Genomic DNA, 258,562 nt, shown 5'->3' with positions numbered 1-258,562 from the left:
AACTAAGAGTTAACTGTCGCCTTTTATTCATAGCTATTGCTCACAACTTTGATGCAACTTTGACGCGTTTCTTCTCTTCAATTTTGGAAAAAAACAAATACCAAAGTATTGTAAATGGTCACATATAAAAGTGGCCAAAGTACATATTCGGTGATGATTAAGGATGAAAACCTAGTTTATGATTTGTGTTTTCACTAGTTGATCCATCTTGCAATCTTCTTAAAGAAGAGTTGGTTCAATAGTAGAGAATTTTTCGAGTGGATGGCCGAGAAATATACCCGTCACGCCCGGTAATTTTACGCCATTCGTTAGATGTACGAGAGAGAAATTACAAAATGTATTTCGAGTCTTCAACTCCAGCACAGTCCTCAAACAGTTCAAAGAAAAAATAGCACTAAATTTCTCTCTTTAGGAAAAGCTTCTATTAACAAAACATACATCTCCAAGCTTTTAATGTCCAATATCTCAATCCTTTTGTTAAAACCCAGTTCGATGGGTAAAATAAGATTGTCCAAATGGGTGAGACAAATTCCAAGACCTCCGTGCCTCTGGCACTATATCGCGGTCAAAGATACCATCTACGAGATTTTAGAGAAAGGAAGCAACATCCTCGATGTAGAGAAGGGTGTTTAACCATTGACATTCTTCACTACGAAACATTATTGAACGTTATTTTGACGTGTTGAAAGCTCGATTTCTTACTCATAAACAAATGCCACCTTGCCCGATTGACACGCAAAAATATATACCAATAGCATGTTGTATTGTTCTCAATTATGTTAGACTAAATGATCGTGAAGATGATCTCTTTAATGACTATAACAATGAATCAATGATCAGTGAAGATCTACAAACTTTGCCAAAACAAAGTAGTATAATTGAAGTAGATATAAGTCAACATCATTTAAGACGAATGATTTGAGTGAGAGACGACATTGTAGATCAAATTTAGATTTGAAGGATAAATATTATTGTTGTTTTTAATTTTGCTTTTGAGACTTGAATTGTAATAGATATTCTAAACTCTGGATGATGTTTATTTCTTTTTATATCTTTTTATTTGTTATATCTGCTAAATTTTATTTCATCAAAAAGTAAAAACGTTAAAAAAAAACATTAGAAACACGAATACTTATACGTTGGATTTGGTACGAGAGCCTATGCTTTAGGAATAGACTCAGGTCCCATAGCTTAAGGTGGATCGGATCCTACATACTTGTCACACGGACTGATGCAAAATTGGAAAACAAATCATCAACTTCAACTATGATCACGAATAATCTTATTGTAGTTATAATTAGAAATAAAAAACCGGAAACAAGAAACGAGAAATAGTAACGTCACCGATCGATGCCTAAATAACCCACATATTTCAGCTTTTACTATACTGAATTAAACTCTCTTAATTATTATCTGTAACCATCAATGGAGGTTCTGTGGGATTCCTTTTTTTGTCGTTTTTTTTTTCTTTGCATTTGGGTGTAATTGTGAGGCTCTGAAATTTGATGCCGTATATCATAGTTCGGGGACTCTTTGGCAGACACTGCAAATTTGATACCAGAGAACCCTACAACTCCTTTCTCTCGTCTCCCTTATGGCCACACCTTCTTCAACAACCCCACTCCACTTGACGCTGTTCAAATGGCTTACTCGGATTATTTTGGCAAATTTTCTTTGATTAGAGCGTAGTTCAATTAGTTGAGACACCTATTTCTGACTAAGAGATTGTGAATTCAAATCCTCACTCACTTCTACATGTTGTAGTTTGGATTGTTTTGGGTTTAAGTACTATTTTGGTTTTTTTGATTCATTTCGGTGCTTGTATGATTTCCAAAACGACTATTTTAGTTCATGTATTTTAAGTTTAAGGTTTGTTAATTTTAATCATTGTATTTTCAAAATGTCTATTTTTGTTTTTATGCTTTTAATACTTTTAACCTAAGTTTCAGGCACAACAGAACTATTTAATAAATACAAATTTATGGCTAGAAATTTAGTATTTGCGAAATTTAGTATTTGGAGTGTGTCATATCCGAAATCATTTCTCATGGGTTTTGATCTATAGATAATTATTCGACTCCCACCTCTTCCAAAGATCTCGTCCATGAGGTCTTTTTTTTCTGGTGTTTTGTGTGTTCTTTTTAAGTCCGCCACTAATGAAGATGTTGGGATTATGTTGGGATTGTTATGACTTCTGAGGTTTTAGGAAGACTAAATCTTTTGGAGAGATTAATCTTCTGTAGAGATCAACGTTGAGTGACTGGAAAAAATTGTAAGCTTTTATTGGAACAGCACACAAACTTGATGCAGATGCTTCCAGGTAATTTAAATTTAGTGTCGTCCCATTCTTTAAAATGATAGGCTGAACAAATGCTTGCTATTGGTGTGCAAAAACATTTGAAGAAAGTTGCTAAGATTAAGAATCCAGATCGAAAATAGAAGGGACCTAACAATAACAATAGACATGGACTACTCATTTTATTGTCAATTGGTTTTAAGATGAAACCCTAAAATATTATATGGTGTCAGAACCCTAGTCCATGTTTCAAAAATCGGCCTATAGCATATCATTACCTGAGTTTTGTAGTAAATGGCAATTATTTGTTATAGTCAACAATATCTGATCATCATTTCGTCTAATCTTCACTTATGATCTTCATATTACAGAGTAGACTTTCAAAGAGCTTGTCTATTTATTACAGTCATTCTCCAATATTGACATATATTAATTTCAAAACTAAAGTTTTATGACCATTGACACCAGGTAGCTAGATTTTGAGATTGATTTTGTTGGAGTAATAGCATTTTGGTAAAGAATTTATTTTCTCCACCTGTAAACAATGTGTAATATTTGAGGTTATTTGGTCACATTATTGCATTGTTTTTTATTGAAACAATTTTTGAGGTTCGAGTTTTCATAATTTTCTACCTATCGAAAGTTTGTTCTATCACTTCTCTGTTGATTCGTTACTTAAAATGACCAAGCTTCCATTTCATTGTTTCTAAAACAATTTCCTTAACATCAGTTGTTGGCACATAGCAAAGAATTTCAGGACCTTGTCAATGCACACAAAGAGATGGCTGGTGCTCCAAGGCTTGAACTTTATAGGTAGTTCTTACCATTTGCCATTTTGCTCAAGTTGGACTAGATCGACGTTTCTCATAGCATTTTTTTTGTTTCGGGATGTAACTCATTTATATATGTTAATTACAACAATTTAAGTCTTAAGAAATTACCAAAGCGAGCATAGTTCAGTGGTAATTGGCGTACATCTCAAACTAAGAGGTTGTGAGTTCAAACTCTCACCCTCACAGCCCCACAGATTGTATTATAAAAAAATAATTGTCAATTGGAAATTTGTAAATAATGATGCCGAATACAGATTCTATATGCAACGTAACTATAATGATGTCAGTTTTGGTGAAAATGCACATTTTCTTTTTTGTGGATGTAATCTCTAGAATTCTTTGGTTTATATGATTTAAATGTTTCTTACTAAGATGACTATGCAAGCGTAGAATTTTTCCTTCACCAGTACAAAATGTTCTTGAAAATATATACTTCTTAGGCTCTATAAGCTCCCACCCTTATGAATCTATATGACCATTAGCTTGATTGTACTTTCACTTAAAAATACTTTCATACCCTGAACCTAGCCTCACGTTCACTTTGAGGGCACTCCCGGACTTGGATTTAAAGAGATTTTAGTCGGAATTGTAGTGCCTTTATGGTATGTAGTTAGATCATATGCGTTATTGAAATGAATGTCGTGTTACTTGTGAGTTGAATGATGTTAGTTGAATTATTAAGTTGAATGATTGAAAATACTTTACATATTAAAAATACTAATACTATATATCATCATTTTTCATGCCGTTCAATTTAAAAAGTCATATATACACAGCTTGAAATCCACGAGATAAGAGATGAGTGGGTTGGATATGTTGCAAAGTTCATTTAGATGGATTGATACATATAATTTTCATTACTCTAAGGTTTATTATGTACAACTTTGAAGTTTGAACAATATGTTGTTGTATCAATAAGCTACTTGTCATTAATTTTCTCGTTTGACTTCTTAATAAAATAATTTTTTATTACTTAATGAAACGTTGTAGTTTACAAAACTTGAATATAAATATTGTGATTGTTTTGAATTTTTATTTCTTGCATGATATATTTTGTTTGTTCGAGGGATTTTATTTTTTAATTTTTTTGAAAAAAAATATACTTCATCAAAGAACCAGAAATATCCTATTTAGCCAAGAAAGATAACCACTCACGAACACACAAACTCCTAATCTCTTTGCTCTCTCAACTAGATTAGAACCTCTCCGAGCAAGTTGATGAGCAAAACCGTTTTCCTCTCTCGCGATTTTATCAAACGAAACCATACTAAAATGATCGTCCAGATGGTTGTTCGAAGCATTCTGATATAGATTTTATATGTGTTAGGAAATTAACGGCCCTGTATAATTTCCCATTTCAAATAAAATATTCACACACAACCTCAATATGCAAATAATGGAGAAAATTGTAAAGAACAAGAAAACGACATAACAAATTATACTGGTTCATCATCACTAAGAGCTACGTTCAGTCTTCTACTCAGACGTGGGTAATTCACTAATAATTGTTAAGGATTAGATACAAAACTCTCCTAAAATATATCTCCTAGAAATCCCAACAAAAGTCTCATAGCTTCTAAGTATTTTAACACAATTAAAACTTAGAAGCAAAAATGAAGACTTACAAAAAACAAGATCTAATTACCCCAAAATATGTTAATCTTGATCGATCCTAATGCCTCTGCCAATGCCCGAGCCTCTCCCTTGAAACTGCCACGAAACCCTCTGAAAAAGGGCTAAAAAACGGCTGGGATAAACCCTAAAAACGAAGATTGTACTTATATAAACGTCGACATAGTGCCATGACGCTACGGACGTAAAGCATTTCGCCCGTAGGACAACGCCGTGGTGCTGCCTCCTCGGCCCTTGTGGCCTGCAGCGCTCCGCATCCCTGTTTTAATCCCTGTTTCGACCCCAACATGTCCTGGCTTGATCCCGACTCATCCCTAGCTCATTCCGACGTCGTTTTGACTCCACCAATCCCAACAATATGTACACTTTTGGTTCCTGAAGTTTGGTGTAGGTGTCTATTTGATCCTTGAAGTTTCAAAATGGACACTCTTTTGGTCCTTGAAGTTTGAAATGAGTACCTATTTGGTCCTTGAAGTTTTAAAATGAACACATTTAATCCACGAAGTTTGTAAAATGATTTTAAATGATCCTTAAATTACTTTGACAGTTAGTTTGACCAACAACAAAATGACGTGACAATTAATTTTTATTAATTTGATAATATATATTAGTTTAATAATATTTTAAGTGTGACTAGACATTCCATCTCCTTCCCTCTTCGCTTTGTTGTCTTCTCGTCGAGCCTCACCACCGCCATTTCCGTGCCTCCACCCGCCGTCCCATTGTGATGCCTCAAGCAACATACCTCATCGTCATCGTGGCTTCTCGTCTCTAGAAGAGGGTTTGGATACACAAAATTGTCGCCTTCGGAAAACTTGAATGGGCTCGTGGGTGTGGCGTAAAATGAACCAATCGGAAAAATTAATCTGGGGATTATTAATTGCTGAAGAGAATTAATAATCGGAAAACCTAATAAAAGGATTAAAGCAAGTGGGTCCAATAAAATTTGAAGTTGCTCCCCCTCCCTTGCAAATGTGCGAGAGGAATTTCGTTGTCGAGGCTTCATCTTCCCAGTATTTAAATCTTCAGAACTTCCTCCTCTAGATTTGAACGAGAAGGCACGTCGACAGTGATATATGTCGCCCGAGGCAACGAGACGGCGGGCAGAGGCATGAAAATGACGATGGTGAGGCTCGTCGGAGAAGAGGGAAGGAGATGGAATGTCTAATCACACTAAAAATATTATTAAACTAATATATTTTATCAAATTGGAGCGTCGACACTGTTCATGTTGGAAAAATCAGTAAAAAAATGAATTGAAATAAAGCTTTGCCGCGGAGAAATCACTGTCCTAAAAACGAAATTTTGGCTCGACCGTCGTGTAATCGAGATTTAATCATTCGCCCCCCAAAGTTAACACAGCAACTCCATGACATGTGCACTCTGTTGGTTTTTTGTCTTAATCTCGGTTAATTAATTTAATTAATTAGTATTTTGATGATAACAAACACACTTAGTATTATTGTTTTTGATGTGTAATAATTATTGTTATAAAACATAAATTTATTATGAACTCCAAAAATATTATATGATTTACTGATAATACATATTTTATTTATTGATAATTTTAATGTTTTAAAGTGTCCACAACCTAGAACTCGATACGATGATTCCAATGAATTTTGAATTACCCAAATCGAAGCTCAAATGAAGAAATTATGATCGAAAGAAGTTGGAAGAAAAATTACCCGGATGACGTGGCAACTGAATCAACTAAGTGGTCCAATAAAATGTTGACACGTGGCATGGTGTTAAAAAAAAGGAGAAAAAAAACAAAGTTATCAAGAAAGAAAAAAAAAGGTAAACATCACATTAACTGCATATTTGTATTTTTTTTAATTATATATATTATATTATATATATAGCCGTTTGACACATCCATATATAATATTTTTTTATTATTATTATTTTATTCAATTAAATCTCAACATTTCATTTTTAATCATTTGAAATTTAATGGTTCAAATTGATTTTGGTTTCAAATTAATTTCAATCATTTTTCCCCCTATTTAATCAACTCTTCTTCTCTCAAGATTTTAACAACTCTCCTCTCCAATTTTCTCTCCAATGTTTTCATGTTCATCTCTCAAAAATTTCAAATGTTATTCTAATTTCTTGTGAGAGAAATTTTTTATTTGAGAAATATTAGTGCTTCTAATTTTATTTCTCTTAGCCATTTGAGGGCTTTTGTTTGTAAGAATTTTTCTTACAAATTTGTTAGCAAAAATTTGTATATCTACGAGAGAGTTTGTAAGTTTATTCTCAAATTTCCATATTCTTTGTGAGGGTTGCTCTTGAGCCCGAAAAAGAGCATTTGTAACGGTTTGATCTTGAATCGTGGAAAGGATCGAGTTTCTTCTTGCTCCCGAAAAAAAAGAAGGTTTTATACCAGTTTGACTCCTACCGTGGGAAGAGTCAAAGTTTCTTAATCGAATACCCAAGAGAAGCTTGGAGAGTGGAGTAGGTCGGTTGTTGCCGAACCACTATAAAATTTCCGATGTCATTTTCTCTAACCCTACTCTATTTAATTTTTGCAATTAATTTTCTTTATTACAAATTGTATGAAATTAATTGTTTGAATTTGTTATTCATATTTATGGTCAAATATTTATATTTGAATTATTTGGTTGGTGAAATTAATTAGAGTGTTTGTATTTGAAATTTGTTATTTAATTCTGTGTTAAAATCATTTGTTCATAAAAAGTTTACATAATTGTTTAAATTGGGCCCACCATAGTAAAAAGTTCAAAAAGTTTCATTTAACCCTATTCACCCCCTCTAGGGTTGTCATACCGATCCAACACACTCGTGGCATGGAGCTGGAACAGATTCTACAATTACCCAATAGAAAAGTAGGAGAATCAACTCACCTTAGAAACCAAAACTAGTCAACTATTTATATAAGAAAACAATTTTATTTCTTGGTACTTCAAAAAAAAAAATAGTAAAGTTATATTTACTGAAGTTTAATTTGGCAAGGTTTAAGTTTAAGTTTAGTAAATTCTAAATTTAACCAAATATAAATCTAGCAAAAGACCATCCCAATTAGTCATTCTCAACACTTCAATACGCCATTACCATATCCCAAGGAAGGAGCATTGAAGGATCTCTTAGAAGATAACTTGATTTCGAAGGTGTGAAGAGATGAATGGCACCATGAACAAGAAGATTGAAAGATTATTTTCTGTGGAGGTGTTTTTTTTATTCGTTTATGTTGATGCAGAAATTTGGCCTCTTGAGATTTTGCCGAATTCGCACCAATCTTCTATAATAAAAGGGATCGACGAGACCTGCAAAACAGAATAGCACTAAAGACTGGTGTGGCTCTTGCCACACAGGCTCTGATGCTTAAGTCAGAATCAGAGTAGTTGAGTATAAAGTATAGGGTGTTGTGAGCATACCTTTAGAGTTTAGCTTACTCTCGTATTTATAGAGGTCGAATCCTAATCCCCTTAGAATTTACATAAGTTAAATCCTAATGCACTCACGAGATCTAGACGGAGTGGGCCTCATGCTAGGCCCGTTCGTTTCATTGTGGACTTAAGGCCGAATCGAGAATCGAGGCGGGATGGTTCGGGATGAACCGTTAGGGTTCTCGGCCAGGGGGTCGAGAACTGCTTGGTGCCGAGGTCTGGTCGACGCCAACCACTGGTCAGTCGGGGGCTGGCTCAGGTTGCCACATGTCAGCCCTCTTTGGTTCGTCCCACTTCTTGGCTTTCTTTCGGTCTCCTGTTGCCTAGCTAGATCTCGCTTATTTCCCTATAATAGTAGCCTCCACTCTCAACATAGAAGGCAAAATGTTAGGTCTTCTATATTGAGAGTACTTTGTCGATTGACTGTTCCATGAATGACTGTTTTGCGGAATAGTCCCCTTATTCTCTTGTCGTTTGTTGATTGTCATCTCACACGCTGATTTTTTTAGCCCCCAAACCCTTTTTTCGTAGTTGGCTGTAGTTAAGTCTCTTGGGCTCTACCATACAATTAGTTTTAACTATTTAGGTTTTTTCCTTGGGATCTAACTTTTAGTTGAGCTAGCTGTACCACCCTTAAGTTTCTAACATGTTTGGGCTTTGCCCATAGTTTTATACTCTAGGGTTTACCCTTGGGTTTCCAACCTATTTGGCTTTTGCCAATGGTTTTATACCTTGAGTCTAGTCGATACCCTTCTGTCGTTGTCGATTGTCGTTTCATGGGCTGGTCTTCCTAAGCTTCATACTATTTTGACATAGTTGGCTACAACCAAGTCTCATGGGCTCTGTTATACGGTTAGTTTTAACTGTTAGATTTTAGCATTGGGATCTAACTTTTAGCTGGGTCAGCTGTACCACCCTTCGGTTTCTAACCTGTTTGGCTTTTGCCTATAGTTTTATATCCTAGGGTTTACTCTTAGGTTTCTAACCTATTTGGCTTTCGTTAATGGTTTTATACCTTGAGTTTATCGTCTCATTGACTGCAATAGTTTGTTTCATCGTCACCCAAATTACATGAGACTACATTGTCCGTCAGCAGCATTATTGATGGGACAAAACATGATATGTAAACCATTGGGAGCATGGAATCAATAGGAAGTGATAGCGCATAATACAGAACGGTCTGCCCTAATTGGTGGGGAAATGATTGGAATGCTTCTGTTTCTGGAATGTTACGATTCAGTGAACTGCTTCCACTATCGTGTATTTCCTTCGGTACGACAGATACATACAATGGACTTCGGAAGGATGTTGAGGGCCTCTTAAAAAAAATCTAAGTCTATGGTCATCAAAGATATAATACTTCGGAACCTTGTACTGCAGATTGAACTTATATACACAGTGTATCAAGATGTTGAATCGGTCCGAATCTATTCGGGGAAGGCTGAACATAGCACTAATAAGCTCGTTATAAGTTATACTGTCGTCAACATCCAGACCTCCCATAATTCTACCTTCATATATAGATTGTGACTCATTCCACCTACCACCGTAGCTAACAAATAGGTAAGGCATCTTGCATGTAGAATCAGAAGCATTCAAAAACCGACAATTCTCGGGCGAAATTTCTTGTTTTGCGGGCGAGAATTCACAACTCGAATACAATATGATTCTCGCCCGAAAAGCTTATTATATGGTTTTCGACCGTGAATAACTCTAACTTAGCCCGAGAATCATGCAAAAATCCAGACAATAGATGCCCCAAACATGTCGTTCTCAAAGGAAAAAGAAAAAACACAAAAATGCACTCCACGTTTCCAAATAAACAAAAAAAAAAAGGCAGACATACAAATGTGCAAGTTTAGAGACGAAAAATGAACATTCTTTGTAAAGGAAATTTCACCTACCTCGTTGGTGTAAAAATTTTATTCATCTACAAGCAAACTACGTGGTCAAATGAAATAGTTACTTTCAAGGTGCAATATTCTTTTTGTTATCTGCAAAGTTGAGTACGAAGTGCACAGATGAAGAAGAGTGATTTGCTAAACAATAAACGTGTGGGAGAGTTGGTTGTTTGCATTAATTGAAAAACTGTAAATCTCGGGCGAAATAATACTAGTCAATGGCCGGGAATTCATTGTAAGTCAACCTCATTTTTCACCCATAAACAACCCAACATTATCATTTTTAACCAGTTTTCGGCTGGAAAAATTTGATTTCGCCCGTGAATTCATTGCAAAGCTACCTCATTACTTGCCCAATTTTTGCCCATCAACAGCCTTACATCATCATTTTTACAAACTTTCGGCCGGGAAAAATTCAAAATAATATTTTAGGGATGGGTTATTTGAGCACGTTGAAAACGGTTATTTGAGTCAATTTCACGAGCCACTCTCTTTAGAATACATAAAATAAAAAATAAATAAAATCTTATTTCTCTCAATTAAAAAAAAAAAGCACTGTTTAAACCTTATAGGGGGCATTTCAATCGCGAACCTGGCGCGTACTCGGTTGGCAGCTACGATTCTGCGGCGGATTTTAATCGACAATTTCGCTTCCTTTCCATTTCCATTTCCGTAGCGATCAATTCTTCCAATACGTTTCCACTTTCTTGCTGTTTCCCAACTCTCTCTCTACATTTCCCAAACCCACTGAAGCAAGCAACAACAATGGCGGACACCATGGACGACGATGATTACCTTCAAGAAGTAGTCTCCGAGCAGCGTTCGGAACTGCTTGCCGCCAAAACCCTTTTCTCTGACCTCGATTTGGCCTTCCAACTTCAATTGCAGGAGGCTATGAATGCCTCTCTTGATTCTAAACCATCGACTCAACCGTCTCCGTCGCGGAACAGGGTCGTTCCGAAGTTGGAGTCTGAAGATTCTTCCAGCGCTTTGGACTTGGCCACAACTCTTATGCTCGAGGACATTGCGCGGTTCGCCATGGAGTTCAAGGACCGGGAGCAGTGTCACACTGAGATGAGAAAGATGAAGGAGGAACTCGACCGTCGGATTCACGATCAGAACTTCGCGACCTACATCCGAAATGTTCCGGAGGATGAGTGGAGGAGGTATGGGGACAACTACGAGAAGCCGTACAGTGGGAGTTCTGGTTCTTCTTCCTCGTCGTCGTCTTCGTCTCCGGCGAGGGTTTGTTTGGATTCTGAAATTTTCAGGGTTTATTCGAAGGGGTTGATCAGCGAAGAGAGGATTAGAGATATGAAGGTGAGGGTGGCCGCGATTGGGGTTGCGGTTTGTGACCCTAAGGATAATCTGTTGTTTGAGAAGATGATGCCTTTGGAATCTGTGGTGGATGGTAAGGAGATCAACAGCGAATGTGCTGAGCTTGAGGCGCTTGTTGAAGGGCTCAATGTTGCTCTTATTTTAGGCTTGAAAAACGTCACTTTTTTCTGTGCAGACTATATGCTCTACCAGTATGTAAGTTGCTAGAATTTTTCTGCCGCAAAGAATGCCCCCCGAGTTGCTTTAACTTTTGTTTCATTTAATATTGTTCTTTGTTTGAAACAACTAATTTCCAAGAACCATGACATTTTGCAGTATTTTAAGATTACTGTGTATGGGTGTGAGAGTTCACTTGAAAGAAAAAAGGAACAGGGGAAAAGATATGACGTTTATAAGTACTCTGGGTAGATGTTTTCTTGTAAACAAGAATTCTCTTTGAGAACACAACCAAATGCTAGTGTGTGGGAGGACACCTTTGGAGCCTAGAAAAATGTGTACCGATTGTCAGTACTCAATTAGGGGAAGTAATTAGATGATTAAATAAATAGCTCTATGTAGAAGCTATAATAACCAAACAATCTGCAAGGTCCATCCAAATATACCCAATATAATAACAAGGAGAGAAACTCTTTTTTATGTAGCATCTTCATCTCCACTGTCCTTAGTGGTTGGCTGTATATAATGAACGAGGCTACTATGAAGTTATATGTTTTTAGCTGGATGTTAATATGCCATTTTTTATTCTATGAATTATTAATATGTCATTTTTTGTTCCATGAATTGCCAGATTTTCAGTAATTATTATTGACAAATAAACGCTTGTTGGGGTTTTCTGTGATTTATCTTAGAATTATCGTATTCTTAGTAATATTTTTAGGATAATTGAGTTTGGCGCATTTCTAAACTGACATCCGGTATTATTGGTGACCCTTTGGATTTCCATATCTAATACGAAAGGTCATGTATGAAATAATTGTGATTTGACATCATAGTTAATGTTCCTCTGGTTACAGCTTACAGGTCGGGTGCCTCCAGGAGCAAGCTCATTGGCAACGTTGGTTAATGAGGTGATTCTTCTCCAGAGAAGATTTACCTATTGTAACCCTTCCCTGGTGACACGCAACGATATGAAGTTTGCTTTCAAACTTGCAAGAGAGGCAATAGTTTCTCAGATCACCTGGCCTACAGAAGCTGGCAATGGAAAGTGCTTGAAGAAGGAAACTTGTATAATTTGCTTTGAAGATGTTCGTGTGGATCAGATGTTCTCAGTTGATGGTTGTTTGCACAGATACTGCTTTTCTTGTATGAAGCAGCATGTAGAAGTAAGGTTGCTAAACGGGAATGGGATGAAGGTAAATTGTCCTCATCAGGGCTGTACCTCAGGAATTAATATAGAAAGCTGTGGAAAGTTCTTGGAACCTAAGGTGATTGAGATCATGAGCCAAAGGATTAAGGAAGCTTCTGTGCCTATTCTGGAGAAAGTTTACTGCCCCTATTCCAGGTGCTCAGCATTAATGTCCAAAAGCGAGCTTTTAAAATACACTGAGGCTTCATTTATTGGTGCAGAACAATCTGGGGCAAGGAAATGCATGAAATGTAATCAGTTTTTCTGCATTAACTGCAAGGTCCCTTGGCACTATAATCTGACTTGCTATGACTACAGAAAGTCAAATCCTAATCCTCGTCCGGACGAGACTATGCTAAAGTCTCTTGCATCGAGGAAACTATGGCGCCAATGCGTGAAGTGTAACAATATGGTTGAATTGGCTGAGGGCTGCTACCACATTACCTGCAGGTGCATTATTTACCTTTTTCCATTTCACTTACTCCTTTTCTCCTTTGATGAACATTGCTGCTACACATATTCAGCTGCAAATCTTTCAGTTAAAGAAGCATGAATACTTTAGTTTAGCTAAACGTGTTTGTATCCAACATATGCTTACATAATAAACTGTGTGTTAGACACTAGTGATACGAATTGAATGTGAGTCCAAAACTTGTTACACACGTGAACCCTTGTTAAGCATGATAAATAGTAATAAGGACAAAAGTAATAAATTTTGATAGTAAGATACATCAAACTCATTCTTTTTAAGTATATAGGTACATAAATTTGTAAAGGTCAATGTAAATAGCAAAGGGTTTAGAGGGAATAGATTCAAACCATGGTGGCCACCTACCTAGGATTTAATATCCTACAAGTTAACTTGGCAACCAAATGTAGTAGGGTCAGGTGATTATTCCGTGAGATTAGTTAAAATGTGCACAAGTTGGCCCAGACACTCACGAATATCGAAAAAAACAAAGTGCATAAACTTATTGACTTTGAACTTCCTTTTGTTATTAAGATGATGTGTGTGTATATATCTCAAAAAATCTATATTAAATAAGTGTCCTTGTTGTTATGTTCGTGTCCAGAATTTTTAGAAGATGATGTCGGTATTCGTGCTTTTTAGGTGTGTACAGGAAAGTACAACAGTTAAAAATGTATATTTCTTATGCACCTAATGAACATTAATGTAATACAATACCATCTACTTTTCATGGAAGATGGATTATGGGTGACGGTGCCCGCAAGAGAGAATTCTTTTTAGTTAATGGATATACGTGACCACCTACATAAAGTTTAATATATATATATATACAAAAAAGCACCCGATCAAGTAGGTGCATTTAACGATTCGACTTTACTGTGGATAATTGATGTGGATTTGTCATCTCAAAGAAAATAATAATAATTGGCACTGATTTACTGAGCTCAGGTCAGCTTTAGGGATAATTTTATCTTAGTTCCATGAAAGCAAAGATGAGATGTTCATCGACAATGTGATGTTATTACAAGTTTCTTTCTGAAAGTGCACCTTGGAGTTTTCTTCTCCCTCTGCTCTAAATGTCTATTAATTCTGTTTGCAGATGTGGATATGAATTTTGCTATATATGCGGCGCCCCATGGAAAAACAAGAAGGGTACATGTACCTGTCCGATTTGGGATGAGCGTAACATCATTCGTGATCAACGCCAACAACGTCGAAGATGAGCTTTTGAGAAGTTCTTTCCCTGTTCAGTTTCTGTTTCTTTGCACTCTTTTGGAAGGTAGGTAGTCAAGACGCACACCAGAAATTATGTGCAGTCCTCTAGTTGGTGACATACTGATATTAGATCACAGTTTTTTTGTTAACTTTGAATGTTTCGTTTTCAAACATTTGTGAACTTGCAAGATAGTACAGGAGGTAGTCGATTTAAGGGAACCAATGGAAGAAAACAAGTGTAAAGAGCAAGTTTTTTGCCTGGCTTTTGACCTTAAGACTTTTTGTGTACAGTTTTCTTAATCCACAAATTTCTTTCATGAGCAGAAAATAAGTGTTGAAGAATTAGGAGGATTTTGGAAACATTCTCTGCGGCCAAAATGCAGTAGTTCTAGCTATTAGAGAATGTGTTCAAACCGCTGTGACTACTATCTAAAATTTAATATCCTATAAGCAAACACGGTTGTCTTGTGAGTACAAATTGGCCTGGACATAAAATGAAAATTTTATTCTAGCACTCATGGATCCTACGTCAGTACTTTTAAAATATTAGGAGTATAATGATTGTCTTGTGAGAACAAGTTGATTTTAAAATATTAGGAGTATTAGGAGTATAATGATTGTCTTGTGAGAACAAGTTGATTTGGATGTCAAAAAATTAAAAAAAAAATTATTCTAGCAACCAGAGATTCATGTATGAGATTTGAAAGTGGCGACTTAAAAGTGTATATTTAGCCTTAGAAATATATTTTTTTTATTAAAATATGTAATGAATATAAGGAAAGAATAATACTCTGAAATTGAATTAATGAATGAAATGAAGTTGTACCGACTTAAGGCAAGAATTAAATTGCTGTAAAACTAAAATAAAAGTAATAAATAGAAAGGTGGAAGTTCTAAACTATAGAATTCTACAAAGGTAAAAACTATGCTACTGAATGTTTGGTCACTACTGAATTTATAGAGTTTCTTGAATCGGTTGGATGGTTGAGAAATTGAAGAGATTCCACCTTGACCAATTGAGTCAAATTAAACATGTAGAGAAATGCGTCAAAACGCACTCAAAACTCGCGTTTCGCTTTGCCTGAATTGTTGCTCTAGTGCACCAGGTATCACAGTCATACTTTTTTCGACCTCATGGCACCATGATCTTACCTCGATCATGGCCAACCTTAAGGGAACTATAGTCCCAACATACTTTTCTTGCCCTTTGTGACTTCGTCGGACCTTAGGCAAAGTTCTTTCAGTTGAGATTTATGTCCTAAAGCACCGTAATTTATAAATATTTTATTATTTATTTGAAAAATATTTATTTAATTATTTTGATTTTATACCATATATATTATCTATTTTTATGAAAATCCAAGATTATAAATGTAATTTTGAACAGTATATAGTTGACATACAAGAGGATCATGTTCAATTTATAACTAGTATATGGATAAGATTGGGTGCCCTATTCTGGTAATACTATTGATACAACCCACTTTGTAACTATTACAGATGATTTGATCTAAATTATTTAATATTTCTTTGTAAATCCGTTAAAAGATCAGAAAAGAATTTCATAGGATGATCGTATGCAACTCGATCTTAATTCTAAGTGAGTTATGAACTCCTATCTATGAGGGCATATCCTTTGATTTATATGGGTGAGAATGATTTTTGTAGCCGAACATACTATTTTGGGGACTTGAACAAATATGGAACTCCGAACATAAGGTCTAAAAACTAAGGATACAGACCAGAGAGACAATACATGAGTAGAGAGAGAAGAAATAAATTCTTTATTTTTCAAATTCATGATCACAAATAAATTTTTTATTTTTCAAATTCATGATCACAGATGAGGAATAGAGGCACTATATATATATATAGGTTAGAGGAAACAATATCTAGGAATAATCTCCTACTTTCCTAAAAAAAAAAAGAAGAGATTTATTTGCTAAATTTAAACAAACAACCCAAACAACTTTTAAAACAATTTCTAACTAAGTCTACACAATCTAAACTTCTAACTAATTTAACACTCCCTCTCAAGCTGGACTATACTACAGGTTGAACAGTTTCAGCTTGACCAACAATCTTTCAAACACAAGCCTCAATAATCATTTTGTTAGGATATCTGCAACTTGATCTAATGATGGAACATACATCATGTTTATAATTTTCTCTTCAGTCTTCTCTAATGAAATATCTGTCAACCTCAACATGCTTAGTACGATCATGATCTACTGGATTATGTGCAAAATAACAATTGCAGCCTTGTTGTTACAATATCATAGTTCAAAAAGTCGAGCGACACGTCGACATGTCGATGTGTCGGCATGCTCGACATCGACACGGGGGGAAAAGTCGATTTCCCCCCATGTCGTTGATGGGATGTGAATCCCGGAGCGGAAGCGGATCTTTGTTCATGATTTTTTGAGAAAACAAAATAAATGTGCAAAGAAGAAAATACAGGGGAAAACTTAAATTTGAAGAACTTTTCTTCAACAATTCCCACCCGAACACCACCAAATGATCTTTCGTGCTATCCTCTTGGGTCTCGAGATCTCGCTTGTGGGAGCAATTCTTTGGAACGAGATGGGGAGTTTTGAGAGAGAGTCTTAGCTAGAGAGAAATCTTGGAGAGCTTTTCTTTGTTCTTCTCGTTCTGTCCCCACGTCACTTAACTGCCCACTCCCCTGCAATTTTGCAGGGGAGTTAAATATTAATATATATATTAATATTATTAATTAATAATTAATATATATATATTTAATTAATCATATTAATTAATAAATAATTATTAATTATTAATCTAATTAATAATTAATTAAAATATATATACATATTATATAATATAAATAAATAATTAACACTTAATTATTTATTAAAAAATAGAATCATATTCTATAGAATTTCTCTCGTATAACCTATAGTTGTAATGTACATCTTATCCGCATTATTTTTAACCTATAGTTTTAATATGAATCTTATTCATATTAATTTTATTTGAATCTCATTCAAATAATTTCTCTCATAATATATAGTTTTAATTTAGAATTAACTATATATTATAATATATCAATATACGTATATTACCTTGAGCAATTTGAACAGTTCAAATTCTTCCAAAAATTTGATCCTCGTTTTACCCGTTATGAGCTAGCAAGGGGATCTAATGGACCTATAGATCAGAAGCTCCAACAATACGAGATTAATCGATCAAACTCATTGACCGAGTTAATCAACATTCGTTAACTACGGGTCACTCCACTAAAGACCCGCAGTTGCACTATTCTCACTGCAGAATGTTTTCGTGTCCATGGATATACAACCATTAATGATAAGTCAATCCTTCACGAGTGCTCGTAACTCAAGTTGGGTCAAATTACCGTTTTACCCCTGAGTTACATCTTACTCCTTAAATACCACTGCTCCTCTAATGAACAACCCGGTTATGGTCCGACCAATAACCGGAAGTCCCTCTCGGGCCAATGAGAGGGTGGTGTCCCGTGTTCAAGTCCCGGAGTCAGCATTTAAGAGAACACTCATCTACTCCCCTAAAGTCGGGGAGGAATGAATTCCATCTTGTGAAGTTATGTTCCCAGCTCCCCACTCGGTCTCGTCCCTAAAATGGTAGGAATATTGAGTCGGCAACTCGGGCCACTCTCATCCATACAGATCAAAGGACGAGCCCTCAAGGGCAGGAGTCCATAACTCACTCAGGATTGAGAATGAGTTGTTTGGTCATCCTATGAAATAACAATATGTTAGTCAACGGTGTTACATCTAGAGATTGTCTATTTCACAATCTGGTCTTATACAAACTCATTGTATAGGATACCCCCACTCGGATGTCTCCACACGAACGACCTGGATCGAGTCGTCTGTAACATTTACAAAGTGGGTCGTATCTATAGTGTTGCCAGGATAAGGTACCCAGCCTTATCCATATACTATAGACCCTTTAGGTTATTCACGGGACATTATCCACTCGAATATCAGGGGTATATCAAATATATACCTCGTATATCAGGGGTATATCAAATACATACCTAGTATATCAAATATATACCCAATATATATACTGTCCCGATTACATAATAATAACCTTGGATGTTTAGTTTATTGGATTTTGGACAATGCAATGCTATGAATTCAACAATAAACTTATTGAATAAAACTTTATTGAATATACATTTATTTTTACATAAATACAAACTACGAGTTTAGGGCAACACACCCAACAGTCGTTGACATGTCGACTCAAATGCGACATGTCGTTTTTTATTAGTTATTTTATTTTCGTCTTCTTCCTACTATGCCACTATAGTCTATAATTTCTCACAACCTCGATGATTGGAATCTTAGTCTGTTCAATACAACATTCGGATTTTAATATTGTATAACTAATAAGATTCAAAATTTGCTTTATTGATAATTTATGTTGTGGGATTGGGATCGGCCAAAGAAATGGGCCTCTACGGGCCAGAAAGGCCCAACCAAGCAACGACAAAGGGAAAACCGAGCCAAGAGGGCTCGGTCCCGACCCCTGCTCGGCGCCGACCAGGGCTCGACCCATTGGCCGGGCGCACCCTCTCATCTCTCCCGTTGGTTGAGGTGCCCCGATCCATGAAATCCAGCGATCCAATAACAACGGGTTAGATTGACTCAACAAGAAGGTTCCAGAAGACAAAGTTCCTATAAATAGAACTATTCCTAGAGGTAAGCAAATAAACCCTAATTACTTTACTGAGTAATTCTCCCAACGCTGACTTAAGCATCGGAGCCCGTGTGACAGAAGTCACATCAGTTTAGGGTTGCTCGGTTTTGCAGGTATTCGGTCCCGTGATCATCAAGTTTGGTGCGTGTTTGGCGAGAACCAAGGAAGCTAAAATCCCAGTATCACCAATTTCTAATCCAATCTAGTCCTTAGTTACACAATTGAATAATATATGTGAAATATTGACATATATAAAGATTGAAATAATCTTAGAAATTTCAAAAAAATAAAATATTATTATATACAAATAGTGGTGATACATGAAATAGAATAGGTAACTTAATTAATTAATACAAAAAAGATGACCTCGGAGGATCTAGTCCACTATCTTGATAACTTTGATATAAATTACAATAGTTCTCCTAGATCATTCTAAACTGAAATTTTTGAAGGAGGTAGTTGTTTAAATGAGTAATATAAGTGAATTAGAGTGTGCTTGGAAAGTGTGTAAATCTGATTAGAAAGTTGGATTGATGATTAATTTGAAAATGTGTTTGAAAAATGTGTAATTCAATTTTGAAAAGAAAGTAGGTAAAAAGTAAAAAAAAAAAAAAGTAAGAATAATTTGGGTGAATTAGAGATGTGTTTGGGAGTTGTTTAGATTTGATTGGAAAGTTGGATTGATGATTGATTTGAAAATATGTTTGAAAAATGTGTAAATTCAAATTTGAAAAGAGAAGTAGGTAAAAACTAAAAAGGTACTAGAATTTAAAAATGTGTTTGGAAACCAAGTTGGTAATTATCTCATTTCCAAGTGAATCCTATTATCGAATACTCTAAAGTAGTCAAAAGTTTACAATTAAAGTTTACTTTACATATTAAAATAATTTCTATCGACGTCGACATTTTCATGAGTAAAATGGTAATTTTCTTACCTTTAATAGTTAAAGGTGATCAATTATAGGCTAATTATTGAACTACAATTTAAGTTTTATTTGCTAATTCAAAAATTTCCATCAATTTCCACAATTTCCATTATTTTTCCCGAAATATCTATCAACATCGACATTTTGAACATGGTCACAATAGACTTCCATTAAACTATCAAACCTGATATTTAGTTCCTAGAAAATAAGTTTTAGCCACATTGTCTCACAATAATACCATGAATTTAGCCTCAACACTATTTCCAGCAACAACTTATTGTTTCTTATTCCACCATGTAAAAATATTACCTAATACAAAGGTACAATATCCTGTCGTATATCTCCTATCTTGAACACAACCTACCCAATCTGCATCTAGATCTGTAAATGCCTTAATCTTTTCGTCATCATCATTTCCGAAAAATAATCCAAGTTCAGGAGTTTGTTTGTAACGACCTGACTTTTTGAGACTTAAACTTCTAAGGGATGTTACTACATGCATGCTTTCAATACTTTAAAAGCCTCTTAAAAATGAATGATAATAAATAAAACAAAATACAATATCATAACATAACTTTATAAAATAAAATTAAAAAAAATTATTTGGGATCCCATAAATAGTTTACATAAAACATAATATTAAGATAGATGACTCTTAATACAATAATATATATATAACATGAAATTAATGCGGAAGCGAAAACACATGGCACCACCTGCAGACATCCTCGTCACACACCTTGTTAGTCTTTATTATTCCCTAGAAAAAGATAAGGGGAAAGGGGTGAGTATTAAAAATACCCAATAAAATCCAGCTAACGGGATCAGATATGCATACACATACAACATATGAACATGTGAGACCTAAATATTTATTCAGTCAAATTATTTTCCTTTTCCTTTTCCTTTCCTTTCTTTTTGGTCAAAGTGAGCAATTCACTCAACCCTTCACAGACGTACCAATGCCATTATGGTACATAGGTGGATTTCCTGAGAGACTCTATCCAAACTGAAAGTAGTTGGCACCCAATCAACAGAGTCAAATCTCACTCACCTAGGTCCTCAATTTCAGTCTAGTTTGTGCATTAGAGTAGGGTGGTTGCCACAACTTTTATATATATATTATATAAAAATATTGTTTCACATTCAAGATCATTCATGAAGTCACATAATTAAATATTCTGTAATGCAGCACAACAATTTCATATTACATTCAATTCACAAACATCAATCATTATATAGTCATTCAAAACGTCATATAAAAATTCCAACATAGCCCTAAGACATTCCGAAAGCAGAGTTACTTACCTCAATAGCGATCCAAAATAAATGTTGGCTCAATCTACGAAATTTACTGGTCCAGCCGGTTGACGTTGGATGCGTGTGCACGAGGGAGGAGAAAATAAAACAGTTTTGCCAGAGCGAAAATTGAGTGAGGGAAAAGGGAAAAACTTATCACAACTTAACAATATAACATAGAGTTTGTGTTCTTCAGTAGGAGCATGCATGTATTTTTTTTTTTTGTACTACACAACATATGGGGGTGGGGGATCGAACTCACAACTTCATGGTTGGAGGTATATGCCAGTTACCGCTGAGCTAAAGAGCATGCATGTATTGACTTACAACACTAACTAAAAATGCAATATCAGGCCTAGTGTGAGATAAATAGATTAATTTTCCAGCAAAACGTTGATATCTCCCTTTATCAACCTGTATCTCATCTAGACTCTCTCGCAGCTTATGAGATTATGACTTATTGGAGTATCAGATGGTTTACATCAAAGCATTTTAATTTCCTTCAAGGGGTCTAGTATAGATTTTCTTTGACATACAGATATACCAGTTCTGCTCCTTGCGACTTCCATCCCAAGAAAATACCGAAGTGCCCTCAGGTCCTTTACTTTGAACTCATTTTCAAGTGCATGTTTTAGTCTCTCTATTTATTCATGATAGTCACCTGTTACAATAATGTCATTGACATAAACAATGAGGGTGGTGATCTTACTTTAAGAGTGCATGTAGAACATTGTATGATCGGTTTAAGGTTGAGTATACCCTTGTTTACAAACAGCCTTTAAAAATCACCCAAACTACGCACGTGGGGATTATTTTTGTTAGAATTTACCTTGAGTTTTTTTACTGTTATACATTAGTTGTAAATCCCTAATTATGTGTATTCTTTCCCTTAATCTTATGAGGTAGTCAACTTACCTTATATAGCTTATTATTTCCTTATTTTGTCTTTGTATCATAGTATCCATAGGGCATCCTATTGAAGAGAAAATACAAATTTGAATTTACTATTAACTAAATTATATGGTATCAGAGCATGGAAACCCTAGCTCCTTCTAAAACCCTATTTTTTCAGAAACCCTAGTCGCTGCTAATCTTACCAAATTTCACCACTTCTATAAACGTCGTCCTAAACCCTAGCCGCCACTACTCTTGCCGGATTTTGATCACGATTCATTTCGGCGGGTGACCTTTAATCGGTGCCCCAAAATCACGATTTTATCTGCCATTTTGTGACATTCGATCGAGTCCACCACCTTTGGTTTTTTTTTGCTCCTTGGATCGCGTCAGCCGTTCATTGGTTTGTGTCATTCGCGGTGTGTGTTCATTATTTTTTGCTTGTGCTAAATTTTTACTTACGTCGTTCACCGAGTAGGCGTTTGCTGTCTATGCTTGTGATCTAGCATCTAGCAATTTATTTCTGATCTTCAACTTCCTCTGTGAAGTTTCTGTGGACACCAACAATAGCAATTTGTGTTCTGTGAAGTTGGATAGTGATCTAGCTGTTTGCTACCATTTTGTTGGTTTTTGAAGTTTCTGACCTTAATTTTCATGAACATGTCCAAGAGCATTGAGTCATCAAAGACTAATGAAAATACTAGTGTTGAAATGGTTGTTTCCAGCAATCTTGGAGATTTACAAAATATTCAACCTAGCTACCATTTGGAGGGGAAAAATTAATTGAAATAGTCTGAAAGGAAAAGGAAAAATCAGCCACATTATGGGAACCAGACCAAAAGTGGGGGACCCAAAATTTGAGGTGTGGGAGGAAGCTGATGCTATGGTAATGTCATGGTTATGGAGTTCAAATGGTTCCTATCACTAGTGACACATGTATGTTCCTAACTTCGGCCAAGGAGAATTGGGACATGATTAAGCAAACCTACTCTAAGGCACAAGATGTAGCCCAAATCTATGACATTAAGACTAGGATTTCATCTACTAGGCAAGGTATTCATTCTGTTACAGAATATGCAACTTTATTGCAAAATCTTTGGCAGGAACTAATTTGTTATCAATGCATTACGATGAAAAATAGTGAAGATGCTACTACACATAAAAGGTTTGTTGAGAAAGGTAGAATTTATACATTTCTTGCCGGTTTGAATGTTGATCTTGATGTTGTTAGAGTACAAATACTTAGGAAAGAATTACCAACCTTGAATGAAGTTATAGTAATCATCAGAAGTGAGGAAAGTAGATGAAAAGTTATGCTTGAATCTCAAACACTAGATAGATTAGCAATGGTAGCAGGTAAAAGTAATATTTTGTTTGGCTCTGACAATCTAAATGGTTTCAATGATACCCAGTCAAATGAATATAGACGTAGTAGCCATAGAGAGAAAGATAGTGTTTTTTGTACTTATTGTAAAAAGTCAAGACATACTCGAGACAAGTGTTGGAAATTGCATGGAAAACCAACAAACAGTGGTGGTGGAAGAAATTGGACAACTAAAGGAGGATAGATGGAAGGGAACAAGCCCCAATTCATAAGACCACACAAGATGCTGAGAAGGTGGATCAAGTACAAAAAGTTGCATTCAACCAAGATAAAATAGAAAAGTTGAAAAGCCTCCTTAATAGTTTGGAAAAGCCCAAAGAGAACCCAGATACATGTCCAGTCGTAGTTTCAGGAATGACTCTTCAAACTCTTACATCTAGTATAGAACCGTGGATAATAGATTCAGGAGCAACTGATCACATTACTAGAACTAGCGATTGTTTTATTACTTATAACTCTTGTCCTAGTAATTGAAAAGTTTCGACTATAGATAACACTATGATAACTATAGCTGAACAAGGGGATGTTAAAATTAATTATAATTTGATTCTTAAAAACGTTCTGCATGTTCCAAAGTTGACATTCGATTTGATTTATGTTAAAAAACTCCTAGGAGATTTAAATTGTAAACTTGTCTTTTCTAACTCTTAGTGTATGTTTCAGGACCAAGTCAGTGGGAAGATGATTGGGCTTGCTAAGGAAAGAAATGGATTATATTACTCAGAGAAATAGTTGATGTTGATTCTAATCATAGTGATCAATCCATCTCTTTAAATTATAAATTAAGTTTTGCTTCCGCTGATAAAGTTTGGTTACAACATTATAGATTAGGTCGTCCTTCAGAGTATGTTTCCTGAACTTTTTAACGGTATTGATATTTTCTAGCTTTCATTGTGATCATGATTCTAAATATTCGTCAACACGTCGATATTTCCATCGATATATCCATGTTTCCATGGGTTCGAAATCGACATGCGGAGTAAATCGACATTTCCATCATAGTACAAGAAAATCGACAAAATATGAAAAATATCAACAAAATGTGACTAATATATATATAATATTAATTATTTGTAACTAATTTAGAAATATGAAAATGTTTATTTTGTTAATTTAAATATTTTTTACGATTTTTTAATTTTTCTAACTTTTACAAAAATATCCATCGACATCGATATTTTATCGATATTTCCATGAAATTAAGACCTCGACATTTCCATCGACATCGACATTTAAAACCTTGATTGTGATATTTGTGAATTTGCCAAATATAAGAGAGTTCCATTTCTTATTAGTAATTCCCGCATGTCTACTCATTTTTCTCTTATATATAATGATATTTGGGGACCATCTAGAATTGTTAGTATTTCTTGTAGTAAATGGTTTGTTGTGTTTATTGATGATTGTACTAGAGTTACATGGATTTATCTTTTGAAGAACAAATCTGATGCTCAAACTATTTTTCAGAATTTATTTTATATGATTAAAATTCAATTTGGGATAGGATTTAAGAGAGACCGATCAAATAATGCAAAAGACTGTTTTAACCGGACCTTGATATTTGTTTTTCAAAATAATGGCATTATTCATGAATCTTCTTGTGTTAACATTCCTCGACAAAATGGATTGGCAGAAAGGAAAATTGGGCATATTTTAGCTGTTACTCGTGCTCTTTTATTTCATAAGAATGTTCCAAAATATTATTAGGGAGAAACCGTTTTAACTGCCATCCACCTTCTTACTACTAGAATCTTGAATTTTTATACTGCATTGGAAAATCTTTCAAAGTTTTTTCTTGATCCTAGAGTTATAGTCACTTGACACAGAATTTTTGGATGCATAGCTTATGTACAAATTCATTCTCATCAATGTGGTAAGTTAGATTCTAGAGCTCTTAAATGCATATTTTTAGGTTATTCTCCAACTCTAAAAGGGTACAAATGTTATCACCCTCCTTCTCATAAAACTTTTGTTTCTATAGATGTGACATTTGATGAGAATAGTACATAGCTAGAGTAGCTGGTTCGAGAAGGTGGAGTATTTGTGGTTGAGGTGGTTGAGAATCTCCTAATAAATTCTTCCGTTGGGGACGACCACAGAGTTCCCAACACCGATCTTTTGAATGGTTTGTGTGCTACAATGATCACAGCATAGGTTGTTCCGACGAGTAGATCAAGATAGAGGTGGTGGTCGGTCTCGGACTGCTAGAGCTAATGATTCCAGCGAGAGGGACGTAGGGGTTTGCGGGTGTATCACCCATCATCACGCATTTGTGGCTTGACTCCCAACGGACTTTTGTGAAGATTTCATTGATGGCTGAAAGTAGCTTTCTGGCACATAAGCGTCCACACACATCATTAAAGTTTGGACGAAGACCTGCAAGAAGATCATAGATTCGTTCATTCTCGATGTGTTTGTAGAAGCGTTCAACATCCTTCGGGTTCTCCCATTCGAGATTGAGAAATATATCAAGTTTAGCCCACAACTGACGTAATGAGTTGTAGTATTGGGTGACATCGAATTCACCTTGTTGTAGGGAGCGTGCTTTATTGTGTAATTCGAACAACTAATCTGAATTATCAAAATCAGAAAAGGTCTTAGTGAGTGCATTCTAGAGATCTTTTGTCGTTGAGTAAAAGAGGAATGATTCTTTAATGTCCTTCTCCATCGGGTTAATGAGTCATGCCATGACCATCAAGTTTTGAGCATCCCACACAGAAAAAGAATGGTCGACTTCATCTGGTTTTGCTATCGTGTCGTTGATGTATCCTAGTCGACTTCGGCCACTGATAACTAGGAGGGCCGATCGAGACCATTGTAGAAAATTTTTTCCGTTGAGTTTTGGATAGGTAATTTGGAGTGAAGTGTTTTTAGAGAAAGAGATGTGAGGTGTCGTGGATGTGCTTGTAGGGAGAGAAATTGAGGTCTTATTTTATCCTTCAGAATTCTCATCCTTGTGCACATCAGTCGTCATTGCTGTTTTAACCATTTTGGTGTCAATCTAAACTTAGCTCTGATACCATATAAACTAAGGATAGAGACACTGGAGAGATATATACGAGCAGAGAGAGAAGAAATAAATTATTTATTTCCCAAATTGATGATTAAAGATGAGGAATAAAGGCACTATATTAGATTACAAGAGAAAACAAAATCTATGAATAACCTCCTAACTTCTCTAACAAAAAAAGAGACTTATTTGCTAAATTTAAACAAACAACCTAAATAACTTTTAAAACAACTTCTAACTAAGTCCACACAATCTAAACTCCTAACAATTCAATGATGTCAGAAGATAAAATTCACTCATTCCTATTATAGGGTAAGTAGATGAGTAGTTCAAGCGAGCAGCACCTTGTCTTGTATAGGTTGGGCTCCGGCTTGAAGAAGCGAGCCCAACGTAGAGAAAGCCATTGCGCGCTAGCCTAGCTAGCTAGCGTTTTTCAACTGGCTGTTCTGTTAGTTGTAGCGCGCCTTCCCTCCTTCTCTCACTTCGGAAAGATTTAACAGTATTTTCTTATGATGACCTGGTCGAGAAAGTGTTGATTTCAGTACTTGAACAATGAGGCTCCACCCTCACACTGGTCTGAGACGGCCTTAATTAATTTTGTATTATTGGAGGTTATAAACGATAGGTCCATAAGGTCCCATTTTTAGCTCACAAGAACATTAATAGATAAATCATGTTGAAAGAAAATTGATTTTGAAATGTTCAAATTCAAATTCAATTATTTAATTTATTTGGATACGTTAAATAGTAAAGGGAATATGAATTAATGTATATGATACATTAAACAGAAAAATTAAATTTTGTTAATATATAAAATATATTAATAAAATATTTATTTGAATAAGATGCAAATAATCTAAAATTTTAATATATAAGATACTAAAAAATTTTATTTGGCTAAATATCATTTCCTAATTAATGTATTCGATAGGAAATTATATTTTGTTATTATATAAGATATACTAATAAAATATTTATTTGAATAACATTAGAATAATATAAAATTTAATATATGAGATATTAAAATATATTATTTTATTTAAAATATTCTAGCCATTAACTTACTTGATACGTTATAAGAAAAACAATTTTTTTTCTTTTATATACGAGATATAATAATAAGAAATTTATTTGAATGAGAATCAAGTAATACCAAAATTTTAATATATGAGATATTAAAAGATCCACCCTTAGCTCCTAGGGCCATTATGGTAACCTAAATTATCTCCATAATTTTTCCTAAGCCTTGGAGGAAGTTAGGGTAAGCCTAGCTAACTTCTCGGTTTGATAGTTGATGTATGAATGTTGCCATCACTTGTCCGCTTTGTGGGCAGCACAACATACTTTCTTCTAGTATGGTTGTGACACCATATATACTGTTTGTGCAATGACCTATTCTAGTTGAAAAACATAGATTTATTCTCTATGTATTTTGTAGAAAAATGTAGTGTTATTCTAAGTTATGCATATTTAAGAATATGCACAACTTTGATTCAAAAATAAGCTCAATATAAATATTAACTTGTTAACCTAGCATGAATTCTGTCATGAATATGCTTTGTAATGTATATAGAAACATATCGCACGGAATTTCGTTTTTTTGGTGCAAAAGAGATACTTCATTATCAAAACGAGCATAGCTCAACGATAATTAACCTATACATTTTAGACGTGGCTCGTTTCAAGTCCTCAAATTCCATTCCAATGACACGCACCAAGCTTTAGCGCATGCCGTGTGTTCTCATTTCTCCCTGAATTCTCTCTTCGAGGCCGAGTCTTCGTCTCTCCGTAACGATATTCATATAGCGCCCACTTGCGCAGGGCTCACGCTCTCTCTTGAATGTCGGCGTCGCACAGGATCTTCTGCGCCATCACTCTCCCTCACCCTCCTCGTTTCTCGCCCTCTTCACTCTTCAATTCCAGGGCCTTCCTCTCCACTTCCCACTTCATTTTTCCCCGCTCTCTCGCCCTCCCGCCTCTAATTTCTTCCCCTTTTCACCTTTCTCCTCATTCTCGATCGATCATGCCTTACAATCAGGTACCCCCCACGTTTTTGTTTGATGGGTTTTGTTCGTCATCGTTGTTTCCCGCTTTCCGGGTTGTGAATTTATGCACATGATCGCCCATTTCTGTATTGGGGTGTCTCTGTTTGTTTTCTTCAATGCTTTTCATGTTGGTGATTGTCTCGTTTTGTTGTTGACATAAATGCGGTAATCTGTTTCTTTGATATGGGGACAGGGCAGGTTTGAATTTGTTATCTGTTTGTTTGTTCCGTTTTCTTCCACTCAGTCTTTGGGAATTATGTTTTATGCCCTTTTCGGCGTTTGATGGTTTACGTGGATAGAGATGTTGATATTATTACAATGCTGTCATGTAAGAGGATTCAACTGTAGTAATTGGTGGTTTTTTTATACGTATTGACGCATATGGAACAGTTCATTTCTGTTACTTTTGTCTCAAGTCATCGGCAATGCATAATTAGAATTTTATCTTTGGTTCGGGATTATCTGCTTGTGAATGTTCAGCTTATTGAGTTTGATCTTAATTTGCAGCGAAGTGATGGTCGCAGAGAACAAAAGTGGAAAGAGAAGGCGAAGCTTGACAGAACTTCTACAGAGTCAGAGGCTGCTGCTGAAGTTGTCACTAATGCACTTGGTAAATTGAGAGTCAGTGAAAGTGGTCAACCTCATGTTCCTATTTCTAGTAGGGAGTTTGGAAATGCGCAGCTAACAAACCAGGTCCCCTCTGGGCTTGGAAATAGAGGGATTTGGAAACCGAAAGCATATGGAACAACCAGTGGGGGGGCAGCAGTGGTTGAAGCTGAAAAGGCACCTGCCGTTGGAACATCTATTGAAAACAAGGGGAACACTGCTGGACTAGCTGCACAGAATGGCACTGTTGGCTTGAGTCAACTATTCAAGGGCAATCAGATAGAAAATTTTACTGTGGACAACTCCACTTACACACAGGCACAAATAAGAGCTACGTTCTATCCTAAATTTGAGAACGAGAAGTCAGATCAGGAGGTATTTCTTTATTCTATGTGCTTCCTTAAATTTACACCCTGGATATGCTTTATTGGACCTAATTTTTTTTTATCTTTAACTCAGTTGTTAGATTAACTATTCAACCTCCAAGATGTTTTTTCCCATTAACCATGTCATTGGCTTGTTGGGTCAGTGTTTCCAGGTGCATGCTCGGGGCCATTTACTTGTTTTCCAATCTCTTGACCATCATCTTTAGGTCATTCGTCAACTCTGGTTTTGCCCGTTTTTGTTTTGTTTTTGGGTTAAAAACATTTTGTTTTCCAATCTCTTGACCATCATCTTTAGGTCATTCGTCAACTCTGGTTTTGCCCGTTTTTGTTTTGTTTTTGGGTTAAAAACATTTAATAAAATAGCAAGAAAGGTAACCATCATGTGATGGCTCAAGTGGTCAATGAGGGCCAATGTAAATAGCAAAGGACTTAGAGGGAATGAGTTCAAACCATGGTGGCCACCTACCTAGAATTTAATATCCTATGAGTTTCCTTGTCAACCAAATGTAGTAGAGTTTGACGGTTGGCCCGTGAATAGTCAAGGTGTGCATAAGCTAGCCCGGACACAGGGATATAAAAAAAAATGTAAGAAATGTCTAATAAAGTGAATAGAAAGGACCAGGTATAAGAGGATAATGAATCCTCTTAAAGTCACAGATATCTTCGTGTTACAAAATAAGTACCAATTCAGAGTGCAAGGAGGCAAGAGGAATACCAAAATTTTAAAGACCAACGTTTATATTCTGAAGCAATGTAAAAAATTGAACTCAAAGAAAATCACAAAAAGGAAATTAATTATTAGTTCATGTATTTTTAATGAGATAACAAATGAGCGAATACACGAGGGCTATACAAAAAGAAAGGAAAGCTCAAGCTAGAAGGAGCCAAAACAACAATAAAAACACAAAAGAAAGAATTATTATAGAGGGCTCCAATTTAAAATAACGAGAGATGAAGGGTAATTGCTAAAGACCTTGGTAATGAGAGATGAAGGGTAATTGCTAAAGACCTTGTAATGGAAGCCCAAAGGGACGCATTGAACCTAACCAAGCCTCCAACCTCCTCCTAGGAGCTTTTCTTATCACGAAAGAATCCTTTTTCCTTCAAGAAAAATATTCCACAAAGTTGCGAGAAACCAGCCAGCCAAATAAATGCCCCTCAGTTATTAAAGGTGATGGAACAATACCTCCTCCATCATAAATAACTGGTTCATGTTAGTCACATATAAAAGAATTTGATAGATTCGTATATTTTACAATTTACGATCATGATTACACCATATTTAATAAAAATTTCCATTATGGTAAGAAAATGAAGGTGATAGTTCTTTTGTGAAACAGAAAATTGTTTTAGAATCCAAATCATTGGGTAATTTGAGTGTTGGCGATTTAAAAATCTAAGCAACAACATATTATGCTTCTATTGTTGAATCAGCAGTACAACCTCGCTATAACATTTCCCCACATTATGTCTCCACCACCCAAGGTGAAAATTGATCTTATGTGGATTTTCTGGAATCCTTTGGTATAAATTGTTTATGGATAAATGGATGGGGAAGTTTTCTCATGAACCTTTTACGTTTATGGCTTCCACTGGACATTTGTCTTTTTGCAATGTGCTTCATATTTAATAAAATTTTCCATTATGGGCAAAAAAGGTTAAATGGTGATTCTGTGGGTAATTTAATTTTAAACTTACGATTTTTGTTAAGGCAACATTTTCTATATTTTATTAGATAGATTATTAATTTCATTGCCAATGATGAGAGAATTTCTTTCCTGGTAATATGTTTAATGTGCATATGATTTTATGTCAGATTAGAACAAGGATGATAGAGATGGTATCGAAAGGCTTGGCAACATTGGAGGTAAAGAGATTTACCCGCAATTTTTGTCAAGAATGCCATAATGTTATGATACTTTATATTCCATTTATGATGGAGTTACTACGTATTTTTGAGTTTTGACTCTCATTCACTCCCAATTCTGGATGTTAAACCTTTAATGAGAGTAGATTCGAAATGAAAGTATATTGATTGATTTGGACATTGATTCATTTTTGGGTGTTGTGTTGGCGACTACGCATTTTTATGATTTTTTATGCTTTAAAACTGCAAAAGTGGGCCCATAGTTGGAGGTAAAGAGATTTACCTGCAATTTTTGTCAAGAATGCCATAATGTTATGGTACTTTATATTCCATTTATGATGGAGTTACTACGTATTTTTGACTGTCATTCACTCCCAATTCTGGATGTTAAACCTTGGATGAGAGTACTTTCAAAGTGAAAGTATATTGAGTGATTTGGACATTGATTCATTTTTGGGTGTTGTGTCAGTGACTACGCATTTTTATGAATTTTTATGCTTTAAAATTGCAAAATTGGGTCCATAGTTGTTTGGGGGGGGGGGGGGGGGGGCTTGGTTTTAAAAATTTCGTTGCTTATAGAACAAAATAGTAGTAAAAATAGTTTTTGTAGCGTTTATCACTTTTTATAATAATTTGTAGCGAGTACTATTTCCAATTTCCCCCCTTGTCACTACTTTGCTTATAGTGTTCGGATACTGTCTCTAATGGTAAATAGTATATTGATTGTGTTCTGAATTCTTTAAGTTGTTATTAGGTTATTCAACTTGGAAATTTCTGCAGGTTTCACTTAAACACTCAGGGTCTTTGTTTATGTACGCTGGCCATGAAGGTGGAGCATACGCCAAAAACAGCTTCGGGAATATGTATGCCAATAATATGTTTTTTCTTTTAATTATTTTTTGGATGGTGTGCGGGACACTGATATGCCAAAATCCATTTTGATAGAGCCAGTAAGGAATTTAATTTGAAGTGGATGTAATCATACTTTTTGCTATTCTTTCTTGAATAAGGAAATTTACATAATTATTGTGTGAACATGTATGTCTCCACAAACTTGTTACAATTTCCATTTGCCATGATTTTTTGTTTTGTTTTGTTTTTTGTTACAATTTCCACTTGTTACAAAGTTAAAACTCCCGACCTGTTTCCTAAGTTAAAAGTTTCACTTTCAGATACACTGCTGTTGGTGTTTTTGTTCTGGGAAGGATGTTTCGAGAGGCCTGGGGATCTAAAGCAGCAAAAAAGCAAGCAGAATTCAATAATTTTCTTGAGGTATTGTTAACATTAGAGAAACAATGATTTTGTTATCTTACATTTTTCCTTATGATAAGAGAGTGTTACACGATTACTTAACAAAGGACCTCCCTTGATATTTAACAAATCTGCTTCATGGGTCCATATACAATCTCATGGTATTTCAGAGTATCAAATCTTGTTAGATCAATTTCTGTGAAATCCCTCCTAATGATAAGTTCACTTGGTCTAGCTTTAGGGAGGATGTAGTTTGGTCTTTAACGGTAGATTCCTTTTTTTCTGGAGTAGGAGGGTAAATTCAAGCATCTGAAAGTGATAAGAATGCTAAAAAATACGTTGGGTAATTTTTTGATTGTGTTAGAAACTGGAGATCATGGGAACCATGTCGTTTAGGTTTGTTTTCTTCACTCTTTTGAAGCTTGGTGGTAGGACACCAAATGGAAGGATGGCCCAGCTTTCTCTTTCCCTCAGAAAGTCATAAGGAAAAAGGATCTGAAGATCTAAAGTAGAACTGCTTTAGTAACTCATGAGAGAAGGTGTTGTCCCTAAAAATAAAAGGTGAATTTCTCAAAGAAGAAGCTGGGATGTCGATTTTGAAGGAAAGAAGTGAAAGGAGGGAGAGGAGGGAAGTTCCTTGAGCTTCATTTAACTCTTTGAGTTTGATTTGAAGGCTGGTTTTCTGTGCTTGAATACCTCCGAAGGTGTCTTTATTCCACTTACTTAAGGCTGCCTTCAGAGCTTTTAACTTCATCATCAAACAGTGCCCATGCCAGCCTTTAATAACATTATTTTTCCACCAACTCTCAACATTGGTTAAGGATTTTTGTAATTATCTGTTAGATCTTATTTTGTTAGATTAGAGCCCCTTCTTGTTTTAGTTTGGTTTCATCTGTTGGGCTGTCTTTTTGTCTTTTTTTATGTCCTGTTTTTTCTTTTCATTTTGTTAATTATGTCTCTTATTTATATATATATATATATATATATATATATATAGAAAGAATGCAACTTTCTTCTTCTTCCTTTATGGAAAGTCGAGTGGAGGTAGCTTGACAAGGTCTATAAGGATTTTTAATAATTTTATAGGAGTGTAATCTGGTTGATCCTCCTTTGGAAAACGGTAAGTTCACTTGGTCTAGTTGAAATTTATGTTGCAAGATAGATATATTTTTGCTGTCTAAAGGTTGGTTGGGTATATTCTTGCAAGCTAGACAATTTTTGGGCCCTAGAATTATGTCAAATCATTTGCTGGTGTGTTTGGATTCAGGAGTTGTTAAGTGGGGGCCATATCCATTCAGGTCTGGAAACATGTGGCTCTCTCACCCTTCTTTTAAGTCATCTTTCCCTTCGTAGTGGAACTCTCCTGGTAGGGAAGTGGGAGGGTTTTCGTTTCATGAGGAAGCTAAAGTCTCTAAAAGTGACTCCAAAAAAAGAATGAAATACCTCAGTTTTTGGAGATGTTGGCTGAAGTTGGAAATCATGGAGAAGATTAAATCCTTGGATACCTTGGAGGCGGGAGGGAGTGTTGTCTTCTGATTACTTGGGTATATGTATGTAAGAAAGTAAGGGGGCAAGGGCACGTGAGGATTAGGAGGGCACACAGTTATTTTGGTGGGCCCAAAGGAATATAGTTAGTTAGGGGGATACCCTGCTGTGGCCTGTGGGGGGAGAATTGTTTTTTCATCTTTATAGTATCTTATCTGTGTTTAGGCTTTTGTTGAGCCTTTCTAGGAGAATGAGAGACTCTTGAATTTCCCTAGTTTTAATATTGTTGCATAAATGAAGGTGGATCCTACATGGTGAAGTTGAAAGGGCAGTTTTGAAGAGTTCATTAGGAAAGAAGATGTGAAAGCGAAGGTGCATTGGATTCAAGAAGGAGGCCGTAACTCAAAATTCTTCCATCCAAAATTCTTCCATAACTTTGCGAATGACAGGAGTAATAAGAATGTCATTGATTCCCTTGTGAATATAGAGGGGAGATCTTGTGAGGGGATCAATGAGTTGAGAGGGAGGTGATTTCATTCTTCTCGAATCTTCTCTCTCCAACGCCCTGCTGCAGAACATTTTTGTAGGGTCTTGGTTGATTGGAGTCCCATGCCTTTAAGTGATAAGGTTGGTTTAGAAATGTTGTTTGAGATTAAAAAGGTCGTCTTTGGTTTTGATAGGAATAAGTCCCCTCGTCTTGATGACTTATAGTTGGTGTTTTATCAAGACAATTGGGAGGTGAATAAAGAGGATTTGTTGAGTATTTCGAGAATTTCATGGGGGAGGGGAGTGATTAACGTATCGATGAATGAAACTTACGTTTGTCTTGTTTCAAAGAAATTGCTAAAACTTTTATTGTTGAGAAAAGTTCTTTCCAGTACTATTATTCTGAATTTGAGAGAATAAAAATATTCTTCTATATTCAAACATGTAACTTGGGTCTTCTTATATAGGAGAATGACCTACTACAAACAAGGAAAGCAATAAATACCATAAAGGCTAAATATTAACAATAAAGACTAAATATTAACAACTAATATTTACAACTAATATTTACACAAATACTGATAAATCCAACACTCTCCCTCAAGCTGGTTTAAAGATGTCGTCCATAGCCAGCTTGTTGATTAAACCGTCGAATTGTTTCTTTCGAAGTCCCTTAGTTAAAACATCGCAATTTGCTCTGTTGTCGGAAGATAAGGGATACATATTGCACCTGCATCAATCTTCTCTTTAATAAAATGTTTGTCAACCTCGATATGTTTGGTTCGGTCATGTAGCACAGGGTTATGAGCTATAGATATGGCAGACTTATTGTCGCAATAAATCCGTATAGGTGTCGTCTGAGGAATCTTCAATTCTTCAAGCATCCTTCTGATACATATACCTTCACAAATTCCATGAGTCAATGCTCTAAACTCTGCTTTAGCACTACTCTTGGCCACTACATTTTGTTTTTTGCTCCTCCATGTAACTAGATTTCCTCCAACAAAGGAACAGTAACCAGAAGTAGATCTTCTATCGGTAGTACTTCCAGCCCAATCTGCATCAGTATAAACTTCTACTTGGAAGTGGTTATTCTTTTCGAATAAAATACCTTTTCCAGGAGTTCCCTTCAAATATCTCAAGATTCTGTAGACAGCTTCAAAATGAGTTGGTCCAGGTGCATGCATGAATTGACTTACCATACTTACAGCAAATGCAATATCTGGTCGCGTATGTGACAGATAAATTAATCTTCCCAGAGACTTATTGTTCCCTATCCTTTATTTCTTCTGCATTTGCTGCTTGTAATTTCAAGTTAGGTTCAATAGGAGTTTCTGCGATCCTGCAACCAAGCAATCCTGTTTCTCCAAGTAAGTCAAGAACATATTTTCTTTGATTAACGAATATACCTTTCTTCGATCTCGCAAATTCCATCTCTAGAAAATATTTTAATGTTCCCAAGTCCTTGATTTGAAACTCACTTGCCAGATTTTTCTTAAGATCGGCTAGTCCTGCTTCATCATCACCAGTGAGAATAATATCATCTACATAAACAATCAGAATTGAGATTTTATTATTCTGAGAGTGTTTATAAAATATAGTATGGTCAGCTTGACTTTGAAGAAATCCATAACTCGATATGACTTTTCCAAATCGTTCGAACCAAGCTCTAGGAGACTGTTTGAGGCCATAGAGAGATTTCTTTAATCTGCATATTTTATTCCATCCGAGTTCCTTTTCAAAACCTGGAGGCAAATTCATAAAAACTTCTTCCTCAAGGTTGCCATTAAGAAAATCATTTTTCACATCAAGCTGGTGGAGAGGCCAATCTGAATTAACTGCAAGAGACAAAAGAACTCTAATAGAGTTAATTTTTGCAACAGGAGCAAACGTTTCCTGATAATCTATCCCGTAGGTTTGAGTGAAACCTTTAGCTACCAATCTAGCCTTGTATCTCTCGATGCTACCATCTGCATTACACTTTACGGTAAACACCCATTTACATCCCACTGGTTTCTTATCTTTTGGCAACTCTACTATCTCCCAAGTAATGTTTTGCTTTAGAGCATTCATCTCCTCCATAACAGCTAGTTTCCAATTTGGATCTTCTAAACCTTCATGTATATTCCTTGGAACAAAAAAATTAGTTATCCTAGATGTGAAGGTCTTATGACTATTTGATAGTTTTTCATATGAAATGTAGTTCGAAATAGGATATTTGGTACAATTTCGAACGCCTTTTCTAATGGCTATGGGAACATCAAGGTCAGAGACAACAAGTGAATTATTTTTAAAATTTGAAGAAGAGAGATTACCGGGATTAACAGACAAAGTTGAAGAGGGAGGATTATCAGATAGTTCAATTTCATTTCTCGAAGTCTCATATTGGTTTTGTGAAGGAGTAACTATTTGATCTTGGTTCCCCTGATTGAATTTCCTTCTAGTGTAAAACTTTAACTCAGAACTAGGATTCGTAGAATCATTTTGTAGTATTTCTCCCCCTGATTGGACAGTTTCTATACTTGGCATCGGAGGACTAGTAAAATCCGAACGGATGGGACTAGGAAGAGAAATATCCCAAAAATTATCTTCCAAATTCATTTTCTCCCGTTGAAGAGAATTTTGGATAAAATATGGTTGCTTTTCTAAAAAGGACACATTCATACCCACAAAAAGTTTTTTTTGTCTGAGGATTAAAACATTTATATCCTTTTTGACCTGAAGCATAGCCTAAGAAAATACATTTAATAGCGCAAGGGTCAAGTTTCGACCTAAAATGACTAGGTGTGTGAACGTAAGTAGTACACCCAAAAACCTTGAGAGGTAGATCAGAATATATGCGGGATGATGGAATAACATTTTTAAAGGACTCAATGGGAGTTTTGAAATTTAAAACTTTAGTAGGCATTCTATTTATTAGGTAGGTCGCTGTGAGAACCGCTTCCCCCCATAAATATTTTGGAACATGCATGGAAAACATTATAGCACGTGCTACTTCAAGTAAATGCCTATTTTTTCTTTCAGCAATCCCATTTTGTTGAGGAGTATCCCGACAAGTAGACTGGTGAACCATACCTTTTTCTTTCAAAAAATTTCCCAAAAACTCATTAAAATACTCAGTTCCATTATCAGAATGTAAAATACAAATTTTTGATTGAAATTGAGTTTCAATCATCTCATAAAAGTTTTTGAAAATGTCTTTCACCTCAGATTTTTTTGACATTAAATGAAGGCAAGACAGGCGAGTATGATCGTCAATGAAAGTAATAAACCATCTTCTTCCACTATGAGTACTAATTTTAGAAGGACCCCAAACATCGCTGTGAATTAAGTAAAATGGTTTGGAAGCTTTATAAGGTTTTGGAAAATATTTGGAGTGATGATTTTTTGCTAAAATACAACTTTCACAATTAAAAGATGAACAATCAATTCCCTTGAATAACTTTGGAAACAGATATTTTAAATAGAAAAAACTGGGATGTCCTAGTCTACGATGCCAAAGCATAATTTGTTCCCTAACAGAAAGAGAACTAATACTACTAAGACCCTGAGTTATTTTATTACTAAAGGTACCTTCATCAAAGTAGTAGTGACCATCAATCATCCTACCGCGGCCAATTATCCTCTCCGAGTTCTGATTCTGAAAAATACAATGGGATTCAAAGAAAGTAACACGACAGTTAGAATCTTTAGAAAGTTGGTTGACAGATAAAAGATTACAGGCTAATTGTGGAACATGGAGGACAAACTTTAACGAAAGGGTCTCAGTCAATTTAATGGTTCCTTTTCCTGCAACAGAAGAAAAACTACCATTTGCAATTCTAACTTTTTCATTGGAATATGAAGGAATGTATGATTCAAAGAGATTAGAATAACTTGTCATATGATCAGAAGCTCCAGAATCTATAATCCATGAAGATGAGTTACTACATGAGAAAGCATTAGAATAAATACCTGTTTGTGTCAAGGATACACATGAGTTATTAGAAGGTAAATTGGAGGATAGCAATTTTAGGATTTGATGAATTTGCTCTATACTTGAGTCACCACGACTATCACCAAACATTTCTCTACCATTGTCCGTTGAGATTTGGACCATTTTAAATAAACTTGTCCTGAATAAAAGCTGACAGCAGAACCGAACCAGATAATAATTAACCAAATCAAATCAGACCACAATTTGATATTAGAAAGGAGATAATCATAACCAAGAAAGTTAAACCAAGGCAGAATAAGTTAAGCAGGATAATAATGAACCAACCCGAATCGGTTTGAACCAAAGCACTGAAATGGACCAACTCGTGAACCGGACTATACGCCCAAAAAACTTGAATCTGAACGGCAGCAATACTTAGAGAATCTCCGGTGGCAATGGAGAACTAAGGGAGATTTGCGAAATCAGTGAACTGATCGGTAATGACGCGGCGGCGGCGACGGTGGGTTCGACGACGACTGTAGAGGCAACTGTGAGATCGGCGGCAACTGGGCTGCGAGCTTAGATGTACGGCGCGTGATTGGGTTCATGAACAGATTGGAGATTGGGTTCGCGAAGAGACGGGCGCCGGACGAACAGACCAGGGCGACGAAGATGTGCAAACAACAAATCTGCGAAGATCGGGCTAGACGAACCGATCTGAGAAGAGATCGCCGGACGAACAGGTCAGACAAACAAATTCGGTCGGCACGACGGTATGGATCTACCACGACGGACTACGGATTTGCGAAGGATGGTAGATCTGTGATGACAGACGGCGAAGAGGTGACGGCGATAGCTGGGTCGCTGTGAAGGGATCGCCGAAAAATATCGCGGGAGAGTTGACGGCTAGGGTTTCAGGTGACGGCTAGGGTTTTGGATGAAAGCTAGGGTTTTTTTTTTGAGAATTAGGGTTTTACTTCCTAAGCTCCGATACCATGTGAATTTGAGAGAATAAAAATATTCTTCTATATTCAAACATGTAACTTAGGTCTTCTTGTATAAGAGAATGACCTACTACAAACAAGGAAAGCAATAAATACCATAAAGGCTAAATATTAACAATAAAGACTAAATATTAACAACTAATATTGACAATTAATATTTACACAAATACTGATAAATCCAACAATTATGTAGTCTAAGGAGCTTTTTATTGTTGGGACTCAAATCTTGGATTAGGTGCTTTTCGCCAATGAGGCTGACGAGGCCTATAAGAGCAGGAACAAGGAAGGCGGTTGGATTTATCAATATTTGTGTAAATATTAGGTGTCAATATTAGTTGTCAATATTTAGTCTTTATTGTTGATATTCAGTCTTTATGGTGTTTATTACTTTCCTTGTTTGTAGTAGGTCATTCTCCTATATAAGAAGACCTAAGTTACATGTTTGAATCAAGGAGTATATTTTTTACTCTCAAATTAACATGGTATCAGAGCTTAGGAAGTAAACCCTAACTCTCAAAACCCTAGCCATCATCAAAAATACCAAACCCTAATTTTAAAACCCTAGCTGTCAATCAAAACCCTAGCCGGTCTCCGTCATCCGCACAGATCCACCGCGACGTGACCCCTCATCAGTCGACCTCCACGTCCCTTCGTCTGGTATTCGCGATCGCCCATCTGTGCCTGGCGCACATCCTCGCCGTCTTCGATCCGCCAGCACTCTTGTCGGTCGCCATCTTCTGCTCACAGTCGACCTCTTCTGCTTGCAGATCTCACCGCTGCCTCTGTAATCACCGTCAATCCTGTCCGTCGGAGATTTTCTAAGTATTGCATTGTTCAGGGCTTTGGTTCAAATCGGTTCGGGTTGGTTCATCTGTCGTAACTTATTCTGATTTGGTTCGACTCTCCTGGTTATGGTTATCTCCTTTCTAATATCAATTTGTGGCCTGATTTGATTTGGTTAATTAATATCTGGTGGTGTGATTCTGTTGTCAGTTTTTGTTCAGGCAAAGTTGTTCAGGACAAGTTGTTTATTTAAAATGGTCCAAATCTCAACTGACAATGGTAGAGAAATGTTTGGTGATAGTCGTGGTGACTCAAGTATAGAGCAAATTCATCAAATCCTAAAATTGCTATCCTCCAATTTACCTTCTAATAACTCATGTGTATCCTTGACATAAACATGTATTTATTCTAAGGCTTTCTCGTGTAGTAACTCATCTCCATGGATTATAGATTCTGGAGCTTCTGATCATATGACAAGTTCTTCTAATCTGTTTGAATCATACCTTCCTTCATATTCCAATGAAAAAGTTAGAATTGCAGATGGTAGTTTTTCTTCTGTTGCAGGAAAAGGAACCATTAAATTGACTGAGACAATTTCGTTACAATCTGTCCTTAGCATGTAATCTTTTATCTGTTAACCAACTTTCTAAAGATTCTAACTGTCGTGTTACTTTCTTTGAATCTCATTGTATTTTTTAGGATCAGAACTCGGAGAGGATAATTGGCCGCAGTAGGATGATTGATGGTCTCTACTAATTTAATGAGGTACCTTTAGTAATAAAATAACTCAGGGTCTTAGTAGTATTAGTTCTCTTTCTGTTGGAGAACAAATTATGCTTTGGCATCGTAGACTAGGACATCCCAGTTTTTTCTATTTAAAATATCTGTTTCCAAAGTTATTTAAGGGAATTGATTGTTCATCTTTTAATTGTGAAAGTTGTTTTTTAGCAAAAAAATCATCGCTCCACATATTTTCCAAAACCTTATAAAGCTTCCAAACCATTTTACTTAATTCACAGTGATGTTTGGGGTCCTTCTAAAATCAGTACTCATAGTTGAAGAAGATGGTTTATTACTTTCATTGATGATCATACTCGCCTGTCTTGGGTTTATTTAATGTCAAAAAAATCCACAGCGACCTACCTAATAAATAGGATGCATACTAAAGTTTTAAATTTCAAAACTCCCATTGAGTCATTTAAAAATATTTTTCCAACATCCCGCATATATTCTGATCCATATTTTTCCAACATCCCGCATATATTCTGATCTACCTCTCAAAGTTTTTGGGTGTACTACTTCCGTTCACACACCTAGTCATTTCAGGTCGAAACTTGACCCTTCGCTATTAAATGTGTTTTCTTAGGCTATGCTTTAGGTCAAAAAGGTTACAAATGTTTTGATCTTTAGACAAAAAATTTTTTTGTGAGTATGAATGTGTCTTTCTTAGAAAATCAACCATATTTTACCCAAAATTCTCTTCAGGGGGAGAAAATGAATTTGGAAGATAATTTTTGGGATATTTCTGTTCCCCTTCCTAGTCCTACCTGTTTGGATTTTACTAGTCCTTCGATGCCAAGCATAGAAACTGTCCAATCAAGGGGAGAAATACTACAAAACGATTTTGCGAATCCTAGTTCTGAGTTAAAGTTTTATACTAGAAGGAAATTCAATCAGAGGAACCAAGATCAAATAGTTACTCCTTCACAAAGCCAATCTGAGACTCCGAGAAATAAAACTGAACTGTCTGATAATCCTCCCTCTTCAACATTGTCTGGTAATCCCTCTTCTTCAAATTTTCAAAATAATTCACCTGTTGTCTCTGACCTTGATGTTCCTATAGCCATTAGAAAAGGCGTTCGAAGTTGTACCAAATATCCTATTTCGAACTACATTTCATATGAAAAACTATCAAATAGTCATAAGACCTTCACATCTAGGATAACTAATTTTTTTGTTCCAAGGAATATACATGAAGCTTTAGAAGATCCAAATTGGAAACTAGCTATCATGGAGGAGATGAATACTCTAAAGCAAAACAGTACTTGGGAGATAGTAGAATTGCCAAAGGATAAGAAACCAGTGGGATGTAAATGGGTATTTACCGTAAAATGTAATGCAGATGGTAGCATCGAGAGATACAAGGCTAGCTTGGTAGCTAAAGGCTTCACACAAACCGACGGGATAGATTATCAGGAAACGTTTGCTCCTGTTGCAAAAATTAACTCTATTAGAGTTCTTTTGTCTCTTGCAGTTAATTCAAATTGGCCTCTCCACCAGCTTGATGTGAAATATGCTTTTCTCAATGGCAACCTTGAGGAAGAAGTTTTTATGGATTTGCCACCAGGTTTTGAAAAAGAACTCGGTTGGAATAAAATCTGCGGATTAAAGAAATCTCTCTATGGCCTCAAACAGTCTCCTAGAGCTTGGTTCGAACGATTTGGAAAAGTCATATCGAGTTATGGATTTCTCCAGAGTCAAGCTGACCATACTATATTTTATAAACACTTTAAGAATAATAAAATCTCAATTCTGATTGTCTATGTAGATGATATTATTCTCACTGGTGATGATGAAGCAGGACTAGCTGGTCTCAAGAAAAATCTGGCAAGTGAGTTTCAAATCAAGAACCTGGGAACATTAAAATATTTTCTAGGAATGGAATTCGCAAGATCGAAGAAAGGTATATTCGTTAATCAAAGAAAATATGTTCTTGACTTACTTGGAGAAACAGGATTGCTTGGTTGCAGGATCGCAGAAACTCCTATTGAACCTAACTTGAAATTACAAGCAGCAAACGCAGAAGAAATAAAGGATAGAGAGCAATACCAGAGACTCGTGGGAAGATTAATTTATCTGTCACATACACGACCAGATATTGCATTTGCTGTAAGTATGGTAAGTCAATTCATGCATGCACCTGGACCAACTCATTTTGAAGCTGTCTATAGAATCTTGAGATATTTGAAGAGAACTCCTGGAAAAGGTATTTTATTCGAAAAGAATAACCACTTCCAAGTAGAAGTTTATACTGATGCAGATTGGGCTGGAAGTACTACCGACAGAAGGTCTACTTCTGGTTACTGTTCCTTTGTTGGAGGAAACCTAGTTACATGGAGGAGCAAAATGTAGTGGCCAGGAGTAGTGCTGAAACAGAGTTTAGAGCATTGGCTCATGGAATTTGTGAAGGTATATGGATCAAAATGATACTTGAAGAATTGAAGATTCCTCAGCCGACACCTATACGAATTTATTGTGACAATAAGTCTGTCATATCTATAGCTCATAACCCAGTGCTACATGACCGAACCAAACATATCGAGGTTGACAAACATTTTATTAATGAGAAGATTGATGCAGGTACAATATGTATCCCTTATCTTCCGACAACAGAGCAAATTGCCGATGTTTTAACCAAGGGACTTCCAAAGAAACAATTCGACAATTTAATCAGCAAGCTGGCAATGGACGACATCTTCAAACCAGCTTGAGGGGAGTGTTGGATTTATCAATATTTGTGTAAATATCAGGTGTCAATATTAGTTGTCAATATTTAGTCTTTATTGTTGATATTCAGTCTTTATGGTGTTTATTACTTTCCTTGTTTGTAGTAGGTCATTCTCCTATATAAGAAGACCTTAAGTTACATGTTTGAATCAAGGAGTATATTTTTTACTCTCAAATTAACAAAGGCACTCATTTCAAAATTGATTTTGAGAAAACTTTTGACTACGTGGATTGGTATCTTTCTTAAATAAGGTCCTAGGGAAGAAGGGCTTTTGGTATAAGTGGGGAGCGAGGATTTGGAGTTTTGTTAGAAATGTAACTTTCTCTCCTTGTGAATGGGAGACCAATGGGTAAGATTCTGGCGTCGAGGGATCTAAAGAAGGGGACCCTTTGTCCACCTTTCTTCAGTAGGATGAGGTTGCATTTAGTGGCCTCTGTTTTAGGGTGGGGAAATTCTCCTTCATTTCATTGGGTCTCTATCGGTCTTTGACGGATGGGAATGTGTGATAGGTTATTGCTTTGCTTGCTTCTACAGGGATGTCTGTTTCGCACAGGCGAGGAAATACATTAGGTCTTGGGCCCCAAACTCGTCTTTGGGTTTCACTTGTTTTTTTTTTAACAAGATACTAACTTCTCATTGAAATAATGAAAAAGAAGAGAAATGTTCAAAGATACAAACTTTCGAAAGACTTTCGAGATAAGAAATAACAAAAATTAAAAAGGTACAATAAAAGCTCCCCAATTAGAACATATCAAGCTAAATAGAAGATAAGGAACCCCATTGAGAAATTTTGAACTTAGCTATATTGAAAACGCATCTCTGGAGATTGCCTCTTGTCTTCAAAAATTCTGAGATTCCTTTCATATCACCAGTTAATACCATGGACCGTTCTTCCTTGTTGTTGCCTTATTGGGTCCTCAGTGGTGTGTCCTTTGCAAAAATGCTTCTAAAGATCTCAATCATATATTGTGGAGTTGTCAGTTTGCTTAGCTTATTTGGAATTGGTTTCTAGAGGTTTTTGGGGTCTCTTGGGCGAGCCGTAGGGATTGTACAGTTTCGTCAATGAAGGTGCTGTTGTTCTCGCCTTTTCGAGATAGAGAGCTTCTGTTATGGCAAGCTTTTTTTTTCTGCCATCTTGTGGGGCATTTGGGTTGAAAGGAATGACAGAATTTTTAGAGGAGCCAAGAGCTTTTGGGGGAGGTTTGAGAGCTAGTTATATTTAATACCTCTCCTTGGGTTTCAGCGACTTAAGGCTTTTTTGTAATTACCAATTAGGTGTCATTCTTTTGGATTGAGTCCTAAAGAATAAGTGTTATGTTTGGCTCCTTTAGTAGTGGCTTTTTCTTTTTGTAGGCCTTTTGTTTTCTCTCAGTCCATTTTTAATGAAATGCTATGAGAATCTTGAATATGTTTATATTTGTTCGATCATTTCACATCCCCTTGCAGCACTCAAACGATCTTGCTACCTTTCTTCTTTTAGAGTAACCGCATGTGCATATCAATGGAGTTAGTAACAGCTGTTTTGGGAGACCATGGCCAGCGACCTCGAGAGGACTATGGTAATGTTAATTTAAAACTTCAAATTTATTAGTCTGCAGTGTTTGATTCACATGGAGCTCCAAGATCTTAGTAAATTTAAATTCTGCTATTTGAATTAGTTAAGAGGGAGTGGAGGAAGGATGTATGATCAATCTTTCCTTTAAGACCAGATGTAATTCTCTCAAGATTTTTTACCTTAAAACTTTGTTTTTTTAATTATTTTTATGTTTTTTCTTTTCTAACAAGAAACAAACTTCTAATTGAAATAATGAAAAGGAACCTAAATGTTCAACAATACAAACTCTCTAAAGGAAAATACGGAATATAAACAAACAGCAAAAGCCTAAAAATGATAGCAAAAAGCACTGCAATTAGAACAAATAAGGGAAGAAGAATAATTCCAAAGAGAGATGACATAGAAAACCACGGTGAGGCTTTAAATTTAGCTAAGCCAAGCCAATCAAATGAAGATTTGCGCCATTCCTAAAATATTCTAAGATTTCAATAGCTCGTAAAGCAAAGCCTTAATAGCATTAAGCCATAGAATGCGACCTTGTGAAGACAAATCCAACCCAAGGAGCAATTGAAGAACATTATCCACGGCTGCCAGCTTTATAAATGGAATTTGAGAGGCTAATTGGTATATACTCTAGAAGCTGCCACCTTTTTGGTGATAGACAAATAAAATTCTCCTCAAGACAAGTATTAAGATGGCCATTACGATGAAACTCTTGGAACTGTTGTAAACCGATCAAGGCCCGGGGCTTTATTCTTCCCAGGATCATTCAACGTGGACCGAACTTCTGTTTCATCAAAATGTCTCTCCAATCATAAGCTGTCTGCTGGTGAGATGGGGTGCCAATTAATCCCTCTAAGGGAAAAATGAGAATCAAATCTACTGGAATAAAGATTCTCAAAAAAGGACATAATCTCTGCTTCAATGTCCCATTGGTTAATTAAGGAAGTGTCATGATCATTTCTCAATTCCGAAATCAGTGCCTTCCTTCTTCGAGCGGCAAGAAACCTATGAAAGAAACTGGTGTTTTCATCCCCTTCTTTCAGCCATTTAACTTTAATTTTCTGAAGCAAGTTTCTTTCCTCTTCAACATACAATCGAAGCAAATCAGCTGGTAGAGTACTCATTTTTTCAGATTCTTCAATGGAGGGACCGACATCTTCCTCCTTAACATCTAGAGAAGAAATTTGGAATAAAAACCGGCCCACCCATATGATCTATCCTCGGCGAGTTTGGCTTCGATAAGATTGATGCAGTCCTTATTGCTTAACCAAGAGTCAAAAAAACGAAACGGACTAGGTCTCCATTTAAAATCCCCCGCCTCCAAAAGAATAGTGAAATGATCGGAAGTGATTCTTTCCGCACGAGAAGCTCTGGAATTTGATAAGGCAGCCTCCCATCCTTTTGAGACAAAAAGCCCAAAGATCTCTCTGACGGCCATATGATGATATTGAAGTCCCCGCCAATGCACCAACTGCCATCACAAAGGGAATAAAGATCCCATAACTCAGTGAAAAAATGCTTCCTTTCTTTGCAATCTGTTGGACCACAAACATTTGTTAACCAGATGTCATTAATATTAGAAAAAGAAAGCAAAATGATCAGGGAAAAGACCCCCTTAATGACATCCTTAACGCAAACTCTGGTTTCATCCCACATGACCAAAATGCCTCCTGATTTCCCAAAAAAATCAATGGCCAACCAACCAATACCTCTGGAGCTCCATTGTTGAAGTTTTGTCTCTTGCAGAAACACGACATTTGGGCACAGATTTCTAATAAGTAGTTACATCATAAATTTCTTGTCATCCTTACCGAGGCCTCGAACATTCCATGACAAAATCTTCATGCTTAGGGATTGGTATCAGTTGGATACCAATCTCTTCGAAAAAGGATGCAATGGCTGCAGACTCTTCACAGAGTACTTCGCTGTACACTATTGGGCCAAAGATGATTCACAGAGTACTTCGCTGGACACTATTGAGCTAACACTGATCTCCGAATCTGAAACTTCATCAAAGGGAAGTGGAGAAGACGTAGAAAAAGGTGCACCATTCTTGGTAGAATTAATTAATCCATGTGAAAGAGAAGAAGGAAGGTCGCCGTTAATATTTGGAGAAGGAACCAAAACAGAATGCGTTACTCTGTCATCACTAAGGGCCTCCAATAAATTTGATTGCAATTTCTCAGCCGAATTAATTCTTTCCATGCTATTAATTGGCAACGTCTTTTCTTTTTCCTTGTATAGAATAAAGGCAAAGGTTCCATGAGACCGTTTAACTTCTTAGCCACTAAGGGAAAGGAAAAACCTTTCGATTTCTAAAAATTAAATTCAAGAGGTGGCTCTTTGATTGCTTCATTAATGTTGGCTGCTAAATTGTTGGTATCACCATTTACCAACCAGCTGGCAATTAATGATAGGGAGCTGGCAGTCCCATGCAGGAAATTCCAACAGTTTCAAAGGACTCAACAAAACCTTTCGATTTCTGCAAAATACAATCAAGAGATGGCTCATTGATTTATTCATTACTGTTGGCTGCTAAGTTATCGAAATCACCATTATTGGCCAGCTGGCAATTAAGGACAGGATGCTGACCGTCCCCTGCAGGAATTCCAACAGCTTTATAGGGTTCATGGATTACAGAATTCTGCCTCCTATTTGAATAAACATCAAACCAAGAGGAAATGATCTTTCAACTTCCATAACTGACTGATATCTAGCAATGTTTAGAGGATTCGAAAGATTACGAAGATCAAAAGAGGAAGAAAATCTCCTATAATGAACTGAGCTTTGACATTGGGAAATTCGAACAACAAAAGATCCAAGTTCCTTATGAGTTAATTCAACAATAGCTAGCAGGAGTCCACATTGATTCTGTTCAACTTGAATAATAGTTTCTGAAACATCCAACATATTCAAAGTTCTAGTAGAAATGGCCAAAAGACCTCCGCAATATCTAGCGATGGCTTCAAAGCAACCACAATTCCAAAACGAAAGAGGAAAATCTTTGATTGTAATCCAACTCCATACCCTAATATGAAATCTGGTCTGTTATGTTTTCAATACACGACCTTTATATCCTTCAATTTGCCGATGATACGCCCTTTTCTGTTCGGGGAAGGAAGTCTCTTTTAATAACTTGAACAACTTTCTGTCCTTTTTTGAGGTTATCTTGGGGCTTAAGATCAATTGAAGCAAGAGTTCGCTTTTGGGTATTAATTGTGACTCCTCCAAACTTCTTCGCTGGGTTTCCATGGTTGGTTGTGAAGTTTGTAATTTCCCGGCTTCTTATTTAGGTCTTCCTCTGGGGCATAATCCTAAGGCTATTTCTTTTTGGGCCCTCGTGCTGGAAAAGATGCAGAAACGTCTGTCCTTGTGGAAAAAAAGGTTTTTTCTCTAAAGGAGGAAGGTTAATGCTCATTCAAGCGACTTTAAGTGGGATTCTGTTGTATTTTTTCTCTCTTTTTAAAGCACTCGTGGCTGTTTGTAAGAGTTTGGAAAAAATTATGGAAGATTTTCTGTGGGAGGGGTGAATGAGGGTGGTGGACCTCACTTAGCTAGTTGGGTATGGTTTCCAGATCGTTAGAGGCAGGCGGTCTTGGCATTGGGAACTTGAGGCTTTGGAACAATGCGCTTTTGGCTAAATGGCTATGGAGGGAATTGGCTAAATGGCTATGGAGGGTTTTCCAAGATCCTAGAGCTCTATGGCGGAGGATTATCGTGAGTAAGTATAGGCCGCACCCCATTGATTGTGTTTCAGACAAAGGGCACAAGGTTTGCGCTAGTAACCCCTGGAAGGCTATTTCCTCCGGCTCTCCTCCCTTCTCCCATTTTTTGTCTTGCGTGGTTGGGGATTGTCTGTTTTGCGTGGTTGGGGATTGTCATGACACTTACTTTTGGGAGGACCATTGGGTGGGAGATAAGCCTCTTTGTTCTTTATTTCCTCGTCTTTATCTTTTATCGGACAGGAAGTTGCATTCGGTGGCCTCGGTGTTGGATGTTGGGGAGACAGGGCTATCTATTTCCTTAGGTCTCAGTCGGTCTTTAACTGACAGAGAGTCTCGGGAAGTGAGTGAGTTACTTCATCTTCTCTCTGAAGTCCCTTTCTTTTAGGATAGAAAGGATGTTCATGTTTGGCCCCCTAATCCTTCTAGAGGTTTCTCTTGTAGCTCCTTCTTTAAAATTTTATGCTCCCCTGATCTTTTCCCAGTTGCCCCTGTATTTGCCTCCTTTTGGAAAGTCAAAATTCCAAAGAAGATTAAATTTTTCGTGTGGCAGGTCTTACTTGGGAAAATCAACACCATGGATCGAATTCAGAAGCATTCTTCTTCCTGTTTGGGGCCACAATGGTGTGTTCTTTGCAAACAAGACTCTGAGGATCTTGGTCATATCTTATGGCATTGCATCTTTTCCCCGAAGATTTGGAGTCGATTCTTTGAGATGTTCGATGTTTCTTGGGTCCGTCATAGAGATTGGGGGCTATGGTGGAGGGAGTGTTTTTGTCTTCTCCTTTTCGCGAGAAAGGGAGGTTTTTGTGGCAAGCTTGTTTCTTTGTTATTTTGTGGGGAATTTTGTTGGAAAGGACCAACAGAATTTTTAGGGGGTGGAGAGAGATAGCGATACAATTTGGGACCTCATTAGAGTTAATGTTTCTTTGTGCGGCTTTGTTTCGAAGTTGTTTTGTAATGATCAGTTAGGTCATATTCTTTTGGATTGGAAGCCCTTCCTTAACTAGGGCTTCGCCTGCTGGGCTTTTGTTTTTGTATGCCCGTGTTTTTGTTCTCTTTTTCATTTATCTTAATGAAAAGTGCAGTTTCCTATCAAAAAAAAAAAAAAATACACCACCTTTCTATTTTGAGACTAAAACCATCCACCTGCCGCCAACTGCCTGATAATTCATTTGAACTTAATAATCTGCCATTACTGAACTTGAATAAAGCTTTGTCTACCATGAAAGAATTGAGCTCGCAAGGTTGAGAATATTTGGCTTCAAGTGTGGAAGAAATCTTGCTCCATTCACATCGTGAGCGCAACATCCGGAAACAAACCATTACATTATTCCAATCTAAACTCAACACCTCAGATTCTTTTTTGAACCATTGAACCCCCTTGGCGCGTTTGACTGCTGATTGAGCCTGCTTTGACTTGGATGCAGCCATCTCCCGTTCTTTGTTGCAGACTAAGTTACCTTCACCTCCAAAACTGTTCTCGATTCTAATGCCCATGGAAGAAGAAGGCTTTATAGAACCGAGACCTTTAACAACTTCAGCATAAGAACAATCCAAGCCCTGCTTGTGTCTTTGAAGACGAAGATCAGAATCTTACACAACCATAGCTTGTTTAGATCTTGAGATTGCTCTCATTTGACGTTCGGCCTTCCTTGCTGAGAAACTTCTAACACATAAAAGTTACACAGCCATAATAGAAGTTTCTTGATCATTCTTGCAGTCCAATTAAAAAGACTTGTATTCTTTTTTTACTCGTTAGTAATTTATGTTTCTGTGAAGTTAATGTTTTTTCGCTTCGTATATTTTTATATTGTGTGCTTCTTTCTGTCAGGATATTGCATTAGGTTTTAAACAATGTGCTTTTTCATCTTTTGCAGTGGTAGTTACAGCAGTTACTGATCTAGGCAATGGAAAGCCAAAGTTCTACTCAACTGCAGAAATAATAGTTTTTTGTAGAGAATGGCGCTTGCCAACTAATCATGTTTGGTTATTCTCAAGCAGGTGATGGTCCATAATTTCATTTAATTTACATGGTATGAACAATTTTGTTTTGAGAGACAGTGTCTACATCTTGGTTACAAATTTTTTATGATCAAAGACAATGACATTTTAATAAATGTAATTTCTAATGTTTTGCATGACATGGAAAAGTGGATGAAGAGTTTCTGTCCCAAGAAAGTATTGATAACTCCACAGTTGCTGAACTTATCAATGTTTTATCCTTCTCAGAATTTGACATTGAAATGCTACATCAACCTGTGGTTTATCATCTATCTATCTTGTTTTGTCCCAATCAAGTGGCTGATTATTGAAGATTTTATAAGATTGCCAGTCTTATTGGCAGCCAGCAACAAAATTGCCAGATGATGAATTATCTGAGAGTTATTTTATTCGTCATTAATGTTTAGTGATTTATTAGATGTGTTATATCATCTAGAGTTCTTACCGTTTCTTGTTTACTTTTGTGCAACTTGGATTTTGATTATGTGTCTCAAGTGCTCAAGTGATTTTTCTTTTTAAATTGTTGGATGATCTAATTTGAAATAATTTTATTTTTACTTTTTCTTTTTTTAAATCTTGTAGCGTCTTACTTAATGTAGTTAGAAAAATGGCTTGTGTCCTGTAAAAAAAATATATATATATATTATAAATATATATTCAGGCTTTGTTTGGAAATTACTCCCCTAGTCTTATTTGTTCCAATTGGAGTGTCTTTATTTATCATTGTTAATCCTTTTTGTTTTTATTTTTTGCTTGTCTTTCATTTTCACTCTCTCGAGTTTGTATCATTTGAACAATTTTGTTTCTTTTCATTATTTAAATGAGAAGTTAGTATCTTGTTCATAAAAATATATATATATATTCAGGCTCCTGATTTTTTTCTTTTATAATTGTTGAAGGAAATCAGTGACATCATTTTTTGCTGCCTTTGATGCCCTTTGTGAAGAAGGAACTGCAACATCAGTATGTAAGGCTCTTGATGAAGTTGCAGAAATATCTGTACCAGGTACTGATTTTGTCAGATTAAACTTAAAGTAGTTACCAGGTACAGTAATCAGCTGCGTGTCGTCTTTTTCCGAATTTGATGCTCCTACATTGGCTCTGTTTGCTTTTGAGGCTTTTTGTCAAAGTTAGTATGCTATCCACTAAATCATCTCTTATGATACCTTCTCTATTGTTTTTATTTTTTATTTTTTGCTTCTCAACCAATCCATCCATGAAACTGGAAGATGGGTCTCTTTGCTTTACATATGTTCTATTCTTCCATGACTTGTAGCCATGAATATTAATAAGTTGTTCCCACTTCTCCTTTGCTGGACCCTGCAGTGTTTTCTCACTTTTTGTTGTCAGTTTAGAAGTTCTATAATGATTGTCAACTGGAACTGGTGTGCAGGCTCAAAAGACCACATAAAAGTGCAGGGTGAAATTCTTGAGGGTCTCGTGGCCCGTATTGTGAGCCATGAGAGTTCAAAACACATGGAGAAAGTATTGGAAGAATTTCCTTCTCTGCCAGATGAGGAAGGAGGTCTGGTGTTTAGCTGTTATTTTCTCTTTTTAAATCCGTCTCCATTGGCATCCTTAGTTTTTGTTTATACCATGTTTCATCTTAGGTGGACTTGATTTGGGACGAAGCCTGAGGGAAATTTGTGCTGCAAATAGGTCAGATGAAAAACAGGTAACAAAAATTCCTTAGCATGAAATACGATGGTATGATTGTTTTGAATGTTAATTTTACGCTTTATGTATTTTTAGAACAGAAATGGAATGATTTTCACCTGTTAAGCTTTCACCTTTTTTACTATATCTCTGCTTCTGTTGAAATTCAACTGCAGCAAATAAAGGCACTTCTTCAAAACGTTGGTAGTTCTTTCTGCCCTGACCATTCAGACTGGTCGGGTGATTCCCACTCAAGAACTGCAGACAGATCTGTTTTATCAAAATTCTTACAAACCAGCCCGACTGATTTTTCAACCTCCAAATTACAGGCGAGTTAATTGTTACTTCGTGTTAGGAAAATGAATTTTATTAAGTATTTGTGTTTTCTCTTAATATAAATGTCACATTATCTGCTCCAGTCCAGATTTTAGAAATATTTTGTATTTTCTTTACCACTGCTTCACGTATAGGTTCTTTTTGCATCTTGAAACTTTATGTTCACTCTAGTCTATATGAATTGCTCATGAAGTACCTCAAATATGTCCAGGAAATGATTCGTCTAATGAGAGAAAAACGTCTACCAGCTGCCTTCAAATGTTATCATAATTTCCACAAAGTTGGTTCTATATCAAATGACGACCTTTTCTATAAGATGGTCATTCATGTTCACAGCGACTCTGCTTTTCGGCGATATCAAAAAGAAATGAGGTCCTGCTTGGACCTGCACTCTACAGTGTTTAAAATAATTGTTTTTGCTGGTATTGTTAAGTTATTGTTGTATTTTTATTAATAAAATGAAATATGTTGACATGTTTCAGGCACAAGCCAGGTTTGTGGCCACTATATCGAGGTAATAGCCAACTTTTCAAAAATGTGAAATTTATTTTTCTTTAGATTTCAACTACTTCGATTCAAAGTACTTGTAAGCATTCGTTACATTTTTGTACATGATGGTCATGATTCATAAATCTGATTCTGTACTTGGTCTTTTTTATTTTTTTTTAACAAGAAACAAGATTTTCATTGATAGATGGAAAAAATCAGAAATGTTTAAAGATACAAACTCAAAAAAGAGTGAAAGAAGATCGAAATACAAAAAGAAACATACAAAGAGTCATAAGCTAAGGATAAATAAAAGCTTCTCAAGCACCACATATGATGCTAGGAGAATAATTCGAGAATAAAGCCGAGAGGGAACACCAAAGGGATGCTTTAAACTTTGCAATCTCAAAACATTAGGACGACTCCCTACTATTGGTGAGGAAAATTCATCGATTCCTTTCCAACCAAATCTCTGAAAGTAAGGCCTCAACCGCACAAATCCATCACAAACCCAGACCAAGCTGTTGAAAGGGGAAAAGAAAGATGAAATAACTGCTGCAAATTTGAGTTAACAGCCAGCGAAAAAACCCAAGATAAATTGAAAACATTTAGAGGGGACCACCAACACCTCGAGCTAAATGAACAATGAAAGAATAAGTGATCCTGAATAAAGAGCTTAAGCAGCAAATATAGGTCTGCAATGAGAATTTGGGGAGCTTCTGTTGCAAAGATTCCGCCGTGTTCAACTTACCATTCAAGAGGATCCAGGACATAATATTGAGCCTTCCTTGGACAACTGTTCTTCCAGAGGGCCGAGATCAGAAATTTAGGTAGAGGAATCCTACTTCCAAGGGCCTCTTATAAAGATTTTACAGAAAAAAACTTTGAATCTTCGGGATTCCATAACAATTTATCTTTTTCTGTTGAGAGAGACACCAAGCTCAAAGTTGACAAAATGGATAAATAATCCTCGATCTCTGAATCTTTTAAGGTTTCTTCAAAATGCAATGACGCAAGAAGAAGAGGAGCCATCCCAATTTTCACAAACAGCACTATGGGGAAGCTTAGCCACAGCAAAAAGATGGGGAAAACGATCTTTAAACACCAAATCACTAAACCACAAATCAAGCGAAAAATGGGATCTCATACCATTGTGTACCTTGATAGAAGAGAGATGTTGAACATTTCTCCAATGCTTGGATATATTGTTCCATGGACATCTTGAGCAACCGTTCCTTTTTTTTTTTTCTCAAAGAATGCCAGTTTAAAGAGTCTACATCATAAATGCTTGGATATACTCAGTTTGTTCATAATTAGTTTGATATTTCGTTTTTGTTTCTTTACTTTGCTGTGTTTAAACCAGAGTAATACAAAATCCATATAGGAATATTGACCTTCTTTTGAATTTTTTACTTCCAAATAGCCGAGAACAGCTGTTTTTGAAGTGGGAAGAGTGACAAATGTTTGGATAAAGAACTAACAGAGAGAGCACCCGAAGAATCAATACTCCATTTTTTAGCATCGTCCCTGTTTATTAAAGAAGCCACATCCAGCCTAGCCAACAGAAGGATAAAGTCAGCCAATTCATCCTTTTTTAAATTCCTTCCAGTCTCAATCTTCCAAGTGCAAAGTGAAGAATCCCAATGATAAAAAGACAGAACCTTTAGGTAGTGAAACCACCTGACAAATGTGTGGAAAGGTAAGTTTAAGAGGAGAATCCCCCAATGTATCATGCCAAAAAAGAATTCGCTTAAATCTTCCACAAGTTTCCATTGCCTGGATATGCTAATTGAAGAAATTCTCGAACAGTCATTCTTTTTAATTTTCATATGCCAGCCAAAAGGTTCAAGACAATGAATACTTTTCACCACCTCACCAAAGAGTTGAAAATTCATCGTAAAATCTCCAACCCATTTTGCAAGAGCCTTATTTAGTAAAACGTTGTTTTTTGAAAAAGAAAAAGAAAATAAATAATAAATAAGAAAGGTATGCTGTTTCGAGCTTTTCAACTGTCTTGAACTGTATAAAATACTTTTTGGCTCACAGCTTCATGCGTTCCCAGGATTTTTTGTTGACATTAATTTATTCAAAGCAAACAAGGACAAGGCTGCTGAAATCATGAAAAGCAAAAGCAATTTGATGGAGGTTGAAGGCAATGGCATCTTGGGAAGAGATGGACTTGCTGATGAAGATGCAAATCTGATGATCAAACTAAAATTTCTTACATATAAGGTATTCTTGCTTTAATTTGTCTATTTTAAGTATTTTTTTTATATAGGAAACTGCACTTTTCATCATTAAGATAAATGAAAAACAAAACAAAAATGCGGGCATACAAAAAACAAAAGCCCAGCAGGGAAGCCCTAGCTAAAGAAGGGCTTCCAAGAGCAGTACGTAATTGTAAAAGTAGATGAAAGAATTAATTCACCTCACTCGAGAGCAGTACATAGTTGTAGGTTATGTTCCTTCCAGGTTCATTCCATATCGGCCAGTTTCGTTCACAATTTGGTTATCTGATATTTATCTTTGGTTTAATTCTGCTTTTTCTATTTTAATTCTCGAGCCTTAGTCGATTAATACTTGGGATGCTTCTCTCCTCTTTAATTGATGCAAGCCTCTTTTATCTAATCAAGAATCCCGAGGTTTGTATTAGAGTCAACACTAATGTGTAAACTAACTTTCTCATTTATTAGATTCTCATTTATTTGAGAAAGTACAAGCTTGCTTAAATTGAAGATTTACAACTGAAATATGAGTATAACTGAAAGCTAACTAAATAACTAATTAGTTAGCTATTTACAATAATACTCCAATAGTTTGGAATCCGAGATACTATATGAACAAGTTTCTCGGTATCACAAGTTGTAGGGTTAGGTTGTAATTAAGTGAATTGTGGAGAGGTCGAGAGGTTTCTGCCTTCTGGATTATAAGAAAAACATTTATGTATATTCTTTTCGTGGCTCATTTATTTAATAAAGAATCCTGAGTTATGGAATATGAGATATTATAGTAACAAGTTCTCATTATCACAAGTTGTAGGGTTAGGTTAAAATTAAGTGAATGTGGAGGTTGAGGGATTTCTGGATTCAAAAAATTATTTATATATATATATTTTTTCATGGCTCTTTAATTTAATTCAGAATCATGAGGTCTGGAATCTGAGATGTTATATTAACAAGTTTCTCAGTATCATAAGGTGTAGGGTTAGGTTGAAATTAAGTGAATTTGGAGAGGTCAAGGGATTTCTAGACTAAAAAATAAACTATTTATGTATATTTTTTTTCGTGATTGCTATTACCAAACTAGTCTTAATCAAATAGTCTGAACTCTTGGCCTTGTAATTTTGTTGTTTAGATCCTGTATTTTTGTCTTTACGTTTCTTTTTCACTCTTTCGAGAGTTTGTATCCCTTAACAATTATTGTTCCTTTTCATTTCATCAATGAAAAGTTTGTATTTTGTTCCAAAAAAAAAAGTCTGAACTCTTCTTATATTTGTCTCGTAGTTACGGACTTTTTTGATTCGCAATGGCTTGTCAATTCTCTTCAAAGAAGGTCCAGCTGCATACAAGGCCTATTACTTGAGGTAAGATTAATTGATTTGTTGCTTTAAAAACGAGAATGGGCATGTCAAAGTTTTTCCATATAAATTTAGAAAATGAATCTACAGTTGAGAGGAAAACGGTAGACCTCTAATGTTATGCACGGTGAAAATTGGATGAATGGGGGTCATTTTCCTTCACTTTCCCACTCGGTTACTTCAAATACACAGCCGGGTTGCAAACGTGAAAATCTTTTTTTTCAGTTTATGACTACTAGATTAATTTTTGGTTGCATACATGGATGTTTTATTTCCTGTTTCAGTTCTCTCTACAACAATCTATTAAATTTTGGTTGTCCTCATGGAGACTCATTAAGAGGTAAAAAACTATGAATAGGTTAAATGACTTGCCTGCACCACCTGTCTCCTTGCAGTTTGTAGGTAGTAGAAATTACTTTTCCTAGGCAATTTAATTTGTAGGTATTATCTCTTCCTTTGTGGATCGTGGAGACATCAAATTTGCTGCAGTATTCTGAACAAATAAGTAAGACTAATTTTTTGGAACAAGATATGATACATAATTGTTCAAGGAAACAAACTCCAGTAAGTGAAAAATAAGAAAGAAAGCAAAAACCTGCCATGGAAAGGATATAAATGCATACTGATTCCCAACTAGTACATATTATATTAAAAGGGTAATCATCAAACAAATTAGAGAGAAGAGAACACCATGGAGAAGTCTTGTATTTTGTTGAATCAAACTGCTCCTGCCAACACCTAAGCTTGCCTTAAAAAAATTTTTCGTATCCTTTGAACCGAATTTCCAAAATAATTGATTTGACAGCATTTATCCATAATAAATATATGCAAAGAGACAGAATATGAACTTGAAGATATATTTAGTAAACAAAATCAGTAAAACTATTCTGCATAGGGTTATATTTAGTGAATACGAACTTGAAGATAATAATAGGCGGTTTTCTAAAGTTCTATTGCAGAAGCTCTAGAAGTCTGTGGCATATCATCTCAAAGATGAAAACAACGTTCAAGAGAATTTGCTTTTAGAAATGAGGGATGGACAGATGCAAGATCAGTTTCTGGATTGATTGGTGAAACTGAATCACCTTTTTTTCTTCATAGAATCAAAAATTTTCAGTGATGAAATGACAACTAGGAACAACTAACAAGATAACAAACCACAACCAAGAATATGCAGTCTATAGAGCTAAACAAACCAAAAACCTTCAGCTAGAACTGCAACCAGTAAATTTGACAAGGCAATACCTACCGACGAACTTTTGACAGTCTAAAGACTACTTAGCAAATTATAAACAACAAACTATAACACCTACACCAAAGAGAAAATGTGTCTAAAATGTCAGCAACCGACATCAACAATGCTTAAGACTGCACCAAGACAAAGCAACATCAAACATAATCCAAACATCACAAACAACAGCAACACTAATGAAAGATCATATCTCCTGAACCATCAATTTCTTCACGCCGTAATCTTCAAAGAAAAAGCCAAGCCATTTTCCTTCCCACTTGATCATCAACCAGCTCGCTCATAAAGTGCAACCCTTATCCATTTACCTTGAACGATCTTCCTGGAAATTTGACCGAGGAACTTCGTGGAGGAACTATTTGAGAACCATAATCATAACTAGTAACGACAGCTTTAAATAAAGGCAGTAGATCTAGGACCATCAGATTCATTATCAAAACAAAATCTTCAAAACCAATACAAACAAGACCTGAAACTTCCATACGTACTCATTTCTTCTTTTTTTCCGTGTTTTCTCTCACTGTATTCTCTTTTTCCTCTCATATACCCTTTTATTTTTCCCTTCATTCTTTCCCTCTTCTTTTTCCTCTTTTTTCCCCCTTCTTTTCTTCTCCTAATCACTCTTATATTCGCAGCTTTTCCTAGACTTTCTCTCTATCTTAGAGATAAAAATGAAAGAACAAGGAGATTTGGAATAAAGAGAACTGGAGTTGGACTTTCAACTTTAGGAGGTTTTAAACGACAAAAAAGTGTTAAGACAAATTGGGATTTCCTCCTTAGTGACTTTTTAGTTCTCATGATACAAATATTTGGCATTGTAGCCTTGATAAAGGGTGTTTTCACTCAATTGAGTATAAAACTTTAAAGAAAGGAGGATATCTTGAGCCAAGCGCAAGCAATATGCTTGTTTGGTACATATATCTTTCAATGTAATTTTTTTTTAGAAGAAACACTTTGATGGATGAGATTACAAAAGATGGGGAACCAATCCAGGGGAGTTACAATGTCAATCAAACGGCTTCTACACTTGGTTAGATTTCACTTGGTCAGATTATATAGACAGCCGTACTCTCACTCTGTCGTGGACATTGATAAGGAAATAGACAATATTGGTCCTACTGTCTTGCAACAATTAAATGCAGAAGCTATTCTGAACCGAAAATCAAAGGGAAACCCTTTTCTGGAGACCAATTTGTTGGAGAGCTGATGTGAAAGATTCAGCCATTCCTCTATCTCATCATCCTTTAAAGACCACCTGAAAGTGTAGTCCCAAGAGTGAATGGCTTTGAACCATAGATATGCTATTCTTTCATTTTTGTTGGTGGACATAGCATAAAGATAAGGGAAATCTGCTGCAAGATTTTTATATGTGAGCCATCCATGATGCCAGAAGCTGATAGAGCTGTGTTCCCCCACTTTGCATATTGCAACTTCTTTGATAATGTTGTTTTGGTGGAGAATTGCTTTCGATGGACCTTTATAAGCGCTGGAGATGGTGGCTGGCCAAGTATCAGGTTGGGCTTCACCATATTTTGCCATGATAAGCTTCCTCCAAAGCTGGTTTTTTTGGGTGAGGAATCTCCAAGTCCTGTATTTTGGGTGGAATGTTTCTGTGCTGATATTTGAGAAATTTTAATTGAAATTAATAGGAAGTGTGTTAAGGACAACGGGTACCCTAAGTATCCGAAGTGTCTTTATACTAGTATGATATTATCCGCTTTGGGCATAATTCTCACGACCTTGCTTTTAGTTTCACCCAAAAGACCTTATTCTAATGGAGACATTTGTCCTCATCTATATACCATGGATCACTCTCTTCCCTAATCAATGTGGGACTTTATTTGCACCTGGTAAACGCAACAAAGTTTTTTAACAATGTTGAAAGGGCCTTAAAAGATCTTTTTGAGAAAATACTTCTTTCTTCTTGAGTGTATATTACTGTATTTTGTCTAAACACTTTAAGTTACACTAGTACTACCATTGATTTCGATTGGAAATTCATTCTGTTGCTCCTTTGATCTTGTTTGAGGGTTTGTTGCCTTTATCTTCTGTATATTTTATTCACGAACTGAGTTGTTGCCTATATATATATTTGTTCTTCATCTAAAGTTGTTTCTTGTTCCAAACAACAAATATATATATATATATATATATATTATTTGCATTCAGCATGTTTCTCAAGTGAAGCGGTTCTTTATTTTTAAAATGTAGGCAAATGAAGCTGTGGGGTACTTCAGTTGGAAAACAAAGGGAGCTCAGCAAGATGCTTGATGAATGGTAAGTTAGTTCTTGGGCTGCTTTCTTGTTCCACTTGAAGTGTAGGTACTTCCTAGGAAAAGTTAATAAAGCTGACGATATACTTTTAATGTGATAGGGCTGTATACTTGAGGAGGAAGTATGGAAATAGACAACTGTCATCAGCTACCTATCTTAGTGAAGCTGAACCTTTTCTTGAACAATATGCTAAACGCAGTCCTCAGAATCAGGCTCTTATCGGATCTGCTGGAAATTTAGTTAGAGCAGAAGATTTCTTGGCCATTGTGGAGGAAGGAATGGATGAAGAGGGTGATCTTCAAAAGGAACAGGAGGTAGCACCATCAAGTCCAATGCTCCCTGGGAAGGACACTGTGTCAAAAGCAGAGGGTTTAATTGTGTTTTTCCCAGGTTATCATATTCACCAATTAGCAAGGCTTTGTTTAAATTCGGGGGGCATTTGAATTTGTGTTGGCCTTTTTTGCAGTATACAAAACTTTTACAAGTATACCTAGGTTTTGACAGAAATATCCCGATGGTTTCACCATGACTTTATACCAGGATAATTGGGAGAAGGTTAACTAGGATTCAATGAAGTTTTTTTGGGTGTTATATGAAAGAGGGGTGATTAATCCTTCATGAATGAGACCTACGTGTATTTAATCTCCAAAAAAGAGAAGGCTAATGGGGTGAAAAAATATAGACCTATTAGTCTCATCCCCAGTTTATATAAGATCGTTGCTAAGACCTTAGCTGATAGGGTTAGAAAGATCCTCCCAAGCACCATTTCTAAAATCCAAGGAGCCTTTATTGCTGGGAGACAAATCTTGGATCAAGTGCTCATGGCCAATGAAGCTATTGAGGATTGAGCCTTTACTGTTGGAACTGGAAGATAAATCTTGGATCAAGGATTACTAGAAACGAAAACAAGGGGTCATCTACAAGATAGATTTCGAGAAAGCGTACAATCACTTAGACTGGGGTTTCTTGGACAAGAGTTTGTGAAAGAAACACTTCGGTCTCAAATGGAGGTCTTGGATTTGGAACTGTAAAGTCCTCAATCTTTGTAAATGGGAGACCTAGGGGTAAAATTCGAGCTTTGATGGATCTGAGATAAGGTGATCCTCTTTCTCCTTTTCTTTTCATCCTTGTGGATATTCTGGGCAAGTTGGTCTATTCTGGAGTGGAAAAAGGGGCTTTAGGTGGATTCCATGTGGGGAGAGAGAGATCTTGTCTATCTCACCTTCTGTTTGCAAATGATACTCTGAGTAGAAAAACTCATCTTTTTAATCTAAATAGCTTGCTATTTCTTGAGTCCATTTCAGGGCTCAAGATTCCTTGAGGCAAATGTTCACTTTTGGGCTAAGAAGCACGGACACGAGACACGAGACACAGACATGACACGGCACAGACACGGCGATATGCCAACTTCTAAAAATATAGGACACGGACACGTCGGGGACACGTTAGTTTTTTTAAGAAAATTTTAGATAATGTATGTATATGTATTAAAGTAGTAATTTTTATTTAAATTAACTATAGACATGGAACATTTTGTTGGTAAATTAATGATAATAGTACAAAATCTACTCTATAAAATATTAAGTAAATATTATCAGCAACTTTTAAAACATAAAAATATTAAATAAATTATGCTTAAAAACTAAATAAGCTTTAAATAATGTGATTTATTAGTCTAGAAAGAAAATTAAAAGACCTATATATTTATTTTAAAGAGAGACTATCATCTGTCAATCATGGGGGATTGAAAGGCTTGACATCTGTCAATCATGCAGTCATTAATGCTTCTTTAATGCTAGCATTTCTCCATCTTCTCTTTTCTTCTTCCCATTCTCATTTTTTTCTATTTTCTCCGTGGCATTCTTCCGACTCTACTCATACTTCTTTTTCTGTTTTCTACTATCGCTTTTCTTCTAGGTCTTCTACTTTTTCTCCTTCGTCCTGGCGGCAAGTTGGCTTCGGTGTCCATGGCAAAACTCTGATGGTGGCTGCAGCAAAGGCGGGTGGTGGCAGCAGCTACTCTCTCGGATGGGCGAGGCTTTTTCCTAGGCTTAAATCAACAACCGTGTCACAGCCATGTCCGAAAATAAAAAATAATAATAAAAAATCGAACACTTAAATTGGTGTGTCAGACACATGTCCGGAGTGTGTTCGGGCGTATTTGTGTCCAACACATGTCTGACACGGACTCTGTCCAAAATGGAGTGTTCGTGCTTCATAGCTTTTGGGTGTTAATTGTGATTCTTCCAAGCTGCTCTCTTAGGCCTCCTTGATTGGATGCGAAGTGCATGATTTACTGTCTTCTTATTTAGGGTTGGAGAATAATCCCATGAGTGTCATTTTGGCTTTAGATTTAAAATAAATTAAAAAATGTATGTCCTTATGGAAAAAGCTTTTTTCTCGGGAGGAGAGAAACTTATGCTTATTCAAGCAGTTTTAAGAGGTATTCCTACATGCTTTCTGTCCCTTCTAGGCTTGATGTCATGTTAGTGAGCAAGAGCTTGGAGAAAATCTCTCAGTATGGGGGAGGGAAGATGCGTTATTGGCTAAATGGTTGTGGCGGTTCTTTCAGGAGCTTATTGTCTTGTGGCGAAGGATTATCGTGAGCAAATACGGGTCTCATCCTTTTGACAGGGTCTTAGGTGGTGGGTGCTACTAATTCCTCGAAGGATGTATCTTATATTTTTCCATTTTCTTCTCCCCAAGTTGTATTGCTGGGGGAAGGGCTTGATTCCTACTTCTAGGAGGACCATGGGGTGGGTGATAAAACCCCTTGTTCATTATTCCCTCGCTTGTATCACCTTTCCGATATTAGGTTGCATTCTATGACCTCTGTGGTGGACTGAAGTGGTTGTGAGTATTCTATTTCCTTGGGTCTTAGTCGTCCCTTGACAAATAGGGAGACTTTTTGGAAGTTTCTACGGTGCTTCTTTTGCATAGGGATGTCCTTTCTTGTAATTCTTTCTTTCACTTGTTGAGTTATCCCTTTCTTCCCCCGTCAGACCCACTGTTTGCTTCCTTCTAGAAGGTGAAAATTCCAAAAAAAGATAAAAAAACAGATCTTGTGGGGCAAGTTTTACACGTGAAAGCCAACACGTTAGATCGTATTCAAATACGTTCTTAATTTTTTTTTGAGGCTGCAATGTTGTGTACTTTGCAAGCAAGCCTCAGAGGATCTAGACCACATTTTAGGGTGTTGTCAATTTGCCCGGGATATTTGGGACCGTTTTTTTAGCTCTTTGGGATGCCTTAGGTTCATAGCAGGGATTGTTGGGCTTTGATGGAAAAGGTGGTGTCCTTTTCAAGACGGAAAGATTTTTGTGTCAAACTTGCTTCTGTGCTAGTTTGTGAGGTATTGGTTAGAGATAAATTATAGAATCTTTATAGGTGTTAGAGTATATATTAGTATATTTTATATTCTTGTATTAATATTAATTTGTCATTTACCTTCTCCTTATAGGATTAGGTCAACCTCGTATATTTGTCTATATATATAGACTTTAATAATGAGAATACATTACATTGGATTCTCTCCAACCTTAGTCTCTACATGGTATCAGAGCTCTAGGTTTTTAGGTTTCTTGCCCATTAGGGTTTTGATGCCCATTAGGGTTTTGCGCCCATTAGGGTTTTGTGTCCATTAGGGTTTTGTGCCTTAGGGTTTTTGTTCATTGCTATCCAACACCACCATCGCTGCCGCCGACCACCGCCGACCGCCGTTTGCTGATTTGCCAGTTATTTTTCCAATTGCTATTCGTGGGTTTCGTCTCGCCGCCCTTCGCACCTTCGTCGTGGTGCGCTTCCGTGACCGCCAATCGCCTTTACCCCTCTGGTTGTCGTGGGGGAGCACTTGGGGTTTCTGGTTTCAGAAAACACCTAATCCGGTTTGGTTCCAACCGTTTGATTCATCTGTTTTGTTTGGTTCGAGTGGTTTGGTCTGGTTCTGTCGTTTTGTTCAAATAAGTTCGCTTGTTTGTTATGGCTGAGAAGAAATCAATCATAACTTCTGAGGTGATCCCAATGATATCAAAAATCACAGAACACAAGTTGAATGGATCAAACTATTCTTCATGGAAAATCAATGTTCGTCTTTTTTTGCGAAGTATTGATATGGACGATCACATAACTGAGGATCCGCCTAAGGATGAGAGCAAGAAAGCTTGGTTGCGGGATGATGTTCGACTGGTTCTGCAGATCAAGAATTCGATCGAGGGTGACATTATTGGCTTGGTCAATGAATGTGAGTATGTTAAAGAGTTACTTAAATATTTAGAATTCCTTTATTCTGGAAAAGGAAATGTTAGTCGAATATTTGAAATCTGCAAGCGCTTCTACCAACCTGAGTTTGGTGACCAATCTCTTACAAATTACTTTATGGAACACAAACGAATTTATGCAGAGTTTAATGCATTACTCCCAGATAGTAATGATGCAAAATTTCGGCTTGCCCAACGCGAACAACTAGCAGTTATCAGTTTTCTTCTTGGTCTTCCACCTAGATTTGATGTGGCCAAAGACCAATTACTCTCTGGTTCGGAAATTCCAGCTTTAGAGGAGGCATACACTCGAGTACTTCGAGTTGAGAAGTCACGACCCGTCTTGTCATCTCAATCTAATAGTGCTTTGGTTGGACGTAGTACAAATGCAAATAGAGGTAATACCTACCAAGGGAATTCCACGACTTTGAACGCTCAACGTTCTAGTGCTCCAAAGTCAAATTTAGGAGATATTATTTTTTGCAATTATTGCCATAAGCCTGGTCATACAAAACGAGAATGTAGAAAGCTATTGAATAGAGGTCAGAAAACACAGTTTGTCCATGTTGCATTTACTCCTGATAATGCTGGTAAGTTAGTTACAATTCCTGCGGAAGAATTTGCTAAGTTCCAACAATATCAAGAGGCATTGACGGCATCGTCCTCTAATCCAATTACCGCCATCGCTGAGTCTGGTAACACCAGTAAATGTCTTATTTCCTCCACATCAAAATGGGTCATTGACTCTGGTGCGACAAATCATATGTCAGGTAACCCTAACTTATTTGCTAATTTCTCCCCATCTGCATCTTTGTCTGATGTTACCATAGCAAATGGCACAACTTCTCCTGTTCTTGGCTCTGGCACAGTTCATCTTTCCACGTCCCTTTCACTAACATCTGTTTTAAATTTACCACAATTTTCTTTTAATTTGATCTCTGTTAGTAAACTCACTTGCGATCTTAATTGTTGTGTCTTATTCTTCCCTGGTTATTGCCTATTTCAGGATCTTACGACGAAGAAGACTATTGGTAAAGGGCGTGAATCCAATGGCCTCTAGATACACAAATACCTACGGCCACTGTTTGCACTCGAGTGCCAACTCCTTTCGAAAAACATTGTCGTTTGGGTCATCCATCTCTCTCCATGTTAAAGAGTCTTCGTCCTCAATTTCATAGCTTGCATTCTTTAGATTGTGAGTCATGTCAATTTGCTAAGTTTCATCGTCTTAGTTTGTATCCTAGAGTCAATAAACGAGCTACTACCTTTTTTGAATTAGTTCATTCTGATGTTTGGGGTCCGTGTCCTATTGAGTCCAAAGGTGGGTTTCGGTACTTTGTTACCTTTGTCGATGATTTTTCCCGTGTAACTTGATTATATTTAATGAAACAACGTTCTGAGTTACTTTCTCATTTTCGTAACTTTCATGCTGAAATTCGAACTCAATTTGGTGGCTCTCTTAAAGTTCTACGAAGTGATAATGTTACAGAATATTTTTCTGGAGCTCTTGGCTCTTATTTGAGTGAATATGGTATTCTTCACCAATCCTCTTGTGTCGATACTCCGTCTCAAAATGGAGTTGCAGAAAGAAAAAATAGACATCTTCTCGAAACAGCAAGGGCCTTAATTTTTCAAATACATGTTCCAAAATATTTTTGGGCCGATGCTATTTCGACGGCTTGCTTCCTGATTAATCGCATGCCTTCATCAGTTCTTAACGGTGAAATTCCTTATCGTACTCTATGTCCTATGCAATCTTTATTTCCTATTAAACCTAAAATATTTGGTTGCACCTGTTTTGTTCGTGATGTTCGTCCTCAGCTCACTAAATTGGACCCTAAGTCCTTGAAATGCATTTTCCTTGGTTATTCTCGTGTTCAAAAAGGGTATCGATGTTATTGTCCTGATCTCAATAGATATCTTGTCTCTCCCGACGTTACATTCTTTGAAAATACTCCTTTTTCATCATCTTTGAGTATCAGTCAGGGGGAGAGTTCACAAGAGGATGATGACTTTCTTGTATATTTCATTGTCTCTCCTTCCACTGAAGAGCTTCCTAGCAATACATCTTCCTATGTGCCTGATCCTTCTCTTCCCACCATTACTCAAGTTTATTCATTTCCTTGGCATCTATTCAGCATTGGCCGTTACATCAGCTTGATATTAAAAATGTCTTCCTCCATGGTGATCTTCAAGAGGAAGTGTATATGGAGCAACCACCAGGTTTTGTTGCTCAGGGGGAGAATGGAAAGGTATGTCGTCTTCGTAAATCCTTATATGGGTTGAAACAAAGTCCACGAGCATGGTTTGGAAAATCCAGTCAGGTGGTTGAGAACTTTGGAATGACGAAGAGTAAGTCGGACCATTCTGTCTTCTATAAACAAACTGAGTCTGGTGTTATCTTACTGGTTGTATATGTTGATGATATTGTGATTACTGGTAATGATTATCCTATCACTCAAAACTTTCCTTCATAGTCAATTTCATACGAAGGATTTGGGAGTGTTGAAATATTTCTTAGGAATTGAGGTAATAAGGAGCAAGAAGGGGATTCTCTTATCACAGAGGAAATATGTACTTGATCTGTTAACTGAAACAGGAAAGTTAGCTGCTAAGCCGCGTAGTACCCCAATGATACCTAATTTACAACTTACAAAGGAAGGGGAGTTGTTGAAAGATCCTGAGAAGTATAGAAGATTAGTAGGGAAGTTGAATTATCTTACGGTTACGAGGCCAGACATAGCTTATCCAGTTAGTATTATGAGTCAGTTTATGAGTTCTCCTACGACTGACCATTGGATCGAATTGGAACATATTTTATGTTATTTGAAAGGTGCTCCTGGATGTGGTTTGTTATATAAAGATCATGGTGATCTTAATATTGAATGTTTTTCAGATGCTGATTGGGCAGGTTCTAAGGAAGATAGAAGATCAACCTCAGGATATTTTGTATTTGTCGGAGGTAATTTAGTTTCTTGGAAAAGTAAGAAACAAAACGTGGTGTCGCGTTCGAGTGCTGAATCAGAATATAGAGCTATGGCACAGTCGGTGTGTGAATTAGTATGGATACATTAGCTTCTGACTGAATTGGGATTTGGCATCACCACTCCAATGAAACTTTGGTGTGATAATCAAGCAGCTCTTCATATTGCATTTAATCCAGTATTTCATGAACTAACCAAACACATTGAAGTTGATTGTCATTATGTACGTGAGAAAATACAGCAAGGATTGGTGGCTACAGGGTATGTGAAGACTGGAGAGCAGCTAGGAGATATCTTTACTAAAGCATTGAATGGAGCACGAATAGATTATTTGTCTAACAAGTTGGGCATGATTAACATATATGCACCAACTTGAGGGGGAGTGTTAGAGTATACATTAGTATATTTTATATTCTTGTATTAATATTAATTTGTCATTTACCTTCTCCTTATAGGATTAGGTCAACCTTGTATATTTGTCTATATATATAGACTTTAATAATGAGAATACATTACATTGGATTCTCTCCAACTTCAGTCTCTACAATAGGATTGACAGACAGGGCATCAAATCAATTTGGAGTTCTAAGGATATTGGTTGGTCCTCATTGAATTCCCAAGGCAAGTCCAGTGGTTTGCTTATCCCTTGGGATGAAAGCTGAGGAGGTGTTGGAGATTATCGGGAAAGGAGTTTTTGGACAGAAATTTGTAATACAGAGTGCTATTGTGATCCTTTATGGTGTATAGCCGGTGATTTTAACGTTATTCGTTCGTCTTCCGACCATATGAAAAAGCAGCCCATCCGATTCCACTAGAGCTGACTGAAGAGTGGGAATGGATAACAGAACCAAAGGAAGCATTGGCCTTCCAGACCAACACAGCCACGGGCAAACAGGAAGCCCTCATCAGCTGGAAGGGACTTTCGGAGGAAGAAGCGACTTGGGAGCCCATTCGGGAAATCTGAAAGCAGTTCCCTGGATTCCACCTTGGGGACAAGGTGGTTGTTGAGGAGGGGGTGATGTTAGGCCTTTGATAACTAAAACTTATTGTAGGAAGAGTAAAATGGGAATGTTAGGAATGTAGGCCATAACGGCCATGAGAGAGTGTGTGTCTAGCTGGCGGTAGGGGGTACGGTTAGGGTATAAGGCAGGGAGAATGTCGTAGGGAGGAGAATATCTTTTTTTGTGAATTGTGTCTGGCTTGTTGAGCTAAGGAAGGAGAGTTTCCCCACCCTCTCAAATTGGTGGGTTAGCGTTTTGTATCGCCTGAGGGCCATTTTGTTTGGAAACTAGTAGAAGTGGTGAGCAATACCTCACATATTCCTGGCCTCAGTTCTACATTGCAACGTTGAAAAACTTCCTCTTTTGCATCTAGGCCTTCCATTAGGAGGAAATCCTAAGAGTACTGACTTTTGGCAACCAGTTTTGGAAAATTTTCATTAGAAATTGGATAGATGGAAACATTTCCATCCATCGAGAGGTGGCAGATTAACACTTTGTACTTCGGTTTTGGCCAACCTTCCTTCATTACTATATGTCTCTTTGGAGTTTGCAAACAAACTGATAAAGAGATACGGAATTTTTTCTGGAAAGGTAACTCCACCGGTAAAATGAGGCATTTGGTTAATTGGAAGATCACATCACTACCATTGGAGGAGGGGGGATTAGGAGTTGGTGGCCTTTTGAAGAAAAATCAAGCTCTTTTGGCAAAATGGGGCTGGCAGTATGGAAATGAATCTTCCTCTTTATGGAGACAAGTGAAAAGTTTGTATGGTTCTGAGTCATTAAATTGGTTTACTGCCATCAACTCGAATATTTGCTGCTGCTGTCCTTGGAGTGGTATTTCTAGATATTGGAATTCAGTCAACTCTTTTGGTACATTTTAAAGTAGGCAAGGGTCGGAGTGTATCATTCTGGCATTCTACTTGGGTTGGTAAGGAGCCTTTGAAGTCTGCTTTTCCCAGAATTTTTAAACTTTCTTTCAATCCTGATGGTGTGGTATCAAGCTTTTGGGATTCAAATACTAGTTCATGGAATTTAGTGTTGTTAAGAGCTTTGAAAGGGGAAGAAGTGGAGGAATTTTCTACATTATTATCAGCAGATACAATAGATAGCAGATTTTGGAGTCTTGAACCTTCTGGTTTGTTTACAATTGCTTCATTAAGAAGATTTAGTTCAAATGCATCGATGCCCAAGGAATTATTTGCTGCTTTATGGAAAACCAAGAGTCGAAGAAGGGTTAATGTGTTTTGCTGGATTCTTTCTCAAGGAAAGTTGAATATGGCTGAAATTATTCAGAAGAAGTCTCCTTCTGCTGCCCTTCTTCCCTCTTTTTGTTGCCTCTGTACAAAGAGGGGGAGGATCATGACCATCTATTTTTTCATTGCTCCTATGCCTCTAACTGTTGGAATCTGTTATTTCATCAATTCAATGTGGATTGGTGTTTTGATCTCAAGTTTAAAGCTTCACTTTACTCTCCTTCTATGATTTATGCTAATCGGAGAGCTTTTATTAATTATGTGTAATTTTGTTATTTACATTTTTCATTTTTCACATTCTTTTTCACTCTTTCGGGAGTTTGTATCCTTGAACACTTGTATTATCTTTTCATTATTTCAATGACAAGTTGTATCTTTGTTAAAAGCATCTTTATGGGGGTGGAGAGATCCAGGGAGTTTATTTGGGAGATTGATCGGTTCAATACTTTCTTGTAGGGGTTGGGGTTGGCTTTGGAGTTATTTTGTAATTATCAATTAGGTATTATTCTTATAAATTGGAGTCCATTTCTTTCGACAGGCCTCCTATTGTAGGCCAATTTTTTTGTATGCCTTGTACATTCGTCTTTTTTCATTTTCTCAATGAAAAGTTCAGTTTTCCATTAAAACATATATATATATATATATATATATCATAAGTATGTATATATATGTGGCAAGTATACTGTATTGACAAGTATATATCTCAGTTATAAAATGTTGGATTATATGCTTTGTCATAATCTAAATGACTGTGGAGTTGCACAAGTTACGAAGTTTTAGTTGTTACACCTTATAAATGCCACTCTCACCAATCTACCCATTTATTACCTATCCCTTTTCTCCATCCCTGTGAAAACCCCTCCCCCCCAGCCTTTGCCTAAACTCGTCCTTTCACGCAAAGGCTGAAAAAAAAATTGCCTTGGAGCTTGATAGAACAGTGAGGAACTTTTGTGGACGGGACCAACAGATAAAAGGGGTCTTAGCCTGGTTAAATGGGATCATGTCCAGAAACCCATAAAGGATGGTGGTCTGGGTATCATCAGTTTCAAAACTAGAAACAAAGCTCTGCTGACAAAACGGAATTGGAGGTATCTTACCAAAGAAACAGCCCTATGGAGACGATTTATTGCGGGTAAATATTGCATTTCTGACTTCCGCAGCCCTTTGTGCAACACTACTGCCAGGCGCCCTTCGAGAGACATAGCCAAACACAACTCCATGATCTAGGACAGAATCTCTTTCCGAATGGGTGATAGCTCTCTCCCACTATTTCAGAAAGACCCTTGGATCAACAATGAGCCTTTATGGCACACATACCCCCTTCTTTTTGCTCTTCACTCCAGAAAATCTGGCCATATCAAGGATTTCTGGTCAATGGAAACAAACTCCTGGGATATCTGTTTTACTTTTCGCCGAAATCTAAAGGATGCAAAGATTATCGAACTAGCAACTCTTTTATACAGCCTCTCCTCCCAACGACCTTCTTTGAACAAAGATATCATTGATACGGCCCGTTATAAAATGTTGGATTATATGTTGAATGCAGTTTAAGCTAAACTAATAGATTTACTTTTGTTGGATATTTTCCCCCATGAGTCAGTTATAAAATGTTGGATTATATGCTTTGTCGTAATCTAAATGACTGTGGAGTTGCACAAGTTACGAAGTTTTAGTTGCTACACCTTATAAATGCCACTCTCACCAATCTACCCATTTATTACCTATCCCTTTTCTCCGTCCCTGTGAAAATTGCCTTGGAGCTTGATAGAATAGTAGAATAGTGAGGAACTTTTGTGGAAGGGACCAACAGATAAAAGGGGTCTTAGCCTGGTTAAATGGGATCATGTCCAGAAACCCATGAGGATGGTGGTCTGGGTATCATCAGTTTCAAAACTAGAAACAAAGCTCTGCTGACAAAATGGAATCGGAGGTATCTTACCAAAGAAACAGCCCTATGGACATGATTGATTGCGGCTAAATATCGCATTTCTGACTTCAGCAGCCCTTTGTGCAACAATACTGCCAGGGGCCCTTGGAGAGACATAGCCAAACACAACTCCATTATCTTGGACAGAATCTCCTTCCGAATGGGTGATGACTCTCTCCCACTGTTTTGGAAAGACCCTTGGATCAACAATGAGCCTTTATGGCACACATACCCCCTTCTTTTTGCTCTTCACTACAGAAAATCTGGCCATATCAAGGATTTCTGGTCAATGGAAACAAACTCCTGGGATATTGTTTTCGCCGAAACCTAAAGGATGCAGAGATTATCGAACTAGCAGCTCTTTTACACAACCTCTCCTCCCAACAACCTTCTTTGAACAAAGATATCATTGTATGGAAGTTGGAATCGCACGGCATTTTTACCCCCAGCTCGCTCGTCAAAGACCTCCTAAGCATCACTGTGCCAACAGCCCCAACAGACTTGTACCAAGCTATCTGGGAAGGTTCTTATCCAAAAAAGGCCAAATTTGTCCTCTGGGAAACTAGCCTTCATGCTCTAAACACCCACGACAAGCTCTAGAGGCATATGCCATATATGGCTCTATCTCCATTCTCCCTGGTGGTGCCCACTCTGCAAGCTACAGAGTGAATCCATTGGGCATATTTTCCTCTCTTGTCACTATGTTACAGCCCTGTGGAACAGATTTTTGCCCCTATTTGGCTGGTCGGTCCCTCTCCCACAGGACATGTCTCTCCTTGGCCACCCTTTAAGAAAGAAAAAGGCTGCCTCTGGAACCTCTTCATCCGGGCCCTGTTGTGGACTACTTGGACAGAAAGAAACTGACGGATATTCCAAGAATAGGAACGCTCTCCTCGTGCTACTTTTGAAGCTATAGCTTTTTTGGTTATTAATTGGTGTAAATGTTCTCCCATGTTTCACTCTTATAGCTTTGCTTCATTAATTACCAATTGGAGAGCTTTTTTGGGAACCACTATGGGGTTCTCTCCCTCCTTTTGTATTCCTCTTTCATTTCATCCAATCAATGAAATTGTTTTATTTTCTAAAAAACCCTCGCAATGGGAGTTACTAATATATATATTATTTTTTAATATGGGAATTCTTTGACGGCTATTGTTCTTGCATTTTTTGACTGGTTCTAGATTCTGTTATTTTATTTTGGACCTTGAGGTGGCCCTAAGCTGCATTAAATTTTTGTAGTTTTCAATTAATTGTAGATTGGCACAGTTTACCAAGTAAATAAATCTTCTCTAGTGTATTATGTGACATTTTTTGTGGTTTAATCAATTTCTCTGTTCTATAGATTTCTTATGCTTCACTTTTATATTTTGCTTTGAACTGCCATTTACAGGAATCCCAGGCTGTGCGAAGTCTGCTCTTTGCAGGGAGATACTCAATGCTCCGGGAGGACTTGGAGATGATCGACCAGTCAAGAGTCTAATGGGTGACCTGATCAAAGGTAATGATGATAGATGATTTTCTTTTGACTTTTTACAGTTTTTAAGCTAGCTCCCAATCAGCAAAACCAGCCAGCAAACCAGCAATCCTATGATAGATCCCCGGTCATTAAGCAATATGTAAGGAGGAAGGGCAAGAAGGCTAGAGATTAGACTCTTGTGGGCCCGAGTTAGTTAGAGGGTAAATTGGTCACTTAAAAGGGTATAGGGTGGTTATATGAGCTGCTGTAATAGGGGGGTGGGTATCTTTTGGCTGAGTGTTCATTGTGAGGAATTGTAGGAGAGACTAGGGAGCTCTCGAATTCTCCCTCAACCTGTAAATTCCCCTCTTATACATAAATAATAGAGCAGAACTCTATCATCCTACTGCTCCTAAAGCTTAAGAAAAAACCCTTGTGCAGCTCCAACAGCTGAAGCACAATAAAAAAAACCAATTAGCATTCATAATAACCTTGAAAAGCTATCAGAAAAGAGCTGAATCTTTCCACTTCTAAGAACTTCTTGCCCTTCTGAAATTTGATTCTGCAGATTGGAATTGCTTTTCTCTCTCGAAGCCCAATCACTACCTTTTAGGGAAAGGAAAATTTTTCCATTAATAAAAAAAATTGTACAATAAGTAAAAATATGAATGTATTGCATTGAAAATATAGATTCGACTAAAGATAGCTTTATATTATTCAATTGATTATTCAAACGATGCTTATGATATGGAAAAAAGTCGGAATTATTCAGTGATCTTTCATGTTTGGCATATCGTGAGCATTGCAAATCTCAAATGGTCTATTTTGGTGTTAGCAGGGAAAACTTTGGTTTTTTTTCTAAAAAGAAATTGTTAGAACAGTAGAAGTTGAGAATGGAAGACTGCCATTTCAGTCCAATTAATTATACAGATAATTAGTTAGTGTTAATTATTTGGTCTAGGTAATCTGAACATCTTGCTGCCGTTTTCATATTTTGCCTTTACGTATTGAGTTCAGAAGAATGTAATTGCTGCTGGAGATTTGCACATTTTTTAATGTCCAAAATTATTGATTAAGAGTTCTAGGCAGATAACTTTGGCCGATCAACTTGTTTCATATATATTTAATATATACAGGAAGATATTGGCAGAAGGTTGTTGATGAGCGTAGGAGAAAACCGTACTCCATAATGCTTGCAGACAAAAATGCACCAAATGAAGAAGTGTGGAGACAAGTAATATTCTCGTTCTTTACTTAAATAGTAAACACTGATCCAGTGAACAACCATGGGGAACATAAAATGATGGTGACTATTACTAGCTTTTCTTTCATTGAATAATTTGGTTACAAATTCAATCCCCTGCTTAGGTATATCGCTTCAGTATTTAAGCATTTTACTGTATCTATTATCAACTTGAGGAAGTGGCACTTCAGATGATTAAAAGTCCCCAGAAGAAAGTTGGGCGTGTCCTTTGAGTGCTCTAGTTGCTGCTTGTGATACCTTGTTTCTCTGTAGCCTTCGAGAATGACTATTTCAGGAATATGCGTCTTTGGAACTTGTGGAGCTAGTATTTGATTTTAATTTATGATGAAATTCTTTCATTCTTTTCATGTTAGCTTAATCCAACTGTTCCTTGAACTTTCTTTCCAGTTTTATAGGCATTTTTTCCACTGATAAACCTTAGAGGTGATCTACGATTTTGGTATTTGTTTTCATTGTATCAATCCAACAGCTTTTTCATTCTTCCAGCGTCTGGATGTTTTCATGGTATGTTTTGAACCTAAGAAGCACAGACACGGATACCGAGACGGGTATATGTTAATTTTTTAAAAAGTAGGACACGGACACGTTGGGGGCACATTTTTTTTTAGAATATGTGTATTATGAATATGATATATTTAATATTATCCTATCCCACCAAAACAAATATTAATATCAATAAGTAAAGAAGATCCTACTCAAGGTTACTGTTGCGGAGTGCATAAACCTTAAAAAAATGAATAAATATTTTCTCCTTTTTAAAAAATGCTGGTGTAATTGGAAAAATCCACCCAGAAGTAAAATCTCACGAATCCCACTAAGGAGATAAGTACTAGAAGTACCTATGAAAAATTTTCAACCCACAAAAATAAACCAGAATGGGATTTGGAAAAATCCCACTAAGCAAAAATTCCACTAATCCCACTCGGAAGATAAGTGCTAGAAGTACTAAGATGAATCTTCTACTGAAGGCGACCACTAGCAATTTCTGTTCTGACTTTCTCCCTCCCTCATGCGCTCTCTTCCTCCCCCTGCTTGAGATATCAAGCGAAGTTTAGGTTCAACCAAAGCTCCACTGCAACAACAAAGTTTCTTTTGTGTGATTTTCCTTTAAGGAGATAAATTACATTTCGCTCTCCCTTAATCAATTCTTTTAGAGTGAGTTTTAGGGTTTAGACCTGCCCATCATTTTTTTTAAATCTTTCTTCACAAGGAAAAATATGTTTGGGTCATCAGCCGTGTCCTTGGGCATGTCCGAACATGTCTGGACATATCCGAAATTACAAAAAAAAAATAATAATAATAATAATAATAATAATAATAAAATACTTTTTTTTAGGTGTTGGGCACGTGTCTGAGAGAATTTACATCCTGATGGACCCTTAGTTCTTGCCATCAATTTGATCCTTGGAATAAAAAAGGTGAACCTATTTCATAAATTTCATTGATAGGCCGCTTTTATTATAATTAACGTCACCTTTTTAGGAGGAAATTTAAAAGTCATCCAACCTATTCAAGTTGGTATATGTTATAATTTGGTTACAGTTTTTTTCAATTTTTTTTTTATAGGAAATAATTTTATTGATGATATGAAATGTTGCAAAAAGGAGAACTCATCCAAAGGATTACAACAAATTATGAGAGATTTTTCCAATTTGACATTTCAATACATTAGTTACTTCATTTTCTTATAGAATTGAGTGTTTAGCACAGGATATGTCAATCACAAAATACAATGACCGTGTTTCCTATTTTATGCTATATTTTGTATTTTGAAAATAATTGGCTATACTATGTGGCTATTTACGGAAAAGGTCCAATCTATTTTGTGAAGGGAGAGGCCAAAACGTAGTATTAGTTTCTGAAGATGAGTGTGTTTTTTGACTTGTTATAAGGAATTCTAAATTTGTGCAGATTGAAGATATGTGTCATAGCACAAGAGCCTCTGCAGTTCCAGTTGTACCTGATTCTGAAGGTTATTATCATCAGGATGCTTCTAATGTTCGGTTCCTTGTCCTATGATATGTTGAGAGAAGTTTTTATTTTAATTGCTTGAAAATTGTTTTAATCAACACCAAGTCCATTGACCATACTAATGGCGAGTTTGTCAATTTGGGATGACTTTCTGAAAAACGTGCTTTTAAAGCAATCCAGGCTATTTACCGATGTGAAAGTAGAGAAAATCAGGAATGTATCTTGAACATGACTGATGCTATCTTAAAGCAAAGAGAGAAGATACCTAAGGATCCTATAACCATTGAGGAAAAAGAAATAAAGGGAAATTATGGCAAGCATGACTGATATGAATATGAAGGAAAGTAAAGAAAATCAGGAATGGATCTGGAAGAAAGCATGGCAACTGCCTCTAGCAAAGACTCAGCTTCCAACTCATTTTACCATGCTATTGTGTTTTTTCATGGAATTTGATTGGTAGATTCGAAAATTTGTTGTATGTTGATTCCCTTGCCATGTCTTTCTGTTAAAAGAGAATTGTGCCTATTGACATCATATATACCTTTGCTGGAAACAGTTATTTTTGTTCGTCCACGCTCACAGAATAATTCATTCTCATTTATGACCTGCTGAATTTGCAGGAACTGATGGTAACCCCTTCTCTCTTGATGCACTGGCTGTCTTCATGTTCCGTGTGCTGCAAAGAGTTAACCATCCAGTATGTGCTCAATGTTGATACTTCAAACTGTAAAAATACCTTGTTTATCATTATAGATTAGGTTGTTCTCTTTCTAATAATTCTCCTATTGCTCTCTAATTCTGAAGGGAAATCTCGACAAGGCATCTCCTAATGCAGGCTATGTCCTACTAATGTTTTATCACCTTTATGAGGGCAAGGTGTGAACACTTCTCATCACTTCATTTCATGCTGGGTTTCACTTTTAGTATCTTGATTATTTTTCTTCAATGCTTTCAGAGTCGCAGAGAATTTGAGGATGAGCTTATTGATCGATTCGGGTCTCTGGTAAAGATGCCATTGCTGAAATGTGATAGGTATAATAACTCATCCTCAGCACTGGTCTTATTTTCATTACTTCTCCATCCCCATCTTTTATAATCTCTTTGCAGTTTATTCCTTTAGTTTTGTCTTAATTGTGCCTACTTTTTATGATTATTTCTCTATGCCTAGTTTTGTAGTTGGTCTGGTTTACCGCGCAGGCGCATCTAATATTTTGGTGTTTTTGGACTGCAGGAGTCCCTTGCCTGATAATTTGAAGACTATTTTAGAAGAAGGATTAAGTCTGTATAAGCTCCATACTAGTAGACATGGAAGGTTGGTGGCTTGTACGAATTTATATATGTCACTTCTAATGTTGGCTAAATATACCACATCTTTTCAAGTATTTCTCAATTTGTTCCCCAATCTTTTAAAATTTTCAATTTTATCCTAAATGTATCACTAATTAGATCATTCTATTAGAAAAATTGTTAAACTTTGTTTTCAAATCGTTGATCTAACCTTAATTTATTGTTTTGCTGACATATTTGAACAATGGGATATGTAACTACTTGACACACTAAGCCTAACTCACCCATTCGCGAAATATGACACACCCATCAACAAAATTTATTTCTTCAAGTGGCATCCCTATGTGTCCTTCAATGACAAATCACAAATCAGCTTTCTGTTAGTAAATTTTAACAGCTTTTTTCACCAGAGGACTTATTTGATATTTTTTAACACTTTAAGGGTAAAATTGAGAATTTTAAAACATTAAGGATCAAATTGATAAATACCTAAGATATTAGGGACCAATTGATATATTTAGTTTAGCCTTTAATGTTTAACTTTTTTGGCTGGGATGTTTCTAGCATGGAAACATTAATAGCTGATCTGCAATGTGATTTGTTATCAGCCACATCTTATGCATATCTCTGGAACTTTTTACAGGGCGGACTCTACTAAAGGTTCCTATGCAAAAGAATGGGCGAAATGGGAGAAGCAATTGCGAGAAACTTTGTTTGGTAACACTGAATATCTCAATTCTATTCAGGTGTATTTTCTTCTCTTTAAAAGAAGCCACATTTTTTTGTCCATGCATCAAACTCAATTTCGTTTGTAATTATGGACGCTTTTAATGAACATTTTATATTATTTTATGTTTTTTTAATAAAATTTGAGATTTCAGCTAAATTTCAAACACTACAAAGCTTAAATTTAAAAATCAGTTTCTATTTTACCTTTTTTTTTTTTGGGGGGGGGGGAAGCAAAAATTATGTTTCTGGTTGTTAAAATTTGATTAAGATTTCACAGACGATTCAAAACATAAAAACAATGCTTATTTTTCAAAGGTAGAAAAATGTCGCGAAATGCAAATTATAGTGTTAATAGTTTTTCAATTAAAACCTTGATAAATCTATCAATGTCAATTATTCAGGTTCCGTTTGAGGTTGCTGTTCAAGATGTGTTGGAGCAATTAAAGAAAATTGCGAAGGGTGACTATAAAACCCCTATTTCAGAGAGGAGGAAGTCTGCAACCATAGTGTTTGCTGCAGTCAGTCTTCCTGTGCAGGAGATTCAAAATCTTCTTGACACTGTAAGTGAATATGTCTAGGAACCTCTCGTACTCTCAAACCACCAGGTGGCCCACAGAGGTTTTTTAACTTCGAAAACTAAACTAATTACTAAACTCAAAAGCTTAACCTAATAGGTTATAGTATATTTAATCTTTTATGAACATTCTTCATCTTCACCCTCCCCTTCACTTTGGGTTTGGAAATTAGTCTAAGACCAAAGTGACTATTAAGAGAAAATGAGAGTTCGATTCAAAAAAATTTTATTTTGGTACCTAGTTGAACCAATCTTGAAACCAAAAACTTAAGCTAATAGGTTATACAGTGGATTTAATCTTTCATGCATATTCTTAATGTCTTTTTCCATGTAGTTTGTAAATTAGGTCATGGTGAGATTATCAAATATCTAGATCACTGTCAGCTTCCCTTTCAGTTTTATTTGTTTATGTTCTGCAATAACGTTGCAATAAATCATATTAAAAATATCATTTGAATTGTTATGCATTTTTTATCTGTAATTTCATCATATGAACAAATCCCACTATGTGAATCGATACGTTTACCATGTTTATGGTACAGTTGGGCAAGAAGAATCCCCATGTTGAATCCTTCCTTAAACAAGACTACAAGGATTATACACTTAAAGCGGCTCATGTCACACTCGCACACAAGAGAAGCCATGGTGTTAAAGCTGTAGCCGATTACGGTATTTTCCAAAACAAAGAGGTTCCGGTTGAGTTGACTGCCCTACTTTTCTCAGATAAAATGGCTGCCTTTGAAGCCCACCTCGGCAGTGTCGAGGATGAAAGAGTGGTTTCGAAAAATGAGTGGCCCCATGTAACATTATGGACTAGAGAAGGGGTTGCAGCAAAAGAGGCCAACACATTACCACAGTTAGTTTCAGAGGGAAAAGCAACTCTTGTTGAACTCAATCCTCCCACTATCATATCAGGCACTGTGAAATTCTTTTAGCCTTCCTCCATTTCTCTTCATTATCAGGTTGATATGACACAGAAATAAATGGAACGGAAAAATTCCCAAGGCATAAAATTTGGTTGCTGAGGTTTTAGATGCAGGTAATAAGAAGTTTTGTAGAAAGTCCTCTTATGACAAAATGTTGGATGTATAGCCACTTTGATCTTCCCGTAACGGTATGATTAAATTGGAAATTTTGTCTATTAATAATATGGGTTTTATTTGAAAACATTTGAAAGAGCATTTTGTAGTTTTGAGATGATGGAGGATTATTTTTTCCCTCGAGTTTAGATGGTTGATAAATTAGATGAACAGGCATGAGCCTTGATATATAAATCCTGTAGTTCTTGTTCATTTTTGTTTGTTGCTTTGTAAGATAATGTTGGGAGAAGAGAATCTACACCAGGATGGGCAGTGCCATTATCGAGTTCGAGTTCGATGGATCTATCGAGTTAAATTAAATGTAGCAGCAGAAATCGATAGATGTATGATTTAGTTTTTCACACCAAAAGAAATGGCTAATCATACGAGCAACCTATGAATTATAACTTACTATTTCATTGTTTAAGATGATACTCGTATTGTCTTGGCCTTGACCTCTCCCATTTATATTTTAAATGAACTAATTTGTATTATTGAAATGAAATATGAGATTATAGACCAATTGTGTCGAAATTATTTCAAAACAAATTGGCTAGAAAAGCTCCCGTAGTAGTAAACTTTATTGAAATCTCTGAGATATGTTTTCTATCTTCTAGAATTCTGTTTTTTTCAGCAAATACATTAGGAACCTTCTAAAGTCAAATTGAGCCACAAATGCCTAGGTTTGGAATTGATTCCATTTCCACTCACTAAATATAATCAGAGAATTCTTTGCCGAGAATATAAATGGAGAGTTATTTCTATTGAAAGGTATCAAATTTTCATATAGATTCAACCTAACATTTCGCATCCATCGATATTTTCATTGGCGTTGCTATAAAATTGAGAGGGGTTTATCAAGTACTAGGATCCCAATTCCGAAGATTTAACTCCTAAAAAATTGTTCAAAAATTGTTCTATGGAGTTTGAAAACAATAGTCAACATCAATACTTAAATCTTTGCCGCTACTACATAAAATTATCTTTTCATTGTTTCTTTTTTAGTTCAACAATATGTAAGAGTAAAAACTCAAACTTTTGATTTTTTGGTAACGATATATGTCTTTAACCAGTATGTCTTTAACCAGTTGCACCCTACGATTAACCTATAAATATATAGTTATGGTCCTCAATACACCATGTTTCTTGAGCCTCTTGTTCTCCATCAAACAAAGAGTATTACCCATACCACAACTTCTCAATTCATGGTAATCTTTCTAATGGTTTAAGGTAATTTTAATCTCTTTATAGATTTTTGTTTTCTTGCACTTAAACCTTTGGTCTTGATTGTTCTGAAATTTATGAATTTTATTCTAGAATAATCATGAATTAGGATTTATCTAATTTTTCCAACAAGTAAAAATAATATAGAACCTTTATCAACTACACTACGAGAACTAGTATATATGCATACATTACCTCAAATGAAGCTCAACTTCAATTTTTCATGTTATAAAATACAAATTCTTCTCGTTAATGTAATTAGGCTTATTGCTACTTAAACATCCTCATCATGTGCCCTTCTTGTTGGTTCAGCCACAATTTTAACTTCTTAATCCAAATCTACAAAATTAGATAAATTTGTTAGAACAACTGCATTACATGTGCAAGTTATACTATATTCCAAATGGGTGGCATATTTGTAGAAAACATTTCCAAAAATAACTCAACATTTTATATCTCCATAACTAATAATAGATTTTGGAATTCCACACAAAAAGCATAACTTCTCTAAAACAAAAGTAGATTTGATTAATATGTAAGTATCATTTGGTTTCCTCTACAGAATCAAATGTCAATTTTACTAAAGAGATCTACAATAATAAGAGCACACTAAGGTTCTAAGAAATGTGTTAATCCTTAAAAAATTATTTCATAAGACAATAACAATATGGATGTGCAACCACATCACCCAATCCACCAATAAACTGAGCTACCAAATACTGTTGGCTTTCCAAAAGATTGGTTCTTGCCCCGAGCCGATGGAACTCCTCAGTATAATCGGCAATTGAACAAGTCCTTGATGGCAATTTTGATATTGATTATATAAAATATGTTCAAAATTGACGGGAAGGAACCGTTACCTCATTAGTCTTTTCATAAGTTCCCAACTCCGAATAGGCCGCTTACCATACCTTTGACGATTGACCTCTAATTGATCCCACCAAGCAAAGACACCACCTTTAAGTTTAAAAGCAACGAGGCGTACCTTTTTATCTTCCGGTGTGTTCATGTATGAGAAAAAATTTTCCACATTCCAAACCCACTCCAAGAACCCCTCAATTTCCATTTTGCCGCCGAAGGTAGGTAGGCAAATTTTCATTTTGAAATGGTGCATCTTGGTGCCTATTCGGCCTCCTTTGAAATTACCGTCGATTGTCATCCATCTCCAAGTAATCTTCTTCTTCGTCGCTGGAGAAATCCAACAAAAGATCTTGACGTCTTTGAAACAAAGGGTTGTGATTGACTTCTTGGAGGTGATGACGATAATCTTGACACAATCTTGGACCCCTATTGTAATCTTGCCCTCTTTCTTGATGGAATCTTGGAGGTTCTGCAGGTCTTTCTTGAATGCAATGCGAATACCCTGTCAATCATCCTCCCTTACATCTTGGTTGATTCTTGGGTGCAGAGGTTGAGTATTCCTTGTTGGACTCTGTCAATCATCCTCCCTTACATCTTGGTTGATTCTTGGGGGCAGAGGTTGAGTATTCCTTGTTGGACTCTGATTTGTATTCAGCGTTTTCAATTGCTGATGTATAATCTCCAGTATTTGCTTAATCTCACCTACATCACTTTGTAAATTCTTGATCTCTCCATCGACCAACTGCAAGCGTTTGGTGACTGCCCGTGGTGAGAATGGCTGACTGCTCTGTTTTTTTGTTGGTTATGGTTTCTTTCCTGCCATCGAGTGCTCAGAAATTCTTTGGGAGCTCTGATACCAATTTGATGGAGACTTAGGAATAGTAAGAAATCTCAAATCTATCTTTATTAAAGGAAGATAATCCCTATTTATAGAGGGATGCAAGCTAACAAACTAATAGTAACCTGTAGTTACTACACAATAAAAAAGACTTACAACTATAAGCTAGTCTTTATGACTTGAAAAAAAGGTCATATAACTATAAGCTAGTCTTTATGATTTGGAAAAAAGGCCATATACCACGACATCAAACCCCATCCCCTCCTAGCCATTAAATTCATAGTCGAATCATAAATTTTAATTTCTATCTCATATATCACCAATAGTATAGAACTATCAACCACATTGTTCCAACCCGTCAAATAACTTCTCATCAAGTTGGATGTCTTCTCACCAAGTTTTCTACGTCTCAATTAATGTGGCCAGTAAAATCAGGATGTAATCTAATCTAATATTTTATTCCAGCCAAAAATATCAAGAACTCTATGTATGTCAATCAAATTATTGTCACAAGGAATCAGGTGTACATAATTTATTGTTTTCAAAAACAATTCATCTGTAAAACTTTAGTCCTTATAGATTCTCTCCTGTTTCTATATTTTTCCTAAACTATTGCAAATCTTCATTACTTCCACATAATTCAGATAGACTAAATGAAATAATCTTTCCTCATACAGCCTTTAAATGACATGTTTCTAAAACGAGCATTATCCTTTGGACTAGTATCAGGGATAATCCATGGCAAGGAGCGTTCCTTGACACAAACTGTACTTGGATGACTTTCTTTACTGGTTACTCAAGCAAAAAAATCAATGTTAAATGAACTCAGCTCACAGAAGTACTTTTGTTTTTTTGGATATCCATGAGTGTTCAGATCAGCTTGCGGGCATCTCGAGAAATCTCACTAGACAACCGTCTGACCCTACTACATTCGATCGCCTAAGTAACTCGTAGGATCCACCATGTGCAGAAGTACCTTGAACTTGATGGGACAAAGCCATAAAGGGATCACGAGCTTCTTTTGGTGAAGATATCTTGTTAAAGGGCCCTACTCTAACTCCCTTTTGGATCTCAGCTCCCACAAAGACGGCTCCTTCACATGAGAATACACCTGTAACATGAATAGAAATGAAGGCATGAGAGATCACACCGGCAGAGTACAGTTGAATTCACGAACTAAGTCAAAGTGCTTCAAGTTCAAGTACTGTTTAGAATTTAAAGTTGTTCAAGATAAAAGGATTTATAAGTTATTAAAGAAGTTTCAAGAAGCTCACCCCACTGATTAACAAATATCTGTAGAATTTATAAGCCGTGTAGCGACAATAGATATGCACCAGCTGTCGCTCCAGTACAATCTTCTCAATTTATAGCTTTATGAGGCAAGGCATCTGGATAAATCAGAAGTTTTTAGTAAATGGCACCAATACGTCTTGGGGATATGGGATTTGAACCTCCGACATCAAAGAAAGGAGTACATGTCAATTACCGTTCATGTTGGCAAATGACAGCAGTAAGTCTTAGACCTTCAATTGATAGAGAACTACAATTAGGGACGTGGAGAGAGCGAAATGGGGTGCTTTTCTATCTTCCTCATCTGAGTTCTAATGTGAAATGTCGCGATCCTGTCTTCCTAGATCGCACAGTGCCATAACTCCACCTCAACAACAGCCAGCCATCAATTTAAATTTCCATAGTCATCTTCAAGCACATAGCAAAGTTTCCTATAAGTATGTCCATCCACAAGATCCTTCTCTTGCAATTCCCTCAACAAATTTGTGGCTTCTCCCACCCTCCCTTGCCTGCACATTTCATCTAATACCGTCCTATACGTAACAAAATCAGCTGACCTTCTATTACCAATCATCTCCCACAAATAATTAACTGCTTCTTCAACCTCTCCATTGAGAGCCATAGCATTCACAATTGAATTATACGATATACTACTCGGGACGAACCCCTTTTCCTTCATTTCATTGCACAACTCCCTTGCATTATCCGTTCGTCCTTGTGCACATAACCCATGAATCAAATAATCATAGGAAAATGAATTTGGGAGGCTGCTATACACAACACCCATTTGGTGAAAAATCCTCAGAGCATCATTGATATGCAAGGAAAGCACATACCCCTTAATCATACAATTCAAAGTGAATATGTCAGGTTCAATCCCATCATTCACCATTTGCCTGAACAGACATCTAATGGTCTCCATATACATATGGTTTATATAAGCATTACGACCCCGACTTAAGAATGCAGTAAAAAGAAGATTATAGGTTCTAATTGAAGGCCTACAGTTCAAGTTTCTGTTGTTCTGCATATGCTTAAATATATTAATAGCTCTAGTCAACTTCCTCGCCTCAGTGAAGAAATAAATCATAGTATTGTAAAGAGTCTCAGAACCAATAGAAGGAACAGCAAGCACCTGGTTCACAACATCATCCATTTCCTCGAACATTTTGGCCTCACCCAGCTTCTTAATTGTAATCTCATATGTGGAAACATCGTGTCTGAACCGAGGCTGCTGTGAGGCCCAATTGAACAGCTCAAAGCACACCATGGGATCTTCCTGGAGAGAAATGACATTACAGAGTTCTTCGGGGCTAAATCTTGGAGGGATTTGGGAAACTGCCGCCTGAAATAGGGTTTCGTCCAGTGAAGGTTTGATGCTGGATTTCAATCTTTTGCTCGCCCTCCTCCTGAAGGATCTTGAAGGTGCCCTACTTGAGAAGAAATTCAAACGAAATTTTGTAAAAGAGACGACGGGAACCGGGCAGTTTCGGATTTGAGATAAAAGGAGAAAACTTCTGCAATTACCATGATTAGAATTCAACAAACTTGAATGGGTTGAAAATGTTCTGAGAGAAACGAAATGGGGGTTGGATAAATTCGAGTTACGGAGGTGGTTGATGGAAATCCTTGAGAACTGAATGCGAAGGAGGTTCATATTATTGAAAACAAGGAAAACGAAGAACAGAAAAATCTAAATACAAAGGATATTGAAGTTTGAGAAATGATTCAGATTTCTGAAGATGTTGCTGCGATTTTTTGGTAGAGAAGAAGAGAAGAAACAGAATACAGTGACTGTCTACCGCCGTTTTTACGAGCAGACCGCCCTCTCAGAAATTGGATTTTTGGGTCGAAGGATTGGGGAATTTGAATTTGTCACCCCGGATTTTTGGGTCGAAGGATCGGAGAATTTGAATTTGTAATCCCTTCGATGATTGAAATGATCACATTTTCAAAAAATCTAATTTGTGACCCCTCCACCTCTTATTTATAATCCCTTAAATATTTTATTCATGGGAAAAGACGAATTTACTTTAATAAATGTGCATTTATGATTTCCACCTAACCATTTCACCAAACTGTAAACTCATATTTTACATATATTTGAATTTGTTAATATTTTACATTATCTAAAACTCACAGATCACGTTTTCAAAATCCGCTCAAAGCATCAACGTGTTTGATCTTTGTCCCCACACTATCCAAAATCATTTTCCCCACAATTTCACTTATGAAAGCTAGCTATGTTACCTTTACACAAACTTTTGTACTCTATAATTGTTGAACTTTATTGAAATATTTTCCCGTTAATGGGTTCAACTACTAGATTTTGTTGTTGACAAGGAAAAAAAATCAGATTGTTGTAATTACTTCAATCTCGGATCTATACCTTGTCCGGGATTGAATGTAAACAATCTCGATGCATCACGTATCGGGACTGTCTCGGATATATCTCGGACCTGTCTTGGTTCGAGACATGTCCTGGACTAATCTCGAAGCATATTTAGTTCGGGACATGTCTTGGATCAGTCTTGCTTCGAGATTTGTCCTGGACATGTCTCGGACCAAGACTGGTCCAAGATTCATCCGAGACATTTATTTTTTTTCTTAATTTTTGATATTTTATTTTTGAATGATCGATTTTCCTATCTCACTTAGTTTTATCTATTTGTCGGATGTCTCGTGTTTTCATAACATTTGGTGGAGAATGGAATGATAGTGAAAAAGATTATGTCGGCGGTCGTATGAAGGGATTGACAGTGGATAGTACAATCACGTACAGAGAATTTCTAGGTCACGTGTATAGATTGAGTAACATTAACCCCCTACAGTTTGATATTATAATTAGACGCATGCATCATTTTAAAACCAAAGTTTGTGTGATGGAAATAACTGATGACGATGACTTGCGTTTTTTTTTTACTGGTGAGGATGTATCTGAATTGCCTATATATATATCTAATGTGCCAAAGCAGGTACATGGGAATGAAACGTACATGCCTTCTTTCCCATATCATGTAGGCCAAAACGTGTCCTCGATTCCTATGTCTACAGCTTGTATTCCCCTATTCCAGAGACCCACATATCCTATAGTCTCATTTCCTTCCTCATCATCGAACCCCTCTTCTTCCCAATAGCCACAACCCTCCTACAGGCATATAGGTCATGATGTAGACGGTTTAACACCATTGGGGTCAGATGTTGTTCCATGTAATCTGGGAGATGATAGGGTGTGTGATTGGGATGTGTTGGGAGTATGGAATGATAACAAAGATGAAAGTGGTGAATCATATGACCCGTTGGCAGAGTCTGAAGAAGGACACTCTCAAGCAGAATATGGGAACGAAGAGCATGACGATGCACTTGATGATGAGCTTGAGCCTAATGTGGAATAGGTGCACACTGAGATTCGCAGGGATGAAGAAGTGATCCGGCCACTGGGATGTAATGGTCTCATAGGACACCCTAATGATGAGAAATTGCAACTCATAGTACAGTCTTCTGGGACAAATGATGTTAATGAGGGCGATGTATTTGATAATAAGAAGGAGTTGAGTTTGAAAATGCATTTAGTTGCAATACAGAAGAATTTTCAGTTTAAAGTAAAAAAGTCGACGCTGGAGCTATATATATTGCGGTGCGTTCATGCTGATTACACGTGAAGACTTCGAGCTACCAAGCTAAAGGAATGCACTTTGTTTAAGATAAAAAAAATAGTGTACTGCCCATACGTGCTATGGTGGGGCTTTAAAATATGATCATAGGCAAGCCAAAAGTTGGGTGGTAGGACATCTTGTGCAGGAGAAGTTCACAGACGTCTCCCGCACGTACCGAAGGACATTATACAAGACATGAGGAAGGAGTATGGTGTCAATTTTTAAGTTATGATAGAGCATGACGTTCTAGTGAAGAAGCACTCCGGCTTATTGGAGGTGATCCAGCATGGTCATATGGTCTACTTCCAACTTATGGTGAAGCTTTGAAAATCATGAACCTAGGTACTATTTTCGAATTAGAACTAGAAGGTGGCAAATATTTCAAATATGTATTTATGACATTGGGTCAATCGATTCGAGGTTTTCTGGGTTGTATTAGACCAGTGTTGGTTGTTGACGGGGCCCACCTAAAGGGGAAGTTCATAGGGGTATTATTATCAGCTTGTGGTGTCGATACGAATAACCAGATTTACCCAGTAGCATTTGCGATTGTCGACGGTGAGACGGTAGCATCATGGGTGTGGTTTATGACTCAAATAAAACGTGCACTCGCCGGAGTGGATAATTTGGTTTTCGTTTCTGATAGACATCAAACCATTTGCAAGGCAATTAAAACTAAAGTCCCCGGCAACGGCGCCAAAAACTTGACTGGGCGTTTATGCTGAACGCACGCGCTAAGCGTGGTAACAATTATATAGATGCAAGCGCACACCTGTCAGAGTAATATAAAATGGATGGAGTATCCAAGTATCGATCCTCAAGGACTTCTAAACAATTTCCAAACTCTAAAGTTTTAAAGAATAGTGAATGTTGGAATGAGTGATTCTTGTAAAATGGGAAGTGGTCACAAATAATGGTTTGGATTTGGGATTTGGACTTAGAATGATAAAACCTAGCCCGAACTACTTCAAGTTAGCCAACAAAGAATCAAGGACATGCTAAGGACAATATGCATTTTACTTTAGAAACCAACGACTACGCTTCTCACTTGACTTATGTCTAAGCAAGTTCAAAGTCCTAAGACATTCCCTAATATGTCTATTATGAGATATATCTTAGTTTTAGGATGGAAATAGTCGCAACCTCGGGTTAAGGTCCTATGTCTAGGCTACTTAAGCGGAACCCTTATGTCTAAGGCGCTCCTCTCCTCGGTTTAACCACTCAACAATGCAAATAAGCAACCTTTTCAGTATTGACTTGTTAAGACTTGCAGTGGCCTTCTCTAAATCCTAACTTTTTGGGAAAACATGTTGAGCAATGAATGGAAAGCAAAAACACTACTTCTTAGCAACCCTTTTTAGACATAAAAGGCTAACTATCCATAACCGGGCTAGAGACGGGAATTTAGAAAGACATATTGAAGAAAATACAGCAAGTAAAATGGTTGAATGTGGAATGCATGTGTGAAAAACAAAAGTTAACTAACGGAGAGTTTTTATCGGGATTGAGAGCTTCGCCCTTCTCTTTCAAGCAAGGGGGAGTGTCACGTGCTCTTTCCTCCAAAAACACAACTCTCTTAACTAAAAATAAAGTAAAGGCAAAGAGAGAATAAGCAAAGTGCTAGATTTTTATATATTTGAATAAGTAGAAAATGACTAAGTACAATTGGAAACAAAACAAGCTCAATAAAGGAATGTAAAGTACTCGGGATTTAAAAACCAAAAGCAACTAATGAAAGCAACTCAAAAGTACTTAGAAAGCAACAAAGAAACACTAAAAATGATCAAGAGAAGGAAGCAAGGCTTGATGATTTTGGTGGAGAAGTTGCTGGAATTTATAGCTGTGCAGAATTGGTTAGGTAGGTCCTAAAACGATGGTGAATCACCCATTTCCAACTCTTTTGACTGACCAAATCGTGCTCAAACTGATAGTGGAACACTTCTTCTACACGTATGCATCGGTTGGAACCACCAAAACGCATTGGAAGACGCGTTTCATTAAGGGCAAAGTTGGAAGAAAACCAGTTTTTCTGCAGGCTTCCCAGGCGCCTGGCGCCTCCCATGATGCTTTTTTCGTCCTTTTGCTTCTTTTGATTAATTTGCACTCCCAAATGGTCCTAAAATGTCATAAATACAATATAAGCCAACCACAAACCATAATATATGAATTTTGCATGAATTGGAACTCAAACGATCGAGAAAAATCCGAAACAAAGCTGAAACATTGTAAAAACAGCATCTAAAACCTTCTTTTTACGCATGTAAACAAGCGTAATCACATACCCCGGTGTACAGGAATATCTAGACGATATTGGGAAGGTGCGTTAGGCTCGTTGTTTCCAAACTCAATTGAGGTACACACAGATGATTACAAGTATCGCAGAGTCTGTAAATGCCTTCTTCAGGCACGCCCGTAAGTTCCCGGTTACCGCCTTACTTGACCACATTAGAGGTAAGTTACAAACTTGGTTTTGTGATTGACGGGCACTTGCAGCTTCCCGATCAACCACATTGTCCGACTATGCAGAAAACATGTATGTCAAATATTCGGATAGTGCGTGGAGATACGTTTAGACAACATTTTCAAGTTCCATTTCCAGGTACGGGATATCAACCTTAACGGGATTGTTGATTTGAACGTTGTGACGTGTAGTTGTCGGGAGTTTTATTACTTTAAGATTCCATGCTCTCATGCTATTACCGGGGCGACGATGTGAAATATAAATCCATACAGTCTGTGCGACGAGGCATATACGACGAACTCCTGGATATTGGTTTATGCAGAACCTATATTTCCAGTTGGACACGTCTCGACATGGAACAGTTCGCTAGAGTTTGTCAACATACCGGTGGAACCACCGAAGACTGTTCCAAGAGTTGGGAGGAGGAAGACAGCTAGGATTCCTTCCACGGGCGAGGTACGACAAACACGTAAGTGTGGTTGCTATGGTGCGTGGGGACATAATCGCAAAACATGTAGTGAACCCCTTACCACATTGTGAATGTATGCTTCTGTTGTTCATTTACTTTTAAACATGTATGAAGTGGATTTTAAAGAAATTAGTAAGGTAATTTATATTTCAAGAAACCAATCATGCATGCATGAATTTGCAACTCTATGTGTTCTACTACTATTATTATTATTGTGGGGATTGGATTCTATTATTATTGTGTGTTTCATGTATCATGCTACGAGAATGAAATACGAAATAGAAAAGAGAATATCAGAATTCCATAAATATTCAAAAAATGGGACGGCGCGCCCACATCTGTACAGTGTATTGACGCCTAAAGAGAAGGCTATATATCGTGGGATGACCACCGACCACTGGACGTGCTCCTTCTCTGTGACGAATACCATTGACGGCTTTTGTGAGTGCTGGTTCGACAGCCATTGGGCATTCGTTCTGCGGTCCCGAACTTGTATCTGGTACTTCACTAGGAATTTCCATTCCATTTGACGGGGTTTGAAATACATCCGGAATGGTTTGGTGGGGGGTGACAAATGTCCTGTGTATATATGCAATCTACACTGCAACTGGGGGGCATGTCTCCGATATTGAGTCGACACCCAAATGCCTCTGTGATTTCATCTCGATCTTTGTACTCTGCGTTGGGGGATCTCAGTCTAACGTTGGATACATCACGATGCTGTAACGACCCAACTCCGCATGACTGTTCGTCAACCCTGCCATTGTCATCCAAAACGTTCACTGCACAGTCATTGTCAATGCCACTCCGCGGCCTTGTTGATACAAATAAAGGGACCTTTGAAATCTGTTCCTAGAGTAAGGCGAATCAGAGGTCACGTCATCAGTTATGTACATCAATGGTGAAGTGCATGCCAATTTATATGGCACTCGTAAACGATATCGTAGTCGACCTCACTGACTTTCGTCACTTTGTATAACCACGCTTTTAATTCGTCGTACGTCACGATAGGAGGGACAATAATTCCTTTGAGATGACCATCTTTATACATATTTATACTGTCATCCCACATACCACCAAATCTCACGAACAGGCTCTTTCCACGTTCCATCCTACGAACAATACCAAACGAATAATAACATTAGGTTCATACATTGGATCAAGACGAAGAAGAAAAATATAACCAATACCTGCCCAAATTCCACGCTGATATTTGTCTCGCTATCGTTCTCGATCTAACTAGTTCTCGCACCAATTCTCGATCTAGCTAATTCTCTAAATAATTCTCGATCTCGCTAAACGTCGCTCTCGCTAATTCTCGATCTCGCTAGATCTGCTCTAGCTCATTCTATACGTCGTTAATTCTCGATCTCGCTCATTATCGAACTAAAACTCATAACAACTCTTTCGACACTAAACATCTAGATCTTCATAGATAGCTTCTTCTGGTTTGTTGTTGTCATGATGCATGCATGATTTTACATTAAAGCCACATTCTTTATCGTATATCCCATCCACGTGCTCCTCGTTCGTCAACGTACACAGACAATCACACAAAGAAAGGGATACATGTACATATATTCAGAAGATATATGAATAATGGTAGTTGCATTAATGGTGCGAGGATCATGCTCACTATTAATGAAGATGGAAGTAACTATGCGGACTAGTGCAATGAATGCTGAGAATGAATAAAAAAGTTGTAGTAGCCAGTAGGACCAAATAAACGAAATGACGAGCTTCCACGAGGCTTTGGATGGGTTAATGGGAATGAATGATATTTGTGAGTTTTTTTTTCTTCATCCTGTTGCATTCCATAATTCACCTTGCACCTCAATAAATTGAAGTAATGGGTTATCATTTTCACTGTGGTCGTCTTATTCAATCAGCCGCCCAGCATTAAATGCATATGACAAAATGGATTGTCATCTACATATGAAGTGTAATCGAGATCGAGAGCTGGAGACTGCACATCTAGATCGAGATGGTCTGCGAGTGATAAATGGCACATCTAGATCGAGATCGAGAGCGAGAGCGAGAATGATAATATAATAAGATGTGAAGTTGGGAGTGTAGATAGAGAGAATTGAACAGTGAGTTATTTGCATACATAATTGTCATTCAAAGAACGCTCTAACCACCCACAATTTGGTGGGAAACTGTTTCCTAAATAATGGTACAGTGACCTGTACAGGGGTGTCTAAACTATTACCCGTAACTAGATACTCTATATATTTACAAGCAAAAATATCACAGTCTATACCACCAGACTACCTGTTGTCAGTCGATGGATGGAATACAGGCCACGGTGTCCTTCTAAGTTTACAGTTAGGTGTTCATACAATCCACATGCACAAAATTATGACGAGATGGTATGACTCAACTGCATCAGATCCTCCATGCAAGCGAGATGGGCGTTTGCGAAGGTAATGAGTCGTACACCAGGATCTTAGATTCGTTCATGATGATCGCGACCAGTACCTAGTGATCTCTGATGTGAAGCAAGCCATACACAAAATCCACTGACACCCATGGTCCTATGAAATCTGCTGCATGCCCTAGCATGACTTACATGCATTCCTTATGTTTGTCCCACGTGTTGATTGTGTCTCTTATGACCTTCCCTTGTACTGAGGTATATGGACCAAGTTCGGCAGCCAAGTATTTCTACACACATAACACGACCACTAATTAAAGGGTTCGAGACATGGGGTTCGTGACATATAATATCTGCATATGGGAACTTGCAACGTTACCAGTTTTATGGCGTCGATAACCGCAAACTTATGCACGCACAAGTACGACCTTGTCCTGAACTTCTTCATGATGAAATACACAATCGCGCTTGCTTCCTATGATCAGCAATTAAAAAGTATACGTTAATAGTATTAGAAATCGGTTTAAAAATCAGGCAACAGTGTGTAGAACTCACTCCATCCTCTACCTACGCCTTGCTGTTCAAGATGGATTGAAAGAATCTCAACGGTTATCCATTGTGCACATTCCAGGTGGTTGATGGGCAAGAGATACGTTCGTTCCTACAATCTCGTACCCAACCAATCATGTTTGTGTAGACATCGTCACAAACGTTATGGAGTGGGTTGTACTTGGGGCAGAATGGCTTACCCTGGTCAGCATATTTCGGCTTAGTCTCTACCTTCACTTTCTTCTTTTTATGATCGTTGCCCTTTAGGCTATCGGGTTCCGTTCTCGTATGCTTACGCTCACCTCTTCAGATTTTAGTGGCATCTAGAGCCTGCACAACTGAATTTAAACAATCATATTTTTGTTTACATATTAGATGGATAGACAAACACGTGTACTAATGCTTACCTCGGTCTTCATGGGTGGCTTCGATGCAGCCTTCTTATGCACGTTCTTCTTTGTATTAGTAGATTCGGGTTCACGTGATCCACTTGCAGATGCAGTAGCTGTTTGAGGTGCAAAAAATCGAATAGTGGTACGTTTTTTCTAAGGTTGAGTTCTCGATCGTCCGTCTATAGGGTAGAATGGTCAACGGTTGGGGGATCGGTTCTAAGGTGGATACTACATCTACATGCAGACCGGTAGATTCAAGGCTGTATATTTCTTGCGCAAGCTTAGTCGTCAGATCAGGTTGAAGGTCTTGTATGGTGGTAGTACGTTGAAGGTCTTGCTGCTCAACAATAGGACCAACAGACGTAATGGTCGGGTCGGCGATTCTCAGTGCATCATTATGTGAGGTAGCAAATGTCAACGTCGGGTCCACACAGTTAATGATATGTGTGGCATCAGTCGGGTTGGATTGTATGATTGTAACTGGGCCAGATTGAGATAGACTATGCTCAACTTGCTGGATTATCAAGGAAAGATCATCCATGCATCCAATAGGAGCAGTCCTAGTAGACTCCACAGGTTGATCATTTATATGGCAACCATCAGTTGGATCTACCTGTACAGAATCGCCGGCTGCGACCTCTACATTCTCTGTTCCCCCATTATCCCCTCCAAGTGGCTGACAATTAGTACCGGCATCTATATCGCGTACTTCATCGAATGATGACGGATGTGAGACTGGAACTCCAATCATCGGGGAGACACCAATGTTGACCTCGCAACCATTGATCTGTAATAGCAACTGATTGTTAGTGTATAGAGCCAATGCATGCGGATATAAGGTACTAGTTCGTCCATGAAGTTACCTGAAAAGGGTTCTCTGTAAGGGGGATACTCTCCAACTACAACATTCTCTGTAATGAGGGAAGATGCATGTACATGTTCAGTGTCCGAAGTAGAACCCCTAACAGTTGTTATGTCCACAACATCTCTTCGTTCCAACGGAGACATCCGGTAAGTCTCTCCGCCTCCGTCTCCATCAAGGGATAAGAGTTGTTTAGCTACACATAGATTACAAGTGTGGATGTCAAAAGCAATTCAATCAAGTTCTATAGCAATAAACATATTATACATTAGGTGTACATGAAATTTAATTTATGTTTGCTTACCTCAGCAGCATTCAGCACCTCGTCGCCCAATCCTCTCGTACCAACAACTCTATTGCAAGAATATCGAAATATCTGAGGAACGATTGTATCACTCAACTGAGTAACACCAAGACTAATCAGAGATCGGATGACCTCAAATATCCACACCTAAAACACAAGATGATATCAGAGTTCAGTTGCACTCATGTAGACGCTATAACAAACTAATAGACGACAGTGTGGTAGTAGTACAAACGTATTTATTACCTGGATAGCAAGAGGAGATCCCATTAGGTTGTACTTCCCTTGGTATTCTTGTTCCCCCAAACCTTCTTCTTGTACAAGTCAACTTTACCATTCATTACACGCTTAAGTCCGTCTAGTTGGTCGATGATATATGTCTTGACCAGTTGAGCTATTTATATTTAGATTTATTTCAATATTGAATTTAGACATATCCTTGAGTTTTTTTTGCCCATTTTTCTAAATTTAGACATAGGATGTGGATAGGTTTAGAAGTGAACAAGAAAGAAAGAAATAGGCTTAGAGATTAAAACCTAAAAGGTTGAATAAACTTAGCTTGGAATTCCAAAACAATAATTTTATAGCAACAAAAAGACCTAAATAAAATACATATTTCAAGATTTCACCCTAAACATTAAATCGTAACAATTAATTCTCATGCATGTAAGCAATATAAAAGCCAACATATTTGTTATGGTGAAAAGTCGAGCAGGCGACGTGTTTGGCTCGAAGAGTGATAGCTGGTTGTGGGAACCATGGTCATTGCATAAGGCGTACGATTGAGGAGGACGCAACATGGGTCTCTACAGTAGGGTACGAGAGGTGCAATGCACTCTGCAATCTACAGAGTGGCAGGTGATGGTACAATCATCGTGCTCCAGGAATGTCCCCTAACCACCAATCAAAATCTCTACAACGACGAGTTTTGCCATTCCATGTATGAGACGTCCTTCCTGGTCGACCATGAGCACCTATAAAAGGGGAGAACCACCGAGACTACCGAGACGTCCTTCCATATTTCGACACCGCCGATATGTATTCAAGGTCAATAAGTTGCATTTTTTGATCTAAACAAAAGCTTCATTTGATTCTCTCTTTAAAAAGACTTAAAAAGTTCAGGTAAAAGATAAACAATAAATATGTTTGAAAACTAAATTTCAATTAATATAATACAGTAGATTAAAAAGAAGAGTTTGAAAAAAGTATTGTAAGAGACAAAATAAACACTTATAATTTCTGAAGTCTCAAAGTGGTTCTAAATGGTCCTAAAGTTAATAGGTAGCAGAAAAATGGCGTGGCTATTATTTATAAATTGAACTATGATTATGTGGCAAATGTTTAAATTTTATATTACTTATTTGATTGGCATGTGAGGTGGCAAATCCACCCCACTCCCCTCTTTCTCTCCTCCTTTTCCTCCCTTATCTCTCCGGTGAATTGTCACCGCCATCCTCATCAAACAAAAACAAAAAGTGAGAAAAGTGAGAAAGCGTCGTTAGATTTTCATCATGGTGGTCGGAGAAGGATTAAGGGAGGAGGAGAGAGAAAAAAGAAGAAGAAGCGAGAGAAAACTTGTTTGTGATCAAGAAATGCGACCTTTCGCTAGAGAGTAACAAGAGATGATGGGGGAGGAGAAGAAAGGAAGGAAGAGAGAGAAAAGGAAAAGACAAAAAGAAAAGAAAAGGTCACATAATCAAAGGAAAAGACCACATAAGATTATAATAATGTAAAATTCATAAAAAATGACACTTTATTTAAAAATTGTTATATCAATATCAACAATGTCATGTCTTTTTTTATTTTTTTTGTCAACTAATAGTCTCATAAAATATTTAAAAATATTTTTCAAATTTAAAAAATTAGAAGGTTAACTTTTGAAATTTTAAGGATCAAATAGATGCCCATTTTGTTTAGTAGAAATTTTCTAATCAGAATTTCTTGAACGTTGTTTCATTACGAGAAATTATTCCGACACTTCAAAATGTATTTCCCAACGAAATTTTTTACTTCGATAAAAAAGTCAAGAGAAGCGCGTCGGGAGAGATCTCAAAGATTAAAACTGTATTTTCCCTAAACATATTTCACAAAATACTTATTGTTGTTTGGTCTAACTTCATTCATTCATCCTGTGATCCGTTCGGAGAGTTTTAGAAATTGGAATGTTTTAGGAGTTTAAAATTGTCACAAATATATGTGTATATATATATATTTTTTTTATATCATTCTTTTAATGGATTCGAATTAGACTTGAGGTCTTTTTTTCAAGATCAAGATTAAACTTGATGTTTTTATACTAGGACAAATAAACCACGTCATTCTTTTTATGGGCTAAGAACCAACCCCCACGACAAAAAGCATGACAAAAAATGCTACCGTTGACCAATTCCAAATAGTAGTAGGTAAAGAATATTCAAGCTTTTTGTCGCTCACTTGATAATTATTTCTTATTTTTTGTTTTTTACTTTCTCTTTTTTCATCAAGAAAAACATAATTATATTTGATATTGTTTCTTATCATTTTTTTATTGAAAAAATATAAACGTGTTTGACAACTATGAATAGAGAGTTGGGAGAAAAAAGTTAAATAAGTCAATATCGATGGAAATATTTATATTTAAATTAATAAAAAAGATTATTAATTTTTTTATGTCATATTATGAAAATATCAAACCCATGACATACATAGGGTAATGTCAACAGATTGATGAAAATTTAATATTATGATCACTTCCTTGAGAATATTATGTTTTTATAGTGCTTTGGTATTTTTTACGATTTAGCTCCTTTTCTTTTTTTGGTTGCATATGACGTATGTGGAGACAGCTGCGGTTCAATCTCTGATCTCTAAAGAATGGTTGAGCTATATATGTAATATGTTTATGTTACATTTAGCTCCTTTGTTTAAAAATGTGTAATTTGATTCCTTATAATTTATCATTTTTCAATGTTTTTTTTATTTGTCCAATATTAAAATGGACTAATAGTAAATTTACATAATATGATATTGGTGGTCGGTAGAAATTTAGGAGGAAAATTTATAACTCGCCTTCCAATGTTCTTTGGCGGAGTTTCTCTAGATTTTTGCAAACTCACAAAGTATACTTTCAGGTAAGTTTATCATGTCAACAATTGTAATATTCACCCTAACGTAAAGGATTAAATTGAAGCTCTTTAAAAATAATATGGACTAAATTGAAAAAAACATCTCAATGTTAGATACTAGAACATATATTAGCCTTTTTTTATATTAGTTGAAATATGAGATCACATGATAATCTAATGACGTGGATCTAATAGCCAACAAGAGCATGTCTCGATTTAGGTATCTCTATTCTTTAAAAGGTTGTAGGTTTGAATCCTCCTACTCCTCGTGTGATATTAAAAAATATGATATACAAATGTACATAATTTAGTTTCTAAAATTTGAAAAATGACATGTTAGTCCTATATTTTCTCTCGTTCTCCGAGAAAGATAAGATGAAGGGAAAAATGAGAAAGAAAGAGAAGAGATTTCACTTCAAAGTACAATCACCAAAAAGATGCAAAATTAGGGTCAATATATTTAAGATGTTGTCAAGGTTTTAAATGTCGGTGTCGATAAAAATGTCGAGGTTTCAATTTAATGGAAATATCAATAAAATGTCGATGTCGATGGATATTTCTATAAAAATTAGAAAAATTAAAAAAATCGTAAAAAAATATTTAAATTAACGAATAAACATTTTCCCATTTCTAAATTAGTTAAAAATCATTAATATTAATATTATATATAGTGACATTTTGTTGATATTTCTTATGTTTTGTTGTTGTTACCCCTCATGTCGATGTCGAACCTATGGAAATATGAATATGTCGATGGAATTGTCGACGTGTCGACGGATATTTAGAACCATGGATATTGTTTAGCTAAATGCTTTCCGTAAAAGCATTTTTAAATATACTAGTTTATTATTGTGTGTATTGAACGTAATGTTTTTTATTTAATTTTTTGCTCACATCAATAAAAGATTTCAAAATACTACTATTTATTATAAAAAAAATTAGGTATCCATAAATTGATAGATAATTAATATAACTCAAGTGTGGTGGTAAAATAACCGAGAAACAAAACTACTCTTATTTTTAGATGGTAAAAGAGTTCTGAACTTTTTGAAATTCAAACCCAATTAAAATACTATAATTAAGTATAAAAATATTTTAAGAGAGCTGAAGGACATTCAACTTTTTTAAATTTCATACTTTTTTTTTTATATAAAGTCATAAATTTAGTGGATCTAAATTTTCATTTATTATTTAGCATTGTGAACCTAACAACTATTTTTCTAAAAAAAAATAGATACTCATAATTTCACGTTTAAGAGTTAATTTTACCTTTTTTTCTGATAAAAGAGTTGATTTTACCTATTTGATTCCATATGTATATTTATTTTTATATTTAATTAATAAATAGAATAGATTACTGGACAATATTATATTAAACTACTTTTTATAATATCTATTTTTTAGTCTATTTATCACTTGTTATGTTAATTTCAATGAGTATATAATATTTATAATTAATGAGATAAATATACTTTAGAATTTAAATTAATTATATTATTGATAATCTGTTAAAATTAGCTTAAAATAAATTTGGTTTGTTTTAAAAGAAAATATTTCTGTTAAAGATTCTTTTTTAGCTTGTTTTTTGTTTCACACTTACTAAAAACATGTCACTCTCATTAAAAACTCAAAAAACAAAGATAATATCAGTACTTCTTAATGTTTTTTTTTTTTGGAGTACACAGTATCATTAAGAGAGAGAGCGGATGAATAATTGTATTAAATTGATAAAATAAAAAAATAATAATTAAATTTCAAAATTATAATCATGAATAAATTTTAGAATAAACTATTTTATAAGATTCAATAATGTTAATTGTAGACAAAACTACTTTGCAACTTATGTAAATCGAGATATTCAATGTGTTAAGCTATTGTGACATTATTAAATCTATATGACACTATTAACTTATAAAATTAAGAAGAAGAAGAAAAACTTTTACAAAGAAAAAAAAATAGAAGAAAAAACCAACCGATGAAAAGAAGAAAACTAAAAGAGGAAGTTAAATTGTTGTAGAAATAAGGAGAAGAATCGGCCTATTGTATTGATCTTGATCGGCCTATTAGCAACTTGTTGATCCGACTTGTTGATCTTGGCCACTTGTTGATCTTGATCGGCCTAATTTTGAACCTCTTGGGAGGATTTTGATTCTTGGATGAATTAGAGGGTGAATGAACTCTTTGTATTTCATGAGCCTTTTGTCACGTAGCACAATTCAATTGGGTCAACTTATGTCATCAAACCAACTTGTCAAATTTTGATTGGACTAGCGAAATCTTATTAGACCGACCTATGTCATCCTAGGATCATAACATAATTTGATTGGTCAAATTCAAATGCCCAAAAATAACATGTGACGTTATTTAATTAGCCTCAATTTAATGACATAAAATTTTGTCATTGTAATATTTTTTTTAAGCCATTGAATTCAAGAATCCTTTAGAATTATGACAAACTTAGAAGAGACTAGAGTCATTTTTTCGAGAAAAAAAATGTAATTTGACCTATGTCAATTACCACTAAAATATACTCACTTTCGCGTCAAATATTTTTTTATAACTTATTTATTGTAATTTTGATTTAATGTCTTAAAATTCTGTTTACTTGTAATTTTAACCTCTGCAATGAGTATTTATTGTATTTGTTATCATGAAACATAAATAAAGTAACATTTGGACACAAAAATTAACAGTCAATGAATTTTTAAAAAAATTTTAAAAAAAAAACTCTTAGGAGAGACAGATAGAATAATACATTATTCCTTTACTTTTCATGAAATTATTTCAAGTTAGAAAAAGTCATCCATTCTGTACCTAATTATTTGACTTGTGGTAGTCCTATTTTAATAATAATAATAATTTATATAAATTGGGGCCGCCCTATAGGCAAATTGACATGATTAATTTTTTTTCCCCTTAAAAGTTAAGAATATATTTTACCAACTTAAACCAACTATATTTTAAACTTTTCTATTTTGCTAGCTTTAAAAAGCTTTGAAACTTTCAAAGGGGAATATTAAATGTTATTGCATTTATTATATAAAAATAAAATAAACTAAATTGAAAATATGTTATTTAATGAAAATTAAATAAATTATTTAAAAATAACTTTATTATTTAGTTAACATTGGAAATATCAATTATAGGATACATGTCACCAATCATGCATCATATCATGTGCCTTGCACGGGGAATGATAGCTTTGAACTTAAAATTACAGCAAAATGTATCAAATGATTCTCGATAGGTTACTTCCCATTTGGTATTTACTATTTCAAAACTTTTAATTTTATTATTAATAGTATTAAAAAATTTCGATTAAATTATTCTAGAAAAATATGTTAAAAAACATATTTGATCCATGTATTTTACTAAAAATAACAATTTAGTTTTTGAAATTTAATTTGTAAAGATTTAGTCTCTGTACACCAAAGCAATAATTTAGTCCCTGAACTTTAGCTTGTAATGATTTAGTCCTGTAGTTTAAAATTTGTAACAATTAAGTCCCTATCGTAACAAAATTTATTAAAATTAAGTGTTAAATTTTATCATATAACAATTTAATCTTTCTAATAAAATTTGTAAACAGAAATTTAATGTGTAATTAAATTATTGTTTGTTAACGTGTTAGATACGGAAAGTCGAAATCATGTTATTTGAATGTGCTACTTGAGAACGGTAGATTTTGTTGACAAATAAATTGAGCATCACGTGTCAAGTAACATATCATGTGTCTAAATATGTTAATTATAATTACACCCGCTTTTGATTATCTGTAACGTATTATGACGAAGCTAATGGAGCGAGCTATGCAAGAACCTGAACACAATGAACAAATACTCTAACAATCGAGTCGATCTAAAATCTGATCTATATAAACCTTTCGGCTCTGATATCGTTATCAATATTCATGAGGTTCGAGCCTAATTAAAACTAATTGGCAATTAGAAGAGTAGTAAATGTCTATTATAAAATCTTTGTAAGGTCTCTTGTTTTTTAATGTGAGATCCTTTTGACAGAAGGAGACCGTTCCATTATAATAATTGTAAAGATTGTTACACAGTTGTAATTTGTTTCATCTCATAGCTTGCCCTTGCTACATAAAGTAGACAATCTATAAGGTACCAAGCTAACTTGGTCCTGGTAGCTAGGCCCATTGACCGAAGAATGGACAAGGCAAGGTCATCCATTCTTATTGATCCCGACTACAATTTATCCTCCAACTCTATTAAAAATTTAATAAGTATTTTTAATCGGTTAAAAGTATCTTTTATATCTAAAAGTCATTCCAAACTTATCATTAATTCTTAGGACATGAACATAACTTAGTTAAGACACCTATATTTCCAACGAGTTTTCGAATCTCCACATCCACCTCATATATTTACTTAAAAAGAAAAAAATAAACTATATATGTGTGTATATATTCGTTAGGCATCTATTTACTTATTTTCAATCAATTATTTTCTAAACACCTCTCGAGAGTAAGAAAATAAGAGTTGAGTTAATATCTATATAATTTTATCATAGGTAAAATATATATATTTAAGTTGAAAATAAATTAGTTCAGCACATACTAATTTTTAAAAAAGATCGCATAAACTAATCAACTCATTTGATATAGATTTGTTCGATGGAATCTTTTTGAGAAAAAAGTAATGAAAAAAGAATAGGAGGAATAAGAAGAATAAGACAGTCATTTTACTGGAGAAACTCTCGAATAGATATTACAAACTCTATCTTAGAGAACACAATCTCTTATAAGAAAAACTATCTCTATTTTATCTAAGCGGGCTCCTATTATAGCTCTACTCGAAGTTGAGGATTTTGGGATAGGTTGTCAACCATCGCTGCCCACCTTTTTATAGCCTAAACAAACTTGCTCATCAAGTATATTTCTATGGTTATAAATACGCCACATATTAACCTTGGATAAGGTGATGATCTAGTGGTCACAGAGTTACCACATATTAGGCTTGGTTAAGGTGATGATCTTGTCGCCACAATTTTACCACACTTTGCACTCTAGTAGCTTCTAGTGATTTAATGAAGTTTGTTAAGCAAGTTTGGAAAAATATTTTAAGGGAAAAATAAAATTTTTCGAGTAGGTGTCATTTTGGTTATTAAGTTTCAAAATAAACATTTTTGGTCTCTAAAGTTTGAAAATTGATTCTAAATGGTCCCTAAGTATTCGTAACTGTTAGTTGATTTAACGAAAAAATGACCGTGATAATTAACAGGTGCCTGGACATTTCTAATTTTTTTAAAATGATTTTTGTGAAAAAATATTAACTTTTATATAATTTTGTTATCTGAGGTGGTATTTTGTATTTATTTTATTCTTCTTTTGGTCTCTCCATCTTTGCTACCATCACTGTTGCCATTGTTGTCGCCGCTGTTGTTGTCCACGAGAGGGAGGGAGCTCCTCCCTCTCTCCGGTGGACGACGACAATAGATGATGATGGTCGAGGACAACGACGATAGGAGTGGTCGAAGACAACAATGATAGAAGTGGTCGACAACGATGGCGGTGGATGGTAGCAAGAAGATGAAGAGAGAAGGAATAAAAAATAACAAATTTGGTTAAAAATTAATATTTTTTTACAACTCTTTAGAAAAAAAACAAGTTAAAAAAGTTTAGTTACCTGTTAATTACCACGTCATTTTTCGGTTAAGTCAATTAACTATTGAGTAATGTTTATGAACCCTTCAAAATAAATTTTCAAATTTTAGGGACAAAAATTTACTTTGAAACTACCAAATTGACGCTACTCAAAATTTGAGGGACAAAAAATGTTCATTTGCAAGATATTATTTATTTTGATCTTTTCGAAAAAATCAATGATTTCTTATTCTTGTAATTCTTTTTTTTTTTACTAAAAATAAGGTAGAAAATTTGAACTTTCCAGTTAAAAACAAAAACAATAGTAGGGATATTTATAGTAAAAAAATAGAAGATTTTCAACTCGTGCAATTTAACTTCTATGGGGATTTAATTCATATGAACTTAAATTAATTCGAACAAATTTATGATCTTAACTCATAGTTTGGATTTCTTTCAAAAAAAAAAAAGAAAAAAAAACTCTGGATTTGATTGGATTAGATTTTCCCAATATTTTTTGAAAGGTTAAATTACTAATTTTGTTATCTATCTAGTTTCTATAGTTAAAATTTTTAATTTACACTAATAACATCTGTAAACTAATCCAACTAATTCTATTTAGATTTGATTAACTTTTATTTGAAGGTTAAGTTACTGAACTTGATTCTTTTAATTGTTTATTTTAATTTCTTTTTAGAAAAATATAAACTTCCATATTTTCAATTTAGTTTTTATTGTGATTTGGATAAATCATATAAATATTTTTAACCCATCTATTTTTCTTTTTTCACTTTTAATCTTGAACCCTAAAATAATTCAACTATCACAATAGATTGAAATAAGAGCACCAACTCTAGGAAAAAGTAGACAACCTGTGTTGCTCTACTAACTCATAACTAAATTAAAATTTATGGTCCATTCAAAAACCATCTTTCTTACTTTATTTACTGGTTCTCGTTTTTTTAGTTGCTCCTTTCTCGTTTCTCATTCTTAAAAAAACGTTGAACAACCAAATTACTAATTTTGTTTTTTATTTTCGTTTCAAGTTTTTTCCAAAACATTAAAAAAGATAGTTATCAAAAGTACTTATGTTCACATCTATTAAAAAAATAGTAAAAGAGAAATATAAAACAAAAAAATAGAAACGTTACTAGAGCCCTAAATTAAATTAAAAATTTTACCATTATAGAGATCAAATTAAAATTAATTCATAGGAGTAATAAATTAGTAATTTTACCTATTTAAGATCCATTACTTTTTTTTTCCCTTGGTAATTTCGTATTTGGAAAGCAATGTGAAGTGAACAAAGTTTCTTTAAATACGGCCGCACATAAAAAAATAATAAAAATAATAACCAATCTGTCGAGAATTTATTCTCTCTCCTCACGTCTCCATCTGAATAATATCAATGTACGGCTGGGATTGTTCCACGTCGACAGGGGCAGATTGGGAATTTTGTGCTCCCTCCTTTTCTAATCAAAATTTTCATTTTTTTCTTTTCGCAAAAAAAGAAAAAAAAATATTTGTTGGAATCAGATATCAGATTTAACTCGCATTTAAAATGGTAGGGCTTCTTTTTTCTTTCAATTTTCAAGTTTTTTTTGGTTCCTAAAGCTCTTATTTACGTTTTTTTTTGTTGCCTTTTTTACTTTTGAATTATCATTTTATTTTGATTTTTTTAAAAGCATTTTATTTTGATTAAATGACAAGATTTGTGTATTAAATAGGTATTAATTATCGAAAATCTTTTATTTTTAGGTTAAGAACCTAACGGTACGATCCTGAGTGGCATACAGTACACTTTATATTATACTATTTTGTAGATTTGATTTAACAATAAACGAATTTTCAATTTTAGATATTTAATGTGCACAAGCATTATTGATTTCATTGAATGATAAACAAACATTTTAATTTTAGATATTTTATATGCACAAACATTACTAATGACTGTCTACAAAAATAAATTGAAAAGGTATAATTGCATATCTTTAATTTTCGGAAAAAAAATTTCTCTCTAAAAACTTAAAAAGATAAATTTTTAAATAGAGAAATTAATTACAAAATGGGGACAATATAATGTAAAAGGAAAGAGCAAATGAAGACACACAAATTATTCTCTATGACATGGTCGTATACAATATAGATAAATATAATTTTATTTAAATTAATATTCGTGTGAAGCAAACCTTTTTAAAATTAAAAATATAAAAGTAATGTTACGAACATGTTATATGCAACTATGTTAATGTTGAAAAAGAAAAACTTTATTAATATAGGATCAACGATATGAATGATGTTGGAAAATTCTTTTTCAACATGATTAAATTTAAAATTGTTATTAATTTGAAACATGTCTCTAATGTAAATCTATTTCATTTTATAATAAAAAAATTTAAAATACAATTTATTTAATCTTGAGATTATAATTCCTTAAAACATAAAAATTGATGTTTAGTTACTTAGTCTACAAACAAGAATCTAATGCTTAAAAGATTATTAATCTTCCCAAAAAAAAAAATTGTTGACAGGTGGCCATAATAAAATTATATATTTTCATTATTAGGTTTGAAAAAAAAATTGAGTTGAATTTAAAAAATCTTTTAACTTTCAATCAAGTAATTAAAATATTTTGTTTATGTATAAAAATAATGGTGATAAAAGTTCATGATGGACAATTATTTTTTGGAAAAAAAGCTTACCCTTGAAATTGGAAGGTTAATCGATTTTTAGTAAAGCATTTAGTTTCATCCAATTGAATATTATACACGAATATGTATTGCAATTTTTTAGAGAGAAAAAAATCAGTTTTTATCCAGACAAGTTGTATCAATTTCTACCGTAAATTTTAAAGTTCATCAAATTATTGAACTATAAATGTAGATGAATGTTGCTATTTCTACCATTTTATTCAATTTTAGCCCATTAAAGCACTGATTAAAAAAAAATCTAAAAAAAAGCTCATTAGTTTAATGAATCAAGTTGCACAAAATTATTGATTAAGGTAAAAAATTGATGAGTAAATAACTCTATAGAAACTTACCAAATTTAAAAATAAAAATGATTCAAATGTTATTTATGAATTTCATACCAAATAGATATTTTACCAGTCATCTTACACATGAAAATGCTTATTTCAACAAAATTTCAAACTAAAGTCCATAAGAGGGTGAAAACTGTAACATCTTTTAAAATTCAAGGCGAAATATTATAATATTTATCTAAATTTAAAGTACAATTTGGTGAATTTAATCAATAATCCAGCTAGTGCTAATTAATCTATACTCTATATATAAATGGGGCAAAATAAATAAATATATATATATATATATATATATATATATATATAGAGGAAAAAAAATCCTTCTCTCAATTTTCCCTCTAATTTAAATAATTTTCTTCGGATGACAATTTTGTCATTAAGCTCTCTCCCCAAATCCGTTCAAATTCCACTCATTCTTTCTCTCCCTCCCCACGTTTCTTTTTCTCCACATCCTCTCAAATTTCACCTCTCCCCACATCTCTCTCTCAAAAATCTCAAATTCCACACTCCCTCCCTCGTCTAACTCACTCATCTTAATTTTCAAATATTTGATCTCAATCTTTATAAATTATATTTTTCTCAAAGTAATTTTTTTCTCCCTAAAAAAACTTCATTTATCTCTCTTAATAATTTCATTATTTTTCTTTTGGGTCTCTCTTTTTTCCTCCGTCCATCCAAATTCTTTACTCAAATTATCATTTTATTTAGATTATTATTATTTTTAGTACAATATGTAGAAATTAAGATCGAACTCAAAACTTATTAATTAGAGATAGATATCAATTATAGCTGAATTGATCAAAACATAGATTAAACTTGTAGCTTACCTGTCAAAAATTGATTTTGCTATTTCTTTTGCTTTATTTTTTACTTAAAAGAAAATAAGATTATTTGACTAGAAAATGTCTGCCCGACTGGTTTTTTGATGTGATTTTCGCGGAAATATCGTGGGCGCAACCTCTACGGAAGGGGATGAGGTGGCAGAATCAGGACAAATTATTCTCTGCGCCGTCCTTAAATCTGGGCCGTCAAAAATGGGAAAAAGGGAAAAAAGAAAAAATGGAAAAAAGAAAAGGCACGAGTGGGAAAATTACACACGAGTACACCGTAGCGCAGCCCGGACATGTTCTCCGTCCAAAACCGGAATGGATAATCGGCGATAGGTCCGAACTTTGTAATTGGAGGGGATTGGTTCTGGTTGGGGTTTCGGTCAAAAAGAAACACTAGCGCTAGAGGACAGCGTCGAGTGGGAAGTCGGCGTGGGCTACCGGAGCCTCCTGTTCATCAATTTACCGCTTTCAATTCCTTCTTCCAGTTCGCCGAAATCCAATTTCCCTCCAGGTAATTAATTCCACGCCATCTGTTGAATTGGGGGCCTGTTCTGTTGATCAATTCTGCTTGATTTTGTTTGGGAATCTCATTTTTTCCCTTTTTGTTTTCTTATTTGTCGCTGTTTTGATGAGATCAATTGCAGTTTGAGGACCATGCGTCGGTGGTGTGTGTTGGGTTGGTGTTAAAATCTTATTTTTGCCACACCATCGTTAGGGATTTTGCGGTTTACTTGGCAGGGATGGACTTGGTTGCTAGTTGCAAGGTACTTGTTAATGTTTTTTAGTTCAATTTGTGTTGTTTCAATGCATGTTGTAGTCTTCGTGGTGGCTTGTTTTTGTGAATTTGGGGTTACTCATTTGCCTTTTCACTTGCTCCAGGATTTTGTTGATAGAAGGTTAATGTGGATTTTGACTTGCGAAATGCCGTGTGGTTTTGTTCATATGGGGGTTTGCTCCCCTAGTTTAGTTTCTCTCTGGAAATAATATACTTCAGCTTTGGTTCTTTCTTCTCTGTTTGCTTTGATTGATATCAGGTTATCACAAGTTTAACTTGAAGTTTGTCTGTTACATTTTTTGGAATCCACTCTCGATGTTAAATGCGATAGTCGAACACTGTTAAAATCCCCTTGAATTCGTTCAAGTAGCCAGCCTTTTGAGTGGTCATGTCTTTCAAGCTCCCTGGATCCAACTTTTATAGATTACTGTCGAACTAGTTCTTGACTATCAAATATAAATTTCAAACTATAAAATATTGTTCATTAGATGATATCCTTAAGTTTCGAACTAAGAAATAGCAGAAAGGTAGCCGAAATTTGTTTAAAAAGGAAAAAAACAAAATGTAGCAGAATTTTGACCAATAGAGTATTTACCAATGATTTTCTGTAGTTTGATTAAGTAGTTGTAGTACCATATCATCAAATTATTTAACTAATTTGTTTACATCATCGTGTCGGGTCGTTTTATGTTTCTATGCAGTGTAGGATTGCAAAATTGAGAAGAAAAGAAGTATAGTTTTCAACTTAAACAGAATACAGCTCATCCGGAATGACTGTTTGATCATGTATAGCATAAGTATCAAATATGTGTTACAACAAATCTCTAAAAGTGGATGAAGTCTTTCCATGCTGTCTCATTGTTTCTTTTTTTTTGAGAAGCGATCCTTAGATTGATTATCACATATTATTTAAGAAGAGGATGCTGGTATTCATACTTGTCTATCATGAAATTTGATTTTTTCTGTAGCATTGCCTCTGATATGTTTTATAAATGCATTTCTATTCAGGAAATGAATTAGAGTTCCTTCTGTTTGTCTTGTATGTTAACTATGATGTATTTTATGCTTTAATTAGTTTCTTGTTAGTGCAATATACTGTAACATTTAGTATTTCAGTCTAAGAAGATGAATTGTACTCTCTTGCTGTAATTAATAGATTGATTGTTCCTTCTATTTTTATGTAGTCTTAGTTGTCCAAAACTTTCATTCATTGTTTTAGTTTCCTGTTGGTTTATCTTCTTATTGAATTCAAAACTTTATTATTCGTCATTTTAGAAACTCCATGGAATTGATGTTAATAATTGATTGGGATTCTAGTCGTCAAGTCATAAATGGTGGTTAGACAGAGTATATCTGTTTCTTGCCTCGCTGCTGATTTTAGTAGATGATTCTGACTTTTATGGAGAAATTTCAATGCTACTGATATGACTTTTGCTTGTGATTTTGGATTTTCACTTATAGGATAAGTTGGCTTATTTTCGAATAAAAGAGCTCAAGGATATTCTCACTCAACTAGGTCTTTCAAAGCAAGGAAAGAAGCAGGTGAATCGTCTGAATGTTGACTTTTATTTTCTAATTATTGTTTTCTGATAAGAAACTCTCTTGTTGAGAGAAATGATAGTACAAAAAGGAAAAGTCAAAGAGGGCCAAGACCAATACAAGGGGCCAAAAGACAAAAAGCAAGCTGTTACAAGAAAGGGCCCTAATTGTTGTTTTCAGCATCATTCTTGAACTTGTTTGATTCAAATCCTGCAGTGGTGTATTTAGATAATAGTACTTTCATTTAAGAACTTCTGATGATGGTTTTCTTTTTGTCTTTTATACTCCTTGTTCTGTGTGCTACATGAACATATTTCATTTTTGCTGGAGTCTAGGGGCCACTTAACAAAAAAAATAATAGTATATAATGTTATGTGAGGTGCATGATAGGAAAATGCAAATGAAATTTTTAGATATTATGGAATGAGCCTAGGAAGAACTTTTTTCAGACTATCATTAGGCATACCAACCAGATAGTGAGCTCGTTTAGGTTGCCACTTGGAATCAGAAAGGAGAAGCCTTTTGGCAAGTAGGGGCTGTGTATTCTTAGAGGGCTTTTGTATTATGGGATCAAGGGGTCCTTTAGCGAATCTCTGTTATTCCCGACCTCGGAGGCTGGATTAAAATTTCATAATCTTCCTTTGAACTGGTGGAATTTGGAGGTTGTGCAATCCATATGGGGATTCATGTGAGGGTTTCGTTCGTTGTGCCATAAACTCTTGAATTGAACTGAGTGTATGGAAGCTATTATGAAAGTCCAAAAAAACTATTTTGGGTTCGTGGCAGCAAAAATTAACTTGTTCATCTTGGATTCCCTTTATTTTGCAGTCCAAGTCATGTTCTTTGATGAATTTATACTCCTAATGAACAGCAAAGCTGAAATTCACGAATGCTTCATCAAGAAAGGTGTAATTATGTACTTTGAGGACAATGAATCCCTTTTGCCTGAAAAGTAATCAAGGATGTAGTTGTAGGCCATAGACCAGTTGTTCAACTTTCTATGCTACAGTGTGGGAGGGAAGATAGAAAAGTGGACGATGAGAAATCACCAAATCTATAATCTAAAATATAAGCATTATCTACCAAGCACAAAGTTTCATGAAGATAATTTCATTCTAATATTATTCAAAAAACATTTTTACGATTATTTATCTATATTTTAAATATAACATCATTCTTCTTTCATTGGTTTATCATAGTGTTGCATCTTTTTCATACTTCAAAAATAGATTTGTTATGAACACTCTACTTTCTGTATATCTAATCTCTCCTTTATTTCTTTTATTAAAAGAACTGAAAGTTGTTGGACCTTTATTCTGTTGGTTGGTGCTGTTCTTGTGGTGTTATTGTTGCTTTGTGGGAGAAGCATCTTTTTTGAGTTTGGTGGTGTTCCTTGAGGAGTTTTCTTTGTTGTTGAAGATTACTTTGGAGGACAATTCTTCCACGGGTTTTGGATGTTAGTGGCTCAATTTCTACTTTTGGGAGAAGGGAGTTGTGGCAAGAGCTGTATGACTTATTTGGCATTTGTAACAGTTATCATTGTATTGGTGGGGACTTAAACGTACTTAGATGGGCTTATGAGAAGCCTATTTGTATCGTCGATGTTTTCTTATCCAATGGCTAGGGGGTTTTTATACGAGAAGTGGTGTCCAAGAGGTGCTTAAAAGTTCTTTTTGTTAAATTTTCACTATTAAGCAGCTTTAGATGTGGTTGATTGAAGTCCTTGGGATTGAATTTTTAGTTGATTTCTATTCTAAGCTCAAAGGTTTTATGGTCTGTTTTGATCTTTAATGGTCTTATGGTGGGTGGTTTTAGATACTTTTGAATCGTTGGCTATTAGTTGGGTTTTTTCTTTGTAAGTTGTAGTAACTGTCGTTGTAATTTTTCATTTTATCAATGAAAAATTGTGTTTTTTTTAAATTATTTTTTTTGAACAAGAAAAAAAACTTCTCATTGATAATATGAAAAGGAAGAAAATGTTGAAGGAAGCTAGTACAAAAATTATGAAAAACTTTTACAATCTTGTCCTAGAGCTCTCTCAATGATATTACCCTGTCAAATGGAGGTCTGATATGCTCAACTCAATTGGTCTAGACATTATTTACATTCCTAAAGATCAGATGTTCGAGTCCCCCAACCCCCTATTGAACTAAAATAATGGAGGTCCAATACGAGAGAGCAACCTGTTTCTATTTTCATTGATGGTTTTCTTATATCCAATGCTTGGTTCACCAAATATGCTCGTACTGGGACATCAGGAAGGAAAGAAATACTTTGGGTCACCTCACATTTTTTCTTGGCCACTGCCATTCAAAAATGAAAATTTCTTGCTTGATAATTATGGTCTTCACACTTTCATTAAGAATTGGGGGAAGGTTTGTGAGGTTTAGGTTTACAAGCCAATGGGAAACTGAAATTCCTTTTGTAACTCCTTGGCTTTAGGAAGAATTTGATATCCCTCCTCTCTTTTGCACACTGACTTTTCTTACTGGAAATATTTCTTGCCAAAGAGGAAAGGCTAGAAAAGTTCAATCAAAATTTGATTCAATGCTTATCAAGTTGAGTTGCGAATTGATATCTATTCTTTCTTATTCCTTCTTATGAATTACAAGTTGCAATATAAGATGTGTTTTTACCTGATTTTCTGAGTTATTTCTGTAGGACCTTGTTGAGCGGATACTAGCGATTCTTTCTGATGAACAAGGTAAGATTTTGAATGTTAAATGTTAATAATATTCTTCTTCATAACCTTATTTAGGCTGTACAATTGATAACTATAAGGTTCCCTTTATCCATGATGAAATTTTAATACATTGGACATTTGGACTTATGTTTCATAATTCTTTTGTTGGAATCTGCTAAAGCTCTTAAATATATGCGATGCTCTTTTGTTGATTGCTTCATATTGAATTTCTTGGTTGAGGGACTCGGTCTAAGGGAAGACCCAGTTGGTTGGTAAGGTTTGGTATATAAGTGTCTAGCTCCCGATGTTGATTCTTTTGGTCAACTTAAACAAAAAATTCTTTGGTGTCTTCTGGTATTTGGCACTGAGGTTGTTGGTTGGTTTAATAACCCCATCATTTTACGTCCTTAAACATAAGTTTTAATTATCTTATAGCCTCGATAAGACTTGTCTGTTTTGTGTAATGGATATCTGTTGCAATTCTTTGTTTCAGTTTCAAAAATGTGGGCAAAGAAAAGTGCTGTTGGAAAGGATCAGGTGGCTAAACTAGTTGATGACACGTATAGGTTTGTCTTCTGGTGTTATATTTTTTTTCAAGGAGTTGGTTCTTGTTGACAAATTTTCCTCTTTTCATTCAATAATGATTCACACATCTCTATTTATTAAGTATATCATATATTGTAGTGTTTCTTGTAATCATTTCAATGAGTGCTCTCTCTTTTTCTCATTCTTTTATACCTCATGCTTATTGTCATCTTTTCTTTGTTTTTATCTTCTTACGTGGATTATTTTCTTATGCAGAAAGATGCAGGTTTCTGGGGCCACGGATTTAGCTTCTAAGGGTCAAGGTGCCTCAGATAGTAGTAACGTTCAGGTTAAAGGGGAAACAGATGATTCTTTGCAATTAGATACAAAGGTTCGGTGTCTTTGTGGAAATGCTTTACAAACAGAATCAATGATTAAGGTATAACTAGAACTATTCCTTTTATACATTTTTCTTCCTTTCATGGTTCCATCTGCCTTGAAGCATCGGTTCCCTTTGTTTACCAGCCCTTTTATTTTTGGCAGTGTGAGGATCCACGATGTCATGTGTGGCAGCACATTAGCTGTGTTGTCATTCCTGAGAAACCCACGGAAGCCAATCCACCATTACCTGACCCCTTCTTTTGTGAGATCTGTCGACTCACTCGTGCTGACCCGTATGTATCTACCTTTGTTTTCCATTTAGTCTATAGGCTTCTTATTTATGGAATTAGGGGGTGCTAATGCAAGTTTGAATGTGTTTTATAATCAGTCGCAATAATTATTTTCTCATTTATTTTGTCCTTCCCATGTGGACGTTTTTATGGGTCTGTGCACTTGAGGGCAGTGAAGTATAGTATTTGCTTGAAAGCATCGTCGCTCATGGTCTGGTTCATTTGGGCTTATTTGGTGCCTCCCTAGTCCCTACTTAGAGAAAAAAAAGTATTACTAGCTTGTGTTTTACAAACAAACTGGCTGTACTGAAAGCAGATTAATGTATTGATAAAATATTAAAATACTGTCACTGATGAAGGACCGAGTATACATAAACAGCCTAATTAAGATTTAATCAGTTTACAGTAACCTTTATATTAACTGAAAGCAATTATAAAAAAAGTTGAAGAAGTCTAGAGCAAATGCCAAGTAGGACCTGTGGCTTAATTGTGCACGCAGGAAATTTTGTTGACATATCTTATTCTACCGACTATGTCTAAGAAAGAGGTTCACAACCCCTTGCAGCTTTTGTTGATATATTATATTATTCACTTTTATATATCAAGTTAGTGGCTGAAAAGAGATAATAGCTTTTACACATCCACCTTAAGTATCGTCCCTTTTTTTGGAATGATACGAAAAATATGTATTTGCTCACAACACAAAATCTTTCTTTTGATGAATTTGATAATCTTTTGAATTATCTTAATTAACAAATAAATTTCAAGTTCTTTGGATGGGTATTCTTTTGATTTTAGTTTGATGCACGTCAACTTGAATTAAGATTTTGTTGCCCAGATTGATTCATTCAATTTTCTATGAGCAATTAATTAACTAATGTTGTTTTGTTTACTCCTTTAAAGGTGTATTTTCTAACATTTTTTTAATACAGTTTTTGGGTTTCAGTTGCACATCCTCTGTTACCCGTAAAGCTGATGACTACCTCCACAAACATTCCAACAGATGGGTGAGTTCAAATTTATTGACTTCCGATTCAATATTTTCTGTATCATCCACAAAAACCCTGTATGAATACAATTTTTAGCTTTAAAAGTGTAAATGATAATGAATTTCTGTTGGTGCTTCTTAGTGTTGACTTAGTAATTATTCAATATCTGATATTTGGAGCTCTTTCTTTTAACTTCACTTAGCCATGGTTTGAGGCTATCCTCTCCATTTTTGTATATTTTTGAAAAGAAAGTATGGACGATTATATTCACATTTTAAGAGTTAGAAGCCATTTAAACGGATGGATGAAGAATCAATTCTGAAAATGATTATCTCTATTACTGAAACGAGCAATTTCTGATCTGCACGTGAACTAGGTGCTTTCTCTTTTTTGTTTAATCCATCTGATCCCTGATGGAAGCAGTTTTCTTGGCAATAAATCGGATACCTGGTTTATCTATAAGATTTTTGTAGTACATGTGAGACCTCCCATTGTAAATACCTATGTAAGGAGGGGTAGAGAGGGAAATTCACCCCCAAATAACAGTTAGGAAAGGGGCTGTACGGGTAGGTTGGTTATAAGATAGAGGTTTAGCTTGTTTTGGATATATTTTGTCATTCTGTAAGTCTTTGACTTAGGAAGGAGAGCTCCAGCCCTCTCGAACGGCTGGGAAACTCTGGATTGCCTCAGGGCTGTAAGTTTGTTTTGTGTTGAATGTTTTTGAATATCATATTGTAAGGAGATACCTTACATAACCATTCTTGTTTTATGATTTAGGCGAACTGAAAAGTGAGTTTACTATCTCTTTTAGCTTTGAGAGGATACGTATGATTTATCCTTCTATATTTCTTCTACTTTAAATTGTTAATAGAATGTTTCCTTTTTGGGAAAATGAAATACTTGACTTGTAAGTTCTCTTTGGTCATATATTTGCATGGCCAGGTAACCTTAACTTACAAGACAGTGGTAGTTTTAGGCAGTTCTTGAAATACTAGCAGGGAGGGGATCTATTTGTCTATGATGCTTCTTTTGACTGCTTATTCCAAACACTTCCATATTTGCATGGCCTGTAATTGTTTTTTTTGGTTGTCGGCTCCTTTGTGTTAGGGTTTTCTCCTCTCTTTTTTACTTTCATTTATGTTAATGAAATCTGGCTTTTGATCCTCCAAAAAGGAAGTTCCCCCTTCCTATCTGTATTCCTTCCAATTTGTACAAGTTTCTTCCGACCCCTTTAGTTTTGGACTGTATATATTATTGACAGTATTAAGGTAGAGAGAACTGGTGATGACGTCGCTCTCTTGGAATTAAGGTAGAGAGAACTACCTTTAGGAGTATTACAAGAAAGCATACCAACTAAAACTAATTGCTAAAATATAGAGAAAGAGCACACAAAGAAGCTGCTTCTGATCTCCGGAGATATACTCTTGACTGCTGATATTAGTAAATATTGTCTAAACTATTGTTTGTTTAGGATCGCTTTCAGTTCTTAGAGGTATGACCCACCCATGTATGTGGTACACCGGCATTTATATATGAGTTTTAATATTGCAGTCTTCCTCACATTCCATATCATATACAAAATGATTTTCTGTATTTTTCATGATGGGCCTTCTTGCACAAATTTGTAGTACGAATCCAATGCAGAGTGTGGAGAGAACATTTCAACTCACAAGAGCAGATAAGGACTTGCTTTCTAAACAGGAATACGATGTTCAGGTTGGTGCATCGTATGGTGATTCTGTCCCTGTAAACTCATAGATGTCTTGAACTAAGGATGTCTTTGTTATGCTAGGCCTGGTGTATGCTTTTGAATGATAAGGTTCCATTCAGGATGCAATGGCCTCAGTATGCAGATTTACAAATTAATGGTATGTTATTAATTCATCCCTTTATGAAAGCTTGGTTTCTTATAAAAAAAAATTGCCCCTATATGTATCATATGATAATTACCAGTTTCGAGACCATATTTATCTATCATATTTGTAAGTTGGTAACTAAGTCAGTCTGAATTTAATTCTTGATAAAGTCATTGTTGCAGTATGCATGTATGATTGAGGATTCCTACTATGCAGTAGGACAGTTTATTAGTCCTGAGGAACAAATTTTTATGGCTTCACAGGTTTGGCTGTTCGTGCAATTAACAGGCCAGGCTCTCAACTTTTGGGGGCTAATGGTCGTGATGATGGCCCAATTGTAAGCTGTCATGCTAAATTGTATTTTTTCGTGTACTCTTGTGGAACAATTTTATTCTCTAACACCACCTATCTTTCTGACTTTTGTCATGTCAGATCACACCATTCACGAAAGATGGAATGAATAAGATAGCATTAACTGGATGTGATTCCCGTACCTTTTGTTTAGGGGTTCGAATTGTGAAACGGCGCACTGTTCAACAGGTAACCTTTTCTGGGTATCATAGCTGTTAAATGTCTGCCAAGGTTTTGGATTCTTAGGATGTCACTTTGGAGCACCTTTTATATTTTTAAGCCATATTTGTAATAAGAAGCAGTACACTTTTCTAGTGGAAATGACTTGGGGGTGGATGGTGTTGAAGGCTATGCATGTGGGGATGTGGTCACTAAGCCTGAACCTGGTGGCGGTTTAGGCATTTGAGACCATATTTATAAGAATGTCGCTCTAGGAAAGTGGTGCTAGAGATTATCTTGAGGGATAAGCTTTTTGGGCATTATATTCAAGGAGTGTTGTCAAGCATTAAGAGGTTGATTTTATGGAAATGTCAATAGCAGTGTTGGGGAAACTTGTAAAAATATCTGAACTATGAAATGTACAGTTGCTCAAGCAGGCTATAATCCATTGATTTTGATATTTATATCCATAAATATTAGTAGATATATGTATAGTTATATAATTACAAGTCATTTATTATTGAAGTATAATGTGTGTTATAGAAAGAGGGGAGGAAGGGGAGGGATAAAAATTGGTATAAATTTATGAAGTTTACATATATACATGATAAATAGGATCAATATCAATATTTTTTAGGTCAAATCTAAATAAGTATTCTTTTTACTTTTCTTTAAAAAAGAGAGAATATGGAGTAAAATTACAATGTTATTATTGTTTGTCTTTATAATCAAATAAAAAATTTGATAATAAATTTGTGAAAAAGAGAAAATTAAAATAAATACTAGAGATAGGAGGGAAAAATTTTAAAGTACCGTCCAATAAATTATAACAGAGGAAAATGTTATGCGTGTAAATTGTGAGAGGTAGATTGAAATTGGGTGCATGAAAGACAGAGAGGGAGATGGCTGGAAATATAAGTGCAGCAAGAAGGTTGGAGGCTTTTCCCACATTATAAAAATGTTGGACTTGTACTTGTTTAATCTTAAAAAAAAGTGGGACATGTTGCAAAGTGCACAAATTTGTATTATTTTACATTTCTATTTTTTACGTCTATCACAAGTATTTCCTCCATCTTTTGTTTTCTCAGAAACGTAACAAGTTGGTTGTTGTTGGTGGTTTACCTGTGTTTTTTCTTCTCCAGATTCTAAGCATGATTCCTAAGGAGTCAGATGGTGAATGTTTTCAAGATGCTCTTGCTCGTGTTTGCCGTTGCATTGGTGGTGGGAACACTGCAGATAATGCTGATGATAGTGACAGTGATTTGGAGGTTGTTGCAGACTTTTTTGGGGTTAATCTACGTTGCCCTGTAAGTCTCATGCCATGTACTGAAATTTATTAGTCTCCTATAATGCATTATGCTTCTCATTTGAGATATTTGTGAGAAAAGGGGGAGGAGAAGTGTTTCACGATCCTCTCTGGATTATGCTTGTTGTTGATTCTTTTTCCTCTTTTGAAACGGGAAACACTTTTCATTGATAAGAACCGAAGGGGGTGGAAAGCCAAACCCAAAAAGAAGATTACAAAAAACTCTTCTAGTGTGCATTAAGAGAAGTTAGACTATCATTATTAGGAGGAGCAATAGTATAAATCTGCACCAAGTAAGAACAACAAAGTTCTTTTTTATTTTTGGTAAGAATCAAAGAGAGAATATTCAGGGAAGCAAAGTCCGAAAAAGAGATCAGTCTAAAGGTAGAGGGTAGAGAAAACTCTTCCCTAGGAACTATACAATCACGGCTTTCCAATCCTGTAAAATCAAAAGAAGACCATAGTTACAAAAAAAAAAACCAGAAGATTATCCCAAGGAAAAAAGTTTTTTTTCCTAATTGTTAAATTATTCTTTTCTTCCAAGCCATGTATTCCAGAAGAAAGCTCAAATACATTGAACCACAATCCTTTTTCTCCTTGAAATGATGACCCTAAGAGAAACCAACCATTAGAAGGCTGCTGATTTCAACTGGGAGAGTGGTGTGCCAGATAATTTAACAATGATCTACTGGTTAAAACCTGTAGAGTTTATTAACCATGACCACTTATCATTTCTTTTTCTATTTCTTTTTTTTTTAATTTTAATTTTTATTCATAAGAAACAATTCATAAGAAAAAAAAGGATGGATGTAGAAAAGGAGACGATCTATCCCCAATAAGCCAAAGGATTACAAAAGGGACTTCTAATTGGCTTAAATTTGTGTCAAGCTAAAATTTGTACTCATATTTCATAATGAAATAGTTTCTTTTCCCAAAAAAAAAAAAAATTTGTGTCAGGCTAAAATTACAAAAATCTTTGTGATGCAAGCACCAGGTAGAAGAGTGCATACTTGCTAAGTCCCCAAAAATCTCCCAAGAATCTTATCATTCCTATTGATAAAGAAGTTGGAGGACATGCTTTTGAAGGAAAGTCGCTCGAGTTTTTTAGTTTGCTAAAATTTCTTGAAAATTGAAATTCCATATGAGAGGAGAGGTTCCAAGCTTTTTTAATGGTACATCCTTTTTCGCCCAGAAGAGAACATAACATTGGGAAAACATGAAGAGGGGCATTTCCCATCAAATATCATTCCAAAAGCTTGTGTATCCACCATTTTCAACTGCAAATTCAACTCTGTTAGTGTTAGCATCTTTAAGCTTAATAATGGAATGCCAAGAGCTTTTTGGAGTGATGAGCAGAGGGCCCTAACCATGAATTTCCTCCATTTGGAAATATGGAAGATCTGAAGAAAGTTGATATATCTGAGGCTACCTTCCTCATAGCTTTGATATTCGACATATTAGATAATACTGAAGTTGCAAGGTCTAAGTTGTGTGCTCAGTGTGAGCTTAAGAAGTCCCTTCGTCCTCATTATTTGAGTTAGTTGATAATTTCACAACAAGAGGATGTTACAGTGACTAACTTTGATCAGATGGTGTCACCGGTTAAATTGTGGTGTCAAACTGAAGTGAGTATAAATGCTTAGATAGTGTACTTATCAGCTTGTAATTTGTTGTATTCTAATGGGCTTTCTACTGGAAAAAAGTTTATTGGGTTTTATTTCTTTCGATAGGATTTTAGTGGGTTTTGTTGATGAAAATGCAATCATTTTTTTTTTTGATAAGAAACAGAGAAAACGGTGTAATGAGAAAGGGAGAAAACTCCCGCAAAGAGACAACCTAGAGGTAGAGGGTAGAGAAAACCCTCCCCAAGCGCTATACAATCAAAGCTTTCCAATTTTGTATAATCAAATGAAGACTAATTACAAAAAAACTTCCCGCAGGATGTAACCCACCACGAAGCAACATGCTTTATATTCACACAAAAAGAATCCACCAATGTCGAAGTGTCTTCAAAAAGAAGTGTCCTCAAAGACGATTATTCCTTTCTTTCCAAAAAATGCAATCATGCATATCCACTTTCACAGAAATATTTTGTTAGGAATATTGTGGCAAGAATTAGCTTCAATACTGTGTAATCAAGGAAAGATGGTAAAGCTAGTGTTCAAACTCAATTTTCAGCAAGAAAGTTATTGCATCTTTTGGAGAATTGCACACTCTTGTGTTGCAGAAATTATTTATTGATATTAACCTGTATTATTTCTTTGTGTGCTTCTATGCTCTAGATGAGTGGTTCAAGGATGAAGATTGCTGGACGGTTTAAACCTTGTGCTCACATGGGCTGCTTTGATCTTGAAGTGTTTGTAGAATTGAATCAACGTTCAAGGAAGGCAAGTTGCTATATTAACTTCTTATGCAAATCTTGTTCTCATATTTGACTGTTTGTATTTTTACTGCAGTGGCAGTGCCCTATCTGTCTGAAGAACTATGCGCTGGAGAATGTTATTGTAGATCCTTATTTCAACCATATTGCATCTATGGTACTTCCTTATGCATTCTTCATCTACCTTTTATCTGAAATTGATTTAATCATTTCATATTATGGTTTTACAGATGCGACATTGTGGAGAAGATGTTACAGAAATTGATGTTAAGCCTGACGGGTCCTGGCGTGTGAGGTCAAAAACTGAAAGTGAGCGCAGGGATCTTGGTGATCTTTGCCTGTGGCACTCTCCTGATGGCACTTTGTGTATTCCTAATGAGGAAGTTAAACCAAAGATGGAAGAAGCATTGAAGCAGATAAAGCAGGAAGGTGGATCAGATCGTGGCCTGAAACTTGGCATCAGGAAGAATAGTAATGGGTTTTGGGAAGTCAGCAGACCTGAAGATATCAATACTTTCACTTCTGGTAGTAGACTACCGGAGAATTATGGGAGCCATGACCAGAAGATTATCCCAATGAGCAGCAGTGCCACTGGCAGCAGAGATGGTGAAGATCCAAGTGTAAACCAGGATGGCTGTGTAAACTTTGATTTCTCTACCAATAATATTGAGATGGATTCTCTGTCCTTGCATGTTGACTCAGCGTATGCATTTACAGAACTAAATCCTATTGCTCCAGTAGGTGAAGTCATTGTTCTAAGTGATTCAGATGAAGAAAATGACATAGTAGAGGTCGGAACTGTATATCAGAGCAACCATACAGATGCAGGTGAGGTTCCTTTCTCCATGCCACCTCCTGGAATCACAGATGCATATCCTGAAGATCCAACTCTATTATCTACTGAAAATTCATGCTTGGGCCTTTTTAATGCCCATGATGATGAATTTGGAATGCCAGTTTGGCAATTACCTCCTGGAACCCAAGGAGGTGCAGGGTTCCAATTGTTTGGCACCAATGCAGATGTATCAGATGCTCTAGTTGACTTGCAGCATAATTCCATGAATTGTTCCACCATGAATGGCTATGCAGTGAACCCAGAGGCAGCTATGAGTCCCACTTCTCTCGTTCCAGGTTCTTCAATTGGTCGTACTGATGGTGACGGGAATGACAGCTTGGTTGATAATCCCTTGGCTTTTCCTGATGATCCATCTCTGCAAATATTTCTTCCTACAAGGCCTTCAGATGCACCTATGCAGTCTGATTTCAGAGATGAGGCTGATGTATCAAATGGGGTCCATACTGAAGATTGGATCTCTCTCAGGCTAGGGGGTGATGCAGGTGGTAGCAATGGGGAGTCCACAACCTCCAAGGGATTAAATTCAAGACAGCATATTTCATCAACAGGAGGCGAAATCAGTTCATTGGCTGATACAGGTTAGTTATTTTCTGTTTTCCCTCTCCTGTTGTGTTGTGAGGATTCGTTAAATTCAATGATGGTTGGCAGATCTGAGGAAGATGCATTGCTTTGAATGAATCTTTTCTAGACATGGAAATGTTTTAGCCGCAAAGTGTTCTATTTTCCATCTTGTTCCTAACTAATGCTTTGTAGTTTCACTATGTCCGTGAAAAGTTTTTTCTTTCCTTCTTTTTGCACCTTTTCCCAGTCTATAATCATTTTCTTTTGGATATTCTGTCAATTTTAATAGAGTTGATAATTTATTTATCATTCTTTGTAGTAATTAGAGATTAGAGATAGAGATCTAATAATAAGAATTTTACATCTTGAAAGATGGTAAAGCTGCAAGAGTGAGAAACTAACTAATCACATAGGCATAAGCATACCCAATGGCTACAATTATTTTATGCATTTCTTTAACCGGCCATTTTTCATGATGTCCCATATACGTCAATTATTTGCCCTATAAAACGGACAATGCCCTAATGATTTCTGAAATTATACTCTGTAGAGTACCTTTTCGCAACCCCCATTAGCTTCTGTGGAGGCTTTCCTCCCATTTCTTACATTTCATTACATCAATGAAATCATGGTTCTAAAAAAAAAACTCAGTTCCAGCTTCTCTCGTTTATGCATCTGCCTTTATTCAGAACTGCTATTTTATTATTTATTTTGAGGCTAACCATATCCTCGAATCAGCTTCTCTGCTTCTTGGAATGAATGATGTCAGACCTGAGAAAGTAAGTAGGCAAAGATCAGATAGTCCTTTCTCCTTCCCTCGCCAGAAAAGATCTGTCAGACCGCGGCTCTTCCTTTCTATAGACTCTGAGTCAGAGTAGGCTTCGGACCTTAGGTGACCAAGAATTATTGCTGCTCTCATTAGAATTTTTCTGGGGATTGACAAGACCGTACATATTCATTTTGGTCCATCTCGTCTTCGAAGTGCATGTTCTATATTTTGTGGGTGACACTCATTGTGCTCGTAAGCAAGGCATCATTGCGGAACAAAGCTAGCGAAGGGAATCTGGCCAGTCGTTTTGGAAATAGGTAAGGGATCTCTGTTCACTCTTATTATGAATGAGCCTGAGGCTGACCCCATAGTCCTAATGTGATTTGTGATGGACAGGTTGGTCGGATGACTTATGTGCCAGTGCGGGTAGAACTGTACAGAGAGATGTGGTCACTTGAATTGGGTAGCCGTCCGTCATGTAATACAACAAAATTTTCCTCTACCATGAGAGCAAATAGCTGTAAATATCTTTGATTGAGATTTAGTTTATTTATAGAAATTAATTTTACACCACAAAGAAAGTTTCATGTTTAATTGGCCTAACCTTTCCAGATGTGTTTTGGTAAATTAATCAGTGGTTGCAACATTTTCAGTACCCACAACTTCAAATACATTCATCATGGCCTATATAACTCATTTAGGGATTTCACTGTATAGCTAGTTTTTAGACTTGTTTCCTTGAAAAAGTTGAGTCCATTTTTACCATTTTCACCCCACGTTATGAGTCAATATGATTATATTGAAAAGCTAGATGATTAATAACCACATTTACAGTATGGTAGTACTTGTAAATATTTATTGTTGGTAGCAGACACTGTAAATGATTCGACTCAATCGACCGCACACTGTGGTAGGAAGTTTTGGCATGGGCTCTTTTAATAACTTAACTAAAAGAATATGAAAACAAGATAATTGATACCAAGTTCCTACAAAACTGCATGAAATAGTAGACAACTTTGGGTACAGTCTAAGTAAAGCTTACTATTGGAAATTTGTCACCCAGCAGCTTGGGGAGGGTGGAGCTTTTTCCTTCTGTCTCAATGAATGTTAAGCCAATCCCAACAATGGCATCAAGTGAAAAAGTCGCATGCACGGGCTTTGCATCTCTATGAAGTCGGTCTGAGGAGCTGTCGAAACTCGAAAGACAACCTCAACATAACCAATGTGATCATCATCATTGCAAGTCATGCATAAAACTAAACACAGCTGGTACGAAGCAGCTCATAACTGCATTTTTACCCAAATGAACAGATCATCATCATGATCAATGAATATTGTGTTTGGATTTTGGAAGGTCATGCGGTTGTATCCAACTGGACGTTTATTCATTGGAAGCCGCTGATTTGGGACGCCTGAAACTTTCACAGCCAGGGCAATTGTGCAAGCTCTCGTGAATATAAATATCACAATCAAGACAGAAGTGTTGTTTGCACTTTGGGCAAGAAACACGAATGCCTTGGCTGTTACCTGTGCCTAAAACGAAAAAGAAAGAGAACGTGCATTTGAATGAGTATGCAATGCAATATATATATATATACATACATATGTTTTGAGTTCAACATGTCGACCTTTTGATCGCTGATATATGCTTTAACCAATTGAGTTATACTCAAGTTGACAATAAGTATTGAGAATGCAAGGTGAAAGTTGGATGCATCAGCAAACTACATATGAAGGAAGAAATCATGCATTTTTTTACCGTTGCCAAAACTTCAAATAAAATTTATACTTGCATCTCGCAGGCATAAGTTCCAGATGCTTCTATGCCTTAAACATTATCACATATGAAAAGTAATAAACACAGAAAAAAGATCATTTGCAAAGCTAACAACTTAACTCCCCGTGCCTGTTTACACAGATTGCAGTACTGGTGCTGAGCTTAATTACTACAAATGTTGCAAGTGAATGACAAAGGAAACTAAACTAGGAGTTTGTCTCTTGAGCTGTAATTGAGAAGAGAGCCTTTAGCAATAAGCTGAAATCAGGAAGATTGCCCATTGAAGGATGTCCAAAACAAGAATAGTTAACTAGGAAATTTCTCATACATAACGTTCCTTGGTTTAGGAATCAAAGATCACAGGGCATTACTTTTACTTTGCTCAAGCTTTATGGAGTTGCTTTGCTTTGGCTTTTGAAATCTTGTGGGTGCATAATAGGAATTGTTGTTTTACGACAGAGGAGGTTCTCCATTTTCCTCCTTTTTGTGATAACGGGAGAGTATTTGGCAGACTTGTTATTTTGTCATCTTGTGGGGTTTATGACTTGAGAAGAATGGTAGAATTTTTAAAGGGGTGGAGAAGTCTGGGGAAGAGGTGTGGGAAGTTGTTAGATTTAATAAATGTTAATAGGCCTCAATTACTAAACCTTTTTGTAATCAATTTTCTAGGTTTTATTACTTGGGATTCAAGTCCGTTTGAAGTTTGTACTCCTGGGCTGGTTTTTTGTATGCCTTATTGTTTCTTTCATATTTCTCACTGAAAGCTTTGTTTCCCATTAAAAAAAAAAAAGAGTCAAATCAAGTAAATTAAGGATAGCATCTAATTAAAAAATATTCAATCTAATAGATGGAAAGCATATATTAAAAAATAGAAGGTCTTCTTGAAAACTGTCTCTATGTCACCAGCAATTGGTTATGCATTTACTCAACATTTCATAAAAATTTCTACTTAATTCAGATGACACAAAATGTTCTCTCCTTCAACTGAGCAGTAATCTAATTTCCACTTCACTGAATATTACGACATCTATGACACAAGATGTTCTCCTTCTCAACATGCATATTATATCATTGGAAGACAATAATTGCCATAAAAATAAAATTTCAATTGAAAGCTTACAAATATCATGTTTATTTGATTTCTTACCAGAGTTCATCAGGCTTTCTTGGCAGCCAAAGCAAACTTTTGGTAGTCGATGTCGTGGATCGTTAAGTACTTTGTCAGAGACCTCATCAAATGGTATAATTGGAAAGAGATGATGATATGACCGAGCCAAATGGGGCGAGGAGATCAGTGTCAATCCACAAATTCGACACTCAGTCGGCAGCTCACAAACTCGTGCTTTGCATCGAGGACAAGTGTAGCCCCCTCCAACTTTAGCTTCCTTGTGACAGGAACAAATTGCAATGGAACTCTCTGCAGCTCTTTGTGGAAAGCCCATCTTGATCAAATTAGGCATTGCAGAGTCTGCTATTGCTGGGGGTGGCGGAGCATGCTCCAATAGCAACTCTTTGAAGTGGGACTGTACACAAAAGGCAAGCATGTCACTAAGATTTGGGAAAGCAAACTTCCAAATATAAAAGCTACAAATGGAATCTTGCTATAGTAATTTCACTTTGTTTTGAACTTCTGTTTCATAACTGTGTTTACCAATAAGCTTCCTAAGCTAAGGTTGGTTCTATTAGCTGGTCAACTGCTAAAAAACTAGCCATTTCTATTTATCACTGGGAAATCCACACATTCGATTCAACTCACCTCATCCAGTGCGATAGAGTATGAACCACCAGTTTCCTGGCAGAGATGTCTGCATATAAAAATTTCCGCAGTAAGACCAATTACTGAACACCTTATTTTAGATGTTTTGCATTTCTGAATAGTCTCCATTATATCCCCAGGATCACAGGAATTAAGAGCAGAATATAAGATTAAGACTTCTCTGTGACCATATGATGGAATTTGATTCAGATAGCCGCAAACAAGATCCAGACCATTCTGCAGGGATGCTTCACCAGAGCATTCCAATTTGCCCATTAAAGCTTTAACATGGGACTCAGGACTGCCACCAAGATCCGTGAGGCAATGAGCAACTCCATCTTTTATTGTCACCAAACCAATCTGACTGAGTGGATTCTGGTCAAAGAATTCCCTCACAAATGCCTCTACATGTTTCGCCACCACTGCCATTCGACTTGGTCGAAAATCCATTTCTGCTGCTGCCTGCACATGGTGGGATAAACAGAATAAGAGAAACAGAAAAGGAAAACCTTCATTCCATTAACATCCATTAGAATCTCACTCTCTCCACAGTCCCTATATCCTCTAAAGCCTTAACATAACTCAGGGTAGCATATACATATATAAATATATATATATATAATTTTTTTTTTGGGATAAGAAACGCTTTCATTGAACACAAGAACCAAACAAAACAGGGACGGGACGAGAAGGCCCCTTCCCAAAAACCCAAAACTAAAAGAGAATAGCTCTTCAACCTTGCATAATCAAGGAGAGGCTATAATTACAAAAGAATTTCCTGTTTCTACGGCACCACCACCACCGAGAAGCCGAGCCACTATTACAAAAAGAATCAAAAGACTTAGTTTTATCTTTCACTCACTGCATAGTAGACAGATTGAATGCACTGAACATCCTCAATGGAACAACTGTGGAGATACTTCACCATACCTTTTGAAACATACTGCAAACTAATTTACTAATCAAGTTTGATGATATGCCATGAAAAGTATTTCAGCAGAGATACAATGAGATTACAACAAACCCCTTTTGTTAAGAACATGAGTAGAAGCCAAGGAACGGAACTTAATGAATCAAATAGAATACCCTGGAGAAGTCAATGACGATATAGAGATAGCGGATAAGACCCTTCTGAATTCGAGCAGTGGTAGCAATGGAAGAGAGGGAGCGGAGACGCCTTCGATACTGGGCATGGTAAATGGCCTTATTATCGATGGGGCGGAGGAGGCCAGACTCGTCCTCTTGCAGGGCTTCCCACGACCTATCATCCGCATAAGTCCTCTCCCACGCAGCGAGTCCGCCATTGCCGTCGTCGTCATCGTCTTCTTCATCGGCTTCCCCATTCAATCGACTACCTTCGCCATTGTTCATGTTTTTTTCCGGCGGATGAGGGGCTTTCCCAGAATCTATGCTCGAGGGTTTTGAAAGTAGATCAAATTGATCGACCCCAGTTGAGGGAGTAACAGTTTTCAGTTGGGTTTATTTGGTTTGGCTTGGATTGGGATTTGGGATTTGAGAGTAAAGAGAAGAGAAGTGAGATCGGTGGTAGTTGGTTCGCCGCCGCTGCCGGCTGCCGACTGCAGATGGAGGGCTTAGGAAAAAAATTGGTCTTGATTCGGCGTTGATTGTTGTAATGTAATAATGCAAGAACACTTTTGACTTGAGTGATTTCAAATAGTGTGTTTTAGTATCAAATTTTTTCTACCAAAATGATCGGATTTTAGGGAAATTGGGATTTTTGACCCCTTCCAATAATCACTTTTGACTTTTAACTCCATTTTGATTTTTACCTATTTATGACCCCTCCACCTCAGATTTCTAACCCCTCCCCTTATTTTGCTTTGTAAAATTACCAAGTTACCCTCAATTTAAAAAAAGAAATCAAACCCAGCCCTCCCCTCCTTTCCCTCCCTGTCTCGGTCCTTCCCCTCCCTCATTCACTATCTCGTTGTCCATCCCAGTCTTCATCCCGATCTCTCCCTCACAACCAGAAAGTTCATCTCCGTCGTTTCTTCTTCGTCTCCCTCACTTCGTCTCTATCAGAGCTTTCCCCCTTCCCTAATTGAGGTATTTTTTCTTTCGAACTCGCGATCTTATTGTGAATGATTTTCTACCTTTTTTTTTCTTCGTTCTTTGCGTGGGTGTGAATGATTTCAACCTTCGGCTCTATCTGAAGTAGCCAAGGTTATTATGAAGTTTGATTTATTGTTGCTTCCATTGTTTTGTTTTAATTTTTGACTTTCAGGGTTCCATCTCGGCTTTAAGCCCGATGGATTTAGGACCGGGATGAAACCCAGAAAGTCCATTCCAGAATTCCTTCTGGATTCCATCTCGGGCCTCATCCCGATTCGAAATAGACCCGGGATGAAGACCGAAATGGTATGGTCTGGAATCCATCTTGGGACTCATCCCGGTTCAAAATGGACGGGGACGAGGCCCGAGATAGAATCCAGAAAGAAGGTATCTTGTACTTCGACTTTCTGGATTCCATCCCAGGCTTCAACCCGGTCCGTTTCTAAGCAATATTGTTTTGTTTTGTTACAGGAGACATGGATATGACACTTAAGATCAACCAAGATGACTGGTTCCCGGCCGCGCTGTCAAATCTCGCTCACGTAGGGAAAACCTCTTATCGTCTTAAGGCTAGGTTAACTCCTTCTCAGTTAGACATGTTTAGTCAAACATGTTTTGGTCCGATTTTAGGGATGAACGTTGTATTTAACGGTCCATTGCTCCATCACCTGTTGCTTAGAGAGGTGTAGGAACCTAGAGACGACCTCATTAGCTTTAACTTATTCGGGAATATGGTCTCTTTTGGGAAGCGGGAGTTCGACCTAATAACCGGTCTTAGACACACCATGAATAGGGTAGACGAGGATGTTCATAACCGAAGACTTAGAATTCTGTATTTTCAAGACAAGGCGAGTGTGAAGTGTTCGGAGTTGGAGAAAATTTTTTTAGAACACACATTCGAAAATGACGAGGACGCTGTGAAGATTGCTATAGTGTACTACATAGAGCTTGCCATGATGGGCAAGGAAAGGAAGCAGAAAATGGACACGAGCCTCCTTGGGATTGTGGATCGGTGGGAAGTTTTCTGTAATTATGACGGAGTTCAATGATTTTTGAAAGGACTCTCTGGAGCTTGAAGAACGTTCTGAAAGACAAGGTCGAGGCGTACAAACAGAAGGTCGCTATGGACTCGAGCCATGTTGAGACGTATAGCTTGTATGGGTTTCCATACGCTTTTCAGGTTAGTGAAATTTAAATGTAATTTATTATATATTTATGTACCTGTGAAATACCGTAGAGTCTAACTTGACGTGACTGCAGGTTTGGGCATACGATACAATATCAACCTTGTCGACTCGAGTAGCATTGAGGCTGAATGATGATGCTATTCCTCATCTACTTACAACATGTTCTTATTGTTTTTAGTATTTAATATTAAAATTGACCTAACTATTTGTGTTATACAATCGAAGGTTGTAGTTCGTTTGGAGGCGACTGATGTCGAACGACAGCACATGGCTCGCGTTATGCATCCACCAGTGGCCCCTGTCGGACCTCCTGCACCCACAGAACTTGCTACAGAACCACTGGCTACTACTTCCACCGCTCAGAAGTCTCCCGTTACTGGTGATGTTGGGGATCCAGTTGAGCTCGATGATGTAGCAAAGGATGCTTCCCCAGTGGTTGATCATGTAACAGAAGATATTATTGGGACCGATGGAGGACAAGATCAATTGTTGCCACAGAAAGGGACGGAGAAGAAGAAGAAGAAGTCGAAGCATAAGTGGAGTCAGGAGCTGCGGAGGCTCGGCGACAAAGTGACGGCCATTGAGACAACTCTGACGGGCATGACGACTGACATAAAGGACATAAAGAAGTTTATGAAGAGGCTAACAAAGGTAAGGGTTATTGTATTGTATTATCTGAATTTCTTGTTCACATCCGTATATTTATAATTTTTATTACGTAGGTTATGTCGAAGGGCCAGAATAAATATGATAGAAGGGGCGGTGTGCCGGATGTCAGAACCCCAGTCCAAATGGTTGAAGTAGTCCAAGTCATCGACTTGGTTGTACAAGTCGATGTCAACCTTCGACTTGCTCTTGCTCTTTCCCATCATCACAAGCTCCGTGTACAAAATTAATGTCACTTTAACGGCGTCCTCGTCGTCCTCGAAATCAGTCTGCTTGTAAACCTCCACAAAATCTTCGAGCAGCATGGAGGCTTCATTGTTGAAGTACTTCCTCTGCAACCTATTCTTTCCAATCTTTTTCTGAACCACCTTACCGGGCAGCCGCCACAATCCCGTTATAAGCATGAATTGATCCTTCGAGAATGTCAACACGTTGCCACCAATTAAGAAACTCATGCTGTCGTCACTGCTCCCAGCAACCTCCCTTGACAGAAAGTGATGAATTACACCACTGCAGAACATCATCTCCAAGTCGACAAATCGACCAAATATTGTTCTTCTACGGAACATATCTAGTTGGTCTGCTGTGAGTTTATCCTTGATAAGCCTGTTGACATTGCTCAAGTGAGACATGCTGGTAGCTTGAGCCGGAAAGCGGTCATTCTCCTTAATCCTCAACTGATGGTCCATTGTGCACCTGCAACAAATTGAACAAGATATATGATGACTAAGTAAGCAGATAGAGAAACGGAAACACGCAAGTAGTTCAAAAATTTAATAATTGAACATGATACATAATCACGGATTAAAAAGACAGGGAAAGGGAAACACGCAACTAGTTCAAATAAAAAATGTAAAACACTGTAATTTTTCTCGATCTCGATGTTTCTCGAGCTCGATGATTCTCGATCTCGATGTTTCACGATCTTGATGTTTCTCGATCTATTTCACAACCTATAATTGCAAATCAATGGAGCTTCTCTCGTACTCGATATTTCTCGCTCTCGATCTTTCTAGCTCTCGATATTTCCAACTCTCGATATTTATAGCTCTCGATATCCCTGGCTCTCGATATTTCTAGCGCTCGATTTCGCTCTTCCTAGCACACTCACGGTAATTGTCAATCAATGGAGATTATCTCGTTCTAGATATGTCTCGCTCTCGATCTTTCTAGCTCTCGATTTTTCTAGCTCTCGACCTTTCATGTTCACTGTATTTCTCGATCTCATTTTTGGCTATTTGGCTAGTCTCAATCGATTCATTTCCCTGGCGCCGATTACGTATTATTTTCCTCTTCTTCGAAAGCCCTAGATGTGCAGTGTAAAAAATCCACAAAAATCGCAAAAGAGACAGAAGAACAACGTCGGGGTTGTACAGAACTTACGAATAATATCTAAAATTGTGGTAATTAAAACGAAAATCTTAAGCTATTCGAGAGATAAATGCACTAACCCAAAGTTAACGATGAAATCTCCTTCGTTGTAATCTGCAACCAAAATCACTTCGTCTCCTCGCTTAAAGACGACAAGGTCAGAGTTACATTAGCGAGTCGCAATCGAAATACGAAGGAGAAAGAACAAGAGATTTAGAGAAATGTAATTTCAATCGCAGGTGAAGACAGTCAAAATTGAGTCGAGCGAAGAATGCTACAGTGTGAGTGCGCTAAAGATGGAACGGACTATTCGTATTACCCAAGTTACGGAGATTTGAGCCAAGTTAAAGAGGGGCATTGGAGGTCATTTGGCAAAGTAGGTGATGTCAGCAAATGATTAGAAAGTTTTGGTTTGAGAATGACGATTAAAAAACTTAAAAGGCCCTTGCAGGAGGCAAAGTCAATTTTCCCAAAATACAATGTATTAGTCCTTCTAATAAATTTTTGTTTGAGATACATAAATGTATACATATTACAACGTAAATAGCAATAATATTGCTACACAGTATTTAGTGGTTCGCGACAAGTTTTACGATTGTGTCCCGACGTACCACATCGACTACACTTGCGCGGTGGACGGACCTCGCCTGTGGAAGGAATCCTCACCGTCTGTCGCCGTCCAACCCTAACGACCTTCTTCGGTGGTTGAACATCGATATTCACAAACCCCGGAGAACTCTTCCATGTTGAGGATGGACCCACTGGAAATATTGGTTCTGCATACGCCAACATCCAGCTGTTGACCGTGTACACCTCATCGCATAGTGTGTACGGATTTATGCTACGAGAACAGGCTGCAGCAATAGCATGGGAGCACGAGACTTTAAAATAATCGAACTCCCGACAAGTACACGTCTGCGATTGCAAGTCAACGTCCCCATTGAGGTTCCCATCGCGTACCTCAAAATTAAACTGGTCGATGTTCATAACAATGTGTCTCCGTGCATTATCCGAAGCTTCGGCAATCATTTCCTCTGCGTAGTCAGACAACGTACTCTGACGTGAAGAAGCAAGCGTCCGACGTTCGTATAACCACTTTTGCAACACACCTCTGATATGATCAAGTAATGCGGTGACTGGTAACTTACGTGCATGCCTGAAAAGGGCATTAACAGACTCTGCAATATTGGTGGTCATTTGTGAGTATCTTAGTTTCGTCTGAAAGCAGCGAGCCCATCGTTCCTTTCCTATAGCTTCCAGATATTCCCTCACTCCTGGGTGTGCGCACAGTTGGACCCAGTTCTCATTGAAATATGACTCACGAAATGCCTTCGCAGCCTTAAAAAATAATTCCTCCAACGCGGGCGTTTTAAATTTGGCCAGCAAGTTCATCTTTAGATGATGTATACAAAAGCAATGAAATGCAGTAGAAAATACCTCATCAATCGCTTTACAGATGGCGGCATGTCTATCAGAAATGAAGACCAAATTCTGAACGGTGTCGACAACACTCTTCAATTGAGCCATAAACCATACCCATGATGCGACACTCTCACTCCCGACTATTGCAAAAGCAACTGGGTATATTTGGTTATTCGCATCAACAACAGAAGCAGTTAGTAATACACCTCCGTACTTCCCTTTAAGCTGTGCCCCGTCAATAACAAAAACTGGTCGAATGCAACACATAAAACCTCTAATTGATTGACCCATGGCCATGAAGACATATTTGAAGTACTTGCTATCATCCAACTCCAATTCAAATATAGTACCTGGGTTCATGATTTTCACGGCTTCCCCATAAGCGGGTAGTAGCCCGTACGATGAAGCTGGATCCCCTCTGATAAGTCGGAGTGCTTCTTCGCTCGAACGCCAGGCCTTGTCGTAACTCATATTTACACCGTACTCCTCACGAATATGTTGGATGATGTCTTTCGGCCTGTACGTGCGAGAAACATCAGTAAACTTTGATTGTACTAGATGACCGACCACCAAACTCTTCGCCTGACGATGATCCTGTTTCATAAGGGCATCATTGCAATTAGAATGGACTGCGATATATTTCTTTATCTTAAACAGGTTGCAATCTCTAATCTTAGTGGCTCTAAGTCGCCACGTGCAAGTAGGATCGACGCATCGCAGCAAGTATAGTTCCGGCGTAGACTTCTTCACTCGAAACTGAAAGTTCTTCCGCAATGCAAGTAAATGCATTTTCATGACTAGTTCCTTCTTCGAGTCGTATACATCACCCTCCTTAACATCATTGGTCTCGCCCGATTGGACCATGGCTTGCAATCTATCAGCTTCCGACTGACCGATGAGTCTATTGCTTGCTGTTTCATTGACGACATCTACAGGATATTCAGCCATTGTATTATGAATTGTTACCTCTTCATGCTCATGTTGCACATCAAGTCGATCACTGGTGTGCTCATTTCCATATTCCCTTTCGTCGTCTCCTTCTTCCGTGTCGGTCATTAGACGATATGATTCATCACTATCTTCATCCACATTTTCACTTCCATTCCACAAGCCAGGCACATCCCAATCATATGCCCTATCATCACCCAAATTACAAGGAACAACATTTGACCCTAACGGTGCGAGAGATGCTATATCATGACCAATATGACCAAAGTAGGGGGTGGTGGGCGGGAAGAAGAGGGGTTCGACGACGAGGACGGAACTGACGGACTTGAAAATGAAGGTCTCGGAAATAAGGGTTTTGCAAATGGGGGGGCACAAGCTGAGGGAATAGGAACATTGGACACATGTTGGCCTAAATAATATGGGAAAGAAGACATGTATGGTTCATTCTGATGTACCTTCTTTGACACGGTAGATATGTATAGCGGCAATTCAGAGACATCTTCACCAGTCAAGAAGAAAGTCAGGTCATCGTCGTCAGTTATTTCCATTACACAAACCTTCGCCTTAAAATTATATACACGTCTAATTATGATATCTTCCTGTAATGGATTTATACTACTTAGCCTACATACATGTCCTAGAAATTCAGCATAGGTGATTTTACTATCCACAGTCAATCCTCTTGTACGACCACCCACGTAATCCTTTTCAATATCTTTCCATTCTCCAGCGAATGATATAAAAACATGAGGCATCCTGCAAATAGACCAAAACACTATAATTAAATACAAATCAATAAATTTACAAACAAACAAGAAAAATTCAAGATTTATATTGCATGGTCTCTGTCCCTGTCCCGGTCCTGGTCCCAGTTTCTATCCCGATCCCGGTCTCAGTTTCTATCCCGATCCCGGTCTCAGTCTCAATCCCGGTCCCGGTCCCAGTCCCTATCCCGGTCCCGGTCTCAGTCCCAATCCCGGTCCCGGTCCCAATCCCTATCCCGGTCTACCCCAGTTTATCCCCATCTCGATCCCGGTCCCGGTCGTATCTGGACATGAAGGACCGGGCTTGAGTTTACCTTCTATCTCGGTCTCAAACCCGATTATAAATTTCATCCCGATACCAATTCCGGTCCAAGTTAAATTCTAGACTTCATTTCTGTTTTCCGTAAAATAACGTTTTTTTCTAGAAAAATGATAAAATTTCGTATCATTACAAGTTTGAAGAAGTACAATATTCTAAAATGATGAAATGGACATACCTATATTGTGAAAACAATGGATTCGAGATAACGGATTATGTGGGGACCGATCAATTGGATAATGTGGGCCAACAATCACGTGGAGAAAATCTTGAGTATTGGAAAAAAAACGTGACTTGCGTGTGTGTGGTGATTTGGAGTTGAAAAAACAAAGTGAGAATTGTTAAGTTGGTCGTTGGTGGGTTGGTTGGAAATTTATTATATCATAAATGCATTTATTATAAAATGAGGGCAATTTAGTCAATTTACAAAGCAAAATAAGGGGATGGGTCAGAAATCCGAGGTGTAGGAATCATAAATAGGTAAAAATCAAAAAGGGGTCAAAAGTCCAAAGTGGTTATTGAAAGGGGTCAAAAATCTCAATTTCCCCGGATTTTAAGGTTAATTATATTTAATGTTGTGATAGTTTTTAAATTTTAAATTAATAAATTAAGATTGCAAGTCTATATTAGTAAACTTTTTATTTTAAACAAATAAAATTTAAGGTTAAAATACTGTTTTGGCGTCTCTAATTTCAACATTAACTTATTTTGATACAGCTTTTAAAAGGTTCCTTTGTGCTTTCAAATTAGGTTCAACTTAGTCATTGTAGTTTTAAAATATTTGTTTTGGTGTCAACATATTTTTAAAAAGTGACATTTTGGTCCCTTAGTTTTATTTTTAATCTTCTTTTTTTTTATAACAATTTCAAACATGACACCACACTCAATATATTTCTCTCTTTTTTTAGGATAATATTTCTTACAATAACCATTACTTTATACTAAACGATTTTTATTACGTGCAGAATTTGTATTAGAACTTTGCAAATAGGGATCACTCCTTAAAAGTACTGGAATTAAAAATGAACTTTTTGAGAGTACACTAACTAAAATGAACAAAAAATTATATATTCTATAAAAAAAAATCAAAGTTATAAGTAAAAAAACCAAAATGAACATTTTGAGAGTAGAGAGACTAAAATAAAGAATGACTGAAAGTATAAGGATGAAAATAATGTTTTTTTACCTTCATCCTTTCAAACAAAATTAAAAAATTTCAAATCAATTCCTTGAATTTCAAATCAGAGGGTTTAAAAGTTCAAATTCCAAGGACATTTCCTATATTAAAAAAAAAGTAAAAAAAAAAAACTTCTAATTTTCCTGAAGTACGAATGAAATGAAAATTTATTCCAACAATTTAGTTCCTATAAGTGAAAAATTCCATCAAAATGAAGTATGAATTTTATTATGTCACGATTTAATTGTTATAATTTATCAAATTTGGTCCTTAAGCAGTTTATCAATTTACATAAGGAAAATCACATCAAATCATAATAAGATTTTATATATTAAAGATTAAATTATTACAAATTTTAAACTATTAAGACTGAATTATTATATATTAAATTTCAGAGACTAAATAATAACCAGAATTAAGTCAGGAAGACGAAATGGTAAAGTACATAGATCAAAAAGATTTTTATATTCTAGTTTTTGGTTTTCAAAATTTACTTTTGTGTTTGTTTTGGTTCCTTAAATTGGAGAAGTTATGTTTAGTCTCTAAAATTTTAATAAATTTCAGATTCAATCCTTGTTGAATTTTGAATGAAGCATCAAGAGTGAAGAAATATGAAATAATTTATTTCATTATTAATTAGTATCCAAATAGAGAAGAATAAAAAAATTATAAAATATCTAAAGTTTCTTTTTTGTGTATTATATGGTTGATGATTGGGAATTGTTGGATCACTTTTCTCGCAAAACATAATCAACTTTGTTTATGCAAAGATTTGCACAACAGTGTGTTTCTGGTTGCAGCTCGAACCCGGCCTCCGGACCGACCTGACCACTTGGGCGGACCTGCACAAAAAGGTGAGCACTCCGACGATCAAGTCAGTATAGGTCGGATTCCAAGTCTAGCTCGAAGCCAGAAATCATCGTACCTGATCGTGGAGTGAGGTCCTCTACTTATGGGTGGTAGTCCCGCTAATCTCGCGACGGTTACACCCGGTAATCTCGGGACCGTCGGTTACACCCGGCGATCTCGGGACCGACGGTTACGCCCGATAATTACGCCGCAGACAGTTGCTCACATCGGCCCCTACCGAGCTCTCCGGTAGGTCGGACCTGGGCTGGGTTCACCTCGGCCCTCATGCTTAGCTTTCTTCGATGTTGGTGGCAGCCGTCTCGGCTATCCGAGCTGGGATGACTCATGAGCCATCTTGGAACACCAATGGGGGTCCTCCACGTGTCCAGGGTATACCCTGGCCCAAACATCGGCCCCCTCTCTGTTTGGTCCGATCTCGACCTGGCAGAGAAGTTCATCCGACTTGCTTCGGACACGTGGCGACTTCCTATTCATGGGAAAATACAACCGTCGCGGAAGATTTATCGTCGGAATATCCAAATATTCCGACGCTTCGGATCTCAGAGAGGATCTTAGCCGTTCGTTGATTACACGTGTACGGTGGGGAAATTCCTCTGACGGGCTATAAATGCCCCCAATTCTTCAGATCATACCCTACGTTCCTTGAATTCTTGGAGTTCGATCTGAAGGCAGCTCGAACCCTTGGTAGGTCGGTCTCTTCCCTCTCTCGAACGTAGTTGCCATGTCGTCCTCCATTAGCAGCAACCTAGGATCCGATTTAGCTCGTAGGTTAGAGTCCGAGCTCGAGGAGATAGAACACTTTAGAATCTCCGATGACGGGGATGATAGCGATGCCTCCACTTCAGGTCAGGGTTTGGAATACCCTTCTAGGATACCTGAGCACTACCTCGGATCCCTTCGTAGGGGGTTCGCTATCCCTGAGAACATCCTCCTCAGGCTTCCGGAGGAGGGGGAGAGAGCTGACCATCATCCAGAGGGATGGGTCACTCTCTATTTCAAAATGTTTGAGTACGGCCTCAGACTTCCCCTTCACCCTTTTGTCCAAGAATTCCTCTTCCGGACTGAGTTGGCTCCGGCTCAAGTGGCCCCCAATGGGTGGGGTGTCATCTTCGCTTTGGCCATCCTCTTTTGGCTTCGAGCTTGGGATAGTGAGGAGGCCGAGCTGTTGGACGTAGACCAGCTCCTCGCGTGCTTCGAGGCGAAAAGGATAGCTAAGAAGCCTGGTCGGTTCTATATGTGCGCAAGGAAAGGCGCAGGCGGTATTGTTAAGGGGCCGACCTCCATCAAGGGATGGGTGAGGAAGTGGTTCTACGCTTCGGGGAAATGGCTCGCAAAGGACGAGTCAGGTCGTTCCTTCTTTGACGTCCCCACTAGGTTTGGGAACCTAGGTACGGAGTAGCTCTTACTTTTCGCAATTTTCTTGTCATTCAGGTCTAACTCGGATTTTGTCTTCGTGCAGTTTCAATCCGACTAGTCCCCGAGCTTACACAGGCCTCCTTCGATACTCTGAAATACTACAAGGAGCGCTTTTCGAGGGGTAGGAAGGTCGGAACCCTGGTGACTGACGAACTGCTGCTCGAGTCCGGGCTGCTAGATTACAACCCTGCAGTTCGTCCCATCGAATCCTCTAGGCCGAACTCTGAACTCGGTATGCCGAACTTGCCTCCCCCCTTTTTCCTCTAACCTTGTGTTGACCCTTGTCCTATCTTGTAGCCATGGTTTGCAGATTTGCAAGCGGCGTGAAGCGCAAGTCCAAGGGCCGAGCTCATGCTCTTGAGGCTGCCCAGAGTTCGAAACCGCCCACCCCTGCCGTGGCAGGGCCTGCCTCGGACGATCCAACCCCGGTGATCGAGCTGGAGTCTTCTGGGGGTCCCTCGAGGGAGAAGCGCCCCAGGGAGCAGACCGAGGCGGTGGACGCCCAGACCGAGGCGGCGGACGCCCCGCCTTTGGGCGAGGAGGCGAGGGAGGAAGCCCCTCTAAAGCGAAGAAGGAAGAAAAAGAAGGCGATCTCTCCCTCGGAGGTCGGAGCTTGCAGGGTCTTGCCTGCAAGTTGGGCTGATCGGGTGGACGATCCTGCGGCCAGGATGGGCGGGACGTCCGATGTGACGGCGCGGTTCAGAATTGAGCCGTCAAGTCTCGGGGTGAGGGAGCAGGTGACTCGCATCTCGGCTGCGAGTTTGGACCGCTGCATAAGGAGGGCGTCCAAATTTGTGAGCGCCCCTGGGTCCGTTCTGCAGAGGACCATTGACTACGCCGCCGAGGTAAGACTAGTGCCCCGTTTTTTGCTTGATTTCGCCCAACAGGTAGTTCGATCTAACCTTTTCCTTGTACCATTTCCCAGGCGTTCGTTGCTTCCATTCAATCGGCTCTGGTTATAAAGGCCGAGCTGGATGGGAGGGAAGCTTTGGCAGCGAGGGAGAAAGAGGAGTTCTCCGCTGCCTTGGAGGCTGCTTCCTCCACCATGAAGGATGAGCTTCTGAAGGCTCACTCTGAGGTGGAGACTTTGAAGGCCGAGGTGGAGTCTCAGGCCGAGCTACTGAAGAAGGAGGAGGACAGGCGCAAGGCTCAGCTCCTAGCTGCCCACGCCATCACCAGGGGCTTGGAGAAGGAGAAGTTCCAGCTCCTGAAGGAGAAGGACGACATGCTCCAGGCGCTCGAGGCGAAGGATAAGGAGTTGGAGCGTGCGACTGCCGAGCTGGAGACGGCGAAGGAGCGCCTCAGCAATGGAGTCCTGCTGGAGGAATCGTTTAGGCAACATCCTGACTTCGATGGATTTGCCAAAGACTTTTCTGACGCGGGCTTCAAGTTCCTCATGAAGGGCATTGCTTCCGACATGCCCGACCTTCAGATCGATTTCAGCGATCTGAAGAGGAGGTACGCCGAGAAGTGGGCGTCTGGGCCTAGCGGCACCCCCGGCCCCCAAGCGTTGGTGGATCGGTACGTCAGGGATCTGGACTCTGACTACTCCGATCCCGAAGAGGACCAGGTCGACTCCCCTCAGGAGGACGCTCCCCCAGCAGGCTCTTAGGCGACCACCCTTCATGAGGCGTTCCGCTGTTCTCCCTCCCATTTTCTTTTGTTTGTAAGTGTCAGGGCAGAGCTACAAGGTCTATAAGCCTTGGCTCTGCTCTTCATTCAATAAAGAGACTCCCATTCGCTTCCACTTTGTTGTTAGTGACCCCTTCGCTTTTCCTTTGAACTGCAGCTAGTGTCACCTCGCACCTCTTTACTTTTGAGGTCGCGCCTTTAATTAAAATAATTTGAAAGTCTGAGTTTGAATCTCTTAATGTTTAATCACATTGCACCAACTCTGGATTGTAACATTCCACCCTTAACTTAAAAAGGTAAAAAGGCCAAAATCCTAAGTCCGTAGCTGTTTTTCATATCATTCCTCGTACCCCCAAGTTCGGAGGCTTGATCACTTTGAACTTTTCACATCGCCCCTTTGCCTTAAAGGTTTGAATTTTAAGTTCGTCAGTGGTTTTCGGCATCGCACCTCGTACCCTTAGGCTTCGAAGGATTGAATTTGAACCAACTGCTGGAATGCGATTGCGTGGGAGTCCGTGGCCCCCATTTAATTTCTGGTCGAACTCGGAAGCACGAAATTAAATCATCACATTTATTCCGATCATAATGCTTTAGGAATAGTCATTACAAATTCACGGAGAACCCTTTTGGCATTTCAAGGATAATAACGCTTCAGGTGTTCCGCGTTCACGGGTGCGCGAGGACATCTCCTTTCGGATCGGCCAATACGTACGTCCCAGGTCGGACTATGCCCTTGATCTCAAATGGGCCTTCCCAGGCCGGATCAAGGGCACCCACATGCGTTTGGACCCTCCTTAAGACCAGATGGCCGACCTGAAAGGCCCGAGGTCGAACGCGGGCATTGTAATGTCTGGCCATCCTACCCTGATATTCCGCCAGGCGTAGCTGGGCCATTGCTCGTCTTTCTTCCAACAAGTCGAGGTTGAGGAGCAGCTCTTCCTCATTTGTCGAAGGCTCGTAATGCTCTACTCTGTCAGATGGCATGCCGATCTCAATCGGGACTACAGCTTCGGAGCCGAAAGCCAGGGAAAACGGGGTCTCCCCGTCGACCCCCGCTGGGTGGTCCGGTACGACCATAGAACTTCGGGTAGCTCCTCGGCCCACCTGGCTTTCTTGGAGTCCAGTCTAAGTTTGATGCCTCGCTTGATGATCTTGTTGACCGCCTCCACCTGCCCATTTGCTTGCGGATGTGCGGGGGACGAGCTGAGATGACTTATGCCAAGTTTGCTGCAAAAGTCTTTGAACTTGGCGTTGTCAAACTGCTTGCCATTGTCTGTCACTATGGCCTGTGGTATACCAAAGCGACATATGATGTTCGTCCATACGAAGGACGTGACCCTGAATTCCGTTATGTGGGAGAGCGCTTCGGCCTCGGCCCACTTGGTGAAGTAATCCACAGCAACCACAGCGAACTTGGTCTGGCCCTTGCCCAAAGGGAAAGGGCCAATGATATCCACCCCCCACTGCGCGAATGGCCACGGGGCCGAGATGGGGGTGAGCAGCTCGGGAGGTTGGTGGATTATGGTTCCGTAGCGTTAGCAATTGTCGCAAGTTCTAACGAACTTCTTGGCGTCCTGGCTGAGGGTCGGCCAATAGTATCCTTGTCGGATCACTTTGGCTGACAGCGACCGGGCGCCTGAGTGATTGCCGCACACTCCTTCGTGGATCTCTCTAAGGACGTACAGGCCCTCTTCAGGGGTTAGGCATTTCAACAGAGGCAGGGAAAAACCACGTCGGTACAATGCCCCATCTCGGATCACGAACCGAGCTGCCTGTCTTGCCAACTTTCTGCGCTCCTTGGGGTCTTGTGGTGAGTTGCCCCTAATGAAGTCTGCGATCGGGTCCATCCATGAGGGTTCTGGAGCGCCGATCTCCATCAGATCTGGTTCTAAGATCGAGGGATTATCTAGGATCTCGACGGGGACCGACCTGGCCAGGTCGGTCTCGTACGCCGATGCTAACTTGGCCAAGGCGTCAGCATTAGAATTCTCCGCCCGCGGAATCCGGCTTACTTCGTAAGTTCGAAACTGGTTGAGGTATGATCTGACCTTGCCCAAATACTTCTCCATTCGGGTGTCTTTGGCTTGGTATTCGTCCTTGATCTGGTTCACAACCAGCTGGGAGTCACTGAAGACCTTAACACAAGAGGCCCCCAATGCTCGAGCGATTCGCAGGCCAGCAATAAATGCTTCATACTCAGCCTCGTTGTTAGAAGTCCGGAAGCTGAACCGCAAGGCATACTCAAATCGTTCACCCCCTGGTCCGAGCAAGAGGACCCCGGCTCCGCACCCCTTCTCATTGGAGGATCCGTCGACGTAGACTGTCCAAGGCAGGTCGGTCCCGCTCAGCTCGGAAAGTGGTGTGAGCTCGGCTATGAAATCTGCCGCTGCTTGCCCTTTTAACGCAGTTCTGGGTTCGAACTGGATGTCGTACTCACTTAACTCTATCGCTCACTTCATTAGGCGCCCGGAAGCTTCCGGCTTGTGGAAGATACTTTTAAGGGGCGAGTTAGTGAGTACCACCACCGTATGGGCTTGGAAGTATGGTCTAAGTCGTCGGGCCGAGGTGACCAAAGCGAGAGCCAACTTCTCCATCTGAGGGTATCTAGCCTCGGCTTCGGTCATAGCCTTGCTTGTGTAGTAGACCGGGTTTTGCCGCGCTTCCTCTTGCCGGATTAGGGCCGAGCTGACGGCACTGTCAGACACTGCTAGGTATAATTGGAGCTTGTCTCCCGACATAGGCTTGGCAAGCAAGGGTGCCGAACAGAGGTAGTTCTTCAATTGCTGAAACGCTTGCTTGCACTCCGCCGTCCATTCAAACGGCCCTTTCTTTCGTAAAACCTTGAAGAAAGGGAGGCACTTGTCCGTTGACCTTGAAGCAAACCGGTTCAGGGCCGCAATCCTGCCATTGAGGCACTGAAGCTGTTTCAGCGTTTTAGGTGCCTCCATCTCGATCACGGCTCTAATCTTTTCGGGGTTGGCCTCGATCCCCCGGTTGTTTACCATGAAGCCAAGGAATTTTCCCGAGGAGACTCCAAAGGCACACTTGGCAGGGTTGAGCTTCATTTGATATGCCCTCAGAACCTCGAAGGCTTCGGCCAGGTCGGAGAGATGCGACTCAGACTGCTTGCTCTTGACAAGCATGTCGTCCACATACACCTCCATATTCCGGCCGATCTGCTTGGCGAACATTTTGTTCACCATTCTCTGGTAGGTCGCTCCTGCGTTTTTTAACCCGAAGGGCATGACCTTGTAGCAGTACAGACCTTGGTCTGTTATAAAAGCGGTATGACCTTCATCTGAGACATGCATCTTGATTTGGTTGTACCCAGAGTAGGCGTCCATGAAAGTGAGCAGTTCGTGCCCAGCTATGGCGTCCACGAGCTGATCAATCCTCGGCAGTGGGAAGCAATCCTTCGGACATGCCTTATTTAAATTCGTAAAGTCTACGCACATTCTCCACTTGCCGTTAGATTTTTTAACTAATACAACATTGGAGAGCCACTCGGGATACGAAATTTCTCTTATGTATTCAGCTTTCAAAAGTTTGTTAACTTTCTCAACAATTACATCACTTCTCTCCTTGTTTATAGGTCTTCTCTTTTGTTTCACAGGTCGGAATGATGGATCTATGCTGAGGCGATGCGTCATAATTCGCGGGTCGATGCCAAGCATGTCCTCATGGGACCATGCAAAGACGTCCGAGTTGGATCTGAGGAAGTGGATTAGCTCCTCTCTGTCGGTGGCCCCCAGCTTGGTTCCTATGCTTACCTGCTTCTCGGGGCTAAGCAGAGGAACAAGCTCGAGCTCCTCGGTGGGTGCGGCAAACTCCTTCCTCGGCAGGTCGGCCTCGAACTCGAGCGTCCCATCCCTGAGAGTTTCGAGGGCGCAAACTGATGGGCCTTTGAGTGCGGCGGCATAACACTCCCTCGAAGCGGTTTGCTCTCCTCGGACCGTGCCCACGCCGCTGGGGGTGGGATACTTCAAAACTTGATGAACTGTTGAAGGAATGGCCCAAAAGGAGTGGATGATGGGTCTCCCAAAGATGGCGTTATAGGCCGACCTACCATCAACTACCACGAACTCGGCCATTTGAGTGATCCGGGTTTGGTTCTGCCCCAGCGTGACCGGCAAGTCGATGCAGCCCTCTGGGATGACCGATTCTCCAGAGAACCCAACCAGCGGCGTCGGGCTTCTCCTCAATTGCGACCTCGTCCAGCCCAAGGCGAGGTAGGTCGGTAAGGACAGGACGTTAGCGGATGCGCCCCCGTCTACCAGTACTCTCCTAACCACCACATGATCAATCAAGGGAGCAATCACAAGGGCATCATTGTGGGGCAGATGTACCTCCTCCAAGTCTACACCGTCGAAGGTGATTGGGCAGGTCGGCCCGTGCTCCCTGATGACGCACACCTCGCGTCTGGCTGCACGGGCTAACTCCTTTCTTTTATGCCCGGATTGACCCCCGCTTGGTCCTCCAAAAATGGTGTTGATGACCGCAGGTCGGTCGGTGCGCCGAGGTGGCGTTCTAGAACGCTTTCGCTCCTCCTTTTTCTCTGCTGAGCTAGTCCCGGGCTTTCCCACAAACTTCTTGAAGTAGCCGTCTTGAATTAGATCTTCAATTTGGCGCTTCAATTCCCAGCAGTCCGACGTGTTGTGGCCGTGCTCCCGATGGAAGCGGCAGTACTTGTCCTTGCTGCGCCTCTCCGGGGCTCCCCGAAGTTTCTCCGGACGCTTGAGTAGTTTTTCCATTCCAGAATCCTCGATGTTCGTTAGGATCTCGAAAATTGGAATCGTGGTTGGGGTGAAGCGCTCGTAAGGTCGGCTCCTGGTTGGTCCGTTCTCCGCCCTTCGATACTCAGCTCGGCCGCTGGAGAAGGATCCTTTGTCTTTGGACTTGGGATCTGCCCTTTCATCTTTTCCACTTCTGCCCCGGCCGATCTTTCGTTCAGGTCGGCCGGTTTTGGTTCGGAGGAGCTCCTGTCCATCGATGACTTTCTTCGCCTTCTGGAGCACCTCGGCGAAGGTGGCCGGGGCCTCCTCTCCAAGTTTCACCGTGAGGGCCTCATCGGCTAGACCGGTGAGGAAGTAGCACATGGCCGAGTCATCGGAGCAGTGTGCGACCTTCAACTGCTCCTCCTGGAATCTGGTAACATACTCCCGCAGCGTCTCCCCCTCCTTCTGCCTGATGGTGGCGAGATGGGTCGCTGTCTTTTTGTCGTAGTGCCGAGAAGAGAACTGGGCGAGGAACTCCCTTCTCAGCTGAGAGTAGGTCGAGATCGATCTGGCTGGCAATCTCCGGTACCACAAACGCGCGCTGCCAGTAAGCGCGATCTGAAAGGCGCGGCATTTGATTGCGTCTGATGCCGCTTGGAAGTCCATGAGGCCTTCAAAGACTTCAACATAGTCCTTGGGGTCCTTCGTCCCGTCATAAGGCTTCACGGTAGGAGCTTTGAACTTCGGAGGGATTGGTGCTTCCAAAACGTCCGAGGTGAAAGACGATTCTCCCAAGTCGCCATCGTTCAGTGAATCGTCCTTCTGCTCACATTTGGCCTTTAGGGCCTCCACTTGAGCATCGAGCTCCCCCCTTAGCTGGTCGAATTCCTCCCTTGTGATTATCCCTGCGGGGTTGTGAGAGGATTCAGCCTGCTGGTTGGAGCTCCTGTGGGAGCGGGATGGCGATTGCCCCTTTCGGAGAGACGAGCCTCTCTTTCGGTTGAGATGCTCGCGGAGGTCTCCCTTCTGGTGAGTGTACCCCTCACTCCCGTTGTCTTCGGGACGTTCCTCCTCGGCCGGGCCGAGGTGGGAACCCCTTTGCTCGCATGCGTCTATGCGCGTCGCCCGATTTTCAGATCGGGACCCTGCGCCTGCAGCTAGCACCATGTCGTTATACATTGCCTCCATGAAGCGCATTGCCTCCATCTCTCTCTGGAGCGCATCAAAATCCTCGCTTGTTGGAGTCGGGGCTGGACCCCGGGCGCCCTTCTTAGAGGTCCCACCTCGACCACGGGTGGCCTTGGACGTCCTCGGGTGTGCAGGCGGCAGGGCAGGCGCGGTGATTCGTGCCGACCTGCGGAGGGGTTCCGCTGCCAGGCCGTCGTGACCTTGCCCTTCTGCCGCCACTGCTCCGACCTCCCTCTGGTGGGCATCGCTGGCAGCCAGAGTCCTTCGATCCGTCGTATTGGTCGAATTCGCTGGTTGAACCATGTTCGCTCGCGTGTTGGTTTAAAGGAATCGGGATGACTTAGATTGTCAGTTATTCCCACAGACGGCGCCAAATGTTTATGCAAAGATTTGCACAACAGTGTGTTTCTGGTTGCAGCTCGAACCCGGCCTCCGGACCGACCTGACCACTTGGGCGGACCTGCACAAAAAGGTGAGCACTCCGACGATCAAGTCAGTATAGGTCGGATTCCAAGTCCAGCTCGAAGCCAGAAATCATCGTACCTGATCGTGGAGTGAGGTCCTCTACTTATGGGTGGTAGTCCCGCTAATCTCGCGACGGTTACACCCGGTAATCTCGGGACCGTCGGTTACACCCGGCGATCTCGGGACCGACGGTTACGCCCGATAATTACGCCGCAGACAGTTGCTCACATCGGCCCCTACCGAGCTCTCCGGTAGGTCGGACCTGGGCTGGGTTCACCTCGGCGCTCATGCTTAGCTTTCTTCGATGTTGGTGGCAGCCGTCTCGGCTATCCGAGCTGGGATGACTCATGAGCCATCTTGGAGCACCAATGGGGGTCCTCCACGTGTCCAGGGTATACCCTGCCCCAAACAAACTTGATTTCCAGACAGCTACACGGAATCTTAGAGAAAGATTGGATTTGTTATCTCAGGTAGGTTTGCTTTTCGTGAAAAAAATACCAATTAAAGTGGAGAGCTTCTTCAAACAACAAGGAGCTTGGTAAATTATTCAATCGAATGATATTTAACATGTTTCTCATATCTTCTCCAGAAATAAGTTGAGTACTTCTTTGCAAAATTGAGAAAAGAGAGTCGACATAGATCCCATTGGCTCAGAGCCATCAAGGATGAATCCACGATCATTCATTTGGTTCTCTTGTGGATAAAGGACTAATACAATAGAACTAAGACTACTTCCACGATAATTTTTATATACGACGAAGGTAAGGAGTAGTCATTTATACCGAAATGTTAGATATCCATAAATGAATTAAATTTACCAACCCATCAACTTAAACTTTTGGATCGAGGGGTGGTTTATTCATTTTTCACACTAAGAGATAGCACAAACCAAAAGGTGACTCTTGAAAATGTCTAGGAAGCAAGCACTACATTGGAACGAGAAATTCTTATTAAGGGTGTTACTTTTCTTAGCGCAGACTTGCCTAAACGAAACGGATAATTCCAGGTAATCCTCGTTTAAGCGTCCGAAAATTTTCCCCATTGATTGAAGTTTATTGAAAAACATCTGTAGTTTATGAGTTTTACCCATTGTATTTTTAGTGCTTTCATGATTCAAACTTCTTAACTAATGTAACCAATCTTTGAACAATAATTTGGAGAATGTACCTGAAAAGATAAGTTAATGAAATAAAGTGATAGGAAAGATATTTTATTTTCAAATATAATAAATACAGAGGTGAAAATTAATCATTTCAATCAATTAAGAAGGTTCTTAATGCTCAAATTAAAAGTACAATTAAATGTTCGAGAGAGTGTGTTGCTAATGATTAAAAAAAAATATTGAAGCTAAAAGCATTGACAAATCTACTATCAACTGCTAATATGAACATAGCTATGGACAAATACTGCTTCGCTTGAGGTCGGATGTTCAAATTCCCATACCCCAATTTAAGAAAAAAAAAGAAAAGAAGAATCTACTACCAACCCAACTGTTTTCATTAGAAACCCCTCCAAAGTTAAAACTGCTTCTACAAATGCTTCTACATTATACTCCTACATAAACATGTAACTTAAATCAGTTAAAAGCACTTTTAACAGCCAAAAGCACTGCCGAATATTATATAAAATGGCTCAACTATCATGCTACAGCCAAACAGAATCCTAAACTGGTGTTGTATGATAATTTCTGGTCCATACAAAACTATTGAAGAGCTCAGACTAGAGACTAGGATACATGAACATTCAGACTTGGTAAACTAAAGTTAGAAGTTTCCAATAAAGCCAAAGCTTAAGATCCCCCATGAATCATACAGATTGTACAAAGGAGAAAATTTGTTGAATAAGAACCATTTGTTAGCAGTTTCATATAACAGCAGATGAGCTTATGCAATAAGAAGATTGTTGGAAGACTCACTCAGGCTGAAGGCTCTGGATTCAAAACTGGAAGGATTCTTAGAGCAGACGAACCAAGGTGCATGCCCCGAATAATTCCGCCATATCCAACCTTCACTCTATGACACAGAAGCAATATAGAATCCCACAATGCCGTTCGTCCCTGAAAGTAAAGATCGAAATGGTTATTTTTATATCAATACTGTTTCAGAAACTTGTAGGAAAGATCAGTTTCGGACGGTAACATTATGTATTCCATGATACCGAACAGAGTTTAAGAATGATTTTCACAACAAATATCATGTTCAAGGGCTGCCAACCTGAAGGGAAAACTGAAGCTTCTTATCCCAGTACAAAGAAAATATTGGGGGGTTTTTCCTTCCAACGGCAAGTATGCAGGCTCCTGGGTGAAGAACAGAAGGGACGCCATATATAATCGCTACATACTTTTCGGGAAACCGTTCCTTTGGAGGAAGAAACCCTAAGAACAAAGGATTTTTACTGGACTGAGCTCCAGCATAGGTTGAAGGATCCAGATGTAGCATCCACTTTGGATGCTCTAGGAAAGCACAAGATAGATACAAGAGTAAGTGAGAATCAGTTGGAAGCTCGAGTGTCCACTTCTTATTCTTCTTATCATAAACCTCTCCAGTCCCAAGATACTCGTAATTCTTCAAGCAGGTCCCTTCAGAAAGCTCTGTAGAATTACAAAGGTAGCGTCAAAGGCCAGTTTAAATAATGTTTCCTAACATCTATTTTGCAAAATCATTAGATCAAGACGATGGGTAAACTGGAAAACGCAGTATACTGATCATCTACAACCTACGCCCACCTCTGATTCTTTGTACTGTATAATCTGCTCGAATACTGCTTTGAGGCAGCAAGCCTTTGACCCATTCACCCTTCATCAGAGAAAGGAGTTTCTGGTGTTCGGCAATGGCATTGACACACTCTTGCATGATTGGAACTAAGAGATTCTGCTGAGGGGACTGTTGTGCATTCGCCAGAGGCATCCTGGCTGCATTGAAGATGTGGTGATTGCAAGCAAAGCAAAGCAATTATTATTATTATTATTATTATTTTGATAGAAAACCAAACTTTCATCAGTGACAAATGAAAGAACAAGCAAAGAAATTATAACTAGAGAACCTCTAAGAAACGAAAATTATGGAAACTTCTAAAGAAAATAAAGGAGAACCTTACTTGTAGAGGCATCTATTGATTGCACGAGTGTTGCTCGTAACTGGTGAAGGAGCCCATCTTCATCAAGGGTCAATGTTGGTTGCCATTCATTAGTCCTGTCAACCGAAGACACGGTGGGAATGGATCCAGTGGAGTCGCCTACTGGACTTATAGTAATTGAGACACCTAGTTTAGCAGCCACTTCCTTTACCTTCAGAAAACCAAGAAATTAAGCAGGCTAGTAAGGTGCAAAGGATGTGTAACCTATCAATAATCATCATCATTAGATTTCAAGTTCAGCTCCTCGTGCAACTAAGCAAATATCATACTTTCAAACAAACTTATAAACTGATCAGTCAGAAATTCACATGCAATCTTAATAAAGAGACATAAAAGAAATAAGTTAGGAATAAATCTTATGCTTACAGCTATTGCTTCCACATACCTCCTATCTAAAGAATGCACTGAGGTTACTATAACAGAGCTTGAAAAACAAGAGATGCTAAAGCATAAAAATTCGGTGGTTTTCACTTGTGAAAGTGGTTCAAATCTGAGTCAATGAGAATTAATTACTAAAGCACAAAGTAGACCAAGCATACCTGAACATGACTTGTTTCAATCTTTTCTAGAAGAGGATTAAGCAGAATGGAAGAAAACCATTGCCTGAGACGATCACGCCATTCCTCGATTTGGGGATATACACCCAAATTCTTGAAAGCTTCAACCGTTTCCTCCATAGACATTGGGGAGGGAACATCACCCTCTACTTTCTTAGGAGGAGTGGTGAATTTCTGCGAACTTGGAGACATCCTTACAGGCCTCAAGGGAGTACTTCTGGTAGTTCCAGAGGTATTAGCTGAAGTAGCAACAGTACTGGGACTGGCTATACCAACACCGCTGGTGGTGGGGGGTGGAGTTGCCAATTTTCCTGCAGACTCAGTTAATTTTTCATCTACTTCAGTAAGGAACCGTTCAAATTCTTCTTCAGATGTAATTTCTTTCAGAGAAGATCCTTGCTTGCTTGACCATGGGGTGCAAACCATTGAATCAAGCCCTGATGAACTCTGGGCAGAAGGAGGCAGTGGTGAGGCCACTCCAGAGACAAGATATAAGGAAGATGCAGAACCCGGGGATTTCGAAGGTGTTGTGAAAGGCTGCATTTTACTTCCACTGGCGGAGTTCAATTTATCCATGTTTCTTTGAGATGAAAAACTAAAACTGCCAATTGATTGGTGAAGAGGAACAAGAACATCAGAAGAAGGCGATGCATATGGTTTAGATTTTGGAGGCTTTACGGCCTTTTCGGATACCGCATCATCAACCTTTGGTTTTAATCCCATAAGTCCTAGTTGACGCTTGGAAAGAGGCGTTCGATCCTTGATTCCTTTAGAGGCAGATGTAATAGGCACACTACCACTAAACCTTCCTCTAAACAAAGATATTGCTTTTAAGAAAGCTAATATTGTTCCCAAAAATACTAAGCCTACCAGAGTCTGAACAGCCTTAGCAAATAAGCCTGAAGCATAAAAAAGAAAGATTAGGAAAAAAAAAGAAATCAATACAGCCATAAGTGTCCATGGTGGTATAGCTCAAAGCAGACATAAACAAATGAGAATAATCTAGTAGCTTACAGGCTGCCTCTTCGGGGAAGTTTTTGAGCTTCAAATTGTCAATAATAACATTTTCCCTTCATTAATTCAGAAAAAAACAAATGTTTAGCTTCAGTTAACTGAAAACAGAATCCATTGCAGAAAAAAGTATCTAAAAACATCTTAAATTCTAATTTCTTGTTCACATTCAAAACAGCATCCCAATATCCAGCTGCTCTAAGAATTGAGACCAAATTAAGAACCAACGGTGCGCACCACAGATCACACAGACTCAAACAATAGCAAAAGAAAGCCATACACAGAAAACGAAGACCAAAAAGTTGACAAAATTCTAAACACATACAAGGAAGATGTAGGAAGACCGAACTGTACCAGGAAAGAATACGAAGGAAGGCGAATGCAGATGCAGAGGAGATGGAGAAGATGCAGAGGAAGGTGAACTTCGAAGGTTGGAGACTGTTGGCGGTGAGAGCGGCGGATAAGGCCGGGTTCTGGTACGCCGAGAACTTCAAGGGCTTCGAGCTCTCGGCTCTTCCGCCATTGGAAGCTGCTTCCATTCGTATTGGGTCCAAAATTTGCAATGCGATTTAGGGTTGGCAGCAGAAATACGGATTCGTTAAGAGTAATACTACAACATTGAGGAAGAACTCTGAAACTGTTCTTCTTTACAGAATCTTTGGCTTCGGTCTCTTCCTTTGCACCTGCATTTGAAAATGCAATAAAACCTCATGCCTTGCCAGGGTTTTTCTTTCTTCCTTTTATTTTTTTTCTCTTTCTTACATTTGTATTTTTTTCTTTTTGAAACGTCTCTTACATTTGTATTAGTATTGGAGAAAATTGTTCCCTCTCCGGTGCCCCGACTTCAACATAGTTCAAATGATTGAAATATGTAACATTGTTTTGAGGTTGAGGTCGGAATTCCTCACTCCACGATTATATATCATTTAAATGAAATAATCTAATTAGAAAGAATGATAAATGACTCATCTAATAGTTTCTTAAGGAAATTGTGCTGAATGATTCTAGTCTGAGGCTACCAATGAGATACGATCACATATTGAAAAAATTTTTATTTTAACATTTTGATTGTGTTATCACGTGTGAAATTACATTTTGCCATATCTTTTCTTTTTTGTTTTCTATGAGTTAATTTTTTTATCCATCTTATAATTTTTAAATTTTTCTTCTCCAAATTTCCTAGCTACTTTTCCTCGGTGAATTTTATTTCATTTTTATTTATTTGCTATTTATTTTTTTTTATTGAGTTTCCAACTTGAATATCTCAAATTTCTCCAAGTAATAACATCATTTATGCGCTTTTAATTTTATTTCATTATTATCTGTTCACTTTAATTTATTTTTTTTCTTTGATCTTAAAATAAAAATCTTAAGTTAAATTTTTTCCCAACTTGAAATATCCAATTTTTGCTTCTCTTTCACATTTTGTTAATTATTATTATTTTTTTCTCATATCTCCATCTCTATATCGACCCGTATCTCTATCTCCTACCTCGAGTTGGAAAAAATATTGAAAGAGAAAAATAAGATATAGACATAAGTAGATGTAGGGATACAAGTATAGATGTAGATAGCGGTAGAGATAAATATAAAGATAAAGATAGAATTAAAAGATAAATAAACAAACAGAGTTGAAAATTTTGAAATGATAAATAAGGAATCATATTTGGGAAAAAATTGAAAGAGAAAAATAAGAAATCAAGACAAAAAATTGAAAGTATGTTGCAATATAAACTATTGCTATCACTACCGTTACCATTATTATCGCTATATCTACCATTATCGTTATCACTATGAGATGAAATTGGACGTATTTTGCCAATATAAATTATCGCTATATATAGCTATCTTTATCGTTATTCTCTATTCCTATAACTAAAAGAAATAAGTGAGGGGCATAGTAAGTAATTTGTCACGATAGGATGATGTCACCACGGTTAAAATAACAAGTTTTATAGAATCGGGTCATATCTCATTGACGCCATCAAATTTATATCATCCTTGCGATTATCCCCAGTTTCTTCATACCTAGTAGACAAAGAGAGATTGGTAGTTCATGAGTTGGTGCAAATACTGCATAATTGACCTTAATCTGAAATGAAAAAAGCAATAATAATAATAATAATAAATAATAAGAGAGAACTAATAGTAGAGAATAAAAAAAAAGAGCATTATTGTGACTCCGAGAGATATTTCATTGTATCACATATCGAGAATTTCACTTCCTAGTTTTGCACCCGCATTGCTACTTCGCCTTTATGAACATCCACGAGTGCTCTTCCAGTTACTAGGAATCGTCTCTCGAAGATGATAGGAACTTCTTTATCTGCATCATAATCTAAAATAATAATAAATAAAAAAACAGGGTGCTAAAGGCGTGAGGGGCAAATAAATAGGGAAGATCCCCCACGATTTTTTCCTTGTTTTAAAAATTTTCTCCAAAAAACCAAATTTAATTCCCAAATCTTTTCTTTGTATCACTTCCTCAATTTAATTTTTTTAGCTGTTTCTCCTTAATGATTTTCTGCGCGTCCGCCATGTACACCGCCAGAGCCTTAAACGCTCACCTGCCTGCTTCCTTCTTCTCCATGCGTTCGTCATCGGTCATATCAAATCTCAGCCTCTTTATTTCTTTGTGATTTGCTCAGCCTTTTGAATTTCTTTCCCCTAAATGAAAAGTAAACTCAAATTAAAACAAAGATAAGTAATGCATTCAGAATCAAATAAACTTATTGAAGTAAACAAAAGAAGTAAATGCTGGAGCAATTAAAGAAATAAAACAATTTTGTCCTGCTCCATTTATTCTTATTTACCGAGGTTCATTCTACGACAAATTGTAGAGCTCAAGCATCTCTCACCAAAGTTCTCTCTCCAATAATGCTTCAATCTCTAACCGTTCACTGTAAACTCCCTTCCAGAATCAGCTTCTTGTACTCTAACTACCCCAAGAGGAAAAACATGTGAAACTAAGAATGGACCAGACCAGCATGGTTTTAATTTCCGTGGGAACAACTTTAATCTAAAGTTGTACAAGAGCACTTATTGTCCTTTCTCAAAGCTTCTTGGTTGGATTCATGCGTCATGCAATTTTTTTTGTTTTTTCCTTATATATCTTGGCATTTTCATATGCATCCCTTCGAAACTTCTCAAGTTATAGCATTTGTAAGCGGTGCAGACCGCCTGCTGCAGCATAGTTGAGGTTTAGCTTTTTCACTGCCCAAAACGCGTTATGCTCCAACTCTAATGGTAAATGATAAGGTTTTCCAAAAACCAGTTTGTACGGTGATGTACCCAAAGGAGTGTTGAATGCTATGCAGTATGCTCACAAAGTATCATCTAGCTTAATGGCCCAATCTCGTCGGTTGTTACTGACCACCTTTTCCAAAATGCTCTTTATTTCTCTATTCGAGATCTCAGCCTGACCATTGGAGTGAGGATGGTACGTCGTGGAGATCTTGTGCCTTATATTGTATTTTTGCCAACAATGTTGCTACAACCTTATTGATGAACTACGAGCCCTCGTTGCTAATCACTGCTTGGGGTGTACCAAACCTTGTAAAGATGTTCTTGTGGAGAAATTTGGTCACCATTCTTGCATCACTAGTGGGACAAGTGATAACTTTAACCCACTTGGATACATAATCAACCACCAGCAGTATGAACTGATTTCCATTTTAGGGAGGGAAAGTCCAATAAAATTCATGCCCCACACATCGAAGAGCTCCACCTCTAGGATGTAAGTGAGTGGCATCTCAGATCGTTGGGAAATGTTGCCCACCCTCTGACATTCGTACATTTCTAGACCAAATCGTAGGCATTCTTAAAGATTGTTGGCCAGACATACCCACCCTGGAAAACCTATGATGTTGTTCGCTATCCTCCAAAATGCCCACCATAAGGTGTAGAATGACATTTTGCTAGCATCGAACGTGCTTCAGCATTGCCGCGCGTCTTCTGATCATTTTGTCCTGACAGATCCTATACAGAAATGGATCATCCCATAAGTAAAATTTGCTCTCGTATAGGAAGTGCTTCAATTGCTGCTTGTTCAGCACTGTATTCTTAAACACTATTGCTTAAAATAAAATGACAAAGTCCCCGACAACGGCGCAAAAAATTTGTTGCATGCTCACAACCAAGGTGAATACTAGTGCAAGTGTACACTATATTCGTCAGTTGTAGTTCGAACGAGGTTGAATCCATAGGGACTTAGTGTAATGTTCTAAGACTCTGTTCAAGAATACCGAATGTTGCAAAAAAAAAGAGTAAAATAATGACGATTGTGCTAAAAATTGTAAACACTTTAACATATACAAATACAGTAAACGATTCCAAGAAACAAACACAACCTATGAATGTTGGGGCAAGAAAAGTTTTAGCACAGATAACATAATAAGGGTTAACAGATATGGGTTAAGACGGGGGAGACTCCTTAGCTTTCACTCACTCTCAGCCTATACTCTAGCACAAAATCAATGTTGTTGCTCAACTCAACCTGGTTCCCTTCCGAGACACCCAAATATGAATACCCATAACTCCCGTTGCTAGATACCCAAGAAATAAAAACATGTTCTAAGCATGGTTAGGGGACCATATTCCTAAGTATCTACGAACCTACTAAAAAAAGTAGCTAAAACACAAATAGAGCAATTCATTCTAACCATATATCCTTTTGAATCATACAAAAGCTAACAAACTAAATAAAGGGACCAATAATGTTCAGTAAGATGAAAGAATACACACATCTTTATTTAACAGCAAACAAAATAAGCTAGAGTATTACTTGTTATGAGTTACAGCATTGAAATCTCCCCCGAAATGGGAATTAGTTCATGGGGGAGGTGAAAACGAAATGTGTAAGTAAAAGAAGCAACCTATTTTGAAGAAGATGACAAAAATGCAGACTGAAAAGGTGCTAGCAACACGAAACCAGTAGCTCCCTCCTTCGGTCGTCAGCTTCTTCCAAAATATGGGGTGATTCTCTTCCTTGTCTTGAGCTACACGCAAGGAATGTTCTCTTTTAGGATCTGTGTGTGTCGACTTGGTCCTCGCTTACCCTTTTATTGTGGGCCCTAATTTTAGGGCACCCAACTGGTATTGTACGGGCATGGTAAAAATTCCCATGTGGAACAATTACTGTATTGTGAACTCATGCTACTGCATCTGACTGCGCTCCAGCTGTTCATGATTTGACATAAAAATGCTTTTCAACTTCTCCTCTTGATCTTATGCTCTTCTCTCGAGTTAATCCTTTAGTCTTTCATTCTGCATAAAAGAGCCAATAAAAGAAAAATATGTATAGAACATCAAATACAAGGGATTGTAGCTCATTCTTCAAATTGTACACAATTTCTTACTTTCATGAGCTAAATCAGACACACAAGCATTAAATTACCCAAATAATTGCCATAATAACTCTCTTTTGGAGAGTTATCACAAACCATAGAACCACATCAAACTACAAGTCAGAAAACTTCATCAAATTATAAGTCAAGGACTTCATCAAGCTACAAGTTGAAGACTTCATCAGGCTAGAAGTCGAAAAACTTCGTCAAGCTAGAAGCTGAAGACTTCATCAAGCTAAAAGCTTATCAAAGAATACAAGTTGAAGAACTTCATCAAACTGCAAACAAAAGAACTACTCAAGAACTTTGCAAAGCTACAAGCCGGAGACTTCATCAAACTATAGGCCGAAAACCTCTGTTGAATGATAAAATTTGGTCAATAATTAAATGCCACGTCATCAATTTAAAATTATATGTAGGACCAATCCTAAATTTCCACGTGTCCTAAATTGTTGGTGAAGCGTTGCTTCCGCTCGATTGTTAGCGAAACATTGCACCTGCTCGATCGTTATCAAAGATGTTACACTTGAATCGATCGTTTGCAAAGACGTTGCTCCCACTCGATTGTCATCGAAGACGTTGCACCCTGCTCGATGGTAGTCGCTGCAATAAAATACACCCACAGGCGTCATCCTCAAAAGGATGGTAACCAAGAGGGTAAGGTCTTCTGAAGATGGTAATCGCTGCAACAAAATACCTCAGTTGGCGTCATCTCCAAAATGATGGTAACCGAGAAGGTAAGGTATTTTGAAGATACTCAACTAATACTGAAAGTATCTTAAAATACCACCACAATTATCATCCCCAAAAGGATGGTAACTGAGAGGGTAAGGTCTTTTGAAGATACTTAATTAAGCTGCAACAAAATACTCCACAAGCATCATGCCTGAAAGGATGTTAATCGAGAGGATAAGGTCTTCAGAAGAGGGTTGTCGAAGATCTCATAGTCGCACGATGATTCTTGAAGCTCGTCAACTGCTGCAAGTAAAGAAAAAAAATTGTTGTTAAAAAAAAGCAAAAAAGAAAATGTAGTATATTTTGAGAAAAAAAAAAGAGTTGAAAAAAGGTGGAAAAAGAAAAAAAAACCGCATTGAAAATGTAACAACCCGACTTTTTGGGACTTAAACTTCTAAGGGACGTTACAACATGCATGCTTTCAATATTTTAAAAGTCTTTTAAAAATAAATGGTAATAAATCAAATAAAATACAACCTCATGACATAACTTTATAAAAAAAATAAGAAAAAACTTTATTTGGGATCCCATAAATAGTTTACATAAAACATAATATTAAGATAAATGACTCCTAATGCAAATAAAAAAAACATGAAATTAAAGCAGAAGCGAAAACTCATGGCACAGCTTGCAGACATCCTCGTCACACACCTTGTGCGTCTTTATTATTCCCTAAAAAAAATCAAGGAAAATGGGTGAGTATTAAAAAATATCCAGTAAGTAACTCAGCTAACGTGGTCAGACATGCATACACATACAACATTAACATGTAGGACCTAAATATTTATTCAGTCAAATTCTTTTCTTGTTCCTTTTCCTTTTCCTTTCTCTTTGGTCAAAGTCAGCAATTAACCCAACCCTACACAAACGATATCAACTTCATTATGGTACATAGTAGGTTTCCTGGGTGACTCTACCCAAACTGATGGTAGTTGGCACTCAGTTAGCAAAGCCAAGTCTCACCCACATAGGTCCTCAATTTCAAGTCTAGTCTGTGCATTACAGTAGGGTGGTTGCGATAACCTTTATATATATATATATATATATATAAACAGTTTCACATTCAAGATCATGATGAGGTCCCATAACTAAATTACATTCTATAATGCAGCACAACAATTCCACATAACATTCGATTCACAAACATCAATTATCACAGTCATTCAAAACATCATATAAAAATTCAAACCTAGCCCTAAGGCATTCCGAAAGCAGAGCCACTTACCTCAATAGCGATCCAAAATAATTATTGGCTCAATCTACGAAATTTACTGACCCAGCCTAAATCAATTTCCCAAAAATTAACTAAAATAAAAAAAAAGATTCAATTGATAAAATTTAACACCTGGTATAAGGATTACCAAACCAAAATTTATTCGTGACTTACCGGACTGACGTTGGATGCGTGTGCGAGGGAGGGAGGAGAAAATAAAACAGTTTTGCCAGAGGGAAAATTGAGGGAGAAGAAAAGGAACGATACAACCTAGTATTTTGTCATATTTTCTTTTAGCTAATTCTAAGGGATTTTTTTTTAAATAATGCTAAATGTTAAAGTAATTACGAAAATATACCACTTCCCAAACTATTTCGAAAAATAACGTTTTGGAAACAGCAGGTTGTCACGACCTGTGAAGTGGCAAAGATTGGTCGTTAGAGACGACCAGCTAACGTGGCGCTTATAAAGTGCCACGTAATTTTTTTTTTAAATAACGCTTGGTTGTCTCTTCAAGAGACAACCAAGTCCGTTTTTAAATAGCATGGACCACCACGCTATTTTTTTTTTAAATTACTCAACATGTCGTCTCGAGACGACATGTTGGGCGGGATTTTTTGAAATCCGGCTTGGTCATCTCTTGAGAGACAACCTAAGTTAAGGTTTTTGTTTTAAAACTCCTAACCCAGCAACCCCACCATTGCTCCAACTTTTTCTCCCCATTTCGCCGTCGATCATCTCTCTGTCCAGTCGCCGCAGCCGATCACTGCTCCGTCCAGCCGCCGCCGCCTTTTGTTAAGTAAATATTCTTGTTTTGTTCATTTATTTTATTCTTTTGTTTCTGTTTCTGTTTTTGTTTTTGTTCTTTTTTTTTGCAATAATTTAGTTTTACAACATGATTATAGGGACCACTTGCATCAATTCCAATTTTTTGAATCACTTGTCATTGGAAAAAGTTTAGTTTTTTCTCTTTTGTATTTATTTATTATTCATGTTTTTTTATTCATATCATGACTAGTTTTGTTTTTTAGTATAGGTATATTACAATGATTTTATCGTTTTACGTTTATGGTATGATTTTCAGTTTTTTAGACTAGTTTTCTGTTTTTTATTATTTTTATTATTTTATTATATTAAATTGATAAATGAATTACATAACATTAATAAATTTAGAATTAACTAGTTTAAGTAATGTTAGATAGTGTATATATATTTTAACAAAGTTAGATTTAGATATTTATAAGTAATGTAATTAATTGGTTGATTATTATTAATTAGTTAGTTAACTAAAACTTTTTAATTTATCTTTTATTAATTTGTATAATTAGATTTAGTTACCAAATTTAACTTTTGTTTGTTATGTTCTAGGATAGAATATGGCAGTTAAATGTTTGGAAATTTTTTGTATATGAATGGTTGTATGGTGGAAGGTGTCAATGGAGTTGAATATAATCGACCGCCATGTGGAGGTTTCACTGTTAATAATAGTATTGATTTTGGACATTTTGTTGAAATGGTTGGATTATCATTGAACATAGATGTGAACGGTAGTGAATTAGAAATAGTTTATAGACACCTTACTCTCACACCTTCAGGATCAACTAAGTACATTTCTATTCCTATTCCTATTTCGAATCACTATGCGTTAGAGTTGATGTTCTCTATTGTAGTGCCCTCCCCATACATGATGGAATTATTTGTGTGTGTTAGAAACATAGTTAATGACACACCTAGCCAATGTCTCAACGAGAGCCAATGCCTTGACCCTGAGCATGAACCAAATGTTCCCCAAAGTGATGATCAACCAAATGTTCCCCAAAGTGATGATTTAGATGAGGATATAGACTTACTTGCTGAAAATAGTTTTGTAGAATTGAGAACTGAAACAGATGATGAGTCTGATCAGTTGGATTTCGAGGGTCATGAACATAATATTCCTTCAAACATGTTCAACGACTTGGGAATGGAAATCATGAATAGTACTACAGAACATGATCTGATCGTTGAACCAGTCGCTATGGAACATGATCTGTTGTACAAGCGATTCAGATGTAAAGATAAACAAACAATGCAACATATTGTGAAACGATTTGCTATTAAAAGTCACCACCCATATGAAGTTGTGGAGTCGACACCATCGAAGTGGGTAATTAGATGCAAGAAGTGGGAAGATGGATGCAAGTGGCGACTTTGTGCGATCCTAAACAAATGTTATAACCTTTGGGAAATCACGAAGTACGAAAATCAATATTCTTGTGTTTACTCTGAACTCAATCAAAGTCATCCTCAATTGGATTCAAATATGATTAGTATCGAATTATGTGATGTGATGAGAGATAACCCTTCCATAAAAATAGTGACACTTCAAGGTTTGATAAAAGAGAAGTTTGGATATCATGTTCCTTACAAAAGAGTTTGAGATGGAAAAACAAAGGCATTGGCTCGAGTATTTGGTGATTGGGATGAGTCATATCAGCGTTTATCGAAGTGGATGTACATGGTGAAACACATTAATCCAGGAACGATTATTGAGTGGAAACTCAAGAATTACGGGACGCCAGGTCATGCCATTCTTCATCCCGTCTTTTGGGCATTTGGTCATTGTATTGCAGCTTTTAAAATGTTTCGCCCCGTACTTCAAATTGATGGAACTCACCTTTATGGAAAGTATAGAGGGAAATTTTTGATTGCAACATCAGTTGATTCCAATGGACATTTGCTGCCACTTGCTTTTGCCATTGTTGACGAGGAGAGTCGAAAGACTTGGGGCTGGTTTTTAAAAAACCTACAAAAGATTGTTACGCACGAAGAAACATATTTGATATCTGACTGACACGGGGGTATTATATCAGCCATTAATAATCCAGATAATGGTTGGACAGGACCTAAATCTTATCAAAGATTTTGCTTATGACATGTTGTGAGCAACTTCAATAAAAAAATACAAAAGTAAGAAATTGAAAAATCTGGTATATCGTGCTGGTTCTCAATTCGAAGTTCGAAAGTACAACAAGTGTGTTGAAGAGGTTAATCAAATGAATAGCACTGCAGGCGTAGAGAGACAGCATTTGATTGCACCATTCCATTACATCCTTTGATTGAGCCAGCACTTCGTGCTTCCGGTTTTTATGGATTTGTCAAAGTTGGATTTATTCAATTAGATTGACACTTGATCACTACGTTTGTGAAGCATTGGAGGCCGGAGACTCACAATTTTCACATGTCTGAGGGTGAATGCACGATAACTCTCCAGGATGTAGCGGTGCAACTCGGTTACCGGTAGATGGTGAGCCAATAATAGGGCCAGTACATTATGATTGGAAAGCCACATGTCAATTATTTCTTGGTGTGACTCCAAACGACTCCCACATTAGAGGATCTAGACTTAGTTTACCATGGTTGGCTTCACAGTTCCGCAACTTAGATGACAATTCTGACGATGACACCATAGCTAGATATGCTCGTGCTTACATTTTGCAACTTATCGGTGGTAGCCTATTTGCCGATAAGTCTAATAACTTGGTCCACTTGATGTTTCTTTCATTGTTGGCTGATTTTGAGATTGCTGGACGATTCAGTAGGGGAGGAGCATGCTTGGCATGGTTGTATCGACATTTATGCAAGGCATGTCGATCTGATTCACGAGACATTACTGGTCTGATCATACTCCTTCAAGTATGGGCTTGGGATCGGTTCCCAAGCGTGGCTCCAGCTCGTCGCCACATCGCTGAACATCAGCTAGTGGGATGACCATTAGGTGCACGGTATGCTTATCTAACTATTTCATTGTAACATAATATTAATTTTTTAATATATACACAACTTTACAAACTTAGAGTATTATTGTTGGTGGAGAGATCAATTTTGTATCACAGAATTATCGACACATGTATTGGTTCAGTACAGATGCATGTTGGATCTTCTGACACCGGGATCGGTATGTGTTTAAATATTTAAAATTATATATATAACTTGGTTGACTTTTGACATGATATTTTTGTCTAAATATTTTAGATGATTTGGGAACCATATAATAAGGAATTTGCATCCCTACCTGATTACTGCAGCAACAGACATGAAATATGGTGCACAGTAAGTCCGCTCATTTGTTTTCATGTTGTTGAGTGGCATCATCCAGAAAGAGTTGCTAGGCAATTCGGTATGAAACAATCAATTCCAGATGTTCCTAGTTGGGACCCGAAGATACATGATATAGACCTTCGACACCGGGGATGACAAGACCATCTAACACCTTTTGTGGCTAGGTGGCGCATGCGTATAGATTATATTGCTATTAGTCATCCGGTGGATGATGATGGTGATTGTGATTTCGGATACACGAGTTAGTATTTGTCAATTACTAGACATTATATCACTCAAGAAGGAGCAGCGTTTGGTGCTACTGTATGTTTTCAATGTTTTTCAATTTTGGTTTACAAATTATTTGAATTTTATATATTTATCTTAATTCATTTTCTATGCATGCGGCATGTTTTGAACAAATTAATATTCTCTCATCGTCAGAAGATATTAATAGCTTGTGTACCACTGATGGGAGATATCTTCAAAAGCTTCACCAATTGTATAGAGTACTTACACCTACTCACGACCCCAGGTGTAGAGGACATCGTCAAATAGAGTAGGATGCTCCAAACAAGGCTGACATTCCTGAACCTGAAGTTATGTATCATAATGTCGATGACGCTCCACCTTTCACGCAGACACAGGATGATGCCGGCCCATCCACACCTATGGTTATGATACCGACTCCTGGTTCGAGCCAGGTTCACACACTAGTACAATAGAATTATGAGGGTCATAGACGTGGACGTGGAGAGTATGGACAATACATCAACCCTAACGAGGATCAACAGACACCAGAGGCACTGAGAGCTCGTCATCGACAGCCACATCGTCATTGATGACCTCCCTCATGTAGATTTATAGACTATAATGCTTAATTTTGGTTATGCAGCAGTATCTTTTAGATATTAATTAATATTTTATTCATATCTTGAATATTATTTTATAATCTAGTATTGATAAAATTAACTATAGTTCTCTAATATTGATAAATTAAAAATATTATTTTCTAATTAAAGTATGGTATTAACAGAATTAAACCTTTAAATATTAAATATATTAAAATCAAATTATAAAATAAATATAGCAAATAACTTCATTGCCTTATGACATTTTAATCAAAGGCAAGGAATTCTAGCCCAATTCCATAAAATTTGAAGTGTATTTTGTAGAAATTTGGTGAGGATTTTGATTTTGGTAAAGATCTAAATCAATAGTGATTGGTGATTCAAATCCGAAAGGGTAGAATTTTGGCCACAAAATATATTGAGATTTTAATTCTAATCAAAGTAAAGATGACAAATCAAATTTAAATGCATTTATACCTTATTAAAGTTAGATGAAAATTATTCCTCGAATCCAAATCTTCAATATAAAAAGGAGAATGCTCAATATTTCGTCACCAACATTGCTCCAATTTCAAGTTAAAATGGAATCAAATTTTCTCCAAATTCAAATCAAAATCTTGGCCACCATGGAAGGTTTTGATTTTGGTAAATTCCACCAAATCAAATAAAATTGACAGAGTATAAATTATTCTTCTCCAATTTCAAATATATGGAGATTTTTTATTTTGGCATCTTTTATCCAAAATAAATAAGGATGCTCAATCAAAATTAAATGTCTCAGTCATCCTAAAATATTAATAGAAAGACTACGGCGAAAGCACAACCGCATCTCCGCCATGTTGCATAGCCGAAACACAGACCCAAACTCACGAATCCGGGGTTCGCCTCTTCTTTTTTGTCGATCGAGCCGCTTTCCCTCATTCCACTCGTCTAGCCCTCTTCATGAACTTATACAATTGATGCCACAAAGGTAGCCAACTCGATTATCAAAGAAATAAGGAAACGGGCGGGATCATCGACCCAGGTGATGGCTCCCCTTACTAGTAAAGGGAACTGGAAGGGATGCTATTGCTGCTATCGGTACTGCTCTCGTTATCATCGACGCAATTCAAATCCTAAGAAATTTTGGCATAAATATTGATGAGGAGTACAAATCAAATTTTAATGCCTCCAAAATTAATTTTGAAGTCAAATTAAGGATGACATGTTCAAATTTTAAATGTCATGCCTTATTAGAATTTTCTACTCTAATTCAATAGAAATTTGGCCAAATACAAAATCAAAATTTCTTACCAAAATTAATTATGCGGCATAAAAGTCGAGAAAAACAAAATTGTCAAAATTATTATTTTGATTATTTGTCAAGAAAATGGCAAAAAAAAAATCAAAATCAAAATCAAAATCAAAATTTGGTACCAAAACTGATGTGTACATTACATCAAATTTATTGAACCATACTTCATTCTTTGATCAAATGTCGCATATTACTTTTTCAAGATCCACACGCACATATACGTGCATAAGTCTCGAAAAGGAGGGATTTGTTTAATGATGAAATGTGGTCAATAATTAAATGTTGTGTCATTAATTTAAAATTATATTTAGGACCAATCCTAAATTTACACATATCCTAAATTAATTTTAAAATCAACGAATCAAATTATACCACGCGTCTCTCTTATGGTCATCCAATGAAATCAACTAATTGGACCCAACCCATAAACATATTGGACCCATATAAAACCCACCAAAGTTCTATAAATAGAGGGGGTCACCTCTCATTTGAGACATCCAGAAGGAAGGAAGAAGAATTAAGGATTCAGAGGCATTAGAGTATTAAGAATCGTCTACAATCATTTAGAGTCATCAAGCTACAAGTTGAAGAACATCACAAGCTGCAAACCGAAAAACTTCAAAAGCTTCAAGTCAAAAAACTTCAACAAGCTGCATAGTTGAAGAACTTCAACAAGTTACATAGCTGAAGAACTTCAACAAGCCAAAGAACTTCATCAAGCTACAAGCCTAAGAATTTCATCGACAAGTCGAAGATCTTCAACAAGCTCAAAGTTGAGCTTCAAAGATTCTTCAACAAGCTCAAAGCTGAAGACTTCACAGATCCTTCGATAAGCAAGAAGCAGAAGGCATTAACCTCATTGATTTAAGAATGAACTCACATGCCATTGAATTAAAGTTCACATCCGAGAGAATTAATGAGAGGATTATACATTAGAGATTGGATACTACATTCATTAAATACAAATCAAGTTCATAAATTTGAGTTTCTGTTTTTTGAATTTCTCGTTGAACAAACTGGCACGTCCGTTAGGACATCTATACCTCTCATATTTTTCTCTCAACAAAAAAAAAAGTGATGACATTCAAGGAAGCTTCTTCAAAAATTGCTGCTTCAAGCGACTCTTACTTGGGTCCGATTACTCGCAATCGCGCCAAGGAAATGATGGATGCCCTGTTCAATTCCAGTTGAGAGAGTGAATTTCCTCCTTCCTCTATCCATCACGAGGGAACATCTAATCCGAACGTCATGTACCCTGTTTACATATTAGAGGGTAACACTTATACATAAATACAAATGAAGTTCATTAAATTCGAGTTTCTCTTCCAAGAAATTCATTGTAAACAAATTGGCACGTCCAAGGGGGCATCTCCACCTGTCAACTTTTTCACTTAAACCAAGAAGTGATGGCACCCAATTAAGTTTCATCAAAGATTGCTATCTCAAGTGACTTCTACACAGGGCTAGTTACCCACCCGTTGTTTCAAAGAAATGATGGATGCCTTGTTCAACTCTAGTTTGGAAAGTGAATCCACTCATTTCTCTATCTATCACAAGGAAACATCTAATTCGAGTGTCATGTACTTCGTGATGATGGCTGATCCATCTACTATGGAAGAGAAAACGGCAGGGATGAGAAGAAATCCGACATGCTAACAAAGATGGTTGAAGAGAGGAACTATAAGATCACTTCAATCATAAATAGAATTGAAAGTCAAGTTGTTGCCGAGTCGAGCTAAAATCTCACTACTAAAATCAGTGACAAAGGAAAAGGCACTATGCAAGAAAACCAGCAAGAACACTTTGTCTCACTTGCTTCACTGTCTGTCTAGCAACTACAGGATATGATCACAAATTTGATCAATATAAGTATGACAGGCCTTCTCAAAGCTCTCTCAACTACTCCAAGTCATACACTAAAATGATCAATAACTTGAGAATGCCAATGGGATATCAGCCCCTATAATTCCAGCAATTTGACGAAAAGGGTACTATTAAACAACATATTGCTCATTTTGTCGAGACATGCGAAAATACTGCTACCCAAGGAGATTTACCAATCAAACAGTTCATCCAAATGCTAACTTAGAAATGGAGTTTTTAAATCGTTGTTACAGCACGGGGCGAATTGTTTTGCATGTTCGAGCTAACCAATATAAAACAACAGATTGGTGAACTCATTGTTGACTACATAGACCGATGGAAAGCCTCGAGTCTCGATCGACTCACTAAACTATCTGCTGTTGAGATGTGCATTTAAGTCATGCATTGGGGACTTCTCTATATCTTTCAAGGTAAAACCTCGAACATTTGAATAATTAGAAACTTGCGCTCACGCTTACGACATGAAGCTAAATATTGATAGTCAAGGCGATAAAGACCTTTTAGTCCATGAAGAAAGAAAGTAAAAACGTCGATACAACTTCTGAAGAAATCTATGGTTATCGACACAATCTCTCTTAAGTCGTTATAAAAAAAATAAGAAGATAAAAAAAACGACAATGAAATGAAATGCGTCATTTAAATATAAAAGGAAGATAATAAAAAATTTATCATTTTCCTGATTCTGACATCTTTGATATGTTAGAACAATTACTAAAAATGAAACTAATTGAACTTCCTAAGTGTAAATGATTGAAGATGAGAAAAGTCTATGATCACAACTATTATAAATATCGCCGAGTCATTATTCATCCAGTACAAAAATGTTTCACTTAAACAACTAATTCTAAAGTTATCTCAAGAAGGAAAAATCGAGATAGACCTTGATGAATTAGCCTAAACAAATCATAGTACAACAATAATAAATATATGCAGTAAAATATGCTCAAGTTCATGTTATGACCAAGAAACGTCCTTACTTGAATTTACAGACTTTGAAACCTGTAGCTGTTTGGTTTCAACATGATATCCCAAAAAATAAATTCTAAGATGAGATTGAGTTTGTTGATCATGAAGGCAAAAATTGGATTATTGTGGCCTTAAATAAAAAAAAAAGTAAAATTTCATTCTAAAGGAGTCTTGCCCATTCAAGAAACATAAAAGAAATAGTGGGCAATAAGGAAAGAAATCAAGGAAGGCTAAACTTGAGATAAAAGAGAATACATATTTTTCTTGACCTCAAAAATTTGCAACGTTAAAAGGATTCTTCCAAAAAAAAAAATTCAACTTTAGAAATGAGAAGAAAGAATTTGCAAATACACATTACATCAATGTGTAAGAAGTCACAATTCAAAGGAAATTAAACAAAAAAGTTTTGTTTTCAATCGCATCGAGCCTTCAACTACTCAACCTTCGGTCTTACAGAGGATGAGTATGACAATGACGAAAGAAGATTATCAATGTATGTCTTCTATCTCTACTCAACCTTCAATTTTTTGAAGGTTAAGTGTATCCACATCGAGGAAAAATAAATCTTTACTGATAAACTATCACTACAAAGGAAAGATGATCATGATCTTGGGGGCGCAATCATTTGATGAAATAAATGATGACAAGAGAATTAAAAGGTTTGTTCATTCATATATGAATAAAAAATTATATCTTCTCATTAATACATAAGATTACTTGAAGGTGAGGAAAAATCTCATAATTTCAACCAATCTTACAAATGAAGGATATGATTAAAATCATGATAAAGATAATGATATGGTCAAAATTGCAAAGCATATACTACCTGACACTCCTGGCCTACATGAGTTTAAAATTATGTAAATGTCCAAAAACAATTATTTGAACTATGTTATATAACATGATCTTTTTTATCAGTGGGTATGTAGGCAGCTTAAAGAAAACTTTAAGTTTAGTCCAAGTTTTAAAAAAAGTCTTATAAAAAATGGTGACACCACAATGGCGCTACAAGATAGATATGTGCATACTTATAAAGATGACAAAACTACAAATTGAAGATGTCCAACCTTATCAAGGGTGGCGATACGACGCTCAACCCTATTGAAGACTAGTGTTGTCATAGAGTGGAAGATGATAACTAAGGGTATAGATCACCAAGTTAGGTATGCTCTTACATCATTAGTGTCATCCTCAAATGGGTCCCCTTTAATAGGTGTCATCCTTGATAACCAAGGGCTTAAGTGACCAAATAAGGTATCATATTGGCAAAGTGGAGAATGCTAACTGAGGGGCATAAGTCACCAAGTAGTGTTGCTCCTTATGTGTCATCTCCCAAGCTGAGTCTTCTGAAGATGGTGGTCAAAGACACTCAACCAATACTGAGAGTATCTTAGTTGCAAGTGTTGCTCCCACATGATGATTGTTGAAGATGTAGTCAACCAATATTAGGAGTATCGTCTTACCTTTAAATAAATAGAGAAAGGAAAAAAAAACCAAGATCTTAAAGGAAGAACCTTGATGATTACTTAATAAGTGAAGGTTGAAGTTCCAATTGAAAAAGCTCCAAAATGGCGATTTTTAAATTTTAAAAAAATTATTGTTAATAAAAAAATATAAAAGCCAATAAAAAATATTAAAGTAAAAAAAAAAAGAAAGAAAGAAAGGAGAGAAAGAGAAATAAATTGAAAAAAAGGAAAAAAAAAATGTCCAAGTTGCAAATGCATAATAAAAAATAAAAATCAATTTATCTCTTACGTTTCATCACCTTCTTCCTTTAATCCCTATCACTTTTTTCTTTCAACTAACCTCATTATTGACAACATCAAATCAAAGAACATATTGCTTAGGCTATGAACGATCAACGACTTTGCAAAGCTTCGATCACTCGTTCGCCGCGTAAAGTCTCATAAACTGCAATAAAAACAATTGTGTTTCCTTGTGACGGTGTAGGCGAAGGATGCCCACTCCCTCTAGTGGTTGAAATTCCTTTAGAACCAGACCTCCCTGGCGAGCTGTCTCCAATGACACTCTTCATATCCATGGAAACCCACTTTGACACACCTGACCTATGCTTCTTGGTGTGCTGAGCAGACCCATGACTATCTATTTCTTGAGTACTGCAACAGAACCGTGGATACCCACACCATTGACGCTACTTGTTCCCTCGCCAACATAGTAACGAAGATCAAGCGTATCACTCCAACGTCTCAATCTATAAAGACCCATCACACCAACAAAGCTTATCTTTTGCTTAAGCACTCACATATACACTCACACATGCATGCACAAACATATGCACGCATACGCGTGCACACACAATTTGAAGCATATCATCAACTAATTTGAAATCAGTTTTTGGGAAGACAATAATCTTGCTTAAGATTTAAAGTTCGGAAGGTATGAGCTTTTAATTCCAAGTTAAATTTTAAAATACTACCCTTATTTTGATGACATCTAAATTCCACATATTTCAAAACCTAGCATCAAAATCTGGTTCCAATTTTAAATTAAAATTTCGATAAACCTCAAGTTTTATGGGTAGAGATTAAATTTTACCTCAAAATTTGGATATATTATTCCTAAAATTAAAATGAAAACTTTGGGCACACAATGAAGCGTTTGGATTTTGGTAAATTCATCCAAATTAAATTAGCATATAAACCAAATTTAAATGTCTCTCTATTAAAATTGATAAAACTTATGTCAAATAAGAATGATATGCCCAAACTTTAAATGTCATTTATCTTATTAAAATTTTCTACTCTAAAGTTCAAACTATGAGTAGAAATTTTGCCAAATACAAATATATCCAAAATTGATTATTTGGCACAAAAGTTGAAAATAAAAAATTCTGGCCAAAATTATTATTTTGATTATTTGGCACTAAAAATGTTGAAAATTAAAATTTGGTCCAAAATTTTGATAAGATGTCGAAAATCAATTTTTTTTTTGCCGAAATTAATATTTTGATTATTTGAATAAAAATCATCATAAATTCTTGCTAAAATTGATATGTATCTTAAAATCAACTAGAATTATGAACCAACTACATATTCTAGTTAATATATTACATATTACTTTTTCGAGATCCACAAACATATACGTGCATAAATCTCGAAAAAGGGTATTAATTTGTTCACAAGAAATTTCTTTGTAGAAAAACTTGAATTTAGTGAACTTGATTTGTATTGATGTATAAGTTTTACAATCTCTAATATATAATCATGTGATACTTTCTTTGGTGTAAACTTGATTTGAGGGTTAATCTGCTTGTTTCAAATCAAGGAGATTGATGCATTTGAATTTTAGCTTATTGAGGATCTATGAGATCTTTGGGTTTGAGATTATTGAAGGTCTTAGAAGTCTTCGACTTATAACTTAATGAAGTCTTCAGCTTGTAGCTTGACAAAGTTTTTCGGCTGGTAGCTTTGATAAAGTTATTTGGCTTATAGTATGATGAAGCCTTATCTTACAACTGTTGATCAAGTTATTCGGCTTGTAGCTTGACAAAGTCTTTGGCTTATAGCTTGTTGGAGTTCTTCCGCTTGTAGTTTGATGAAGTCTTCAGCTTTTAGCTTGATGAAGCTGTTTGGCTTATAGTTTGATGAAGTTCTTCGACTTGTAACTTGATGTTGATTATGAATTCTTTTCTTCCGAATCAGCTCCCTTTTGAATGCTTGTGGATGATTTTGAATTCGTGGATGATTTTGAATCCTTTGCTGGGCTCTGAATCCGAATGCCACAAATGAGAGATGACTTCCTCTATCTATAGTCTTAGTGTGTTTTCTATATGTCTTTTTTTTATGGGCTTATGTGGGTTTTTAGTCCAATCTCCGTATGTGCTGATCTAATTAGCCAATGTCATAGGATGGTTATAAGAAAGACACGTGATATAATTTGATTTGCCAATTTTAAAATTAATTTAAGGACTCGTGTAAATTGGTGACTATTCCAAAATATAATTTTATCATTTATTTAAAATAATGATGACACTTGAAATTGGCCAAAATGTATCATTCAACAAAAATATTGAAGAGAATTTTTAGAAGGAAACTCTCCAACTCTAGAACCTTGGAATATTCAGGGTTCTAATATTCTTGGGTTCTTGAGATGGAAAATAAATATCTTGAAATACCAAGATTTGATTCCTTAAAAAAATTATTTTATTAATATAGTTCTAATTTTACATATTTATTTGTAAATTTTCATTCATGGTCTTGTAAGGTAGCTAAGTATTATTTTATATAAAATATTTGCTTTTTTTAATGACAAACATTTCGAAGTAATTATGGTTTTTGAGAGGAATCCAACCATAAAATCGAATTATTGAAATGTAAAATTTTCAATAGTGTTGAGGATTGAAAAATCACTTTAGGATACTAAAATTGATTATGGGAAAAAAGAAAAAGAAAGTAATTAATAAAAATAATTTTCATTTATAACAAAATTTATTGGTAAAGATATAAAAATAATTTCATAAAAGATTCTTTAAAAAAAATGTGATCATTTAAAATTATTTCCTCATAGTTTTTCTTTAAATGACACGTTAATTTTTTTACTTTAATAATTTACTTTCGGATGCCGAGTTGAATTCCAATAAATTTTAAATGTCTTTATGTCACTTAAAATATGTGGCATTTAAAAATAAAAAACAATTTTCTTTTTTCTTAACACAAATGATATATTTGTCATTAGTTTAAGTAAAGAATATATATCGAAGGTCTCTCTAATTGAGAGTGCTCTTTCTTGTTGAGAGTTTCGTGGCTAATTCCGATAAACAATGGACAATGGAAATGTTACATCCATACTACACCTTTCTCCCTACCCCAAACGGAGCTAATCTCATATCTCATTCCCCATTCAACCTCATCATCAAGCCCGAAGCCCAAACGTCGTCTCAAGCTCAGCCTAAGCCCGATCCAAGTTCGGCCCAAGGTCAACGTTTGACTGGCCTAACCCAACCCAACTCATCCATAAATTTGTATTGGATATGAATCTTTGTTTTTTAATATAATATATTAATATTATTATATAATGAATTAGTATGTATGACTATTCTTTATTGTCATTCTCATTAAACTATTTTTTTATATTAATATAATAATACAATTTATTTCTTTAAAATAAAATAAATGAAGTTGTAAAAATATGCTACAAAATCTATTGATAACTTTTCCAAAATTAAAAAATAATAAAATAAAAACAAGGTGGGAGATTAAATGCAAACTTGGTTAGAGATAACTTCAGTTTTGAGGAAGCCAAAGTGATGTTGCAAATACCTCTTCCTAAATATAGTTGCGACGATTTCATAATTTGGAATATAGATAATCGAGAGTTTTTAATAGTTAAAAGTGCATATCAATTGGGTCTTAAATTGGAAAATGCTAAAACCTTGTTAGATACAAATAAATGAAAATGGTGGAAATTTTTTTTAGCAGATTCCAGTGATGCTTAAAGTTAAAATTTATTGGTGGAAGAACTATCATGATATTTTGCCTACGAAACAAAATCTTATCAGTGTGACTACTGATTCGTCTTGTATTTTTTTTTGCAGGAAAATAGAGGAATTCATCATTGCTTTGTAATTTTTGCAGATTCCAGTGATGCTTAAAGTTAAAATTTATTGGTGGAAGAACTATCATGATATTTTGCCTACGAAACAAAATCTTATCAGTGTGACTACTGATTCGTCTTGTATTTTTTTTTTGCAGGAAAATAGAAGAATTCATCCTTGCTTTGTAATTTTTGCAGAAAAAGAGAGGAATTCATCCATAATACAATCGACACACATACACGTTTATTCTATTATCCTATTATTATATTTTTCACCTTTTCTTCTTTTCTTCTTTTCTTCTTTTTTTTCTTTCATTCTTTTCCGCCTTTCTTCTTCTTCACTCTTCTCCTCCTTTATTCTTATTCCTCGTCAAAGACGCTACTACTACTTCATGTCGTCGACCAAGATCGCTTCTTCTTCTTGTCGATGACGCTGTCGCTTGGCCAAATGACCTCGTGAAAATCTTTTCCCCTTCAAACCCTACTGCATGCCTCTAGCAAAATGACCACATATTTTCCTCAGTCTCTTTGAATCAACATCACCTTATGATTTTCCTATTTATTTCACATGTCTATGAAATCGCAAACCGAACTGACTAAACCGTCGGTTGGGTTGATCTAGTTTCTACACCAACTTCATTTCGGCACGGTTTCTACATTTTCTTTTTTCAAAATTCGATTTTGGTTTGACTCTTAAATTGAACCGAACAGAACCGTGAACACCCCTACTTTCTAAGGTCTAATGTTGAATTTTTTTTTATTCTATGGACAGGTGAAGCTGGAATAATAAGGATTATTGGGAGTATGTCATTCAAAAATCAAATAGATCAAAGATTCTAATTGTAGCATGGCAGAGTTGGGAGGCAAGAATATAATCTTCAAGGGAGAAAAACCGAATATCATGGAACTTCTAAGCAAAATTAATGTCCACATAAACCAACTATCATCTACCCAAAATATTGCATAGATCCAAACAAGTACAAAGGATGCAACCAACACACACAAACATTTGTTCAGATAGAGGGGCTATAGAAGAAAGCGTACCTACCTCCAAAATACAAAGAGTAGACAATAATATTCCAATGGAGTCTACCACTGGCAAATTGCTAAAAATTAAAAACCGACTCAGCTTGGCACATATTGAGAAAGGCTAGAGGTTTGGAGTGGATCCTCAGAGATGAGAAAGGACAGGTGATTAGAGCAGGTTGCAAACCAAAACTTTCAGATTGGGAAGTGACTTACATTGCATTGCTTGCTATTCGCGAAGGCTTAGAAGCGGCCATCGAAATTTCGTCAAAACTAATCATTTTGGAGTCTGATTCATTAGAGGTTATTCGTCTTCTTCAAGGGAAAGTGCAAAATTTCAAAAAAAAAATTCTTAGATTCTGGCAGACATAAGTTATTGCAAAGTTGGTTTGAGGTTAATTAAAAATAAACTACATTAGAAAAACGAAGAATTATATTGTTTATAGTATTACAAGAATGGCTATGATTAATGGTTTAGTGGATGCGTGGACGTTTGTCCTTCCACGTGGTTATCGATTTTGGTCTTTTTAAATTTTTCATAGTTGTTTTCTTGTACCTTTATCCTAAAAAAAAACACACACACAAATGGTAAAACTCAACAACTTTGTTGGAAGGAATATTTAAAAATAATTTATTATATGGGCTAATTCAATACATATCCAACTTCGACCTATTGAGTTAAGTCTGTGGATTGGGTCATGGGCCTAAGTTTAAGTGGTTGGGCCAGCCTAAGCCCAGCCCAAGCAATGCTCGAGGCCTATAAAGCTTCGACTTCGACGAGCTTGGGCCTTTTCTTCTTTGGGTCGAGTTGGCCCAACGACGAGGGTGACTCCCTATCACACTTACCTCCTCTTCTATAAATTGATTTCGTTCAAACTTCTCTGGTTTCAGCCAAACCCTCTTGTCATGGGAGATCATCGACATGTTTACCATCATCATTGTGCTAGCTAGGATGAAGCTCTGGTCGACGCGAATGTCATGCACGGGCAGGTAAATGAGCCATGACAGAAAAGGGTCAGGCATGCTCGTTGTTAAATACTCTTCCACCACAGATTGAAGAAATGGTAGATTTGGAACGTCAGAATCAGAAATGGTTGTGGACTTTTTCATCACATAATTGATTTCTTTCTAACTTTGCTTTGAATTTCTAGGTGCAACACCATTCTTGCTAGAATCCATTCGAGAAGAAGGACCACCATATTTGTACTTTGGAAGATCATTTCCTCAAAAAGATGAAACATGAGTATTATTATTATTATATTCAGTAATGCAAAAGTTGAATTGAAACCCTAAAAGGAGAATCAACCGTTTTGATTAAAGAAAATAAATATAAAAAATGTACCACAACATTATTTTTTATATTAGAATATGAGAGCTTGTCATTTTTCCCAAAATTGAGAAGAACATCGACAAAATCTCTGTTAAGCTCTTATTCTTCTTTTTTCTTCGTGTCCGTCTAACTTTTCTCCTCATTCAATGTTTCTTAACGATTTCTTCCACGAATGTAGTTACCTTAGTTGCTAAGTATTGCACCTTCTTTTCACTTCTATTAAATCCAATCAATCTAGAAACGAAAAATGATCACTCAAGTTGAAGATTCCAAGTAACTCGTAGCTTTCACTCATGAGTTTCTCAAGCTCAACCTCATCTCCCCCATTGTGGAAATCATAACATCATCCACAACAAAGAGGTGGGTTTGAATTACATCATAAGTCTAAAAATTACTGAAATACCTCAAGAAGAAGGGTGGAAGTGTGAATGAATATCATTGGATCTCCCTATAAAGTTTCATTAAGTAGCACATGGATGCTCTTTGGATTATGCATGTTTGAGACAATCCTATTCGCAAAACTTTGATGATATGTAGATGTGAACGCTACCAAATTATTGCTTCAAGTCTAACATGACATTAATCCAATTAGACTTATTATGATCTTGTTGAAATAATATGGTTGTTAGATTTCTAAAAAATATAAGGGAACATACTGATTAATTTTTTTACTTGCACTCTATTGCTTTATATTTGGCTAATGAGTCGTCTGAAATGTCCACTTAACTCATCCACCCTCACATGATGTTTTCCAACCCATTGAACGTGGTGAAAGACTAAATTCTAAAATTTGGAAGAACAGAATAATGGAAGGCTTGCTCAACCAATACAGAGTTATGAATATCATTTTTGGTAGATTTCAAATGTGAGGACGTAACATGGAGACCTTTATGGATGTCATTAAAGCTAATAATTTACAGTTATGGTCAGAATGTTTCACTTTTGGGCTTTCCGACGAATGACCAATTTGTACCCTTCTAGTTTTACAGTAAATGTGGATAGAACAGTTCATACTTATTTCAATCTCCACGATAATAAAGTCCAAAGTAAGGGGAGCGGGCAATCTACAATTATGTCATTTCCTTGTATTTTGATGAAATCTAACTAACAATATTGTTTCAGCAAGAATAGGTAGGATTAGATTAACACCGTATTGGACTGAAGAAATAATTTGGCAAGCTTCACATCAAAATATCTTGAAGCTTTGGGAACATGACTGCTCTAAAAATTTATAATACAAAGAGTTCCAAGTTTAACTCTTCATTCTTGTGGTACTTAAACCAGACTTATGAGGTAAACCAAAGATATCCCTTCTGAAGTAAAGAGAGTTTTGATGAAGATAAAAAAGAAAAGCAATTGAGATGAGATTGTTTAACTTTATTGAAAGAGAAAAAGTGGTTTTATAAAGTCGTACAATACAACTTACAAAGCAAAAGAAACCGACTTCATGACTCAACAATTTGAACAAATCAAAGCAACAAAATGTCATTGAAGAAATGAGATTTATTAACTAGATAATTTTTAAAAAATAGACCAACAAATTACATAATATCCCAACATTCCTCCCTTAATATAAAATGCTTTAAGCATCCAATTTATATCCGCCTCTGGACAAACATCTTTAAGTCTTTGCAACTTTAATAACTGATCCAAATTGAGAGGTTTGGTCATCACATTTGCCAATTGATCTTGTGAATCACAATGTACCAATTTAATGTTGCCTCCCTTTGTCAGCTCTCTAAGAAAATGAAAACGCACATCAATATGCTTGTTGTGACTGTGCATTATTAAATTCTTTGAAAGCTTGATCGTTGATCTGCTATCACAAAAAATAATAGTCAATTTCTAATGATTCCAGTCCACAACACTAGCTGCTCGCCATGTACATGATCCTGTATCAATAAACTTAGCCTCTATGGTGGATAAACTAACTATTGGTTGCTTTTTAGAAGACTATGAAACAGTTACAGGGCTTAATAAAGACATATAACTTGAAGTATTCTTTCTATTTTCTACATCTCCAACATGATTGCTATTAGTGTAAGTAACAAGTTCATCTTCTTTCTTCTTATAGAAGATTCCAAAATCTATAGTGCTAGTGCCCTTAACGTATCGCAAAATTCATTTCACCACCTGCAAATGTAACTATAGTAGAATTTTCTATATATCTACTAGCAAAACTTACTACAAACATCACGCTCGTGTTGCAGTAAGATACATGAGACTATCAACAACTTGCTTGTAATAATTCTATCCACCTTAACTCCAGCTTCATTCTTCATAGGCTTAAATCCATGGACTATTGGATTAAACAACATAATTACATTTATTCATTTCAAAGCACTTTAGACCTTTGATGCATATTTACCTTTACCTGATGAAAATACCATCAGACATTTTTAAAACTTCAAGACCAAGAGAATACCTCTTCCTCCCAAGATCCATCATATCAAATTCATTCTTCATAGAATTTACGAACTCAATTAACAACAGGTCATCGTTATCACAAATAATAAAATCATCAACATATAAACTAAGTTTACCATTTTCTTGTCTTGTCTTTTGATGAAGAGAGTGTGTTCATAATCGCATTTCTCAAAGCCTTCCTTCATGAAATAAGCATTCATTCAGCTATAGATGCACATATAGATGCACATGGAGCTTGCTTTAGTCCATAACTTGCATTTTTCAGTTTATAGACATTTCCCTCATTTCCCTATCAAACATAACCACTTGGCTGCTCCACAAAAAAACTATTAGACAATTTACCATGAAAGAAAAATGCTAATTGTACTTCTAGTTGATAGATAGTCCAGCTCATTTGAGCTGCAAAAACCACAATAAGCAGAATTGTTTCCATTCACGCAACCGGTGCAAATACTTTAGTATAATCTACTCCATACTACTTAGAATACCCTTCATTACAAGTTTAGCCTAAACTTGGTCTTATAAACCCGTTTTTCTCCTATCTTATTCGCTTCATTTGGTAATTTTGTTAATTCCCATATGTTATTTTATGTATTGCTTCCATTTCTGCATCCATTGCTTCACTCCATTTTCCACTTTTAACAACTTATTCAAACAGAATAGAATCATCAGCTATAGACACCACCAAATTGTTGGATTGTACGGTAAAACTAGGGGAGAGTGAATAGTGTTGAAGAACAATTTACTAAACTTATTTGCTTTTATGGTCAAATCAAATAACTAATTAAAATTTTAAGACAAAACAATTTATGCACAATTTGTACTAACTAAAATATTATAAAACAAATATTCAAGATGAGCACAACAATTATTTGCAATAAACGAAAATATACTTGAAAAAATAAATTGCAATAAATAAAAATATAGGGTTAAAGAAAACATTATGCAGGAGATTATAGTGGTTCGGCAAACCTCTACCCTACTCCACTCCCTGAGCAGTTCTTGAGATTTTCCACTAAACACACGATCCTTTTACGGGTTAAAGATAGTAAACCCGGTCCTTTTACGGGATCAAAACCAAACCTTTACATGCTGCACTTGTATGGGATTTAGTTTTAAACCCAATATTTTTCCCAAGACAAATATCCAAACCCACACTCCGTTTTGTTTTACCAGGTTCAAGAACAAAACCCAACTAAGTGTGAAAATGAAGTTTTTCACACACTAAAACTCTTCCAAAGAGTAGATAAGAATATGAAATTTCTCAATACCTAAAAGCTCTCAAATAGCTAAATAAAAACGCCCAATACACCCCAAAAAGTAGCCGTTGACTGTCATGTGTCAGCACTGGATTGGTTGATACAATAGAATAATAAAAAATTATGCATGTTGACCAATCAAACGAGGATGATGCAAGGTGCCACATGTTGTGCTCTGATTCGTCTCAAGTGTGAAATTATTAATATAATAACAATTTCAAATATATATCCATAATAATACCGCCATGTGTTGAGTTGTGATTCATCCACGACATTAGAATGTGTTATCGCCACGTTAGCAAATACATTCATTGAGTGTCATGTCATCAATTTTGACTGTTAGAATTCCACATTGTCAAAATGTAACCTTTGAGATTCTGCATCAGATGCCACCCATCATACTGCTACGTGTCGGATGTTGATTTGGTCTACATGTCTACGTCATCATCCACGTAAGTTTTTCCTTTCCAATATTGTTTTGGCCATATCTTCTTCCTTTGAACTCTGATTTGAACGATTCAATTTAGATTGGTTTACTCTTTTCAAGCTCTATAGTATGGACAATTTGAAACGCTAAAATTATCAATAGATTAAGTTTGTTATCATTAAAACATATGGTATGATTGAAGCTCGTAAAACCAACATAAATAAGCTTCATTTTCTTCTTCAGAAAGCCTTTCTTCGTTATCTCATAATCTTTCATCCAGCCGGTGGTGCTCTATTTCTCCCTTCATTTGTACTAGAAGTATAATCTCCAGTCGAAGCATCAGAAGAAGTATTCTCTACGTCTACATCAACTTCATATTCGCCTCTCTCTTCACCTTCATCAGTTACAACTACTCCATTTTCACGATCTTCCCATTTTAAGTCACATACAATTGTGTTTTCATACTTCTAATCTCAATCTCAAGCCTTATCTTCTTCGAAAACATCCTTACTTATTATATTATTATTTTTTTAATTTGGATCATAAAATTTGTAAGCATTTGACTCCTCACTAACCCACAATAGTACACAACTCATGCTCTTATTCATTTAATTTAGTTCTTTTATAATCAGAAACATGAACATGATAAATGCAACAAAAAACACGAAAAATACTCAACTGATGGTTTGGCTCATTCCATTACTTCTTTTAGAGTCCAATTTTTGACAACAAGTGTTGCACATCGTTTCAGGACATGTACTGTCCAATTTATTGCTCCAGACTTTTTGGAATTTACTTTTCAAAGAGCATGTTGCGTACCATATTCATAATCGTTCTATTATTGCGCTATGCTACTCTGTTTTTTTGTGGCGTATATGTAGCTACCAATTATCTTTGAATGCTATTATGATCACGAAATTTTGTGAAATCAAGTAATGTGAATTTACCTCCTCAATCAGTTCGCAAACACATGATAATTAATTAAATCTATTTTTTCTCAACATGAGTTTTAAATTTTTGAAAAACAGCAAAAATAGAGCTTCGTTGCTTTTTCCAAAAGAAAATAAACCCAAAATTTTATGATAAAGTCATCAATGAAAGTAATCAAGTACCTCTTTCCACTATTTGAAGTTGGTTTGATTGGTCCACAAATATCAGTGTGAATTAACCAAAGAATTTGTGTTGCTTTCCCACCATACAATCCTTGCAAGGTTCTGATGGAGACTTGAGTTCCGACTAGCCATTAACAAGGTTCTTTTGTTCAAGTATTTTTTGACATTTATAACTCAAATGCCAATATTTGCAATGCCAAGAGCTCAACTTTTGATTTTGTGATTGTATTGAAACAAGAGGGTAATATAGGGCACGTTTAGTAACATTTCCGTTTTTTGTTTATGTTTTTTCTTTTTTAATAAAGAAAAATATAATTGTATGACGCCCAACTCCCATAGATTCAAGAATGATGAAACAAGATCTTTATTTATGTTGGAACAAATTATGAACGAGAACAAGAAAAAAAACTTGTATTTGTTGTTTTAAAAATTTCTATACAATTTTGAGCTAAAAAATGAGAAAGAAGAAACATAAGTAGTTGTCAAATGTTTAGATTTATTAATAAAATTAAAAATAAAAAAATAAAAAACGGGAACGTTACCAATCGGACCTGTAGTAACCCATGTAGCTTGAATATTCAATTTGCTGCAATCTTCATATCCATTATCAATGCTTTCTCAAGAGTGATATACCTTGCATCTATCATGTTGAAATATAATAGCCAGTCCCTTCTCCTACAATCACCCAATACTTAACAGATTATTCTTTTAACTCAAGCACGTAAAATTCTTTCATGATATAAGAACTAAATTGTTGCAAACTCTATTACCAATTTAAAAGTAACTAAATTGTTTACGAACTAAAATATAGGACTAAATAATGATAGTAAAATATCTGTAATAATTTAGTACCCCTAAATAGAGTAACAAAAAATCTTGTTGTAATTGAAACATATGGAAAGAAAAACAAAATTTTGAATCACATACATAATCAATAATCATTACTCACTTGCCCATATTAATTACTTCTCCATATTTTTTCTTTTCTTTTCTGAAATATTTAGTAAAAGACTCTTTTTTTTTTTTCAAACCAAGACTTAACTGTTATACCTTCCTGAAAATATGAAGAACAAATAGTTATATATTAGTTAACATTCCAAAATGGAAATGAGCTGATATAGCACTATTTTACTTTTTAATCAAAATAATGCCTTAATATTTGATCCAAACTATAGTATTAAATATCAGTCGACATGTCACATTTTCATCCACATGAATGTATCAATGGATTCAACATCGGCACGAGGAGTAAATCGATATTTCTATAATATTACAAAAAAAATATATCAACAAAATATAAAATATATCATCGAAATGTCACTAATATAGACATAATATTAATATGAATAATTTTTAACTTATCTAAAAATGGTGAAATGTTTATTTGTTAATTTAAATATTGTTTACGATTTTTTTTATTTTTATAATTTTTCCAGAACATCATTAAAATAAAAGTCACATCAACATGAAATTCAACTATTGCACTTACAAGTGACTTCAATCCATGGTATATATAGGTACGCAAGGATTATCTTTATGATACGAGATCTTTTAGATGTAACTAAAAACAGCTACAAGATTTATGCATAAAGTGAACAATATCATAATATTGTGGATATATGTGAGGTTTCATTGTCCTTCAAAGCTGTGGTGAATCACGTAAACTAATGGAATGGAAAGTTTGACCCAAAAGACTTCGTACTAACGAAGATAATTGTTGTTGTCAATATGCCATGGATCTCCCATTTCCCTAATCAATGTGGAATTTTATTTGAACTCCTAACGTAATCGAGTAATAGCTATTTTACTACAAATATATATAATACAAACAATATATATATATACTCATCAAATAAATTCTACCTCACAAACATTACAGTTTTACATGAAATAACAAAGTTATTCAAACCAAAATCTACGAAATCCGTCTTCTTTCAGTTTGTGCAGTTTGGGTTTCACTATTCTCTTCCACTTTTATCTCCATTAACTTACCTGAAACTATTGAAGAATCATTATTCTTTTTCACCATTGTTTCTGTGTGTTCTTCAACAATCTCCCCAGACTCAATACCAAAACTGTTGAGTTCAGAAAAAGTGGGAGTTCGGTGGTGGGAAGAGAGCTCTTGGAAGCTTAGGGTTCTGCTGCTGCTCTCGAAAACGGTCGACGACTGACGCTCGGCCCCGGAGCGAGACGAGCCTTCCTGGTGTTGGCTGTCATCGTGCTCGTGGTGATGGTGATGTTTTTTTCTCTTTTGCTTCACATCTTTGTGCCATTTCTTTATGGCTTTGGCTGTGTGTTCTTCTAATGCTGCAGCTTTGAATTGTGACCCCATCTGAGGATCCAAGTGACATTTATATAACAAGTTTCTCAAAGTAACAATGATGGAATTTTATGTTTTCAAGTAATAATTTCTGGCTTTAATCTATAATATATGAGATGATATTTATGTGTATGTTTCCACACTTATTTTAGGGTTTATTCAAAGTTTTAGATTCAAATTGATTAACCAAGCTAGGTACAAAAGAAAGAATGAAATATTTTCTTCAAAATTAATCCTTTTTTTGTAATTATGATGCAACCACCATATCTCTAAATTGGGGTGCTTTCATTTAGCTCTCCTTATTTTTGTGTATGTTTCTCACATACATCAATGAAGTAGTTTTTCTAAAAAAAAAAAAAAATTTCTTCAAAATTAAATAAATAAAAAAGATCATTCAAATAAAAAAAATAAAGGATAAATATTATTTCTAAATCATTTTAAAAACTCCATTAAGGTGGAAAAGAATTGGAATTCATTTGATGGATTTACCTGCGTGACAAGAGCATAAAGAGGTAGAGTAATGTAGCTGCACAACACTTGGACTGTGATCCTACAATAGTTAACATACAAAAAAGAAAAAAAAAAAAGAAAGCTTAATCACAAATTTTTATCATAAATAGGATACAAATTACAAAAGTGGGAAAAGGGCTTATATGGACAACTATTATATTTTTGTTTTATGTTTTTTATTGGAGAATTATTTTTATGTTATTCATATTTGTTCTAAGACCCATACTTTTCAAGAAGGGGCAATATTGTTTGTTCCAAAACCCTAACATAAAAAAAGATTATTTGAGAAAAAAAAATTAAAAAAAAAAATTAAGAGCTCGTTTGGTGACATTTCTGTCTCTTGTTTCTCCTTTCCAATCAAATTAGAACTATGTTTTGCTACCTGTTTTTTGTTTTCTTGTTATTTCTTTTTTATTGAAAAAGAAATGGAATAAATTGGTAACCATTTCTTGTTTATTTTGTTTCTAAAATTTTAGATGAAAAATAAAAGTTTTATATGAAATTTAAATTTTCAAATTAAATATTTAAAATTTTTATGTTATATTTATTATGCATTTTAAAAATAAAAATAATAAAATAATGTTTTTATCTATATTTTGGAAAATATTAGAAACTGGAGGAAGAAACAAGGAAACTCATTTTGTTGTTTCCCAAATTTCCGAGAATCATAAATAGTTACTAGAAGCTTATATTTCTAATTAAAAAAAAGGGTTGAAAATGATAAATAGGAATGAGAACGTTGTCCTTAATTTTGGCATAACCAACATTAAATATTTATTGTAAAAAACATATATAAAACTGTTTTGAGAAAACAGTTCCAATATATAAGCCTAGAAGCCAATGAATGATACTTACGCTAAGACCACTCTTATAATGATGACCCACAACTTTTCGTGGTAGCAAGATCCGATCCCATATTGAAGCTGAAATGTAAAAATTGTAAAAGAAAAGAAAAATAAAAGAAAAAAGAACTAATTAAGTATAAAGAGCTCAATTAAACTAAAAAAAAAATGAATAATGAATGATAAAGATGTATCGATTTTTACCGTAACCCAGATGAAGAAAGAAAGTTCGAACGCGTTCTGAAAAGAGGAGGAAAAGAAAATCAATGAAGATAAAAAAAAAAGAAGTACAGTTAGAGAAAGGTAAAAGGGGGACTGAGGGTTCATTTAATTACCATAAACAAAGTGAAATGAAGTAGGGTTAGAACAAATTTGGGGTGATTGAACCAAAAGAGATCATCACTTGGTTTCACCATTGGGGCTCCTTTGACCACAACAGTCTTGTCTTGAAGCTCAAGGGCAAGCCTTGCTACTATCACTTCAAGTTTGGTTCCAAGAGCAAGCACTATCTACATGTACAAAAACAAGCCATATCCACTTCCAATCAACCACGTGACGATTAACATGGAAACGTCTCAATTTAGTCTGAAAAAATATATCTTTTCTAAAATGGAGATTAGAACAAAATTGGATAATCAATAAAGAAGCAAACTTTATCGAAGGAAGAGGACTTTTAGATCAAAATTGGGAAGCTAACTATCACATTGTTCCAGATTTCTACCTAATCAACTTTCCGTTCAAAATATTAGCAAATATTTGCTCAAATAATATTTTTAAAACGGTTATGAAAGATCAAGAGTAGTATTGAAACTTGTGAAATGATAGGACCATTTTTAATAAAGCGAGGGCGAACGTTCAGTAATTTATCGTTATTACTATTAGTTTACTTTCACTACCGTATTTAACCATAAAACAAAATAGAATTTATTAGACCTAATTCTCTAACTTACAATTAGTGGAAGGAAAGACACCCAGAGATATGCATTCCAACCTGGTCATCGTCATATATAAAACTTTTTTCAGCAAATGTTCAATTGATAAATAAAATAAAATGCTCAAGCTTTTAAATTAAGGGAAAAAAAAGATAATAAATTAAAGAAAAACTCACCATGCACATCTACCAGAATGAAGATAACTACTATGATCCACATGAAAGGACTGTCATATAAGGCAGAATCAAAGAAAAAAGAATAATAAGTTACAAAAAAAAAAGAGGTAATTTTTAAACTAATTAATTAGAGGGCGAAGGGTGTTAATAAACCATAATAAGAGTGACTTTTTTTAGTACCGCGTGTGAGGTGGGGATTCAAATTCACGACATTTTAGTTGGAGATAGATATCTTAACTAGTTGAGCTATGCACCGATTTACATCTAAAGTAAAAATTTTAATCCATATAAAATGTTTCTCTTTCATAATTTCATTGTTTAATTACTCGTAACTTTTTACTCTATTTTTTGCTTTTTTTAAATCTTAGCTAAATATCTAAAAACACAAAAAGTTTTTTAAAATCAGCCACAAATACAAATGCCAGACATGTGAAAGAAAAAAGGTAAATTGTTAAAATAAAAAATGAGTTCAAACTAATATTATCCACTAAGATTTTGAACTACATGTAAGTTGATAGCTTTTCAAATATTTTGTTTACAAAATTTAATGCCAATGACAGAAATTGAATAAAGAATCATCCTTAACTTGGTTTAACTTAACCAGAATAAAAGGTTGTGAGTTCGATCTTCTACCATTAGATATTGTGTTTAAAAAATGGAAATTCTCTTAGAAGTTCGCATATAAGGACCTAAAACTAATAGGATTTTTGTCTTTTTTTTAGTTCAACAATTGTAAAGATGGAGACTCGAACCTCTCGTTGATACCATAAAATTTTTTGAATTCTTTTCCACCCCAATCTCCAATTGTAGAATATAACTGTGTTTTGTAAATTTACCTTAAATTGACTATAGATTATGAAATAGAAAATTCTGTCAATTCAATTAATTGGTACAAATGATCATTTTATTTTGACTAATAATTACTACTAAAAAAATGAAAAACAGAACGGTAAAAGAATATTTACCTGATGCCAACGACGACTTTGAAGTCATCATGCAATGATCTTTCAATGTACTTTTGGAAGTTAAAGGAAGTGTTTGCAGGTAAATGAGTCTGTTAAAAAAAATGAACAGTAAGTACTTATTTGAAAGGCCAAAAGGAAAATGGAATCCAAATGCAGTAAAATTAAAAGTTATAAAGGAGATTTTACTGACCGAGATGAATCCATGGCGAAGGGTCAAGTAGTCGACTTTCGCCACAGAACGAAAGAACTGTCTGAAGAAGCATTTCTGCAAATTTTCAACTAAAATATTAATGAATGAATTTCTTAATCTTTTTTTTTTAATACTTTTGAATTTCAATTTCATCTCCATATTTCTAAAGTTTATTAATTAATTAATTTCTGTAGTCTCTAATATTAATGAGTGGTATTAAATGCAATCAAAATTTGTTACGTCACTATGTGGTGTATAAAATTCACAACATTTCAATCAAGAATATCCACTACTGAAATGAACAAAATAAGGTTTAAATACTATTTAATTATTTTACTTTTTTATTCTAGTTTGTTTTGATTTCTGTACTTTCAAAACGTGTATTTTTATTTGTACTTCCAACTTTGATTCATTTTAGTCATATTTTTGCAACATCCATTTTGGTTGCTGTACTTTTGAAAAACGACTATTTTGATTCATTTATTATTTTTTTTATCTCAATCATAATTTTAGCATAACACTCTAATTACTCAACCTTTTGAAATATAGTCATAAATTTGTATTAAAATGATTTCTAATGTGTATAAAATTTTGTAAGCATGAACCAAATTAATCATTTTTTAAAAATACATGGAGACCCAAATGGACGTTTTGAAAGTGAAATGACTAAAATGAACCAAAGTTGAAAATAGATAGACCAGAACAAAACAGTTGAAAGTACTTGAATAAAAAATGACCGTTTTCAAAGTATATTGACCAAACTGAACCAAAGTCAAAAGTACAAAACTAAAATAGTATTTAAACTATAAATTAAAGTATAAGTATAAAGATAAAATAAAAAATTGTAGGTTAAATTATCATTTTTTTAGTACAACAATATATGAGGTTCAAGATTTAAACTAACAACCTTTTGATATGACAGAGATATGAGGTTCGAGATTTAAACTAACTACCTTTTGATAGGAATATATATTTTAAGTCATGCTTAAGCTGACTAAGTTAAATTATTTTAGATGAAAAAAAAGAAATAGAATACAAAATAAAATTAAAAGATTAGATTACAACAATAATTATTATTATAGAAACCAAAATGAAAATATAAAAGAAAATTAAAAAGGAATTTTGATGGAAATTGGAGGTGAAGAACTTACAGTCCAGAGAAGCAATGGTGATGTTGTCGCACAAGAATTGATGTGCCGACGCCCGAATGTCGTTTGCCGTGTGAATCTAAAACGATTTGGATCTAATAATTGAAAAGTTAATCGAAATTAAATACTCAGGTAGGGAAAAAAAAAAGAAAGATAGTCAGGGCGTTTAGTATGGTTTCTATTTTTATTTTTATTTCTTTCATTTTTAACCAAAAAAGAAGAAGAAGAATTGCATGGATGAACACGGATGAACGGAAGGATGATCAAACAATATTTATATTTATGTTTTGTAATATATTGGAAATGGAAATAAAAAATAAAAAACTTGTTTCGATTTGATTGATCCTAAAATTTTTATACAATTTAAAAAATATTTTAAAAAATAGAAATTAGAAACATAATTAGTTGTAAAATACTTAGATTTTTTTTTTTGATAAAATTAGAAGTGATAAACAAAAACGGAACGTTGTCAAATGGATTGGTTGGTTTTTGTTTTTACATTAGAAAATATTATTTTGAAAAATTTAGAAGATGTCGGTGTGTGGGGGATTTTGAGTCCAAAAGTTTGACTTCTAAAATTCAACTTTACATTTAATATATGTAGTTTATCGGTTACCAACTTGCTAATCTATGGATTGAAATAGTAAAGTATTATTTGTTAAAATTCATATCTGTTTACAGGTTTCAAACTAGAGATGTTATCTTAATTAAAAAAAAAAAAAACTAGAGATCAAACAAATATCTAAATTTAATTATCCCTAGAAACTAAGTCTCCAAACCTCATAGGAACATCCTCTAGTTGTTTTTAGATTTAAAATTTTGGTTTATTTTAGTCATGTATTTTTAAAATATTTATCTTAATCTTTGCAATTCTCAAAACGTCTATTTTGATTTTTGTATTTTTAAAAATATATCATTTTAGTCTATATTTTGTAAATTTTTGACATAAATTTTATATATAATCGAAATCTTTATTTAATACCATTTATGACTATATTTCAAAAAATTTAATAGTAATATATTAAAGTTTGATTGAAATAAATGAGATAAAAATGAAAATGAATAGACACTTTTTTAGTGATGCAATGAAATGAAATTAATGGACACCCTAATAAGTAAAATTAAATTGTTTTAATTACCATTAGCCACTTGATAATCCAACGTACGAGTTTCTTCCTCCCAAGCTTTCCAACGCCTCATCTGTTTAAATCATGGAAAAATAAAATATTAATTTTGTGTTGGAATATGCAAAATTAAGATTCTTAATTTCAATCTCTTTTGGTAAGTACGTTGAAATTTAGCTCACACTCATATAAGTGTTTTAAAAAAAGAAAAAAGAAAGATAATGAAACTTGTTAATAGGGCATTAATTTGATTTAAAATATTTATAAAAATTGATTAGAAATGTAAAAAGAAAATGAAAAATCATTGTGAAAGAGACAGTAAACAATTTAAATTGAAGTATTTAATAATAATGCTTATTAAAAGGTATATTAAAAATTTTATAATAAATTTTAATAAATTAAAAGCTATATTGAAAAATTCAAATAATGTCACGTCCAAAAATAATTCAAAGCTATAACTGAAGGCGAGTTTGACTTGGACTGTAAATAAATGACATGTGACTTAGGAGAATGACCACGACCAGACGAATTTATTTAGCCTTCAAGAATACGACAGTATTAGGTGTCGTTTTGAAGCATTCTAGAATTTCGTTGGGTAACACATAAATGTTGTTCCAAACCCAGTCAACTGTGAAACACCACCGAGTCCTTTTTTTTTTTTTTTTTTTTTTCACTTTTACTATTTTTTTTCCATTATACTATGTTTTAATACATCTTATTCTCTCTACTGTAGAACTTTTAAATCGTTTTTAAATTTGCCTAAAAAAAAAAATCGTTTTTAAATTTATGTCAATTTTTTAAATCTTGTTAGTTCATAAACATTCAAACATCTTGTTAGTTTCCCAACTTTACATAAAAAAATCCTTTTATTCATTATTGTTAATTTGTATACCCAATAAAACACCAAATATACTCGTGTTTTTTAAGGTATTATATGGAGTATTGATTCAGCTACTGATTCTTTTTACGTGGTATATTTGTGTTAGTCTATTTCTTTAGGTTGATCAATTAAAATTTTTAATAAAGCTTAGGTACTTACCAATAAATAAGTATTTCCTACTCATGTCAAATTAAACATAGTCAATTCGTTAAAATATATATCTCCAACGAAATATCATAAGTTCAAATCCTCCCTCCCTAAATATGGTACTTAAAAGAATTATCTCCTACTCACCACCATTAAAAAGTTGACAATTAAGATGAATGTATAGAAAAGAAAAAAAAAATTAAATAGTTATCAATTTTTTAATAGTAATAAATAGAAAGATACATGCTTACTGGTAAGCACTAAGAATCTAAATTTTATCCATTTTAGACTACAAAATAAATCATATCATAATATCAGCCAGCAGAAGTTCCTATTTCTTGTCGACATGAACTTAGTTCAGTAATAATTAGTATAGTTTTCTGATCAAGACGTCATGAATTCAAATACTCCAATCTCACTTGTGTTCATACTTTTTGTAGGTAGCTTTTGTTTTTTTTTTTTTTTAATTGACATATTCTCACAGTGAGTTTGAAATAATAATTGAGATCGGTGTTCTTAAATTAAAAATTATCTCACCCTAGATGAAGTTGGAGTTTTCAATTGGTAGTTTCTTTTATGCAAAATTTAGAAAAGAAAAATATAAAGTAGAATTATTCAAAGTTTAGAAGATTAAAATATAATAATTTAAAATATGGGGGAGAGAGAGAGAGAACCTTGGCCTTTCCCAAAGCCATGGTGAGGACGCTGTAAAGAATCTGCATAACAGCCAAAACGAATATGAAATTGTTGAGCTGATTCATTCCAGCTTGCGATATCAGCGACGCCTTCCCCTGCATCAACAATTTCAAATTCAATTCAATTTTTATTTCACTCAAAACCGAGTTCACTCGCTCAACTCGACTGAGACTCATCTTTGACTCGGCCAGTTTTCTCCTACCTTAGCACCACAGTGATCCGAAGAAGAAGAACTACTACCACTTCCTCCACCTTCTGCTGCCGCGAGGCTCACAAATTCTTCCGGCAGCCATGAAAACGAGCGATTCGATGATGAGGAGGAGGATCGCAATTGCTCCATCATCATCAAGTTCTTATTAGCCTTGATCTGCAATTCTCTCTGGCACGGAAGCATCGTATACGCTACGCTGTTCGGAATGCAGATCTTCGAAACCGGCTGTTGCGTTACCGTCAGCGTCAGCGACATGAACCCTAGAAGCATCAGAACTGCTCCGATGGCCCGCAAAATCGTTAAATCATCAATCATCCATCCTCATTTTGTTAATTACATCTGATTTTTTTTCGTTTTTCGCAATTCGATTTCAGAACTAGAATCGTACGCGTACCTGATTTCAACTTCTCAACCGCCTCGAACAATGCCGTTTTCCTGTTCCGTTTCAGCCACTGCGCCAAATCAAATAAAATCAAGCCTCAATTTAAATTTCAATTTCGATTTCGAAACAGCAATAACTCTGTAAATCGATTAGAAAATTAGTCCATCGTCTCTTACACTGGATAGGAGATGAATCAAGTGCTCGAGAAACAGAGAGAGGGAGATGAAGACGAAGCAGACAGCAGCGACGGCCCAAGTCGACGTGAATTGCAGCGACGACGGATCGACGGCAGCGGCGGCCATTAATACGATTAAATCAAATCAAATTCACTCCGAAGAAGGAGGAGGAGGAGGAGGAGGAGGAGGAAGATGTTGAATTCCGAGCGAGGGAAGGAGGAGATTTAATATTGATAACGAAAGTGTTGACAAATTGGGAAGAACTAGAAACTGTAGAGCGCGACTTTTTTGGAGCATTCGAATTTTGGGAAAGTCTTCGGAAGGGAAAGCTCTGCTTCGCCGCGCGCGCCAGAACTGGTGGAGGCTTTGTCTGAGGCGCCGTGTGGTGGAGATTGCAAAATTTGATGCCGTTTCATACAAATCTACCTATTAATTTATACTTCTACTTCTACGTTTGATTTATGGTGGGTCTTCGTTTTTTTTTTTAATTTTATTTTCCCTTTTCTTAGAGACTGGTATTGCTACTCCTGCAAATGCTGGAAATATTTTTAATTGTATTAGTTTTATAATAATCAAACCACGAGGATTACGAGCTTGACATATATTTCTAAGTTAGAAATTATGAGTTCAATTTCCCATCATCCGTGTTGTACTAAAAAAAATGTTAGGAGAAAGAAGAGGGAAGGTATGGAGGAAAATCTGGGAAGAGAACAAGGAGATCTCTGAAAAGGGAAGACAAGGAAGTAGTAGTCAGAAATGTTGAAGAGGAGACAACCCGCTCTTGAACTTAAGACTATGCACGTCGCGTGCTCGATCTAGCAATCTTGGGCAATTGTTTTGATGAACTCCCTCTGCTTCAGGCGTGGGCAGAGCTTTTTATGTCTACCCTATTCGGTTTCTTGATTCCGAGACGAACTCCACCACATTTTTTTCATGCCGTTTCTCCTTCTCAAAACCAATTTTGTTCCACTTAATCCCTATTTCATGGCCACATCTTTTTCCGGCGGTATGCTCCCAGGTACCTGTAATTGTGATCCGTTTGCCAGAACTAAGGGGTCTTTCTGTGGAAACCTTCACGAACGATCAGAAAAAGGCCTTGAAGAAGCTTTTCTCGATCGAGATTTTGGTCTGCTTTCTCTTTATAAGTCTTAGGACAGCCAGTTCCATCGTATTTGTCTATGTCAGGCATCGTCGAACTTTATGAAAAGATCAATTAAACTGGCCTCTGGCTTAAGAAGCATATAAACGACATACTACGCAGACGCGCGTAGACTCAAAAGAAGGGAGAGGGGCATAACCAAACATCTCACGACACGAGCTGACGACAGCCATGTAGCACCTGTATGTAGTTTCTTCTAAGAAACCACGTTAAATTAACATTTCCATATTATCATAAAGAAAATAAAAACAAAGTATAAGTAAATATATATCAACAAAATACACAAATACAGATCTAATATTAATAATTGTAATTTTTTACTTATTTAAATATGGGGAAATATAATTTTTTTTAATGATTAGTTTATTTTTATGATTTTTCAAGAAATACCTATAGACATTTTACTGATGTTTCATTGACATTTCCATCAAATTCGACATTCACATTATTTGAAACATTGGTATAACGCTAATAAAAAAAAATAATACTACTAATTGTAACGAACAAGGAAGAAAACTAAGATGAGTCTAGGCAAAATTTCTCAAAATATATTAATTTTTTTAAAGCATAATATATTTACATAGTACTTGATAATTGCTAGACATGGGTATTACAACCTCAAAATAAAACTGTAACATCTCACACCTGTAATCTAACCAATGAATTTTTTTTTTACAATATGTTGGGCGGGGGATCCAACTTACAACCTCTTGATTGGAGATATATTTCAATTATTGAGTTGTGCTCGCTTGCTCGCTTTTGGCAATTTAACATGTGGATTGACTTATTATCTCATTGTTGAATGATAAATTTTGGTCCGTTATCGAGTGCCACCACAGGCGGGTCTAAAGGCCTTGAACTTTTTAATGAATACTATTAGTATTTAAAATTAAAGAACTACGCAACAAAATTGCCTTTGGTATTAGGGGTGTACATCGGTCGGTCGGATAAGTTTTCAGGCCAAACTGACGTCGACCAACACACCTGACTACATCTCTGATTTCCCATCATCGATCAAACAGTCGATTCGATTGGTCGGTTTCCAATAAATCAACGTTCATTTTTTGAAATATAGTTTGTGGGCTACGACTACCAGTTTGTGTCACGTCGCGCTGGTGGGGGAGGTTTACGAACGGGAGAGGAGAGAGGGAGGCCAGAGGGGGGGTTAGGTTGTTGCCTATTGGTGTCGGCTATGTCGTCGCGTCAAGATGGATAGTTAAGAGAGAATGAGAGGCGATAGAGAGGAGAAAATACCTCCAAACTTATCATTTTACTCGTCCTTGAGCAAAAACCAACAACGAGAATGTAATCCAACCGTAAAATATCACTGAATAGAGATATAATACTTTCCTAAAAAAAATAAATAAACAAGTAAATAAAATGGAGATAGACTACTCAAGCATCAAAACAAAGCTTTCTTACTCAACAAAGCTTTCTTACTCAAAGAAAAGGTAACTTAGGCTCAAGTAATTTCAAGTATTTTTAACCAACAAGATAAATTCTCTTCCATTTTAGGTCCTATATGGCACAATTCATAAATTGTCATCTCCCAATCCAAAGGAAAAAAAAGAAATCTTTGCACAAGCAAACTTAACCCTCTCATATCCAAAAGCTACATGCAAAATACTAGATAGCATCATAATTCTAGGATATGCAAGAATTCGCTCACGTGTTCTCTCGGGAAAGAAATTAGAACTCCAGGGAAGAATTCGCTTACAAGCCAAGTCTCATAAGTAAAAAATGTTTAAATGAAATTCTCGAGAAAGAATTCGCTCACAATAGCCAAGCCCCATAAATTAAAAATGTTTAAATGATGAAGAGCTTTCTAAACCTATTATTTTTCTAACTAAAAAACTTGACACTTCCTTTTTGTTTCAACAATTTTTACACTTGGGAGACTCGTAGACTAGCTACTAGCCCTATAGCTTAAGTCACATCTTCTCGGCCCTCCACTACAGTCATTTTATAAGATCTCCAAGTAATTGATCAATCATACTATATCGACAATGGGTTGCACGAAGTAACTTAATTATGTGATTTTTACTACTTAGATGGCTAAAAAGTCACTCATAGCCTACTTCTAGCAAAGTGTCTATAAGTGAGACTAAAAATATAATAGCATTTTCTTTCCTCTCCATTTTCTTTCTGCTATTTTATTTCTCCTCAATTTATTTTTCTAATCTTTTCTCATCTATTATTTTCTCTCAAGCAAAAGGTATGCATAAATGTAAATTTTATTTTTTTCTGAATTACAATTTTTTTCTCTGTAAAGTAAAATAAACACGTTCTTTCTGAAAAATAAAATAGCAAAATACACTGGAAGCAATATCTTGGCGGGAAAAATAGTGTGTGAAAGCGTAAAAATGTTGGACAACTAAGACACTAACGTCTCATATATGTTTTAAAAGTTTAAGTTTATGCCAAAGTAGAAAAAAAAAAACTTATGAAATAAATACATTGAAAAAAGCTCAAAACTTGTGCAAACTAATATTTCTTAATTATTGTAATAAAAATTTTATTAAAGATAAAATAAACCACCACTCAACCAAAAGCTTAAGCTAATGGATTGGATATCGTCACTTTTGGAGATAAGGGATTCGAACACAGAACATGAGTAAATTTAATTCATTTACGAGTATCTTAACTTTTGAAAAAAAAAATCTCTCATTAGTAAAACATTTAGTAGTGGTCAAAAAAAAAATTGTGCTCCAATCAATACCTAAATATTTCTTTGTAAGACAATGTTTCTTTTTTAGTCAATTGCCCTTTTTTCTTTTAAAACTTCTACATACTATTTCCTAACATGAAAAAAGATGCTACTCAATTTCTTCCACCTCCTTAAACCTCTTTTGGGCATAGACTCCATTGATGTGACTATGTTTACATATCCCCCACTTTTACCTCATTCTTATTGGATGATGACTTCCTATTTATTTTATTTTCTCCTTCTTTTAATTTAATTTTATTTAATTTTATTTTATTTTATAGTACAATAAAGGTATGTGATATGAGAATTTAAACTCCCGACTTTAGAAGAAGGAAAAAATGTCTTTATGCCTCGATTTTATGAAAATGTTGATGGAAATATCTACAAGATGTTGATGTTGAGGGATATTTCTAGAAAAAATATAAAAGTAAAAAGTTATTAAATTATTTAAATTAATAAATAAACATTTTACCTTTTTTAAAATAAGTTTAAAATTCTTGTTATTAATATCATGTGTATATTAATAATATTTTTGTTCATATTTCTAATACTTTATCAATTTTTTGAAAAATACAGTGGAAATATCGATTCACCATTTATGTTGATGTCGGTGAAAATTTGGAGGGAAAGTTACTGATACTCGTAAAATGCAAATAATTTATTAACATTTTAAAAACTTTATTAGGGATAAAAATAGATATATACATATATCTACCAAAACAAGGAAATTGGGTGTATTCTCGTGATCTGAAAATAGAAATTGAAAACAAAAGATGAATGAAAAAATAGAGTCTATTCATTTTTGGGTTATTAGTAATAGTTACCTACTAAATATCTAGTTGAATCTAAAATAATATTAATTAGTTTATTAATATTTTTATTATAAATTTTGTAGAATTATTATTTTACAATTATTTTATAATATATTATATTTTAAGTAAGTACATGTTTTAATTTTTTTAAAAAATAAAATGAATTTATAACTTGAAATATTATATTTATTAAAGTTTTTAATTTTTAAAAATTAATTCTACATTTTAAAAATTCAAATTCAAAATTACCATTGAAAACATAGAAATATTATTTTCTAGGGGTGAAATTATTTCGGGTCGGGTCGGGTCGGTTCTCGGAGGAAACCGACCTGACCCAATCTCAAATCGATTTGGTTCGGGTTGATGTCGGGTCGGATCGGGTCATTTTCAGGTTTTTTTTTTCTTCTTCTTCAAAGTTCCACACCTTGCTTATAAAGCCTATCTGGATTCGTCAGAGTTTCTTTTCATCCATGAAATCTCATCCGAGATAACAACTCACTGTGAAATTTAGCGTAAAAAAATAGATTTGTCATTTGTAACTACAAAATTAGTGATTTGAGTTTGGAACCCACTTCACAAATCTTTCCATTAAAGTACAAAAAAACCCACCCCAAATTTGCTTCTTCTACCGATCTTCTATCCATGAAAGCCCGCAAAAATAAGCTCTTTTTCTTCCTTGGTTATTCTTTACATGAAAACCACAAAAATCAACTTAAAATCTCCATCTTCAAACTCATTTCAAATCTTCTTTTCAAAATCGACTTCCATGAAAATTCAAGAAAACCCCCCTCGAATCTTCTAATCTTCTTCTTCACTGAAAACGATCTTCATTAAAACGTCGCCGCCGCGATCTCCTTTTTGGTTACCAAAAAATAATATTTTCAGAATTTTCATTATTCAAATCATATCATTTCAAAACTGTTTTAAAAAAATCAAAATACATACCACCTAATATTCGCACCATTTTTAAATAATTCAAATGCTGTTTCAAATCAACCAACCAAGCTCAAATGTCTGGTCACACGGAAGGTCAAGTATCTAAGTCTAACAAAAATTAAATTATTTTTGTCGGATAAATTTCCAAGAAAATAACTAATCAATTGGTTAACAAAGTTTCTTTTCTTAATTAACCAATTGAATCTAATCAAACTTATAATTACTGTCCCTAGTCTTTAAGAACGAATGAATCAAGATGAAAAGTTCTCAATTTTAATGCCAATTTCATTCAAAAAGGAAAAAAGAAGGAAAAAAAGAAAGAAAAGGGAATACATTTCATTGGAAGAAAAATGCACTTTCTTAGGTGTCAGTTTGGTTATTGGAGTTAAAAAAAAAAAACTTTTGGTCTCTGCAGTTTGGACACTAGAAGAAATTCGAATTTTCTCGACGCACAAAATCGTCGCTAAAGCTCAATATTTTTCGTTGCCAAGTTTGTCAGCCTAATCCCGTTGCGATAGACCTTTGGCGACGAAATTCCAGATTGCATCGCCAAAGGTCTTTGGCAACAAATTTGGTGACAAAATCATAGATAACATATTTAACCATTTTCTGCCTGCCTTTTTTTTTAATTATTTTTTCTTGTTAAACCTTGTCACTAAAAATTTGTTTAAATTTAAATCAAATTTCATAAACACACATTCAAAATTATCGTATAAACTTCGATTTATATTAGACAAAAAGTAATTTTTACAATCGGTCTTAGTATAGAAAATCAAATACAATAACAGAAGCTAAATTTCAACTACAAAGTAAATCTAAACCTAATCTAGAAAGCTTCATCTCATTGGCTCCATGAAATCTCTTCTAATTTTCAAAACTTACGAGAAGAAAAATCAAAGAACCTGAAAAAACAAATGAGAAATAAACTTCTGTGAACATACCGTGACAATAAAGTGTTACTTTACCTAACTTATTCTACTATATGTTGTAGATGAACTTCATGAATAGAAAAAAACGTATTAACTTGAAGCAAACAGAGCGAGGGTAAAGTAAATAAAAATCTAATTTAGGATAGTTTCAAAAACAAAACAAGCTAGTAGTGCCTTAGTGGTGTCAAATATGCTAAAAATGTAAATAAGCTTGTTTTAGTACTTCTAAATAATTTCAAAACTAGAATTTTCTGCACAAAACTAGTTTAAGCATGTATAAAAGAATTTTAAGACCTTCAAGGACAGAAAATGTTTCTGAAAGAAGGCAAACATGCCTAAATCATTCCTTAAGAATTTATCAAAACAAAATAAACTAGGGCACAAACAACACAAAATCAATTTCTCAATACAAAAATCCATCAAACAATTATTTTATCTTCGCAAAGTAAGAAAATGAACTAGAGGTATCAAACAAACAGAATTAAAGACATGTAAAATTAAAAAAATTGTATAAGATAAAAGAGATTACAACAAACATTTATTGAATTACAAAATGAATAACTTGTTTAAAAATAACATTAATTTGATTTTGAGTCGGTAACAACATAGAGAAAGAGAGAAATTTTTTTAGAATTTTATCGAGAAAGAACAACAGACAGACACGACAGAAAAATGCAGTAAAGATAACAGAACGGTGATATCCTATGATTTCGAGATATATACTCAAATTACTTAAAAAAAAATAACAACAAAACAAGTAGAGATTATACCTAAGTAGAAGAAGAAGAGTGGTGACGAAGGACAAGAACGATGGAAAGATGACACATCTACGACCGACGGAGGGAGGGAGAGGGAACGGTGAGGGCGAAGGAGGGTGTGAGAGGAAGCAGTTGGGACCCAAGTGGCGGAAGGAGGGGTCGTGGAGGTAGGGAGAGAGAGGAAGGAAAAATAGTAAAAATGGAAGAGAAATGAAGAAGGTTAGGTTAAATCGTGATCTATCGCGATGAAATAAAAAATCGTTGTGAAAACCCTTAGTTTTCTCGCCTTTCAGTTTCACAAAAAAAAATGTGGCGGTAAACTTCCCCTCTTTCTCAAAACTCTCGGTGATAAATTCCAAATTTCGTCACCAAAAGTCTTAATTTAATCGCCAAAAAAATTGGCCGGTGAAATTGACAGTTTGATCCTGAAAATTTGTTCTAAATGGTTGCCAAGTATTCATTACTTAACAGAACAATAACATATGAGTGGACTTTTCTAACTTTTTTTTAATGAGGGGTAAAAAACATTAATTGTTACCTAATTTTGTGTAAAGTAGTATTTTTTATTCATTTTCTTATTTTATTCTCATCATCTTCTTGCCACCGTCGTCGCTCACCGCTGTTGCTATCGTCTATCGTTACACACTGTTTTAGCCCACTGAAGAGAGGGAAAACTCTTCCCTTTCTCCTTCGTTTCAGATGTGGAACAAAAGCTCCCCCTCTCTCCCATGACTACAAGTGTTGTCGTTGGGTCTTAGTTTTACACCCTCCTCCTTACGAGAGGGAGGGAGAGCCTTCGTTGTTCTGGAACGAAGGAGATTTCCTCCCTTCGATGGACAACAACAGCGGCAACGACAAGTGACACCCGTAAGAAGATTAAGAGAACAATATAAGAAGAGAGAAGGAATAAAATAAAAGTGTCAAACTATATAACAAAATTATGTAAAAATTATATTTTTTTGATTGAAAAGTCCACTCACCTGTTAATTGCAATTTTGTCAGTTAACTGACAGTCAAAATATATCTAGAGACAAAAAATTTTGAAACTTTATAGATTAAATAGACACCTACCTTAAATTTTAATAACCAAAATTATCCATTTTAAAATTTAAGAGAACACATGAATACTGCTCCAAACTTCATATACTAAAAATATATTTTTTTTTCTTATTCTTTGAAAATGGGGTTCGCTTCCATACCTGTAAAGCCGTGTAGTTTATATTTAATTTACAGGTTGAGTTTGTAGGTGGGGAATTAATTAGTTAGAAAGACACGTGTTTCAGTTACACGCACCTCAACACACGGCTTCAAATTCATCAATTCTTCTACCTAATATTTTCACACCACTAGTGCTATTACTTTTTTCATTTTCAAACTTAATTCAAATGCCTATTTAATTCATTTCTTCATCTTTTGATCCCCATTATCCTCTAGTTCAAATACTCAGCTTGCACTTTCAACTTCAACTCATTTGTTCATCTACTTTCAAAATATTAATATGAGATTATGTACTGTCAATTTTTGTTTATTTTAATCTCTTTTGAGTTCTATTTGTTAAAGACATTATATATCTTCGAAGAAGAAAATTGATGGTTCGAATTTCCACCGTCACATATTGTTGAACTCAAAAGAAAAAAAAAAAAGAAAAATATTACTAGACAAGTCTTAATCTTTTTTTAGTACGACGTGTGGGGATAGGGGATCGAACTCACAACCTATTGATTGAGATATATACCAATTAATTTTATTGTTTAATATTCTAAAAAGCGAGAAACAAAAAATAGAGATACTTACTTAATACTCATTTTTCTCCAAAGACTTCGAGTTTTTCAAGAGGAGAGCGAAAAAAATGGGGGGGGGGGGGTGGCATAATTGACAATATCCCCCGCATTTAATCGATGAATCTCCCCCGAAATCATTAAATGGGGTTGCAAATGTTGTGACCTTGGAGTAAGTGTTTAGTGGGCTAAAATTTGTTCATATTCCTAGTTCTTTGAATATACAATTTGTTTTATTGGCCAAGTGTAATAATTGTTTATCTGTTATTTGGGATAGTTGTTATCGTGGCTTTTGTTTGTGGTGGGTTGTCACCACTTTTGTGATGTAACCCTCAGTAGTGGTCGTGTTTCTTTTTAATGAAATGTTTCTTCGATAAAAAAAAATACTCATGTTCTAAAAAACCAATAAATAAGAAAGGAAAAAAAGATGTTACAAAAAAATAGCCCTATGTTATATAATTCCAATTCTATTTTTTATTTTCAGATTCAAATCAAACGAAATTCTTTTTTTGACAGATCTATTTTTGAAAAAATGCAAAAATTTTCGAATTCTATGATCCAAATAGTTGAAATTCTGAAAACAACCGTTTGCTATTTTAAATCTTTTCAAATTTTGAATTTGAAACTTTAAAATAAAAATAGATTTAGAAAAACAAAATCTTTGATAAATATACTATTTCATGTTATATACTCATTTCATTTCATTTTTGTTAAAATTAAAACATGTAAAATATAATAAAATAATAATTCTACAAAATTTATAACATATATACTAATAAATAGATTAATATTATTTTAGATTAAACTAAATATTTAGTTGGTAACTAAGCTAGTTTACAAATATCTTACTAAACATTTGATTTTTTTTTAAGTATGCTACCGAACCTATACCTGAAAACACGCAAACAAATTTTTAGATTACCAACTAAACGCACTCTAATTTCTTCTTTTCGACTTTCGTCATCCGCGTTTTTCACTATTTTTTTACATCTTTTTAAGAAAAAAGAAATCAAAATAATTGTGAGTTCACAAATGTTGTTATATGGTTGGGTCACACTTTTCAATTCGTCTTTCCTTTTCTTTATTAAAGATGACGAAGACTATGAAAAGTGCACCAAATTACATTTTATTTAAAGAGTCGTTTTGCATTTAATTATTAAATTTATGAATTCATTTGAGACATTATTTATATACCTTGAAGAGCAAGTAAAAGCAAATTTCAACAACGTTTCCAATCAACAAAAGCAACCTTACTAGCCAAAGCGAGTATAGCTTAGTAGTAATGACATATATCTCCAACCACGAGGTTGTGAATTCGATCCCTAACCCCACATATTGTATAAAAAAAAAAGACCTCACTAATGGTTTATAAAGAAAAAAAAGTAGTGTAAATTGGGTATTTAAAACCCTTGAAAGCAAGGGTAGATTCACGAAAGGACAATATCATTAAAAACATTTAAATCTTTGTCAATTAGGTTCATAAACTTTAGAAATATTTGAGAATGCATAGTCATCCTTCGTGGTATTTTCCGTAGATCAAAAAGTTAAAGAGTTTGTTTATTCTTTTTAATTTTTGTATAGAAAGATTTATTTTGTAGAATTTGTTCATCGGAAGAAAGATTTATTTTGTAGAATTTGTTCATCGAAATCACATGAAAATGTCAAATAATGTTAGATAGTTATGTTTGATTCATAAAGTTTATCCATGGAAATGTGTTATAAAATTATTAAGGTACATTTTGAAGATATAGTCTACGACAGGAATATTGTCCTTAAATTTGTAATTAAACTTAAAAAAGTTTTGAATTTAGAAAATAAATAATATTAATGAAAATTTCTAAATCCATTTTTTTAAAACCAAGATTATTCAACAAAGTTTTGAAAAAAAAAACAAGAAATTTCATCAACCAACTTTATATTATAAAAGGAGAGAGAGACTTTATCAGAAAAAAAAAATCTAAAAAAGAAAGAAGAAGAGAGAGAAAAAAAGCAATAATTGGTATTTGATTGATGATGGTCTTGGCCATCGCTATCAAATATATATATATGAAATCGTGAGTTGTTCTTTTTTTCCTTTTTTTGTTATTATTATTATTATTATTATTATTATTATTATTATTATTATTATTATTATTATTATTTGTGTGCAAGAACAAGAAGCATTAATAAATTGGAAACTTTAATTATATTACAATAATGGTTAATTAATCTTCATATATTATTCTCATTATCTTTTAATAAACCATTAATTACTCAATATTCGATCATTATTAAGTCTAAATTTTAAGTTTCTTTTTGTGGTACGTGGATTATAAATTTACACGTTGTCTCATTATCCATTAGTATAACAAAATTATTGCTGGAGTTAATACACACATGGCTTAATTAATTATAATAAGATTATTGGCTACTTAGTTCTCCAAAGAGAGAAAACAAACAAGGCCAACACGCAAGGTACTAACAATTAACAAATAAATTAACAGCGTAACACTGACAAAGTTACAGGTAAATATGTTTTTGTCAAAAAGAAAAACAAGAAGTTACAGGTAAATATGAATATACCGATTCAAATAAATTTTCTAATTTGATGTCAAACATTTATATTTGTATCATTCATTTATTTTATTTTACAAATGCTTCTCCTCGCGAGGAATTTTTGTTGGGAAATTAACACAATTTTCTCTTTCACAGAAAATATCCAAACACAACTACAATATGCAATTAGAAAAAAAAACGGTAAAACACAAGATAAATGACACAGCTGATTTATATTAATTTACCACTAAGGGATACGTCCAGTCTTCCACTCTGGTAATTCACTAATAATGTTACGATTGAAATACAAAGCTCTCCAAAAAAAAAAAAAATCCCATAGAGGTCCCAACAAAACTCCCCTTAGCTTGTATGTATTTTAACACAATCAATACTTAGGAATAGGAATGAAAAATACAATAGATTAAGATACAATTACCCCGATAATGTCGATCTTGATCAACCCAAATGTCTCTGCCAATACCCGAGCCGTTGCACTGATTTTGTTGACAAAATAACCATTTTTTTAGCTGGCAAACCCTAAAACCCGAACAATGCTATTTATAAACATCGAAACAGCACCATGGCGTTGTCCCCGGCGCCATGCCTCTACAGACGCAAAAATGCATCCGCGCGCCCACCAGGACAGCGCCGCTGTGCTATCCCTTAGCGTCGCAGCAGTGCAACGACACTGCGGCACTGTCTTCTCGGCCACTATGGCCTGCAGCGTCCCGCTTTCCCCTGTTTTCATCCTGCTTCGATCTCGAAGTGTTTCGACTCGATCCCGACTCATCCCTAGCTTGTTCCGACGTCGTTTTGACTTCACCAATCCCAAAAATCTCCCACTTAGAGACAAAACGACAAATTTTCTACCTTCCACTACATCAATAGTGTCTCATCATCTTGACACCCTCTATCAAGGCACAGTTCTGAATGCTCTATCAACGAACTTATCCACACTGCTCGGCCCTATCCACATTGTCTGTGATTGCCCCAAGACTGAGCAATCCTACCTGATCTTGTCTTCCAGACGTTAGAGACACAGCCACGTGCTTCCACTCGATCTAAGTGGTCCTCATCGCTTCCTTTCTCGATCGAACCCAACGACCTCTGAAGGAAGATTCCCCTGATGACTTGACACTCCCACCCAAGTCTGTTGCCTGTTTAGAGACATTTGACTTCAGCACCAACCGTAGTCTTCTCCCTCAATGCACTATCTCGCCTATGCGACTTCATCAGCTCGCTCATCTGTCTGACAACTGGGTTTGAAACCACTAACCTGTTTAATACCTCTCTGAGTTGTTCCCCTTACCCTTTCCTCTACTTCTCAGTTGTTTACTTGAATTGATGACAGACTCATCTGATCTGTATTGGTTGTCAATGCTGCTAACTCTTTCCAGTCTCGCCCTGAACCATCTGCAGCTACTCTGTGCATCATTTATCTCTCAGATCCCCTAGCAACCTCAAATTCAGATACATAAACAGAAGATCACTTGTGGCATGTTGCCACCACCTTGGATTCCCTCTTGAGCTTCCAGCAACCCCTAACGAACTCGCTGCTGTAGCCATCGTCGTCTAACTTCCCTGCGGATAACAAATTAAATATGAAGCTAGGAATATATCTGACGCCTTGTAGCACCAGCTCGGTCCATTCGCCTGTCTTCAACACACATCTCCAATTCCTCTCAGCTTGGAGATACTCTCATTCCCCATCCGCTCAAGGAGCCATAATCACCTGCAGCAAGAGATGAGAACCAACATCTGTTTGAAGCAACATGCACTGATACTACAGTGTCCACTATCCACTAGTCTACAGATGTGTTCCTCTCAACACAAGCCAGAAACTCTTCAACTCGATCTTCTTTTGTTACGACGTTTGTAGAATTATTTTCCTTCTCAAAATCTTTTTTGAACTTTCTACAAAAATGTTTCACATGTTCCTTCTTGTGGCAGTAATTGTTGAGTTTTATGCCCTAAACTCGTGGTTTGTAAACATAAAACAAATATTCATTCAATAAAGTTGTTATTGATAGAATTGCATTAACCCAAATTCAATAAACTAATATCCGAGGTTATGTCATGAAACTGGAACAATATATAACAGATATACAATATATATTTAATATAAAGTGTATATATTTGATATACAGGTGGATAATGTTCCAGTAGTAACCTAAAGGGTCTATAGTATATGGATAAGGTTGGGTACCTTATCCTAGTAACACTATGGATACGACCCACTTTGTAATAGTTACATATGACTTGATCCAGGTCGTTCGTGTAGAGACATTCGAGTGGAGGTATCCTATACAATGAGTTTGTATACGACCAGACCACGAAATAATTAATCTTTAGCTATAACACCGTTAGCTAATAGATTAATATTTCAATAGGATGACCAGTAACTTGATCTCAATCCTTAGTGAGTTATGGACTTCTGCCTGTTAGGGCTCGTCCTTTGATTTGTATGGGTGAGAGTGGCTAGAGTCGCCAACTCAATATACCTACCATTTTGGGGACGAGACCGAGTGGGGAGTTGGAAACATAACTACACAAGATGGAATTCACTCTTTCTCGACTTCAGGGTAAGTAGATGAGTGTTCTCTTGAGTGCTGACTCTAGGACTTGAATAAGGGACCCCACCCTCTCACTAGCCTGAGAGGGACATCCAGTTATTGGTAAAACCATAACCGGGTTGTTCATTAGAAGATTAGCGGTACTTAAGATACAAGATGCAACACATGGGTAAAACGGTAATTTGACCTAGTTGTGGTTACGAACACTCGTGAAGGATTGACTTACCGTTAATGGTCAAAATCCATGGACGGAAAATATTCTAGAGTGAGAAGAATGCAACTGTGGGTTTTTAGTGGAGTGACCGACAGTTAACGAATGTTGATTAATATGGTTAATGAATTTAATCAATTAATCTCGTATCGTTGGAGCTTCCGATCTGTAGGTCCATTAGGTCTCCTTGCTAGCTCGTAAAGGATAGTTAAGAACAGTTAGTCTTGAAAAGAATTTGAATTGTTCAAATTAGTTAAAGGGAATTAAGGTTAATTGTATGAGATGTAATTAATATAATGTATGTTGATTTATTATAATATAAAGTTAATTTTGAATTTGATTCAAAATTATGAAAAGGATGGATATTAGAATTTGATTATAATATAGTTGATTAATTTAAGTTTAATTTAATTAAATATGATTTAATTATCATATTTAATTAAATTAATGTAATATATTAATTTGGTTAAATTAAATTAGATTTAATTAATTATTATTTTAATTAAAATTGTTTTAGTTAAAATAAAAGAAAAGAAAAAAATATAAAAAAATGAAAGGAAAAATGGGAGAAAAACCTCCCACTATGGTTGAAAGTGGGGGAGGTTCTCCTACTTCCCACCATTAATGGTGGGAAGTGGGAGATTGGTGAGTGGGGAAGTTGACTTCCCCACCACTCTTCCTCCCTTATAAAAAGGGAGGTTTCCCCATTTTCTTAGAAGCTCTCTCGGTCGCTGGTTGAACGAGTTTCATAAACTTTAGTTTGAAAACTGCTCTCTCAACCTATCAATTTTCTTTCAATTATAAGACAGTTCCCACAAACCGAGTTCTTAACTTCCAGAGGATAGCGAGGAAGACTTTGTGGTGGCGTTGGTGTCTACATTGAAGAGGTGTCTTCAAACGTATGTATCACTAATTTCCTTCTATTCATGCTTATATGTCTTTTCTCTGTTGTAATTCTAAGACAAGATCAAAGCACACGCGTTCGCGTGCTTCCGCTGCGGGATCCGATCCCTTCAGTAATAACACTTCGCTTCCTGTAGAACTCCCACTACCCCTGCTATATCTATGCTGCTGCTTCCCCGTGTAGTTCACCTTGCCCTTCCCTTTGTTTTCAGCTACCAAAGTTGATTCCACCTCATTTTCTGCCCCTGGAGTAGATGCAAACATTTTTCCTAATTTTCTCCTGGCTTCCTCAGATAAGGCGACATCACAAATAGCTGAAAATTTCAAGCTATTTTTCCCTAGCGAATTCGATACTGTGGTCTTCATCGTCTCTCAATTGTCAGGTAAAGATGTCAACAGCCTCATAGCCTTTACCTCCTCATCAATCTTGACACCCATCCCTTCTAATTTGTTCAAGATATCGGTGGACTCATTAATTTGAGAATTCATCGAGGTTCTCTTCTCCATGTGGATGTTGAAATACCTTGTCCATAGAAGTATTTTTGTATTGGCACAAAGTTTTTCATACTTGTCTTGTAAGGCCTTCAATAGCTCCTTCGCTGTAGTCTATTTCGCCACCAGATTACAGACATTCATCGATAACGACATTCTGATATTCGCAATGGCTTGCTCATCCATCTCATTCCAATCCTTGTCCGTCATTCGTGCTGATCCCTCCCCCAAAGTCTTGTGTATCTTCTTACTCATAAGAAGATCATTTTCCTGCATCTTCCAAAAGCTGAAATTCTCTCAGGTGAACTTCAGAGCTCTTTCATAATAGTGATGTCCATGATAGTTGTCTCCCATGATCTTGCAACCCTACAACTCTGATACCACTTGTCGGGAAATTAATGGTTCTGTATAATTTTCCCTTCCACAGAAAATATCCAAACACAACCACAATATGTAAATAGAAAGAAAAAACTGTAAAGCACAAGATAAATGACATAGTTGATTTATACTGTTTCATCACTAAGGGCTACGTCCAGTCTTCCACTCAGATGTAGGTAATTCACTAATAATGTTAGGATTGAAATAAAAATCTCTCCCCAAAAATATCCTCTAGAGGTACCAACAAAAACCCCCTATCTTCTAAGTATTTTAACACAATCAATACTTAGGAATAAGAATGAAAAACACAATAGAACAAGATACAATTACCTCGATAATGTTGATCTTAATTAACCCCAATGTCTCTGCTAATACCCGAGCCGCTACTACTGATTTACTGTCAAAACCCGCTCAAAGTTGGCTGCAAAATAACCCTTTTAAGGCTGGCAAACCCTAAAACTGGAAGACTGCTATTTATAAACATCTAAACAGTACCATGGCGCTACGGATGCAAAAACGTGCCCGCGCGCCCTAGCTGCAGCACTGCGGCGTCCTGTCTTCTCGACCACTATGGCTTGCAGTGTCCCGCTTTCCCCTGTTTTCATCCCACTTCGATCCCGACGCATCCTGACTTGATCCCGACTCATCCTTAGCTCGTTTCGACGTCGTTTTGGCTCCATCAATCCCAACAATTTTGAGAAGAGAGAAATTCAAAATAATCCAACTTGTATTTATATTTATGTAAGGTGTTACAATCTCTAATATGTATAATGCTTTGATGCTTTCTTTCGAATGCAAATTTCAATTCGAGGATTGATGAGCTTGTTTTTGAAACAAGGAAGTTGGCACGTTCAACTTCTAGCTTGATGAAAGATCTTTGAAGTTTATGACTTCGAGCTTATTAAAGATCTTTTGAGGTATTTGGCTTAACTTTGTTTTTGGCTTGTAGCTTGATGAAGTTCTTTGCTTGTAGTCCGATGAAGTCTACGGTTTGTAGCGTGACAAAGTTTTTTGATTTATAGCTTGATAAAGTCTTCGGCTTGTAACTTGATGAACTTCTTCCACTTGAGCTCAACGGATAGAATATCTAATTATTAAAATCTTGTAGTTTTTATTCTTCAAGTCTTCGACTCTCTAGTTGGTTCTGGATGCTCTACTTGGCTATGTTTATGTTTGGGATGATTCTCTCAAATTAGGTGACCTCCTCTACCATAAATTTTTTGTGGATATTATATGACCTTCGTCTCATAGTCTAACATGGATGATTTGAACTCAATCTCTATATGAATTGATCTAAAACCAATTTCATCGAACGATCATGAGAAAGACACGTGAAATAATTTGATTTGTCGATTTTAAAATTAATTAGAGAACGTACATGTCAATTTGTGAATAATTCCACATATAATTTTGTTATTTATTTAAAATAGTTATGTGGTGCTTGATAATTGGAGAAAAATTATCCTTCCACAACTTCTCAAAAAAAAAAAAAAAAGACAATACAAATATTCCCTTTGTGATGGACCCATCGATTTAAGGAAATCCAATTAATTATCATGGAATATTCTTACATTAAATAAAAAAGGTTAGAAGAAAAAACATAACAAAACAATTCCAATTATATACGAACTCATTTTCTCAATATTTCGAATTTGACTTTTTCTTTTATATATATATTTTTAAATAATGTAACGGAGCAGCCAAGGAATCTTTATTAATATTTATAAGTTGTCTATATATAGTATTAGATACCAAATCCTTCTCTCAATGATTGTATATTATATGTACCTAAACCTATATCATTCATTGAAAAGTTTGGTTGTTTACTTTTAAATATTATCATTTTCAATTTGTTTTAAAAAACTTATTTACATAAATAGCTCTATTTTGTTGTTTTTTTTATTTTGGTATCTCAATTTTGAAATATTTTATTTTCAGTTATTGAAATTTTATTTATTTATTTACATATTTTAGTTGATGATCTCAAATGTAGTCTTTCTTCAATTTCTGGTAAATGATAATCTTATTTTTAGTGTCCATTATGGAAGCAGCAATCTAGATATAATATATAAAAATGATAAATACTGTCATATAATACTTTAGAAATTAAATAAAAACAATGTATCAAGTCAATGGTAGTTGCACCATGAGAATATAAATTTAGAAATTCAATCAATAATATATATTGCGCTCCAACCCGTATTAGTTTTCGTCATGTTTGAACTTTTCAATTAAAATAATGTCTTAAAATCCAATTCAAACCTCTAAATTATTTAAATCAAATATCATATTATGAATCGTATTTTAAGAATAATAATACCGATAAATAATTTGCTGCGTTACATTTATATGTTACTAATTTTAACTTATGGTAGGGGTGCCGACAAAAACAATGCAATGGTAGGTAAACTTCAATCATAGAATGGTAGGTAACTTGCCATCAGTCCTCCGTCTTGGTCCATTATCGTTGTACTACCTGACTTGAAGTTGCTGTTTAAGTTTTGATCCTATATTTATCTCGACGGATTTGTTTTCTGATTTACTTTTCTTGAATTGTGTTTGCCCTTTGGATATTTTGTCTTGATTTTGGACTTTGAGATCCTCAACCTTTTTGTTTAATATATTTATCTTTGAAAAAAAAAAAACAAATGTTTAGAAGAATAGGGATTAAAATTTAATTTAACCAAAATGATATTTTTGAAAATTCACAAGCCTAAGATCAAATAATATAAATCCTTACATAGCTATATTTTTTTTATTTATTAGGAGTCATGCCCTTTGGCTTTTATGCCTCTAATGATATTCCTTGAGACTCCAAGCCACCCAAACTATTCATTGGGACCAAATTCTTCCAATAAATTTGAAATTAGAGATAACAAAATCGTAATCTTGAGATTCAATTTATTATCTTTTTTCTTTTATATTTGTAAGTGTTTGGGCCACTTGTCTCTCAACTAATTTTAGATGACAAACTTCCTTTAGTTGGGTTTGAATCCATTCTACCAGTCACTTTATTTCTTCATTAACACTAATGACTACTAGGTCACAATTCTGATTTAATGTTCAAATCTGCCACTAAACACATAGTCGAAAATACTGAAAACATGAAATACAACTCAGTTTTTCATTGAATAATTTATTTTTCAAATTTTTATTTCAATTTTAAGATTGTCAAATTACAATTAACAAAGAATCATTTGTAATGATTTAGCAAATACTAATTTCTATAGTTTTACTAAAGATGGGTTTTAATCATCCATGGGTTGACAAAATCATGAATTTTTGTGGAGAATATATGAGTTAATTTCTATTTTCATTCTTATTTTTCTCAACCCAACAACATGTAGGGTTATGAAGATTCAAACTCATGACCTTTATGATTAGAAATACATGCCTTGACCAGTTGAACTAAGTTCAGATGAAAAATCATCTTCATTAACTTACAACTATGTGTGGTTGTTTTAAATTTCAAATAGGACAATATAGATTAGACCACCTTTTATTACCCTACCTTTTTCTTATTTGTGGTGAATGTTTCTCATTCTTTAATTAGAAGCGGTGCGGAGAGAAAAACAAGTCATTAATATTTGTTATAGGGAAATAAGCGAGATCTAACTAGGCGATAGGAGACCGAAAGAAAGCCAAGAAGTGGGCACGAACCAGGAAAGGGGACCGGGATCTGGCGACCTGAGTCGGCCTCTGACCGACCAGTGGTCGGCACCGAGCAGCAGTCAGTGCCGAGACCTCCTCGACGCCTAGCAGTTCTCGACCCCCGGCTGAGAACCCTAACGGTTCATCCTGAACCATCCCGCCTTGATTCTCAAAGTCCACAATGAAACAAACAGGCCCAGTATGAGGCCCACTCCGTCTAGATCTCCTGAGTGCATTAGGATTCAACTTATGTAAATCCTAAAAGAATTAGGATTCGACCTCTATAAATAGGAGAATAAGCTAAAACCCTAAAGATATGCTCACAACACCCTACATTTTACACTCAACTACTCCGATTCTAACTTAAGCATCAGAGCTCGTGTGACTGGAGTCACACTAGTCTTAGTGTTATTCTGTTTTGCAGGTCTCATCGATCCCTTTATTCTAGAAGATTGATGCGAATTCAGCGAGATCCTAAGAGACCAAATTTCTGCATCAACAATATTAATTAAGCTAGGATAGCACCTCGCCATCAGTCAATCATCTTCTTTGTTCATGAATGTGTGTGTGTGTATATATATACACTTTATATAATAAGAGAGTGGAAAGATTGGAACCCATAATTATATTCTCTCTTGATTATTTTAGGCTAAATGAGTGAATTTGGTAGTTATTAATAAAGCTTCGAGTGAAAAAATTGCTATTATATTTCGCTCAATATATGTAATGTTGATAATTGTTAAAGATAAGTAGCATTGGTGGCAATGGAAATCAGTACTCATATTTACGATTAAAAAGGAAACCATAAGCTCCCTTAGACGTGGAAAAGTTGCGTTTGAAAAAGTCATTTATTTTTTGGGAGGAGGTAATTGTTGATACAGGATTCTGGACGAGGTAATCATGGATTGACTTTTGATTTGAGGTGAATGTCTGTTGTGTAATCAAAAAGTGTAAATACAAGAGTGTTAAGGATCTTACATTGAAAATAAAAGAGACATTGCATAGGTTTATAACATACATAAGCTACTCATCTCATTGCCAATTGATTTTGAGATGGAATCCCATGAATGTTGATAAAGAGTACAATGCGAGGTCAACTTAAAAATTTTTTTACTAAACAATTAAACATAAAAGACGTTCAAAACAGTTAAGCTACAAGTAAAACAAATGGATCAACAATCGAGAGAAAAAAAGGCAAGGCTATGTCATGTTTACTTTGCAAGCGTGGTCGGGTTCTATCGTTTGGTAACTTGCTACTACTCAAAAACAAACCAAGAACACTAGGGATATTTGTGTCGTTTGGTAATCGTTATCTATATTAATAGACAATATGTTACGAAACTTAAATTTAACGAAATACCAAACAAAAAAACTTTGGTTAGTTTCCAAAATTTAACCCATTTTTTTCGAAATGTTTCTCAAATTTTAGAAATGAAAAATGAGATGGATTATTACCAAACATGTATGTTTATCAAAAAATGAGAAACGAAAATAGGAATGTTACCAAATGGACCCGTTTGTGGTGAGGTTTGTAGATACCGTATTTCATCCGAATATCCCTCTTTTTCACCTTGAGAGGTTACTGTCTCCACGTATGGCTTTGCTTTTGGTTTCACCCAAAAGGTCTCATACCAATCGAGATAATTGTCTTCTCTTATATACCCATGATCATTCCCTTCCCTAGCCAATGTGGGACTTTGTTTGCAATCACCTTACAAATCCAACACCTCTCCCATCAACGCTCCCTCAGATCTTTTTTTCCCCCTTTATAAATGAGCTTGAGATCAAGGGTGAAGGGGAGGAGAGGGGAGATCCTGTCAATTTCTGGTGGAATATCAAAATCTATAAAGAATCTCCATTCTTTTTACAGAATAGACAAGGTATTAGTTGTCAGTCTCTAATCCACGAAATCCTCTTGTAATCAACATTTACCGAAAGGTTTGAAATTCCCTTTCCTTTCTTTTTCTTCATTTAATTATTGTTATTTAAAATTAGAATAGGAGGGAATGCAATTTGCACTGTTATTTTTTGGATTTATTTTTTTATTTTGTGGAATATAATTTGATGTAATTTGACTTACACCACAATTTCAATTTCACATGAATGTGTTTGAGATACTGGCATCCTTCTTGTAATATGTATCTATTGAAGTATGGTTCACTGTAGTTTCATTTAAATGTTTTATTATTAGATAACATGAAATATCTAATTTATGTTTGTGTTAATTATTATTCTATAGGAATTAAAATCATGATGTTATGCAATTTATTGTTATATATATTTTCATATTTCTTACCCCCAATGAAATTCTGTGCATCTAAACATAAAATGTCAAAATAAAAAATAGAAAAATAATTTTTTTTCTCTATAATTGAAAATAAATTGGTAAAAATAAATATTTAATTTTGGGGTTGAGTAGTGTTTTGTGTTATGGTTTTTTTAAATACATGAAATTCTTCACCAAAATTAATTTTATAAAAATCTAAAAAAGCCAATAAAAACACAAATTTGAGAATTAGTAGTGTTCTCTTTGTGGATTTTTTTAAAAATTCATAAATACATGAAATTCTCGTAAAATTATCAATTTCCCTAATTTTGGAAAAAGTAGTGTTCTCTTTATAGATTTTATAAATTCGATAAATACATGAAATTTCCATTCTAAAATGAATTTCAATAATTAAAAGCAAAATTTTTATTAAACAATTAAAAATTAAATTAAATTCGCTCACAAATTTTCTTAACAAATAAAACGGAGATTGATCAGTGTTTTTGTTTTAATTTATTAAATACATGAAATTTCTCCTAAAAACATATTTCGATATTTTGAAAGACATTTATGTCACCCATAGTAATTAATTCATATTTTATTTCTAAAATGTGGATTAATAAACATGAGACATTTAAAAAATAAAATAAACTTTTTGTGAACCTTGAATAATTTAATAAATTGGATAATAAAAAGTAAAATACTGGCAACCGTTTTCACGGGTGTTGTAGGGTGCTAACACCTCCCCTACACACAAGTGACTCCCGAACTCAATTTAATTTATGCAGACCAGTTTACCTTTCTTCTAATTGGGTGACCAATCACACCTTCAACATGATTGGTGGCGACTCCAAAATCTTTTATTTTAAGAGACCCTTAAAAGAAGACATCGGCTGCTCCGCATCGCGATCACGTTGCGACAAGGTTAATAACTTTTAAATAATTATTATTTAAAATGTGTTAACTTTCTAATCAAATGTATTGCTTATGTCAAAAAGAAAAAAAAAGATGTTAAGTTTAATAGAAATTTGGATGGTAATTAGTAAATAAATTTAGTTATCATAACAAGAAATGAACAAAAATTAAATAAACCATTGATAATATATATTTTGTGGTAAATTACATGTTGTATAAATTTGTATAAAACAATTATTGAAAAGAAAATTAAGCCGAGAAATGTATTAATTTTTTTTATTCATAGGGAAAAGTATACTTCCCAATTAATTTCATAAGAAAACAAAAATTTTAATTATTTAAATCAAAATAGTTAATATATGAATTATCTATTATTTATTATAAATTCAAAATCTACTAATAAACACAGTTTTAGGAACTTAAGTTTAACAAAATAGCATATAAACAAATATTTAACCTACCCAGATTTAACAATCCTATTTATGGTTCAACTAAACAAAAGTTCTAACAAACTTACTTTCTGCACAACCAAACACATATTTAACAACTCATACTTAATAAATCCAGCTTTAATAAACTTGCGAACCAAATACCCCTAAATTCTTCTGAAAACATTGGTAGTTCAATAATGATGACCAATCATTAAAAACAATAAACATTCAATAACATATTTTAACCCAACGACAACATCCTTAATAGCTTAGACAACAGTGTTGATACAAAAATCTGTTAAGGCACGGGAATGACCTGGGAGGTTGGGATGCAATACTTGGATTGTTCTTTAGGGTACCTGCAAAACAGGTAGGTCACTCCGACGTCCAAGTCAGTTAGGAATCCGAACTTGACAGATCAGCTTCAGACAGATTTCATACCTGGGCTTGCGGTGTGGTGGTGTATTTATAGTGGTCAATGAGGTAGATAGCTGTCCCATCAGGGTATTCCCTTGCTTGCGCCAGGCTCCCCTAAGCGACCTCTGGTCCTTGCTTTGAACCGGTCCGTCCCTTGTTGCGTTAGGTGGGATTTGGGCTTGGCTTCTCCTACTAAGTGACCAAGCCCGACCTGTTGGTCAGCCTTTTCGACTTCACATGAACAAGTCGGGTGTGTGCAGTTTGACCCCCAACATTGGCCCCTTCTCAGGTCGGGTGATGGGTCACTCACCTGAAAGACGTTGGTGGGATAGTGGACGACATGTCCTTAACTTTGTCTCCGAGCTGCTCTAGGTGACGTAGACCACTCAGTTGCTCCGACAGGGGCACTTAATAGCTGCCTAGGAGTTTCATGTCTGGCACGATCTTTGAGGTGCTCTTGAATACTTAACCGTCGCCCTGGCCTGCGATCTAGGCTGCCTACGGAGGGACACGTGTACGGCGGAGATCGCACTTCTTCGTGTGTATATATATTAAAGGGCTTCTCTTCCATTTCATGCTTCCAAGACTTTTCTTGCTCTCGCGCCGAGGTTAGTAGCTCGTCTTCCCTTCTTTCTTTTTACAATTAGGTCGTAAGCGATGTCCGAAAAGAATGACAGTAGTAATAGGTCGGGGTTTGGAAGCTCGGAGGAGAGCTTCAGGTCGCCTTTAGAGGGGTCCCTTCCTTTAGCATCTTCAAGCGGCAAGTTGGCCTCTAACAAGTCGTCCTACGTAGCATCCTCTAATAACAGGTTTTCCTCCCACGCGGGTGGGGACGATGTGCCTCCCTGCTTAGCTATGAAACCCTATGTTTTCCCCCTCCTAAGATCTCAGAAAAACCCGAAGGCATCCGATCGGATCTAGATGACGGCTGCTTAGCCTATTTTAGAGATAGCTACGACATCCCAACATTTGTAGGAATGAGGTTTTTGAGGAGGGATGAGACGGTAGACAATCCTCCTGAAGGGCACATCGCCTTTTATAAGAAAATGTTCGAGTTCAGAGTTAGGCTTCCCCTCCACCCATTCACGTAGGAATTCCTAGATATGGTCAACATTGCACTTGCACAGCTCGCGCCTAACAACTCGTGCGTCCTTCTGGGCTGCTTGATGCTTTGGTGGAGGCTCGGGGTAAATACCTTAGGCATAGACTACCTCACCCCGAGCCAGTTCCTTTCCTTTTATACTGTGAAAGAACCTTCCCGTAAAACCAGGTCGGTTATACCTCACAGCTTGGTAGGATGTCGGGAAACTAGTTCGGGGACCGTCTCCCATCAAACACTGGAATGAGGATTGGTTCTATGTGTACGGGGACTGGTTGGCTAAGGGTCGTGAGGGCGAGCTGCGTTGGCGTGTTCCTCGCCATTTCAGCAACTTAGGTAACGCCCATCTCCCTTAGTCGCTAAAAGGTCTTCGATTCTTCCTTTACTGACTTGTTTTCATTTACCTGCAGTTCTTCCAAAGCCAGTCCCCCGACCTGATGAGCTCACATGCGAGTACCTGATGAGAATCACCAAAATTTGCCGCGTAGCTCGACACTATTTGGCTCTGCTCGTGGACAACAACTTGTACGATTGTGGGCTGCACATCTTTGAGGCAGTTGCTCCAGAAGAGGTCGCGCCTGAGGAGGTAGTGCCTGAGCCTCGCACACCCAGCCCCTCCAGATCTATGTCACCTCTCCTTTCTCCCATCAACTCTGAAGGTACGTCGTCGTTAATTTTCATTCACTTCTCTATTACTGATGATAACTTGGAACTACTCTGCAGACATGATGCCTGCGTTCCTCCTTGGTCGGAAAAGGAGGGCCGTGGAGCTAGGCAGCTGCTCGACACCCATCGAGGTTCTTGACGAAGAGGCCCCTGTGGGATCGATCCCTGCTACTCCCTGCTCGTATCCAATCGAAGTGGCCCCACTCTAGGTGATAAGTCTTGATTAAATGCTAAAAAGAATAAATTTACATGCTTAGTTTAGGGTTATTTAGGATGAAAAGTGTATGATTATGCATCTTTGTTAGCAAAAGTGTGCATATTTTGTGATTAAGGATGCGATTATTAAGTTATCGGTAATATGTTTGTTTTTTAGAGAAAAGTGAAGATTGGTGATCAGAATACGTCAGGCGCATCACACTCCCAAAATTTCTAGCTTACTAGAGGAATGCACCAGCCAAATTACTTTGAAAGATCCAGCTTCACAATGCTTCAACCACATTCGATGCCTAGATTATCAAAATGTGAATAACAAATTTTGACAAGTAATTGGTCCAAGCTTTGGTCTCCTCTCCTAAGATCTCTAAAACAGCAAGTAGTTACGAACTTCCCATAGATTTCTCAACAACTTGTTACCTCCCAAGCCTATAAATTGAGCTTCCATAGATCACTTCAACACACTTCATTTTCCATACTTTTGTTCTTTCCTTTCTACTTTGTTGTTAATTTTAGTTTTGTAGTTTTATTTAAGTTTTGTTTTTCAACTATTTTTCTAGCAATTCCACTTGTTTCAATTTTGTACTTTCTTTCCAATTCTAATGAAAATGCATTTTTTTGTTATCTTCTCTTGTTATTTCAATTTTTTTTCTTCCATGAGTAGTTAAATTATTTCTTCAACCCTCATACGAATGTTTTAGTTCTTATCATTAATAGTTACATCTGTCAGTGAGCACGGCGTATTACGCTCTTCTTGCTTATCTTGACGGATACAATTTATCCGGTTGATTTTCTTGTTGGCCACTTGTTTAAATCACATTAGCTTGAATTTAATTCTGAAAATGTTAGAGTCAAATGGATTTCATCAAGGTAGAACTACAAGTTACTTAGAAATAAGAACTAAAATAAAATCCTAGACATATGCTTTCTTACCCGTTAAACGTAAGTTGGAATTTGATTTATTTAGGATTCTAGAGTTTCATAGACATATATAAACGCTAGCCTAAGCTTCTAAACAAACCAAAAGTGGTATGGAATAGGAGTTGAACCATTTTGCATAAATTGAGCATAATTACGGGTACATTTAATAGATGTAATTCATCTTTTTAGAACTAAATCTTAGTAGGGGTTGATCTTTTTAATCTTTGTGTTTTTAAATCGTGTTCCCAAACAATTCACCACTTTTTATCTCAAACTCGTTTGCTCATTTAAGCAATTTACAAAATAAATTAAAAAAAAACGAGTCCTTGCGGAGAAAAACTTGGAATATTTCCATAGTATTACTTGTGACAGTATGCACTTGCACTTACCCTTTAGCTATTAAGCAAAGGAACAACAAGTTTTTGGCACTGTTGCCGAAGACTTTGTTTTTGTTTTAATTTTATGTTTTTTGAATTGTTTTTGTGTGCGATCACTTCACCGTTTCTATTCTAAAATATCCCCTATCTAACCTCAAAAGTGAGCATTAGTGCATGAGCACAACCCACACTTGCTTCCGTATGATCCCAAGATCGAAAAAAATTGCAAGAGGTTAAAGCGTGAACAGAGACTATAAAAAAACAAGACAATAACAAGAGAAAAACTAAAAAAGATAAGGAAGTGAAAAGTAGGAGATGTTACTTGTATTGAACCAATAGCTAGCAGGAGTGATTGAAATGGATCCTCAATTTTTTCTACCAATGGGAAGTAGCTCGTTCATAGCTCCTGTTAATCAATTTTTTTTGTTCATATTGTGGTGATAGCTGCCATTAATTTGAATATTGTCAATCTAATCCTACATTTATTAATTATCCAAGTTTACCAAGGAATCAATAAAAGTTCACCCCTTATTCAAATCCCCACAACCAAGATTGGAGGGATCATTCGAATTTCTTGTAGGGAGAAGAGCAACTTGAAAGTAGCTATCCATATGAGCATGCGTTCCCACCAGAATTACCGATACAGCCTCAGTAGGAGTACATTCAACCATGGATGCTAGAGCAGATACAATATCGGTAATTTATAGTCTTGAAGAGACGATGATAGATTTTATGCCGAGAAATGATGCAGCAATACGCAACCTACAGATTTGAATAGAGTAGTTGACTGATGAGTTGGGGAATAGTCCACCAACAGCTTGTCCTGACGACATGGAGACCCTAAAGTAAGAAGAGGATCAAAGTGAGACAATGAACATATGGAGCGAGCTCGAACATGACGAAACGGAGCTCCTAGTGGACAACGATGACCCACCAGCTCCTAATGTGATGAACGAGGTAGGTGATTATAAGGAAGTTGAACAAGAGCAACCAGTAGAGGTAATTGAGCATAAGGTTGCAAACGACCTAAACCCATCACCTCTCAATATTGGACCACTTTTTCCTTTCCCTTGACATTATTTGGATATAAATCAAGATATAAAGAAGGGAGAACTGGCCAAACATTTCAAAGATAAAATGGAGGAAGAAATAGGAGAAGATGAGGTAGGTTCAGATGAAGAATTTTATGCGACAACCAAAATTCCACTTTTAAAAAACAAATTCATACAAGTCACCTCCCTCTTGAGCTAGACTTTCAAGCATATTGTGCTTTGAAGAAGAGAAACTGCGACATGGCATAGAAGAAGAGATGTCAAATGAGTTTGATTGGGGGCACCCTATTGCGAATTATTTTATTTTTTAGTTTTGAAGTTTATTTTAATTAAAAAAACTCATCAAGTTTTGTTTGTTTTTCTTGTACAGAGTAAGAACCTCGATATAGTTAAAGGAGGAAAATATATTTTTTTTCTAAAAAAAACTTTGTAAATTATTCTGTTATAAAAAAAAAAGAAAAACGATTTTATTAGCATTCTTTTTAATAAAAGAAAATTTTGGGTTTTATTTTCAAGAGGTTAATTGGGCTTGTAATTTCTAAAAATCTTGCTAAATAATGGAAATTTGGGTTTTGTTTTTGTTTTCTTAATTGGGTTTGTATTTAAAAAAAAATTATGTTAAACAAAACCACAATTAAGGCCCAAGTTCATTTAAACCCATTATATTTCTTTTTTCCCCCTTATTTTTCAATTATTATATATAAAAAAAAGAGAGAAAAGAAAAATATAACAGTTTTCGAAAATAAAAATAAAAACAATAATAATTGGGCTTTGTTTGTTTTAAATAGGGCCTTGGAGTAAAAAACAAAGAGACAAAGCAATTAGACCCAAAAATTTGTAACCGAACTTTGTGTAGGGTTTGTTTGGTTTTTTTTTTTAATAAAAATAACAAATAACAAAAGTCAAATGTTTTCTTCCCCAAACCCCCTCCCCATCCTTCGTGTTTTTAAATGCAGACCCTTTCCCCCTTAATTTTTTTCTTTTTCTTCCATGTATCCACCATGGGAACCTCACCATCTCACGTCGTTAGCTCCGATCCCTCACCATCTCACGCATGAAGCCTCGATTCCTCACTATCATCTTACTCCACTGGTTGCTGACGTTCCCAATCATCCGATGAAGAAAGCCCATGGTCGCGCATCGCAATCCTTGGTAAAAAACGCAGCTCCGCCACACATCACCACTGCCAGCCACTCACTACAAGTCCATGGGTGGGTTTGATTACGCCCAAACTCGAACCATTCTAAGCGACTGTCCCAATTTCTGCACAATGTCGTCAAGCCCTACAACATGCTCTCTATAATAGTGCTCAAAATATGGGAACAGTTCGAAATCCATGGTGGCCCGAGTCCAAAACGAAGAGATTGAAAAAGGGGAGTTTCTGACCTATCTTTCTTTTTAATTTTTTTTGATTATTGTTCTTTTTGGTTGCTAGGTTAGTTTATTAGTTGTGCATGACAAGGGATAGGATGTAGTTGATGTATAAATAAATAAATAAATATATACATATATATATATATATATCTGGAAGCATGCTGCGAAAAGTTGAGAATTGTGTTTCTGTGAAGATCTTGGATTCTATATTCTAATGCATATAATGACTTCTGCTGCCAGAGTTTTTGTTTTTGTGACTCTTGAAGTGAATGCACAATTGTCTAATTAATTTTAAGAATGAAAAGTTTTGGATTTACCATCTTTGAGTAGGTTCTTGTTATTTTCTCACGTCGATGATGATAATTAGGAATATGCATGAGCTTTATTTTCTACTACTTAGATCAAGCTATGACTCATTTGCTACATTGTTTTTAGGATAAATTTGTTTTTTGTTTCTTTGTGTTTAACCTTTTAACTTTTTCGATCTTTTAAGAGAATGTTTGTACTTTAGTGGCCAAAATTTTTTTTGGAGGTTTTACGCACCTCCAAAAAAATTTTCACATTTAAAACCAGTGAGGACATTGTTTCCTTCAAGTTTGGGGGAGTCGCTTCCCTCAAGTTTGGGGGAGTAGTTTAAGCAAGTCTAATAGAATATTAAGGTGCAGTGAGCCGAAAAATAAGAGAGGCAAGAAAAAGTGTGGAAAAAATCAAGAAAATTTTTGTCTTGAAGAGTGGCAAAAGAAAAAGAAAAGAAAGAAGGGATAGAAACTTTTACAAAGAAAAGCAAAATAAAAATAAGAGTGGAAAGACAAAAGCGTGAAAGGAGAAAATGTGTGGCAAGAAAACTTAATGAGAGAAGAAAAGTAAGGAAGCTTGCTTTAACTCAGTTCCCACTCTGTTTGTGAAAAGAGTCGTACTTAGGGATACTCGTAATTTTATGGTAGCAACTTTGATCTACCTTGACTTTGTGCAACTTACTAATCGACAAGCTCAAATTGGCTGCCAGCCTAGAGAATCCCCTGAGTAACTGTCCCATTTTTCGAGTCATTTATGTGCTTGAAAATTTTCATTAAAGGGAGTGTGCATAGTCTCTACTGGATTTTGAAAAAGTTTTTTGAGTTAGACAATAGAAGAATTTGAAAAGTTGTTATCTTTTAAACAAAGGTTATGATGATTTTGCTTGAGAAAAGTAGTACGGATTAAAGTTTTGACGTTCCTCCTGATACACCATATGAGCGAATTACTTGGCTCTACTTAATATTTAGTTTACTCTTGTATTTTGCATGTTTATTATTGATTTGATAATTGTTGTTTTTGCTTAAGGACAAGTAAAATATTATGTTTGGGAATGTGATAAGCCTTGATTAAACGCTAAAAGAATAAATTTGCATGTTTAGTTGAAAGTTATTTAGGATGAAAAGTGTATGATTATGCATCTATGTTAGCAAAAATATGCATATTTTGTGATTAAGGATGCGGTCATTAAGTTATCGGTAAATGAAGGTTAATTGATATAAATATGTTTGCTTTTTAGAGAAAATTAAAGATTGGTGACCACAATGCGTCAGCCGCATCACACTCCCAGAATTTCTAGCTTACTAAAGGAATGCACCAGCCAAATTACTTTAAAAGATCCAGCTTCACAATGCTTCAGCCACATTCGATGCCTAGATTATCAAAACGTGAATAACAACTTTTGACCAAGTAATTGGCTCAAGCTTTGGTTTCCTCCCCTAAGATCTCTAAAACACCAAGTGGTTACCAACTTCCCATGGATTTCTCAACACATGGTTACCTCTCAAGCCTATAAATTAAGCTTCCACGGATCACTTCAACACTCTTCATTTTCCATGCTTTTGTTCTTTCCTTTATACTTTGTTATCAATATTAGTTTTGTAGTTTTTATTTAGTTTTGTTTTTCAACTATTTTTCTACAATTATTCTTTGTTTATTTTATTGCAATTCCACTTGTTTCAATTTTGTACTTTCTTTCCAATTCTAAGGAAAATGCATTCTTTTGTTATCTTCTCTTGTTATTTCAATTCTTTTACTTCCATGAGTAGCTAAATTATTTCTTCAACCCTCTTACGAATCCTTTAGTTCTTATCATTAATAGTTACATCTGTTAGTGAGCACGACATATTACGCTCTCTTTGCTTACCTTGATCGATACAATTTATCCAGTTGATTTTCTTGTGGGCTACTTCTTTAAATCACATTAGTTTGAATTTAATTCTGAAAATGTTAGAGTCAGACGGATTTCATCAAGGTAAAACGGGAAGTTACTTAGAAATAAGAACTAAAATAAGATCCTAGACATAGGCTCTCTTCCCGTTAAATGTAAGTTGAAATTTGATTTATTTAGGATTCTAGAGCTTCATAGACATATGTAAACTCTAGCCTAAGCTTATAAACAAACCAAAAGCGGTATGGAATAGGAGGTGAACCAGTTTGTATAAATTGAGCGTAATTACGGGCACATTTGGTTGATGTAATTCATCTTTTTAGAACTAAATCTTAGTAGGAGGTTGACCTTTTTAATCTTTGTGTTTCTAAATCGTGTTCCCAAACAATTCACCACTTTTTATCCCAAACTCATTTGTTCATTTAAGCAATTTATAAAATCAATTTAAAAAAAAAACTAGTCTCTATGGAGACGAACTTGGAATATTTCCATAGTATTACATGTGACAGTGTGCACTTGCACTTACCCTCTAGCTATTAAGCAGAGGAGCAACATTAGGCGGTCCACACAACGCCTCCTCCTGAGAAGAAGAAGAAAAAGGAAAAGACTTATAACGGGTCGAGCCCGAACTCACGGGCAATTGAGGAGTCTGACATGATTAGCACTTCAGGGGCGGGCTGTACGTCACGAGCAAGATCTACGAAGTTAGGGACTGCGGCCTCCGCTTCAGGTCCTACTCTATTCCTGGCAGCATCAATGCCCTGTCGCGCAGGATCAACCGCACGAGCTCAAATTGAGCTCTAGAGTAGGCTAGCTCGCCTCATGCTGCTGAGGTATTCTCCTCGAGCTCTTCTTTTCGTATTTTTGTACTTTACGTTTTCATCATGTAATTAACTCTCCTCATGCTTATTAACTTTTAGGCGCACGTTCTCATGTGCAAGTGGATGGCCTTCATGGCTGCCAAGCTCCTTGGGAGCTTAGGAGGTCACCCAACCGAAGATTGCTCCAAATCAAGCACGATTAACTTTGAAGTTCTTATAATTGAGCCATTGAAAAGGAAGGTGCACCTTGTTGGTATAGGTAGTAACAATCATTTCTTTTAAGCCTTTTTTGACCATTCTTCCATGATCTCAGGATCCCTCTTATTCGGATGTGTTATCGGTTTATTCATGTACCATTCCTCTCTAGTCGAGCGTTACAAGGAGACTGCTGCTCACACCAAAACTGTCAAGGAGGCCAACCTTGCTAAGGCCGAGCTAGAGGATGTTAGGGCTAAACTCCTCGAGGTGACCAAAAAGGTGGCCGCCTTGGAGGCTGGCAGAAAGGAGTTAAAGGAGGAGGCGACCTCGCTCCAGGCTCAGCTGGAAGGTGCGACCTCTGAGGTTGAGACCCTGAAGTTGGAGTTTGGAGGCCTTCAGGCTGAAGTGGAAACACTACGGCGAGCTGAAGCAACTATGACTGCCAACCTGAAAAGTGAGGCCTTTCTGGACGCGCACTTCCAAGAGCTGCAGAGCTATATGGATTTCAGCAAAAGCCTGGCAGATGACGGCTTCAAGTTCGCCCTCGCCTTCTTGGAGAAGAACCACAAAGAGCTCGACCTGACTCCCTTGAAGCGTGCATATTTCAAAACTTGGACGATCTCTGCCGATGGCACTATGGCTCTAAGGAAGTCATTCAGGCTGGGGTGAGGAGGTTGGATGAGCTCGCCCCCGTCGCCCCTGTGGAGAATGATCCCCTTGCTAAGGTTGTCCAGTCCGATCTACTGGACGAATGATTCTGCTGCTTTCTTCCATCGCGACTCTATTATCTTCTTCTCCTTGGTTATTAATGTACTAAGGTCCAAGGCCTTTTCCTCAGTGATATGAATAAAAACTTCGACGCTTTCATTTTCACTTCAAGTTCAACTTTCCTTATTTTTCCTCTCTATGTGTTTTTTTTAGTGACCCATATCTTTGGTAGCTCGCGCCTTCACACTTGCACATGTTTGGCCCCAATTTAAATATAGCTCATATTAGTAAAGAAAAGAGTTATATTTAAATCCTTTACTGAGTACACAATATCTCTAAACAACTCGCTCATTAGGTAGGTCACTTGATGCCCAAGTTAGTTAGGAATTCGAGCTTGGCAGATCAGCTTACCTGGACTTGTAGTGTGGTGGTGTATTTAGAGTGGTCAATGGGGTAGATAGCTGTCTTATCGAGGGTATTCCCCTGCACGTGCCAGGTTCCCCTGAGCTACCTCTGGTCCTCACTTTGGACCGGTCCGTCCTCTGTTGCATTAAGTGGGATCTAAGCTTAGGTTCTCCTGATAAGAGACCAAGCCCGACCTGTTAGGTTAGCCTTTTCAACTTCACATGAACAGGTCGGGTGTGTGCAGTTTGACCCCCAACAAACAATATTCACAAGTAAAAATTCGTAGCCCCACCAAAATAAAGGTTAGTTCATGTTCATCACAAAATCAAAAGGAAAACTAGGAGAAGAAAATGAAATGAATAGCTGGAAGTCCTCTGAATATCCTTGGGTAAAAGTCACCCAATCTTCTTGTCTTCTTACTTGTTCAGCTCCATTTGCCAAGTAAAATATTCTTTATTTTTCTTATAAGGAAAAGGTCTTTTTGAATTTTTCCTTGTCGTATTTAGTTTGAGCTTTTTTATTTTCTCTTTCCCTTTTGTTTTGTCATACCATATATTATAAATAGAGATAGATGAGCTATTTGATTGGTGTGCACAAATAGAGAGTCGTGAGAAATTCTCCAAGAATAGAGAGTTTGAGAGCTAAATACTTGTGTATTCGTTCGAGAGTTTGAAAGACTTGTAGAGTATCATGAGCACTTTCTGTATGAGGGAAAACTGAGAGAAATCATTATAAAGGACTTGTAAACTCATGGGAGATTCTTTCTGACAATTTAGTATAACCTGCAACGGTAGAAGAGAACTGGACGTAGCCCACATTGGGTGAACCAGTATAAATTCGACGTTTAATTTTCTTCTCTCTAATATTTATTTATCGTTCTTATTACTTAGAAGTTTTAGATTATTTTCTTTTAAGTTGTAAGTTCCAATTTGAAATTTGAATTCCGCATTAATTGGAACCATAACTTAATTTGGGATTAGCTAACAAATATTATTTGCATTTGTGATTGAGATAATTATTAGTTGGCTGCATTTTTCACAACAATTGGTATTAGAACCCAAGGTTGAAGAACGATGACTAGGAAAAATAAATTGGTTGTTTTTTACGGAACTAATTTTTCGTACTGAAATGATGAGTTAGTAAATTAGCTACATTCCAAAGAATTGGAAGTGCCATTAGACAAGAAGCCAGGTGACATGGAAGAAGTCAAATAGAAAAAGTTGGACAGGAAGGTGTTGGGTATGATTTACCTAACATTAACAAAAAATGTGCAGAGCAGCGTAGCTAAGGAGACTACCACATCGAAGCTGATGAATGCACTGTCTAACATATATGAGAAACCCTCGGTAAATAATAAGGTAAAGATCAGATCTGCTATAGGCTTCATTCTATTAATCTTTATATACCCCTCCACAAAATTAAGGTAAAGAATGGATAAGATTGTCTCAACTAGGTTGAGAATCTAACGTGGCTTCATTCAATAATCCATTCTTAGGTGACGCAACTTTCGCTTTCCAACTCAGTTGAAGTGAATAGCTCCAATACCATAACATGACCTGCATTAAGACATCAAGTATATTAAGAATGAGTTAAATCTTTGCAAAATACTACACAGAACAATATTCACAACTCCCTTGACTTAACTATTATTTTGAGAGTTATCACAATTAGTATTCATGAAGTTCTATCTCAAAATCAATTGTCAATGAGAAGAGTATCTCATGTCTATTATAAACTTTTGTTAGGTCCATTTTCTTTATGGGATTCTTAACATGTCCCCTCAAGATCGTGACTCTTTTGGCTCATCGATCTTGGTCAGATCCTATTTTTGGACTGGATGCTCGTTTGAGCGTTTTGGGGTCTGATACCATATTAATATTCATGGGGTTTCATCTCAAACCAATTGGCAATAAGAGGAATAGTCCACTTATATTATAAACTTTTTGTTAGATCCCTTATATTATCAATGTAGGATCGTTAACATACCCCCTCAAGATCGTGGGATCCCTTATATTATCAATGTAGGATCCTTAACATACCTCCTCAAGATCGTGGCTCTTTTGACTCATCGATCTTGGCTGGATCTCATTCTTGGACCGAATTTTCGTTCTGATACCACATTAATATTCATGGGGTTCCATCTCAAAACCAATTGGAAATGAGAGTAGTCCACATCTACCACATTAATAAAATAATAGACCTAACATATGTTTATAATAGAAGTGGGGTACTCCTCTCATTGCCCATTGGTTTTGAGATGGAACCCCATGATTATTAATATGGTACCAGAGCTCAAAAGCTCAAATAAGCTCAAACGAACATCCGGTCCAAAAAATAAGATCCGGCCTAAGATTGGTGAACCCTAAAGAAGCACCATCTTGAGGGGGCATGTTAAGGATCCCACATTGAAAAGAGAAGGGAACTAACAAAGGTTTATAATGGACATTGGCTACTCTTCTCATTGCCAATTGGTTTTGAGATGAAAACCCATGAATATGGTATCAGAGCCAAAAATGCTCAAACGAAAATTAGAAAGGCCAAAAATGCTAGTACAATTTAATTTTTCTCATTTAACAAAGAAAAATTCTTTCTTTTCTCATTCAATCATTAACAGCAGCCTTACAAAAACAATTAATAACTGGCTAGACTATTAAACAAAGAAGAAAATTAAAATAAAAGACTAGAAAGCGATAATAAAAAGAGTAAAGACTATAGATAAACCAACTCTCTTCCTCCTTCACTTGATTTTCTTCTTCGACAATGTAAAGATGGAAAAGAATTGATGAAGATACTATGCAATGTCTTCTTCAATGCAAAATCCCTATTTTCCACATGCTCTTAGTAAGCCTTCTATTGGGATTATGCAAACTCCACTTATTGGAGTAATCAGCTTTTGATTTTCCATCACTGTGTTGGTAGCAAATACTAAGCTTCCTCTTCTTGTTGTTGGTCCATTCTCCTTTAGCCTGTCATGAGGGAGAAATCAACTTCTCCCTTGTCATAGAGAACATCCTCCTTAGAGCCAACTTCCCTGTTAGCTTGTCGGACCGTTAGGACTATTTCCACTCCAAGAATTTATGGCTTTCTCAATGTCAACGCTCAAAAAGTTGTTGGGATAAGCTTTGTTGCCCTCTGTTCTTTTAGAATCTCTCACTTTGTAGCTTTTTTTCATTTCGTAGTTATTTGTTGTTCTCTCTGGTTTTTTAATTGTTTTATTATTTAGGTAGAAATTATGTGGTTTTTTTTAGGCTCTTATATTGTTTTTATGCATGGTTTAGTTTGCTTGACTTACAAAATGTCAACATTTTCAAGTTTTGGTAAAGTACAACTGAGAAGGAGAATAAGAGAGAGAAGAAAAACTAATCATGAAATCAAAGGGCAGAGATATTCTCATTAATCTTTGGTAAAACCAATACAAGTATTTATACTCAATTGCCACATGTACAGACTTATAAAAATAACTTACATATAACCATCCTAACACAGTAAAAACAGAATAACAACTAATCCTCTGTTTTCATCAATGGGCTCTCTTAACACCCACCCCCCCCCCCCCCCCCTCAAGCCAATGGTGGAAGCATCCACAACATTGAGCTTGGAACGTAATGAAAGAAATCGAGTAGGAGAGAGGGGCTTAGAAAAAATGTCAGCCACTTGAGCAGACGAAGGAAGATGACACACCTGTAAACGTCGCTGAAGAGCTAAATCTCGAACAAAATATATATCGATTTCAACATGTTTAGTTCTGGAATGAAGAACAAGATTTGCACTAAGATGAACAGCCCCAAGATTATCACACCAAACAGTTGGTGGACAAGGAAAAGACAAAGCCAAATCAGCAAATAAGGTCTGAATCCATACCAAATTAGCAGAAACATGTGCTAGACTTCGACATTCCGCCTCAGTACTAGAACGAGAAATAATGGCTTGTTTCTTAGAAGACCAAGAGATCAAATTCCCACAAAAAAATATACAGAAACCCGATGTTGACTTACGATCATCTGGGTCAGAAGTCCAATCGGCATCAGCAAATCCTTGGAGTAGAAGATCAGGTGGCTTGCGAAATAGTATACCATGATTAAGTGCTCCATTGAGATAACGTAAAATACGTTTAACAGCTTGCCAATGCAGCATAGTAGGAGCATGCATGAATTGGCACACCTTATTAACACTATATGCAATTTCAAGATGCGTAAGTGTAGCATATTGTAAAGCACCGACTGTACTACGATACAAATAGACATCATGAAAAATATCACCTTTAAAAGCTGAAATCACAGAGCCCCCAACCATCGGAGTTGAAATAGAATTAGCTTCATGCATTTTTGTCTTGTGAAGTATATCTGAAATATACTTTTGTTGAGAAAGAAAAATACCCCCAGATGTAGGATATGACACCTCAACACCAAGAAAGTAACTCAGCTGTCCAAGATCCTTAAGAGAAAACTGATTATTAAGAGTAGTCACAACCGTGTCAATGACTAAGGAAGAACTACCAGTAATCACAATATCGTCAACATAAACCAAGATAAAGCAGTGCTGACCATCCTGATGTCGAAAGAGAAGAGAAAAAACAGCTTGAGAGTTAGAGAAACCAAGAGTATGAAGAAATAAACTGAGTCGTTCAAACCAAGCCCGAGGAGCCTGTTTAAGACCATAAATGACCTTTTTCAACCGGCACACAAGCGGAATAGATCCTTGAACATCCATGCCAGGAGGTTGAGTCATGAAAACCTCTTCACTTAAAACACCATGAAGAAAGGCATTGTTGATATCCACCTGTCTCAGAGTCCAGCCATAAGCAAGAGCAAGTGTAAACAGCACACGAATAGTGGTGGGTTTAACAACCTGGCTAAAGGTTTCAGTATAGTCAAGATCAGTATCTTGATGAAAACCTTTAGCTACAAGACGAGCTTTATACCAAGAGATAGAACCATCAGAGTTCCTTTTGATCTTGAATACCCATTTGCAACCAATAACTTTCTTATCAGGTGGTGAGGGAACAAGAGACCAAGTATCATTTCTAATTAAAGCATCATATTCGTCACGCATTGCCTTGGCCCAATGATCACACTGAAGTGCAGTCTTCACAGAAGGAGGTTCTGTTTCCAAATATTGAGCAAGCAAAATCTTAGGCTTGAAGATTCCCGCCTTAACTCGAGTGATCATGGAATGAGCATTCACCATTTGATTTTGTTGGGATACTGGAGGTGAGCCCGAAGGCAATGTATCAGAAGAAGATGAACTACATAAAGGCTCAGTATTAGGAAACAAATCACTGGCGGAAGAAGAGCCAGCTATAGGTGGGACATTAAATGAGTGATGTGAAAGATCAGACAAAATAGGTTGTTGGGAGGTAGTAGGTGGCAGTGGGGCAGCAGATTGTTGTGCGACAATAGATGAGACTTGAGTGGATTGGACAATATGATTAAGTGAAGAAAAAGTTTGGGGGTCAGAAGATAGAGCTATAGGAATAGGACAATGAGATGTTTGACGGTCAAAAAAGGGCATAGTGGGTGAGATGAGGGGTAGGGAAGATGGCAACAAAATAGGCAAAAAGGACCGAAAATTAATAGGGGCAATTGTTTGTTGCGATGAGTGAGGTGATGCCGGAAAAGAGTATTCATTGAACAGGACATGTCTTGAAACATACACACGACCAGAAAATGAAAGACATTTATAGCCTTTGTAAGTGTTGCTATAACCAAGAAAAATACAAGGAGTAGAACGAGGTTCAATCTTGTGTTTATTGTAAGGACGTAATGAAGGATAGCATAAACAGCTGAAAACTTTTAAGAAGGAATAGTTAGGTTTCAAACCAAACAAAACTTCCATAGGTGAAAGTCCATGATGAACTGTACAAGGGAGACGATTAATAAGATAAACTGCAGTGGCAAAAGCATCATCCCAAAACTCTATAGAAAGAGAAGCATGAGAAAGTAGGGTGAGACCGGTGTCAACAATGTGACGATGTTTTCGTTCAACAATTCCGTATTGTTGAGAAGTATAAGGACAAGACATACGATGTTCAATACCTTCAGATTTAAGAAATGGGATAAAGGTCTGGAATTCACCCCCACCGCCAGTTTGGAGGCGAAGAATGGAAGTACCAAAGAGTTTTTCAACACTAGCTTTGAACAAGAGAAAAGCTTTAAAAGCCTCAGATTTAGATTGAAGAAAATAGACCCATGTGTAACGTGAAAAGACGTCCACAAAACTAATGTAAAATTTGTAATTATTTCGAGAGACTTTGAAAGCTGGCCCCCACACATCAGCAACAATTAATTGAAGGGGAGCAGTATAAGTAGTAAGAGAATCAGAAAAATGAAGATTATGACTCTTACCAATAGCACAAGCATGACACAAAGAAGGTATTTTATTTCTTGAGTAAGCAATATTACAAGAATCAAGAACATGTTTCACAGTAACTGGCCACCAATGCCAAATGTCTAATACAGATGGAATAGTAGAAATAGAGGTAGTACAAGTATTATTTGGTAATGAACTAGAAGATGTATGCAAAACCTGAGAGGGAGCTGCTGACAAAGATGAGTCAGCATGACATTTAAGGGAATCAGACAATGAAGAAGCCTTTTCCAGAGAGAAATTGTACAGTCCATCAGTTACTTTGCCCTTGAGAAGTATTTATCCAGTTTGGAGATCCTTCACAAAACAATCAAATGGGTGAAATTCAAAGAAAACATCATTATCCTTAGCAAATTGACTAACACTGATTAGATTTTTGATAATAGGAGGAACATGAAGAAGATTTTTAAGTAGGAAAGAGTTAGAGGAAAAATGAGGTGAAGTGGATTTAAGGTAAGATGAGCCAGTATGAAGAACATCTAATCCCATACCATTACCAATATGGACTTTGTTTCCACCAAGATATTCAGTTCCCAAGGACAGGTAACCAAAATCATTTGTAACATGATTTGAGGCACCAGAATCGGGATACCAATTGGTATCTTTGTTCAAGTCTGGAGAGATCATAAAGGCATTCATCGTGGCTGGTTGATGATGATGTTGAAAGTTCTGTCCTGGAACAAATGGTGCGCTCTGTTGAGGATTCATAGAATTATAATTTGCATTGGGTCCTTGATAGGAGCGATCAAATCTCTGATAGCAGCAAAGGGCTGTATGCCCGAATTTCCCACATAACTGACACTGAGTTCTGGAATTATTATTTCAATTCCTGCTGCGATTCCAATTGCTATTAGTACGATTATTTCCTCTGCCTCTGTTGGTGTTCCAATTATTCTTGTTGTCTGTATAATTCAATGTGTTGCCTTTCCTCTGCGGCTCTTGCATCGTGAGATTAACAGAAGGTAGAGATGCATCTTGATTGATCTTAGTACTGTTTCTCTCGTTTCTTCCTTCTTGTGCTAAAAGCAAAGAGTAAACTTCTTGAAGTGTCGGTGTGTCTTTTCCAGCAGATATAACAGAGACTGTAGCATCGAAATCGACTCCAAGACCAGCCAGAAGATGCATTATATGATCTTCTTTTGAAATTTGTTTACCAGCAGTAGCTAATGCATTAGTGAGATTCTTAACTTTGAGAAAATAATCTTTCAAACTAAGATTCCCTTTCTTCAAATTTTCTAACTTCGATTTCAATTCGATAACCCTAGCAAGATTTCTTGAGGAGAATAGATTGTTTAGAATTGTCCATACCTCAATTGCTGTTTCACATTCAAGCATATGTGATCAAACGTCTTCAGTCATAGATCCAAGAAGCCATGAAGTGATTAGTTTGTCTTGCCTTTTCCAATTGAGAAATTCCTGATTAGGAATTAAGGTTGACGATGATTCATCTCCAGATTGTACAAAGGCTGGTGGAATTTCAGCATTTGGATCGATGAATTTTTCTAAACCGTGCCCTTTGAGCGCTGTGAGAACTTGTAACCTCCACAGCAAAAAATTTTCGTCATTCAATTTCACCGTTGAAATCTTATCGCCAGGATTCACTATTGAGTAATTCTTGTTTGTTACAAATAATTCTGAATTTCTCTCTGAGGATGAAACCACCATGGATTTTTGCTTTAGTCGTGAGACTTTATCGCTCTGATACCATTTCAAGTTTTGGTAACGTACAACTGAGAAGGAGAATAAGAGAGAGAAGAAAAACTAATCACGAAATCAAAGGGTAGAGATATTCTCATTAATCTTTGGTAAAACCAATACAAGTATTTATACTCAATTGCCACATGTACAGACTTATAAAAATAACTTACATATAACCATCCTAACACAGTAAAAACACAATAACAACTAATCCTCTGTTTTCATCAATGGGCTCTCTTAACAAACATAATCTACAAAAATTTTCTTGAAACTGACTACAAAAGTAATTTATCAAAGCTATTTTGTGTTTCTTAAATAAGCTTATTCATTTATAATACTTAGAGTAGTATTCATTAACTCTCTCTTATCATATCTCAACTAATTAAAACATTAGAAACTTCACTTATCAGTGTCACCATGAGTATAATTTGTTTCTTATTAAGACTTGGAATTGTGCTTTAACCTTTACACTTTGTGTTGTACAATTGTCTTTAAGGAGGGAATTATATGTTTATAGTTGTTCTTTTGATATATGAGTTAGATTGTGCTTGACCTTGAGTTTGGTGTTTTGTCATGAGTATGATGAATGCTTTGGAATTCTAGAAAGTTACACCATAAGTTTCGTTTCTAAATATTCTGAGTATTAACTTTAATTTCCAAGTATGAGAGGTTGATTTTTAAAAACTATGATTTTCTTTTAATTTGGGTTTAGTCCTATTTTTGTTATAATTAATGTTTGATGTAAGTGTATGTTTTCATGGCTACTTTAAAACTTTTCAAGTAGGGTAGATTTCATAAAGCAAATAACATAAGCTTTTAGATAGATTTATTCTTTGTAACATATTGTAAAAAGATTATTTTGTCGGATATAAATATCATACTGTTTTATATTTGGATATAAATATAATGTGAATTAAAATACCTACATTAGGTATTTGAGCAAGGATGAGATTCAAATTAGCATGGATTTATGAGTTTTTTTTGTGACCTTTTCGACCTTTTTCTGAAAAGTCTTTTATTAACCTTTTGAATATCGTCAAGCTTTGAAAAAACATTGGGAGTGACCTTTCTCGATGGACTTTTTCCGATATTTTTTCCGACGCATATATTTCGTATGAAAAAGTTACTCCAGACGTTTTTAAGGTTTTTACCGACGTTTTGAAGCGTTGGGAAAAACCTTATTTCTTTTAGTGTTCGTTTGAGGTAAGTAAGCTTCCCTACATCCACACTTAGCCCTTTTATTATGCAAAAGAGTAGTAGGATCCTCTCCTTGGTTATTGTTGTGTCGTGCATGTGCTCAGGAGGAGCCTGCTTTTTAAGAAGTACAACCACACATTAGCTTCTTGCTTGAGAAAAGTAAGAAGGAAAGTTGTAGCTCCTTGGGCAGAAATCCTTCACTGCACCTTTGGATTCTCGCAGATTTTAGAGCACTCATATTAATATTCGTGAGGTTCCATCTCAAATCAAATTGGCAATGAGAGGAGTAGCCTATGTTTATTATCCCTTATCTTTTTAATGTGGGATCCTTAACATGCCCCCTCAAGATCGTGGCTCTTTTGGCTCATCGATCTTGGCCGGATCCCGTTTTTGGATCGGTTGCTTGTTTGAGCATTTTGAGCTTTGATACCATATTAATATTCATGGGGCTCCATCTCAAATCCAATTGACAATGAGAAGAGTAGCCAATATTTATTATAAACCATTATAAGACTTCTTATCTTTTTAATGTGGGATCCTTAACAACTCATGAGTTGATCCTCAACTGGGGACGTTATCGTTTCATTAAAAGAAGCGTGGTGGAAATTGAGTAGTTTGAAGGTTTCGTTAATAGCTTCTAGGTCTAGCTGATGGGTTTTCCTCACACAACCACCTCCTCAAGCATATCAGGGTTCAGATTAGCATAAAATTACCTCACTAAAGGGATAATAGCAGGGTTGGGTTTAAACGGTTGAACCTCTACTTCCCATGACACGTGAGGACCTTGTCCACAAGACCCTTCTTTGGCTAAAGCCCTCGCTTCTTGTAATCTTCATAGCGTTATTGTGCTCCAGTATCGACAAATCAAGTGGACAAATATGCTTCCTCGTGATTGGATTCGTTGTGATGAACATGTACCTCACCCATCTTCTTTGCCATCCCCTTTTTAGAGGTCGCAGCAGAGAGGGATTAGAAGTAATAATTTTTGCATTATTGCATGATCTATTTCATTTACTTATTACAATACAAACTAACAATCTCATTATCTTAAACTTGATACTTTTTTTTTTCCAATATACACATACATGCATGTAGCAAAATGGCAGGTGGTAACAAAAATAAAAAACACACGTGGACAAAGATCGAGGACACAAAATTGGTGGAGTGCCTCTTAAGGTTAGTTCAAGAGGGTGGATGGAGAAATGACACGTTTAGATGGTATTTCAACTACTAAAATGGTTGATGTATGTCAAAATATCAGACTGTAATATTAAAGTGACACTCAATAATATATTGTAGAGTAAAAAGTTTGAAGAGATAATACACTACAATTTTCGAGACGCTAGGGCCATCTTACAATAAATCTAGCTGGAACGATGAATTCAAGTGCATTGAGGTAGATGAAGATTAGGTTAAGGTAAGAATTGTTTCATTTAGAACTTACTAGGTTTGGCTGCATAGCAATATTAATTGTTTCTTTTAGAACTTACTAGGCTTGGCTGTGCAGTAATATTTTCTAACATTACATGCTCATTCCAATACTAAAGTAACGTGGAACAAGCCATTCCCCATTACAATAATGAATTGACATTTGTAGGCGCATAGACCCTTACATACGTGGCATCGAATGCTGCTAAGTAGATGGAGGTTGATGTGCGTTTGGGATCACAAGATTACTATTCGAGGACGACTTGTTGGAGACGCCTATTAGTAGGCCCAATGCTACAGAAATGTGATCGAGAGGAAGAGAGCGTTGCTATACATCAAAAGTGCTAGACATGTCTAATAAGGAGTACGCAAATGAACTAGTTGGAGAAGATTGTGGCATATATGAAAGCTGAGCTTGGAAAAAGCCCTTCGTTGATTTAGAGAAGCATCATGTGGGGTAAGGAGCAATTTGATAAAGGCCATTGGTCGAGAATTGGAAATCGATCCTTAGCGACTATCAGGACAGATCCGTGACTTCTGGAAGAAGGAAACAGGTGCTCTTCCTAAGTCCAAGATCCTTCGCTATCACAATGTGGCTTTCTTGATAAGAGAGAGGGGGACTTGGAATGAAGATCTAAGTAGATATTATTTTGCTGAGACTAGTCTCAAATAAGATAATTGTAGTGGGTAGCAAAAATAATTTATATATTTCAAAAAATGTCACCAACTTTTCAAAATTTCAAATGTAGCAAAATATTTGAATTTTTATTTTCGAAATTTTTATTATTCCGATTTTACACTTATGATATCTGATATACATCAAATGTATATTTGTATCTGGTATATATCCAATGTATATCTTTATTTGATATACATTCAATCTATACCTGATATACATTCGATGTACCTCTGATATACTTCTGATATACGTCCAATGTACTCCTGATATACATTATGAGATGTACCCATGATATACATTATTAGATGTATGTATTATATCTCTAATATATATATATATACCTCAAATTTATGATATACTAAATATATTTGCAACTGATATACTAGGTAAATCAGTTGTTTAAATTCTAGTTTATCATTACAATTTGTTGGTTGATATACTAATATTATTGATTACTATATCACTACTTTTTATTCTATATTAATATTAATTAGATATTAAATATAAGAGATATAAACGGTGTAAATTTAGAAAGTATATCAGAATTTTAACTTGTTTTTTTTTTTTTGACATGCATGATCCACATAAACATTTTATACAATAACTTTATATTTCAAATTTTTTTTGCACCATTGCTTTCATATGAAAAATAGTGGATATAATAGTATTATATCGACACACATGTATCATTGTTATATTAGTAGATATCATGGTTATATCAGATGTATATCATTGGTAAATTAGAAGCATATTAACTATATATCAAATATATATATATAAGTGTTATGTTAGTGGTAAATCATATATAAGAAGTTATATTAGTAGATATCACAATTATATCAGTGGTATATCATCTGTATATCAATGGAAAATTAGAGACATATCAAGTATATATCACATACATATAAATGTTGTATCGGTGTGATGAATCAATGGTTATCATACGTATATCAGTGGTAAGTCATGTTAGAATTTCAGTAGATATCATAGTTATATCCGAAGTAAATCAAGTGTATATCATTATTATATCAGTGGTATATCAGAGGCATATCTCACTAGTCACATATATTGCAGATATATTATAGATGTATATCAGATATATTGCAGGGTAAAATTGTAATTTTAATACCGGACCTCCGTTTTTTGTTCGAAAAAATGCTATATCTGAAAAAACTAAATGTGGTTGCTATTTTGCTTATTTTACTAAATATTTTTACCATATTTGTAACTGCCCCTTTTAAATATTTTTACCATATTTGTAACTGTCCCTTTTAAATATTTTTACCATATTTGTAATTGTCTCTTTTAAATATTCATTACCAAAAGAGTCTAGAGAAGCTAAGGTGATTTGTAATCTTGACAAAAAGGGGGTTTTCAGTGTCAAAAGCACCTATCGACTGGAATGGATATAGAGAACTCGAGCCTAGCTTCCTATTTTAACAAGGAGTACAATAGCAAATGGTGGAAAACTTTTTGGAAAATAAAAGTTCTTCCCAAAATCAAAATCTACTGTTGGAAGCATTATCACGATATCATTTTCACAAAAATAAACTGATGTAAAAAAGGAATATCCACTAACCTTTTGTGTGGCTTATGTAGGAAACAGGAGGAGACAATAAAGCATTTACTATGGGAATGTAAGGTAACAAAGCACCTTTGGGCTAAGTATATTCCTATTCACTCGACCTGTTTTGTTTTGGATAAATCACAATGGAAAGCTAAAGACTATTAGAGTTGGATTATTGAAAACAGAACTGAAAACGAGACTGCAACTAGAATGATAATACCTTGGCAGATATGGAGCACAGAAATAGAGCAATTTTTAGAGGGGAAACTCCAATTGACCAGGATCTATGCAATTCAATAGAGAAATTCAAAGTATACATCAAGCAAGATGAACCAAAATTTCCAACAGCAGACCTTTCGAGAGCTAGAGTCAATTACCTGATTCACACTCAATCGAATGAGGAAAGAAATCGAACAGTCACAAGTTCGAGTCCTCCACCATCGAATTGCTGGAAAATCAACACTGATGCTACCTGGAACGTACATCACGGTGTTGGAGGTATGGGTTGGATCGTGCAAAATTTAAGAGGCGAAGGAATTCCAACCAAATGCTGTGAAACAAAAGCTAACAGACAAATAAAATCACTTCAAATCCTCCCTTATATACCATGGATTATCCTTTTCCCTAACGAATGTGGGACTTTGTTTGCACTTTTTACGAACCCAACAGTTTGGAACTTAGGAGGATCAGGAGAGAGTCCTGTCGGAAGGCCTTGGAAAGATCTTGACCACTATTTGGCAATGCGAAGCTGGTCCCCTAGATTTATGGCTTCAAAGACGTCGATTAATAGAGCAGCTTTGTGGGTTCGTATTCTTGACTGCCCGATGGAATTGTACAACGAAATTGGGATGAAGGGAATTGGAGATTTCATTGGCAAAACCTTGAGAGTTGATTTAAAGACTCTGTCAGGGGACATGGGAAGTTTCGCGAGAATTTGTGTAGAAGTGGATCTCACCAAGAAGCTTCGTTCGGACTTTACAGTGCTGGAGGAGCGGTATAGTATTCAATACGAAGGAATCTATGTGGAATTTATGTGGTGTGTTTCAATTGTGGAATTTATGGACATAGGGTGGATGAGTGTCCTTTACGAGGTGGAACTTTACCAACTGGTAAAGAAAAGTCGGCTGCGGTTCCAAATTCTGATGTAAGTGAGTTGCACGGTGAGAGGCAAGCTTTGAAGAAGGGGCTGTTGGAAGAAGTTGCGATTATGGATCATGATAAGAAAGCAGAGACAACTTTTCCTCCAAGGGCTGATCCCTCATTAGGGCATGGTCCATGGACTCTGGTGGAAAACACTAAACGAAGGGGAGGGAGGACTTCAAGATCAAGATTAGGAAGTGGGGCTTCTTCTTCAAAATTGTTTACAAAACAAGATAATGTTTCTTGCGGACCAGGAGATAAGGTGAATGAGGACCAGGAATTAGCGTTTCCTCAATCTAGTTTGAAGGGAAGGAGAAAGGTACTGACCTTGGGGATTATGGTAAGTCAAGGAGAATTCGTGGTTCAAACTCATGGAGAGGCAGGGGAAATTAGAGAGACTCTGGTTTTGGTTATGGAACTTTCGGTTCCTCCTTTGGAAATCTAGATTGGAGAGAATTTAATGATCCCTTGGGAATCCTCCTTGGATGGATGGTGAACTAGATCCAGGTAAGTCTAGCACGAATCAGGAGGAGTCCCAGGGGAATCCTCCTTGGATGGATGGTGAACTAGATCCAGATAAGTCTAGCTCGAATAAGGAGGAGTCCCAGGCCAAAGGTTGAAGTCGTCTTCTTTCCTCTCATTCCAATTCTGATGGAAATGAGATGGGAGACTTGGCGCTTGGGGTGTTGGGAAAAAAAATAGATAAATCGATTCTCTTGTAAGTTCTTCAAACAGGAATTATTTGATTTTCCCCTTCCACAAGCTAAAAGCAGATAAGTAAGTAACAATAACAAAGGAATAAGAGATAGGGATAGAAAAGCTTAACACCACAGGGATTATACTGGTTCGCCCCTATCTTGGGACGATGTCTAGTCTTATGCTAGGTTCAACTATAATTGGGAATATTACAATGGAGATCACATTCAAAATATTACTATTTTGCTTCTAAGTACCCTTACTATGGTTATCTAGGATTACACAATTGAAAATACCCTCACTAAACCCACGAGATACAAACTCCTTAGGAAAACAATATTGTAATCCTTATCAGACAATAATATCCTACTCCTTGTACGAATTGGTAGCAGTGTTTGAAAATCTTTTTCCTCGTAGGACACGTGTCATCTGTTTTGACTCCATTATCCCAACATGGGGGCCGAGCTCTTCGATTTCTCAATTGAGGAGTTCTACTGAAGCCAGGGATGGTAGGGATTATATGGAACAGGATGTAGCAATTGGTCTGGAGCAGGCGGATGGAGCTATCAGCGTTAGTATGGAGGAAGGGGGAGAGTTCTCCAAAGGGAAGTAATCTTTACCTTACCTTGTTTTAATGAATTTTCTATCTTGGAATTGTAGAGGAGCTAGCAACCCTCGTTTTAAATCAATTGTTCGTGATATGATTGCATCTTATAACCTGGATATTTTTGTTATTCTTGAACCAAAAATTAGTGGTTTCTCTTGCACTCGTATAGAAGCTCTTAGATTTTAGGGTGGAATTTGAGTTTTCTGGCAAGCTAGTCTAGTGTCTTTAGTTGAACTGGGTCGCCATAACCAAGCTTTTCATTTCAGAATTTCTAAGGGATCCTTCTCTGGGTTATTTACCGTTGTTTATGGTAGCCCTCAGCGGGGGTCTAGAGGTGAGCTATGGTAATTTCTTGAGTCAATTGCCCCTGTTATTGAGGAACCTTGGTTGATTTTGGGGGATTTCAATGAAATATTGGAGCAGAAAAAAAGGCTGAAGGGGCACCTTTTAATCCAAGTCTTGCCATTCCTTTTGTTGAAACACTGAATAAATGTCACCTTATGGATATTGGGAGTTCTAGCCCCCAGTTTACTTGGAGAGGCCCATTATTTCAAGGCTATAATCGAGTCTTCGAGCGTTTAGACAGGGGCTTAGTTAATCAGCAGTGGCAATTAGAATTTCTCGAATCATCAGTTAGAGTTTTAGCTAGAATTAAGTTGGATCATCACCCTATATTATTAGATACTTTTGGGTTTTACGCTAGAGGCCGAGTCTAAAAACCTTTTAGGTTTATGGTAGCGTGGCAAACCCATAATTTGTTCCAAAATTTTCTCAATGAAGGTTGGTTGAACATGGAGTGTCTCCCAAACTGCCTAGCAAACATTCAGAGTGAGTTGGTCAAATCGAATAAGGAGGTTTTCCGAAGTAGTGCAGGGAGGAAGAGATCTATTTTAGCTCGGCTTGCAGGTATTCAGTGTATTGTTCCCCATGATAGGAATCTTTTCCTTATTAATTTGGAGAAGAGCCTTAGTAGTGAGTTGGATACTATTATCCTCCAAGAGGAAATTACTTGGTTCCAAAGATCTAGATGTGATTGGGTTTGGTTTGGAGATAGAAATACCAAATTTTTCCATACAAAAACTATCACTGCACGCAAAAGGATTAGAATAAATTCGCTCAAAATTGAGAATGGGGATTGGGTTACGAATGAAGAGGCCTTGAGAGGTGTGGCTTCTAGTCATTTTCAAAGTCTGTATGGGGATTTGGAAACTGGTGCTAAGCTTGTTACCTCGACTTCTTTTCCCCTGCTTCCAACGGAAGCAAGTGAATGTCTAACTAGGCTAGTATCGTTGGAAGCGGTTCGTAGAGCTTTTTTCCATGAGGGATTTTAAAGCTCCGGGTTCGGATGGTTTTCAACCAGTTTTCTATCAACAAAATTGAGACTTAGTTCGCTAAAAACATTATAGAGGAGGGTAAATCAATTGTCAAAGCCAATACTACGTTCTTAGTACTTATTCCCAAGGTTGAGCAACCAGAAACTATTTTTCAATTTCGACCTATTACTTTGTGCAATGTATCATATAAAATTATCACTAAATTGATTGCTCTTAGGCTACGGGAATACTTAGGTGGGATTTTTTCCCCTAATCAAGCAAGCTTTGTGCCTGGAAGACACATCCAGGACAACATCATCATAGCACAAGAACTAATTCATACAATGGAGAAATTAAGAAGAAGAAAGAAATTCATGATGGTTAAAGTGGATTTGGAAAAAGCTTATGACAAAATTTCATGGGAATTCTGAGAGGAAACCTTACAGTTGGTAGGATTACCAATTAGTCTAAAAAATGTTATCATAGATTGTGTATCCACAGCCTCAATATAAATTCTTTGGAATGGTGAGCTTTCACCAGTGTTTGAGATGTGGAGGGGGTTCGCCAGGGTTGCCCGTTGTCCCTTTATCTATTTGTATTATGTTTAGAACGTCTTTCACACTGTATCCCTGATTCGGTTAAGGGAGGTAGGTGGAAGCCTATTAAAGTAGGAACCCATGGTCCAGCTATTTCTCATTTAATGTTTGCTGATCATGATATTTTGTTGTTTGTGGGAGCTTCCTTGGAGCAAATAGGTGAATTAAGCTCTGTGTTAGGAGAATTTTGTGGGGCTTCAGGCCAAAAAGTCAATAATTCAAAAACAGCCCATTTATTTCTCCAAGAATGTGGCTCTTGAGAACCAACTACAAATTGCTAGTAGTGGGGGATTTCGAATTACTTCGGCTGTGGGGAAATATCTTGGTATTTCTATAATTCATGGTGGTTTCGCAGTTCGTATCTCCAAGGTATAGTGAATAGAGTAAATATGAGATTGAATAATTGGTCAGCTGCTTCTCTTTCCTTTGCAGGTCGGACTACATTAGTAAAATCTATCATTCAAGCCATACCCAACTTATGCAATGCACATCTTTCGGTTTCCAGGGGTTGTCCGTAAGAAACTGGACCAATTATGTAGAAATTTTCTTTTGGGTCATACTAGTTCTAGAGCTCGGATTCACCTAATTAGTTGGGATAAGATTACAAGGCCTAAGAGGGAAGGGGGTGTTGGTTTACATATATTTCAAGACTTTAATATCGCCTTGATTGGGAAAATTGCATGGGGTCTACTAACACGACCAAATGATTTATGGGCTCAATTTCTTATTAATAAGTATAAGGGCGGCTGGGAAGGGGACTGGATTTTGAAGGTCAATGAAGGAGACTCCTGGTTATGGGTTTCAATAATGAAGGTTTGGAATGAAATCAAACATTGGTTGGGGTGGGGTATTAGGAACGGTTGTAGAGTAAAATTCTGGACATATCAATGGGTTAATGGGAAGAATTTATTAGACAATATTCGAGATGGTGAAATTTCAGAGGGGGATAGGTGTCGCCCAATTAGGGACTATATTTCAAGTGAAGGAGAATGGAAGTGGGAAGCTTTTGCGGGTAAGATCAATCATTCTTTGTTATTAACCATTGCTAGCATTAGACCGCCGCACATATCTTTAAATTCCCCAGATTTCCCTATTTGGATTGGTTCTAGGAATGAGGAGTATTCTGTTTTGGCTACTTGTGCTAATCTCCTTGCTTTAAGCTCTCCCTCTCAACAGTCTAAGATTTGGAAAGCTATTTGGAGTTGGGAAGGCCACTTAGAATAGGTTTCTTCTTATGGTTAGTAGCTCATGAAAGACTCTTGACTAATTACGAGCGCTTTAGGAGACATCTAAGTTTTAACTGATAAATGTTTGCACTGTCCCCAGCTGTCTGAATCTATTATTCATGTTTTACGTGATTGTAAGCTGGCAAAGCAGGTTTGGTTACAATTAGTTCCTAGTAACTTGACTAATGTTTTCTTTGATTGTGATTTACAACTTTGGTTGGAAATCAATTTGTTAAAATCTTCGTCTCTCCAAAGACCTCCATTTTTGTGGTCGGCTGCTGGTTGTTATGGCTGTGGAAGAACAACGACGTCTTCGACCCGTCTTCTTATAGACCAGACGATCCAACCATAGTTGTTCGAAGGACTGCTGAAAGCTTTAAGAATGTTTGGAAGGTGATGGCTTCTCTATCAAGAAAGCCACTTCGTCGTTGGGTGGAGATCAGGTGGATTCCTCCACTAGTGAATTACTGAAATCTCAATACGAATGGATCGGCTCATGGGAACCCAGGAATGGCTGGAGTAGGAGGCATTGTCAGGAATGCGGATGGGAATCGGATAAAAGGCTTTCAATAGAATCTGGGCTGCTCGACCACAATCGTAGCTGAATTATGGGCCATCCTTTCGGGTTTAGAGCTGGCCTGGAAGTTGGATTGTAGGAAACTGATGGTGGAGTCAGACTTGGAAGTCGCTTGCAACCTGGTGCGAAACAGATCTCACTCGACAGCTTTGCTTAAACTGCTGATGGAAATTTTTTTGCAGGTATTAGACAGGGAGTGGACGGTATCGATCCACCATATTTACAGGGAGACAAATTTCTGTGTTGATTGGTTGGCTAATCATGCTTCTAACCTCTGTATATGTGCGAAGAGCCTCCTAGAGGCCTTCTGCGTTTGTTAATGGCGGATATTGTAGGAGTCTCCATGTCCCGTTTCATTACCTTTTAGTTTTTCTTCTTTTAGGCTTGCGCCCCTTTGTTCCTCCGAAAGAAATCAATAGTTTAATCATAAACTTGTGGGTTTCTCTAAAATTAAATGAATCATCAAAATTTAATAAGAATTAAAAATATTTTCCAATAATCTCTTTTGAGACCGAAAGACCAAGTCAGATTATTAGTTTTATTTTGTAGATATGATAACAGTAATACATATTTTTTAAAGTATTGATCTTTTTTTAAAATAACTAATGAACTAATATTCAAACTGAAACTTTAGTTACTTGCCATTTGCTACCCAAAGTCATAATAAAAAAATAAAAAATAAAAATGCCACCCAAAGTCTAAAAGAACAATATTTCAATTAAAAAATTGACAATGGAATGTCTTTGAAACAGTAAATTGATAACTTAAATGTAATTAAAAACAATAGTTAATATGGATTAACTAATCAATCACGATTAGTTAAAACAAACTAATCAATCATGATTATTAGGTTCTATAAATTATTATAAAAGTAAACGATGGTTTTCAACTTTCATTTACTTTTCTTTCTTAGTTTGAGATCTTTTCAAAGGTATTTCATTATATTTTAATAATTAAAGGACATAAAATTTTATATATCTAATAGTTTGCTTTTTAAGTTTTAACCATCTTTTGTAATTTAATCTTAAAACTTTATATAAATTTATATTCTTACATTTGTTTTATTATATTACATACTTTTATAAAGGCTTGCATTATGTTATTTTTTAATTATTTTTTCTATAATCTCTTAAAATTTTTAATTTTATTATTTATGGATTGAATTTATTGAAATCGAGTCTATATTCACAACGATAAAAAAAAGATGGGTGAATTATTATTTTTGTTAAAAAAAGAAAAGTAGAACTGAATATAAAGAACATAATCAAATGGTAGAGCAAAAGTTGCAACAATTAAATAATATTGACAATATTGACGGTAATAAAACACAACTTCTCAAACTGTTTTGATTTATCAGCGAAACACTTAAACACTTGCTCTCAAATAATCAACGATGTGGAGAAGGAAAAGAATAGAATTTGAGAGAGAAGGAGGAACTAAAAATTGAGATATTTTAAATGAAGAAAAGACCAACTATATTGATAGTGGCATGAAATAGCAACTCTTTTACCATATAATCAACTTTGAGAATACTAAAAGGCAAATAACTTTAGTTACATTAGATATGTAATACTTTGGTATGGTTTCAGAAGATGAACATGAAAATATAATCATATTCTAAGTTAATTATGAATTTAATTAGGAAAAACGAGCATAATTCAGCGGTAATTGACATATATATCCAATCATAAAGTTGAAAAGTTTGATTCTCCATCCCGCATGTTGTACTAAAAAAAATACAAATTTAATTAAATCTTTAATTCATGAATAAACATATTAAAGGCCTTTAAGAACCCTAAAATTCATCAGACACCACTTTTCTTTCTTTCACACGTACGCTAAGAGAATTACTTTGTAATTATTAATGTGATTATAATAATAAGCCTAGTGGTAAGATACTTTACTCATTATCATCATTATATTACTCGGTAAAAATTAAAATTTCTAATCATTTTATTTGACTTGAAAATTGTACTTTTTGCCATAAAAAAAAAATTTGAAATACGCTCAACAAAGTTCTTCTCAACGCAGAAGAAACCTTTGGACTAATACTTGAGAAAGTTCAAAGATTTCTTATAGCAAAAAATAGTTTCGTTCCTTTGAAATATATATACACATTGTCAAAAACTTTTTTATTAGTAATTTATCAAATAGGATTAATCAATTACAAAATTTTAGGGAAGAAAATATTCTATCACAATCTTAGAGAAAAATGTTCCTTTATCGTCACTTTACTAGGACTTTATGTCGTATGCTTGTAACCTTACATTTGCACGACCAAATCGCTTTCTACATATTATCAAGATATGATAGGCAAAACGAACTTCTTTTCAACCACACGTTTTTAATCAAATCTGATTACATGTTGAAGGAATATAGTCTAAGAAAAGTTGTTAGATTTCATTTTTGTGTCCAATTATATCTAAGTTGAAAATGCCAATTTCTGGTTACAATGAAGACTTTGAACTATTAATTGAGTGAAATGATGTTTATGTACTTTTGCATATAAGAATTCAACTTTATCATTTAACAAAGCATTTATGATGTGTCAATAGTGATAATAAATGTGGTTGAAAAATGTTGATTTATGAGTTAAGATTATCCCAACTTAGTAGCTAAAACCAATAATGAAAAAGTCAAAACTTGACCTTGCAAATCACAAAATCCACAAATTCATAGATTTGAGTGTTGACAAAATGAAATTAAGAAACGTCTAAGCATCGAACCAACCATTAAGGTATTTTATTTTTTCTCTAGAGGTCAGAAATTCAATCTCATGTCTCACATTTGTTGTACTAAAATAAGAAGAATTTAAAAAGAAACATATTCTCTACAACAATGATGTTGAAAGTCATTATTTTCTAAAATAAGATTCATCTACTACAATTAGTTAAAAGAGAAGACGGTGGATAAAAAAATTGGAAACAAAAAATAGTTGTCTCATCTAAACATAGCTCAATGAATAAGATACCTATTATCATTTCAGAAGTTGATAGTTTGATTCCTATCCCTACGTACTACAATAATTGAACTTAAAAAACAAAAATAAATAAATAAACAGAAGCAATAACTCAACAGAACTTTCTTTTTTCTTTTTTAAGAAGTAAAAAACTATATGGAAAAACAAAAAACAAGAACATTACCCAAACGAGCTCGTGATTTCTAGTTTCTTTTTAAATTTAATTTATTTTCTTCTGATTTTTTAAAATCACCATAAGAAAAAAACTATTTGATCATTTTTATACTTATGATTAAGTGCATAATAAATAATAATAAAATAAATATGACATAGTTAGTTTGAATATTTTATTCGAAAAGATTATTTTTCATTTAAAACGTGAATCTTTTATTGATAGAACAAAAGACCAAAAAAGAAACCATTATGAATACAAAAAAATAATAATTATGAAGTAAAGAAACAAAAGAATTCCAAACAAAAGAATAGATAAATATCTAGAGCCCAGCAATTTGAAGAGATGGAGATTCAACTTTTCAACTTTAGCTAGGTTGGGATAAAATTCAAAATATTATAATACTCATTATTATTATGTTAATCATTAATTAATATATTCAATAATTGAGATAGGATAATGATTAACTATAAAATATAAAATAAAATAGCAATCTCTTTACTCATTTCTAACACAAAAAAAAAATATATATATATATATTTTCAGTACAACATGTAGAGGTCGTGGATGCGAACTCACGATCTATCGATTGAAAGTAGGTGTCTTTATGAACAATTGAACTATGTTCATATTGACTCAAAACATATATCTTCGATAAAAAAAAATTCGATCTCACTACTCTGATCTTCTGATCTTGAATGGATGAATTGTAAGCTTTGATTAAATCTAGTTTCCAAAAACGGAAAGTAGTGAGAAAGGAAAAATAAACAAATAAATGAGAAGACGACTAGGAGTCATCGTGCTTGGAAATACTTCCAATTCCAACCTTCAAATACGGTGACGTTTTGTCTAGTCAATCAAAATGAGGGAATAAAACCTTGTTCTATCCTATTAAGACGACCCACATTTTGTTTTTTTGGCCGTCTCTTATGATTAATTATTACAAATTGTGTTTTAAAGTTGGATAAAATATCAGACATTGGACAAAAATCATGGTGTTTTCTTTGTCTTTTACTAACAACTTGGAGAAATGGCATCTTCTAAGAACATTGGCATTTTGGATAATGTAAGACCATGGTTTTGTTTCATCTTAGTTGTGAATACCAATTTGGGTGGCTATGGTTTGTCATATTTATAGTGCGTGTTTGGGGGAGAAAATTACATTGCCACGTGGGGGACGGAGAACACTTGAGGTGCACTCGGTCGCACCCAAAGGCCAGCTCGGATATGTCCGACCTATCCTACTTAGGGTGTGTTTGGGAGTGATTTTGGCACTACCAAAATTACTTTTGTCATTGTCAAAATCACTTTATCATGTTTGACAAGTTAGAAAATTGATTTTAGGAAAACTTAAAATCACTTTAAATTGATTTTTAAGGTATCACTTGGATGATGATTTTGGATAATCAATTTTACTCAAATACCTTTTTTCAAAATCACTAAGGGCGTATTTTGTAGTGGGTGTAGAAAGAATGATTTTTTTTTTGCAAAGGTAGAAATAGTGATTTTGAAAAAAGAGATTTAAGAATAATTTATTTTTTAAAATCACCATCTAAGTGATACCTAAAAAATTCATTTTAAATGATTTTATATTTTTCTAAAATCAATTTTTTATTTGTCAAACATGATCCATGGAAATGGAAGTGATTTTGGCAATGACAAAAGTGATTTTGTCATGCCAAAATGAATCCCAAACACACCCTAATTCTACCATCACTCCCAAACACATCCTTAGTTTCCAAACGTGATTGGAGAACATTTCAAAGTAGGGACCTTTGACTAGGTCCGAGCTCGAGCACTTGACATGTCAGACCGTCGGTCCAACACACCTAACTGTCTGTTGGATCCCCAAACTATAAATAGTAGGGGTGAGCAAAAAATACCAAAAAATTGATCCGACCTAACCGTCATCGGTCGGAATCGATTTTCTAAAACGAAAAATCGATTTTTAGTTGGTCGGTTTGGTCGAAAAAGTAAATTCCGATCGACCGACTGATCATTTAATAATATTTTTTAAAAAATAGTGGCTGACTGTAGCAGCATTAAATGTCCGTTGCCCAAGGAAATTGAAAACCAGCGGCGCATTTAATGACTGCTAGTTTTAAGGCGGTTTGTATTATTTTTATTAATTATCATTATCAAATATTTTGTTTTTCTCCCCCTTTCCCTTCCAATGTTTTCATTCTCTTCTCTCCTCCTCTCTTGTTTTTTCTTCTGTTCTGATACACCATCTCCTTCCTCATCTTCTTCCCATCTTCTAAATCGATGATTTTCAAGGTCCCAAGTTCTTTTCCTTTTTTATTTCGCACAGAAGCCCACTCACGACCCCACGCTTAGTAGTCATTCACAGTCCATTCGCTCCGACACCGACTTTATCCTCAATCCCTAACTTCTTCGTTCACAGCCTCGTACCTCATAGAAGAAAAAAAGAACAGTTATAAAAATCGACAAAAACGACCGACCGAACCGATTGGTCGATCGGTCGACGCAAGCTGTGATTTCAGAGAAGTAGGTTTCCATGAAAGGAAACCGACTAGGACGATTTATAGCAATGGGGTTGGCCAAAAACCGACCCCGACCGACCGATGCTCACCCTTAATAAATAGAGGGTCTCACTCCTGCACTAGGTATTAAATTCTATCTCAAACTCCCTGTTAAGTCTGAGCTTATACTGACTTGATCCTAAAGGTGTTTGCCTATCTTGTGTAGGTGATTCCTTGAATAATTGTTCAAGCTATCCCACTTGTCATACCTTGACAAGGTCTGACCTAACCCAATTTTACCGCATAAACATTTGGCATCGTCTGTGGAAAAGACGTTTCAATGCATTCTTACCGAGAACTAAACTGGCACGAGCTGTGTCTACTGACTCTAGTCATTCGAGTGGTTGTGCCAATAAATAGTGCTCCTAACCCTCAGCATTAGGGAAACTGCAAAGCAGGAGGTGGTCGAGCTCAGAATGACCCAGTGGGAGAAGAACCTCGTAAGCCCCCAATACACTCCCGCCCATTCCACATCGCCAGGCCACAGGCTCACATCGAGCCCATGGCACCGACACCAAGAATGCCGAACGAAAATCTAACCATTAGGGCAACCCAAATGCGCTAGTAGCGATGCAGGCCGAGTTGGATGAAATGTTCGCAAGTGTACGAGCCATGGAGGACTCATATAATAACTTAGTCAATGACGCCAACACTGGTCCCACTGATTCCCATCTTGGAACCAGAAAAATAAGGAGAACATCCTTCCCAGAGGTACAACATGACGAAGTCGGGGATCACAATCGACATCAAGGCAATGCAGGCCATCCCTTCCAGCTCGAAGGTACAGACAGCCGCAAGGAGGACGACTTGTGAAAGTACCTGCATAAGAAAGCACGAGGTGAGAACTTCATCATAAATGGAGGACATATCTTCCAGAATGACCTGCACAACAAGGCTCAGTCTAGGTACGCACTGTTCATGCCTCAGGGATTGACTACCACGGAAAAGTTCGATCTGATGAAGAGCAAGTGTGACGCTCAGGTCAAGGCCCTAAAGCAAAAGTGCTATAAGAAAGAATGTATCTTTGATGATGGTGAACCAGGGGAGTCACCATTCACATAAGATGTCTTGGACGCTGCGATACCGAGCAAATTCAAGACACCCACCATGAAGCCATACGACGGATCCACTGATCCAAAAGACTATGTTAAGGTTTTCGAATGCCTCATGGACTTCCAAGCAGTTACTGATGCCATTAAATGTCGCGCCTTCCAGATAGCCCTAAATGGGAGTGCTTAGCTATAGTACCAAAAGTTACTAGCCAGGTCAATATCGACCTATATTCTGTTGATGAAGGATTTCATCAACCAGTTCTCATCTAGACACTACAACAAAAAGACGACGACTCATCTTGCCACAATCAGACAAAAAGAAAATGAGACACGAAAAGTGTACGTGACATAATTTCAATAAGAGCAGCTCAAGGTCACCTATTGCTCGGACGATTCGACCATGTGCTACTTTTTTACTGGTTTTGCTGATGAGACCTTGACTGATTGGCTCAGGTAAGAGATCTCAGCCACTTTTGCTCAGGTATTGTTGAAGGCTAAGAAATTGATTGATGGGCAGGAGCTGCTCAAAACAAAAGCAGGCCGGACAGGGCAAAAGTCTGACCAAAAAAAGTCAAGTGGCCTTAAAAAGGACAATACTAGCTTAAAATCAAAGGATAAGGGTTATGCGCCCCAATCCTCTCAAGGTTGCTCCGACTACAGACATTTAGACTCTGGAACGAGCAAAAGTTGACCTTATGAAAAATACCACTCGCACTACGATCCCAATCTAAAAGATACTCACCAATATGGAGAAAACTGAGATGAAGAAGTTGCTTAAACGTCCTGGCAAACTTAGAGGAGATCCTGACAAGCGCGACAAGGGGAAGTACTGTCACTTCCATAAAGACCACGATCATGATACCTTGAGCTATTTCGAGCTCAAGAGCCAAATTGAAGATCTCATTCAAGATGGATCTTCAAAAAATTTGTCAAAAGGGTAGTGCAGACATTCAAGAACACCCCCATGAAAAGATGACTGGCTTGCAGTCATCAACACCATCTTTGGCGGCTTGAGTAGGGGCCAATCTAAAAATAAAATGGAGCTGGCAAGGGAGGCTAGACACGAAGTCTATGCCTCACAGACGAAGAAGCTGGCTTGCCCAATCTCATTCTCAGACATAGACCAGGAAGGCGTCAATTTGCCCTAAAACGGCGCTATAGTCATCTCTCTCATTGTAGACCATGTCTAAGTTAGAAGGATGTTGGTCGTGACGGGATGTGAATCCAGAGCGGAAGCAATAAAACATATTCTTCAATTTCTTTTGAAATTTAAAACACAGAAAAATATAAAACAAGGAAGAATGTTTGATTTTACCTTTGAAGATTCTTCTTCGCGTGATCCCAATGAGACAACACCACTTGATCTTCCTTGCTATGTCTCTTGGTCGAGAATCCGAATACAATTGCAAAGGATTGAGATTTTAAGCCTTTAGCATTCAGCATCCCTTTAGGGTTCAACTTACTGTTATATTTATAGAGAGGGAAAATCCTAAGACCATTAGGATATCTCATCCTTTTGAATATAGGATATCTTCTCCTGAATCTAGGAAAAATCTCAAGGCCATCAGGATATCTTCTTCTTTTTAATTAATAATAAATTAATTAATTAAATCAATTAATATGTCAAGTCTCAGAGTCAGCATGTAAGGGAACACTCATCTACTTCCCTAATGTCGGGAATGAATGAATTACATCTTGTGAAGTTATGTTCCCAACTCCCTACTCGGTCTCGTCCCAAAATGGTAGAAATATTGAGTCCGCGACTCGGGCCACTCTCATCCATACAAATCAAAGGACGAGCCTTAACAGGCAGGAGTCCACAACTCACTCAGGATTGAGATCGAGTTACCTGGTCATCCTATTGAAATATTAATCTATTAGCTAACAGAGTTACAGTTAAAGATTAATTATTTCGCGGTCTAGTCTTATACAAACTCATTGTGGTGTAACCGAATCGAGAGAAAACTTGGATTGTATTTGAATGTAGGAAAAGATACAAATGGCCACCTATTTATAGGAATAAGCCAACGACAGGGGAAAAGCTAACAGCTTAATTACCTAACTAACTATTTTAACCAAAGATAACTAAGGTAGCTACTGTTAGTTACATCAATTTCCTTCCCCTAAAAAAAAACTCGGCATCAAGTTAAGAAGCTATACTAACAGAATCCGGGGCTGCGTATGGATAGATATCTGCCACATTGAAGATAGGACTAATGTTGAAGTCTGAAGGTAACTTAATTTTATAGGCATTCGACCCGTACTTCTTCAATACTTAAAAAAAAAAAAACAAATGGCCACCTATTTAAAGGATTAAGCCAAAGGACAGGGGAAAAGCAAACAGTTTAATTACCTAACAAACTATTTTAACCAAAGATAACTAAGGTACCTACTGTTAGTTACATCACATTGTATAAGATACCCCCACTTGCATGTCTCCACACGAATGACATAGATCAAGTCATTTGTAACTATTACAAAGTGGGCCGTATCCATAGTATTACCAAGATAAGGTATCCAACTTTATCCATATACTATAGACCTTTTAGGTTACTACTGGAACATTATCCACTTGTATATCGAATATATATTGTATATATATACAATGTATAGTAAATATACACACTGTATATGAAATATACACTGTATATCTATTATATACTGTTCCAGTCACATGACATAACCTCGGATGTTAGTTTATTGGATTTGGGTTAATACAATTCTAAAAGAAACATCAATAACAACTTTATTGAATAAATATTTGTTTTATGTTTACAAACCACGAGTTTAGGGCATAAAACCCAATAGGTCGATGGTGGAGCTTCAGCAAACATCTTATCTCTGAAAACCTATGTTGCCCTTGAATGGACTATGGCTCAGTTGAAGAAAAGCCTGACCCCTTCGTCGGATTCGTGGGTGAAACTGTCACCCCAGAAAGTTGCATTAAGCTCCCAATTACTATTGGACAGGAAGATATGCAAATCACAAGGGTTGCAGAGAGTTCATGGTGATGGATGGCAAGTCGGCTTACAACTCTATATTCGGTCGACTAGATGCAGCTGCTGTAAAAGCATCGGCCGTGTGTGCGATCTCTAAACAAGCCGACCTAGAAAAAGCACCTCAACCAAAGCATGTCGCCCCTACGGAGGAGAGCTTGTTCCCCTGCTTACTCCTATAAAACAAGTTAGAATAGGCATCAAGCTGGGGCCACTAAGAGGGAAGAGCTCATCAAATCACTCTGAGCTAATGCGGATGCCTTCACGTGGTCCCATGAGGACATGCCAGACATTGATCCAAAGGTTATGGTGCATCGCCTCAACATCAACCCATCATTCCGACTTGTTAAAAAATAAATAACACATGTAAACACAGAGATGAGTGATGTAATTGTTGAGGAAGTAAATAAATTTCTTAAAGCGTAATATATAAAAGAAGTTATTTATCTCGAGTGGTTATCCAACATAGTTTAGTTAAAAGATCTAACGGAAAGTGGAGAATGTGTGTGGATTTCACTAATTTAAACAAAGTTTGCCCAAAGGATTCTTTCCCACTTTCGAGAATTGATAAGCTCGTAGACGCCATAACCGGGCACGAGCTGCTTACTTTTATGAATGCCCACTCCAGTTATAATCAAATTAAAACACACGTCCCTGGCCAGGTTCATACCTCCTTCATACCTCCTTCATAGTTTAGTTAAAAGATCTAACGGAAAGTGGAGAATGTGTGTGGATTTCACTAATTTAAACAAAGTTTGCCCAAAGGATTCTTTCCCACTTTCGAGAATTGATAAGCTCGTAGACGCCATAACCGGGCACGAGCTGCTTACTTTTATGAATGCCCACTCCAGTTATAATCAAATTAAAACACACGTCCCTGGCCAGGTTCATACCTCCTTCATACCTCCTTCATAGTTTAGTTAAAAGATCTAACGGAAAGTGGAGATGTGTGTGGATTTCACTAATTTAAACAAAGTTTGCCCAAAGGATTCTTTCCCACTTTCGAGAATTGATAAGCTCGTAGACGCCATAACCGGGCACGAGCTGCTCACTTTTATGAATGCTCACTCCAGTTATAATCAAATTAAAACACACGTCCCTGACCAGGTTCATACCTCCTTCATACCTCCTTCATAGTTTAGTTAAAAGATCTAACAGAAAGTGGAGAATGTGTGTGGATTTCACTAATTTAAACAAAGTTTGCCCAAAGGATTCTTTCCCACTTTCGAGAATTGATAAGCTCGTAGACGCCATAACCGGGCACGAGCTGCTCACTTTTATGAATGCCCACTCCAGTTATAATCAAATTAAAACACACGTCCCTGGCTAGGTTCATACCTCATTCATAGTTTAGTTAAAAGATCTAATGGAAAGTGGAGAATGTGTGTGGATTTCACTAATTTAAACAAAGTTTGCCCAAAGGATTCTTTCCCACTTTCGAGAATTGATAAGCTCGTAGACGCCATAACCAGGCACGAGCTGCTCACTTTTATGAATGCCCACTCCAGTTATAATCAAATTAAAACACACGTCCCTGGCCAGGTTCATACCTCCTTCATACCTCATTCATAGTTTAGTTAAAAGATCTAACGGAAAGTGGAGAATGTGTGTGGATTTCACTAATTTAAACAAAGTTTGCCCAAATGTTTCTTTCCCACTTTCGAGAATTGATAAGCTCGTAGACGCCATAACCGGGCACGAGCTGCTCACTTTTATGAATGCCCACTCCAGTTATAATCAAATTAAAACACACGTCCCTAGCCAGGTTCATACCTCCTTCATACCTCCTTCATAGTTTAGTTAAAAGATCTAACGGAAAGTGGAGAATGTGTGTGGATTTCACTAATTTAAACAAAGTTTGGCCAAATGATTCTTTCCCACTTTCGAGAATTGATAAGCTCGTAGACGCCATAACCGGGCACGAGCTGCTCACTTTTATGAATGCCCATTCCAGTTATAATCAAATTAAAACACACGTCCCTGGCCAGGTTCATACCTCCTTCATAATTGAACAGAACTTGTATTGTTACAAGGTCATGCCATGCGGTCTGAAGAACGCAGGTGCGACTTACATAGACGACATGCCTGTCACAAGTAGGCACTCAACCTCACACCTGGCCGATCTAACATAAATATTTGGAGTTCTGCGCAAATATCAAATGAAGCACAACCCAGCCAAGTGCGCTTTTGGGGTTTCTTCTGACAAGTTCCTTGGTTTTATGGTGAATCACCAAAGATTATAAGCCAACCCTGAGATGATTCGAGTTATATTAAAAATACGCAGGGACTAAGGATATTACTCTAAGCGTGCACTTAAGAATACAAAAAAAAAAGCAAATAAAAGATAATCAATGTTTGTATAACTAAAACTAGGTAAAATGCTATATAAATGCACAAAGAAATTCCAATAGAGAAATACTGTAATAATAGATGCTGGGGCAAAGAAATGCTTTAGCAAAATGTACAGAATGGGGAAACAGATAATAAGATGGAAACAGGGGAGATCGACATATGCCTTCACTCGCTCATAGAGGACACTCTAGTATAAAATTGCATGCTGATGCTCAAACCGATGTGGTTCCCTTCTGAGAAACCATAAATGAGTATCTACAACTTCCGTTACTAAATACCTAAGCACTAAAAATATAATCATGGTAAGGTGGAGCTTATCCCTAAGAATCCACAAATCTACTAGGAAAACGTAATCTAAACACAAATAGAGCCAAACACGCTACCTATACACCCTTTCGAGTCATACAATAGCTACCAAACTGATTAAATGCGACCAACAAAGATCAGTAAGATGAAAATATTATAACAACTATATTTAGCAGTAGTAAAAATAGGCTAGAAGCCCTCTACTCATAAGCTACAACAAAGGATCTCCCCCCCAAAAATGGGGTTTAGTTCATGGGGAATGGGGAAAATACAATGGGTAAAGAGAGAAACAACCCATTCGATGAAAAACCTTTGGAAAATTCTCTGAAACTTCTAGCTTATTAAGAAACTAGCAATTTCAACTTCCTCCCGTCGACTTCTTCTTGAAATGGGGCAGCTTTCCTTGTCATCAGCACGTTCTTGGGAATAATTTCCTCTCTTGGGATCTTTTCTCCCTTTGGGACTGATGATGAGACAATCAACATATTGTTTCTTTTATAGCTCTCCCAAAAATTAGGGTAAAACTTAGTAAAACGAACGTTGTACGGACATAGAAATCTTGCGTCTTACTTCTCTGCCAAGGAATTTTTGCAGCAAGCGATGCTCCAGCACCGCATGCTCTAGCCTAGCAACGCTTCGACATTT

The 258,562-nt window shown here is 36.2% G+C and overlaps 9 protein-coding genes and 2 long non-coding RNA genes across 23 annotated transcripts; 4 read left to right on the top strand and 7 right to left on the bottom strand.

The window, feature by feature from the left end:
• Nucleotides 1-10,666: 10,666 nt before the first annotated feature.
• Nucleotides 10,667-14,717, top strand: LOC111024540 (E3 ubiquitin-protein ligase RSL1). Its single transcript, XM_022302239.2, has 3 exons — nt 10,667-11,608; nt 12,427-13,208; nt 14,327-14,717. The coding sequence occupies exons 1-3, from the start codon at nt 10,841-10,843 to the stop codon at nt 14,448-14,450; spliced, it is 1,674 nt and encodes a 557-aa protein (XP_022157931.1). The 5' UTR covers nt 10,667-10,840; the 3' UTR covers nt 14,451-14,717.
• A 13,668-nt stretch (nt 14,718-28,385) lies between these two features.
• On the top strand, nt 28,386-80,858 carry RNL (RNAligase). Of its 3 annotated transcripts, none has more exons than XM_088121314.1 (27): nt 28,386-28,700; nt 29,215-29,688; nt 31,521-31,566; nt 32,321-32,429; nt 32,739-32,838; nt 45,480-45,558; nt 51,160-51,283; nt 52,183-52,289; nt 52,677-52,808; nt 52,894-52,958; nt 53,116-53,268; nt 53,487-53,647; nt 53,758-53,789; nt 55,824-55,993; nt 57,265-57,344; nt 60,799-60,864; nt 60,962-61,251; nt 73,676-73,783; nt 74,878-74,975; nt 76,917-76,977; nt 77,597-77,673; nt 77,781-77,852; nt 77,932-78,008; nt 78,208-78,288; nt 78,907-79,009; nt 79,394-79,552; nt 80,109-80,858. In XM_088121314.1, exons 1-27 carry the CDS (start codon nt 28,503-28,505, stop codon nt 80,499-80,501), a joined length of 3,615 nt encoding a protein of 1,204 aa, XP_087977440.1. In that variant the 5' UTR covers nt 28,386-28,502; the 3' UTR covers nt 80,502-80,858. The 3 variants fall into 3 exon arrangements, with proteins under 3 accessions (XP_087977440.1, XP_022157928.1, XP_087977441.1); XM_022302236.2 differs by having other exon boundaries at nt 31,516-31,566; nt 32,347-32,429; XM_088121315.1 differs by lacking the exon at nt 53,116-53,268.
• Nucleotides 80,859-82,002: 1,144 nt separating this feature from the next.
• Nucleotides 82,003-86,813, bottom strand: LOC111024542 (Tetratricopeptide repeat (TPR)-like superfamily protein). Of its 4 annotated transcripts, none has more exons than XM_022302246.2 (3): nt 84,843-86,813; nt 84,411-84,679; nt 82,003-82,208 (listed from the first exon to the last, which is right to left on the bottom strand). In XM_022302246.2, the coding sequence occupies exon 1, from the start codon at nt 86,513-86,515 to the stop codon at nt 85,244-85,246; it is 1,272 nt and encodes a 423-aa protein (XP_022157938.1). In that variant the 5' UTR covers nt 86,516-86,813; the 3' UTR covers nt 82,003-82,208; nt 84,411-84,679; nt 84,843-85,243. The 4 variants fall into 4 exon arrangements, with proteins under 4 accessions (XP_022157938.1, XP_022157936.1, XP_022157935.1 ...); XM_022302244.2 differs by lacking the exon at nt 82,003-82,208 and adding an exon at nt 82,373-83,580; XM_022302243.2 differs by lacking the exon at nt 82,003-82,208 and having other exon boundaries at nt 84,041-84,679; nt 84,843-84,956; nt 85,055-86,813.
• A 21,970-nt stretch (nt 86,814-108,783) lies between these two features.
• SIZ1 (DNA-binding protein with MIZ/SP-RING zinc finger, PHD-finger and SAP domain-containing protein) lies at nt 108,784-124,598 on the top strand. Of its 5 annotated transcripts, none has more exons than XM_088121576.1 (18): nt 108,784-109,018; nt 109,152-109,271; nt 110,744-110,824; nt 113,483-113,525; nt 113,998-114,070; nt 114,306-114,468; nt 114,573-114,703; nt 115,633-115,707; nt 117,318-117,405; nt 117,482-117,557; nt 117,809-117,882; nt 117,978-118,085; nt 119,198-119,362; nt 121,644-121,748; nt 121,818-121,898; nt 121,972-123,175; nt 123,928-124,244; nt 124,324-124,598. In XM_088121576.1, the coding sequence occupies exons 2-17, from the start codon at nt 109,248-109,250 to the stop codon at nt 123,939-123,941; spliced, it is 2,505 nt and encodes an 834-aa protein (XP_087977702.1). In that variant the 5' UTR covers nt 108,784-109,018; nt 109,152-109,247; the 3' UTR covers nt 123,942-124,244; nt 124,324-124,598. The 5 variants fall into 5 exon arrangements, with proteins under 5 accessions (XP_087977702.1, XP_022157929.1, XP_087977703.1 ...); XM_022302237.2 differs by having other exon boundaries at nt 108,788-109,018; nt 123,897-124,244; XM_088121577.1 differs by lacking the exon at nt 108,784-109,018 and adding an exon at nt 109,387-109,403 and having other exon boundaries at nt 109,146-109,271; nt 123,897-124,244.
• Nucleotides 124,599-124,835: 237 nt separating this feature from the next.
• GTF2H2 (general transcription factor II H2) lies at nt 124,836-128,831 on the bottom strand. Its single transcript, XM_022302238.2, has 4 exons — nt 128,547-128,831; nt 127,461-127,922; nt 126,852-127,227; nt 124,836-125,460 (listed from the first exon to the last, which is right to left on the bottom strand). Exons 1-4 carry the CDS (start codon nt 128,829-128,831, stop codon nt 125,309-125,311), a joined length of 1,275 nt encoding a protein of 424 aa, XP_022157930.1. The 3' UTR covers nt 124,836-125,308.
• LOC148212429 (uncharacterized) lies at nt 128,745-135,883 on the bottom strand. The gene is made up of 2 exons (XM_088121583.1): nt 135,760-135,883; nt 128,745-132,082 (listed from the first exon to the last, which is right to left on the bottom strand). Coding segments are annotated over exons 1-2 (693 nt in total). The 5' UTR covers nt 135,762-135,883; the 3' UTR covers nt 128,745-131,391.
• Nucleotides 132,122-135,468, bottom strand: LOC148212430 (uncharacterized). Its single transcript, XM_088121582.1, has one exon. The coding sequence runs from the start codon at nt 135,233-135,235 to the stop codon at nt 133,316-133,318; it is 1,920 nt and encodes a 639-aa protein (XP_087977708.1). The 5' UTR covers nt 135,236-135,468; the 3' UTR covers nt 132,122-133,315.
• On the bottom strand, nt 135,603-153,137 carry LOC111016222 (cytochrome B561, amino-terminal protein). 4 transcript variants are annotated; one of them, XM_088121580.1, is made up of 8 exons: nt 152,731-153,137; nt 152,380-152,435; nt 151,348-152,264; nt 150,770-150,959; nt 150,399-150,584; nt 149,887-150,263; nt 149,589-149,729; nt 135,603-135,883 (listed from the first exon to the last, which is right to left on the bottom strand). In XM_088121580.1, the coding sequence occupies exons 1-7, from the start codon at nt 152,913-152,915 to the stop codon at nt 149,589-149,591; spliced, it is 2,052 nt and encodes a 683-aa protein (XP_087977706.1). In that variant the 5' UTR covers nt 152,916-153,137; the 3' UTR covers nt 135,603-135,883. The 4 variants fall into 4 exon arrangements, with proteins under 4 accessions (XP_087977706.1, XP_087977707.1, XP_022147222.1 ...); XM_088121581.1 differs by lacking the exon at nt 135,603-135,883 and adding an exon at nt 148,393-148,840; XM_022291530.2 differs by lacking the exon at nt 135,603-135,883 and adding an exon at nt 148,904-149,227.
• Nucleotides 153,138-183,629: 30,492 nt separating this feature from the next.
• Nucleotides 183,630-192,949, bottom strand: LOC111016190 (MLO-like protein 3). Its single transcript, XM_088122004.1, has 15 exons — nt 192,578-192,949; nt 192,414-192,471; nt 192,011-192,294; nt 191,787-191,903; nt 190,101-190,161; nt 188,965-189,056; nt 187,814-187,888; nt 187,624-187,712; nt 186,659-186,708; nt 186,501-186,541; nt 185,886-186,059; nt 185,755-185,790; nt 185,564-185,631; nt 184,688-184,748; nt 183,630-184,210 (listed from the first exon to the last, which is right to left on the bottom strand). The coding sequence occupies exons 1-15, from the start codon at nt 192,701-192,703 to the stop codon at nt 183,794-183,796; spliced, it is 1,749 nt and encodes a 582-aa protein (XP_087978130.1). The 5' UTR covers nt 192,704-192,949; the 3' UTR covers nt 183,630-183,793.
• A 34,627-nt stretch (nt 192,950-227,576) lies between these two features.
• Nucleotides 227,577-241,164, bottom strand: LOC148212428 (uncharacterized). Its single transcript, XR_015789594.1, has 5 exons — nt 239,395-241,164; nt 236,422-236,650; nt 233,305-234,543; nt 232,973-233,110; nt 227,577-228,003 (listed from the first exon to the last, which is right to left on the bottom strand). It is a non-coding gene; the product is annotated as an uncharacterized LOC148212428 (long non-coding RNA).
• On the top strand, nt 241,101-245,968 carry LOC148212427 (uncharacterized). The gene is made up of 2 exons (XR_015789595.1): nt 241,101-241,240; nt 241,636-245,968. It is a non-coding gene; the product is annotated as an uncharacterized LOC148212427 (long non-coding RNA).
• Nucleotides 245,969-258,562: the final 12,594 nt, after the last annotated feature.

Source organism: Momordica charantia (genome assembly GCF_013281855.1).
Source record: "Momordica charantia cultivar OHB3-1 chromosome 3 unlocalized genomic scaffold, Mcharantia_2.0 BLBB01000003.1, whole genome shotgun sequence".
NCBI classification, from domain to species: domain Eukaryota; kingdom Viridiplantae; phylum Streptophyta; class Magnoliopsida; order Cucurbitales; family Cucurbitaceae; genus Momordica; species Momordica charantia.
The sequence above is the reverse complement of the archived record's forward strand: the minus strand, read 5'-3'. Positions and strand labels throughout refer to the sequence as shown.

What these genes read in the sequence shown, in the direction of transcription:
- RNL (XM_088121314.1), top strand. Translation starts at nt 28,503, where the DNA reads ATGTCGGCGTCGCACAGGATCTTCTGCGCCATCACTCTCCCTCACCCT. An exon ending in ACGAGAAGTCAGATCAGGAG is followed by an intron (nt 29,689 to 31,520) that starts GTATTTCTTTAT and finishes ATGTCAGATTAG; the next exon opens with AACAAGGATGATAGAGATGG. An exon ending in TTTCAACCTCCAAATTACAG is followed by an intron (nt 53,269 to 53,486) that starts GCGAGTTAATTG and finishes AAATATGTCCAG; the next exon opens with GAAATGATTCGTCTAATGAG.
- GTF2H2 (XM_022302238.2), bottom strand. Translation starts at nt 128,831, where the DNA reads ATGAACAATGGCGAAGGTAGTCGATTGAATGGGGAAGCCGATGAAGAA. An exon ending in TCGTCATTGACTTCTCCAGG is followed by an intron (nt 127,923 to 128,546) that starts GTATTCTATTTG and finishes CACCATGTGCAG; the next exon opens with GCAGCAGCAGAAATGGATTT. An exon ending in AGAAAGCCTGATGAACTCTG is followed by an intron (nt 125,461 to 126,851) that starts GTAAGAAATCAA and finishes TTTTCGTTTTAG; the next exon opens with GCACAGGTAACAGCCAAGGC.
- SIZ1 (XM_022302237.2), top strand. Translation starts at nt 109,248, where the DNA reads ATGGACTTGGTTGCTAGTTGCAAG. An exon ending in CTAGTTGATGACACGTATAG is followed by an intron (nt 114,071 to 114,305) that starts GTTTGTCTTCTG and finishes TTTCTTATGCAG; the next exon opens with AAAGATGCAGGTTTCTGGGG. An exon ending in GGGTTAATCTACGTTGCCCT is followed by an intron (nt 119,363 to 121,643) that starts GTAAGTCTCATG and finishes TCTATGCTCTAG; the next exon opens with ATGAGTGGTTCAAGGATGAA.
- LOC111016190 (XM_088122004.1), bottom strand. Translation starts at nt 192,703, where the DNA reads ATGGCCGCCGCTGCCGTCGATCCGTCGTCGCTGCAATTCACGTCGACT. An exon ending in AAAGTCGTCGTTGGCATCAG is followed by an intron (nt 186,709 to 187,623) that starts GTAAATATTCTT and finishes CTTATATGACAG; the next exon opens with TCCTTTCATGTGGATCATAG. An exon ending in TTCATTTCACTTTGTTTATG is followed by an intron (nt 185,791 to 185,885) that starts GTAATTAAATGA and finishes TCCTCTTTTCAG; the next exon opens with AACGCGTTCGAACTTTCTTT.
- LOC111024542 (XM_022302246.2), bottom strand. Translation starts at nt 86,515, where the DNA reads ATGAACCTCCTTCGCATTCAGTTCTCAAGGATTTCCATCAACCACCTC.
- LOC111016222 (XM_088121580.1), bottom strand. Translation starts at nt 152,915, where the DNA reads ATGGAAGCAGCTTCCAATGGCGGAAGAGCCGAGAGCTCGAAGCCCTTG. An exon ending in CTTCCCCGAAGAGGCAGCCT is followed by an intron (nt 152,265 to 152,379) that starts GTAAGCTACTAG and finishes TTTATGCTTCAG; the next exon opens with GCTTATTTGCTAAGGCTGTT. An exon ending in TACAGTACAAAGAATCAGAG is followed by an intron (nt 150,264 to 150,398) that starts GTGGGCGTAGGT and finishes GTAATTCTACAG; the next exon opens with AGCTTTCTGAAGGGACCTGC.
- LOC111024540 (XM_022302239.2), top strand. Translation starts at nt 10,841, where the DNA reads ATGGCGGACACCATGGACGACGATGATTACCTTCAAGAAGTAGTCTCC. An exon ending in ACTATATGCTCTACCAGTAT is followed by an intron (nt 11,609 to 12,426) that starts GTAAGTTGCTAG and finishes CTCTGGTTACAG; the next exon opens with CTTACAGGTCGGGTGCCTCC. An exon ending in TGCTACCACATTACCTGCAG is followed by an intron (nt 13,209 to 14,326) that starts GTGCATTATTTA and finishes TTCTGTTTGCAG; the next exon opens with ATGTGGATATGAATTTTGCT.
- LOC148212430 (XM_088121582.1), bottom strand. Translation starts at nt 135,235, where the DNA reads ATGACCGACACGGAAGAAGGAGACGACGAAAGGGAATATGGAAATGAG.